This window comes from Melozone crissalis, unplaced genomic scaffold, assembly GCF_028551555.1.
Source record: "Melozone crissalis strain CALT ecotype California unplaced genomic scaffold, PUWL_Pcris_2 ptg000004l_1, whole genome shotgun sequence".
Lineage (NCBI taxonomy): Eukaryota > Metazoa > Chordata > Aves > Passeriformes > Passerellidae > Melozone > Melozone crissalis.
In genome coordinates this window covers 21826913-22097068 of record NW_026535782.1, presented here as the reverse complement: position 1 = coordinate 22097068, position 270156 = coordinate 21826913, and the positions used below count along the sequence as shown (strand labels likewise).

Genomic DNA, 270156 nt, shown 5'->3' with positions numbered 1-270156 from the left:
AAAGACTCACAGAACTGAACCAGAGAAGGGGGGCAATATGATGGGGGGATAATGGTGCGCAGCAAGATTTGTTCTTTTGTGTCCTAAGTTAGAAACATAGTGTGCTGCCCTGGGACACATCCAATCTGCCTCTGACCTTCTAAGAACATGTCTCACTCACTGCTGTGACTGCTTGTCAGGTTTCACACTCTGTGAGTTTATGAGGAGGGAGTGAGTTACATCGCTCCCAGCCAGGAGTGTTCACTCCAAGATGATTCATTTGCAGACACATCATGGTTTTGATGTGCCTGGCACACAGCTGCAGTAACATCTTTACATACCTGCATTGTGTAACATTCAGCTGCCCCCTTTTCTTGCAGGTCCTCCCCAAAATGTGGTCCTGGCTGGTGAGATCTTGTTTCACAAATGATGGGAAGAGGGCAGGTTACAGTCAGGTACAGCTTGGTTTAGGATGGTGACGTGAGATTTGTGCACTTGGATACTCTCCAGGGACATCATTGTTACCTTGGTTACATACTTCCCATTTTCACATTTAATGAATGAAAATATAATCCAATAATAGCAAAGTTAAAAAAAGAAAGAGCACTTCAAAACCAGGCTTTAACAAAATGTGGGGTTTTTTAACTTGATCCTACTAAAAATACAGGTAGAGGATCTACCTCCTGCTCCCAGCATAAAGATTTCTCCCAGTATTTTACAATATAGATTGTAATAATACAAATAAAGATTTTGTAGGCTTCATTCAGCCTTCAACACCTGAATGTTCAATTTCACAGATTACAGAGCTGAGTTTTGCAGTTATCTTAAAAAACAAGGGGAATATTGTGTGCAAAATTCACATGAAAAGCATGTATGTTGGGAAATGCATAGCTATTTGTTTTTTGACTTTGTACCAGACAAAAACACTTCTATGTGTAGTTTTGGTAAAACAACAAAGCTTCAGAAGCTCAGTTTTGTTACTCCTGAAAAACAGATTAAAAAAAAAAGTAAATGAAGACAAAAATGCAACAGCACCACCCTGCTGCCATCTCTTTGTCAGATGGATAATAGCAAAAGATCCACTCAAAGAATTGCAGTTGGGTTGACTCTAGCCAAGTTTTTCAAAAGTCATCTGAAATGAAAAAGTTAGGCTAAGTAATCCCCACCCCAGCTCAAGCATGACTGTATTCAATTTTATTGAAGAAATAAAACTTCCTTGTGGTGAGAAACAGAGACAGTTCGTGGAGCCAGTGGAAAAATTGCTTCCATGGGTAAGGGTTTCATAGCAACTGTAACAATATAGGTCAGGAAGAGAGTAAAAGAGATTGTTTAGCCCAGTAGTGACAAAATTCTGGCGCAGGCACCAAGTCTTTAGCTGGCGTGGATCTGGGCTGGCACCAGGAGCTCTGAGTCACAGGGCCTTTGACAAAGGATCTGGCACTGAGCATCTGAAGCTTGCTGTCAGTCACTGCTCTGGTCCAGCCCCCAGCAGAAAGGCAGGTTTGAACATATCCAGACACCGGTGACAAACATTTGCCATCACATTCTCTGGTGGGGAGTCCATGAGGCCCCCAGTTTCACTCCTGTTGGTACACAGCCAAAAGAATTTTGCAGCATTTGAAGTTTTCTTCTTGTCCTTCTCCCAGCATCTGTGAGTGCAGCTGGTTGTTGTTCTCTTGATAATGACATATTACATGTGGAAAACTATCATCTTAATGCCTCTGAACTTTTCTCATCCAGATTACACAAATCCAGGTCTTGCATCCTTCCAGCACAAATCACTGTCTGTGCTTTTTTCTCTGTTGCAAGTTAGTGTAAAAAATGTAGTGTGAGAATCTAGGGTAGGAGAAGGTGATGGTAGGAGAAGGTGATACCATTTTACAAAAGCTTTTAAGTACATTGGCTTTACCCACTCATAGTCCTTTTCTCAGTGATTGCATTCCTCACACTCTCACATCCACACAATTACAAGAACCAAGAAGCAAATGTTCAGGTGGTCTGGGCAGGGTCACTTGTGTACAACACAGAGAACCAGGGGGCCATGGAGCTCCATCCTTGGACATACCCAAAAGTCACCCGGACACAGCACAGGTGGTCTTCCTGTAGCAAGGGGCATGGACAAGATGACCTGCAGAGGTCACTTCCAACCTCAGCCATTCTGTGGTTCCGTGAAGGGATGCCAGGTATCAGGTCCTCATCATCTCCCCTGAGCAATGATAAACTAATTTTTGGACAGATGTTTTGTACCCAAGAACCAAAAATCACTATGACATCATTCTTTTGCATTGTACTTCTGCTTATTTCCACCTCCATAAATTTTAGGCAAGTCTGGCCTGAGTTCCTTAAGGCCAGAGTCTGTGTTATAGATGGGCTAGAAATAAAAGGAATGGTGTATTTGATGTGATGTGATATTACTTTCTTTTGTTAGAGGTAGATTTTTCTGCTGGCAGGCAATCTGTTGTCTCCTTTGACTGGAATGGTAAATGCAGGAAACAGACCCCCTTTCTGTTGGGGACTATGCCTTTCCTTTAATATGAATATAGTTCATTTTTTAATAGAATATAGTTCATTTTTATCATGCTAATGCAGTTATATCCACTTATCCTTCATTTATGCCCTCTTAATATTTCTACTACCTGTCAATACCTCTGTACACTTTGTTTCATTGCCTCACCCTTTATTTTAATGTGCTGTGCTCAACAACAAGTACTGTATTCCAAGTAAGAACTCATCCACAGTGAATACTATTGCTGTGCCATTTTGGACATGAATTTCCTTCTAACATGCCCACAGCAACAATTTTAATTTTTGTCTTTCCACAGTTGTCAACTCATATTTCTATTGCATTGTGCAAAAAGTCTTAGATCAATTTGTCTGGCAGTTTCCCATTTTGTATTTCTGTAGTTTATTTTCTGTTCCTAAGTGGACATTTTTACCCTTGTTTTTATAATATTTCCTCATTTGATCAGTTCTTTCTCATTTTTCAAGATAATTTTGAATATGAGTGTTTTTCTTGGTATCAGCAAACTGCTGGGGGACAAAATTCATATGGCCTAAACCATAAGCCTAACGGAATAAAGTCCATGAGCATATAGAAAGCAAACAGGCAGAAGATTTGGAGCACTGGTAGGTAAGGTGTGCTCCAAAAAAAACCTTGGAGGGAGTTTTGTGGGAAAGCTATCAATTATTGAAAGATATTAGGGCCACACTGGAATATTGTATCAGTGCGCATGAAATTTGGGAAAGACAGCAGGAGACAAGTATCACTGTGTGAGGATTTCTTTAAGGATACAGGAGTTGGAGTGGTTCATCACTGTGGGATTCATTGCAGAGCAGAGAACACAGCTGTCTTTCTACTCTGCATTCTCAGTTGGAATGAAAGAAATAATTATCCTAGGGACCAAACAAAGTCTATTATTTCACATTTCATAAAACATTAGACTTTTTAATAACTGCTGGGATATTGTACCTTTGTGTCTGAAAGCAGGGGTGTCTTTAGCACCATTACTGAAACTCTGAAACTCAGTAAGAGAACAGAGATCATTTGAAATCCAAAGCCCCTGCTATAATGGAAGAACAAATTCAGAGAGAAGATTAAAACTAACTAAAGAAATAATAAATAATACATATATAAATATAATATACACTTAATAAAATGGTATTTCCCCACAAGAAATTCCCTTAAGTGCACCAAATTATTCACAAATTTGCTGCATTAACAGTCAGTAAAAGAAAATGTAGAAGAAACTTCTTCCAGTTCACTGCACCATATATTTTTCCTGTATTGTTAAGCTGGTGCTTGCAATCTGTTCAAGCCTAGAGAGAAATGACTGTGAAGAGTTTTGAGATAATTTTGTTTCATCAAGCTCTTATGTTTATTTCAGTCTGATTCACAGATAGGGAGAGCAGTGAATCATTAAGGGAAATTACCCAATTTCTGTACAGCTTTAGTATTTTTCTTTTACCTCAGTTATGTTTCCAATTGCATGTAATCCTCACAGATTTCTTAATTCTCACTCTTGCATGCAGACTCTAGTCTGAGATGACAACTTCAGTCTCTTTTGCCCTCTATTGAAGTGAATTGGTAATAACAATTACCAAGGAAATATGAGCCACAATGCATAAAAGAGGATATAAATGATGGATCTCAGAGCAGTGGTGTGTGTAATTACTTGATGCAGAAGTCTCGTAAGGGCTGCCAAGTCTTCTGCTGACTGCTACCTGTGAATTCCTTTTGCCTTCTTTCTCTAGCTGTCCTTAGTATGCTAAGTAGATGTGGTAATCATCTGGGAAACCTTTTGTCTGATATTTCTAACCTGTTTAATACCAAGATTTTAATTCTTAGCAAAGGTATGTACATGTCCAATATGTATATTAGAATAATAGGCTAAGAGTTCAAGTACTGTTAATTTTTTAACAAAAATATCTGAAGTCATATAGTTCAAAATATTTAAACTTCAGGGAGATAATGAGGTTATTTCAAGAGGTGAATTATGAACAATAATATTCAGTCATTTTCTTGGCAGTATGCTGTTCTAGTTTTATGATATTTTAATTCTACTTACAAAAAAAAAAAAAAAAAAAAAAAAAAGAAGAAGTCCCAAGTCTGTCTGGATATCTCTAAGTCCCAGGAAACACCCGCCTGTGTTGGTTAGTCCAGGTGAGCTGTGACTAACAAGGCCAGGCCTTTCAAAGCCAGGACTGAGATCTCTGTGCGTTCTGGGAATACCCTGAGCTGCTCTGAACTGGCTCTGGTACCTGGGCATCACATCTGACTGCTGGGGGAGTTATGGCCCACACCTGTAGGGCAGCCAACAGGTTTTGTCTTTGTGCTCTAAAAAAATGCAAAGAGCTGCATGTAGCCCTGACCCAAACCCCACCGAAATGGTTAAAGTAATTTGAATAATGCTGTGCATCTTTACTGTGTCCAAGCGCAGGTACACTTTGGTTGGGAAAGTAAAGGATAAATAATTTGCCACACTTGTTGCTAAGTGTTTTTTACGGTGTCACTTTCTCAGTTACTTGAGAAAAATGTTTGATCTAAGCCAACATAGAAATGACACAACCATAGCTGAATGTTCAGACTACAAAAAATATACAATGAAGTCTTCAACAGTTTTTCTAATTTGAAATAAGAGCTGTATGTCCTGGAAAGATAACATTTGTGAATTTTTGAACATAAGGAGATAAAACTTACTGGAAAATTTGAAGTGACCATAATATTGTGGTAATACTACAGTTTTTTTCTGCGGTTGCCACAAAAACACACATTAAAAAAAGAGAATGTTTCCCAAAATTTGGTAATAGAAGCCATGATATTTTATTTTTAATAAAATACTTTTTTAACCTTTCTATTTCCATGCTGGCTTACTCAGACAATCTTCCCTGAGCAACTGAGAAAGATCCACTCTGTAGAGCCCACTCAGCAATACATGTCACAAACTTGCCATTCCATTATCAGTGGAATAGATATTTTTTCTGGAAAAACCTGAACTTATCTGGTGACAAATATGCATATGGGAGTTTATCAATGATAAGGTCAGAAGGGCTTGTCTTGGCTGTTACTTGTGCAGGTCTCTGCCCTCACTGTCATCATCTCCCCTTACTGTGGTGGCTGATGCCTCCAGCACTTCAGCCAATATTCATCTTAACTGCAATTCCAGTGGGATAAGCAAGTGCTACTTCTGCATGCTTGTAGTAAAGCTCCCTATTTGTGGTAAGCAAAGTGCTTTCAGTGGCTGCTGCTGTACATCTCCCCCACCACCTGCAAGCACAGATTTTCCATTAAAAGTTGAAGAGAGAGCAAGAAAGAGGAATTCTGAAATAAATGCCACTATTAGGTAAGTGACTTAATCTCAAATTTCTTCCCAGCATTTTAAAGATAATTTGGTTCTATCCTGTGGCCATGAAACATTCTTAAAATAACTTGTCAATAACTGTTTCCTGCAGGGATAGAACAGGACTTTCTGACATTAATGAAAACCTGGCAAACAAACTTCATAAGGCTTTACTTATAGCTGAAGAATGAGTATAATTGCACATTTAACACTTAAATGGCTTTCCTTTATTTTCCAATCAGACTTCTTCTATCAGGATGGGTTGCTTTTCTGCTAGGGATGGTTTTATTTTCATCTAATCTTCAGTAACACTGCTGTTTCTGGGTTGTTCCACTGTTAAATGTTATGTCTGTACTGGCTTGTGGTCATGGAAGTGGTATAAATCAGTAGTCTCCACAAGTGATGACGTGAGAGCATTCTGTGGCAGGCTTTAATGCTTGCACAGGACTTGGAGGAGCTCATGTGTCTCCTGTATCAACTCCTCCTCCCCTCTGCTGCAAAAGGAAGTGATCTTGTCACCAGTCCTTCCTCCTCCTCCACTCTGTTATGTCATGTTGCATTTCAAATTTACTCCAAGGAGGAATTACACTGACAGGCAAACAAGGAGAGTTTTGGTCCTCCTGAAGAATGTGAAGAAAGGGTTTTGCTGTATGCTGGTATGGAACCCCAGGAGGATTACCCACATGCTCTGCAAAGTATCTTTATTGCACTTTAAAGAGAAATGGATATATCTCTATTCTTCACGTCTTCCATGTCTTGCAAATGAAAGAAAGAAAACCACTGTTATTTACTATGAAACATTAAATATGTATCTGTATATACATATACACACACATATATACATAGATATAGATATAGATATAGATATAGATATAGATATAGATATACACAGAGTGTGAGAATTTCCTTACCTCAAGGTATGAGTCAGTTTTAAGCAGCTTCTTTTTTCTCTCCTTGGGTTATTTTGCTTTTCTTGTTTTCTATTGAAAGAGAGATTATATGAGCCTTAAGGTGTTAGTTGGGTAAGACTGATCTCATTCCCCAGGTAGAAGCAGAAAAGGAAACAGATAGATATGTGATGAAGCTGGGACCACAGACCAAGTTACCCCTGCTTTGCCAGGTGTTTGATACCTTTGGTGACTTTAAAATGAGGAGTTTTCTGTTTGTCTCTGTGGCTTTGTCCTCCTCAGTGCAGGCTGCTGCATCGCCAGGAATGTGGATGCTTTCTGCTGCCCAGGATCCTGTTTTGTTAACGCTTCCTCCTTCGGCCACTTGCCAGAAAATCACCTTGGAAACCAAGGCACCAGTTTCCATGGTCACTTAAAGGAGCATATGTTTCCTTCCATTGCATGGAGTATTAGGAGGAGGAAGCCCACAAGCTTTTTTTGCAGGAACAAATTCTGCAGGATTGGGCTCAAAGTGCTGCATCCCGACCTTATTTCCTCCATCAAAACCCCAGTGAAACCACCAGAACTGCAGAGGATAAACAAGTGCAAAATGTGGCTTTACATTAATGTCCTCACAACTGAGATGTGAAATGACATCTTACAAACAACTTGCTTCTGACTTATTACTCAGAGAAACTCAAGAGTGAGATAAACAGGAATAAAACAGAACCTTGCTCTCCTCCAAATGCCAGCACATAAAATTACATGAACAAGAAAAAAATGTCTTTAAAAACACTCACCTTATGGTTGAGGTGAAAATTTGCAGTAGCTGGCCAATCTAAAGGTGTGACTCTGCCACTACCCCACACTCAGAAAGGGCCCATGGCTGGCTGTGGAAAAAAATACAAGAAATAGCATGAGGATCTTTCCTGACACCCATGCTAGTTGGATTCAAGCACTGTAGGGTCAAAGGCTAAAAATGTCGATGTGGAACTTGTTGACTTCCTCTAAAGAAAAGCAGAAATGTTCCTCAGGCTGCTGTGTTAAGGCTTCTCTCTGTTTTGACCACCATTGGTTGCAGCAGAAGCATCTTCACATCAGGCATTGATTCAGGTCAGAGAAAACACAGCAAATTTTAATGCTCATCTGTGGCTTGAACTTTTCCAGGTAAAGGTTGTCACAATTCCCCTTCCATCTAAAAGTTAATTTTCTTCTGAAAGGTGCTATACTCATCAAGTTCCTTAGAGAAACAACATGCCTAACCACAGGATCCAGAATGATGGTTATCATGAAGTAACCAAATCCATACTGCAATCCTGCAAAGAACCAGAAATCTATTTAACATTTTGAAACAGTTTTCCAGATCTGCAGTTTGAAGCCATGGTGATTGCTTTGTGAACAGCAACTCTGCTTGTTGCTTATGGAAATTAAAGTTTCAAAGCAAGAAATCTTCCCATTTACAGATGTGACCATTCTCAAACTTGTGTCTGAGACGCCAAGTCTAACAGCTCCTGTTTCTTGATTCTTACTTTTTCCAACCTTCCATTCTGAAGGAAAATTATTAGATAAACAGGAAATTCGGAGAATCCAAAGTCAAATACCATATGAACATTTTCTGTTATATCTGATGTTTCAGTATGGGGATGTGACAGATCACTGCCAATGCAAAGAAGGGTGTGAACAGCTTTGATCTTATTTTGCTGAAGATATGAGCTGACTAAATGCCAACCAGCCAGTCCAGGAACTACACAAAATGGTAGCATTCCTGATTAGTTGTTCTCTCTGTAAGCTAACACACCCTTGCAACCCAAAATGGCCCTGTATATTATTTTCCACATGATACTGAACTATGCAGAAACTAAATTATATGACTGCTGTGACCCTTTCAAAATGAATTTAAAGTTAATAAGTTCAGTAAATTCAGGCTGTTTGGGGACACACTGGCTAACCTGGCTAACCCCTTCAAACACATTAACTCGCAGAAATACATTTGTGGGAGCTCCTGTTCAATGATGAGTTGGTTCCTGCTACATGATATCCCCGCAGAACACCCAGGATGCTTTTACTGTGTTTGTATTGCCATCAGCAACTTTGATTCCCCTGAAAGCAGCTGATGGTTTGCAGTAACCATAGCTCGAGTGAAGAGTTCACCTCTCACAAATTGATCAATTTTGTGAGTGCCCTGCAGAGCCATGGATAGAGTTATAGCCTTTAACTGCTAACAGGTGAGAAGAAAATCAACTCTGCTTAAATTAACTTGAAAGTTCACTTCAGAAACATGTATCTGCACCTTCAATACCTATTTATTTGCAATTTCACCACCATGTTTTTGTATTCCACCAGTTATGATCAGTTTCTAAATAGATCCTGTAAATACTGCAGCACAGATTTCATCTCTTTATGGACAGGGTGCAATGTGAATTGGAGCCTTCACTGCACCTCAGGACCCCTGAGAGGCTGTGTTCTCTTAAGTGTTTTCAATTGTTGATTATATACTCCAATTGCCCTGTACATGAACTATTTAAGCAAAGTCTAATATTAGGCCTGGCTCACTAACCTTTATTTACTTTTTGCTAGGAGATTGCTTTCCTTCTAAATTATGCATGCCTAAACTGCAAACATCAGTTTCTCCTTAACTCCCTCCCTTAGCTGGATATGACAAAATTAATTATGCTAGTTCTGTTAAAACTGTTTTCAATAATCCATTATTTTCTGCTGCAGCTATTTAAGCAGAAGCAACTTGGCTTGGCCATAGGAATGTGGCATGTCAAACGACTCTATTTGTCACCCTTTCTAAAATGACATTGAAATAATTAAACAACATGAAATGGCTGTGATTTTAATTGTGAAAAATTTAGGAAATTCCAAATGTTGGCTGTCTGCACTTTCTTAATGGGTTTACACAGTGTATGTACTTTAGTTTACACTCCATAAAACAGCATCATGTTCATTTTTTCCCACCAGTCTTATGGAAGAATAACAACAACAGCAGCAACAACAGTAACATAATCACACATAATTATTATGTGGACAAAAAGGTCTACATAATACTTACTATTCTCAGGAATGGAGCCTTAGGTAGCTAAAAATTAAATAATATTGGAGCCCTGCCTCGGGAAGCCTTAAGAATGCATGTTTGTGACAGATTCACACCAGAGGAGAAGTGTCAGAGCAGAGCCCCAGGAAGGCAAGTTGAACACAGCCCTGCACATGGACAGTCGTTATCCTTCCCAGTAGATGCAGGATAGTGTGGCTAAAGCAAAATACAGAGTAGGTGCTTCTCTGACAAGGTTCCAAGCAAGGGTCCTATGGTGAAAATAGCACTTTTTAATGCAGCAGTTAGGGTCAAAATGTAGAAGTTTTTTCAATAGCAGCCTTTGTGCATGTACACATGCAAACAAATCTAAACTATTTTGCAGTATTTACATTATTTACAATAGAGAATGAAACTTCTATAAAATAATTTCTCAGATAATTTCTGTCAGTGATGCATCTCTGCCACTGAATATATTGTATATGGTTTTACTCTCGGACTCTGAATATAAATGTCTTGCTCCATGCTGGTTTTTGTTGCCTCTGCAGAGTGATTTTTCTCCTTCCAAATGTGACTGGCAGCTCTTAAGAGCAGCACACATGTGCTGCAGCTACCTGGGGACAGAACACTATTAACTTCTCTCAGGTTTCCCAATGGATGTTTATGTTTTGATTGTTGGGAAGACCTTTGTAAGACAAGATCATATATGAGAGAAGGAGGACAAGGAGAACATGGCATTTTAGCTCAGCACATGGACCAGCATTTTGCTGCCTTGGCAGTGACCTACCCTTTGCATTTGCAGCAAGGAACTCCTGCTGACATCACCACTCACCCCTGCCCTCCAATCTCCAGTCCATCTCACTTTTTGGGCTTGGTTTATGAAATATGAGGTTGTACAAGTCATAAAGAAAAGACCCTACTCTAGTCTGGAGAGCTGTGAAGAGAGCTCCAATATTTCAGGATGGAGACGGGAATTTTAAACCTTCCCATTCCATTTCTCAGGACTGCATAAATCCAGCCATCTGTCTGTTAGCAGGGACAAAGGAGGGGGATAGTCCTTGATGGAGCTCACCTCTATGTTGTTGGGAGGGAAATCTGGTCCCTTTTCATCCTTTCCATGCATGAATCTTTATGTTGGACTTGAGAATTCGTCTCACATGTTCCCGATGTTTCTGGCCTTAGAGACACAGCTCTCCTGGTCCCACAGACAGTCCTAAACACACTCTTCCCCAGATATTTCTGGGGATATTCCTTCTGGTGTAGCCTTCCAGGGCCAAGGTGCAGTGATGCTCTGTGATGTCCAAGACACATCCAAGCAGGCAGATGAGATGCAAAGGACATCAGAGATCACTGCTGTTTGAAATTACAGCCAGGCACACCTGGCTGTAGGCTGAGACTGATGTGCTGAAGGGTTGGTTCATGGAGAAAGAAGCCCAGTTTAAGACAAGAATCTCTGTGGCCAAGAGGGGAGCAAACCGAGGTGCTGAACCCAGCTCTGTGTCAGCAATTCAGAGACCAGCTGCAATGCCTGCCTTGCCCATGATACAGTGTTTTGACCTGGTTTTTGTAGAAGAACAACATTTCTGACTCCACAGTCTGATCTTTCACCTTTGATATACCTAAATAATGCAAAAATATTTTTTCTGAGCTCCTCAAACCCTTGTAAACATCAAATCTCAAAGTCAGAATTAAATTCTGAATGATGGTTTCAGTGAGGGTGAGGGTGCATTATACCAACACTTGGACAAAATCTCCTTGAAGGAGTTTTTTGTAACAGCTGCATTTAACTCATAATAAAATATAGGAAACAGTAAAGCTCCTTCATGGAATTAGCTGGGAAAAAGAGCCATTGCCAAGATCATAGCAATATACACTATTGTAAAGGTCCCAGATAAAAAATGGAGTTTTTGGGCTTCATAATATTGCAGAGGTGAGGACACCATGTGATGGAGGTTAATGTGAAAAGAAACTGCACAACCATCACAGGCTGACACAAAAACATCAGAAAAGCAAGCAAAATAGCCACAGCAAATATTAGAAATGTAGCCTCAAAAAAAGTCAATAGTCAGAGACATCTTTCCATGACAATTCCACTGCAAGGATTTAAAAATTGAGAATAAGATTGCTTTTTGATAACTTTGGTTTTAGTCTTTGTACATTAAAGGAACAAAAGTCAGACAAGTATCTAACTTTAACATTGTTTTTTCTTTCTGAAGGAAACTTCCATTAAGTCTCTGAACACTGAATAGCAGTTCACATTCAAAAAGAAAAGCATTTGTCCCCAGAATCTTGTCATAGTTTCCTGTGAAATTCAATGTATTATGCCAGGAATAACAGTAATGAGCACAACAGAAAAATATCATTCTGGTCTGTGCTTGTTTCATACCTCAACTAAGACACCTCTCCTTCCTGCTTTCACGTGGAGGTAGGAGAGACTAAGTGAGCAGTGGTAGCACTTCTCCATGGGCATGGGCTTTGCCCAGCCAGTAGGAGCAGGGTATCTTGCCCAGGAGCTCCTACCTCTGTCAGCCTGGAGGAACCTCCATCTGATCCTTATTGGGAAGATTAGGGCTGTTTCCAGGCTTGAAGTAGCACTTGAAGCTTTGAACACCAGGAATACTCTCTGGTGCTATAAGGGACCTTCCATGAACCTGTAAGGGGTTCATGCAAGTACCATGGAAGGCCAGCCACTAGCTCTGGCTTTGAGCTAATAGATTCTCCTTCTTTGGTGGGTTTCTTGCCTGAACGGTAGCTTGGGCTTTCTTGAGGAACATATCTTCTTTCATAATCTGCAAAGCTTCCTCACAGCATTGTCAGAAGAGAAAAATGTTGATTTCCTGTGAGATCCAAGGGCCAAAACCCACGGAACATCCCTTTGACTAAAATGGTCTAAGTTTAAAGTGACTCCTTACCCCACAATGTGTAAGAAAGGAAAGGGTAGTTGTAGCAGAAAGCCTTTGGAGGTTTGTGCAGACAAAATGAGTCACCAAGAGAAACTGTGTACTGAAAGCCTGGAAGCTCAAGCCTGGAAGCACAGACTAGCAGCTCCTGTGAAGTTTGTGCATTTGTCAGCCTGAGCCTTATGGGACTAGTTAGTTCTTCATTATAGTTCCATCTCCTAGAGCTCTTTGAAACTTTCTGTAGTTGCACACAGCCCTGAAAATCCAAGCTAGGCTTAGTAGTTTTGTGTCCATAGTATTTTTGCTTAGTATTAATGTGTTCATCATTCCTGAAGTGCAGAGCATGGGAAGAGGCTGCTGACATCTATAGGGTATAGACCTAAAATAAAGCAAAATGATAATTTTCAAGCATAAGAGTTTATTAAGAATGATGGTTCGGGCTCCTTTAGTTATGACGAGTGGTACAATAATCTCACAAATTCAAAAGAGAGATGCTACCTCTTGTGAATAGAACAGCTCAGTAAAGAAAATAGTCTCAGAATACATACCAGCAGTACAAAAGAAAAAAAGACTGCCTATTAGGAGCTAACAAAACTTGGAAATTGTTTTAAAGAAAATAGAGTGTTCTTTGAAATCGTCCTATTTACATTTTGATGTAGGTATGGCCATACAAATGCTATGGGCTTTGAATATCTGAATGTCAAGGAGTTGCCTCTTCCTCATCCAGGAAAGGTGCCTGTCAAGTAAGCCCAACTGCTGGGATCTGTCCAGCTTTTGGGAAGGATGCAGGAAGGCAGGGCTATGGGCAGAGGCAAATCTTGTGTTCTGGCTTCCCTCGGGTGCTTGGGACCCTTCAGCAGTGCCTGCCAGCACACAGGAATTTTATGCAGTTTTCCCCATTTTCCACTGCCACAATGGCCACCATCAGATGGTCTCAACATGCAGTGAAGGAGCCAAGTGTCTGCATGTGTGTTTTAGGATGAAACATACTGCTAATCAGAACTAAAGATAAGCTCTTTCCCCAGCCATATCTGGGCTGGCTTTTCATGGAAACTGGTAATCTATCACTAGTGTTCATCAGGAGCTATAAAATGGTGTGTGTTGTGGGGGTACTGAGAAGGTTGGTGTGAAGGTGGCATTTGTGATCTGCTTCATCCTGTAATGTCACTCAGCACTGTCACAAGGAAGCTGTCACTAGAAAGCCTCGGCAGATGTTACTGCATTATCCAGCAGAAGAGATGCCATTAGGAATTCTGGCTGGAGGGAAAGGCCACTATGCTTCAGAACTCCTTTCCAGTCCCACATAGGTTAATAATTAATGACAATTATTTAGTTGATCTTGATCTAAGGATCACAAGGCACAGCTAGGCTAAGAAATTCTCAAGGCCACAGGACAAGTTATTGATAGACCAAGGAAATGTAATGGAAAGAATCCAGGCTCACAGTCTGGCAAAGTGAGTATGTTTAATTTACAGACTGCTTGTCATAATTGCTTGTGTCTGCCTATAGAAGTGGATCTTTATGGAAAAGGTTACCTGAATAGGCTAGGACTGGGTAGTTTTTCTAGGGAATAAAACCCCAAAGAAGACCCCCAAAACCAACCAAACAAACAAACCTCCTCCCTGCCTTCTAATTAGTTTTAGATAAAATATTTTCTTTATATGTAAATTTTCCCACAAATAACATCAAATAAATTATCAGACTCTGCAAGGGCAACTGTAGTACCAGCATTTTCTACAGAGGTATTCTCACAGAATTCTTAGAGAAAGCTGTTCAAATCATTCATACTGAGGTAGCTCCAATGACTCCAATTGCAGTAGATGACTTACCCAATCCATATGTGTGTGTCTGTAATCTAGAAATATACTTAAACTGCTATTGAAAGTGAATGAAAAAAAATTCCTAAACCTAATACACTGTTTTGGTGGTAAGATAACTGATATCAAATTGTTATGGTCTTATATGAAAGAGTACAAAGTGATTTCACCCAGGCACTTAGTTTCCTGATGGTTTTGAAAGAGTCACCACTGGCATGGAGTGATTTCCAGTGCTGTATTTCTCAGCGTGCGGCAGTCATGGCAGTGCAATTAAACACACATTGACTGATGCATGCCCAGCGCCGGCACCAACAGCCACTTCACTGCAGTCACTTTTAGCCACGCTTTATATGCAGCCCTGGGGCAGCTCAGTAGTTCTCTGTCACTGCTGTCTATATACCAACGAGCTTTGTCAAGGAGTGTTTCCCGGTGCCTTTGGAGCGGAAGGCTGGAAGCGCTGGAAGGAGCCCGGAGGAGCCCAGGCAGCCTCCTGGTGGCAGCACGGTCCCACGGACCGAGCACACCCACCCGGCTGCGACCCGCCAGGAAGGGCACAGTCATCCAGAGGGGGATAGAAAGGAAAAGAGAAAGGAAAAAAAAAACCCCAAACCCACCCCGAAACAAAAAACAATGACAACAACAAAAAAGAAGCCACAAACCAAAACAAAAAAACCAACCAAACACCCCCCTCAAAAAAAAAAAATAGCGGGAAGGGAAGGGAAGGGAAGGGAAGGGAAGGGAAGGGAAGGGAAGGGAAGGGAAGGGAAGGGAAGGAGTTCAGGTGGAAAGGGACCTGGGGGTGCTGGTTGACAGTCGGCTGACCATGAGCCAGCAGTGTGCCCAGGTGGCCAAGAAGGCCAGTGGCATCCTGGCCAGTATCAGGAATGGTGTGGCCAGCAGGAGCAGAGAAGTCATTCTTCCCCTGTACTCAGCACTGGTGAGGCCTCACCTGGAGTATTGCGTCCAGTTCTGGGCCCCTCACTTTAGGAGGGACGTTGAGATGCTTGAACATGTCCAAAGGAGAGCAACGAGGCTGGTGGGGGGCTTGGAACACAAGCCATATGAAGAACCACTGAGGGAGCTGGGGTTGTTCAGCCTGGAGAAAAGGAGACTCAGGGGTGACCTTATCACTCTCTTCAACTTCCTGAAGGGTGGCTGTGGTGAGCTGGGGGTCAGTCTCTTTCTCCGGGCAACAACAGACAGAACAAGAGGACACAGTCTCAAGCTGTGCCAAGGGAGATACAGGCTAGAATTAAGGAGGAAGTATTTCACAGAAAGAGTGGTCAAATACTGGAATCATCTGCCCAGGGAGGTGGTAGAGTCACCATCCCTCAAAGAGTTTAAAAAAAGACTGGATGTGGCACTCTGTGTCATGATCTAGTTGAGGTGTTAGAACATCGGTTGGACTCGATGATCTTAAAGGTCTCTTCCAACCTAGAATTTCTGTGATTCTGTGAAAGGGAAGGGAAGGGAAGGGAAGGGAAGGGAAGGGAAGGGAAGGGAAGGGAAGGGAAGGGAAGGGAAGGGAAGGGAAGGGAAGGGAAGGGAAGGGAAGGGAAGGGAAGGGAAGGGAAGGGAGGAAAGAGGGGGGAAATGAAAAACGAAAAAGACAAAAGAAAAATAAGAATGAAAAATAGCATAAAGAAAGAAAAAAGAAAAAGGGAAATTAGAGAAAATAGGGGAAAAGGTGAGAAAAGAAGGGAAAAGAAAAGAGAAATGAGAAAACAAAGCAAAGAGAAAAAGGGGAAAAGAAAGAAAAGGAAATTAAAAGCAAATAAAATTTTTAAAAAGAAACGAAAAATTAGAAGACGAAAAGATATAAACATTTATATATAGGCTTGTTAGTATGACAGGTTGGGATATGGAAAGGTACTTAACTAGAGAATATTAGGTGACATGTCTCTAGGAAAGTAAAAATGAACTTAATCATTCCTTTAAACCTCTGGAGACCTTTAAACAATTCAAAAGTATTAGACATTTGTTGACATTTTGATGTAAATTTTACCACACACTATGTAAAGATGAAAGTATTTTGTATGGTTTATGTACTCTGTATTTGAATATACTATTTCCCCTGTACATAAATTCCTTTAGTAAATAGGATTTTACTCATAAGTTACACAGAATAAGAATGATTTTGTATTTTTAACCACACAAAGGATTAATACACAAGAAAATACACAAGTTTTGCTCAGATTTTTACCTCCCAGTTACTTGCTTTAGTCCCTAGAAGATGATTTATCAAAAGAAATAAAAGCCTTCACTTGCAGAAATCACCTTGTAGCACTAAAAATTTAGGTTTGCCAACCCAGTACAGGGAGTGCAACACAGAATAGCAGTTCTCTGCACCAGACAAGAATCTGAGAAACAAACTTGCGGAAAACTGATCCCCAAAATAGATGGTGTTGGTCCCTCCTTGACTTCTGCATACTGGAAAGAAAATTGCAACAAGGAGTGTACCACTGCACTAATGGAGCTTTCATCCTTTTCTCCTGCAAATCCTCATACCAAGAATTAAAAAAGAGGCTGAATTCAACTAAGAGAAAATAAAAAGTGAAATCCTGAACATTTCAGTCACTTGCAATGATTGATTATCTTAGATTTACCTTCTTCCCTTTCCAAGCCTTACCCACTGAATCCACCCCATCAAAGAGGAATGTCCCATACTGTCTGTCTGGAGCTCTCACAGGCAGAACCCCAGAGCTGTGAAGTTCCAGTTGCTCTCAGTGCCTGGAAAGCTCCTTCCTTGACCCCATCTCCTGTTGCTCACCAAGGAAACCCAGGCACAGACACACAAGAAGTTGGATCTCAATGCAGGTTGATTTTACAGAGAAGGAAGAACCTCTAGCAAATTAAAGTAATGGCAGAGGAACTCCTGCAGAACTTTCCTTTAGACACACATAAGGAAGCAGGACTACACAATAACTTCCAAGGGCCCTGCTGTTTTGTCTTCAAATGCAAAACCTGGTTCTGACCATAGGTTCTGTGGGCTGGATAAAAACATACTTTTGTGTTGACTGGCACTTAGAGGTTGTGTGTTCACAACATTTTCAGTTGAACATATCTTCCTCTGTCTCTGTCTGCAAGGGGCACTATTTTCCCCCCAGAAAATAACAATCCAAACGCAGCCAAACACTTGAGTAGAAGCAGCTCCTTCAATTAACAGAAGAATGGTCCTGTAGGTCTCTATAGGATCCCCTTTGGCTGTGGAAATAATCTCCTCATGTTCAGTGTGCTGAAATAAAGGAACTTTATTTAGAGTGTGTGTATTTTACAGCTTTTTTCTTTACTCTCAGGCACTCAAAATGTGTTATCTCTGTTTTCAGTGTGACAGACTGGTACTTAATCTTACCTCACAAGACTGAAAATCCCTTTGTAAATGAAATGAATTCAGACTGGATGCAACCATTGTGCAGGAATGATTCAGATATTTGATTTTGCCTACAAGGGAATGATGGAGACATCATGGGCTATAAAAAATAGAGGAAAGTTAGTGGTGCTCTCTCTCAGATTCCTGGCAAGACTTTCCTCTAACACAACACAATCCAGGGAAGATACTGAAGTGATTCTGATTCAAGTGGAAAAGTAAGAGACATTTTTGTAATTTAAGTAAGAGACCGTTCTGTAATTTACTGAATGGGAGAATATTTACTGTTTCACATTTTGCACCTTCATGCTAGGAAGAGAAGTTCCATTATTTTGATCATTTCAGTGTAAAGTTTTGAGGATATGATTAGGTTTGAAATTGAAGTATTTATTTTTAATTTTGTAATTACTTTTTATTCTGTCTAAGAAAATAATTGTCAGTTTAAAAATATTGAATAGACAATCTAAGCCCAGGACACTGACTATTGAAGAGGCAGGCTTTCCTTATAGGTTGCCCACAGTCTTGGAAACCTTTTGTGGGCAGAGCTCTTGCTACCATTGATACACAGAAAAATGGTGTGGCTTTTTTCATGATGAAAAAACAGACTCTGGATTGTCAGGAAAGAAATGGTACTGCTGCTTTCAGTTTTACTATAACTTTCAGTAGATGCAAGCCTTTTAGTTCGGGGTCACACCTCCTTGGCTATTATGAGTTGAGTTCAAAGTAAGTGGAGTTGGCCTTACCATACACATTCTTCTCCACATGGAAGTTGCAGTCCAGGATTTTGGTGGCAGATTTTGGTGTGAGAAACCTGCCCACAGCCCTGAATGATTGTTTGCCAATTGTCTTGTCTGCTGGCATTGGTGTGCAGCCTTGTGCAAAAGCTGCTTCTGGAAAGGCATTTACTGAGTTCCGTTGCTGCAAAGAAATGTAAAAGGATAACAGGTTATACCTGTATTTTCCTCCAGTCATCCTGGTCAGGCAGAAGATTGGACTCTGTTTGCTGTCAAAATATTGACTACAAACTGGTATATGTTACTAATCTAAGTGTGTTGATATGAGAACACATATTAGACACTACATCATGTCAAAGGAAAGCTTCCTATGATGCTAGAATTCTGTGTGCTTTTGGCTTTTGCATCCTGTTTCTGCTCTTTCAATCACCAGAAGTGAGATACATCACCCCTGATAAAGCTTGTTCTGGGCTCTGTGAGCAGTTATCATGCTTCCTTGGCTGCCGACAGTGAGAAATACTTCAGCTAAAATTTGAGTACATTATTGGAATTAAAATTTACAATGTAAGTAAAAGAGACTTTGAGATCCAAGATATGCAGCAAGGCTTAACTTGGAGAGTTTGCAGAGTTTAATGCTGGAGAGTTGTTGAGTCTTTAAGCTCTCTCTTATTTATTTGTAACAGTGTAAACTGAGGAAAACAATAGGTTGAGTTTTTTAACAATTTATTTACAGGAAAGCAAAGCAGAGCAGCAACTGTCTAAGTGACTATTTTATTAATAACAGTAGTTATATAAATATTATAATATAACTCAGAAGTTACACATTCCTTGTTTACAAATGTAATGTTCTTCTTCCTTTCTGTAAGAAACTCTGTGTGTGCTTACACTCCTGCTCTCCAGACCTCTGCATTATATAGAAGATTTTCAAAACAACTAGTTCCTTTTCAAAACTTGCATAGTCCCATAGGTCAAGCCCTCATGTGTAGCTGGAGAGAAATACATTGGAATAAAACTTACATGTATAAACTTCCAATTCCTGTATTTTTCAAGGTTTATTACTTTTTCTAAATATGTTGTATAATTTTATATATATATATATATATATATATATATATATATAATATATACATGTGCAGATTGCTCATTCCTTAGAAGATATTTTTACTGCACACAGAAAAGCTGAGAGACAAACAAACAAAAAAAAAATCTGCAGTAACTTATTCTGGAATGGATTTTTATATTCTGAATGTCAGTCTGCTGCATGCTAGACTGAGGTCCAGTCCAGTATGTGCCACTGAGTATGGACTGTTCTTTCTCATTGAGGTAGGAAACTTGGCACATATGGTTTTCTCTAGAAAACACCAGTGTCTTCAGGCCAAATGAGAACAAGAAGTCACATAACGTGCTACCCTGCGGAGCCTTGTGATTAAAGTAACTTGCATGGTATGAATTAGCAAAGAGGAATGAAACTGGCTGATTACAGCTCTAACCCTCATGCTCCAAAGACCATGCCATCTGAAGATGTTATCTTTCCCCTTAACTACTGAATCATTTACATCAGACTTCATGAGACAGCTGGTCTGAGCCATACCATAAAAAATAAGAAAAGCACCACATCTCAAATCCTAGCTGAAACTGCCCCTGAAATGGGATCTAGAAGACTTAAATGATGAGCAGGAAGCTATCTAAGGGTAACCAGTGGAAAACACAAGACAAAAAAGTCTAAACCCACTAGTTTTTTCTTTTGTTACATATTCCATATATTTGTATATACTCATATTTTAGTACTTCATATACCACTTGTTCAAGAACTGAGAGCATACTTCAAGCCCTCTGAGTGTGTTACATACATTCATTATGTAAAGCATACAGTGTTTCCTTGATGATTTCACCCACTACTCAAAATAATTTGTGACTTCATAACATTTTATTTATACAACAATTACTTTGATTCTCATTGTTTGAATCTTAACTGTTTTGTTTCACTGTAGTTAATTTTCCTACACTTGGAATAGTTAGGTTCAGATTTTAACTGACTTTGAATTGCTAGCTTCATAAATTTTCTATAAAAGCCTAAAATCCTGCAGTTATTGTTTTTTTTTCAAGGCTGCAACATATGTTCACCAATCATGGATAGTATGAAGTAACCTTAGATGATGAAGTCTCTTTGTTCTCCTTATGATAGTCTCTGGTCACTTTGCTCACATTGAAGTGGGGAAAAAGACTACTACAATCCTGGGTATTTGAATCTGTCCTCAATGACAGACAGGGAAAGCTATTTTTTTAAATGCCCTAGTCAAATTCAAAATGGAGCAGAATTCTATGTCAGGAAAGAGGTTATTTTTATTTCACTCAGTACAGATAAAATTGAAGCCTCAAAATTAATGCAGACATGCATATTCCTGCACTAGAGCTGCATTGTCATTAAGAATCCTTGACTATAATTTTCGTGTCTTTGGTCTTAAGGTAAGTTGCTATTGGTGCTGCTACTCTAAAGTGCCAGGATCAACCTTAATTGGCTTTTCCACACAAAGCTTTGAGCTATACCAAAGTTTGGGAAATTATATTGGAATGGAATACATAAGGAGTTCAACATGCTTTCCTTCCCTACTTATGAAAATTGAGTCAAAAATTTAAAAACACTGAGAACCATATTTCTCAAAATAACTTGACAAAAATAAATTTAAAGTACTATTGTGTTTTATTATGTTCTAATGATTAAATGACATGTTGAACCACTAACTTTCAAAAATGGAGGATGAACACCTAATATTTCTGTGAGAGGCAGCAAATGGTAATATCATAATAACCTTGGCAAATGCCTTGGTTTCCCATCTTTCTTTAACAGTCACAACAGATACATCAGTGGAGCAATTTGTTTCTCTGCTTTTCATGGCCACCTCCTCCATTGTACAGCCTGGCTTGCTGTCCAGGCCTGAGTGGTCTGGAAGCATGGATGAGATCATCAGCTGGCGTTAGCAGCACCACTGCTATGGGCTCAGTTTTCACTCTGGGCAGGGAGGCCTCCACCTGAGTCCTGCAGTGAGACAGGCACAGTTTAGTGCAGCTTCTGCTGCCAGCTGTGGATGTTGGACCAAGCCAGACCAGTTCCAATCTCCTACCATCTCCCTGGCCAATGCAGGGAAGGCTCAGCTGCATTCCAGTTTCACACAGTCTCTGTGGGAAGAAAGGCACCCTGGGAAGAGGACCTGTTCTCCTACTACCAATCAATCTTTAATTAACCTCAGGAGGAAGAAAATTGTAATTTAGGTAACCTGTTTGCAACTGTCCTAAGGGAGAAAAGCAGGCAATGCTGCTCCATTGCTTTTGTTTGCTCACCAAGAGCAGAGACCACCCCTTCTGTCCCTCTGGAGTCCCCAGGCAGGTCAGGGCCATTCTTTGTTCCCATCACCTGAAGGACATACTGGTAAATACCAGGTCTGAATGATGTCACACATCACATGCGGGAATTTTTACTTTTTTTCCAAAATAAAAAGATTTTTTTATTTCTGCAAAATGAAATAGAATTACTAACTTTACCAATATTTTTTTTGCCTAATTTTTCTGTTTCCCATTTCAAGCACCTGTGTGAAGCTGTATTTCAAAGGGACAACACACACTTCTTGCAGACTAGCTTCTCTTTGAATTATTTTATTGGAAAGAATGTTGCCTAGTCATTAAAAGAGAAGTAAATTCTGCCCATTGCAAAGAAGGGGGTTCTTTTTGGAAACGTGTTTTTGCCACTTTCAGAAAGCTTACCAAATCACTATTTATATCTACATTTTATTCTTCTAACAATACAAAATAGAGACAATAATAAAAGCTCCTTACCTACAAATAAAGTTTAATATAGAGATATTTCAAATGCAGTGTTCTGAGCTTACAACTGCGAGTCTATGAAAAGAAGTTAAACAATTATTAAAAAAGGCTGTTGAGCTGCTGATACCTGACCCCATTGGTTCATAAATTATCTTGAATTAGGAATTAACTTCATTAGTCAGATGAAATATTAATTACAGAAATAAATACTTCAGGGCTAAACTAAAAGTGAGAAATCTCATTCACTTTGTGATAAAATTGTTGATCTGTCAGTACTGGAATCTCAGCCACTGAATGAATAAACTCTTTGGTTCTCATATGCAAATATTCTCTAACTGTGATCTAATAGATTACAGAGGTTTTCTTGCACATAGGTTTTTCAAGGTCAAAGATTAATGAGAAGGTATGATAAATATTATTTGCTAGATATGACATTTAACACACATTAATGTAATTAATCTCTTAGGACATGTAAGTAAATTGTGGTGTTTATTATACAAGGATGCATTGCAAAGTTATTTCATACATGGGGGATTTTCAAAGTCCCGCATGATGACATTGATGTAGTGCTACTACTCTGTTATAATCTTTGTATATTATTTAAGTGTAACAAATACTTCATTCACTGCCTGCCCTAAACTTTGCATTTGATGACATTCTTGCTGCTGTGTTAATATCAGGTCTATTAAGCTGGACCTCATGGTCCATTACCCTTTCTTTAGGCCTGACCCCATGAAGTTTAAGGGTCTTGAGCACAGTGTGAAAAAGCAAAGGGTTTCACTCTCACCCAAGGAGCTCATTAGGACTTTATAGAAACACAAGAAATACTCACACAGTACCAACATTTGCACAGAGGGATACTCACCAGACAAACAGCCTGGTGTCAGGAGGTGTTCATTGTTCCCTTTTTCCAGGCCTGCACACCAATTTAGCAGGCTAACTAAAGGGATCACTCATTTGTAATCCCCCATTTCAGCCTTTGTAGTGCAGATTCATTTGCCAGCATCTTTTAACTCTGCTTCCTTGAAATTCCCATTTCACTTAGGACAGTGTATTTGAAATCAACTGGCTACTTGAAATACACTGGCCAGGATTACACTTGCCAAACGCTACAGCGGGATTTGGAGGTTGTCTTTGTTTGCTGCCTCAAGGCAAGCAAACTGTCATTCACAGCACATCTTTAAAAGATCTTTTCACAAATCATTTACTGACAGAGGGCCAGGTTCTGCTCTGTTTACCTGCCTTGAATAATGCTCCTTTTCTCCTAGATTTTAGCTGATTTACTGAAGGGGTAAGGAGCTATAAAAGCTGCAGAATGCTGTCAGAGTCCCACTCTAACTAAGATAAGAATAAGGAACTGCTCTCTCTTCTTCCACTAATGAAACAACTTTGCCCTTCTTGGGCTGGAGTCCATCTGTGCACCTGTCTCCACAAAGTGTCGGCATATTTAGCAAATATGCTGTGTTCTGCTAGCAGCTGGTAGGACAGTTCCCTATGGCTTTGGGTGCAGTATAAACATCTCCCTGTATCAACAGATCATTAAGGCTTTTGCAGTATTCAGTCACTGAGCACAACGACATAGGTTGTGTCTCAACCATATTATAATTGAGTCTTCTTTTGTATTTAAGACTTGGATATGAAACTCCAAAGTACTGATTTTTAATTCATTCTCATTTTTTGAAAATTGATGCTCATTGTCTTGGGTAGCAGCAGCCAGCTGTCTGGGTGGCAACCTTTGGAATACTTTTCAGCATTTCCACACTTCCCATAAACACAGGAACGACAGATTTGCAGACCAAAGGGACTCACTTTACACCAAATCCAAAGGGTTTTATGTTTTCAGGCAAACAGGAAAAATTGTGTAGATAATTTTTTCTGGCAAAGATTCCTTTTAATATTTCACAATAAGGTATCTTTACATCAAGGCATGCTATTTAGCATCCTAGCCACTTCTCACATTCTCTGTGAGATGTTTTGCTCTAAGAAAGAGCAACTGACATTAAAATAGCTACAGCTTTGGGTTTTGCCATGTGTGAAATCTGAAGTAGGGAAATTGTTGTTCACACATAAATGGCATTTAGGTGGGTATTCCTACTATTCCCTTATGTTGATATACATTTCACTATGAAATCAGTGGAGAAACATACAGCAAGAATTTGTTAATTAGTTTTAATATAACTGCAACAGAAAAGTAGTACTGCATGACATCTGTTTATTTTGGTTATGAGCAAAACTAGTTTTATTAGTCCCTGTTTAATTTTTCTACTTCAGAAAGAGCCACCATGTAAGTCAATGTGGTGCCATCAGTGGATATGATGTAAAATACATACAAACAAAACAGTCTGTTAAGGAAATACCATATCCCTTCAGAATCACCAGAATGGATTTGGGTCACTGTTATAGTTCAGGAATGCTGTAAATTTGCTGACAAATACGTTCACAGTTAGTTCTTGGTCAATGAGCCCTGACGGGAGTATTAGGTGGGATTTATTCACTAGTACAGCCTAGCATAGTAAAGCTTGTGTCCTGCTTGTTTCTCAGCCATTACAAAGCTAAGTCCTCAAATCTCCATGGTCACAGTTTGGTTACTTTTTAGTTGCTATGCCATCTCTATGTCATTTTCTTGACCCATAAATTTACATCTTTGGGAGTTTCCTAGCCCCAGCCTATGAATGTTTCATCTGTTTACTCTTAAGTAAAACAGTGAATATAATTTTGAAAGGGATTACAGGAGGAGATGAAAAGGTCAATGAAAAATTCCACACCTCATTTGAAGGCAACCCAAAAGCTTCATGGAAATGTTGAAAAAGATGCAATCAGAGGAGTAGAAAAAGGGAAGGAATCTCTGGTCATCTGAAATGACCAGTGAACATGTAGTGAAAATAATGATTTTTTGAAGATAGCAGCCACCCACACCATTTCAGTATCTTCAAGAAGTGTCAGGGCCAAAGGACAAAACATGAAACCAGTTAACAGCAATTCCAGCATAGCCCCTAACAACAGTGTTAAAAATTACTCATGTGAAGACTTATACTGTCTTCATTGTGAAGTCACTGAGTTTATCTTAACAGCTTTTCAGAGATAATGAAACTGATCTGATATGCTGATATTTGGATTCAGGAAGTTGCAGAGCCAGTTGCACAATCGATTTTGGCATCTCTGCTTTGGGGATGCAGAGATAGGGGACTTGAAGGGGCAGAGGCATTTAAACAAACAGCGTCATTTCTGCAGTGAATGTCTGATTGCAGCCTAGGACTTTGGCCTTTGGCCTCCAAATTTATTTCATCTGAGACATGGTCAAGACACTGCAAACAGGAAGGCTCCTGAAGCTATCACATCAATAATATGTAAATTTCACTTTGTTCTCTCACAAGCAAAACAAACAAACAAATGGAGAAGCCATTCTTCCAGCTGCTGTTGTTCTTAATTACAATGCAGAGGAAGAGTTAAGTCAGCAGTTACTTGAATGGAGTCCAGTAAAAAGCCATTCTTTTTAATAGCAAATGTATACTGCTTGAAAGTTTGTTTGATAAAGTGTAGCATAAAAATCAACTATAGGTCATCGACAATTTTAATATTTCCTGTATGGATTTGTTTGCATTCTTAAATAGGCAGAGGCTAGGTGTAACATTATCTTTTAACATTTTTCAGAGTAGTATTTGTATCTTAGCTGAAATAATTTCTTGAAATAGGTGACATCTTTACTTTGGGTTCTGTTGTGTTTGAGAACTTCATGCCTAGGTGATGGGGCCAAGTCCTTGGTGAAGTGGGAAAAGCTAAAAAAATAGCTCTATCTGATAGAACTGCTCAACTTGAAAAGTTTTCTTCAGACTTACTTGAAAGGAAGTAGAAATAAGATGAGTAAGGCCAAGGCCCACCAAGAATTAAATCTGGCCAAAGATGTCAAGGACAACCAGGAGAGCTTCTTCAAATGCACCAATAACAAAAGGAAAACAAAGCATAATGAGGGCTATTAGTAAGTGGAGAGGAAGACCTGCTAACAGAGGACACAGAGAAGGCCAATGGAATCCTGGGCTGCCTTAGGAAGAGCGCTGCCAGCAGGTCCAGGGAGGTGATCCTGCCCCTCCACTCAGCCCTGCTGAGGCACATCTGGAGTGCTGTGCCCAGTTCTGGGCTCCTCAGGGCAAGAGAGACATGGAGCTCCTGGAGTGGGTCCCACAGAGGGTGACAAAGATGATCAGGGGAATGGAGCATCTCTCTTATGAGGAAAGGCTGAGGGAGCTGTGCCTGTTCAGCCTCAAGAAGAAATGACTGAGAGGGAACTTTGTCAATGTCCATCAGGGAGGGTGTCCAGAGGGTGTTTCCAGGCTCTTCTTGGTGGTACCAAGCAATAGGACAAGAGACAACATGAGGTAGAACTTCTTTACTATTCAGGTAGCTGAGCACTAGGACAGGTTATCCAGAGAGGTTGTGGAGTCTCTCTGCAGATATTCAAGATACTTCCTGGATGCCATTCTGTGCAATGTGTTCTAGGATGACCCTGCTTGAGCAAGGAGGTTGGATTAATGACACACTGTGGTCCCTTCCAATTTTATGCATTCTGTGATTCTGTGAAATTGAGGATTCTAAGCATTCTCACTGAATAGTTATAATGTACCTATGGCTAAATATAGCTCATACTGACCTTTATGTATGCATGTTCAGCTCTTTGTACTGCCAATCTCTAGACCTTTCAATTATAGTAACACCAAAAATGTAAAAGTAATACAGTACAGTAAGAATAATGTAACAACAGTACTTAGGATAACTAATAGGACAACCAGAATAGGTGTAAAATAAATTGATGCTTTCCAGGGTTAATTTTGCAAAAAATAAACGAGATGTGTAGTACCTATAAAGGATCATACATGAAATTCAACAGAACCTCAAAAAATTGTATGATCTCATTCAATTATATTAGAGTCGTGGATATTCTAGCATGGTATCAAATGGCAAAAAAATCATGAAGGCAGGTTTAGATGGGGACAAAGAAAAGGATGATTACATGAGATTTGAAGTGAAATTAGTGCATGAGGTGCAAAGAGTGGACTAAAGTCTAATAAGGGCAAATGATGCTGGGATATTACAAATGCGTCTTCAAGATGAGTTACTATATTAAAACACAGCTATGGGTTTGATATCTAGGGGAAAATCAGAGAGGTAACTGGACTTTGAATCAAAACAGCATAGTATCTTTTAAGTTGGATAAAATAATAAAAACCTCCCTATTGTCAGCAGCTGGTAAGTGTCAAAGAAAAGCCTGTGCATGACAAAGAGAAGATCCTACAGCAGTGACTGGCAATAATATATTTCAAGTAGCTTGAGAATAAAAATGGCCCCCCATTAAACATGGCATGAGGACAATCAGAAAACCACGAGTCATAAATCCTGAAAGTGACCTATTTCATGATCACTTCTGACCTTCAGAAATTGCATTCCCAACCTGGGACATTATCAGTTCCTACACAAGGAAATTTCAGGCAAGTGTTGCCTCTGGAATGTGTAGGTGATTTTACTGTTTCACACCGATTAGTATGTAACTTGGTATTTTAGCATCAAATCAAGTGATGATAGTGACATAATACAAGTTTTCAGGTTTTTTAAAGAACTTTTAGGCAAAAATGATCAAGAAAGTATTTTCCAACTAAAACCATTTTGTCAGTGTTTGTCTAGCTGCAATGACTCTTACATGGTACCATTAAGATGTTATTTTCTTCTTCAGAGTATAAAGTTAGACATTTTAGTGACATGAGTGTGTGGTGAGGAAAGAAGTAATTGTATACAAAGGAGTAGGCACTATGCAAATACCTGGCTAGATTACGATCTAACTTAACTGAGTAATTGATCACATCCTTTTGACTTCTATTTCAATGAGTTGAGAAGAGGGTTTAAATAGAGGTTACTCGGTGCAGTAATGTTCTTGTAGGTGGTTAATGCAGAATCAAAGTTTATGTACATAGGACTGACAGAATGATCAACAGTGATAGGTAAAATAACACATGGCAAAAATGCCAGAGTGCCTTTCCCTAGAAACTACATTTCTTTGTAACATTTGTCTATCTCCTAAACAATTCCTTCCTGTTCCAGTTAATTGATCTCTCAAATACGTGCTACCTAGGTATAATTTGTTTTACTTAAAAAAATCCAACAAACCACAAAAATTGTTTCAGTAATTATTTGGGAAGATAACTGGCAAACACATGAACAGATACACACTAATCAGCATGGATATAAAGGAAATTGTGTTTAACTAACACAATTAACTTCTTCATGGGAAAACAATGAAAACTGACAGGTGTGAAGTAGGAGACATCCTGAGTTGACTATGAAGAGGCTTTTTAATTTAGCATCACATAAAAGATTGATATGTACCATCATTAAATGTGGTATGGATGGTGGCATCTTACACTGGGGAAAAATGGTTCCCTAAATGAGATAAGAGAACTGTATTAAATGGATATAAATTTAGGGATGTCATAAGAATTTTAATGAGAATTAGGTTTAGAATTTCCTCCAGTATGCACACTCATGCAAAGGAGAAAAAAATCATAAGCTTGAATTCTTGTGAGAAAAAGAATGTTTGAAATGTAGATATTTTACAGTAATGAATCTTAGACCATATTTATTGTCAACATTTATTGTTGCATTTTTGAAAAATAATTAAAGATTTTTAGAATAATAACAGAAACTCAAATACTATACTTGATACCTGTAAAAAATTGGGAAAGGAAATATCTTCTTTGCTATTTGTTTACTTGGAGACCAAAATGTAAATTAACAACTATGGTTTGATATGTTAATTTAGCCTTACTTCAAAAGCAGACAAGCAGAGAATGCAAAAGACACAGAGCACAGGTAGTAACACAGTGTATCTCCTATATGAAGAGCTTCTAATCTACAGAAAAGGCAATTCTTTCCATGGCAGCCTGCGAGGAATAAAAAAAAGAAAAAAAGGATTTCTTATGCACAGTTCTGTATTTTCACCATAGCATTGTTTATGCTTACAGCTTGCACCTCATGATACTCCGAATCTCATCACTCCCAAAATATTTAAGGTATAATCTGAATCTTCAGTGAAATTTTTCCAGTATTAACACATGCCTAAAATAAATTTCCATGTCAGGAAAAAGAATCAGTACACCAAGAAAATGAAACAGTATTCTTATTTGCAAAGTATTCCTAAAATAGATGATCTTCTTTTCACTAGCTTTGACTTAGGAAGTTTCTAAGTGAAATTCCAAAATTGGGCAAGACCCATAACAGAGGTTAGACAGAGCTTTCATTTTTATATTTGTCTTCATAAAGCCTGTATAACTCTATGGTTAGGACAGAAAATAGCAATGCTGGTCCACACGGCTAATAAAATAGTTAATTTCCAAAGATATAAGTACCCACCTACTGACTATATTAGTTTTTGCCATTATTAGCTCAAGCAGAAACCCTTGGAAGTTTTAATCATGCAGTTTCAGCTAGATCCTTACCAGATATAACCTTTGAAGCATGATTATACACTCCTGTGTTTATGGCACTGCCCCAAACAAATTTCTCACCAGCTTCTGGGCAACTACAAAATGTAGTATTGTAGTTTCATGAGTTAAACACCTCATGGGCTCTGAGTTCTCCTAGACTATGGGAGTCTGTCACCCCAAGGGCGAGGTCAGCACCCCAATGGCTGTCACAAGCCTTAGCCTTCAATGGAGCACACATTTTCCACCAAAATTTCTGTAAGTGTCCTTTTTGTTCAACAGAATCCAGGTGTGTACAACGGATGGAAAACACGATTTAAGATAGTAGTTAGGGCCTCCTTTAGCCAAAAGACATTCAGCTACAAGATGATACCCATTTTTATGCTTTAGCCAGGTGTACAGCTTGTCAGGACAGCTAATGCCAAGCCTAGAGCAATCCCTCAGCAGGATGTGAGGAGTCTTTCCCAGGTCACAGAGTGGAGCTTTTCTTAATGCCTTCTCTCCTGCCCCACAGACCTCCTAGTCCTCACTGTGCTCATCTAAAGTGACATGGCATGTAATAACCAAAATTAAAAAAAAACCCAAAACAAAACAGTATTTTGGTTTAAAAAGGGCTATCTGCAAAAATGAGAATTCAAATTTTTTACCTAGAGGATGCCCAATACGAGAACTTGAGGTTTTGTGAATTCTTGCCCTAATCACAGTACAAGGACTCATAAATAAAGGTTGTACAGAAAGATCTAGAAATATAGTTTCTTCATCACCTTTTCTTAGCTCAGGGAGCTTTCTGTTGAGAAAAGAGAAATACTGTAAGACCTATTCCTTATATGGAATACTCACAATTATGACATGATTAAAAATTGGTTTGATGTTGCAGCACTGTTTACACAGACCTGTAATCAGGAACATTGTTCCTGAATACTAGAATAAATTAATTGGATAATTCAGGTTGAAAAGACATCAGGATAGTCGAATGGTCAATAGTCCAACCTCCTGTTTATAGCAGGGTCACTTCTGAGTTCAGAGCAGATTACTGGTTTTATCCAGTTAGGCCTTAAAAATCTCTGGGAATGGAGACTGCACAGCCTCTCTAGGAATTTTCTACCACTGCTCGATTGCCCTCATGGGAATTTTTTTCTTTCTATCCAGTCTGAATTCCTTGCTTCAATATATGCCTGTTGCCTCCTGTTCTCTCTCCATGCTCTGCTGTGAAGAGCCTGACTCTATCTTCCTGCTAACCTCCCCAGAGGCACCGGGGGGCTGTTGGGTGTCCCCGAGGCCATGTCTCTTTCAAGGTGAACAAGCCCAGTCCCCTCAGTTTCTGCTCTCTGGGCAAATGCTTCAGACCCCAATCAGCTCTGGGACAATGCTGAACTCACTCCAGTTTATGAATCTCTTTCTTGCATTGGTGTGCTCAAAACTGAACACAGCACCCAGATGCAGACTAACAGGCATGGAGGAACAGGGAACAAATCCCTTCCCACAGCCCAAGGCTGCATCCCTGTTCACACCTGAAGCAACCTTGCTGTCAGGGCACATGGCGGCCTACTGGGCCCCCAGGGTGGGCCATTCCTGCAGAGCTGTTCCCCAGCCTGGGCTGCTGCAGGGCTGCTTCACTCTTGGGGACAGCACTTCAGTTTTTCCCTTGCTGAATCTCACAAGGGAGATTCTCCCATTAGCTCTTGTAGATTCCCAGACTGTCCTTTTGGAGGATGGTTGCAACATTTGCCTTTCTTGACCTTCTCCAGTTGTTAGGGGCCTTTAAGTCTCTAGGACCTTCCAAGGACAACAGGTAATAGAGAATCATGTTTAAACATGAGGACATAGTTAAATGTAATTTGTTCCTATTTTTCCAGAAGGAAAAAAAAAAAGGTTTAACAATGTTAGGAAGACACCATTTGGTTCAAAGACCTCAAATGCAATGGGTGAAATCTAGGCTCTCTGGAAGCCTCTGACAAAGATCTCGTTGCCTCCAGAGGGAAATGTAATGGCATTTACAGTTCAGCTAGGGCTTGGGTTTCCTTGCTCTGAAGCTGTATTTGTCAAAGAAATTGAAAGCAAATTTTATTTTTTAAAAGGTACCTCTGTTTGCTCCAGGCATAATTCAAAGTCTCCAACAATGGAAAGACTACTTTATTTAGGTTAGATTAGATCAGATATTAAATATGAAAATTTCTGTAATTAATTAACTGTGTTAATCAAGGGAAAAATTAAAAAATCTGCACAGTGCTTCTCACTGCTGTACAAAGTTAGGAGGGTTTGCACTGTGTACTGTGTCTACCCTATTAGGTATTATTTTAATGGCAAGAACACAGGAAATTTTCAGGAGAGATTAAATTATGCAATGAGTCCTTTCTTTCTAATTAATCTCAGAAAACTGTGCAGATTTTAGTGCTGCAGGAATGCTCAGCCAAAGCATATTTATTTTACTTAGTCTAAATCTAAAAGTTACTTTATCTAAAATTGTCTTTCCACCTGACAATCAAAGAATTTGTGTGTTCCTGTAGGGATTAAGTCAGGAAGCAGTTTTCAACAACAACAAATTGAAACGTTTACACAAGGAAGTGTTGCTTTTATAAGTGATGGGAAACTTCAAATTTGATTACAAGCAACCTTTGGCTTCCTATCTGTTCAACAATAGGCCATGTTGTTAAGGGCAATTTCCATGCACAGCATGTGGGTCCCATTTTTTCATCCTTAGACATGGTTGTTTACTGTTCAGAACTGTTTATGCATTTTAATCAGGCTTATTCAGCAGCCCTTAATAAATCACCACTAAGTGAATGTACCAAAACAAGAACTATTATACAGGATTTGTTCCCCTTATGCAGTATTTGCTGCCCTCAGGTTCCACTGGATATAAAAATAAAGAGTAAATGGGTAATTGAGTCAAAAGAATAATTATGAGACATATGATTTTAATGCCTTTTGCTGAGGAGTTGCCTCCAGCAACTTCCGTTAGCTACAGGAGCTTGCCTTTAAATTCAGCTCGGGTCAGAATGACTTAACAATTGGAACCTGCCTTCAGCTCATGGCACTGGAAGGCTTTTTGAGGGGATGAAGCTGACAGCCCAGTTCCTTCCTGGCAGACGTTTACGTGAGACAAGGCAAAAGTCACAGAGATAAGTGCTTAAACATTCAGGTACCTTGGGGTCTGCCAACAACAGAGGAAAGCACTGCTAGTAAGAAACTGCTATGAAGAAGTAAATAGATCATTTTACTTACTAATATAAGAAACACACAGAGAAGAATTCTTTTTGCATAGTCTGGTGAACAAAAACTTTCCAAAAGGGTTTCAATAAATAGTAATGGTTCCATTAATAAATGTTTTCTGTGACAGCTCTACTGCATAAATAGAAGAAAATCCAGAAATGAAGAAGTATTTAATCTTGAAAGATTTTTCCAATCTGGCTTTAACTGGATTTCACTGGATTACTATCCCTTCCTGTGAAAAACAGGGGAATTTTATAGACATATAGATCATGTGCAGGAAAGATGTGACACACATGGCATGGTGCCCTACATATGTCAAAGAGTAATGTCTGAGAAAAACAAAGGAAAATACTTCAGTATTTGTAACTGAATACAAAAAAGGCTTGTTCTATGTAGGGCAGAGCTTCCCAGAAACTACTGTTGAAATGTAAAATATAATTTTGGAGATTATTTTGCATGTTCTTTGCCTTGATCTTTGCCCTACTGAGGCCACTAGGAGAAATGAGGCTGGGTAAATTAGGGCTCTGTTTCTCTTGCAGAAATCCTACTTCCTTTTGGGTCACAGTTCTTGGTTAGGCTACCTAGCCCTGATGCTGCCTGTAGCCATAAAAGCTTTGTCCAGCAGTTAGCAGCCACGCAAGACTCCCCACCTACTCTCCTGCTGGATCATAACCCCTTACTGCAGCGTTGCAGACCTTTTCTCCTCTCCCCCAGCATACCAATTTGTTTGGGTAGCACTTAGGCCGGTTTTCTAAAAAGCAGGACATTTGGGGCTTTTGCTTCAATCGATTACTGTTACCATGATAATAAACATTTGTGAGCAGAGAAATTGCCACAACATAACAAAACTCTGTTAGCTAAATAGTAAGATTTTCTTTGGGAAATTATACGGCTCAATGTTTCATAAGCCAAACTAACATAAATGATCATCTTGACTTTAGTGGTGCTCAGTTATCATGATCAGCATGGAATCTAATCTTTCAGCTAGCTGCATCAAGAAGGCTCAAACCTTTCAAGAACACCACACTGAAATACCGTTTTCTTCAGTAACACTTTGGCTAGACCTACACAAAAGATGGACCCTGAATTGTGCAGGCAGACTGCTCAATTACTAATATCAAAGTGGCAATTGTGCCATTCTCCCTTTGAAAACAGGTCACAGTCATTTCACATGCAGAAAGAGAAAAGATGTCTTCCTTTGATAAATGAATAACTACTCAACAATAATGCTGTTTTACTAAATTGTTTGTTCTTGGGCAAAATGTGGCCAAACCTGTTTCTTGTGCATCACTTGCAAACAATGCCCAGCTCGGACCATGTTAGTCTCCTCACCCTGAATTTAGGATTTTTTTTGTTTTTTTTGTTATTCTATTAACAGCTTTGCTTCCCTTAGTGAAATAAACACAATCTCCATGACTCTGTGCTGGTGTGCAGTAAAGAGAAACTGTCAGAGGAAACCAGTCCACTAGGTTTCATGCAGTATTACCTGAGCAGGACTTTTACTTGACTAATGGACCTTGTAATTGTATTGTAATTGTTAGTTTAAGAGCTAGCTGTCAAAATTTTACTTATTTCACAACTGCACAAGGTATATGTATTTTTATTTGCCTTGAAATTTCATTATATTACCTAACACTTCAGTTAGGATGTGCCAGAGTCATTCAAGTCAGCCATTTGGGACGTAACCAAATTGTGAATCTTCACCTCAGTAAAATACGTTTGAATGCAGTAACTCACCTCAGATGCTCCCCTACGTTATCTTACAAAGTGTAAAAGAATTTAATTATGTCAATAAGTGGGCAAATATTCTTTTTTTTCATACACAGAACTGCACTTGAAACTCTGCTATTTTTTTGGAAACAATTATTTCTAATGTTTAAAGACAATGTTTAAAAAATCAGTGAAATTTCTCTTTTCAAAGGGAGCATGAAGAGAGTATGCACCCTCTGATAATATAATGGTGACTGATTTGTCTCTTAACAGCTTTATCTGTATATATCTTATTGGAGGGCCCTTCTAGGAACAGTAAAGAAATTAGTACAGTAATTGAAACATATATAGGGAATAAAAAAAGACTGTCCATCTGTGTTACTTTGAGACAGACTCACCTGTGCTGGACCAGTGCAGCACCATGCTGTGCCCTTGGACCTGAAGATGTTAAAGCTTTGGAAACTGTTCAGCAGCTATAAAATAGGAAATATGGGTTAAGTAGTCCACATGAGAGAATGGAGAGAGGAAGTCAATGGGAAAGGGAGGAGAAATAGAGAAAACTCTTACCCTCTCACCTTCTTTACACTACTAAAATATACAAATTGTTAGAAGAACATTTAATAATTAAGTCTTTTGGAAAATGTAGCTTGAAACTATGATATGCAAGAGGACCACAGTGCTCTGCTCGCAGAAGTAGGTGCTACTTTTGACCACTACAGCTAATCCAAAACTGAAAAACTTTCCCTGAAACAATTACACGAGTTTCTAGCACCATCGCTTTCCCCAGAGGACAAAGATACACAATAAAAGTTGTGTGAAATACCCAAGACACTCAGAAAACACCTTGCTCTGATTTTTATATCACCAGATGCCTGAAGTATCAACACTGCTGTAAATCATGCCAGAGTATATGAAACAGTACTGGACAGACTATTGGATAAGCTCTGCATTTCATATCAGCAGAGTTGCATATATGACTTATTCTTAGGAACAGAAATCATATTCTGAGAAATCATTGTATGTTTTAGATACTTTTTTTATGAATCTTTTGTGGTAGAGTGGGAGCAATAGGTTGTGCTGCTGTCAAACCTAATATGAATTACAAGATCCTTTATATAAGCTCTCTCACCTGCTTTGTACTATTCCTGATATGTCACAAGGGTGAAAAAAAATCCAAACTAGGAAAATGAAATTTCCAAATAAAGTTCTGTATGACTGAAGCATTTCATGTGTGGTTTCTGCAGGAAGAAGCATGGCTAAAAAAGTTTAGTCACATCCATATATCTAGCTTTCAACATGTGTTAAAATCATGCACAAAAGTCAGGGTGCATGCTGCAGTAAGATTTTGTGCACATCTGCAACATAACTTGACCGGGAATCAATTTCTTTTCACACTTCAATATTTCACTTCTGTGTATTTTTTTGCAACTTGCTGAGCTCTAATGCCAAGCCAGATTTGACAGAAATTACTTCAGTCATTTGAAACTGAGCTGTTGAAGCTTTTTATGGAACTGGATTGAAAGAATGCTAATTCCATCTGTGTTTGCTCAGAATGATGGTGACTCCTAAGCACAGCAGTTTCCTGGTGAATGGTTAAGTTCAGCTGGGAGTGCTGTGAAATTCTTTAGCTAAATCTAGATTTCTCAAAAGCCTGACTAACCTGGCAAAGTTTAAATTGCTTTCAGGATGTCAGGACTGTAAAAAAAGAAACAGCAGGAGGTAGGAAGAGAAGTGTCAAGGCAAACTGCCTCCTCAGAAATTAGAATGGCAACAACAGGGTGCCCCAAATCTTCTAATGTTGTGGGCTAGATGCCAGTTTTGCTCCTTCCTCATAAGGCAGCTGTGGCTTGCAAGGATTGGGAGGCTTGCAAGTGGCTTGTGTGGGCAGCTACAGAGGAAGCTAGTACCCAACACAAGCCCACCCAGGCTCTCCTTGTGGCTGCCCTTTGCTGCTGCATACAGAGCAAGACAGCAGTGCAGTTTCCTACTCTGTTTTCTGAACATGGACAATGTTTTCCCAATGCACAGAAAATATTTACGAGACAAATGGAGAAAATACTGAGCTGTGACAGGACTCAAGCCTGGCCAGAATGCACAAATCTAATTTTCCTCTCCTTTCACATCCCTTCTTTTCCTTGAAGGACAGACCAAAGGTTTCCCCAGGCCACGGGTGGCACACCCAATTTTAATGTGGTGCAGGTAACACTCATATACCAAAAAGTCTGCACAGTGCAAGTAACCACAACATTTTTTGGTGCCAGCTAATGCTTAAGAAGTCAGCTTATAATGGGTTCATGCCCCACATCAGGTGGGTGTCATACCTTTTATTTGAACTGTGTCCTAAGCTTCAAGGTAAACAAAGCAGCAGGTGTAAGCCAGAATACTTTGGGGATGGTACAAGAATGTAGAAATTAAACATGTAGTCAAAACTTAAATGCCTCCTGCACAGCTGGAGTTTTGCTCTCAGTTTGCTGAATGTTATTTCTACCATTGCTGTTCTGAGGTATCTCTGAGTTGGAGATAACCTAAGTGGTTTGCATCCAGGTTAGCATAGCCTGACTGAATTACTTTCTTGGACCAGGACACCCCTGAAATGACCATCACCAAAATGTCAAGGGAGCACTTTTCAATGGGGAAATTTAGAGCAAAATCTGCCTAAAGTCTGCAGCAGCTCTGCAGTGATGACATAACCCGGGCCCAGACTGCCAAGCTTAGTAATACATTGAAGAACATACTTTAAAGACTGCTGCCTAACATGCTCAGGTTAGACAAAACAGTGTGAGACAATTATCTCCAAGAGTGTGGAAAATCCATCTAACTTGGAAAATGGCAGATAGCTATGTTATTACAAATATGTTTCAATGTGTAATTCCAAAGCATTTTTTGCCAGAGAAATTCAGGATCAATCTCAAAAGATGCTTTGACAGGATTAATGTATAATTCCTTTGGCAAGAATATGTCACTCCAAAGCTTACAAGCAGAAACGTAGAGAACATGTATTATTTTTACTGGAAAAGCAAAGTTGGAAATCATTAATGAGTTCAAATAGACATTTCCAAAGTGTCATACACAGAATCCAGTAAAATTATGACTGGCTAGTGCTGCCTTTAGCACATCTAAGCAACGACAGCCTTAGAAAAGACTTGTATTTAATTACCTCATCTCTGTCTCCTGCAAGTGTGCATATGTTTATATATCAAGATCCTTGTTCTTGGCTTTATGGAAGCTGTATGGCTTCCATAACGTTTGAGCATCTCAGGCTGCCATAGAGGAACATTCTGTGGATGCATGGAGGCAGATGGCTCACACCATGTCAAGTCTTCACAACAGAAATGGCAGGTGTGCTGAAGTTTTTGCATATCTGATTTTAATAGAAGGTAAAGGGCATTTAAATTACTAATTTCTCTTCTTAAATTAATTTTATGCATTTTATCCATGCTGATTGGAGGTGCCTTTGGGAAAACTTGTAGTCAGGAAAAGCAGAATGTGAATTTGCCCTGGGCTAGGTAGGATGCTCCCCATATTTACATGCTTCTTTTGAATTACAAAGCTTTCAGCTGCTGCTGTCACAAGGTCCTGGAAAATACATCTTCTCCTGAGATACCTATGCTACCAGTTTCCAACACAGCTTATGCAGCAAAATAAAGGAGCCTCTCCATTATCCTTTTGATATCTTGAAGTTATGTCATTGAATCACAGAATCATTTAGGTTGCAAAAAGAGCTATAAGATCATTGAGTTCAACCATTAACCCAGCACTGACCACTTCACCACCAAACCACACTCCTAAGCACCATATCTGCATGTCTTTTAGATACCTCCAGGGCTGGTTGACTTAACCACTTCCCTAGGCATCCTATTACAATGTTCAACAACCCTTTCACTGAAAAACCTTTTTCTAATATCCAATCTAAACCTCCCCTGGCACAACTTTTTCTTGCCCTGTTGCTTGTTACTTGGAAGAAGAGACTGACCCACACCTTGCTACAGCCTCCTTTCAGGCAGTTGGAGAGAGTGATAAAGTCTCCTCTGAGCCTCCTTCTCTCCTGGGTAAACAACCCCAGCTCTCTCAGCCACTTCTCAGAAGAACTGAGTTTCAGCTTCTTCACCAGCTGTGTTGCCCTTCTCTGGATATGCTCCAGTACCTCAATGTCCTTGTTGTAGTGTGGGGCCCAGAACTGGACACAGCACTCGAGGTGCGGCCTCACCAGTGCCAAGCACAGAGGGACAATCACTGCTCTGGCCCTACTGGTTACACTCTTGCTGATACTGGCCAGGATGCCACTGGCCTTGTTGGCCACCTGGGCACACTGCTGGCTCATGCTTATCAGGATGTCCAACAGCATCCCCAGGTCCTTTTCTGTCAGTCAGCTTCCCAGCTACTCTTCCTCCAAGCGTGTAGTCCTGCATGTGCTAGTTGTGACCCTAAAGCAAGACCCAGCACTTTGTGCCTTGTTCAGCTTCATACAACTTTGGCCCATTCAATGCAACCTATCGGGATCCCTTTGCAGAGCCTTCTCGGCCTCCACCAGACCAACCCTTCCACCCAATTCTGTGGAGGAGCCATCTGGAATATGACTGAGGGTGCACTCAATTTCCTTGTACAGATCATTGATAAAGCCATTAAACAGGCCCCAGTACTGAGCCCTGGACACCCCCCCAGTGACTGGACACCAGTTGGCCTCCATTAAACATCCCTCTCTGGGCCCAGCCATCCAGCCAAGATTTTACCCCACAAACAGTGCACCTGTGCAAGCCACAGGCAGCTCAGCACCTTTGGGTGGATCCCATACTGCCTCAGAGACTTGTGTCTGTCTAAGTGGTGTAGCAGGTCACTGACCACTTCCCCTTGGATCATCTGGGCTTCATTGCTCCTGTCTCCCAGGTCAGGGGGCTGGGCTCTCAGAGAACAACTGGTCTTATTACTAAAGACTGAGGCAAAAAAGGCATTGAGTACCTCAGCCTTTTCCTCATTCTCTGTTCCTATGTTTCCTGTCCCATTCAACGAAGGATGGAGAGCCTCCAGGGCCCTTCCTTCATTTGTCACAAAGGTATTTATTGAAACAGTTTTATTGTCTTTTATGGAGTAGCCAGGTTAAGTTCTAGCTGTGTTTTGGTCCTTCCAATTTCCTCCCTGCAAAAGCTCATGTCCTTGTAGTCCTGCTGAGCTGCCTGGCCATTCTTCCAAAGGTCATCAGCCCCTGTGACCGTGGTCACAAGGGTTTTCAGGATGAAGAGAGAGGCAAGAATGTTGATACATGATCAGAAGGCTTGATTTATTATTTTATGCTATATATTCGACATTATAACTATACTAAAAAAGAAAGAAAAGTTCTCAGAAGGCTAGCTAAGCTAAGAATAGAATAGAATGAATAACAAAGATCTGTGTCCCGGCAGAGAGCGAGAGCAGCTCCGCTGTGAGTGGTCAGTAGATCCAAACATCCACAAGAGACCAATCACGGATCCACCTTGCATTCCACAGCAGCAGATAACCATTGTTTACATTTGTTGCTGAAACTTCTCAGCTTCAGCAGGAAAAAATCCTAAGAAAGGATTTTAATGAAAAGATGTCTGCGACAAGCCCCCTTTGTTTTCCTGAGTTCCAGACAAAGCTCTCCATTCAGCCATCCCAGTCTTTCGGCACATGGGGACCGCCTGCTGCAGTGTCTTTAAAAGTCCCTTCTTGAGGAACATCCAGCTTTCCTGGAATACTTTACCCTTCAGGACTGCCTCCCATGGGACTCTACCAATGAAGCTTCTAAAAAGGACAAAGCCTGCCAAGGCTTTGGGAGTCCAAGATAGCGTTCTGCTGAGTTTTCTCCTTAGTTTTCCAATAATAGAAAACTCTATCATCTAATGGCTGCTGTGCCCAAGACTGCTGCTGACCATAATTACATCACCTACAGTCCTCTGTCCACAAACAGCAGGTCCAGCAGGGCAGCTCCCCAGCTGGCACACTCACCAGCTGTGTGGGGAAGTTACCTTCCACACAGTCCAGGAGGAACCTCCTTGACTGTTTCCTCTAAGCTGTTTTGCATTTCCAGTACACATCTGATAAGCTGAAGTCCACCATGAAGACAAAGGCCAGAAATGGGGATTTACTGGAGTGCAGATCTAAATGTTAGCTGTCCAAATCTTAAAAAAAGAAAAAAAGAGCTTGCAGAAAAATCAGATGCATGTAAATTTGGCAAAAAAAATGTAGATGCTGCTAATATGCAAGCTTGCCATTCAGCATCAGGAAATTTCCATCAAGGATGGAAATGCCATCTGAGAAAGGGCAGAGCTGGTGTAGAAGAAGAATTATTAGGGAGACTTTGATATAGTTGCACACATCTTGTGCTTGATATGTTACATAAATGGTCTGCCCTGTCAGTAAGACTGTCCTCTGAGTAGGGAAGGCTTAACTGATTACTGAGAATTTCATGTACGTTTCATGTACCCCATTTTTTGAGTTTTGCAACCTGAGAAGTGTATCTTCATGTTTTCCTAACACCTGATACAAGCCAAGATAGCCAGTGAAGGCAAACTTTCTTCTCCTTTAGTCTCATTAAGGTAAATTAGTAAATTGACAAAATCCAAATGCAGAGCAAGTACTTTCCAAGTTTGAATAATCAAATGAAAAGAAGTAAGAGCTACTCATCATGTGAATGTCATCTCTACTTTCTGAATGTATCTGGATAATACACAACCAAAAACTTATCACATCCATGGCTAGGGATCCATTTGTCATGCAATTCCAGGCTGCATTCACCAGAAAGTTTCTGGATTTTAGGGATGCCACTTGTTTTACTCTCAAATCATTCCATACTCCAGATCTGAACAAGGAATTTATATTTTCTTGTGCTGTGCTCTTCAGCTTTTGACAAGTAGCAATTCTTGGGCCTGACTATACTCAATTATCACATGCTCAGAGAACAGACAGAATTTGGTAGCTACTGCTCAGCAGAGCTGCAGATGTGTGTCCCAGAGACCAAGTGCTCAGAGGCTGCCCTGCTTTAATGAGCTCATTTTGCTACTCTGCTCTACCACCCTTGCTTAACATCACACAACCAGTTTGAGATCTCCACTGGGAATCTCTTGAAAAATAGTATTTCCTGTCTTATTTAAAACCTGAGTCTTGTGATTTGGTGGGTTTATAGTACAGCCGTGACAGCAGAGTCAGATCATGGGTGAGATGCCACTGACAGATGAAAATCAGAGAGAAGCAAGAGACTGCTTAAACACACATTGCAAGGCATGGGTTAAACCCTGGAACCAGAGATGCAACCTGACATGAATTTTTAACTCATCATGTGGTTGATCACTCTTCCACACAGTCAAATGCTACACATGTTGACGAACCTTTGGGTCTCTTCCAACTCAGAAGTGTGTTATGTTATATTTCTTTGTGTAGTGCTATATTTCTGTGTGTTGTGCTTATATTTCATAGAAACATGAAACTTACTAATCATACTTTACCAAACTACACAGCTGAGATGAACACATTAGTAGCCACTCTGGCATCAAAAGTAGCCTTGGAGGAAACCAAAACTCAAGTCTGTCTTTGAAGGTTACAGTCTCTGACATCCATCATTTCCCTGGTGAATACCTTTTATTCATACAGCACAGCTGGATGGACTAACTGCACATCCCAAGTGTTGAATTATGGTTTTCAGTGTCTCGGGCCCTTGGGAATTCTCAGAGAATTTGATCAGGGAAACTAAAGACAAAATAAATCCTTAAGTGTGAATAAATTTATGAGGGGTAATTGGAAAGGCAGCTACTTGCAATGCTCAGAAGCCAGTGCCCTCCTGACTTGTTTCTTTCCCTTAGAAACATAATTTCTGCACCTTCGACTACAACAATGCTCAGTAGCTTCAGATGTAGCCTGGGATACAACAGCCTGGATTCTGTCCATTCTACAACAAGAAGCAAGAGTCTCAAAATGCCCATGAGTAAAATACTTGCATTAATATATTTTGATGAAGGCCTTCAGATTTGCCAATACAAGCGCTCAAGCTGTGGAAATTGTTTCGGCTGAGAATACTTATGAGAATGTATCAGGGCAAAACTATCAGACTCATCTTGGACTTCTTCCTGCTCACAGCCACTGCTGTAAGACAAAAGGTCAAACTACATGGGTCTCTGGCATGAAGCAGCCTTTTCAAGCCTTAGGCTCTCATTCACCACATCTTAGTACCAACGGAATTAAGTGCCAAAATTCTAGCAGGGCCAACCTACCCTAAGATGCAAAGGAAAGATCCAGACATGTGAGCATCTAATTTATATTCTCCAAGGTATTACTTAGTCCCACAGCAGTTAAGGCATCCTTCCCGTTTCTCAACCAAGGGCACAGATGATTCCACTAGTCCAGCTGGCTTTAGCTTTGAACCACCCTGATGTCCAAGGGTTATGCCTCTGCTGCCATACAAAAATAAGGGATGCACCTCCTCCAAAGGATTTTGTAGGGAATATCTTCAAGATTAGACTGGTGAACAGCTGCTTTGAAATAAAAGGATTTCTCTGCAAAACAGGAAGATGCTTTCAGGACTTTGGAACAGCATTCAATTTTAACTTTCTGCTTGCATGTTTGAACTGCAAAATGAGACATCTTTTCTATATTACGTGATTTGTAAGCAAATAAAGAAGAATGCATGCCAGGAAGTAGAAATGGACTAAGCTATTCCGGACAAAGAATGTTTATGCCCACACAAAGCTTCGTCCAACATCTCGAAAAAAACATGATTAACAGTACTGTGCTGATCTTAATCAGATTTATTAAGACAAATGCTGAAAATCCAGCGTGCATGTTGTGTGCGGGTAACTAAAGGAAAAAAAAAAAGGCCAGATAAAAATGCCCAGAGGGAGTGAGCTAATGACTATCTTCCCATTACCTCATGGGATCATTAGGTCGACATGATCTCTCCGCGGCCAGCACCGGAGCCGCTTCCCCGCCGGGACGGAGGCCAGCGGCCTTTCCCTGCGCCGGCCGTCCCCCCGCACAGGTGCACCCTCAGCGGGAGGCGCGACCCGCCGCCATGTCGGGGCGGGCACGGCGGGACGGCCACCTCGGCTGCCGCCCTGCCCCCTCCCCGGGGGGCTGCTGGGCAAGGCGGCATTGTTGGCCGCGTCCATCACTCCTCGTCCCCGGCTGACATAATGAATGCGCTTGGACACACCTTCCAGCCCGGCGGAGAGGCGCCGCGTCTCCACGGACAGCCTCACCGAGCCCTCCGCTCCGCTCCCCGCAGCTCTCGGGGAGGCGCCCCGCCAGCCCGCCCGGCCCCATAGCCCGGCGCCCCGTCCCAGCCCAGTGAGGGGCCGCGGCGGCCGGGCCGGGCTGGGCAGGGCGAAGAGGGTACGAACTCTCGCTATGCTGCCCAGCGCCTTTTACTGGGACCTGGTGGGCTCCTCGGCTCTCCTCAACCTGCCGGCGGCGCCGGGCTTCGGCAACCTGGGCAAAAGTTTCCTCATCGAGAACTTGCTGCGGGCCGGGGCTCCGAGCCCTGCCCAGCTCCGTCCCCTCCCCGCCAACCCCGTGCCCCTCAAGCTGTGCCCCGCGGCGGAACAAATCAACCCCTCAGGGGGTCCCTTCCCGGCAAGATGGGCTTTCCAAGTGCTTAACCCCTCGGCGGCGGACGGCGGCCGCCCGCCAGCGCGGGCCGCGGCGGCGGAGAGAGGCGGCATCTTCCCGCCGGCAGCCACAGGTGAGCGCCGGCCCCTCCCGCGTCCTGCCGCCGGCACCGAGGGGCTCGCCGAGGGCTCGGCCCCGCGCTCCGCACGGCGGACACGGCGGCCGGAGGGGAGCCCGCAGGCGGCGGCGGGACGCCGAGCCCCGGTGGGGCCGTGCCGCGGGGGCGGCGGGGGCTGCGCCCGGCGCTCCGGCCGAGGGTCTCGCCGTGCCGCTGGCACCGGGACGCCGAGGAGCGGGTGGTGCGAGCGGCCGGCGCACCTGTGGGTGCAGAGAGCGCGGCAGAGCCCCGCGATGGCCGCGTCGGGTGCTGTTAAACGCCCCTAATCGCAGTTCTTTCAGGTCTTGACGTCCCGCGGACTCCAGAGGTGGTAGAAGCTTCGCCGCCAACAGGCGCTCCGGGAAAGTCTGAAATTCCAAGTTTTGGGAGGAAGGAGAGCAGTCCCATCTCCTAAGTAGCGATAGCTCGGGAGGCAGCAGCCCGTTTCTCTACACGCCCTGCTTTGCGGGACAGCAAGGCGTGGAGGACCCGGCTCCTCCTGCCAAAAGGAGGATTAAGCCACGTAGAAAAGGCAATTTTCTGGAAGTTTTGACAAAACCAGGGACGGGGGGAAAATAAAAAAGTTTTAGAGAGGTGTAAAGATGCGTTATCAGCCCGGTGTCACACTGAGAGCCAGCGCCCTGCCGGGCGGTGGGGAGCAGCTCGCGGCCGCCGGGGGCCCGCAGGAATCCGTGCCGTAGGATTGGAAACAAGCAGGTTTCCAAAACCCATTCGGTTTCTTGAATGTGCCGATTTTCGTATAGATACATTTTGTCTGGGCACGAGCAACATACTTTAAGAAATGTGTACTTCTGTTAGTCATGGAACTGATTGTAGTCAATTCATTTAATTTGGTGTTAGACTCGCTATCTATATAGTATTTTGCTTTTCTATTAGAATGCATAAATTATTCCAATATTATGCGGTATTTTAAGAATTTTTATTTATAGTAGTACAGTTTTAAATGCGTTTAAAATGAAAATCAGACAAGCAGAACTGTATTTATTTAAGTCTTTGAGATGTGAAACCAAAAGGCTTGTTTTGAAAACAGAAGTAATTGTTTTCTTTTTAAACATAATTTTATTTCAATTAGATTCTGCAAACTGTTCTTCAAATTCCAAAGTAGTATTTAATCCTTTAGCATTATATACTTTAAAGGCAGGAGAGAGTCAAAGAGTACATTAAGGTTTCTGAATGCTCCTGACCTCTCAGGTAAGTGGCACCTTAAGCATATCAGTTACTTAAACGTGTTTAACTAACTATAGGCTAGGCCAGGGAACAGGACAAGTATCATCTTCCTGCAATTCGATGAATATTATCCCTGCCTGCCCTTTGCCCTTACCCTGATAAAAAGTTCTGGAGAAAATGCTATATTTATTTGTGGAAAGAGAGAAGATAGCAGATGCCCCAGCACTCTTATTTGCTAGAGGTAAAGGTATTTTGTTGGGTTTTATTTGTTGTTTTTGTTAGTTTGTTTGACTGGGTTTTTGTTTGTTTGTTTTAAAAAGCTGTGGGTAAATTGCTGCAGAAGTTCCCGAATGCCAAGTTTTGCAAATGTTTGTTTCCAGGATTATTTCTTCTTTTGATTGACCCATAGCAGTAGTTGTGATTTTATTATGTTAGGTCTGCCTAGCGATTTGGAGTCCAGTCCTATGCTGCTTCTGATTCCACAGCTCCCACAGATTTTGGCAAAAGCACCAGGCTCTTAGATTTGAGCCTGGAGAAATACTGGTGTTTCCTCATTCATCGTGCACCCAGAAGAAAATTTTCCTGTGACTGTACACTTGCAACAGTGACTTTTATATTCTAACAGGGATCTGTTGATTCTGATCTCACTTGTGTGTCTTAAAGTGATGAAGACGCTTAGTTGTCTCAACATTCATAAATTTGAGTTAGATTGGAACTGTCTTGCTGAGCCAGTTTGTGGTTTCTAAGGAGTCTCTTGTCTCTAGTGTAGGCGTGTACTGAGGAAACTGTTCAGACCAGACACTGCATTTGTGAGTAGGGCTGGGGTGGTCAGGCTGTGTGTAATGTTTCTTGTTTATGCAGTGAGAAGGCAAAGGAACATTTTGGCAGAACAAAAATTTTAGCCTTCAGGGACTAATGAAGATATTTTGACTAAGAATTTGTGCTAGGTAGGGCTTTTAATTTACTGGTTTTTTGTTTTTTTTTTTTTTAAAGAATAAGCTCGCATTTGGAACCCCAAAATCACATGGCATTTCAGAAAATCTTTCTTGAAATCTTTCAGAAGATTACTGAAAATGATAATGCAAGATTTTTTTTTAAAAAAATCTTTGTGAACTAACAAGTGCTTTATAGATCATGCAGGGACTAAAAGTTCCCTAATAAACTACCTTCGCATAAGCCAAGTTTTCTTTTATTTTTTAATTAAAAAAAATAAAAGAAATTGAAAAAGTACCAGACTTTTTGGAAACAGTATATTACTCATGTTGTCCCAAATTCTGGTGAGGTCACCAGAAGTTCTCAAAAAGAAGGAAGTATAAAATCACACCAGAGACTTAACTGAATAAGCTGAACCTTTTTATATATATCCACAGTACCTACAAAGGGAAGACTTGAAGAAACCACTCCATTTTAGGGTACCTTTTAACATAAAAGTGCTAACAAATGTAAATCCTATTTTCTTTCTGTAAATTGGAAAACACTTATCCATGGTGGCAAAAGAGACCAGGTTGGCATTCTTGAGCTGGGCTATCTCATCATGGTAATTTCACCTTTTGTAACTCCTCAGCAACTGAGTTGTATCAGCAAGTTTCCTTCCCTTAATTTACAGTATTAGTTGGACTATTTCAAGTGCTCATCTGCATGTGTATTTTACATACATCTCCTACAAAATTATTGTGAATAAAAAAGTGAGCAAGAACTCAGGAAGAGTCACACCCTAAATATTACATCATCTAATGAGCATAGTAGAAATAAATATATTTGCTGTCTGTGAAAGTTTAAATAATCACTTTCCATAACTATATACATTTAAAAAAATTAAATGTAATCATTGTAGGTATTTGAAATTAGTTTGGTTTAATTTAAGAAGAATATGAGCAAAGAGCATGTTACATAAAACTTAGGAAAGAAAAGCAGAAGGAGCATTACTGCTGTATAATAAACTCATGAGCCTTCTGCAGTGGTATACCAATTTATACTGGCTTGGGATTCCCACAGGCTTTCTTGCACTTCTTCTGAAGCCCCTTTGCTCTGTGCTGTCCTCAATTTCCTCTCGCTAATCTGGGTTTTAGTCCCTTGACTCCAAGCCTATTGTTATATTCTGGATAAATTAGAAGACTTGACGGTTTTCTTCAGTGTTTTCTGACACATAAAAATCAGATGTGAGGATGCTGAGATGCTGTGTCTTGTAGCACAGGTGCTGTAAAGAGGTCCACTTCAAATATTTCCTCATGACTTAGTTTCCAGAAATATTGGCTGGCACTAGAGCTGAGTGACCTCCTTGGGAAATGTGAAGTTACTCTGCTACCTGAAATAATTTTTCTAAATATCTCTGCTCTTCTTAAGTCATTTGTCCAGGAGGAGGTTGACAGGAAGTGCTGTACAGTGTGAATATGGTCATGTGGCAAGAATGTGGCTTTCTGCTTTAATTTTGGCATTTTTGTAGATGAACAGAAAAAGGAAATGGAAAACTGCAGCAAAACAAACAGTGAGATAATTCCTTTGTAAAACCTGCTCAGAAATTTATCTTAGGGGATTTTTGCCTAAAGCATCAGAATACAAGAGAGCAGAATGAAGGACAGCAAGCATAACAAAAAAGAAAACAGAAGAACTATATAGTATATATAGTATATATATAAATACAAATTGGACTTAGAGTAAGCATCCGTAGATGTACTTTATACATATCCAGATACATTTGTGCTATCAATGTGTCTTTTCCTTCTGTAACATTTGGGTACTTTGCATTTTGATGCAGTTATCATCACATTGAACCAGTGAGATAGGAGAGATTTCTATTGTGTAGAGGAGAAGCTGGAGCAAAACCAAATGAGGTGATTCACCTGAGATAATACAGATAACTGGTAGCATTGCAAGGAAATTAAACCAAGTCTTCTGCAGGCTAAGTCTCTGGAAAATGATGTCGATTTTTGTCTTCTCAGGTAATACCACCAATTCTATCCTGAATCAAACATATCTTATTTCCCATATTTAATAAAGTGTCTTGTGTTTCTTTATGACAACCAGGAGACAATTAAATTACTGAAATTTCAAGTGATATTTTTTCTTTAATTTTGGACCTCTTTTTAGTGAATTAATGCTTATTAATTATTGATTCCAAGCCAACTGGCAGCCAGGGTGTGTCCTCAAGCGACATGTAACACTAGCTTTCAGTAAAATAAAAGACAGGAAAAAGCCCAATGTTTTGTCTTGACTCATCTAACTCGAGCAACAAGCTGACTGACAAGTCTTAGGATTTTCTTGTTTAGTTGGTGTTTTCTGGAGATAGAAAGCTTTAAGGTGGGGAGATCTATTTGGCATCCTTTTTTATTCCTTGATTGCCAGGAGCACTGAGACACTGTAATTGTTTTGAAAGTTTGTCTTTGGAAGCAAAGAAGTTTTTGTAAGCATTAGAAATCACAGACTAGCACGTTTCCTGTTTCCAGTTAACTTTGTGAGCCATTTAATAGAATTGGTCTGGAACGCCCAGCATATTTTAAGAGTGGCTGCAAAATGGCTTTTAAAGGACAAACTGTTGTCCTCATTGTGAGGTTGCCAGAGCTAGCCTAGTGCCAGCTACTCTGCGACCCAGCCGCTAGTGTGGCAGGCTGTGCTGGGTGAGGAGTACGAGCGTTGGCTGGACACCGCTCCTTCCTTTGGCAGCTCTCGCCGTGCCGGCTCTCAGAAGGAAGAGGATCCCGAATTTGGTCCTTGGCAAGACTTAGATACCACCAGAAGATCTCAGAGCTGCACTAGGAAGACAAGTGGTGGAGTTTGTACAAAAGAAATTGACTGAGTTGAAACCATGGAATCAGTCATGCCTACAGTAACTGAATTAACTTCTGTGAAATGTATTTTGTACACCAGAAAGAGCTGGTCTTCTGAAATCCTGTGGTATATTGCTCATGACTTTTGTAAGGATTAATCTCATCAGGCAAACTTAAGTGCAGATTTCAGGTTTTATTGTACTGTGTCTTTATTATTTTCTTTAAAGAAATCCTCCTAAATTTTGGAAGGCGAGTTCTCTGCTTCCATTGCCCTCTGAAGGTGTTTTGCATTCTTTTATAAAGCAGCTCTGCAAAATAATTGATGTTTTACATGGTAGTTTTGTGGTCAGTCATGACCCCACAGCAGAAAGGGGAGTTTGGGTTTTTTTTCCAATTGAAAACAACTGCAGGTATATAAAGCAGTAAGAGGCTGTTTCAAATGTCTGTTATGTAGACTCTGATATTTATAAAATTATACATCCAAATATTTTCAGTAACCTGGACTGTGTTTCTTTGAGGTGAGTTGTCACTTTGGAGAAGTGGCCTTTGCTTTGTACTGAAAAGCTTACGAAATTTTTTCATGAGAGGGTACTTTTGTCTGCAGTTGTAGCACATAATTCTCTTGAGGTATTCTGAATGTGTGTTGAGAATGTTACCTCCTTGTGACTATGTGAGTATCTCAAGTTTCAACTTGAAAAAGTATTTCCTTGTACAAATGTAAAAATACTAAACCCCTATGTTAAAAAAAAAAAAGAAGAAAGAATTTGCCATGTGTTATTTTTTATTCTAACACTGTTTATATTATCTTGGGACTTTTGTCTCTTTGGAGCTAGCAATACTGCAACAAGTAAAGACTGCTCCAGGTAAAAAAAGTTGGCTAATCAGTGCATACCACAGGAGTAAATGGTGCATTTTGGCCTCTTGTACAATTTTGAATTAGTGCTGCAACAATGAAAAACCAGTGAAATATTGACTTGCAGCAGCTGACCTTAATTTTGCCACGCTTGTTGAGGAAATAATTTCTAAACAAATTGTAGTATGTTGAAAATCAAAGAAAATAACTAATGACTTTCTAGCTGAATTTTTTACATTTTTTAGTCTTTATGGCTGTACAGATGATAGTATTCTTTTGATGTTACCTATGAGGGACAAGAAGAATGTCATGGCAATTCAGCTGTTTAATAAAAAGTAGGTGTCTTGTCTAAGCTGTAGTCAGTAGAGAGAGATGCCTCCAGAGACACCTTCTGTGTCTGTTTTAAGGTGATGAATTGTTATGTAGAGCTACTTCTCTCTTCTCATTGTCTGAACAGGAGGCCCAGACAAGGAACTTGGGCGAGACACTGAACTTTTAGACAGAGAACTGACAGTGATGCCTGTTTTGACAAGAACTGGTAGTCATAAAGTGCTGAGGCACACTAGTACATGGGCATCCTGAGAAAGGACAAAGCCAGAAAAATGTTGTAAATCCACAGGTAGATTCCCATCTTCTCAATAGCAAGGCTGTGTAGGAGGCATGGAGAGGGTAAAAGCCACTTTTACTCCTGACATCAGGGTACCCATGGAGTCTTTGGCAAACATTGTGGAGTTTGGTTGTTGCTTTGGGTTGTACAGGTGAGATCTGACCATGTATTGTCACCAGTCTCAGGCTGGTGTATTTCCTCAGGTGGTGAAAATCATGTACAACAAATTACAACATAATAATTAGGCATGTGAATGATGCTCTGAAAACTGACAGTGATTAGTGTGGTTTCAGATAATCTGCACTGTGATGCTCTTGGCCATTACATTGCTGTAGATGTAAGTGATGATTATGCTGTTAGCACATTTCAAGCCCATTTTGGGGGCTGCTCTGCCAATTTTTGAAAGCCCCACCATGACCCAGCATAAAAATGTAAGCCCACTCCTTGCATCCATGGTTTGTGTAGGAATTAAAAATATATATATTTAGAATTTTAAAACCCTTTCTCTGAATGTTTGGCAGTTTTTAAAAACTGATCTGTGGATGCTACTCTGCTTTACCCATTTGGCTTGACTTCCTTTGAACATTCATGTGGTTGTGTTTTACAGGAATAAATAGGAAGCAAATGGTAACTTTGGGAGTGCAGGAAAGCCAGTTCTGTGTGGTTCTTCACCACAGGCTCTTGCAGGAAGTTTTTCCACTTCCATGTGATGGCAGTTGCTTTTGGGTGGGATATGGCAGTGGCTGCTGCTTTGTTCTTGCAGTTGGATTGAAATGCTTTGGGGGTGCACAACTGCTGCTGGAATGTTGCACTCTAAAGACAGTAACTGCTAGGGAAAGAGCAGTGACTCATCATGAGGTCCAGGGCTTGTGGTTTGGGAGCAGAAATGCAGCTCAGCTGGATCTCTAAGCTGGCAGAGCTACTGCTGGACTGTTTTCAGGGAACTCTTCATGACATGACACTTCCCTGCAGCTTTGCAAAAGCCTGCTTTAAATATTGCCAAGAATGGATGTAAGTAGGAAATTCCAGTTGTGCCCATAACCATCCAAAGTTCTCAGATGATATACAATAGCTTTACTGATAATATATTTAAGTTTCCTGCAAGGGCTGGATCCTAGGCATCATGGTGGAAAGCAGTTCATGTGGACTTAGCGTGTTTGGAGAATTGAAGTGTTCACGCAGCTCGAGATTTCTCTGCTTCTGTTGTTAGGTTTGTTAGCTGGCTCTAGGCAGTTTTCTGAATAATCTTTTTGGAGGTGTTTCAGCTCTCTTCACAGGCTGATACCACATTTTTATCAGTTATCTTTAAAACCCCCCACAGACCAGCAGCATGTGCAGTGAAGGAGCCTGTATGGATAATACCAGAAGTTTACCATCAGTTTCACTGTCCCTTAATAGCCATTTTTCCTTCACCCCTTCCCACTTTCCTGATGGCTGTTAGCCTACACTCTTTGCTGAGTTATTTCACAACAGTAGAATTAGAAAGAGTAAACAGTTTCCTTAATATTAAGCCATTTTCAAAGTTGCATAACTGAGCTGGACTGTATTTAGGAGCCTTACTCTCAAAATGATGGATAGTTGGAAGGAAAACTTCTGATCCCATTGTCAGTATGACTTTTCTAGTGGAAGGGCTTTTGAATTTATAATATTTTCAGACCAGACAGTGTCTTTTAAAATATTAGTATCTGAAATGCTTTCTGAGTTTTAGCACTAGATAAGCTTGAGGTCCATTTACATGTTTAGTATTATTTTATTTTCTGTAAAATGATTTCTGTTCACTGCAATAAATGTAGTGAACACTATTACTAGAATTTGTATACAGCACCAGTGTCAAAAGAATTTGTTTTATGAAAAACCCCCATACCCTAGGTATTTAATACTTTTGTATATATGATCCAATACATTTTCTTTTAAGGCATCTAGTACAGTTTTTGGAGTGCCAAAAGGCACTTACACTTTGATACTTTTCATGCATGTGTGAAGGTAAACCTGTAAAGTGAGTCTTGTGAAAAAATTCCACACAGTCTCGGTTTTATAAAATGAAGATATAAAGCAGAAAAAGGCTTAAGTGTCCTGAATACAAATTATTAGGATTTTGCCCCTGCTTTAAGTTCCTATATATCTCTGGGAGCAACAGCTGCCTTTTGGTTACTGTGTACCTCATTCTGGCCAAAAAATGGCATAATTAATATTCTGACATCTCAGCAATTTTCAGCCTTATGTGAACAACAAAGAGTGTTTGCTTTAGGTCTCTTGATCAACAGATATTGATAGAGTTGCTGTGATGTATGTGAAAAGAAAATAATAGGTAGTGCTTCCTCTTTATTGTTCTCAAAACTGTATTATGCCATTTCTTCAGGTACAATTTCAGCATAATTCTAGGCAATTTTAATTCTGTTAATGGAGTTTCTTACAGGTAGTGGAAGCCATTTAATGTGATTAACTGTGTTGTTTTTATTGAAGATAAAAAATATAAGTGCATATATTTATATATACTTGTATAAAATATAAGGATATGTTGAAGCATTAACATTTTTCTGCATGTAGAACTCCCAAGACAGGGTTGAGTATCCCTGTATTGTGTCACATTGTTTTTACTGATGTAGCTCTGCAGAACTGCTGCACATTGGTTTGAGTGCAACAACTTCAGTAGATGAAGGGGTGTAGTTTCATGTATGTAATGTAGAATTCACCTGTGCATCAGTATAGCTGCAGCACATTAAAAAAGGTTGGACATACATGTTGGCTATAGGCATAGAGAGACATCATGGCATTGTTTTTTACTCAGGATCTAGACTAAATATTGAGAAGTGAGCTCAGGAACCTCTTTGTTCAAAGTAGGATTTGAGGATTTCACCTGCATCTTACTTAAGCAAATATTCTGCTTCATAGAGGTACGTGCCCTGCAGGCAAATAAAGCAGCAGTTGGTTGAAAGAATTAAGTAAAATGCCCAGGTAAGCCAGACTCCTGATTTCCATCAACTTGAGCAGAATTAAGATCAAGATCTCATCTGTTTGCATCATGGTACTGTGCTACTCTATTAAATCCTTGTCAGCAACTTCCATGGAAATATATTGCTTGCTTGGAGTTTGCTTAAGCAAACAATTTACTTAAGTTTTTACTGTGATCCATCTTCAGACCTTTATGCTTGCAGCTTACTTGTTGAGAGATGTAGTGAGTGGAGGAAACTGTCCTTTCCTATTCCTGTCATTACTTGCAGGAACATGCTCTCTATCTGAGTCAGTAGCTTGTTCAATTTTGATTTGTACAGGTGTCGTCTGCTTTTCTCACATGCCATTATGAACCCCACATTATCAAAACAGAGCAAGGAACTGGACAGAGTTAAGAAACTACAAGAGGGAATATCAGGGACAGGATAACATGTCTGACAAAAATTGCATGCCATGAATAAGGTGCTGGAGCAATGATTGGAGGGAATAGGACATTATGGCAGCCAAGGAATATCCAAGGCATTTAAGAAGAAGGCAAAGGAATGGAGTGTGCCATCTTCTGTATTCTAAGTTATGTTTTCAGAGGTGGAGAGTTTCGCTTGACTGTAAGGGAAATGTGATAAAAGCACAAGGAATGAGTCTACCAAGGAAGGGAGGAAAAGCTCCTTCACCTGAGAGTCTGGGCATTTCAGAGGATAAAATATACTGTCAATGATGAGCTGTAATGTCCAGGAGGTTGGCTGATATTTATCTTCTACAGCTCCTGTGCTTTTTGTGTCACTCAGATTCTTTCCAGCTTACACACTTCACCGGTTGCATTGAAACCCTTTGGATACATGGGAGAAGTAGGATTTGGCTGTACGTTCTTGATGATTTTAAGTTTCTAAGGATGTGTTCCACATTTGGTGGTCTTGTGTGGAAAAGAACCTTTAGAATGCTAAGGCCTGGTGTAAATCATTCTTTTTTGTCAATGTTTTGCAAGTATATGCCTCAAAACCAGGCAGTTAATTTGTATTTCATTAGAAACAGCAAAATTTCAATAGAAAGCTGTACCACTAAAATGCTTCTCAGCCAGCAATTGCAAGTTAATACTTTAAAAAATGTTTAGAGTTAGACTTCTATAGCAATAAATTTTTTACTCTGGGATAACCGCAAATTTAAGGGTCAGGAAACTTATTTTGAGGTCCTAATACATACTTGGAAAATTAATTTTGAATTATCTTTATTTTTAATTGCAGTTGAAAAATTTTTAAAAACTAGTAGCATGGCTTAGATACATTTATCTATTTACCTTTCTTTTTGATTGTTGATTTATTTTTTTTTACTCAAGTCTGCAGTTACTTTTTTTTATTTTAATTTTTTTTTTCTGGAGATTTGGACAACTACAGTACGGGCTCTAGAGCCACTTATTTTGTGCCTAAACCAATATGTCACATCTAGTGACATAGATGTTTTGATGCTGATCACATTTTACAAGTGTTCAGTTCTAGCAATGATGTATCTTTTTCAAAACAAAAAAATATCCCAGGTTTCATAGTTGACTAGAACAAGCAGAAATTGATAGGTAATTAAGATTAATGGAAAATCCCATGATCCTTATAGAAAAAAATTAAGGGATAAATAGATAATGAAGACGTTTCTATGATTTGAAAGCTCTTTTTAGATATGAGAGACTGCAATTAAAAAAAATCTGTAAAAATTTACCAAATATTACCTAATACTGTGAGTTGACTTTGCAGATTTTTTTTGTTGTATGAAGCAGAGCCTTCAGCAAGTGGTTTATTTAAATTTAGAGCACTTGCCCAGCAAGACTAAGTTGACAGTCAGAGAAACAGAATCAGGTCCTGTAGTACGTGCCTGTAGAGCTCAGCTGTTTCATCTCATGGCATTTTATAAATTTTATTCCTAAAGGTTTCTTGTTGAGGACATTATTGGTTTGAGTGCTGTTAACAGCATTGGAGTTCCAGCTGATTTTTTTTGTAAGATGACATGCTTGCTAGAGTTATTTTAAATAACTTTCAGATTCATTATACTCATTATTTCAACAACATATTACTGAAACAATATGTTCAATACCAATATTTAGGAAAACTGCCATAATTACAGCAATTACAGAAGGAAATTTCTAGTCTGTAGAGCTTCATTTTTATAAATATAGGGAGAGTTTTGCATATTATAGCTAAGCTACGCATGTAAAATAACCTTGCTAAATTAAAGAGCAATTACTTGGTTTATCATTGTTTGCCTTAAAAATATCACCATGTTGAAAAAAGGAAAAAGAACTTGTGGGGCAGGACTTTACACACTGACTTTTTGGAGGACTGTTGTTATGAATATCACCTAAGCTCAATGGATAATCAATTAGATCTATGCTTTCTTTGCAGCTCTTTCCAAACACTTTTTTCTCCGAGCCCCACCATTCTACTCAGCATGCTGCGGTGGGTCCTGTCAGCACCCTGCATCCCCCACTGCTTTTCCAAGTAAGTTTTTATGCTTCATCAGTAATGCTTGAGTTATTCTGTAAACCAAAGCAGCAGGATTTAATGTGTTCTGGAAAACTAATTGGTGATGCAATGGCAGCAGCTAATTCCTTAGTAAAATCACAGCAATCCTATTCAGAGGGTTTCCAAAGATTTATCAAACTTAAGTACACTGAGCAATTGTGAGAGGTTTCTAATGGTATTGAGACACCCAGACAGGGCTAACCTAGGAAAGTGCCTTGTTTTCAGTGTGCTGGAAACAATTCTTTAAAATCAGTAACTCTTTTAAAAATCAGTGTCAATAAACATTTGCAAATAAGAAAAGAGCTGGAGGATTGTAAAATGTGTGCTGCATTTTAATGTTTGTTAGGGGTGTAGATTATGATTCAGGAAGCTTTAGCATTATTTAAATACAACAATCATTCTTTTTATAGTAGTCAAACGTGTGCACATGTTTAATTTTGTTTCTCTTTCTAATTATAATGTAAAAAATTGAAGAAGTACGTTAAAGAGAATTTTCACAAGTGTTCACTATCCGTTCAGGATTAAGAATCCATTTAATCCAAAACTAAATTTAACCTTGATTGGGAAGATGGCAAGCCAAAGTTGTAAGAATGGACAGTCATGATTTTGTGCTTATGGCTCAGGAATGAAAACAGAAGGGGCATTCCCTCTTTCTTCAAAACAGAAAGAAAAGCACAAATTTCTTGTCAAATCCAAATGAAAAGTAGCACTTATATGTGCTCTGGCATATACTTTTTTATCACAGTTGCGTTCAAACCATTCCTGACTAAAGTGCATGCTTTTTATGAATGTTTCAGAAGGGCAGTTGCTAAGTTGAATGATTCTTGACAAGTGAGGCAGCAAATGCTGGCAGTTTAATGAGCTGCAAGTTTCTGAGCACCTCTTTAGGGGGCTGACACTTTCCCACAGAGCGTTTTACATGGCCTCGGCTCTCCCACAATGGCTGACAGCACCATGACCAATCACCACTTTCACTTTACTCATCCACACGCGACCTCACCACAATTTTTCACTGTGCAGATGAACTTTAGGAACCATTTCACATTGAAAAGGCCTGGGCAAGGGTCAGTTGCCCTTTTGTATGGCCATAAAGCAATACTCTATATGCCAGTCTTTTCTCCTGTCTCACATTCCAAGAGATTTTCTGGACACCATTTAAAGCACTTGACTGAAAAATAAAGCAGTGAATGAAACTGACTTTTATAGACTCATTCTAGCTCATCTTCCCATATAACCCTGTCTACCTGAAAAGGGATTTAGTGGATGAGCTGAGTGTATACAGGGACTTGCTGAATACATAGGCCCATTATCAACTGTGGGGATTGTTTATTAACCAGGACTGATACACTACTATTTTGGAAGTGACCTATTAATTGTCCATTTAACTAGAATGTATTGAATTCTAATGAAAAAATGGAAACCATGACTAAAGCTTTTACTTGCTCCTTCAAGGTGGTCTCTGCCATGAAGGCAAATGAAGATTGTTCCACAGATTAAGGGGACATTTATCACTATATATTAGGATACAAAGGAAAGACTTAACAAAAATCAAATCAGTAACATAGGAAATAGTTGGTCACATTTATGTGAGCAGAACACTGAACCTGCTGCATGTTCAGAGTGATGAGCTGCAAACTGACATATTTAATTTTGCTGGAATTGTTGAAATGTATAAATGACTGCCTATCCTGCTGCACTGAAAAGGTCTATAATCCACAAACTGAAATTCAGTTTTTGTGTAACAGTTGGACTGCATTTTAGAATATGGCTTATTTAAAAAAAAAATTCTCTAGGCTACTCACTTGGTGGTAGGTTTCAGATATTTTGCTCCATAGACTGTTTGTTAATGCTTCTGTTCATTCTGCTCATCATTAAATTTTCTTCAGTTAATCTTTTAAAATCCATCACATATTGTGCCTTAGAATGTAAAGATACCTCACTATTATTCTAATATAGGTGTTAAACTGGACCCTACATACTGCCTGAACTGGAATTAATTGGTGCCTTGAGGCTCCAGCAGGAGGTTGTTTCCTTGCTGATTGACTGTTAACAACCAGCCAGGCAAGACAAATTTTAAGGGGTCACATAATTTGGCGTCCTCTGTCCTTGGCTGACAACTCCATTGTGGAGCGGAGGCCGGGAGGCGAGGACCAGCCCTGTTACGCCTCTTCCCTTGCTGGTGTCTCTCATCCCACCGTGGGGAGGAGAGAAGATACCAGTTCTGCTGCTGGCTCAGACTGTACCTTCCACTAAACCTGAGAATGCTGACAATTCAGCAGAAACTACTCAGAGGTTACCTGGGAAAAGGTACCTAAATTGACAAAGTTTGAGAAGAAAGAGAAAACATGCATGAGGAAGGAAGGCTCCCAGCTTGCTCCCAGTTTTGTAGGTGTGATTGGAGCATGCAGTGGGGGTTATGAACAGGCTCTGAAGTCCCCAGAGAAATATCAGCCTGGCTTGCCCTTCCATTGTGGTATTTTGACTTTTGTTCTGCAGATGGTTTATTGTGATTTGGATAAAGTCTGACTGCATATCACAGTGTAATAAATATCAGGACATTAACCAGTAGGTTATGATTTTTTTATCTGGTCTTAGATATAATTTTGAAAACTGAAGTACATATGTATAAATTAAGGGTTATTTATACTGTAACATTGCAATATTTTTTACTACATGCTGTTATGAGTGCCAAATAAAAATGTCTTGATTTCTTGACGTGAAAAGTTCAAGAAAAGAATTGACAGAATGCAATGGACTCTAAATCAGTAATGTTTCACAGGGGTAGTTTTATTTTAGGGAATCCTAAAATCTGACCCTAATCAATCAGAGTTGGAAGCAGGATGTAGGGGCAGTGTAAGTAATATCAATATCATGTGTTACTAGTCACACATGGCTACAAAAGTATTTAGTCAGCTTTGCAAGACATACAGATATACACTTCAGTTTCTCATCATTATATTACAATACCCTCCATATATGTGTGTTTGTTTTTCTGTGGGTGTATGTATGTATAATACACTGGAGTTGAAATGTGGTGTAGCCCCAAGGACAGTTTGTGGAAGCTGCATCTGGATTTCATTAGTATTTTCAAGAGCACTATATCAATTGAAAAAATGTATGTCATTTCCCTCCCACCCCATTACAGCTGACTAGAATAGATAGACTTCTACACAAAAAAAAAAAGTTTAGTATTTTAGAAAATCTGATTTTCAGGGAGGATTTGCTTTTGGCTTTGATATGAAAATGGTCATATCCTTTGTAGGAATTGAGCAGCAGCACACCTTTGCTGCTGCTGTAACTGTAAGCTGGGAGGGCAGTCTAGGACCCTGGACTTGAGAAGGTGGTGGGCAGCAGGAGGGCAACTTGCATCTGAATTGCCTCTCCTACAGCAAGATTGTAGGTGCCTGTGGCTGTACAGCCATGGCACGGGTTTCTGAGCCAAAGTGCAGCTGTTTTGTGGCCTGTTTGCATCTCCCTAATTATCACATGCCCTGCTTGATGATGGGCCCTATTCAACTGATCCCTTCTCCTGCTTCCTGAGTATTTGAGGAAGCTGGGGTGCACTGGAAGCATATGAAGCCTCACCAAGGACTGCTTCTCATACACCATATCTTTCTAGGGGAGAGGGAGCATGGGAAAGCACTATGGCTTTAGGTTTTATTGGGTGTGAGGAACACGAGAAGTTTATCTTTGGGTTTCTGTGCTCTTTGTGTAAACAGTTCTACTTCTTCACTGCAGCTCTGTCCCCAGCTTTGAGGCTGTTTTCCAGGGTAGGGCTCCCTCTAGGCTTGCATTTAGGGATGTGATTCGATACACTGAAAGCTGCCCTCCCAGGACTTGCTATGAGATGTCAAAGGATTAGAAACCAGGCTGAAAGAAGTAAGTCCAAGTACTCTCCAAATCCTCTAATATAAAAATTGCTGTACTTTCATAATAACTAAGTGAATGACCAGGGATTTTCTGAGAAATAGATCACTCTGAAACTCTTTCATTAGTTAAAAAAACTAGAGGAAAGCCTACTTAGTTTCTTTGAATCACTATTACAGACCACTTTTATCTCATTTTACATTCCACACAAGGAGTAAATAAACTCATAGGAAAACTTGTTGCAGTTTACTCAGTGTTGATGACAGGCAAAGAAAAGTGAAGTTTCCCCCTGACTATATTTGAATTTTGCAGTAGCATGGGCTCTGTCCTAATATTCCTCTATGAACTTATCTGATTTTCTTTGTACCATGTCAGGGGGAGACTCTTGACTACTGACAACACCTCTATATCCAAGTGAGGATTTAATCCTTACTGAACATGACTGAAGCATTGCAACACACTTATAACACCAACAAATCAAAAGTGGGACAAGAGTCTGCAACCATTATAATGAACAGCACTTAATAGTTCTCTGATATATGCTAGATGTTTTGGAAAATTCTCATCTATTTCCAACAGGGGAGGAAGGTGTGCTGCCTCTTCTGACCCAGGAGTCTAACTCCAAATCCCGGAGAGGCATATTAAGAAGAGCTGTCTTTTCTGAAGACCAGAGGAAAGCTTTGGAGAAAATGTTCCAGAAGCAGAAGTATATTAGTAAAACAGACAGGAAGAAACTGGCCCTTAACCTGGGTCTAAAGGAGTCTCAGGTAAGAAATGTACTTTTGGGGAGAAATCTTTAAAATTACTTTGAAGGAGGAAAACTGAACAGTGCAGGGGCAGCCCTGAGCTCTTTTACCTGCAAAGACCTCAGTAAACCAATGACAGTTTAAACTAGGGAATACTTGAACAGTTTCCTGGTTTATTTTCTGTTTGTGTACATTCAAAACTTGATGGCTTCATTTTCACACAAAGAAACATGACCTCTGTGTTTCATTTCCAACTCCCTTTTTTTTGCTGTCTGACAGAGCTCCCTTGGAAGCTTTGGGGTAGGGAACTATGCTCCATCCCTCTGCTCTAAAGGCAAAAACATGAGAGCATAGATCATTCCTTCATTCCACCCTTTGCACTCACAGATGAACAGCTAGGGACAATGCAGTCAACAGCACTTCCTCTGGAACTGTTCTGCAGCAGACAGGCAACCGTCCCTATGGAATGACACTTGACTGCACAAAGAAAGATATTTTTAGAGCTGAGAGATAGCATAAGAAATAAAACTTTGCAGGGTGACCTGCTAAAACACTCCCACTTTACTTGCCAATTCCCATTTCATGGGATTTTTTGCATGAGTCTGAGTTGGTCTGCTGCAGGATTTTAGAGTTTAGCTGAGGGTCTAATGCCTCCAGTTAGGTGTTGTGCCTGAACAGCTACATTAATAGTGGTGCTGAGCAGCAGTGGCACAATCGGGAATCTTTGGGTCCTCGCCTATCTGCAGATAAAAACATAGGAAAAATGCCTGGCTTGAGGAGCACAAAATCTGAAAGAAGCTGGGGGGGAAAAAGTTTGTGAGGGCATGTAACAGCAGAAAATTAACATGGTAGTTGCTGACAGGTAGGATTCTGAAGGTGCTGGAGTAGATGCAGCCCTCAAAATTGCAGCTGATATACTGAGAGGTGACAGTACAATTTTGTTTCTTTGAATGCAGTAAGATTGAAAGTGCTTAAGATACATGTGCAGAAGCTATCTTGGGGACAGAAAAGCCTGAGAGTGGTGATGAGAGCTCTTGTCATCTCTATCTTGGAGATTTTCAGAACTTGAAAAGGCTGTCAACAGTTTGATCTAACTTTGCAGTTGGCTCTAGTTTGCACAGGAGGTTGGATCTGGTGGTCTGTGCTGGTTCCTGCGACCTGGTGACTCTGACACTGTTGCAAGCACTGCAACAATAAACACAAAAGCGGAGTGTTGTGTTTCTCAGTGTGAGGTACAGAACTGTAATCTCTGCAGTAAAACTATTGCAATCGAAATGTGCAATTGTGCTCACCAGTGTGCTGCCTAAAGTATTTCCCAAAATGTAGTCAAATTCCTAATATTACAGTTATTTCCTTGAGATTACTTTCTGTGCTGATGTTATTCAAGAGCTTGGGTGTGTAAAAATAATGTAATGATGCATAGATAACCACTACCACTACAAGAATATAATTTTGTGATAGTGACAGACCAGATGATATTCGTTTCTTTTTTTATACCCCCCATGAAAGGAAGAGAAGTTGCTGTGAAGGGTACTTCTTCAATTTTCTGATCAGTTGTGCTGGAGGAACAGTACATGTCATCTAAGACAATGATTCTCATACCTTTGTCTGCATATCAAGTATCTGAATACTAGACCTAAATGCAAATGTTTAAGGGAAAAGAGAACCTAATCTGAATAATTTGATTGATCACCCTTACCTTTCTTCTCTTCATGTAAAACCAGTTCCTGGTTGTATATTCCCCCAAGCTTTCCCCAGCATTTCATAAATGCCTTTGAATGCTTGTGTTAAGAATTGCAACTCAAAGTTTTTGAAAAGTTGATTTTATCTCAAAATCACATGGGTTCTAGGCAACTCCTGGAAAACTGTAGTCAGGCAGACAAAATGTCTCTAAATCCTCAATCCTGTCTCCTATGTCACAACACACTTTTCTGTATGGCCAAGCTGATTTTAGCTATGTTTGTGAAGGGGACAGTCATGCTTCTTACCGCCTCTGCTTAATAGAGACCTTCACACCACCAGTCATATCACTTAGTTCTTAATGATGATACTAATTTTCTCTGGGAATTCTCTTCTGTCAAGAAGGATGTTGTTTGTAGGAAGCTCTTCTATCCCTAGCTATTGAGCTGTCCATTTTCCTCTCTAAGCTAAGTAATCTGTTGTAGGTGGTGAAAGTCAAGGCGAATATTTGTTCCAGGTGTAGTAAATAGTGATGGGAAAATCTTCAGATAATGTCAGTCAGCTGGCTTCAGTGGTTCTCTACTGTGATAACAAAGAATGAAACTAAGAGGATGGAAAGGAAAAAACCACTTGTTAGGGCAAAGTTGTTTAAAGCAAAGAATAGTAATAAACTCTCGTTAATTTGCAAACAGGTGAAAATCTGGTTTCAGAATCGAAGGATGAAATGGCGAAACTCCAAAGAAAAAGAAGTGCTTTCTAACAGGTGCCTCCAAGAAGAGGGTCTTCAGGAGAACTACCTCTCACGATCCACCATGAATTTTACCTCTCCATGCCCATCTGTGTGGGAAATGTCAGAAGAGCGGGCAAGTCCAAGGTGGAGGGAGAATTCTCCAGGAAATTCTGAAAGACTGACTACTACACAACCACCTCCAAGAGCAAATTCATTGCAGAGCCCACTCTATTTGTATCCTGACCAAGACACTGCAAACAAGGCATCATCAAGTGTAAGAGAGTAGGGGCTGTTTGTAAGTGGAGTGGAAGAGTGCAGGCTTCAAATAAGCAGTCTTTTAAGATTAACAATATTTGAACATTGCAAAGCTAACTAGTTTATGCTTCAAAAATATGCTAAAGTCTAACACCATTAAAATTACAAACAACTAATGACTAAAGAAGTATTCTTCAATACTCAGTTTTTTCTTGTGTCTTTTCCACTCTTATACTGACCTTAAAAGTAAAATAGGGACTGATGGTAAGTAAAATGAAGTGAAGAACATGAATCTGAATTTGTGCTCTGATTTATACATCTGCACTGTATGTGATGCTAGTTAAAAATACACTAATAGAGAATCACTTTTATCTCTCATTGTAGTCAGACCAATTAATTTCTTCTGTGCATGAGATAAAAAGAGCTCTTCTGTCAAGACAGTAAGTGGTTTTGGGTTCTTTTAGAAATTCATGAAATAACACAATAGATTCGTATGGATAAATGCAAGCATTTTGGTGTGTTTTCTCCATCTGTCTTCACCTATGTCAGTATTCGATTAGCTTTAAAGTGTCACAGGTCAACCGATAACCTCGGTAAAGTTATGCAATATTAAAAGGCAACCAACCTAAAATATTCCATGTTTAAGTAACTCTGATGAGTGTGTGTACTGGAAAGTGAAGTTCACTGGCTTCTGTCTTTCTGTCCATGCATGAATCTACTAGCATTCTTAACTTTGAATTGCGGTGTCTTTTTTTTTTTTTGGCTGTTGGTAGAATCTTTTGTATGTCAAAACTGCAATGACAGTGTGTAGAATTGTAGCCAAAAATGCACTAAACAATAGGCCCATAACTGGAAAAATTGCTAATACAGCCTGTTCAGAAAATTACTTATGGAGATGATGTACCAATAGTAGCATTATTCCTGGCTTATTGCTGTTTAAACTGGTGCCAGTAAGGACGCATTAGCATATATCTGTATCAAAGACAGGGCAGTATTCTGTGTAATACAAGTTGCCTTGAATATTATTAAAGCTACTTAAAATTATTTGCTTGCTTAATCCAATTTAAGGAGGTCAGTCTATGAATTTAGGTGTATCTTTCTTTATTTTATTTGCAAATTTTTATAGCTAAAATGGCAGCATAGCATTCATTTTCTTTTTCATACATTTATGGATGCCTTTGTTGAGAAGAGAGACTAAAGATATTTTATGTTACAGGCAAAACCTTATGGAGAACATTATAGGTTTTATAGGGACTGTTTTCTTTCTGTTGATACATTTTTTAGGCAAAAGATTATGATAATCTAGTCTGGCTTTTCTTATCATATATGCCTTGAATGTTTCTGATTATTCTGATTATACTTGCCTTGAGCTTCAGATATTTTGAACTGTATTGTACATCTTCCAACCATGCAATTGTTGTAGAGTAAGTTGTTATTTAATGTTTTACCTTTTGATAGATGATTTACTATTCCCCTTGTTACATTGTATTATCTGGGAGGTGAAGTTTGGATACATCTGCAGATAAAAAACTTGAGATTGCAATGATGATCCTGGTATCATTTATGCATGATAAGGTGAGTTTTGTACCTTGCCTTGTGCATGTCCTGCTGTCTCAGTGGCCAAATATGCAATCCTAGTTTTGCATTATGTGGCATTCCTTGCATGTGATTTCCTCTGCTTGATTTAAAGAAAAAAACAAATTGCAGAAGAATTAAGAAGTTATCTCTTCCTGCATTTACAAATCTTCATTAGTGTAAGCTGCCTCAACACCTACCCTCAGAAAGCCCTTGAACATGTGTTATATATTAGTCAGTAATGAGAGGAGTTTATTCCTCTCTTGCAATTGAAATCCCGAAACCAACTCAGATTGTGCAAGAAGAATTTGGTGGGTAGGAGAACAGACAGATTGTGTACACATGGGGATGAATTTGGTGTTGAAATCCTGCCCTGTTTGACCAGCTCCTGCCTGAAGAACCAGCTAGGGTTAGTAGCCCAGATGGGTGTGAAATTGCATTGCAGTATTTTCAGAGTACCATCTAATGATCAGGTGGTGGTATATGTGTGTGCATCTATTCATCAGTGCTTCCCATTTTGGAGGAAATCTGTATGGTGGGGTGGTGGGGGGTTTTAATCTCCCCTTTAATGGAAAGGGAGCCTTCCCAGCTGCTCATACTATTTTACTGCAAGTCAATGAAGCCTCAGTGCTAGAAGCAACACTTTTGGTAATGGGAGATGTGATTCAGAATGCTCCTTGGGAAATTCTTTCAGTTCACGGCGTTGCAAGCACAAAATATGAACTACTGTCAAAACTGAGCTGATGTGCTGAACAGAATACATCTGAAGGCTGTCTCACTGAGGCAAAGATCAAGCAAGGCTCATGCAGCATTGGTTTCACAATTGGAATATTAAAGGTGTTTTAAATTCAACAAATTCTGGTTTCACTGTAGCCTGTTAAAACTTAAACCATTTCAAGGTTCTCCAAATCTCTTAACACCTCCTATCAGTGTTCTTACTTTACAGCTAGAATGAAGTTTCAGTATGCCAGATAAAAGATTCTTTGTCTGAAAATGCTGACCAAGCTTTTTAAAAAACCCTGAAGTATACATCCAAATCTTGAATTATATCTAAAATAGTCTGATTAAATTATGATTTAGGCCCATGAAACACAAAATTTTTATTCCTCTGATTTTTTGCTAAATAAAGGAGGAGTTTCTCTTCAGTCCATACTGTGAAAACTTGGTAAATGAGAAATAGCACCCTGTACAAATACAAAAATATATTTACAGTGCCAGTCTTTTCTTTGTGAAGGATCAAGTGGTATTTGGTTTCTTCAAATATGGTATGCCTACTAGTTTTAGAAAGAACAAAGCACACGTATGCAAAGTGCCCAGCAGATACTTGAACTGCTTCATAAGATTCACAGTGCAGAGGTGAAAGATGTGGTGCAGCTGGTGTGAGGGAGTGACATGGTAGATACCAGTGACACCTAGGTTAAAACCAGCAATGTGCTACTTGTCTTCACAGATTTGACCTGATGGATGATCTTGCAGCATGGCTGTAGGGTACTTGAGGTATTTCCTGTGTGTGGCATTTTGAGGCTATAGTTACCAGCTGTGGGATATTATGATGGACATTTATTGAGATCTGGGACTGGGGAGAGTTCAGGTACCGCAAATTGCAAACCACAGTTAAATACCTTATCTCTTCAGAGGCTGCAAACAAAGCAGATACTTATACTCACTGGGCACCTCTCTGTTTGTTCTGGCAACTTATCAATGCTAATGTAATACAGAATACAACAAGGACAGAGAGGAAAGGCTGAGACTCAGTACTTGCTTTGTTAACCGAGCTGCGAACTTCCATGCTCTCAGGCTGTGCTGCTGACACAGAGATCTCACTGCCCAGCCCAGCAGCCTCAGGAACAGAAGAGACTTTTCTCATCCCACCTATTGATGGTCATCCATACAGGTCTGAATGTGGATCTTGAAAGTGTGTTCTTAAAGACAGGGAGAGGAGCTTCCCTGATACCTAAGAGGAGGCTGCTGATTTCCTTCAAAGCTCTTGGACTTGTAAAATGTATCACAATGCAGATTTTTGCAGTCTGTATCAGACACAGTCACAGTCATATTTTACTGCATGTGAATAGCTGTGAGCCTGTGAACATGAAAGACCAGCTAGCTCCTCCATGCACCTCATATAACATTGTTAGAAACTGGATTTTTAATAGGTGTGTCAGCACTTAAACTTTAGTTGTATATATTTACAGTGTAAAATGATTTTCTGAAAATTACCTTGTTTTTATTGATCCTTTGCCAAACAGGAATCAAGTATTATGATCTGCTGAGAACAGGGCTGCTTTAAGGCACAAAACTGCATTACTAACTTCAATGTCAGAACAGTAGTACAAAGGTCAAATGTCACTCCTGAGCTGCAGTAATACATCAGATTTGTTTTATCTGCTGTGATTTACTAGTACTGGGTTTTAAATACCAGTTGCCATCACTGTAGCCACACAGCTCCTCTGATGAATGTATGTTCTGCAGTCAAAAGACTGACATAAATTAAGTGCATTCACATGCTTCAGCACCCTCTACCAACTAGACTGTTACTGATTTTCACATACTAGAAGGAAAGACAAACCAATTTCATGATGATAGCTGTAAATCCAGTGCCTTTAGAAAGGAACAGAGAGGAATTAGAGTCCAATTAACTTAAGACTCAGCTTTGAACCACAGGGAGACCTGCAGAAAAAAAAAGCCCCTATAGAGAAAGGTTCGCAGTGGATGAAATGCTTGTGGACTGAGGAAGTCTTAAAGTGAGTGTGCTTCCAAGGTATGTACCTGGTGACTGCTGATCACCTTTACTGTAAGGTAAACTGGGATAGTTAAACCTGGGTCTGAAGTTCCCCCATGCAGACTTGCACCAAAATTCATGGCCGGAGAATGGCAACTCCTTGGTTTTATATTGGTTGTAATTCTGAGTACTGAAGCTGGGCATGGTGGACAGGGATGTCAGAAGATAACATCTCTATAGTGATCTTCCAGTGCTTTCTAAAGCACATAGAAATGCCACTTTTTATAAGCGTTCAACCCTTGAGGAATTCTTCAGTTTTTTCAAGTAATTTTATTTACAGGTCAATATTTGAATGAAGGTAGCTGAACATGCACATGTATTGTGCAAAGAAGACTGTTTCAATTTGTTTCTGTTTTGCAATCATGGGTTTAGATAAGAGCTAAACTATGAGTGACATTAGCCACTTAGTCTACCATGGAAACATCAGCACATACAAGATTCAGTCTAAATTTAAGACACATGATCAGTACCATTTAGTACATTATGAAAGGAACAAAATAAATTTTCAGTCACTGGGAATGTCTCTGTTGTATCTTTCATCGTTCTGAAAAATAGAAACATGATGAGGAAATCACTGATGTGCAAAAGCCAGTTCTAATAATTGAAAAAAAAAAATTGGACTATACAAAATGTCAGTATTCTGGGATTATCCTCCAGTGCTTCATGGAATAAGGTCTGAAGAACAATGGAGATGTTTTAAGTCTTAAATTTATTTGGTTGGCAAGAAAGTTTAATGGAAACAAATTGTTTCACAAATGGAAATGATACCATTACTTACCTATTTTGTTGCACATGATGCCAGTGCTTAACTGGAAGCCAATCCTGATTTTCTGATTCTCCATTAATTTACAGAATTGTTTCTCCTAAATTAATATTTGGATATAAACATGATGGATTCTCAAACTCCAAAGCTTTTGATATAGCACAAGATTTAACACAATCAAAATCTCCTAACCAGTTATGCTGCTGTCTTGGAGGAAATCAGGCAGGAGATGAAGTATTCCCCTGTGGAGAAAGCAACCATCGCTGTATTTCTGCTTTAGGCATCGGTGGCCACAGAGAAAAGGATGCCCTTTTCAGCCCACTGCTCAGTTGTTTCCTCGATCACAAGAGGAAGCAAAGCAATGCCAGCAATATAGGGAGGCTTTTGTTTTACCAACGTGCCTCGCTTCAGCCAAAGGCAAAACTGAAATATAACACTAATGAGGAAGAATGACTGTGGATAACACTTCGGTGCACTGTTCCTCGTGTGCCACCCACTATCTCATTTTCTCTGTTTTCACATTTCTGTACAGTAAAACGTTCCCAGGGTTCAGCACTTCGGCGGAGGTGAGAGATTTTGTATGACCCGCTCCGTTTGCGAGGTTTTCCTCTGACCCTCAGCTGCACCCTTGGGACGTCCTGCCAGCTGCGGGTACGGCTGATGTCTGAGTCACCGTGCAATTCGCTTGCCATTACTTGCACCAAGCAGGACCGGGGGGCACGGCCACCTCCCGCCCTGCCCGCCCCGTGCGCGGTGCCGGGGAGCGGGGCGGGCCGCAGCCGGTCCGGAGGGAGCTCCGTGCCGTCAGCCCCGCCGTGTCTGTGCCCCTCGCCTCCGTGGCAGGGCGGCTGCCGTGTGTGTGCCGGGACCCGGCGGCGCTACCCCGGCACGCCTGTCTCCGCAGGGAGGGCGCGGTGGCCCCGCTGCGGCGTTTGGGAGCCCGCAGTGACCCCTCGCTGGCACGGGAGGCACACACCGCCCGAGGGATGCTGGACCCCGCCACCGAGGCTACACCAGATGGCCGCATGAATGCTGCGGCTATTAATTGCCGCTGCATCTTCTGGGATCACAGCTAGATGCAGGCACTGTGGGCATCCCCCTCTGGTTCTGTCTGTTCGCTCAGAGGAGCCTTCCTTTGCTCTCTTTGGAGCTGCGTTTTGTTTCCAGAATTTCCTCAGAATCTACCCGTGAATGCTGCTATTTCATTTTGTGTTTGTGGTATCTCACTGCATAAGGAACTGCAGCTATAACTTCTTCAGGGCAAGCACAATGTAGCCCATTGCTTGTCTGCTACACCTGGCACAGCAGGGACCAGACATGAATTGTGAACACTCACAAGTACAGCTGCCATCTACCTGACAGGAGATATCTGAGGATATTTGCAGTTATGGGCACGTAACTAAAATGTTGTTTCTTTGGTCTGCATAAATGCTTCTTTGACATCTTTCTCTGCTAGGTTTCTCAAGCCCAAATTTAGTATCATTATTAAATAATCATCAGCATTTTACTCCTTGTTCTTGCTTGCCTGAGCTCTTGCTACTGTCAGCAACCATCAAGATCATGGAAGGCCAGAAAAGAGCATTTAGTGGTAAAAAAGTCAAGAATATTAAAAATAAATCCATGTTGATTATATCTACTTGTTCAACTGTCTCAGGCTCTGAATGCAAAGAAATTTTATTTTATGCACAGCCAGCAGCACCACCCTGCTGCTAGGAAAATGTGATTTCCTTAAAATATCTGAGAGCTTTCATATTTTTATTTGCAATGGAGTTTGTAATCATTACTGTAAAACCCAAGACCTGTGTCAGCATGTGGAATGGGAAAGAGACTTATTGCTACTCTCTGCTCAGCCCTTAGACTGAAATGCTATTTGGAACAGAATTCTGACTTATTTTTCACAAAGTTTTTCTTCAGGAGTTTCTACTGAAATCAGTGAAGCCATTACAGATATAAAAGGGCATTCAAAATGAATAAAAATTCTAGATTTTATGGGACACACATGAAAGCCCTCAGAAATCAGTAAGAAGTATGATGTGAATGTAAAATCTGGCATAGGCCCTGCAGTTAAATGAGCTGATCAACATCAATGCCCCTCTTCAGTGTTAAGCAATATTCTGCAGGTAGGTATGTATGTAGAAATGGGGGAAAACATTTTCTTTAGGGAAAAATATACTTTATTGATAGTACACAGATGTACCACAGTTTAACAGATTGAATCTTATTTTCAACTATGTTGTACCTATGTTTCAGCTTCAGTAAGGCTTTCCACAGGGTCCCACTTGACACCCTTATCTCCAAATTGGAGAGACATGGGTTTGAAGGTTGGACTATTTGGTGGTTAAGAAATTGGCTGGTTGGATGCATCCAGGGCATTGTGAGCAGTGGTTCTTATGTCCAGGGGGAGGCCAGTGACACCTGGTGTCCCTCAAGGTTCTGTCTTGGGACTGGTGCTCTTCAGTATTTTCCTTAAGGACACAGAGGGTGGCATGGAGTGCATCCTCAGCAAGTTTGCAGATACAAAGCTGAGCAATGCAGCTGACACAATAGAAGGAGGGAATGTCATCCAGGGGAACCTGGACAAGCTTAACAAGTGGGCCAACAAGAACCTCATGAAGACAGTCTGAGATTTGGCATTGTTTAGCTTATAGAAGAGAAGGCACCAGGGAAATCTCATTGCAGCCATACATGACTTAAAGATTGCTCATAAAAAAGAGGGAGAGCAACTTTTACATAGGTAAGAGTGATAGGATAAGGGGGAATGGTTTTAAATTAAAATAGGAGAGATTTAGATTAGATGTCAGGAAGAAGTTCTTTATTCAAAGGCATGGTGAGGCACTGGAATACATTGCCCAGAGAAGCTGTGGATGGCTTATATCTGGAAGAGTTCAGGACCAGCTTGAGTGGGGCCCTCACCAACCTGATCTAGTGGATGGCATCCCTGCCAGTGGCAGAGTGGGGGTTGGAACTCGATGATCACGAAGGTCCCTTTCAACTCAAGCCATTCTGTAATTCTATGTATTTATCTAAACTGTGAATCAGCCATAGTATTGTCTGCCACAGTGTAACATGCAAGAATATTTATTTATCTAATGCTAGAACACTCCTTTTTATTGGTGCATTAACTGACATACACACACGAGGCTTTAGTATTTCATCTGCATTGGTCAACTGTGCCAGCTTCCAAAGGATTTTAAAAACACTTTCCTATTAAAATTACTGTTAAAGTGATAATTTAGAAGTTCTATTTTTTTTTAATCTTTATAAGCAACATGCTGAAGACTACTTGTCAAAGGAGTACAATTTAGCAACTATTTTCTGGCATAATCCTACATTTGAGAATTTTTAAGTAGCTTTGTACTTTATTGGAATCTCTCCTAAAACAGTGAATGAAATCAGAGTCACTCATCATGTTTGCTTCATTACTAATTGATAAACCAGTGTCTTCAGATGATGCCATTCCATTTAATGAATTGCTGATGATCCCCATTGACTGCATCTGTATTGAAAACAGGAAAAGAAGTTCAACTTGTAACTACACACAGAACAAATATTGAAAATACTACTGCAGAAGACAACTGAGGTGCCACTCCACTGGGCTCTGCTATTCAGATCTTTCACATACTTACTGAAGATATATGTAAAGATCCTTACATAGAATAACATTGTCTATTTATCCTTATGGTATCTCTGCAACTTTTAAACTAGACTGAAATTTCTTGATACACTAGTAATGAGTACTTCATCTGAGTTTAGGTAGAGGAACCCCTGTTTGGTAGTCATTTCCTCTTGAAGTATTATAGCAAATCAGTCTTGAGATTTTTTAGCTATTTATTTTTATGCTTTTTGTGAAGGGAGGCTCCTAACATGAGCATCCACCAGTGCTGTTCATTTAACCTGGTGAATTCTACAGACTGTGATCACCTCTCTGAGTGGGTGCTTCAGAACAAAAGCAAGTTTAGAATTTTCCTAATTTTAAACAGAAAGACATAGCTGCAAAATATGGAATGCATTAATTTTTGTAATTATATTTCTACCCTACGTATAAATATCCATGGTACAGAGAAATCAATACTGTAGAAATTTCCCTCTTAGTACTGGCTTCAAAGGTGCTTTAGAAAAAATAAAGCATGTAAATACATCAAAAATGTGTAGCTAGTTTAGAGTTTGCTTCAGCTACAGAAAGAAGCAAAGGTCAAGCTTTGAGGTTGAACACTTCTGAACTTTAAGGCTATTTTAGCCCAGAACCATGGCTGCATTTGTAACTCCAAGTCACTCTAACCAGGGCTGCATTTTGTAGTAGGGTACTATTTGGCCTATTCTAGTGATGAGCTGCTTACCCTTTTGAAACTAGTATTCCCCACCTAGAGTTGAAAGGCGATCTACTAGTGTAAGATACTAGTTTATTAATCACTTTTTTTTAGTGAAACACACACTCCAGCAGTGTAGCCATTTTAGAGAATAGGCACACAGATTTCATTTGCCAAAACCAAAGTTAATTTTAGATATAAATGCACAAAAATGCAAAGGTCAGGAGTTTAGCAAGTAATGAGAAGACAGAAATGGAAATAACAAAGAATTTCATCCAATGATTTATGTATAATCTTGCATAATATGAAATGGAGTTTTGAAATTATTTTGTGACTGACATCAGACTCAAGTGATGCCACTGTTGTCTTGAAGAACTTACCCCAGCATAAAATTATTGCCTTAGGAAGGAGCTCTTTGCATCAGACAGCAGTGATACTTGAATTGCTTAGAATTTAAATACAAATAAAACTTAACACAATTATTCAGCATTTGTTATGGTCTACCCACATCTTCTCTTCTGGCCTAGAAAACTCAAGTCCTTACTCATATATGAAGATACAAAAGGCTCTAGCCTTTGTACTTGTGCGTGTTGTTCATACATGTCATATTAATAAAATGTTTCCTCACAGATATGGACTCCTATAATACCATCTTCATATCTGCCAATCTATAGCTTAGCCACATTCTCTGATGGAAAGATACTTTGTTAAAGTATCTTTAACTTTAAAGCATCTTGGTTAAAGTATCTTTAACAAAGTCCTGCATTTTGCTAAGAGCCTCCAAGCCCAAGTAGGAGCAGACATTGCCTCCTCTTCGAAGTCACCCATGCCACATAACCGATGTAAATAAAAGCTACATCGAAAATCTTGCCTTTTCTGTTACTTTCTCGACTCCAGTCTTCAGCTCATGTACCATATTGCTGATTTGCTTAGCTTTGCTAAGGCTGTCATCAGGTAGCTCTTGATGGTGCTCAATATGCTGGTTAAAGTGGGACAGTGGTTCTTTCCAGGCTTGCAAAAGTTTCAGTATCACGTGAGTTAGTTCTTCTCTCTCATAAATTGAAACAGTAGAGAACGTGTCTGTTACTTTGCAGCAGATCATACGAATACTCTTAGTCTCATTATGAAATCTCAGTGGGGTCAAGATTTACATCTGCAATTTACTACTAAAACACCACTCTATCTCTGGTTATTTGTATATATATAAATAATAACACCTAGAAGTTGTATTTGTCATGTTTTCAGCTAACACGAGCAGGGCCTTCTTTGCCCTTCCAGGGGACCTTCTAGAAGGACATCCTGGGGGAAACTCCTCACTCCATCACAACCAAAACCCAAAATGTTAGCATTTGTCTTTGTCTGTCTCCTAGAGGAGACAGACTGGTCTATCCCCAGCATCACAATTTGCTTTTTCTCCATATGAACAAACTCTTCCTACTCTTCTCTAAGCTAATAATGATTTTTTTTCTCTTTGCCATCACAATGTGATGTAAACAAATTTGCTGTTCTTTTCCCCTTACCTAACTACTGATTCAGAGATTACTGTTATTTCCTTCTCCTGATTGCTTTTTGTACTTTGCAGTTATACTGATGAATGTAACTTCTTTGCCACATACACAAGTTTCTAAGTTTCTGTTCCACAGAGTCTGTCTCAAAAAAATTAAAGTTTGTCTGTCAATCATTCTGACAAAGTACTACTGCAATAGTAGGAGATACTAGTTATTATACTAGTTATTATAACTAGTATTTATGATCAAATTTTAGGTATCATATTTACAGATTCAATTTACAGATTTAAAATTCAACTAATTTAAGATTCATATGCAATACCTCTGTGGTGTGCACCTGTTTGGGGTCAAAACTTAGCAGCCTCTTTCATCCAGATTGTTGATGAAGCTGCGGAAGCATAAAAACCTCTCTGCCTATCTCCAGCCCGACTGGAGTGGGGGACCATTACAGCATGATGAACGAGACACTTTGGGGTTCTGACAGGACAGGAGGTGTATTCCCCTTTCTCCAGGGAGGGGAGAAAGTAGGCGGTGTGACCCGCAGGGTCCCCTTCCCGTCCCCATGCCTGGCGGTTCCCCGTTCTGCCCTGTCTCTGTCCGCCGGCGCCGCCGTTCCCTTACCGGGATTTTTTGGGCGTACTCTTTGCCGTTGGGGGTCAGCATCCCCGACGTGTGGCACTTCCGAGCGGGCCTTCCCAGCTCGTTGTCACGGGGAGGGAAGTGTTTTTCCTACGGGGGAAGAACACCTAGACGTGCACCGAGAGGCACCGCCACCCCCCTACATGCCCCCGCCTTTTCCCCTATCCGCTCGCAGGGCGGCGCAAGCCCCGCTCCGCGGCGGGGCCGGCCCGGCACCCACCAGCTCGGCGTAGAGCGCCGTGGAGAGGCTGTGGATCCTGCCCGAGTGCCGGATCACCCGGTCGAAGAGATCGGCCACGGTCAGGGGGTGACAGCCGGCGTCCCCCGGAGCGCAGACCAGCAGCCACAGCAGCGCCAGCGCCGCAGCCGCACCTGCGGAGAGGGCGGCGGCGTCGGGGCGCGGAACGTCGGGGTATGGAATGTCGGGGTGTGGAATGTCGGGATATGGAATGTCAGGGCGCGGAATGGCGGGGTACGGAATGTCGGGGTGTGCCCCCCCTGCCCGCCCGCTCACCTGCTCGCCCCGCCGACCGGGCCAGGGCCATGGCGCTGCGGAGGCCGTGCCCGGCACGGAGCGGCTGCGATCGGCCGGCGGTGCCCCCGCATCCCCTATATATGCCGGGATCGCACGGCCGTGACGGGTGGCTCCCCTGACGCGCGCAGCCCGCGGGCACCGTGAGCCAGCCCGCCCGGAGCGTCCCTTGCACCAGCGGGACCGAGTGCCCTCGGCAACCCAGCGGGGCCGGCAGAAACGGGCCTGGCTCCTGGGCTCGGTGCTGGGGCTGTGCCGACCCCCAGAGCCCGTCCCAGCCCTCTCGTGGGCGCACAGGGGCGGCTCCGGCCCCGCACAACAGTGGCGTGGGCAGGTCCGTCCCAGCGCGTCCGAGGGGGCAAGGGTGGGAGAAAGGAGACTAGGAAAATAAATTGCTTATGTTCGTGGCAATGGGGTTTACAAAAGGGCAGGAATGGGCAAAATGAGGGGTAGGAGAGAAGCCTGGTCTGATGACATTCATCTCTTAGCCATCTTTCCAAATCAAACTGTTATGGATCAGATCGGCTGCTTCTGCTCCATTGCAAGTGGTGAGGGGTAAGACTGCTGAAGATGCAACAGCTGATGACTGCATGTTTGGTGTTGCAAATATACCTCAGGATACCTCATTTATCCTATGAGTCTAAATGCTCAGGGAGTAGCACAGCAAAGGACTTAGATCAGGATCCCTAAAGGGGTGCAAATCCTGTGGACATGGTTGGTGTCCTCTATTTTGGGGCACAAGATCCTGAGCAACCCTGAGGACATTTAAGAAAAGTTGAGATGCTGGTCATGAGGAAAATTAGTTGACTCTGCCCTTCTTACAGGGGTTTTTCACTGCCAAGGGAAAAGTCTACTCAGAAATGAGGATTCATGTGACATGAAATTGCTATCTTTTCTCCCCAGCCATTATGCTGGAGTTACGTATCTGTTTTCTACCCCCGAATCCTGATTTCATTTATGGAAAATGGAAGGAACATACTTCTGCCAGGATGATGATCATCCCTCTCCTCACCTTTTAAGGACAGCTGGGTGACTAGAACTCATTCTGGAGGTAGAGGACATGAGTTTGACTAGTTCTTGGCCAAGGTGAAATGGAACTCTGTCACCTATATTCTGTGTGGGTACTTAAAAAACAGATTGAAAACAAGTAGAGGTATCTACTTCTCTAGCCAGGTCTTAAAAGCAATTGTCTGCCACTGCTTCTGTATAAAGTCAAGAGGCATTTCCAAGGGACTCATGTTTTGAAAGGCTGGTAGCCCAATAGGTCTACAGGATAATTTTAACCCCTCCTTTTTTAGAGCTTCAAAAGTTAATTTTAAAAACAGTTTACTAAGTGTGCCTAACAAATAAAACAACACAGGTGATTTCAGTGTTTAGTGCTGCTGAGCCTGTTCTTTTTGGGAACCCTACCAATATGGCAATAGCTCTGAGCTTTTTGGTAGCTGATAAACTGCTTAATGGCTTGTGGTCCAGGTGAAGGGTTGGAGTATTAATACTAATTAATTCTAATAATTATCATAAAACAAGCAATCATGTGAGGATGCAATATGACAGGATCTGAAAACCATTTGTAGTCTGCATATAGGAAACACATGGATCACTGACTCATTTTTATTGGCCAATAGCCATTTTCTTTTCTTTTTCATGTGTTTTGGAGAAATCCTGATATATGCACATCTTTAAAAGGTTCCTTAAAATATTAAATTTTTAAGATTTGAAGGAACAATGAACTTGAACTCTGGAAAATGTAAATTAATTGAACAGCAACTCTGCCCCTTGCAGCTTGCCAAAGATTTATAGTGCAAGACCAACTGGAGTTCATTATATATTCAAGAATCTCTCCTGAACTTACATCATGAAGGAGTAAAAGCTGGAATGAAAAGCTTTGTTTCAATCAAATACTGTCTACTATTGATTTGAACCTTTTCCTATAACAACAGGCACATTTTACAGCTCAAGAAGGGACATGTCACACACTTCTGCTCTGAAAGTTGGCAATACAAGCTCTTGAATAAAACAAGATGGAAACTATGTAACCTGGACATTGAAAGGGAAATGAAACTACCTGCTTAAAGGAGTAAACCGCTTTCAGAAGGCTGGATCTCAGATCTGTGTTTTTTTCTGACTTCTGTAAATAGAATTGCTTCATGTAGAATTGCTTGACTTTTCTCTTCTTACTTCTCTACTCTTCTCTCTCTTCTCTATGGAAACAGCTGTCCAATTCATGCCTCCCTGCTTTCGTATAGTAATCACCTTGCTGATTTTGTCTTCATCTGTGTTGCTCTTGATTGTTGCAATCTTGAGACTCCAAAGACACAGACAATAAATACAAGGTAAGTAAAAACACATAGTATTTTCCATTCCATCTATTGATATAGCTGGGAAAAAGGAAACAATGTTTTTAGGAAATGCGAGCTTATTCAGACTGAAGCTGAAAACGGTCTGCTTGATCAACTGTCAATTAAAAAAAAAAGAATTGTTGGCAAATCTCATCTTGCCCTGGGTTGTATATTTCTTGCCTTTATATCTTTCTACTTCTCCTTCCTTTCACTCTTCACAGTTCAAACATTTTTTAGTCCTCTTATCTTATAGCAACTGGTTCTTGTCTCCAGTTGTCACTCTGGACAAAATCCTTCCCTATCCTCCATCTCATTAAATAACTCACTGAGAAGTTGCTTCTATGCAGTAATTCACTAATCTCTGGTGGTGCATGGTTTTGCCTGTTGGTTCTCAGTTGAGCTCAGGGTGATGAGTACAGAGTGAGCTAGTGCAGAGAAATCTCATTTTCTGTTTGCAAATGTAGCCCAGGAGCTGAGGGAGCATGTGCTTGATGCATCCAATGGAGCCGGTGCGCTGCTTCTTTTTCTACTCCTCTGCTGGGCAGCCTCGTGCAGACATTGCATTTTGGCCTCCCTTGGGGCTGCAGAGAGGCCTGCTGTTTGTGACTGTGATTGTAGCACACAAGCAGAGAGAAACATGATTTTGAAACATCTGCTCTATTCCAGCCCTCTGGAGGAGATGAATTCCTTAGCTGGTGTGCTGGCTGCTCATGAGAATGAACTTCTGTGCTATTTTAGGCAAGACCTGTATGCACATAAAGATTAAATAAAACTGAATACATAGAACCAGTTACAAATTCAGGTACTTTAAGTTCTGGAACCCTTCATTATTATTATAATGTGTTATTTTACATCCTACTAAAATGGTAGAATCAACTGTGGAGTGCCTAAGCAGAATATTGCCATGCTAAACAGATATTACTGTAAATCAATTATTTTCACCCTACTAAGCATCATGCAAGTCAAGTGGGAAAATCAATGCCTTAATGCTTTAATTATGATTTTTTTAGGATATTGTTTCAATTTATTTTTTAAAGAGGAGAACATTTCTGTTCTCATCCCTGTTGGCTTCAGTGGGCTGAGTTATATGTGTGAATTTAGATCTATCTGATAGAAGATTTCCTTAACATTGATTTGGGAGAACAGATGAAATCACAGGACAAATAGGTGAAAACTTTGATCCTCACTGAAACTTGAAAGGGTAATACACCCTATGAAATCTTAACTTGGAATTTTAGGTCCTTTCCTACACAAATTTTTGTTTGCGAAATTTAATTATTTCAAATTTACATTGTATATTTTATATAAGAATTTTCTATTTCAGTTTTGCAATTGATCTTGAATGTAGCCTGGAGAAACAAACTGGATTTGAGCAGAAAAGGTAGAATCTATAATTAAAATATTTAATACCATTTAGACAATGAAATTTTAGGTGAAAAAGGTTCTGCATTCTGGGATGGTCAATTCCATTGATGAATGCTCTCACTTATAAATGCAAAATATTTCTAAAATATATTAAAAAAATTGAAAAAGAGAAAGACATGGTTGAATCCTACTACTTGAATATTTACAGATGTTCTTACCATGTTAACATAACTGGGAGGGGTGAGGTGTGATATTTTACCAGCTGCAGATCTTGGGAAATCCTGCGACGGAACTTAATTTTCCTCTAAACCACCATAAAGGAAACCAGTCTTCTCAAAAGAAGCTGCACCCTACCTATAAAGGTGCATCATGACATCATGCTTTCTACTTTTTACAGTGTCAATATAGGATATTTTACACTGTGTCTCCGATGTGCTGTAATAATACTGAGTATTTCAAGTATTTCTCCTAATATGAAGTGTATCACTGCTGTGTCAAGAGGATCAGTAGTGACATAATAAAAAGATGTGTTAAACTTTAGAGGAGATGGGTTTGTATTTTAACAATCTTTTTTTTGTAGAGGAAAATAAAATTATGTATTTATTATTTGTAAGTGCATCAAGAAAAATGCATTCTTTAGCTCATAATCTGAAATTGCCTGGAGATAAATTTCAGGTAAATTCATTACCTCTGTTCGGAGAATTTTAAGGAAATACAGATATCTCTGTCACACAACGGTGGCAGTTTGAAGGCCTCTCAAATCTCTAATCAGCTTTGGCTGACTTTCATAAACACTGGGTTAGACCATCATGCTAGTGTAGTTTCACTAACTTTGCTGTATTTACTTTTGGTTCACTGATGTCACAAAGACAAGGTTTGGGTCCTGACTTTATATTATTGATAAGCATTTGCAGTTGAAAATGAACTGCAACCTCCAGGGTTAATTCTGTAATATCCATCTGTAAAGAATGTCCTCTGTTTAGGAAATCAAATTGTTTAGAGCATTTAGTAAAGGGAAGAAGACATTACGACTGTCTACAGATTTGAAGTTATGCTTCATTTAAATTGTAACTTCCTTTCTGCCGCCATTTTGAAGAATAGAATTTTGTCAGAGGTACCAAAGGTCCAGGGTTTTTATCAGTGTAGTATGGACATAACCTAACTGCATTTAATTTAACATCTGTCTAGTGTCAGATGTTGCCAAGATGCACCTCCCCACTGACATAATAATATTTTATAGCATAGAGGAGTTGGCAATATCTCAAACTTTGCTTTGTTCACAGCAGGAATCACAGGAAAAATGACATAAATATATAGATCCTCCATTTTAAAAAATACTTTGTAGTTTCTGCTACATTATTTTCACATTTTCAAATATTATCAAGTCATTTGATTGCTCCTTGCTGAGGCCAGAAATACTAACTATGCTCTGGAATCTTCCTTTGCCTTCTTTGTGCATAAAAGCTAATATGTTTAATGACATACTGAATGGTATTTTTTCTCATGGTTTCTACTTTGGCTTACTCAACTGAATAAGTGGCCATTGAATTTTGGTTGTCTGCTGATGAGCACTGTATACTCTCATGCCTTCTTTACTCCCCACTGTTCCAACCCATTCTGAATACATAATAATTTTCCTTTTGCAATCTCTCTATTGCACTCAAATATGTGTCTGTTCACACACATTAGTTAATTTTTTATCCCAGCATATTCCTGAGGTGGATGGATGCTATCACGCCCATTTTGTAGGTAAGTGAAAAATCACAGTGAAATGACGTATTCATTTGGATAGTCAATTTGCCATTCAAAGGATATGAATAGTACTTGAAGAAAGGCCTCACATCATATATGAAAAGCTTCATATATAAGTAATATCTTTACTGAACTCAGATATAGAAGTCTTTTGTTTAGGTCCCAGCTCTGCTCTTCTGAAGATATTTCCTTCACCACAACCACAGGGAAAAAATAGGTAGTTTCACCCACCTCTGCTTGGAACACTGAGGTATATTTTCATTTTTCTTGTAAGGCAAGAAGTTGATAGCAGTGGTAAGTTATTATTCATCTCTGGGAAAAGGGTATATTTGGGTATATCTGGGAAGATGTTTGCTGACTCTAAGGTTGCACTAAGTGAGACCTGGGAACATTTTGTTCCCTCTCAAGCTGTAAAGGGGCTGTGCTGTAATTAGACAGAACTGTCAGTCTTGTCTCCAGTACGGAGACATTGATACATCGTAGGTATTCCCTTCACCAAATATTCCTACTACATGGATATTTTCTCCAGTTCTCCCCTGCCTTCTTGTTTTGAGATACCTATTCAACCTGTTGCATACTTTTTTCTACATCTTTTACGAGTCTTCTCAGACTGAGCTTCTAGTTATCCTGTTTGCATACTTTAACCCTCATATTTCTTCTCTTCCTTGCACCAGACTTTTTGCACCATTCTATTTGCTTTCTCTAGTCAGGCCTGAAGATTGACAGAATGTACCTGAAGCTTGGAAGGAAAAATTCAGGTCCTGCTCTCCTCTACCTGTGCTTCCCAAACTGCTCTGCATGGGACTGGTACACATCCTCTCTGTGTTTGAATTGGGCATATTCTTCTCTCAGGGTTTCAGAGAGCAGCATGGAAACAGAGGCAATGCAGATGAGATGGTGCAAACTCTGATCATGGCCAAGATCTTTTATCCCCTGGTAGTTTAAAGCTGCATCATCTCTGGCATGAAGGAGGTTGAGTGGAGTGGGAATTGGTTAGAAAGTTTCCAGCTAATACCAAGAAGGTTATATTGCATGTATGCAGAGTGTTTTCCTTTTCCAAAAGGTAACAAATTGACAATAAGAGGGTGAATTTGCACAATAACAGAAAATACCTATCAGAGCTTATATTTTACAGTTGAGTTGTGCATGGCTTTTGTGGAACAAATCCTGATCCCTTAAAGACTTTTCTAGTCCCTGCTCTACCCACCCAGAGTACCCAGGGGTTGGGGCAGGCAGAGAACCAGATGTCATACTCCTGGAAGGTACTAACTGTATGCACTACCCTGCTTAGAGGTTGGATAGTGCATACGTATCTCACCTGTAAGTGGGTTAGTAGATGTGTGTTTCAATTATTAACAGATGGAAGAAGCACTGAGTGGAAAAGTGACTCTTCCAAGATGGTACAAGGAGTCCTCCTGGCTGGGAAAAGCCCCCATGCCTTTCAGTTACAGTGCTCTAACTTCAGGAATCCTCCCCTGGACAGACTAGGTGCTCCATGCTGAGAAAAGACCAGTGCACATGCTTTTGACATTTATGTTACAATAAATATTGTATAAAGTGACAAATTATTCAGAATCAGAAAAGAAAAATTGCTCCTTCGTGTTCTCTAGAGGATTTTTGTGTGTGTGTGTGTCTTTCCAAATCACTGACTTGTACTTCCATTTATATTCACATGTTTATGGACTTTATTCTTGTGTCATCTGACTGCAGCCATGTGACAGCATAGCCATAGCAAGAGACCCTGCAGGTTTTCTTACTAAACTGCTGCAAACCATTTAATAGATTGGAATAAGTGCCTAACCTTCCACTTTCTTATGTAAGATGATGAACATAGATTATTTATAGAGGCTGCTGTCTCTAAATTTGTTTACTGTCACATGGAATGTGTGTCTGTCTTTCACGTGTCTCTGTCAAACTCCTTGGAAAAAATAAACCTGCTACCAAATGTTAAGAACCCACTGGTCCTGTTGTGTGTCAGAGTTGACAAGGATGAAATATGACATACTTAAAATAAAACTAATTGGAATGAGTAATGTGTGTATATATATATAATTATCATGCTCATATGTTGACATCTAACTCTTGCCAAAGGAAATAATTAAATAACAAATTACTGTAATGTAACTTAAGGCTTCATTCCAGCATTTTCCAATAATCCTTATTGTTCCCAGGACAGGAATTATTTAAAATAAGAGTCCAGAATATCCTTTCAAAAGGGAGAAGCAGTCATGCAAATTAAAATTTACTTTCCCCTGTGTATGTGCTCTAAATGACCTTTGTGTGAAAGAAGTGCAGAGAAATAAAAATTCTGAACCAGGCATAACCAGCCAGGAGTACAAGACTCTTCCAGTCAGCTCTCCTCATCTTCTCATCTTTCTGAGAAAAGAAAGACATAAATTCCATACTGGAACCGTAGGACCATGGAACTACAGGGTTTTCCTGGACTTTGCTGCAGGGACTAGTGTGCCCCTTGCCAAGATCTCCACAGCTCTTGGGAGCAGCCCTTCTTGCTCCAGCTGAGTCCAGGAGCAAAGGAAGCTGGAGGCCAAGCACTGCCCTTTCTTGTGCACTGGTCCTCATCTGCTGGTCCTCATGCTCCATGGGTGCTGTGGCTCTGTGCCCATCTGTGTGCCCTGCGCTTATCTGTGTGCTCAGTGCCTGTGTGCCCTGTGCCTATCTGTGTGCCCTGTGCCTATCTGTGTGCTCAGTGCCTGTGTGCCCTATGCCTATCTGTGTGCTCTGTGCCTATCTGTGTGCTCAGTGCCTGTGTGCCCTGTGCCTATCTGTGTGCCCTGTGCCTATCTGTGTGCCCTATGCCTATCTGTGTGCTCTGTGCCTATCTGTGTGCTCAGTGCCTGTGTGCCCTGTGCCTATCTGTGTGCCCTGTGCCTATCTGTGTGCTCTGTGCTTATCTGTGTGCTCTGTGCCTATCTGTGTGCTCTGTGCCTATCTGTGTGCTCTGTGCCTGTGTGCCCTGTGCCTATCTGTGTGCCCTGTGCCTATCTGTGTGCTCTGTGCCTATCTGTGTGCTGTGTGCCCATCTGTGTGCTCTGTGCCTATCTGTGTGCCCTGTGCCTATCTGTGTGCTCTGTGCCTATCTGTGTGCTGTGTGCCCATCTGTGTGCTCTGTGCCTATCTGTGTGCTCTGTGCCTATCTGTGTGCTGTGTGCCTATCTGTGTGCTCTGTGCTTATCTGTGTGCTCTGTGCCTATCTGTGTGCTCTGTGCCTGTGTGCCCTGTGCCTATCTGTGTGCCCTGTGCCTATCTGTGTGCTCTGTGCTTATCTGTGTGCTCTGTGCCTATCTGTGTGCTCTGTGCCTATCTGTGTGCTGTGTGCCCATCTGTGTGCTCTGTGCCTATCTGTGTGCTCTGTGCCTATCTGTGTGCTGTGTGCCTATCTGTGTGCTCTGTGCTTATCTGTGTGCTCTGTGCCTATCTGTGTGCTCTGTGCCTATCTGTGTGCCCTGTGCCTATCTGTGTGCTCTGTGCTTATCTGTGTGCCCTGTGCCTGTGTGCCCTGTGCCTATCTGTGTGCCCTGTGCTTATCTGTGTGCTCTGTGCCTATCTGTGTGCTCAGTGCCTATCTGTGTGCTCAGTGCTGTCAGGAGGCAGTGCTATTTCAATGGCAGAGTCTAAATCACAAGTGATGGGAAGAGTCCTTACCCTGACAGTGTTTCTGAAAATGCCTGATGATGTTCTTGATTTATACACCAGACACCCTACCACCTCTTAGTGCATATCTACTGCAGGGATGGGTAGTTGCAGCTGCAAGTAGGCAGGGTAGAGCTGTTAGCGTTCAAAAACACATAATCACGGAGCGATTATATGCGGTGCTTTTAATTAAGAGCTCTGGGAATCGGGGTATATTCAACTCAAATCTGACTCCGACCATACATCCGAAATGATCATGTTTTATACTCTATTGTTACATAACTTTCATGTTAATTATTAAACTTATATTGTTCTATTGTATACATAAATTTAGCCCCTCTCTGAATTTCCAACATAGTTTCTCACTATTCTTCTTATGGTTATATAATAATTACATTTAATTACTAAACAATCATCACATCTAACAATTATATAATTTATCATACTGCTTACGCAGGTGCAGTTGATCTGGGAAAGCACAAAGTCTAACATTTTAGATTCTATCTTTAACTTTTTCCAGGGTTCCACTATCAGAGCTTGTCAGAAGAGTGGGAAATTGAAATTTTAAGCACACCAAAGCCAAGATAAATCTGTCACAGAGACTTCTGCTCCCCCTGACTTCTCTCTGATCACCCTGACCACAAGATGGAATAGAAGAAAAAACATGAGTCGAGAAAAAAGGACCATGGAAAGGCCTGCTATGGAGCAAAAAGGTTTGTGTTCCTGATTAAATCCATGATGATTTAAGACTCCAAGCCTAACTAGTCTTGTGGTGTGGCATGAGGTTGAATTGCCCCATTCAATTTTATCCCTTTCCCAGGGATTTATAAATCTGTCTAAGGTGTAGGTCACTGGCTGTTTACTAGCACTAAGACATATCCTAGTCATATTCAGCTTGTTGGTAAATCCAACAAGGTAAAGTCTATGGTATTGAAAAAGGGAAAAAAGTAGAAGAAAATTTCTGGAAAAACTTGGCTTGTGCTAAGAGAAAATCTTAAGGAAAAAGGAAACGTGAGAAGGAAAAAGTAAACAGTGCTAACAAAAAACATAAGGCCAACCAGAAGGAACTAACATCTGTTCCTGCAAAAAATATATCTAATTGCCTTTCCTTGCAATGACCAACTCAGACGTGAAGCTTGGAAAGAATGGGAGAATAGGAAGGGAAGTCAGTTTGAGGCTAGAAAACCTGGCAAAAGGAGGAAGATCCCAGGTGGCCAAAAATGTTCAGCATTTCAAGCTCACTGCCCAGACTGCTCTGTCACTCAGCAAATGAGAAGAATGAGTAAACTTTTCTTCACCTCTGACACAGGCTGGAGAAACCTTTGTGTTCCCATCCCTTCTGATTTAAGTTTCCCATCTACTTGACAAGATACTGTTAATAGTGTTGGGGATTTTTTTGAAATGTCAGTTGAAAAAATCGGTAGGAGATAAAATTATATGATAAATAAATGCAGAAAATGTAACACTGTACTTTTCTCAGTGTTATCTTATGGATGTGTTATTGGCAGCTGTTCTTAGGTATGCAGGTGTTTTAGTTCATGTTTGTACAAAAATGAATGAACCATCACATGGTCAAATGGAAACCTGTAGCTGGCATTAAGAAATAAACTATAAATGTGCATCACCAGCTATCAGTGATCTTTAGGAAATGACAATTTCTATCAGTGAAAACTTGTCCTAGACTTTGTAGGGGAAAATGTGACACCTGAAGGAACCATCACAGGTAGACTCATTAGCAAATGCTCCTTTCTTTAAACTACAGACAGAATATGGTGACAGTGAAACTTAATAGCCAAGAATATATTTGATTTAGAATTACTGAACCAAAGGCTGTGAGATTTTTATAGGGAAGTACGTTGTCACACCATCTTTCTTATTTATTTGGGGCCATTAATCATCATGCTACAAAACCCAAGGCTTAGCAAGAACAGTTCTGGTGGGTTTTTTAATGTATTTAGATTTTGAACTATAGGTGTTTCCTCATTCTTAACTCCTGACATGACAGAAATATTTTCCTCTCTTCTCCCACTGTCGAGTCTGTCATGTAAATGCATGTAAATATACAAGTCACTAAGTATGACATTAAATAGCCATACTAAGTTACAGTAACAATTTGCTTGAATAGCAACTATTTGCTATTTAATTAAAATGGCATGGTTGTCTCTTTCTTTGTCAGTGCAGAGTATGTCTTTAGAAGGGAAAACCTGTCAAAGCAAATGAGTATAAAGACATCAGCTCTGCAGAGTATGAGAATATGTGTATGGCTATGAATGTCTGCTAGCTGAACTGATCAGTCTGACAGCTGCAGGATTACTTAAAGCTACTCCTGAAGACCTCTTGGAGTTCAAGCCTGAAGTCTTAAGAGCTACATCCAGGTAAGACCTCCTGCATTTGTGGAGAATCCAGGCCCAACAGGATGGTCTGAGGAACAGACAGCAGCAAGGAAGTCCTGCAGAACCACCTCTGATATTTTAGAAGATGGAAGCTGAAATTTAATATCTCAGTTGACATTTGCCATTTTACCTGGGATTCTCATTCACATTCAGTGCTAATGCAAAACTAACTCCAGGCAAGATTTTAAACAAATTCTTCATTTGAAATAAAAACATTAATAATACTAGGGATGTGACAAATGATATAAATTAGAATGAGGTATTTTGAAGTCTGCAGTGATAGTGAATAGGTTGATTTCCAATTTTCTCTGTAATGTGCATTGTATATCATCTAATGGGAGAGAACTGTGATTTGGAGTCACATTGTTATCTAAGTAGCCTGACATTTATCAGGTGATTTTTCAAAGGGACAAAAAAAGAGAACAGAAAAGAGGTGGGAAAGTCAGTGGGAGCTGAAGTCAGGGTCTTTGAAAATGTTATTTTTAATTTAATGTTTTTTAGGTAATGTATAAATATTGTCTGAGAAGCTCTGTCTATTGTTTAACAAGTTAATATTTTGTCTTTGCCCATTAGCAAATATTTGACTCATACAATCCAAATCATTAAAAGTGTGCTTCAAGCATGAGCACGTGTGGAACTAATTTTTGTCTGGTGTCCTTATCATGTGGTACATTTTCAATGATTAGGAGACATTGAATGAGTCACTTCATAATGCAAGGTTAAATGAGGATGATCTTGACCAGAGCTTATACTGTCTTGAAGGGAAGGAGGTCATAGCAAAGGTTTTTCTCCATTATTCTATAAATTTACCTTAATTCTGACCTGTAGAAATAGCCTCTAGTTAGGCAATAGGGAATTTTAGTTTTATACTTGATAATTTTTGGCCATATTTTGTCATTGGATGTTGGCCTTTCTGTGTTTGTTGTAATTTGTGGCATTTGTCAGTTACATGACAAAGTGAAGTTGATATGAACTAAAGGCTACCAAAGGCCACTAAACTCAAGTCAATCATAAGCAATAAATCTAAAGATGGTAGAGCAGTAGTAGTTTATCTTGTAACTAGGTTTTTTTTTCCAACAGCCAACATGTTTCTTATCTGTTGCACATGGTATATGTTGCCTTTACTGTCCAGTTTTTATCACAGTAATTTGACACAGCACCACTGACCTCTATGGGGCTGTGTTTGCTTAATAGCAGTGGATCTTCCAATTCTGGCAGGAAGATTTGATAATTTGCCTTGTGGATTAGGGTTTCTTTTTCTCTCCTACAGATCACTACTCCAAAACACTTCTGAAGAGAGAAAATCCAGGAGACCAGTGAACTGAGAGCTGGGTGTTGGACAGCAGAAGCAGAGCAAGGCTGGATATTAGATAGCACCTAATCTTTAGCTGAGATCGTTTACAGCAGCCTTTACCCACACCCTAGTGAGCCCTTGACTCGGGTCAGGGAGAGATGGCACAGCATTTCACACTCAGTTTGAAGACCCTAAGGAGGATCAATGACCAGGATGTCAAGTCTGGAGGCGATGGCAAAGTGTGTCTGGTGAATCAGGAACTAGTACTGGGTAACATAATGAATACAGTGGCACTGAAGCTGATGAAACACAGCATCAAGAGGAACAAGAACAAAAAGATGAAAAGAACTAGTGTGAATGAGAAGGGGGGATGGTAAAGCTCAACCAGCCCTGAGGAGCACTGTGGCTGTCTGCCCTGTGGCATTGTCATCTATCAGCATACCCTGACACAGGACAGGCATGCAGATATCCTCAGCAGGGTCTCTGGGAAGCAGTTGGAAGTGACACAATGCAATGGAAACACAAAGGGGAAAGATGAGACATTCGATCAATTTATTAGGGTATTTGTTGACCAGGTTGGAGAGAAGAGCATTATTAAATGGAGGAGTGGAGGGTAGTCCCACTTATGAGCAGAGTGGATCCCTGGGGGTGGCAGAATTATGAGAGATGGACAAATAATGTTTATTTTGTCTTGCTGAAGTCAGTAGGCCACCTGCTTTGATAAAAGTTGCATAACATTTTAGCACAAGTGAAAAGGCAACTGAAATTACATGGAATTCAACAGCTGAAAGAAGATTAATATTTCAGTCCTTCTGGAAAGGATAAATCAAACCAAAATAAAAGTTGTAGTTTCCAGGTGCAAAGGAAAGAATCAGTCAGTATGATTTCTACACAACCAAATATCCATCTGGCCAAAGCAAAAAGCCATTCAAACAGTATTTCCTCAATTGAATGCAAACCTGCCAGGGCTCCATGATACTTGGAGATGTTTTGATTTAATGTGTATATATATTCCCTTTTCTTACACAGAAATGTAAAAGGTAAGAAGGGGAAGAATTGCATCTAAACAAACACTTTAATTGTTAGAAGAGTTTAGCATTTATTCAATTATGAAAAATATATAAAATATATAATACCATAAGGGCATAACAGAAGAAGACATTTTGCAGCTTCCTAAAGACTTCACCAAAGTCCACATTTTCTTCCCTTATCAATTACATCATCTGTCATTTACTGGAAAATGTTAGGTTTTGAGGGTAGCTTTTCTACCCTCAAATCTCTATGTTAGGTTTTGAGGGCAGCAGTGTATGTGATACAGAAAATAACAAGAAACACATTAAAGATTTTGCAGACATTGTTATTACAAGCTGTAAATTGTGTGAAATGTTTCTAGAGAAAAAAATTCTCAAACAGTCCAATGGTCTTGTTTTCTTTCAGCCAAATGGCAAAAGAAAGAGCACTTTGATGTCTAACTCTGCATTGAGGTGACAGGCAACACTTGTGTTTGCAATCAAGGAGCTAAATGTCAGCATACTGTTTTTTATTGAGACATGAATTCAGAGGTCCTGGTGAGGGCTCTTTAGAAATTGACCTACATGTCTAGCGTGTTACTGATAATAGATTTTTAAGGACAGAAAGGCAAAGGAGAATTTGAGATTCAGACCTAGCTACAGCAGTTAAAGCAAAATGGTTGATGGGAAAAGGGTCATGACTTCAGGAGTTACTTCCTTGCAGATTTATGCCTCCTGCCTGTAAATACAGATATGTAGTTAACAGAGGATTGGCAAAAGGACAATGTAAATCAGAATAAAGAAAAAAATCGCAGTCTCCCAAACAAGAAAACCCTTTTAGTTTTTAAATGTTGCATCTTTTTTCTTTGCCAAGACTGGTACTGAAGAGTTTGAACTTAATTTCCCTTTTCTCTTCTTCCTCCTTTTAAAAAAAACCAACCAACCAACCAACAAACAAACAAACAAAAAAAAGAAAACAAGGAGAAAGGTTATTTTTTTAATTTGGGAAAAAAACCCTCCAGAAAATTTAGAGCAGAGGGGTTTTTTTCCATCAAAAAAGTTGTATTTACATTACAACATTCAGTTTTATTTACTTTGGTCTGCTAGTTGTCTCCTTGAATCATGCAAAGTATTAGGGATATACATAAGTAATTAAGTGGCTGGAGCTTTACTCAATCTCTTTGATTTCTCTTGGACCCCTGGATATAAAAGCTCAATTCTTAAGACAAGTGTTGGTCATGACAAAATGTACAGTGAAAGAAAACTTCTTGGGAGAACTCTCAACCCTGTTATTAATTTGTTTATACACCTGTTCTTTTCAAAAATTTTGGTTTTACCGTCTTTTTTTTCTTTTTAGAACTGTTTTGTCTCTAATAGGTTTTCTGGATTGCTGATCATTTAATTCTGATGTACTCAAGGCATTCATTAATAACACTGTACTTCTGTTCCATGACCAAATGATATGTCCTACATCTCCCAAGAAAATGGTTATGACTGTTGTAAGGTATGAGAAATTTTATCCTCTCTCCCAGTCCATATTACTCCAGTAACTTTCTAGTTCTGATTCTTTTCTTCTTCCTTTTTTTCCATTTTGTTATCTGGTATCAGAAGGTGGTTGGACACTGGAACAGGTCCCGAGGGAAGTGGTCACAGCACCAAGTCTGACAGTCCACGAATTTGGACATTGCTGTCAGGCACATGGTGTGACTCTTGGGGTGTCCTGTGCAGGAGCAGGAGTGGGACTTGGTGATCCTTTTGGGTCCTTTTCAGCTCAGCTTATTCTGTGAAACCATTGCACGTACCCACATCTGTGTGAGAAAGAAAGATGTGGAAAGGACGGGGTGAAGTTGTGAGGACAAGATGGTGTCGGGATCATCACACAGAAAAGGATGCTGTGGGATTTCTGGGCTGATGGGAAGGAAAGGTATCAAGTGTAGGACATGTACAGCATTGCTTATGGGTCTCTGAAAGTAGCCAGGCAGTGCAGTGTATGCCAACAGCACCCTGAAGATGTGAAGCTGGGACTGCTTGTTTAGAGGATGGTATCTCAAGCTGCCAATATTGTCAAGAATTTTGTGTTTTTCCACTGTTTAAAGTATTGAAGACCCTTTATTGATGGGTTTGATGTCACAACTCAATGGAAGAAACTCTTGCCAAGCAGAGACCACCTCTAACCACTTGGGAAACCCTTGGAGGAAATATGATGAAGAGTAGAGAAATTATTATTTCCTACCTCTTCTTAATAAAACCTCTACCTCAGGATACTTATTCCTTAATTAATTTCTTTTGTTTAATTTTTTAGGCTTTTTGCTTAATTTCCATCTTTGCCAGAATCAGTACCCGTTCTAAATTGCTTTTCTTGCCACAAGATGGCAATGCAATCCTTTAGATAACAACACGGGAGTGCAGCAAACTTCATTTTCTAGAGACAAACTTTCAGAAGAAAACAACACTTTGAAGAGACTTTAGGAGATTTTATATTTTAAGGAAAAAGGGCATGGTAGTTGCTTTAACTGGTGGTATTAATAATTCTGGCCAAAATAATTCACCTGAACATGCACCACTGCTGTTTAACTCTTGGACAAATAAAACTATTTCCATCAGATAGATTTGTACAGCAAAAGGAGGATTTTGTGGTTGTACACTTTATATGCATCCCAGATGGTTGCAATATATGGATGGCTTATTATAGTACATTTTTTTTTGCATGTACCTAAATGCAATCTCCTGCTGCCTGGAAGAAAGTTGGATCTCAGAGTATGCCTAACTGCTTTGTAGAATCAAGATATGAGACCACTTTAAAGCTTGACATCTGGCAGTTCCTTATAGCTTCCCCAGCCTCCCTGCTGCAACTGAAAAATAACTGCAAGAGCATTGTTGGCTTTTAGTTTTTCTTTTGTCAATGACCCAGAAGTTTCCTTCTAGATACCAGCTGGGATCAGCTCTGGGAAAAAAAAAAAAAAAAAAAGAATCACAGCTCAGGAAATTATCCAAAATCAGCAAGGTAACAAAATGAGTCCAGAACCACAGTGCACTCCTTCAATTTCTTCCTTCATAGAGCTGTGGTAAACTGTATAGATTTTAAGTTCCATGAATGAACTTTCCATACTTTTTACAGAGAGCCAAAGGCACAAAAGATAGTTTGAAAGGTGAACTTAAAAACCTGCTTTCTTGCTAAGAATTTAAAACACAATGCCTGTCATCAGCATATAATCAGCATATAATAAAGGCAATTAAGGAGACGCAATTCTATCTAATTAAGTATAATAAGATATGTCAAAATGTCTAATTTTGTTGTTGCATTGATTTGCAAAGTCTTCTTTAGGTAGGGTACGATTGAAGCCTGGGCTTGGCACTCTAAAGCAGCTGAAAGCAATTCTGCTCACTGCCATGATTCCCTGCGACCTTGGTGTCAAGGAGATGAAGAGAAAAACAGGGAGAGTGGTTCTTCTCTCAGTGTGTCAGTCCTCATCTCTGAAAGGAGAATTACAATTCATCCCTTCTTTCTCATCTGGTATCTCACCTATTTTGAACATAAGTGCTTTAAATGCTATTTTTTTCTGTACTTTTGCAAAATTAACTCAGCTAAATTGCATCTTCCAGCAGTATGATGATACTGCTAACATTGTAATTAAATGCACCATCATTGTAAGAATTAAAATTGGATGTGACTTAGCAATCTTGTGTTAGAGAAGACATTTTCTCAAATAAATGGATTTATTATATTAGTTCAGTGTTATACAGTGTCCTTACTTAGGTGCTTGCTGATATGGGAATTTTTTTCCTCTCAGAAGACCTCAGTTCACCATTTTCTTCTAACAACAGCACATTTTTCTGGCAGTATAAAATGTTACAAACAGGCATCTTATTTAGCTGAATTACTATTGACAGTCAGGACAGGTGTAAGTGAGGTTAACAGGAGATACACTGACCTGCACAGAGGATTTTAGTCTACTACTTGCACTAGAATTGATAAAACAGTTCAGCTTTTGGGAATTGCTTTCATAAAGTTTATCCCTGTTCATAAAAACAAGGCACTGTTGATACACGAGAGGCACATTTATCTTCTAGTTTAAACCTTTCCAGGCAAGCAGGCCACAAAGCTTCCTTTAGTGGCTGGTAAGGACGAGGTACCACAGTCCCTGCCCCATGGTCTGCCTCCATCTCCTGGACATACAGAACCATTTAGGTTGGAAAAGGCTCCAGGATCATTGAGTCCAGCCTAGGACTGGTCACTTTGTCATCTAGACCACAGCCCTCAGAGCCACATTCTGCAGGACAATCTACAGCTGTTCTGTGCAGCATTCGCTGCTCCTGCATCCACTGCGTGCGTGTGCAGGTAAACCCCAGCTGCTGCCATGAGGCTGACCCGGGCAAAAGAGGCAGACAGCAGCAGTCCTATTAGTTACAAAATAATCTCAGAATTCCTTCCCCAGTCTGCTGCTTTGGGCAGGTCAGGGCCATGGGATGGTTCAGCTGCACCTTCCTGGGGACCACTCGACACACCAGGAGATAGACAAGGTATGGAGCAGCCAAGCCTCAGGGGAGACAGTGACCCTGTGCCACCTCAGAATGAAGTGTTTACTCAGGGACAGCTGCTGGGGAGCATTCAAGGAGGGTCTGGAAGAAGGAGGGATGTGGGTGCTTGTGAGGGTTTGAAGGTAAACCAGTGGGAGAAAAATTAACCGCACACAAATACTTTGCAAGAGATTTCAAGACTGAAACTACAATTTAATAGAAAGATTACAACAAATGCAACAATACAGAAAAATTGGCTTAAATACACCAAGTCAGACTACAACCTGGCCCCTGTCAGTAGGGGTGGTGGGCATGGGCCAGTTAAGCAGTGGTTGCAGTCCTGCTGAAGTGGTGGCTGCAGTCTTGTCAAAGGCAGTGGTCCTGTGGAAGGTCTGGTCGTTCTCTGGATGTCCAGTGGTGGTAGTGATCCCAGTTCCCAGATTATATATCCTCAAACCCAGGCAGGAATGTTCTATTGTACTTGAATATCTATATTGTATTTGAATATATCTGTTGGTAATAGAAAAAGGGGGAAATGGTGATAGAGTCCCTGTAAGATCTATGTATTGGATAAGTGGGTCCCAGTTACTCCAAACGAGCTACAGCTGCAAAGTCCTTAGTTGGGCAGCAGCTGTGGCTTGTAAAGATAACTGGGATAAAAGGGGTGGGCTGAGAGCCCTGGAGGAGCCCCTGCGAAGCCACGGAGAACTGTGCTGCAGAGAAGAACTGCACGGTAGAAAACCAGCTAGAAGGTAAGTGGGTCCCAGTTACTCCAAATGAGTTACAGCTGTGAAGTCCTTAGTTGGGCAGCAGCTGTGGCTTGTGAAGATAACTGGAATAAAAAGGGGTGGGTGGAGAGCCCAGGAGGAGCCCCTGTGGAAACAATGAGGAACTGTGATGCAGGGAAGAACTGCATGGTAGAAAACCAGCTAGAAGGTATGGCCTTTAAGAGTATAATAGCAACAGTATGGGACTCTAGAGATATGAATGCAAAAAGATAACAGTAACAATGTTCCATACCTCCCCCAGGGCAGGGAGCTTCACAATGGGGATGAGTCATTGGTGTGAAGAAAAAGAAACATTACCCTGCCTGGAAGGGTTGCCTCTTTTTCCTTATCTCACAAAACACCCAGCTGGTAGCCTGAGGGGCTGGTCAGCTGTTGCAAATTACCCACCATGAACAGTTCACCATGAGTAAGGTAGATGGGTGTAGAAGACATGGTTTGGTTACTCCCATAGTGGCACTTTTTCTCCGGTAACCAGGACAGTGCTGGACATGCTGGCTTAGTTGTTTGGTTTGGTTGGTTGGTCGCTGACCACCTTCGTCTTAAGGGAATTGCTAAGCTGGGAATAGTTTGTACATAGAAACTAAAAGTTCTCAGGCGTATGAGTAATAAGTCATCTCCCTTTTTTCTTAACATTACCTTGTCCCCCTTTTTGCACTGTGGGAGGAAGAGCATGAATGCATGAGATCTAATTAGAAAGAGCTGAGTTAGTGTCAAGTACACCTACACTTGTTAATGGAGCATGAAATAAAACCATGTATTGCAGCAAAAGAAAATTAATATTGGCCATGAAACTTTCTGTTTTATAAATTGGAATAAGTGTATCTGGTGCAGTATATCACTTTCAATAGATTACTTTGCTTCAGTAATCTTAGAGAAACAACTCTTCAGTATACCTGGGGCCTGTAGCACAAAACTTATGTGATTGTAAGAGACCATTTTAACCAATTTTTATGACCAAGTTAAAGTCTGTTCTGTTTGAAATTCTCTATCCTGAGATTATAGCCTCTCAGCAGAATTATTTTAAGAGTTTTGGCTAAGCAGCCTGGCCAGTCACTGAGAAAGAGATTGTTTTGCCCACCAATATGGGGAAGGAGAGCAGAGACTAGGGAGTAAGCAAGGACATGATGAAAAGTTTGGATGATTCTAATATGAATACTGAGACTGGGTATTTCTTCACAGGAAGAGACAAACTAGAGAGATATAGTAGGAGTCCTAGTAAAATATATGTATTGTATAAGTGGCCTTGCCCCGATCCTAGTTGTTCTAAATGGGCTGCAGCTGTGATCTCCTTAACTGGGTGGCAGCTGTGGCTAATGAAGATAACTGGGATAAAAGGGCGTGGGTTGGCCAGTCGGGGAGAGCCTTGGAGGAGCTGTGATGAAGAAGCAGGAGCAACACTGCTGTGAAGACCTGCTTGTGAGAAAGCCACCCAGAAGGTATGGACTTCAGAAATATGAAATACAACAGAGAGAGATTGAAGAGAAGAATAAATTCTTCTGTAAGTAAAGCTAGCGCTGAGATAAGAAACCTGAGATGTGGAAATACAGATTTTCTGTGAAAGAAAGCACAATTGTACTGAATGGAGAGGAAAGAGACAGACAAAGTTGAGAGAAAATTAAAGGTACAGAAGTAGCAAAGGCACTTATACTTGTTAGTTAGGAGCTGGAGAAGAAATAGCCTCAGGATAAGGACAGAAATAAGTAAGGAGCAAGTTTGGAGGAAATGGTCAAGGAAGATCACATAGCCCTCTGTACTAGAAAAAGCATCTTAAGACTGACAGCAAAGATCTTTTGCATGTCACCCAAAGCTTGTTACCAGTTTTATAATGTACAAAACTTCATTGCACAAGGTTTATTTCCCTCTTGTATTTTTCTTAAAACAAGAACATATATACCAGACTCCAAAGGAAAGGGGTTTTTTTAGATTATGGAAAGAATTATTAATCAGGGAGAGAGAAGTACATACATGTAGATGAGGTCTACTTTCCTACACACTCTGAACCCTCTCAGACAATAAATTTTCATTTCCATCTTGATTTTTATTATCCCATTAAAACATCCCATATATGCAAAGCAATCTTCACAAAAGTCCTATGAGATGGGACATGTGGTAATCAGGATACTATTCTTCAGATGAAGACTATAAGCCTGAAACCGTAAAGAAAATGTACCCACTGGTTCTGAAAAGTTTAAAGCAAAAGCTCTTTGCTTTAGCTTTTGCTTAGCACTCTGACCGGCAGCTTCCACTCCAGAATCTGCCTTATTTTTTGGCTAGGGCATAAAGAAGTCCTCCAATAACCTTAATTTTTATCTAGCTTACTTCATGAAACACATCCTGGCCCTATTGGAACTAGAAACTTTGTTCTCTAGTGACCCCAATCATCATCATACCCAACAGAAGAGGAAAATATTGCACCCCAGTTCCAAGAGTCCAGCCTAAAGGCATGAAGTTCATGTGCTTTCCCGCCTCATATTTGTAATGCTCTCCATGTTTCCTCACTCTCTGCAGGTACTTTGATTTTTCTGCTCCTGAAGTATTAGTTGATACAAATCGCTGCAAGATGGTGGTTCCTATGTTCTCTCAGGGCAGTGCAGGATGCATATGAACTGCCCATGGAAGTTTGGCTGGACCTCTCACCCCCTCAACTAACCCAAAGTTCCTTGTCAGGCACTTGAATAAACATCCAAGCATTCCAAATATAGCTCTCCTCAGATTGCACTGATTTTTCTTGAAACCCCCCTGTGTGCAGAGGATCAAGTCTAAGTAGGTGTGAAGACCTACCCCCATGCACCTGCTGTGGTGATTTTTATTCTTGCCTGGGCTTTTGTCTCTCCTTCACTGGCCAGCCCAGTCTGATGCCACCTGTCAAACAACATCCTCCTTGAACAAGGCTCTGTGCCAGGCAAGCCACGCAGGTTAAGAGACCTCTGCAAAGCTCTCACTCTGTTTTGGTTTTTTGGTCAAAATCTACTTAAAAAAACCCAATGCATAGTTTCTAAACCCTAAGTCTATGTTAGACCAAGTTAGGATGTCTAGCAGTTAAAACTTCACATTTAGTGATTTAGGTGTAACCTGTTTCTCTCACCTGTGAGCATGTTCCACACTAGCTGATAAACTTCGTTGCAGGAACTTCTGGTGCTATTATACAAACATGCAGAGAGTTAGTAAAGGTTTCTAAAATTGCTAGATTGATTTATTGTGCACCCAGTCATAAAATGGGTTCAGCAATTAATGGCTGCATTGACATAATTTGGAGAGATTTTGCAGGAAATGGATAATTCTTGGTTTAATTTTTCCTCGTATTGTTTCTGATTAGGACCAGGAAGGTCATTAATTCAGTGTAGCCAATTAAATTCTGAGGAATTGCATTTTTCCTTTCTGAACAAGAGTAATTATGCTACTGCTGCACTGGCTGCAGTCTCTCATGGTAATAAAAGCCTGGAAAACAAAGCCACAAAATCCCTGTTGATGATACAATATTTTTTTTAATAGCAGGGAATTGTAAAGAAGGTGTATTGAAGATATTCACCAGCATAATGAAGAAACACACATCAACTTCTGCTTTGTTTTGCTGAAGATGGTTGAAAAAAACCCAACCCCCAAACCTATGAGCGCTCCCCTTACATCAGGGCAGCAGAACAAAACCAGGTTCATGGTTAACCATTGGAATGATTTGAGCCAAAGGCTGATCACTTTTCTTTTTCTGTACCACTTCACTTTCTTTTCTTCAACCACTCTTCCTTCATCTCCATTTGCAATATATTGGGAAAGACACAAAAACCCTATAAAACACAAAATGACTGAAATGAGCACAAATATAGAAACAAAATGCAGCTGCAAGAGGACAAAACAGTCAAAGTAAATACACTATAAAGAAAAAATTCAAAAAGCATATTAGAAATAATGACATGAATTCAGCTGACATGTGATTTGTCATTTGGGGCATTTCACCATTGCAGCTGAAAGCCCTTCATAGAATGAAGTGTAAGTGTTTGGGTACAGTATTTGTTACCATTTCTAAGGGAAAGGAGGTCTGAAAATAAGTTTAGTTAGTGCACAGCTGATATTTTCACTAGAATAAAAATAGCTGGTGTGGGGGAAGGGATCATGGAGAGTGGCAAAAAGCAGGGGCTAGTGGGTGTAAGCCTGAAGGACTGTTGGAGAAGTTGCTCTCTCTGCTGCAGCAACCTCCTTCCAAGGTGAACATATGCTGTGCAGCCTCCAAAAACGCAAACAGTTTGTGGGAGGTTGTTTATAAATCACATTAAAAGAAGGTTTAGCAAACCCTATCCCTATCAGCAGCAGAGTGCACAACCTCCCTGTGGGTCTGTGGCCCAAAAGGCTCATCAGTGAATCACTACACGGGAGTGAAAGAAGCTGCAGGCTCTGGCGGAGACTTCAGCAGGCTGGGTTGGAAGAAAGTGAGGTGTTCAAATAACCTTTCTTAAAAATGTGGTGTGAATCTTGAGTGTACTCAACATTCAATTTTCTCACCTCCTCTGCTGTCATTTCATCTCTGACATGCCCTTTGCCAGATATGATTTCTTATTTTTTTCCTTGGAGGACTTTGGAAATGTTGAGCTTTTGGAGATTCATCAGTGTCTAGTAAGAGAAAACTGGATTTGCTTTATCTTCTCTAGAGATTTAGGGATTTTAATAATTTAGTTTGTCTGGAAATTATTTGCCTTGGGAAATTTTATTGTAAGAAAGACAAAAAAATTTGTTTCACTAAGGTAACTTCTGGGCTGCAGCAGTTGACTATCCAGATCATGGGCAAAACTGAACAGAGTAAGTTCTCCTACAGTATCTTTTTGAATTATCACTTTTTAGTTGAACTCTAGAGAGAGCCAAAGTTGATACTTGGAAACTGGAGTTAGTAGTATATACTTCTTGATCACCTCAGTTTAAGGAAACACTATTTCTTAATATAATGTAGTGTGGTTGATAAAAGCTCCAGTTAAGACCTTTAAAATGACTCAGTCTTTCAGAAGAGACCCATACATCTCTGGCAAGTACAAATGTCTCACTGCATAAAACAAAGGTGGTGGCAGAACTTGGATCCATTTTTTAACTTGCTTTATGCTGTAAAAACTTGCTCTGCCTGATGTTGGATTGGTACACATCTAGGTCTGAGCTGGTGTCATGGTTCAACCCCAGCCATCAGCCAAGCCCCACACAGCTGCTTGCTCACTTCCCCACCAGCAGACTGGGGAGAGAAATGGAAGGGTATAAGCTAGAAACTTGTGGGTTGGGATAAAGAACAGGAAAAGCAAAAGCTGCACATAAACAAAAGAAAACTACTTCCCATGGGCAGTCAGAGGTTCAGCCATGTCCAGGAGAGCAGGGCACCATCACATGTAATGGTTACTGGGGAAGACAAACTCCATCAGTCCAAATGTCCCCCCTTCCTCCTCCTTTCCCCCAATGCATACACTGAGCACGATGGCACATGGTCTGGCATATCCCTGTGGCCAGTTTGGGTCACCTGTCCTGGCTGTGTCTCCTGCCAGCCCCCCAGGCACCCCCAGTCTCCTTCCCAGTGTCGCAGTAAGAAAAGCAGGAAAGGCCTTGGCTCTGTGTAAGCTCTGCTCAGCAATAACAAAAACATCTCTGTATTATCAACCCTGTGGTCAGCACAAATCCAAAATACAGCCAAATACCAGCCACTGTGAAGACAATTCATTCTACCCCAGCCAAACCCAGCACCGCTGGTCATCTAGACTTCCTTTATAAAGAGAAATTGGGTCTCCTGTGCTATTATCATCTCACACTGAAGCCAACATCTAAAGTGGGTCAGATGACTCAAGACCTAGAAGTGCCTCCTCCAGATGAAGGGTATTTAGTGTTATAAGCTCAGATGGAAGAACTTGTATTGCAAATGTCTCAGGTTAGGTGAAATGAATATACCTATCTACCTTTTTTCCTGGGTTGTCCTGTAGAAGGCTGAGAAGTTTTCTCTACAATTCAACCTTTAATTTCTTTCTAATTTCTTTCTATTGGGTCATGTTTCTTAGACTGTCTGTTTGAGATTGATGGTCATGGATAAGATCTTAATTCCCTAGAGTGCTCAAATTGCAGTTATATCAAATCATTTTCTGCAATGACCATGATACAGTTTATCTTGAACAATGTTTTGTTGCATTCTTAATGATGATCCACATTAACAAAAAAATTATTCTATTTATCAGCTCTTCTGTCACAAGATAAATATTGAAAAAATAATTTAATGTTTTCCTCCACAGAAAGCTAAAGCTGCAACCCAATCAAATGCAAACAGGAAGGCTATGTTATACCACAAGGCCTTGTGCCCTGGGAGGAGAGATGTACGTGCAGTAGCAGGTTGTGCTGATGGTGGAGAAGGGTGGTTACAGCCCCTCTGAACTCTTCCTTCTTTCCATCTAATAAATCCATACCTGCTTTACGCTCATCAATGGAAAGTCAATGCAAATGAGAGCTGGTATAAAAACACAGGGTGCTGTTTATCAGTTGCAGGGGAGGAAATACTCCTTCTTTTGAGGAAGGCACAATGTCCGTCATCTCACTTGCCTTTATACGTAACCTATTCACCCCAAACTCATACAAATGAAATGTGAATCTACCTGGCTCATATTCCAAAGTGTCCCACTGTGGCACTCTGCTACCTGACACCCCAATGCATGCAATGATTATAATCTGATATGTAGTATTATAATCTTCCCCAAAATACTAACTCTCCCCCACAGGTTTTTAATCAGTTCTGTGTCATGTTCCAAGGCACGCACTTATTCTCTTTTCTCACAAGCAGCATTTGTATGACACAGAAGTCTAAGCAGGTAGAGAGCTAGCACAAACAATGGATAATTGCAGAGACACTTAGCTGTCAGACAGGAGATCTAAAATGCAAAACTCTGGACAATCAGTTGATACTGTGATGTGGTTTTTGTAATATTTTTAGACACAAGTGTGCAGCATGTAGAGTATATGCTAGAAGATGAAATACACCTCCGTCTTCCTGAAGAAAATAGAAGTAATGTGGAAAGTTAACTAAATTATTTTTCTTCCTTTTTTTTTCCTCATCTGCAAAGGAAAACAGACCTTTTATTCCTGCTCTCCTAAAAGATTGATGAAAACGATGCATGACATGCACATCAGGAAAATGCATCCTGACATTTTTGCACAGAATATGCATTGCACATTGAGAGATTTTTGCTATAAAACTGACAGTTTTGGTGCAAGCTGTTCCTGCCATAACTACAGGGGATGGAGTGCAAAAGGGAAAAGTATGATTTACACTATACACATTTGAAATGAACCTGACAGGCGACAAGGTGGCTCATGTAAAGGTACCAGAAGGTATCTAAAACTAGTTCCCATACCTTTTATAGAACAGCATCCCTAAATATTGTACTTGCAATGTAGTGAACTGATTACAGGAAAATCACATGCTGCTTTACAGATTTTTCACATGTATTATAAAAGTACTGGTGTGGACCAGTGAATTTAAAGCTTTTCAAGATTCCGTTTCTTCCCTCAAATACTCATAGCACAAAAGCGAATTTCCTTTAACACATTAACATGAAAGAAAACTGCCTGTTTATGAAAATATTAACAAAAGTGGCCATGCTGTTTCTGCATAGTTCTGAAGACCTTTAACAAGAAATAAAAATGGTGGCAGTACTCATAGCAAATTAAACATTTGGCTGCACAGAATGTATATCTATCAATTTTAAATGAGACTGCTTAAAAATATTTCTTGTTGTATAAAGGTTATCATCTAAGCTATAATATATTCAATTTCAATACAAAATGTCATTTTACTAATAAATTCCTTATGCTTTGAAATTTCAAAGAAGTGAAAAGATCTTTAAAAGCAATGATTAAATATGCAAATATAACCCTTGCAGCCTTTTTTTTTAGACAGATGTACCTTTTAGAAAACTATCTATCTGCAGAGAAATCTTATTTTTTTTTCTCATTTTTCTTCTCCGCCTCTTCCTTTTTTAATGATGGATTGTACAGTAGGCTGAACACCACACAGCTTCAGTCTTCCCTATTAAATTAATCTAGGGAGAGCATTAGATTTCTAATCTTGGACAGTCTCACTTCCATTCCCTCATTGCTTGAGGGCTCACCTGCTGTCACCTCAAGCTAAATCCTTCTCATGTATTTACATGAACCACCAACTTTCATGAGACTGCCAAAATAAATAAGAGCAGCAGGATATGGCCCCATCTTTATTTCATTAACAGATTTCTTCAGTGTAACTGCTACACTGAATGAAGTAGGGCTCTGCTCCTCCCACCCACTGGTTTCTGGGAGAACAACTTGATTTTTGTTTTCTTACAGCATGAACTATTTAGTAAAGTTGCAAGAAATGTGTAAGTTAGGCATGCCTTCCAAACCCAACTCAATATTTGTTTTCCTTGGTAAAGCGATCCACTGCTATTCTGCTCAGTACCTCCTGGGGCTCTCTTTTTTCTTTTTGATTTTTACTTGCCTGTTCTAGTTTGACTCCTTCTTTCTAGAGGTCTTGCAGTACCCCATGTTTAGAAAGACACATGATTGACAGAGCTACTCTGATAAAGTACTGGCAAACCAAGACTGAATTTTAAAGCCCACTCAGAAGGTGAGAGAATATGACCAATAAGAAGTAAAATAAGAATAATAAGAAGAAAGACAAAGAAGAAAAGGAAGAAGAACCCTTCACATTCAGAGAAGCTGCTGCACATTAGTTGGAGTTGAAGATCCACAAAAAAGCTGGAGCTCAGTTGCATCCTTTGGCACTCATCCCACCAGACTGCAGGAAGCGAGTCCTTGATTACACAGAAGAAAGCTGAGACTAGAACCATAAAGTGATTTAAATGCCCCTGTAGCAGCTTGGGATCCTCAAGACCTCACCTCTTGCAGTCTTCGTTGGACTCCAAACTCTATGTCTACTTTACTAATCTAGAGGTTCTTCTGCACCTTGGCGGCTCAGCAGGCCATTACAGTCATGACATGATTATGACCAGCAGCACTGGAAGTAGTGACGTGCTTGACATGGAACCTGGCCACTTTTCCCTTCAAAACCCTGTCTGAAGAGTAAAGGCACTGCCCAGGGCATGAGAGAAGGCTGGAACTGGGCAGAGAAGTACTCAGGATCAAGCAACAGCAGAGTCTTGGCAACCCATCTGGCTGCTTTGCTTAACCACAGAGGAGTGGTTCTCTGATTTACTTAAGGAGGCCATAAGGTTCTGTCTTCTCCTTGCTGGAGACACAGGGTACAGTCTCTCCCTCCCTTCCTTTGCATTCCACTGGAGCTGCTGTGCTAAATGTCCCAGTACTGATGCTGCCTCCCTGTATCCCCAGCACAATCAACAGCAACTGGATGAGCTGAGAGGCAGCGACACTGCAGGGGAGGGAGGAGAGAGGGATTCAGCACTGCTGGTCCAGAGCATGTGGGGAGAGACACTGAGCCAAATGCATCTCTGACCTTTACCTTTTCCTAATGTATCTGGTCAACACACAGTGTGGCATCTTGTTAAAAGGCAGAAATAGGGCCAGAAAAGCTGCTGTTGCTGCCCATCTCCATTTCTACATTTGGTGTTGGGTTCTCTCACTGAAATCCTCTACTAAGGAACTGCTAGCTTTGTAAAACCAACAGTAGTGGGAATGCAAATTCTGTCCCAGTCTATACATCTCCCACAGGAAGTGATACTATTTGAGGGCAGCTAAAACTTTATATTTGCCATCTGCTTCTGCAGAGCTCTAAGAAATTGACTACTGCAGGTCAAACCCAGAGGAGACTGACCAGTACAAGATAGAAACAGCTAAGCAATACAAAAGAAGACAAATTTCCTTCCTAAAACAAGATTGCAATAATGATTCTGAAGAAATCAAGACTGTGTAGTAAGCTGTGCAAAAATTATATTTTGAATGATATTGAAGTATGGGGTAATTATGAACTGGAGAGCTAGAAGTTCATTCCTCACTTTTCTGAGCTCAGTCACTACAGTAGCTTCATCTTGGCTACCTGCTCCAACAGGACTAGAGATTCTCCGTGTCGCCTACCTCCCCCACAGCATGCCACCCAGAGAGCAGAGCCACCATTTCTCACGGGCTGGGGTCCAAAATCATCTTCAGCAAGCCACTGTGGAGCAATTATGAATGCAAGTCAGGAGGAGGAAGGAAGAAGGAGGAGGGGAGGGGAGAGAAAGAAGTAGTACTCATTGTCATGGAAACATTTCTCCACTGTATTGTTGCCCAGCACTGACAGATGTGGCTTACCAAATAGTGTCAGAACCCATCAGCACTGGCACATGTGACCCAGTGTCATGCTTTAATCCCAGACAGCAACTAGGTACCATGCAGCTGCTCCCCAACTGCCCACCTCGGTGCAATGGGGAGGAGAACTGGAAAAAGTTAAAATTTGTGTGTTGAAATAAAAACAGTTTTACAACTAAAATAAAGTAAAATAATATAATAAATCCTATAATACTATCAGTAATGAAAAGGGACAGGGGTGAAAGAGAAAGAGAGGAGGGAATAAAACCCAAGAAAAACAAGTGATGTGCAATATAAATGCTCACCACTCAGTGACCAGTGCTCAGCCCATCCCAAGTAGTGATTGGCAGGTACTAGCCAACTCCTCCTGAGTTTATAGACTTGGTATGGAATATCCCTTTGGCTGGTTTAGGTCCTGGCCATGCTCCCTCATAGCTTCTTGTGCAGGTCCTCACTGGCAGAGCATGGAAAACAGCAAAGTTTTTGACTTAGGCTAAATACTATTTAGGAAAAGTTAAAACATCAATGTGTTATCAACATTATTTTCATACTAAATCCAAAACACAGCATTGTAGCAGCTACTTGGGAGAAAATTAACTAACTCTATCCCAGCCAAACTAGAATAGCAACCAGGTGTTATTCCATAATATTTTTGTCATGCCAGGTTCCAAGCTTTCCAAAACATGGGAGCTAACCATCATCACACTTCCAGTCCTCTGAGATTAAATATATAGATAAATACATAGATACATATGTACACACACATACACACATACACACATATACATACATACATATATATATATATTTACATACAGACAATATTCCCTTAGGAGCAGATCATCCCTATTAGAGTTTGTTGAGTTCATTTAGTCTGTGACTTTGGGCTCTGGCTGGGTATCTGCAGTTTTGCTACTATTGCACAGCTTGTATATTGCAATCAATAAACTACTTGATCCCAGTATTCCAAGACACTTGCAGTAACTTGGATACTTCACTGCTGATGAAGACAAATGTAGGATATCTGCAGGCACCAAAATCTGCTGTGGGGCTGTTCCACATTCTAATGGTTGATTCTAAGTAATGTATTTTCTGACCTTGAGCTCTGCATTTATTTTTGAAGACGCTTGAGAATCAGTTTCAAATTATTGGAGGCATAGTTGTAATCTCCATTTTCTTCTGAGCGCATTGCTTTCAATTCCCATCTGTCCTTTCAGACACTTCCTCTATTAAATGGTCACAGAAGATGAATAACAGTAGTGAGAATTCTTCAAAATGGCATTACATGTTATTCTGCTACTTATTAATGTTCTGTGTTCTTTTATTTACGATAACCTTGTAAACATTAAGGTAAGATGGCATCCACATGGTCTTTACATCCAGCTGAAAAATGACACAAGTGTATTGTTAACATCCAAGGAAGGAAAAGACAATAAAAAGTAGGAGAAAAGAAGAGAAAGCATGTTTTAGGTGAGAAATTAAAGGAAGACTCTTGCTACTGTGTTTTTGGATGAGCTCTTTCTTAGTTGTCCTGGTCTAAAATGTAGTTGTGTAATTCATGTAATTGTCAGAAGTTTATGCACTTCACTTGTAACACCTATCGTATGCTAATGTGTCTTTTCCAATTGATTTTATTCAGTCACTTAATACACACAAAAATGAACAATTTGTATTGTCTTTACTGGCTCCAAGCACAGTGTACCACAGAGAGCTTTGAGATCAAGGGACAAAAGGTTTTGGTTCTATGTATTTTCTTCATATACTGGAGTGCTCCATGATCTATGTTCTTATTTGAAGTATCTTAACAGTATGGTAAACTTACCCTAGGAAAGGAGCACACAGTAGTTGATTAAACCATTTTCAACATCACTGCATCCGTAATAAAATATTTCAAAGTCTATTACATGTGAAACTATGTTCTATACCACTTTCCTGGCTTCTTTAAAAGACTTTAAGGTCATGAAATCTGCTTCACCTCATGATTCCTGGTGCCAATGATAGAAGATAATTTGTAATTTTAATACAAGGATTGTGATCCTTCAGGTCACTCCTGTGCACAGGTTCACCTCTCCTTTTCTGCAGTGCATGCAAGCATTGAGCTGCCTTCAGTTGTCTGTCCCTCCATTTATCACGGTATTGCCCTCAGGTTCAATTCTCTAAAACCGCAGGTCAGACTCCAAATCTTTTGACATTTCTTATGCTGGCCTTCAAGAAAAAATAATTTCAGGGGTCTCCTCATTTCATTTCTTGCTTCAGAGTTTTCAGCTGCATATTAGTAATATTTTCAAGCTTTTATCTACAAATATAAGTGAAAACCACTTTTTTTTTTAATTTTAAAATTTTTTTCTTTAATGAAAGTTAGGAGTCTCCTGCAATTGCTTGCTGTTAGCTCTGGCCTGCAGAAAAACAGCAAACATCCCAAGAGTCGAAGTAAAATATGAGCGCTACTGAGATAGCCATCAAAACTTCCCTGCTTTTTAAGTGGCTTTTTTTTTTTTTTTCAATGGGGAAACTGTATAATTATGAAGGGCAAGAAAAGGTACTGCTAAGTTATTCAGGGCTTGATGGTCGGAATAAGGTACAGGAACAGAAGCTTTGTGATGAACAGAAGGCACAGAGAAGAAAATATGTTTCTGTCAGAGCCATCTGTTGTGGATCTCCTCAGGCTCAGCTGTGGATATGGGTGGAGATCTCTGTAAGATGATGGAAGAATTATCTGTTGGTAGGAATTTTTAACTTGTACATATAGTCTGGGAAGTTATGCTACCAGAAATTGTGAAGTCCTGGTATTTTTGGATGAGAAGGTCTGGGTGTTCTGCTATAAGGTCACTATATCTACCAGAGGTGATCCTGCTTTAAACTCAGAATCTTACACATTTACAAAGGAACTGGCTGTCAAAAAATCATCTTTGATCAGTGATTGCAAATCAGTTGAAACAGGTCAACAAGTAAGATTCAGAATGACAATTTTTGTGTGTGTGAAATAAGGCTCGGTGGACTTAAGAGCTCAAAAATTTTAATGTGAAGGCTTGGAGTTAATTTAAGCCAGTGTATTATTTAAGAGTTTTCTTGCATATTGCAGGCACAAGGGGAAAATGGTAGGAAAGGAAAGTTGACCCACCGGGCAAAAATAAGCACTGGTCCAAAGCGTTTCAGGGAAAAAACCTGCCTCTAATGGAAAAGGAACTGAAAGCTGGGATTGCTGGGTCTCAAAGGGCAGAAAATGCAGAGCTAAACCAAAAACATTCAAAAGCCTTGCTGAACTGTAGCTCGTGAAAAATAACAAAGAAAAAAATAGCAGGAGATGCTGTATTTTGTTAAACAAAAAGAGAACAAGAAGAGCTGCTGACTGACAGATAGAAACGAAAGATTAATCCCAGGAATGGCCAAACAGTAAATGAATCCCATTCCCAGGATCTGGGCTAGAGATAGCACTGGGATGTGAATGAGGATGGCAGGGTGGTGGAAGTCACCCCTTCCTGAGGCAAAGCAAACAGATGCACATTCACACAATATGCTGCCATCGGGTGAGAAGCAGCTCTGCTGCTGCTGTGGCTTGGCCAGGTGGAAGGCACCTGTGAAGTGGGCTCTGCTGGGCTGCACCAGTGTGGCTGCAGAAAAGTGAACCTGCTCTCATGCAGCCCCTCCACCCAGCACTCACTGCCTGGCAACTTGAGAGGCTCCATCCCATTTTGAGCCATCCTTAGTGAAAACCTGAAGTAAAGCTGGCTTCAGCACCCACTTGGAAATGTGGGAAACTTAGTTCCAGCCCAGGCAAGCAGCAAGTGACACTTCCCCACCCCCAGACTCTAAGTTAGGCAGATGGCCTTGAGCAAACAGAAATTTTATTGTAGGGTTTGAACATATTGAAAGGGGAAACCTCAGCAATCTGCCACGGGCAGGGCAAACATTTAAAATAATTTGCTGGTGCTAATCCTGACTACATCTTCTCCACTGCTGTGCTGGGTGAGGTGAGAAGGGTTTGCTGGCTGCCAGGTTGATAATGATATTGGGGCAGTTAGAGGCTTGAAGAGTTGATGCTCCCCTAATCTATACAAATTAAGGCAGCTGCATATATATTAAAAAAAACTGAACATGTCCTGAGCTGTCAGAGCCCTGCACATGTATCTGAAGGGCAACCCAACTGACTCCCACATCTAGCTGAGGAGCTGGTGGATGTGGGAGATGATCCCTTTGAGCTCCTCCTGCTCATTTTTTGGTGGGTGAGCATATCTGTTGTCATTGCTTAGCAGTCCTGTCCTCTCTTCCCTCTCTGTTCTCTAAGTCCTCAGGCTGCAGTTTCATCCTGTTTTCAGCATGGCCTGGCCTTCAGCCTCGCCTTTCCCAAGCATCTTCCCCTCTATGCCCCAGCATCCTTTCATTTTGGAAAAGATGCAAGGATCTATACAGAATCCTTGCCAGCACAGGGAGCTTTTCCTGAGTGCTCTTTTCCTTCAGTAAGAGTCTGTCAGGTTCCCTGAAAGAAATGCCCCCAATAATATTGAACCTGCATGTTTGTTAAACCTATTAAAGATTTAGTGAAAAAGAAAAAAAAAAATAAAGCAAAACAAACTCACAAAAGTAGGACTGGGTGATGGCTCAAATGTTAGTTCTATCTGTCCTGACGCTTCACCTGATCAGTAGATTCTTTTCTCCCCAGGAGATGGTGGCAGAGTTCTTGTCCTCTGCTGGTGCCATCCCTAGAGAGAAACATGCTGCTTCGTGACAAGAGTAAAAGAAAAAAGGAAGGAGTGTTTGAGGGAGATAATCACAAATCCTATTTGAACACCAGAGAAGATCTTAGGGAAGAAATATGGAAGATAAAAGCAAATAAAAAGTGGAGTGAATCTCTCTAGCCTTAAGAAAAACATTGAGACTGGGTGCACTTCACAGGAACTAATATTTGAGTAAGAAATGACAGGAGATTAATTCTGACCTTGTAGAACTGAGGAGGCTGCTGGACAACAGGATTGCAGAGCAAAAGTGATGTTGCATGTGAGGGCAGCCTTTGGGCCAGCCTGGCTCATTGTTTTCCTTCGTGACCTTGGTGTAGGAACTAGACACGTGCTTACAAAATCTGCCGATGACACAAAGCTGGTATGTACAGCTCATACAGTCCAGAGAAAGACTTGATTATTATGCAGGAAAAATTAGATGACCTTGTGGAACAGCAGAACAGAAACAGCATGAAATTTAATAATCCAAAGTGCAAAATCATGCCCTTGAAGACTAATCACCAGAACTTTTCCTGTAGGAAAGAGATTCCTGAACTGGAGGAAGGAGAGCTGAACAAGTTGATTGACCATAGGATGCCCATAAGCTCCCCCATGCTATATGGCTATGAGAACAGCTAAAGATGATGCTCCAACATGTACCTGGTGAGAATATGCAGCAGAGTTGTGAAGGAATTAGTGTCATGGTAAAAGGTATTAAGTTCAGATCATATGCATTTCTGCTCATCTGTGTTGCAAAGATACTTTAAACTGTAATAAATGCAGGGAAATGCAGGTATTTACAAGCAGGAAAGGTCAGAAGGGGTAGCAGTGATTATCATTTCTGAGTTGTGTGCCCTTTATTCTCCTCCCTCCCCACAAGCTTTCATAAAAGGTTTGCTGCTCTGGGTTAATGTTTTCTCTACTGAGTTATTCCCATCCCCTAAGGAATATTTCAGTCAACAGGCAAGAAAGTGAATAATTCTCCTTTCCACTGCTGTATAACTTCATGACGGGGTGAGGAAATGCTTACCTTTATTTAATTCATTAAAGCATGGTGACAGTAGGACATTAGGCAGGACCTTCTTACAGTTATTTAGACCTTATTAGGCAGAGTCTTCTTATAGTCCTGGGAAATCAGTCCATCCCTGTCAGCTGTATTGTCTTTCTGCTCAGGATTGAACAAGTTTGAGCAGGACAGATGGACATGCCAGCAGCATCCATCCATGTTGTGGGGCTGGGTGCCGGCAATGACAGCTCAGGACCGAGTGTTGGTCCTTCCACATGCTGCTCTCTCTCCCAGCCCTATTGCTGGACTTTGTGGTGTGACTCCATATTTACATTAGTGCAAGGAAAAGAGGCTTAAACCCAGCAAAAGGTTTTCAGTGCAGGTGCACCTCTGGAATTTTCCTCCCCTTCCCCCTTTCATATATTCTGGAGTCACTTGGGGTCAGAAAAAGGGAAGCAAATTCTTCCATGGATTGGCCAAGAGGAGCTTCCAGCAAAGCCCCTTCCAACAGCACCGTAATGTGTGAAAAATATCTTGCCATATGGAAAGGCTGTTCATTTTTTTCCCTCTGTGCAGTTTGGCTTGCCCCACGTTAGCAGAGGCTATCTTTAGCATGTCGTCGGTGTTTTTTATGAAGAGATATAAAAACTCCCACAGCAGGAGTCCTCTGGCTCTGAGACTGGGTGATGGAAGGAGGCTATGACAGACTGCTTAGCTGGCCCCACTGCTCACAACCATCTGCTTGCCAAGGTTTCTCAACTATGAAGAGAGAGGCAGACATTGCCCTTCTCAGCAGTGGTATGTCACTGTGAGTATGGACTACCACTCAGAGGGTAGGAAAGGTTCAGAAAAAATGAAATCCAAACTATTTAAATAGACAAGCAGGAGATTTTTTGTATTATTTTCTACTGTAAAATAGTCCCTGTAAAATAGTTTCTTATTTAGTTGTAAATAAGAAAGAAAATATAGTAGTTCTCTCTTACATGCAATTCAGCAAGGCTCTCCCATAATTCGTTCAGACCCTATTAATGAGTATAAGCAGTTTAAGCAGTTTGTTTAATGGCCATATCTCTGCAGTTGCTTATGCTGAACATAATTTCCTTTCCTGTTGCTAGCTTTGCAACAAGTCACAAGAGTTATTTACAGACACCTTAGTTTTATCTAATTTAACAGCTTTGTGTTGTCAGCAGTTTTGCCATCTCATTGTATTCTGTCTCTTCCTGGTCATTAATAAAGATGGGGCTGGAGAAAGAGTGGAATTAATCCCAGCAGTGATCCTCTGGCACAGTTCCTGCGGCACCACACTCTTACCACCTTTTCATCCCAGTTATCTGCCATTTATCCCCATCTTTTTCTCTTTCTTTTAACCCATAAAAACCCTTATCTCTTACCCCAAAGCTACTGAGTTTCCTTAAAAGCCTTGTGGTGAATGATACTATCAAATGTCTCTGTAAATGCATATCTTGTGATTCTCTTTTAGTCAATATTTTGCCACCACTTTGTAACATTTGAACAGGTTAGAAAAGCACAGTTTATCCTCACTGATAAGTATATCAATTTATCTCTGCTAAGCAGTGCTGACTTGCAATTTATTCATCCTGATTTTTTCCCTCTCTCCTGCATACCACCTGTAGGTGTTTTATAAGTATTTTTAATGATTTTCTCAGCTATTTTGTCCATTAACGAATTAAGGTTTTTTAGATTTCTGTTTAGAGGGTCATTCTTTAGAGCTATTTTAAAGATTGCTACAGTGTTGGCCATTTTCCAGTTACCCAGAAGAGTGGCTGTTTTAATGATGAATTACATATCTTTAATGATAAATTATGGTAGGCTGAAATTGTGCTCCATTCTTTGGATTTCCTCAGTCTCCGATAAATTCCATTTGGTTCTATGAGTTATCGGAACATATATTTTTGAAGTTATTACACCACTGATAATTTTTATATCTTTTACCCAATAGGGCTTTCACATCATTGCCTGTAACTTCAGAGTAAATATTCACTCTCAAGCCCTTCTTTTCTGACTCCCAAATGAATAATTTACCTTCACTGCAATCTTTCCTCACCCTGTGATTTAATTCTTTACACTTAGCAGTCCAGTAAATCTACGCAGCTTTCCATATCTGGTTTACTTGCATTGCTTCTTTGTCATCATGCCTTTGACTGGTTTTGCATATTTTCTGAGGTTCAACTTGATGTATGAGTTGTACTTTGCCTGTCAAATCTTCCATTTTATTTGCTATGCTTTGAGTATCCTTTCCTGAAAGATGCTTTGGGGATAAAAATTGTTCCTGGAATTTTACCATTTAATTATCCTATGCCTTCCCTTGTTTCTTTGTTCTGAACTGTGGAGATCTGTTAAAGCACAGGTTATAAATAGCTTCCACTCTAAAGTTATTCATAACATTTAAAAAAATAATTATTTCTCTGGGAGAAAAGGACCTGGTTTAAATGCTGATATTTTATCTTAAAATGCTGATATTTTGCTCAAGTTATTGATCTTGAATATGAGTTCATTCACCCAGGCTGCTAATTCTATCAGCTTCAAGGTAAATATTAATGTAAATAAATCATAATTATTTTCATAGTAATTATTGTACTTGGGACCATACTCTCTGAAACAAATCCAGTAGTTAATGAACTCCATTACATGTAGTATTTCTTCATGCTTAATCATTTTGATTCATGGCATGTGCTGTGTTTACAGCACTGGATTTGTTTTTTTCTGATCTAGAATTTGTGTGCTCAGAGTCAGTTTCTCCTACACACGTTGAATTCTGTTCAGTGGTTTAGGTAGCACATTTTAATTCTTGCCTTTATCTTCCTCGAAACAAACTAATCATTGAACATCTTTTGATATTCCCTTATAATAAGAGTTCCTTACTCACAGTTGCTTCATTTCTTCCCAACTTAGTACTGGTTTCTCAATAATCCGTGACCCTTCCCTTTTGTATCTCCATAACATTTGTTATTTGCACACCTGTGATGAATCCTCCTCCCCTCATTCAAGATGTTATTTTACATGTCTAATTTATTTCTTAAGATGACACTGTTATTAGAACACAGACACAAGAAGGCAAGGAATTTCCATCATCTGAAGTTGTTTTTCCATCAGTGGTTATGTACCAAAGACATTGACCACCATCTGTCCTGATTAACAGTCTGTCTCCCATACCCAAGCCCGTTAAAACACACAACCTCAAAGTTACATGTGCTTGAATAAGTACTGACTAAAACTACAGGTTATGCTCATGAGAAATGCCTAGTGCTCAGACTTTTGGAAAACAGACCACTTAGATTAGGACTAATCAAGTGTTTTATGATGAAATAATTTTCTCCTAGAAATAACTCAAGAGTTAGGCTCTCACTAGCAGTCGAGACAAAGCAGGATGAAGAATAAGTTGTAATCAGATGAAGCAGGTACTTGAACGTGGTCATCCTAGCCCTACAAGCATTTTTGCTATCCAGGGCACAAGGAATGGGATCTAAAATATGTGTCTATGAATGATAATTTTTAAAAACAAACAGGTAGAAATCTTTCTTTTCCTCTTGTTTGTTGAAAAATTTAAACAATGGAATTTGCTTAGTATCATATTCAGTAATGATTTTACTACCTGAATTAAGAATTTAAATTTTGTGGCTTAAAAAGCAATGCCAAAATTATGTAACACTTACATTCTAGAATTTTGTATCAAATTCATTACCAGACTGTTCTGGCTCTTTGGAATTGGAGCTTCTTTTATCCCTGTAGGACTAACCCAGGAAGTGTGGCCTGAGGTACAGCATGTGTTTCCTCTTCCTAGCAATGCAAGTCAGGGTTCCCTCAGGCTGCAGGGAGATTTGGTGAGACTGGGACTGCGCATGTTTAGTCTCTGCAGTGACACAGGGATCAGAAATCTCCAGTCCAGGCACTGCCAGAGTGCTCTTCTGAAGCACCTCTGGGTGTCTGGCAGCCACCCTGCATGTCCCAGCACTGCAGGGCCCGAGCTGACATGGCTGCAAGGCTCTCCTAGCTGGACAGCCACACAGGGCTCCGGTGTCTGCACCAGTGCGTAAACACCTCCTCCCCTACCCAGGCTGCTCCTTCTCTTCTACATTTTTCTCTTTAGGCAGGAGAAATCCAAAGTCCTTTAAGAATTGGAGTTTGATACTGTTACTGCTAATACACAATACTACACCAGGCCCTCTTAATTATTTGAAGGCCTTCTTAATTATTTGAAGGCCTTCTTAATTATTTGATAGACTGGTAGAATCACTGAAACTATTTCCATTTGCCTACTATATATAACTTCGGGTGTGAAAACTGTACAGATCAAGTTTGAAAAGCCTATTATTTGTCAGGCTGTTTAAGAGATCCTGTGCTACTTTCTCTCCCAATACTGCAGAAGCAATTAGACCATACTAGGAGATGTAAAATTTGTACCTTTGAGGTCACAACCATGTTTTAAACAATTTTTTTCCTCTCTCTACATGCTAGAGCCAAAATCTAGCTTAGCTCAACTGAAAAGGAAATGGATCATGACTGTTCCACAGTAGTACCACCCAGGCAGACTGGATGTTTTTAAGCTATCAGTGTTAGCTTTGGCAAATTTGTAGATATGGCAGCTTGAGCACATGGAAAGGAAAGGAGAGCCCAGCATCACAAGTGTCTCTTGTTCTTTCTGAGTGAGTGGGGTCTGGGGATGGGGTTGAGGTCTTGGGACAGGGTCTGGATTTGGCCCCTGATCCAAAGCTGTCTGAAATCTCTCCGCTGACTCTGACCATGACTTAAAGCTGCAAAAAATTTCTCCAGTGTGTATATGTCGAACACAAACCTGTGTTCTCTAAAATGGCATCTTCTTTTAATGGCAATAAAAGAGAGAATGCCTTGAGGATTCCTTGAGCCTCTTGCTGGTCATTAAAAATTCTGCTGTCAAATATGAATTTGTTCTAATTTGATTCTCAGATACTAGATGGTGTTTTCCCTTTGCTTTCTACAGAAAGTCTGCTATTACCAGGAATTGTCTCCCAGTTTTCGTACCTCTAGATAGAATTATCTTATTATATTAGGCGGTGGAATGAAATTACACCCACCTTCTTCTAGGGACTCGTACTCCAACCTGTGTCTGGCTATAGTGAGGACTGCATAGATATTTTTCTCTATTACAAAAATAAAACATACAATATTAAAGTCTTTTCACGCCACCTTTGTTATCATAAATATCCCTGATGGATATGCTGATTCATTTTTTAATAGGGGATAATTCTTCAGATGAGAAAATAATCAAAGCACGGAGCACAGTTAGGTCAAGGTAATTTAACTCTAATCTTGCCTAGTTGTTATTGTGATCTGGACAGACAGAACTGAGATAATTAAATCTTGATCATGAACTATCCTCTTCTCTTTCATATGGTTCCACGTGCCAAATACAATGCCAGCAATCTTAGCTGACATTTTCAATGAAAAGACATTTTTAGGCATCATAATGTGCGAAGGCTGCCAGCAGGGCAGTCTATCACTTCTACCTTACATGAAAGGGATGTGCACTCTCTTGGAGGAAGAAAATAAAGCTGGTATAAAAAACAAGACTTTAGCAAGGAAGGTTAATGTGGGGACCTTGCAACTCGGAAGTGTCTAAGTTCAAATTTAGGAAAAAGACAGCACAACCAACACTTGCAGACTTTCTTCCTTTCCCTTGAATCAAACAAGAATCTTTGGGAAAACTCTGAAAAATACCTTTATGTCTACCTCTCATTAATGTAATTGCCTCCATTTCTCTTTCTGCACTCAGAAGAATGCGGCTGTAAAACAACCATGTCATTTCCACCTTGCTTAGTGCTGCTTCTCCACTGCTGACTGCACCAGTCCACTCACCAAAGCTGCAACCCTAGGCTCAGGGTGTGAAGCATAATCAAGTGAAGATGGTATAAAACCCCAGGAAGGCATGAAGCATTCTGAGACTTAAGGTGTGTTCCTCAAATAGCTATAGTCTTTGTTTCACAGCTCTATTTTTGATAGCAAGTAAATTTTGCAATTACAAGTGGGGCGATATCAAATCAGTATGAAACATTCATAACTGTAGCTAAAATTGGGTGATGCCTCCTCAGCTGATGCATGCTTGAGAGGGATGCCTTTGATGCCAAAGCTTTTTAGCAGGGCTGATGCTGTCATCGTTGGGTGTGTGGCTTACTCAGGTTGTCAGTCTCTGCTGGGGCTTTGCCAAGTGCTGGATTTAAATCCGAAGTTCTCCTGGTCAGAAAGGCAGAGTGTAGCCTGCAGTGTGCAGGATGCTAATACTGGTACTATCTCTCACCTCAGGGGGGCTGCAAGACTAAAAAATTGCAAGGAGAAGATGAGCAAAACAGTTGCTGTGCACGCAAGTTTGTGTGTGAGAAGGAGGGAAAGAGAGAGCACCTGTGCGAGAGGACTTTGCTAAAGGGCAGAAAGCACCTGGGGAATTGGGAAAAGAAGACTGTGCACAGTCTTCTGTGCTTTACAGAAACAAATATAAGGGGATGTGTGCGGAAGGGAGAGAGTACCACAAAAGAAATTCACAGATCTGGTCAGGAAGATGGCAAGAAAAAACTGTCTGATGAACAACTGGAGTTTCTTCAAAAACAGCATCTGAGTTTTTTCTTCACTGTTGAAGCCATCATTTAGGAAACAAGTGAAAATGGGTATGGTGGTCTCACTGAAGTCCTTCATGGCATTTTAACACCCAAGAACTGTACCATTTTTATATATGACTGTTTTCATAGACAGAAAACGAGGATCATAATGATATAACGAAGACAGAAGTCCACATTGAAGGGTATTAACAGAAAGTGCTGCAACATAATTTGCCTCTTGCATTTTCCCTGACTGTAACTAATAAAAAGTCCTCAAGCCCAGCAGTATCGAATTTACTCAATTAAAAAGCTGCTTCTCTGTGACAACAGACTATTCTTCTTGTTCCACTTCAAAAAGTATTAATTATGGAACATCATGTTTTACAAATATTTTTTTGTATAAATGCTGCATTAATAGTATTGAGTAAACAACTCTGTTTTGCAATATACTCTCAGAAAAAAGTTGCATCAGTGTTTTATAAGTAGGTCACTGACAATTCCTTATGTATTTCTTAAATTCACATGGACTATTCCAATTTCAGCATAGAAATACATGGATAAAACTACTGCAAATTAAATATTCATGTTTTTCTTTAAAAATAAATAGACCCACATAAGCTGCAGTAAGAGAGGTAATGCTTTTCTGGTGTAGGATTGGCTTTTGCATGCTTTAAGAGCTCTACTTCGTTCAGTTTATTACCTATAATTAATATGAGTCTAATTAATATGAGTCTAATTAATATGATTGCAATTAATATGTGCATAATAAATATGAAATTCCCTTTTACAATGAAACCATTCATGAATTTGAGGATTGCAACACATGCCTTATTTCTTCATTTAATATGAAAATTGCTGTAAATATAAGATTATGGTGACTGATTCCAGGGTTGTCTCCTCAAGAAGCCTTTTTGCTTGCATTTGGAAAAAATGTGTTTGTGTTATTGTTGACATGTCCATTGCTATGGGATTACAGGATGCCATTTCATCCAAGAGGTTTTGTAAAGAGAAGGTTAAGAGAAAGTGTTTTAATGTACATGTAGTAATACCTGTTACCAGGTGGTATTTCAAAGAAAGCCCCAGGACAAGAATAAAAAGTGCAAAAGATTACTCTTGTCTTCTACAGATGTTTCCTCGAGTAATTTCACCTTGAGCATGGGTAAAAACCATCTTAGTTCATCAAAAACCAAACCAACCAGACCAACAAAAAATCCCAAACCAACTCAAAAAAAGCCTTATCAATCAACCAAAAATCTCCCAAAACCAAAAAAACCCCAAGCTACCTGTAAGACATCTAGCCTTTGGAGAGCCTTGGAAATTGCTGAGACATGTAAAGGTTAGGATCTGAAATGGCCTTCTTTAGACAGAAACTTTGCTTAACATAGAAAACACTTTCTGTGATGCATGGTTATTAGAGACATATGCTGCACCATTTTCTCAGGTTTGTCCACCTTTCCATGTGTGGACTAGATTCTGGTGAGCCTCAGTATGAAGTATTTGTAGTTCTCTTGGCTAAACACATAGTTTCCATCAAAAGGAACAGCATTCCAGCCATCTGAAAGTATAAAACCCATTTTCTTTCAGGTATTTCTATACTATTCAAATTTAAGAAGGGACATGCCCTCCAAAAACTGTGAAACTGTGGTTTTAGAGTGATCAGAAAGTGATTCCATGGCTAGGCAAGCATTTGAAACATTTAATCATCAATAATTCCTTGTGTTAGTAGAAATCTATTTCTGCTCACTTCTTGGTTAGCTGAATATTGACATTTAACATAGCAGAAACACGGCTCCATGTAATGTGTATAATGTCTGCACTAGGCTCCACACAGATCTGGGGGAATAGGTAAAGCAGCTTGGATGGTGTTTCGAGTGATTTTTCGGATATGTGAATATGAGTGGCCACTCCTTGGAGATCTTTTGAGAAAGAAGTAGATTATTAAAGGGATGGGTTTCCCCTGATTTACATGGTTCTGTTGCTTTGGCAGCCTCAGCAAATGGAGAATGCCACTGTCTGGTGGCAGCTGCAAAGGACTTTGGGCAGATGTTTGCCTCTTTTGCTTTGTTCACTTGTATGCCTGATCCAACTGGCAGCGGGGCTCATTATGCACCATTATTGTTCTAGACATTGAACCCATTTCTTCACAAATTAATTGCTTCTGGCTGACTTATCTGTAACCAATGTGATTGAAATAGCATGAAAACAATCAGTGATATGTGGCTGCGGCCTGTTAACTCTCCCAAGGAAACCTTTGTTAAGACTGCCTTGGCAGCCAGTGGACTTCATGAGTTTGGAAGCACAATTCCATGTTGGCAACAGGCTGGAGACAGAGCTTTGTTGCAGAAGGGATGCTAGGCTGATTGGCATGGGGTGGGATGTCACTGATGACTATGCAAGATACAACATCAGGGATGCTGTGTGACCAGTTACACGGGTGGTACCAACAGCAGGGTTCCTTTATTTTTTTTGTTTGTTTTCAGACCAGTTGCAATGTGAAGTAGCTGGAGATGAAGCCTGTAGCTCTTCTGAGGGTGACATGCATGTTAGGCACACTGGAACAGAACTCTAATGCCTATGCTCTGGATTTAGGTTGAGGGACGGATTGCATTTCCAGCTTTCATGTGTAAACAGTCCTCTCTCTCTTTTTTTCCCCCCCTTTCTTATAAGAAAGAAGGTGTTTGCTTAGTATGGTGGTTAGTATCTCAGTTGGTTAATTTAGTCCACAAAGGAGTGGTCTCCCATGGTTGTCTTGGGGGAGAGAAAAAAAAATGAGGGAAAGAACTGCTTTCTCTTTCAGCCTTCATAGTTATTGTTGAGAAAGATGTGAAAGGTTACTTGTAAAGATTTTATAATTTGCAAAGACTATAGAGGATGAACTTGGGGGAGGTCAATATACAACACTGGAATCACCAGGTGACGTCAGGGTCTTACTGACATGCTTATGAAATGAGGGAGAAAAAAAAACCAAAACCAAAACCAAAACCCCAGTCCTTCATCCTGCAGAATTTGACAAACTGGCAACAAGAGATTTCTGCCCTGCACATTGGGAGTCTGTGAAAGGGAAGGGAAGAATAAGGCTATTCTTAGCCCCCTTTATAAGCACACAAAGTACGGCACAGAAATGTCACTTGCTGGGGCGGGAGGAGGGTTTGTTAAAGAGGACAAGACCGCTGTGTAGAATCGTCCTTTACGACAGGGCAAACGAACCTGCCGCTGTCAGCCCGGCGCCAGCTCTGCACATTCCCCTCTCAGTCAGCTACTGCAAACGTCCTGATTTCTTCCCTTCCCCCCCACCTTCCCCAAATTATTTTTATTCGTGCTCAAAGACCGGAGGCTTCGCCAGACTCTGGACGGCACCACCTCAGCACGGGAACCAAGCGGTGCCTTCAGCACAGGCGGCCGAGAGCTGCCGACAGGCAGGGGAGCGCCCCGAGGGTCACGGCCAGCGCCGACCGGGCGCTGCCAGCCGCGGCCTCGGGGGCACCCGGGCCGTCCTCGCCGCTCCCCTCAAAGTTCCCGGCGGAGCCCCCCACAGCGGCTCCCGCTCCCCCGGCGGACGGGGCGGCGCGGCGGCGCCTCCCCCGGCCCTGCCCAGCCCTGCCCGGCCCGGCGGAGGCGGTGGGCGGCTCCTGTGGCCGTGGCATAAACCGGCGGCCCCTCCCGCCGCCGCCGCTGTCCCCGCTGGACGGCGGGGAGGAGAGCGGCGCTGCCCTGGGAACCGGGCGGAGGCTGCGGCTGTTCTCCAGCGGAGGGGCTCGCCTGGCGGCGGCGGGCCGGGAGCTGCGGGGCACGGGCGCGCCGCCTGCGGCGGCCGCGGCCTCGCTCGCACGGCGGCGGCGGCGGGAGGCTCCGCCGGGCTCCCCCATTGTCTGCCCGCGGGCGGAGGGCTGCGCTGCCCGCTCGTCTCCCACCCTCCCTCGCCTTTGTGTGCTCCGGCCGGCGCGGGGCGGTGCGGCGCCCGCCGTGATGCGCGCTGCGGGGCGGCGCGGGGTCCGCGCCGCTCGGTGAGGCGGGGAGGGACCCAGCCCGTGCCCCGGAGGCTTTTCGCTCGCAGCAGCCGGAGCGGGGGACTATGGACTGAGCGCATCGCTGTACCATGGAGTCGGGCATCCGCTTGAGCACGCTCTGCTTTCTCCTCTGCCTGGGGCCAGGTAGGCGGATGCTGGACCCGCCGGGAGAGCGCCCGGGAGCGGGGCCGGCGGAGCTTCGCAGCGGCGATGCTCTGGCCCCTGGGCAGCCGCAGGTGCGGACAGCGGCGGAGGGGCTGGGGGGGTGCTCGGGAAGTTGCGGTGCCGGCGGGTGGGTGACGGCACTTTCTGGTCAGTTTCAGGCTTTGGCGTGGACCCCTCGCTGCGGATCGACGTGCTGTCCGAGCTACAGCTGGGAGGCTCCACGGAGGGCGTGCGCCAGGTGCCGGGGCTGCACAACGGGAGCAAAGCCTTCCTCTTCACAGGTACGGCCGCCCCGGCCCCGCAGCCCCGGCCGTCGGGGCCCGGCGCCGCGCACGGGGCGCGTCCCCCCGGGTCCCCCCACCGCCAGAGGCTTGCTTGCTTTGAGACCTCGGGATTCCGTACCTTCCCCTCCTGCTCGCTTTTCTTCCACTCTTCTTTACCGCTCCCCTCTCATTATTTCATAAAATTTTTTCCTGTCACCCCATTTTTTTTTCTTTGACTGGTAGACGCTTAATTAAAGTACAGCAGGAACGGGGATGGCAGATGGCATGTTTGTGAGTCGTGGGGTGCGGTGATGAATAATAGCACCACCCACTCTACCGCTTTACTTGGGAAACGCTAAACATATCCCAGCTCCAGCTAAGGAAAACCTCACTGAAAGTTTTATGTGAGTCGAGCAAAATGTTGAAATGAAGTGCCCCGGAGGAGGGAGGCAGATGGCTTGAAATAAGAACAACCTTTTTTTTGCCAAAGGAAAGTGGCCCTTTGGCGTTTCTGTGACATACCCCTCCTGAGAAACAATGAATGAGTTGTGGTCTCTTTTAGTGCTTGTGATTGTTTCTTTGTTAATAGTGGGAATAGACATAAAATAGTAGTCTTCTCTCTTCCAAAAGTACATTTAGGAGTTTTATCAGAGATTATTAAACATTATTAAGCTTTCTTATATTGTAATTTATAAAAGACTGTGAAATACCTCTCAATATCTTGTTGAATGTATTGGCATTGGTTACTTTCCATACACTTGCTCATTGTCAGTGTGTTTTTGAATTACACTTTAATAACATACTGATACATTAAATGAAGCTGGAATCAACAATATTTTTAGGAAAAAAAAAACCAAGTCTATCTTATTTAAACAAAAAGGAAGCCTAAAACTGGCCTTTAGAAGCAAGTCTCTCCTCTGAAAGATTATTAAATGCTCCTTATAATCTATGACTAAGCAAGAAGAAGGAGTGTGGCTCAACATCTGATGAAAAATAAGCACACCTCCTCCTCAGCTTGCACTTTCAAGAGAGGGGAACTTCATTGTTGGTGTCTTGTGTCATGCCAGGAGTTTAGCTTGGATCTGAAGAAATTTCTAGTGCAACAGGCAAGAGGCTGTGTTTCACATACAGGAGAGTTATGTTCTAAGGGAGATAAAATCTAGAAAGGGAATTTCTTTTTCATGTTTGCATTAATGAGATAATTTATCAGGAAGCTAATAGTTGCCAAAGGCTTTTTTTTTTTTTTTTCTTTTTTTTTAAGGTGACCTCTCTAGTGGTGTTCTTCCCTGGAGCTGCCAGCATGTGTCACTGTGGACACGAATGTGGAGACACATGGGCATATGCCTTGAGAAGCACTGGCACATGCTGGCTTTAAACATCTGTGATGAGCTTGTGGCTGCACAGCAGAGACCTGTTGTGAAGGGGTCTGCTGCTCAGCATGGAGATGCATTTGTGTGCCAGTGGGATTGGTGGCGTGTCCTAAAATAGGTGTAATTTTTAAGGCATCGTTCTGAGTTGAAGCCCTGTTGTGCTACAGTGGATTGGGGTGAAGGAGTGGGGGGAAGTTAAAACTCACTTTGTCTTCAGTGGTTGCAGGATTTGAGGTTTGGAAGAATAAGACCTGCTGGTATATTCTCCCAGTGTCAGGACAAAAAATTACTGGGTTACTAAAGAATTACTTTTTTTCCAGTTTTTCCCTCGTTCTTTGCAATTACAAATGTACATAGTTCCCAAGTGGGTTAGCAGTTTATTTGTAACAAAAGAAGACAGGAATTTTAAATTTTCCCAGCAGCCTTTTTATTTTGTTGAGAACAATTGGAGAAATAACAAGGATGAAAACACTTGTGGCTAAATGGTGGTTGAAGTCACTCAGTGTCCCTTAGGAAGTCTTCAATGCCCTGCAGGACTGGAGATAATTTCCCCTGCTACTGCATAAGATGACTACTGATTTTCTTATAGTAAATTGGGTCCTTACTGAGCAGAGAGATTTTCATTTTTGAACTTGCATTTAGAAATAGAGAACTTTCCTTCCTTGATCAGACCACTGGGTCCACTTAGTCATTTTTGTTCTGCTCTTAGAACTGACACTTTAGGAACATTGCTGCAATGTGTGCCTCTTAATGTATGTATTTGCAGTGTGTGAATTTCAAATATGTGTGTGTGTTGCCTTGAAGTTTGGTTTCTCTGTGTGGGTTTTTCCTTATTCCAGCTGAAGCCTTAGTCCAAGACAGAAAAGATTTTGTGGGAATGATGCAAATTGCTTTAAATGATCTGTGAACTTACTCTGGAAGCTCCAACTTGTGATCCATCCTTTCTTTTCCTCTTGGTTTCTTCAGATAGTGAATCTTTTCTCGTATCATATACGTATTTACAACACTTTAGTATGCTGCCTTTTTGATAGACCACATTCTCTAAAGCCTTACTTTACATAAGCTTTACATTCAGAAGTCCTAAATGCTGTTCTCTATTTTAGAAGGAAATTATGAATGTGGCATGTTGAACTGCCAACAGGTAAATTAAAGATGTATGATGGGAAAATTATATATATAGTTAAAGCAGAATAGTCTCTTTAGTTTCTAGGCAAAAAGTCAGTTTTGACTGCTTAATTAGAGGTAGCATCAATTTTTCAATATAGAGGTTTAGCATCTGATTGGCTGTTCTGGCAAATTCTCCCTTGTGTAAGTGACTTTTCAAAGGTACTTGTATTTATAGGTCATATGAGACAGTAAGCAGTTACTCTTTAAACGTAATTTTAGTCTGGCACTGTCCAGTGAGATAATTTAGATTATACTCATACAGTCTTGTGTCACGCCGTGACTTAGAAATAATGTTAGCCATTTGAAATCTGCTGTTACTTGGACTTTTTTTGTGTTTGTGTGTGTACTTGACTTCAGCAGCTTTAGTTGCTGAATTCTGAAGCTTTTTAGGTGCCTGGTGCTCCTTGGTTGTCATGAATGGTAGCAACAGAATGCCACTGTAATCTATGTCTAGTTAGCTGCAGGGACTTCTTTTTCTGGAAATTTGATTTGCAAAGTAATTGTAAAATGTTCCAGTGTAGCTTGTGGGAAGATACAATTATGAATAGAAAACAGGAGGAAGTCTTGAAAAATGTTAGTGTTGCTGTATGTGAACATCTGCCAGCACTTTCTAGCCAACAGCAGATATTATTGTGTCAAAATATGTTGAGAGGAAAATTATTCCTCTGCTGGTCAGAGCAGTAGAAGTCAGAATATCTGTGTCACTAATGTCTCTCTGTTGGCAACTGTTTATGTAAGTCAGTGAAATTTTCAACACCTTTGTTCCTCCCTTTGCAAAACTGGGATGACACTTGGGTAAAGCCCAAACCAGATAGGTGGACTGAAGTGTAATTAATGCTGTTAAAAAGGCTTTTTGAGAAATACACGTTGTCATTCTTATAGTTCTTTTTTGTAAGGATATCGCATTAATGGGATTTGAGGAGATAGGTGAAGATGAAAGTCCAATGTAGCTACTTTCCTATGTAAATATGGAAATGATATTGCTTCAAGAGGACTTGTTGCATATGTAACTGCAGGGGAGTTTGAAGAAGCAGACAGAACCACAACAACAGAGGCTGAAGGATGAGGAAGGTTTTGCATGACTGACTCACGTCTGTGCTAGGAGATACAACATGAAGCTCATGCAAGGTCCCAGTAAAGCCAGATATTTCAACTGGCAGTAGGAAATGGTGTTCTGAGACGTGACATTCTAAAGAGGGGCTGCAAGAGTAACTTGGTCTCTGACATTTCACTAGGCAATTACATTGTGTCACACTCCCTTTAAATTCTGTATTATATGTATTTTACAGATAGAGTATTTCAGTAGTCATTCTGGGTCTCTTGTTGAGAGCAGATACTGTTCATCAGGCTGTCTTTGTCCAAAGAGAGTGTGTGTGTGTGTGTATGTGTAGTAATGGAGACCCTTCCAACTGCCTCCAGCACCAGTGGAGAGGGGTGGAAGGTACACTGTAAATCAAGGGATGAGAGGCAACACAAATGAAAGCCAGGTGATGTGTAAGGACAGTATATGCCCATCAAAGGGTGTATATTCTCTTCAAAGGGAAGGCTAAAAGGTGGACAGAAGAGTGTAGTCAGATGGTTACAAACACAGAGACATGCATTTAAGGAAAAGTTAAAAAGGACATGTCAGTCATGAAAATGTGAGAGATTATGTATCTGAATACAGAATTTGGAATTTATTCAGAGGAGGGGCAATTTTAGAGGCAAAATATGCTATATTCTGATGGAGATCAAGATGTGTTATGAAACACCAGACAATAATTTAATCTGTCAGTGGGATGAATGAAAGGACTCGACAATACTGTTGTTTGAATTGGTGCTGGCTGGCACAAAATGCTGGCAGAAAAGAAAAGCACCCCTAAACCAGGCTTCTTGGTATAAGTGATGTGTTATCTGTTGTTGTATGAGTGGATCATTAGTGTGTTATTTTAAAATACTAGCAAGAAAATATTACTCTATCTTATATCCCTTTGGAAAGTTCACTCTGTTTTGTCTCATGATGTCATCTCTGGGCACTTACTAAATAAGGAAGCTAAAAAAAGCCTTAAAAGCAGAGATGAGTAAACTTTGTCACAGAAATAGGATTTACGTTGCCTGTGCACTTTACAACACACATTGCTTTTTCCTTGCCACCTGTCATTGAAACTGTGGGCAGATGCTTTCTCCAGTTCCAGCTGAGCCTGCTGAAAATATTACTGTTCCCAGCTGCTCATCACTGCCCAGAAGCTAGAGGTTACTGTCCCCACAACTCCTCCAAAGCAAGATATTATCCGAGTGTTCCCATGCCTGCTGATGGCAAAATCAGCCAGCTTCAGGAGCAAACCTGGCTGACTGCAGTGACATGGATTACAGTGCTGTAAAATCCCCTTTCTCCAGCTGTATCCATCTCCCAGAGGAGTGGTAACAGACAGCTGGGAATGAGGATGTTAGTGTTGCCAACTGTCTTAGCTGACTGCAGAGTGAGTACCTACTGCAGCTTTTTTTGTCTTGCATGCAAACTGTTTTCACTCAGAAGCACTGAATCCTCAAAATGTGGGACCTTCATCACAGAGATCATCTGTAGATAACAGAAATTTTAATCAAAGTTTAATTTCATGTTTTTTGATGTTAGAAATGCCTCATGTAAGCAATTGCTCTATGACAATGTGGTAGCCAGAAAGGTTTTGGTGTATCTGGAATAACAGCATAAGCTTTCCCTTCGCTGCCCTTCACTTCTGGAACTTTCTAAAGTCACCTCTGCACCTGTGCAAACAGTAACCATTGTGGTATTGTGGTAGGGCACTGCCAGGACTGTGATTAATGCTGCTGGGGAGTCAGGCTGGGTGCTGGGGGAGAGCAGGAGAGCCCTGAAAAGCTGGGCTGCCTGTGCTGGTTTGGCTGCTCCTCTGAGACATACCCTTGCTCCAGAAGAACTCAACCACTTCTGGGCAGGAGGAGCAGTTGTAGCAAGAGGAGGTGTTTGGGAACTGTCTGCTGCTTGAAGACCCTGCCCAAAAAAGGAGATAGCATGTGAGGGTCCTGCATCAATTTTCCATCCTAAACCATGAATTTTAATGCTTGGAGAACTATGATGCACTACCCTTACTGAATATTCATCAATATGCCCAGAACTGGAGACTGTGTTGTTTGCTAACTGGTTGTGCTGGTTTATCTGTAAAATAAAGAGGAAAAAGTTATGGAAGAAAAACTTTAATATCTTGAGCTTCTGATTGATGTTTGTAATGGTACAGTAGAGGGTAGGGCTGAGAAATGGAAAGTGAACAGGAACCTGAAGTATTGCAGATACAGAAACTGAGAGAAGAAAAGCTTGCAATCTCTGAATGTAGTCATTAGTGCAGAATTGACACAAATAATGTCAAGGAATGGCATAAAACTTGGCCTGTGACATTTGGGGATTGCATCTGTTTTATGCTGAAAGTTTCTAATAAATATTGTTGTTGAGAGTGTGTATTTGGCATTACTATCACAGAAGTATAAGTGTTAAGCAACAAAGTTGTTTTATGTTCAGCTCTAAAAATTGTCATTATTCATCCCAAGGAAAGGTATTTTACACAAAGTGTTACTTTGTTGTCCTTTTTTTTTTGTTTAGTTTTCTTTTGGTTTTCTGCAGTGGGCTTTTTCTGGTGAGGGAAAGGTAATAATCTCAGAGATTAAATATTCCATTTAAATCCTTTGGGGTTGGTTTTTTGTTGTTTGTTGCTTGTGGGCTTTTTTGTTATTGTTTTGTTGGGGTTTTGTTTGATTGTTTTTGGGTTTTTTCCCTGTTTTTTTTCCTACTCTCACCTCTTTCCATGTGTCTTGATATGGGCTCTTGTCACCTTTCAGTTTGTTAAGTTCCAGCATGACTTTGGTGGCTTTGCCTGGGCTTGGTATGACAGCTAACATCTTCAGTCTCTGATACTTGAGCCTTTGGAGTGAATTAATACCTGCATTTATTTATCAGCAGGGTGTGACTCAATTTAAAGCAATGTTGTGTTTTACTGTGTTCTTGTGGACTTGAGCCTGTGCTTTTCACAGCAAAGTTGTATCTGATACCTGCAATAAATTGAAGTCCCTGGGGGTCTGTTTTCTACTGGGATGATGATGAATCTCTAAAATTTTTTTAATGAGTGTCTGGTTGTTCAGGTTAATGCAAATAACCATGTATTGTTTATATATTCAGTATTGCCCCAAACGATTCATACTAACTAAGGACAGACAGAATTGCATTTGCTTCTTTGTGCCTTTACAATGAGGCCTCTTCTAGAATATTGCAAGTACAAAATCCTTGTTGGGGCTTGTATTATCTCAGCGCTGCAGCTGGCATTTTGTTGGAAAGCTGAAGATGAGTATGATGTACAGCTCTAAGGCACGTTTGGAAGGGGAATACATTACAGTGGTGTCTGTGTGGGGATGTGGGGCAGAGTCCTGGTTGGTGCTGTGAGAAGGGACCTGATGTTTGGAGGAGTGGGGCCAAAGAGCCTCTCTCCATGTTGATATCCCTGTGAAGGGCAGGCAGGTGCAGATGGCTGCTCACCTGGCAGCCTCTCTGGGCAGTGGTGTTTGCTGAAGTTAAAAGATGTGATGTTGACAGCAGGACAGCTTCTGTCCCGTGTGCCACAGAGAACGCAGCCCTTGTGCACTCGGAGAGAGGACAGTGACCCTTCTAGGTAGCTGTCAAGTGCATCTTTCCATATTGCTGGGGGAGGAATGCATTAGCAAGAGGAAGTGATGGGGGAAAATGAGGTCTTGCTACCCTTATATAATTACTTTTTCTGTGGCATAGTTCTGTAGTCACAAAGTGTGCCTGAGACTTGCAAGGTTAATTTTTTTTTTCTGGTTTCTTCCTCCACTGCAGCATGGCTCATTCTCCAGTGAGATGCCACAAAGGACAGCAGCATTTCCTACACGTCCTCCCTTTTAGATCAATCACAATGTGTGTTTTCCCTCTACTTTTTGCTTATAAGATGTGGGAAATAGGTTTTCTACTCTCCCCTCCTCCCCAGCTTATGTTCTTCTAGTCTGTATCCTCCAGGGTATACAGGTGCTACCTTGGAAAAATAGCTCCAGGTACGGTTAACTTCACTGCTTCCACTGAGTCTTAAGGGATGTGCAGCACTGAGTTCATAAGTTATTTAAAACCATTGGTAAGGGCTGGAAATTTTATATAGCTGTCACGGAAAACTGTAATTCTTTGTAGTGACTCTTCCCTATATTTTGTCCCATTTGGTTTTGTGCCGAGGTGCAGATCCACTGAGCAGCTGTGTTCTCCTACCTGTGCTACTAAGGCACAGCTGAATAAGGGGTGAAAAAGAATTTTTCACTGTTGGATTCTTTCTTAGTGTCCATCTGTTTTTGCCTAAACTCCTCTATATTTTGTCTCAATGTTTAAGACATGCTATATTTTTCCATCTTGGCATTGTCCAAATCGTTTCCTCTCAGGATAATCTGAGGAGAAATATAAGAAAGGATACTTTGGTTTTAAATTTTTTTTGCCTGGACATTTTTTCCACGATAAACACCTACTAGGAATGCTCACTTAGATATTTCAGATTGAAAAAAAATTCTGTAGCCATTTTCAACATGGAAGAATTCCACAGCAAAAAATTCTTATTTGTTAACGTTTTATTTGCTTTTGGTTTTTTGGTGCATGCTTTGATTTTGGGGTGTGTGTGATGCTGATGACTTCAGAGAGACACACAAACTTAGAACTAACTGACTTTTAGCTTGAGTCATCTCATGAGTAGCTGCTCGCAGTTCTGGCCTCTTGCAAGGTGCTAAAGCAATGGGCACGGTTTAAAAGAACCAGCAGACTGTGAGAGACTTCCAAAGACACAATGTTCAGGAGGCTTTTAGCAGATTAACATATTTGCTGCAGCACCAAAATTGCTATGATAGACTGTAATGTTTCCAAGGGAGCCATTACAATCAATATTGCTAGCGATCCATAACTGAGAACTCTTTTAGTGGAATTTGAGTGGCTATTTCCTTCTCTGAAAACATGGAGTATAATAACAAAAAGACCTCCAATTGTAGAGTTAGAGCAATGTTTATACTCTGTTAGAGCAATGTTTATACAATTTCCCCGGCACGAATGCTTATTTAAGTATAATTAGATGGTGGTTACATCCACAGTGTTTATCCTAAAAGCGAAGATGACATGCACCAGCCTTGACTATGTCTGGATATCCATCAGTCTCTAGATACAGCTGTGAAATGATCCAGAAGGGTTCCAAACGATATTTTCTAGTTTTGAGGTCGATAATCTGTGTTTTAATAGCTCCCCAAGCATGCATTTGCATATTGTGCCCCAGCTGTTCCAAAGGCAGTCTTAAGATTTTCTGTAACATTGATATGCCTTGAACTTGAAATAGTCCCTAGATTTGCTCAGCTCTCATTGAAGGAAGAGGGTTGACTTGAGGAAAACCTTGCGTACCCTGTTCAGTGTTGCTCTTATTAAGAATCCTTGCACACACCATTAGCATAAGGAAAGCATATGGGAGTAAGAGATCTGGGAGGTTGAATTTTTTAAAAAAATTGCGTCTGGGTTATTGCATTCACTCTGGGTTTCTGCATTTCAGAAAAATATCAATGAATTGCAGGGACTGAAGAGAAAAACGGCAAACCTGATTATACAGTAACAAAAGGTCTGGCTTAGTAAGAAAGCTTTTGAAGAACTTGAGCATGTACAGCTTGTCCGAGAAATGACAAAAGTATTGTATGATAAGTGTCTAGTATTAGAAGATTCTTAGTGGTTTAAAATGAAGGAATTATTTAGTATTCAAAGAGCTAGAGGTAAGAGTAATGTAATGATACTACAGATGGAGAGGATTTAAGATAAAAGAAGACTTTCACAGTGAACTAGTTTAGATTGTGGAATAGCTGCTGAAAAGAAGTGGTGGAAATCTCCATACTTTTGATTTTTTAAGAAGATAGCCTGAAATATAATATCTAGGAAACAGTAGCTATGCTGTAGTTATTGTATATAGTTGTCAGGTAATAGGCTAAGAAATGAGTGGATGACCCTTCAAGTCTTTCTGTACTCTGGAGAGTGGGAGTGTTGGTGAAATTGATCAGGATAGGGAGAGTTTTTCAAAGACACAAAGTAGCATCAAACACTTAGTACACAATTATCAAACCAGCGCCTTTGTATTCTCCCGAAACTTGTTCTGTGGTGCACTTACATATATTTTGATGATGCTGGGCTAAAGTAAGCCTACAATAGCAAATTAGAGCCTGGAAGCATTTTGTAATTTTAACTCATCCAAGTTTATACACTGAGCATGAGTTTAAGCCTGTAGCTGATTCAGGGCTAGTGAGCACATTCACAGAAGCATGGACTCTGTTAATACCTGGTTTAAGTAAGAACTTCTGAAAAACCTGAACTCTGGTCTTCCCCAGCTTTCTTGAAATGTCTGGTAAAGGTTGGCTCGAGCCTTCCATGTGTTTTATACCTGTCTGCCCTGCTTACATCTGAGTGGTGTGTATGGTATTCCTTGGTATCTCTCCTCTTTGATGTTCTCAATTCAAAATATTTTTCTTTCCTTTTTCTGGCATCAAGATAGATATCCTGTGAGTAGAGATTTTTCCAAGCATGCCAGTATGGTTGGTGGCATTGGTGTCCTACCTCTACCCTCAGGTGTGGTCTCTCTGCCTCTTCCTGTTTCTGCCACTTCCTAATTCTGCTTGAATTCTGTTTTCAGTTCAGTGCAGTTCAGCCTTCTCCCCCCATCTGCTGCTGTTTGCTCAGTCTGCTGCTGGGCACCTGTGGCTAACAACAGAGGTGTTGGATGTGTTCAGATAAAATTTTTTCCACTGGTGGCCTCCCTCCCCCTGCCCTGCTTGCTCTATTTTTGCTGTTAGGATACAGGTTTAAGTTTTCTGGTGCTTTTTATCTGTGTCAGTGGCTGTTGGCCATTCTCTTGTGTCAGAAGATAAACTTTCATGCAGACTGCATGGTTGTGGTGGTCATCTACAAAATGATCTCATATTAATGCTTTCTTAAGCTCACCATTGTGTTGTGTGGAAAGAAATCAGAACTTAAATTCTTAAAAGATTTTTTAAATTCTTAAAAGAGTTTTTGTTGGCTGAAGGCAGTTAACTGGTTTTTGCCCACATTAGGGTTATACCCTAGAAAACCAGGGATGAAGGGAAATTAGGATGAGAGATCCAAATCACTACCAAGATGGAGAAACAGGTTCTTCATGAAGAAAAAAGGTAAACCTTCTAGGTCATCCACAAATGATTACAGTTGGGCTAGGTGATCTCAAGAGGTCCTTTCCAGCCTAAATGAATCTATGAAACACAGGCATGAGGAGTTAGGTCCTCAGGAACAGCATATTTGTCACAACAAAAGGAGGTTTTGAGAGAACATGACTGAGCAGAGAGCATGAGTAAGTCTTACTGACGCTTGCACAGTGAGAACCAAGTGAGGGGGAGACATGGTGTGTTGCTGAGAGGGGATTGGATTGCCTACACCAAGCATGATCCTAATTCAGAGGTGCCATGGTGGGTGCTGATCTCACACAGTCTGTCATTGTATGATAGTTCACCACTGGAATAGGATATATTTGAGAATTTGAGCTGCATCATAGCTTCAGAGAGAAGGGTAGGGCGTGTGATGCAGCTTGATCTACAACTAGCATAATCTGCTTGCGTGATTTATTACTGCCATTAAATTTGTACTTTATTGTTGTTAATTGATTGGGCTTTGTTTACCTTTGGTAGCCTGCCTTTCATTTGAAAAAGGCTGGCAACACTCTCTCCTTCTCCTCCTCCTGTCCTCCCCTTTTGCTGTGAATTGAATAGCTGTTAAAATCCTGGCCATGCTATACAATGAAAATAAAATTAGTCTTTTAGCAGTTCTCATGTGTGTCATGCCCTTATTACAGTACTAGTAGTGCTGGAAGATGATGCATTGTTTTTCTTCTGCTCTTCAACGTCCCAGTGTTAACAGCATTTCTTGGTGTGATCCTTTTGTTTGTTGTTAGGTCACTTTGACACAAAGTGCTCATGTGACAGTATGCAACCAAGCATAACTAGGTGCATATGCCACAGATGGCAGCTCCAAGGAAAATAAGGCAAGCCTGATTTTCTCCACAGGTTTCAAGGTGTTCTCGAAGCAGCTTCTAGAAAGCTGTTTTGTGCCTAAAGGGAGTTCATGTTTATATACACATATATATTTATAAAGGCTATAGTAGCTGTAACCTTTTAAATATAGCTGGAATCTCCATCAAAATGAAGAAACAAAAGAAATCCCACTCTGTGCTACATCGGTGTCCTTGTTCAAACATAGTAGATTTTATAGTGGTATTGGCTGTGCAAAATCTAAACAGCATAATTCTAAGTAGCAGTATGTGATTCTGCTTATGAGGGAGCACGTACAAAACATCTTCAAAACTTAAAAAGGGTTTAAGAATAGTGTTGAAGTATAGGCTAGGAAAAACTGGTAATCAAAAAAGCTATTGCAACTTAAAATTGATAACCTGTAACCTATAAATCACCAGAAAGCATTACAATGATAAATAGATGGTGCAGAGCATTTTGTGCAGCACACATTTTAATTTCCTAGGAGTGGAATTTCTGTAACAAGAACAGAAGTCTTTTATCTTCATTGTTTTGCTGACTTGTCATAGGTCCCCACTGAGTAGCACCTTCTCTTCTGGTGATAGTGTCTTCATGATGACAGTTGCTGGGAAGGAGATAGTATTTCTGGTGTACAAGGAACAGAAGTTTTCTGTATCATGTATGCCTTTAAAGATTCCTGATAGTATTTTTCTATGTGTGCTGCTTCCCTCTGTGTTGAGCTATACATGTCTAAAATTCCTTTCAGAAGTGTTCAGGAGAGAACATTCTCATTTTCTGTGGCAGTTTGATAGGAGTTGTTTATTAACAATCCAGTGTGGCAGGATCTCTATTGCTTGTTAGCAAATCAGCTGTTTCAGCCTCCTGTGCTGAGAATACAGACTTCTAATCTGGAGTTCTGTTTGTTCAAAGTTCTGGTTTGCCTGCAATTAGATTTTTTTATCCTGTCATTTGCAAAAGGTTTGAAAAACTGGCAGAAATATGGTATTGCAGATACAGTCACTAGAACCTGTTCTATAACTATTTATCCTTTATTTACTTTTTGCCTGCTGAGTCCAAAAGTCATGAAATCCTTGTTCATGGACGTGACATTTTTGGAAGAGCATGCCTGACTTTTTGTGGTACAGCTGGGCTGTTTTACATTACAGGAAATTATTCCCACTTGTAATCCTGGTGCAAATTCCCTCTTTGCTGAAGGGACAACAGCCCAAGGAAAGATGAAAGATGTCTAAGTGTCTTAGCACTGTGCAGGTAGAGACTAAGATAGAGAGCCATGGTACTGAATCCATCGCAGAATGATTCGGTCCCATCTGACTTGCCTTGCTTTCTAGAAGCAGCTGGTTGGTATATAAGCTCAGAGGCTTAACCCAGCCACTAGTATAATCACCCCCAAACTTGTTTTGTATCATCTCTTGCAGAATGCTTCTAGGCAGATTTCAGTGGTAATATTGTCAGTTCACAGGGAATATGTATTATATTATGGCTGTTGTTCTCCACAGGCAGTAATGGATTTGCAAAGTCTGTCCTAGTTGTCCTGATTCAAGCCCAGTTGTCCAGGCTCTCAGTACCTTTCCCTCCTCTTGTCCCACAGTGGGTTTGTTCTCAGCTGTGCCAAAATGACTTTAAACATCAAAGTATGTAGCATATAGGTGAGCCAGAGTTTTGTCCAGGTGTGACATGATTACTGTTTTTGAAGGACATAAGTATGAACAGCCAATGTAATTGGGGGAAAATTGTGTTCAGAAACAGGTCTTCTGGTCTTTAGTGTCAGCCCATTGTGACCTGTGGGACTTTGCATATGGTTTGAGCTGGAGGAAAGCCCTTGCTGGATGACACACCAAAGCTGTAGCTGACATTCAGAACAGAGGAAGCTACAAAGCAAAGGCAGTTGGAACATCCCCAAATGCTGAAAGAACAAACTGTGACATTTCCCCCCTTGTTTTTATTTGATTTAATGATTTGGCTTCAAGTCAGTTTTTGTTTCGATTGTTTTGTTTCAGCTGAAGAGCATTTTGCCCTCTTCCTTTTCTCCTTCTCACCTACTGCATTTCTATCTGCATGCATCCTAGTGAAGCATTTCTTTAGTGGAAATAAGAAGGCAGAAATGCCACACCATGGGGGTGTCAAAACTACAAGGGCAGTTTGTGGGCTATATCCCTAAACAGTCTGTGGGGTATCCCAAGGTCCTGATCATGCCACTTGGGAAAGTAATTACTAGAGTCCTTGTTCCTGGCATTTGTGAGTGTTTGTTCTGGGGAGACCAGGTTGGATTGAGTTTATGGGGGGCACTTGGGTGCACAGAGGTCTGGATGTACCTGGCTGTATCCTGACGTACGTTTCGATTGTAGTCCTAGAGTTCCCCCAGGTTTGGGAGCTGGGCAGTGCTCCTGGCCCTGCAGTGTAGGCACACCCTTTGGGAATGGCCCCAGTGGGAGTCTTACAGGGTTGGTGTTTACCCTGTACCTTGTAGTCTTTCAAACTTCAGCTGAAACTGCAACACCTTCCCCCAGACTCTTGCAGCGCTCTTTGCTGCAGCCTTGGAGAATCCAACTCTGGTTCATGTAGGTTTGGAAAACTACAGCTGCTTTTTTTGCTGTTTTCTCTAAAACAACTGGGAATCTTTGAGAAGGGAATAGAAAAATTTACAGCTAAAGTAGTTCAAAATGTTTTATGAGCTGATCTTATATATCAGTTTAAATAGCAAAACAACCAGCCTTTCTACTGAAGAATTTAATGCATATCACATCTAGCAAGGCTTTGGTCTAATAAAGGTTGTTCACTTCTTTATATCTTCATTTTTCATTAGAGGAATGCAACTCCTGAATTTGAATGCACTGTGCTCCCCTTAAAATCCTGCTGTTCTGTCAGCCTTGTGAAGATTTTGCTGTTGGATTGGCTTTGAATGCTGCCTGGTTGGCTGGGTGCAGCCTAGTTTATATTTGTTATCTAAATAAAAGAACCAAATAAAGTAAACAGTTGCCCTTTGAAGGCTGTGTGAAATCCCTAGTTACAAAAATATTATCAAAAATTTGAATATGGGAATGTGACAGGATGTGAATATATGCTTGTGACACTCATCCCTCCCAGTGTAGGAAATTGAAACAAAATTGAGCCAATTATATTTTTAGCCTCATTTTAGCCTTCAGCCCTCCTTCTTCTTACAAGCCACTAGAATTTAATTTGGATAGTTCAGCAGAGCTAGAGTCAGATGCAGAATTGATTTATAGATGCTGCTATTAGAAGCTGATTATGTGCACATGAAGCAAACTGTGGAGCTCAATTAGTTCGAATGCCTCCTTCAAAGACTATTCTGCAGGAATTTATGTTATAATTCAGTTCATACTGTATGTGTACTTTCAGATGCTCCTCAAAAATTTGAGAGCACACCCTTTACTAGGAAAAGTTACTCATTCCATTTAATAACTGTTTTCTTTTATTGTGGTCTGGAAATGAATGGTAGTCAATGGCTAGTGGTTTAGTATGATTTAGTATGTTGCTGGTGCTGTGTATGGAAATTTTCATGCTTACTGCTTATAACTTGTTGGTGGTGAATTCCAGCACCTTTTTTTTTTTGTTTTGTTTTGGTTTGGGTTTTTTGTGTTGTGTTTTTTTTGTTTTGTTTTTGTTTTGTTTTGTTTGTTTGGGGTTTTTTTTGTGAGGAGGGATGGCTGGATCAGTTAAGACTGGATCAGTTGCCTGTAATAGTTCCTCATAAGTTTTTATGAATGCAGTTGGCACCACAGGGAAGATGAGAGCATGACTGCAGAGGGTAAAACTGCTTCTTTCTCCACTACCTGTTTGGACTGGTGGAAGTCCTTTGGACTTGTGGAGCAAGTCCTGGTGAAAGTTACTTGCTGTCTTTGGTAGAGTGCAGTAATTATTGTCTCATGAGCATGACTGAAATAACACTGTCTGCTCTTGACACCTCCAGGAGATGCTGGTGTGATGTTGGTGTTTGCTGCAGAGCTCTGATTGCAGATTTCTCTGAGGGGGGAAATGCATCCTAATAGTGGGGGCTTCAGGGAGCACAGGCAGCTGCTGAGCTTGTCTTCTGAAGGGCTGAGTTCCTGCAGGTCTTGTGGTCAGTGGTTCTCCTCACTGGGCTTTCAGGCTGCTTTGCAACGCTAACTGTTAAAGGATCTAGCCTGAACAAGGAGTGAGACATGCTTTGAGTTTGGATTTTTTGTTTCTTTAATTGTCACTTTCATGTTTCTGTAAGTTAATGATGGAGTGATGACACTAGTGATTTGTGAATTGTTGTGACTAAACCAAACACACGCAATATTCTAGGAAAATAAACCCAAAATATACGTATTGTGGTTAGTGACAAATTTCTCATTCAAACTAATAATTCTCTCCTTATTTTTGCACTCCTAAGTTGAAAAAAATATGCCACTGGTTTTATGTACTAGAAATGTTTGCAGTATGAGGTTTTTAGGTAACTATTGAAAAACTGGAAATTATTGACTAAGATATAGCAGTTTGATTTTTCCAAGCTATTATGGAAGAAGCCCAGTTCCAGTGAAGTATTTTTGTTGGGTCTTAAACTGATTACTAGGAGACAGATATCAAGAAGTAGCCTGAAGCAATATTTATTGAGCACAGCTGGTGATCTATCAAGCCCCTACTGCTAGTGTTCAAAGGCAATTGGAAGGAGGGATTTGCACTCTTGTGTTAGTGTGAAAAGAATGGATCTGACAGATCAAGGACCTTTCAGTCATCTTGCTTTTAAGAAATCCACCTGGTGCCTGCCCTGAGCAAAGAATGTTGTGCTTCATAAGTGTAGTAATAATTCAAAAGGCTGTGTAGCTTTTTTGAGCAGCACGTATAATCTGACCTATTTGCAATACCAAAACTGAATGGCCGTGTGTTTTGGCAGTGTGACACTCCAGCAGTTGGCGTGATGTTAACCTTCGTGTTTAGGCTGCCAGCATGATGCAATCAGGTCTTGCTGCTTTTGTCTGTATGCAAGAAGGTTATCTGAGGTCACAATGGATGATTATAGGGTACCCAGATAAGGTTTCATACAATAAAAGGATGGAAAATTCTCATCCACCGTAGTGATCAGGTAATGATTCAGGGTGACATGAAGATACCTCATAAATTATTGCTGTCTTGTGGGTGTTGTGGCAGCTCGGTTTCCCCTGCCTCTCTCACAGCAATGAGGACTGGGGTGGTTCTGGAGAGATCCATGTGATGGTGAAGGTTTGTTTCCTTGCTAGAACACAGGCCAGCTGTAGTGCAGTGTTTGCATCCCAATAGCTCCAGTTAGAATAAAAGGGCCTGAGGGAGGGGGAATAGTTATAAATCTATGGACTGGCCTTCTTTAAGGGTAAGGGTGTTAAGCATATACTTTTTCATCAGTTGCTTATGAGAATATCATAGGAATTTGGTAGAAATTAACTTCTTCCCTTTTTTTTCTTTCTTTTGGGCTCCCCTTTGTGTAAAACAAATGAAATTCAGCTGGGTGTGACACTGTTCAGGAGCTTGGTTAGGACTTCACAGTTGCACAGGTTGTTGCGTTTCCTGAACAGATATTTAAATATTCCTGATCCATAAGCCACAATGAACTGTTTCTGTTAATGGAGACCAGCATCTTCATGGGTCCAGCTTAAAGAGTAAAGCTGTTTTTCGAATGGTGTAAACTGAAAGTGGTGTACTTTAGAGCTGAGCTCCAGTGCTGCCGAAGAAAATCACCAGTTCTGTCCAAATTGCTGTCCACTCTTGACAGCTATTCCTGAGTTAGTGTCCCAAGTAGACCAGAATGGTCAAATTGCTGTGACAAGAAGCTTGTGGACTGATTTAGTTCTTACACAGTTGATTACACATGCTAATGAATTGATTTTGTGCATTAAAAATGTTTTTTTTTTTTTTTTCTGGTATAATGTATTCTGGAGATTGGGAATTATTTTTCTAGCATTTGACATCTTATTTGTAAATTATCTCTCTAGAGGTTTTAAGCTTGGGCCTTTTTTATTTTCTATGCATGTTATGTGCAAATTCAGCAGAAATATTGCCTCTGTCTAGGCTTTGTGTGGGTTTTTAAAAGTCTTTGTTAGAGTAGTGGCACATGTATACAATAAATGTTCATGACATCCTGTGCAAGAAGCAGCAGGAAAATGCCACCCAAATGGAGCAAATAATTAGTGATAAAATATTTTGAAATTTGGTGAATTTTTAAACTATTACTTAAAGCTGAGTAAATTGTTTGTTGTTTTTTAAAATTAGTTTATTTATTTATGTATTTATGCCATTAGGCATAACATCTTTTAGAAGTCATTAAAAAGTTGCTCAGGTCACATGTCAGGGTTAGGCTCATGTCTGGTGTTGTCACTGTGCTTCACTGCTAGTGAGCTCAAACTTTGGATGGGATATTAAAGGTACCCTCTGGCCACCCCTGGAGAAAGTAAGGGTTATAACCCTGGATCAGAACAAAACACCACCCCTCCCCAGAACAGAACAGGTGTCCTAGAAAATGTGTTCTCTTTCATTTAAATGGCTTCCACTGTATGCAAAACTAATGTTTTAAGTACTTTGATCCCTGCTTTTGCCTGTTCAATTGTGCTTCTCAGAAATAGCCTGTTATTTTGTAAGCTATTTGAATGAGAATGTAAAGTAAAGTAAGATTTTATACTGTGTGTTTTTTCCTCTCCTGTTTATTTTAGATACTTCAAGAAATGTGAAGGCATCTCCAGAAACAGCTGAAATCTTCTTTCAGAAGTTAAGAAATAAATGTGAATTCACAATTTTGGTGACCTTAAAACAAGCCCATTTGAATTCAGGGGTTATTCTCTCCATTCACCATTTAGATCACAGGTAAGTACTGATACCTGTCTGCTGGCTGACAGTAATGCAAGTATATGAATTCATGCATAAAAAATTGACCATAAATTAGAACAAAATTTTTGTGTAGCAGATAACTTGTAACTATTTATAGTGCTTGGATAGGTACATTGTGCAGATTTGTCAAAAGTCACAGGGGAAGGTCAAGAGGGGTTTTTCTTTACATGTCTCTTACCACCAAGGGCATGGAAAGCTAGTTCTGCATTGTTGTTTGTAACCACAAAGAGCAGATCCTCAGCTGGTGTAAAACTGTCCCTGTGTATGTCACTATACCTATGCTGACTGACAAAGCCTGGCCCTGTAGTCCCCCTCTTCATTGTTTTTGACAATGCAAGCAGTCTTAAAAAAGAAAAAAATATCCTCCAGTTAAGGGTTTACATCTTCCCATGAATGGCAAAGCACTTTACTCAAAATGTTGTCAACCTTAAAAAACTAAAATGAATGGCACATAGGATTTAAGGATTATCCTTTCAATAGAATCAAGACTGCTAGAGAAATAAGATACTTTTTATATATATACTTGAGTAATAGCTATTAAAGATAACTGCCCTATCATTCTCTGACAGAATAAAAAGGAGTTTTCAAATGTGCACTTTCTAAACAGTCATTAGCGCAAGAAACAGGTGAGCTCTGCTTTAGGTTCCTAGTTGTTTTTATTTTCTTGTGTACCATCCCATAATTCTTTCTTGACAGTGTCACTACAAAATAACAACAACAACAACAAAAAAGACATGTTCAAGCACAGCAAAATGTCTGTTTCTTTTACGTAAGTGTACAAGTTTGCATTAGGAAGCATGGTAACAATTATTTTGTGCTGGAAGATGCTCCAGTCAATTTCTGCAGAAGAGGCCTCATCTTCTGCAATTTAGCTGTTTGTAAAAAAACAAACAAAAAGACCAACCAAAACACAAACCACAAAACAAACAAGAAGAAGGACAACACTCCGAAGGATCATTATGCCAAATTTATAAAAGGATTTTCATACTTGTAAAGGAGTAGTTAAATGTCTCATGGATGGCATTAGATGTGCCCTTAGGCTTTTAATAAACACATTCAGGTCTCTTCTGTGCTAGGCTTGTATGGAGAGATGTCTGTGTGCCAGAGCAGTGTTTGTTCAGCTGAACTGTGCTGAAATGAGGGCTGACCTAGTTGTGGGTAATACTGCAACCAGACAAGCACCTTGTGTAGTTTCTTTTATGGTTTTAATGTTCTTTTATGATGAATGACAGTAAAGACAAGAGAAAGTAGATGTTAAAAGAAAACATTTGGATGGCTTATATTCAATAGCTGCTTCTTCAGTGCTGGATCTCCACCTCTGACCTTGCCCACCTCTGACCAGGGACTTGGCTATAGCAGTTCTTTTAGTTCTTAACTTTCTGTGAAGTCTCTGTCACAGCACTCATTGTAGTTAGTGGGAAAAGTAGCAATGCCAGACCTTACTGGCACTAGCTTTGCACTAGCTTCAGCCTTTTATCACACTGATGTCAAAAAAAGTTGCACTAGCATTGAGCTGCTGCCTTGCAGTTCGGTTTACAGAGGTCAGTACTAGCTCTGACATTTCTGCAGTGAGGAGCTGAATGAGGGTGAGGAAGGCTGAAGGTGGCAGTAACTGAATGATGTAATTAGTTATCACACAAGTACCTTTTCATGTGCTTTATTTTACAGAGCTTTCATGGCAACTATTGGTTCTAGGGTAAAACCATTTCTATGGTACAAGAAAATAAAAATGTTTAAGAAGTGGGAAAAGGTGCATTTATTAATACTTGGTGTTTTTGAAAATAAGTCAGAGTAAAAACTCATCCTCTCTTTGCATGGATCTAGGGATGTTGGTGCAATTATGTGAATTTACATTAAGGGCATTTCCTAAATTGTAGGGTTTTTTTAAATGTATAATTTTGTTTATAAACTTAAAATCGTTTATGTGATTCAGAGTTGACTGAGTTGACTGATTCAGTCTGTGTTGTCTAGTTTTATGAAGTTGTTATTTTTGTCCCTTTTTGCTGGCTCCCTTTTGAGAATCATCAAAAATGAATACTTCCACTGAGACGTGGTCATGCAGCTATTTAAGGCTTTGTGTCTTAAGAAGTTAACAGGGCTGGTCTCACAAAGCTTCCCTTCTAATGTCATGTGTTGAATGCTGTCCTTGGGCTATCAGAGAGATACAGAAGTTCTCCATGTAAGTCTCAGCCTTGGGCATTTGCTGAGGCTGGGCTGTTTTTGTCATCACAAGAAGATGCTCCTGCAATGATCTACTGAAAGTATAGTAATCTTTTCATACTCACTTAAGTGCTTTGTTCTTTTCCTAATTGAGTATCAAAGCTGACTTCCCCTCTTACAATGATGATGCATTTCTGTAGTATTTCATGTATTAAAATATTTTAAAATTAGTCTTAAAGTGAAAGAATCTGAAACAATACCTGTATCTGTCCTTTCCTAACTTGCCCATACATTTCCACAGACATTGCTTTTCCCCCACTGATTAGAGCAGCCAAGGAGTTCAGGCAGTGGTAGTTTTGGGCACAGTGTGGAGGTGATAATTTCAGACGAAATTCTTGTGGTGTCAGGGAATTCAAATTACACATCAGTAATTGTTCAGATGAATTTCAAGCAGCTGAATGCATCTTTTATATATGGCAGATTTATATGGCATATGCCTGAAAGATAGAAGTTATAAATGTCTTCTTGGCTTCAGGGCTTTACCTTGACTGCAGACAGTGCCCTGCCTAAAATGTGTTGTACTTCATGGTAGCAAGGTAAATATTTTTAATTGTGTTAATGAAGGGATAGCTAAAATTGAGTAGAATCACTGTTAAACACTGATTGCTCTGTGTTTCATCTTTCAGTTTAATCTGTATTATCCTCTACGCTTCTGAATTTGTCTCACCACCTTCTTGATGGAAGAGTCAGCAGAGAGCTGATTTTGCTCTGTGATGGGGTTGTAATATATGTTTAGTCTTGCTGTTCCATCATATATTTTCATTTAATCACCAACAGTAGAGGTGGTGATAGTAAAGCTTTTTCCTCCTTTTGTGGTTAGATGGCTTTATGTAACTAATCTTACATTCATATCTCTTGAGATACTGCATATTAAGCCCTTAAAGGATGGAGCTGCTGGGTTGTAGTTTAATGATTCTTTCCTTTGGTTAGTGCTTTTTATATCCTGCAACAGAGAACTGAAATCAATAGTATGTTATGGACAGGCATTTCCTACACTTAATTTGTATCTCTACTAATTTGTTCAATTTCTGCCTTCCTTAGCATTTGTTTTCACAGCAGTTGGTGTCTTGTGATTATCTGCTGTCAAATGGGCTGTACTGTACAACAGTTTCAAACCTCTTTCAGTATGTAGGAGGAACTTATCTGTGACATTTCTCTCGTACTGATTTATTCTACAAGGAGATAAGTTGCCAGAGGTGAATTCCCGATGCATGAATTTTGTTCTCTTATTTGACCATTGTGTTAAAATAGAGGTGGAACTGTACGTTCCCTGCTTTTGATGTATGAGTGTCAGTATTTCTGGACTGCAGTGTGAAGTGTCCTCTCTGACACCACAAAATCTGCTGCAAAACTCTTGCACTGAGAAGAGCTTTCAGTATTTACCACTTAAGCCAATATTTACTACTTAAGCCAATAATTGCAGAGCAGATGTTAGGTAATACGGGATTAATTTTCAAACATTTAAGCCGTATATGGCTGTTCCCTGTGCCAAAAGAGGCAGTAGCTTATTTCTGCTTTTTAGAAATAAGCTGGTTCACTTCTGCTGCATGGTGTTCTTTGTTGGAAGAGAGAAGGTAGGGTTCCGTATTTTTTTTTTTTTTGTATTAAATCTTAGTTTTTAGTTTTTACTGGTCTGATAGTAATTATGAATGCACTGGAATTTATTTGTAACAGCTTTTGAATTCCTGTAGTGATTTTAAACTTCTCTGGTGTCAGTCTTCTATTCTTTTGATGTAGTTTGCATGTTTCATCAAAGGTGTCAAAAAAAGGTATATTCATTCATTCATTCATTCACTGCTTTTCCAGTGCGTGAGAAGATTCTGTGGGACAAAGAATTCTCTCTGTAGACACTGACAGCTTGACCAGGCTCTTTGTCCCAAAAGAAAAAAGTTCCTTGTTTGTGTTGGTTTGGGAGATTTAACTTCTATCCCTGAGCATGGTGTTAGATGGAAATATTTGTAAAGCAGCTATTTTGTGTTACACTCTGTTTAATGCCTTCGTGGTGTTAGGAATGACCCGTTTCTTTGAGTGTTGGCTACAAAGATTATCATAAAATTGATTGATGGCATGTCACTCTTGCTTGGATTTGGGGTTTTTTGTTTCAGTTTAGTTTATACTCTGACCAAAGAAAAAGAATAGTAATTGGCAGAAGGATGTAAGTTTCTGAAGTTCAAGCACCTAACTGTTCCATAACTTCTTGTTAAATCAAGTGAGGCCAGCCTGTCCAGTGTAAATCATTGCAGTGCCAGCTAATCCAGGGTGAATAGTCTGAGAACATCTTACAGAATGCTTATATGCATGTGGAACCTATTGAATTGAGATTAGTGACAGGCCTTCTTGAATAAGAGACAGAAGATTTGTTTCTTCCTGTGATGTTGAAAATTGGCACTGAAATAGCTGAAATGTGAGTTTTGACAGATTTTGTTTTTCTTCCTATGTTGTGTATAAGGCTTTCTATGAGCAAACAAATAACGGAGAAAGGAGAAATCTGTATTCTTTTGGGGTAGGAAATGGAAACAGTTATGTTGAAACTGCCTTTTTCTTTTACTAATACATCTACTAGAAAGTTCTTTATTGTATTTACAGTCCTCTTGCTCTCCTTGGAGAAAATTTGTCAAGAAAAGGGAATGAGAGGCATGGTTTATGCCGTTTGTTTTTACAGTGATTGAGTTGAGGAAGTTCTTCCCTTGTTGATTTTTAGTAGAAGAGGAAGCTTCAGGCAGGCAAGATTCATATTCCTGGCAATGTGAATATATATTAGTGAGAATAAAATGGAATATATATTATATATTGATAAATGAAGCTAGTGGGAGAGATGAGAGGAATGAGAGCAATTGCTCAAAGACATGAATTAGTGTTTCAGAATTATTTCTTAAATTTGGAAATTTGATTTCATATCCATGGCCCAAATAGGAACAGCATGGGCAATGTGCTGTAATATTGGGGTTGGATTTTTCCAAGACCAAGCCAACACCTTTTGCAAGAACAGCTTTCCTTGGAGTGCTTTGAAGAGCTTGGTGAGACCTCAGTTCCTGCTTCTGGCTCCTTCTAAGCTCCCATAAGGGTTGTGGAAAGGCCAGCTGGGAGCCTTGCCTTGTCATCAGCAGTAGCATTGGATGGGCTGGAGGATCTTGCTCTTGTGATGACCATGGGCTCTTGGATCATAGCACTAAACCCAGCAGAAGCTATGAACACTGCTGTGGGGGTAAGGCAAGATTTTGCCTCCCTGATTTGGTGGACTTCAGAATTTGCGAGGTAAGCAAAGACGTCTCTCAGGTGAGAGGCAGGGTCTTGACTTCAAAGGCTTCCAGACCACAGCAGTCCCACTGAAATCAGATGAGGGGCTGCAAGGAGTTGATAAGAGCAATATCTTACTGACATACATTTTTTTCCCTGCCTGCTTTATTAGTTTGAATCAGGCACAGACACTGAGTGGCACAGTGTTGGAAAGGATTTGAACAGCCTCAGATGTTTGTTTCCTAACTTCCAGTTCCACATCAGGGTACTGAATCTCACTTCCCTAGCTGCTGCCTTGTGCTTCTTTCTGTGTGGAGAGAAGCTGTGCAGCAGTAATTTGTGCAGGTGCATGTGTGTGGATGATGCCTCTCTGCCCTGCTGTTATCTCTTGCCTGGCTGTTCCCTCCCATGAGCATCCCAGCAAGGAGGGTGTTCCTCCATGTATGTCCCAGTGCTGGCTCCATCACCTGAGCGCATCATGAATGCACCTTTCTCCTCCACAGCTGTTCTCCAGATCTGTCCAGTGCAGGGAGCAGTGCTGTGATGAAGCAAAGCTGAAGTGCATGACTGTTTTTGTGGTGGAAGAAAATAAACAAGAGAGATCTAAATGCCAGAATGATCTGTTGGTGTCTGACTGGGGTGCTTCAAAGGCATTTTCTTCACAAGGTTAACTTCTGCTCTGCCTGATTTGGAGCAGGAAGTTGAACTTTTTTTTTTTTTTCCACCTTAGACAAGTGCCCTGAGACATGCCATTCTCCTTTTTTTTCTCTTCACTTGATGCAGTGCTGATGCAGATTTGTTGGCAGTGTCTGTCAAGGGCTTGCTAGTAAACCAAACAGTGCCCAGGCTGGAGCACTGGCTTGCTGCTGTCCATTTTGCATAATTGTTAGCATCTTCCTTGGCATGCTTTTGTCTCCTGCAGTTAGTACCCATGCAGATGATGTCAGGGCAGTCTGTGAAGCAGCATTGGCCCAGGCCTGTTCCCACCAGTCAGTGTGGAAAAGCCCACCAGTTTCAGGGAAAAAGTGTGAGAGATCATCAAGATGGATATGAGTTGAAGTGGAGCACCAGTTTTATAATAGAAATTTGAGAGAATGGTTTTGCTTCCTGCTGTTTATATGATCTGTGTCGATATGGATCTAATTTTTGAGCTTTCTTCACTTGGGATTTCTGCTTTCATATAGGTAATAATCATGGCATTAAAGATATTTGAGAAACTCTTCCAGAGAATCTTATATTTGCTCTCTCTCTCTCTCATTCTCCCATTTTAGCAAGGATGACATCCTAGACCCCACAAGCTTTGCTGAGAGAATGTTTGTGTCTGTCAAAAGATTTGGTTTTAATGAATGGATCAATGTTTTTGAACAAAAATGCCTAAATCAGAAAAGGACAGTCTGGCTTTAAAACTACATTTAGCAAAGGAAGGGTCAGAAATGGAGTTGACGGCATTCCTGCCCATTGTGCGCTGGCATTAAGGGCTAAAATTTATCCAGAAAAGCAAAGAAAATTTTTAAACTAATAATTCCCTGATAAAAGTGCTAGTCTTCTCTTGTCTAGGTAGAGCTCTAGATGGAAAAGGATAAAAACAGTAAGATCAAGCAGTAGTGTGAGTGAGAGGTGGGAACTAGATTCTTACAGGTAAAATGAAGCCACCAATTGACTTTTCATATAAACATAGAATCATTTTGGTTGAAAAAATTATAATCTGTCTGGGGATATTTTGGTGCCATGTTGTTCTAGGGGATGCACTAAGCAATAAAAACTCATAGTCAGTGTTTCATAACACTTAGTGTTACTTCCAGATTAAGTGTTCTGAAACATAGAAGAATAAAACTCGCGCTCCTGACCACCCAGTCATGATACCACAGAAAATAGCAAATAATGCATTGCTGAATGTGGTAGTGCTGCATGAGTTGCTTTTATATCTTCATAATCTACTCCTAGCAGAATTGCTTGCTGCTATTGTGCAATGAGGTCTACTTTGTAGGATCTCCTTTTTCTTTTTTAATGTTTTTTATGTTAATAAACTTAACAAAAAAGGCACAACTTTGATAGCAAAAATCTTCAGATAAAAGATTTTTTTTATAAGTAATGGGGATAAGGATTTTAAATTTTTTTCGTAAGTACATATTGCTCTTTTATTTTATTTATTTGCCTTTTTTTCAGTATGGACCAAAGAGCCACGAAGAAATATTTTAGCATTATACCTAATGTAGGAAAAAGGAGTAGGAAAAGTTAAAAAACCCCACCTCCCTGTTATAAATTCATAAGCAGCAGACATGATATTTTGCCTTCAGCTTCTGAAGTATTTGTCTACATGGTGTAAATGCAAGTTGAAATTATTAGTTGTGTGGAGTAAGTGTGTGCATTTGTTGTGTGAGAAAGGATGCCACATGAATAAGTGAGCCATCAAAGACCTGGCATTGCCAACACTGCCTGTTAGCTGGAATGGCCATACCTCCCTCTTCTCAAAGACATCTACTGTGTGCACTGAGACCAGCTGGTGTTTCACCCCCTTAATCTCTAACTTTTTGCTGTCCATCCTGACTTTTACTTCCAGTCTCCCTTGTGCTCCTCTGTCACCTCCCAAAGAGCAGGTTGTGCTCAGGCTGGTGTGACCACATGCCCTGTGGATGGTCATTAGAGCTCCACAGTGCGCCGATCTGCTGAGTACCAGCTCTTACCTAGAAGTTACAATAGATCAGTGCTGAGCAGCAGAGCAAACATCACTGTTTTCTGTCTCAGATTCCTCCAGGGCATTCAAAACAAATTTCTTCCTCTTACCAAGACAGGCTCCTCCCTAGTCAGTACCTTAGGGATCACTGGCTGGCTGGTTTCCAGGCAGAGCAGCTGATCTGATGCTGTGGCCTTGGCTGTTGCCTTTGCAGTGATTGTGCACACACAGAGTGATCTACAGAGATGTAGCGACCTTTTTTTCCAGGTTGGCATTTTCTTCTCTGCATGTTGAACATAGCAAAACATAAGCACATATCATCTCCCTGTGAAGTTAAATCCAAGTTTACCCCAAGGTGGGTGTGGTTGTTTGGGGGGACTTAAAATCAGGTAGGCTGGTATTGATTAACAACCACAGAGATTACAGATTTTAGAAAGAGAGGTGCAGGTTCTGCTGTTGTGTTGGGTTTCTCATTGTGATTTATTTTTCACTCCAATAGTCATTTGCCTTCTGCAGCATAGAAGACCTTGGAGCTGTTGGGAGAAGCATCAGTGATGTTTAAAATGGGATATCTTTGGCTGCTGCTCTCACTGCAATGACTGGGCTGGGCTAGGCTGATGTGGACAAGAAACTGGTGATTCAGCTGATGAAGTTCCCCTGAAGCTTTTCAGTAATGAGATTCTTGGCTAGGAGAAGACTGCAGTACAATGCAGTTAGTCTTTCTTTTGGGAGCAAGTCCTTCAGGAGTTGAGAGCACTCTCCTTTTTCTCTCAAATGATTAGTAATCTGGACTGTACCGAGAAGTATAGAGTGGTTTTGTCACCACACATGAATTTCTAAGATCCAGGTCTGTTTGTTAATGCTTAGCGTATTTTCTGAAAGATTCTTCCAAACCTTTGGAAGCCATGCACCCAAGTGTTACAGCCTCATGGATGGAACAAGAAGCCTCACTGTGGGCAGACTTTACATTTTCACTCATATATGTTTGTCACTGCTGAGTCTTGTCCTATCTCCTATCTCATGAGGCTGAGACAGAGCTGTGTGAGTCCAGGCAGTTAAACAAATGTAGAAAAGAGGAATAGCAAGCACAGCATTTTGTAAAAAAATTGAGTAGAAATGATTCACTTTCACGTCTGTATTTCAGCATCATGGCATTTGTTCAAGCTGAAAGCAGTATTGCTTTGGCTGTCATTTCACTTGCTTTTCTAATTGTGTTTTGCTGCTGCCTCTACAGATTATTAATAAACCATAAAAGATTCTCCTAATAATTCTCCTAATGGCTGTTATTTTCTTTTTCATTTTGATGCATGTTTTCTCATTTCAAAGGTAGTTATATTTGTTAGTTTACCAAATGGGAGAACAAAAGATATTGTCTGTGAATATCAAAACAGTGTGTTAATCATCATTAAAACAAAACCACAAGTGTCCACAGTTTCTGTGCAGTTTTGTGTAGGAAAATTTCCTTGCTTATTACAGCATCATCGATTGTCAGCATCCTCTCTCAGCAGTTCTTAATTCATGAAATTTATACAGCAATGTCTTCTTTTTATTGGAAAATCCATGGTTCACCTGCAGAGGTTTCATTATCTTACATGCATAAGGGCAACACAAGTGTTTGTTTTATACCTTCTCTGGTGATTGTATGTCTAGTAGTGTAGTTTCTTCCCTGCCTGCGTCTTTGTGTGCTGCCGTCAGTTCTGCTATTGACTTGGAATGAAGGAGAGCTCTTAGTTCTACCAGCAGGTAGAACATATCCATGCCTTTTGTTTTACATTTATTTTTGGCAACTGGGTGGAGACACTTAAAAGTTGCTGGAGGAGTCAAGTTCTCTAATGTTCTCCTCTCTTTCGGGTTGAGAGTAACCTTATTTTTATCCTTGACGCTTGAGTTATGAAGGAGGTGATTAAGTTGACTGATGTCCTGCCACTGTTGTGCAATTTTTCCAGTCAGGCCTTCAATTAGTTTCCACTTCTTGCCAATGCAAAAATTGTTTTTGGGCGATGAGGAGGTAAATTGATTATAAAATTTATGTCTGACTCTAGTTAACTGCTTTCTTAATACTGGGGAGAAAGAAGAAATTGTCCTTTGCTGGTTCTGCAAAAAAACTTGTTGGTTTTGTGCTGTTGGTAGGTATGTTCCACTGTGGAACAGCCTGAAGGAAGCAAGGATGTGCATCCCAGCCTTCTCCTAGGGATGTTGATTGTACAGGATAGTTTTGATTTGGTCTCAGTTTTTAGTTTTGATTTGGTCTCATTTTTACTCTTCAAAACGACAATCATTGTCTTTCCTATTCTTTAATATAGATAGTCTGTTAAAATAAATGCCATCACCCATGACATGTGCACTCATCTTACAAGCCACTGCCATGGCTGCTGACTGCAGATGTAGCCACAAAAATAGACAAAAATGAATTGTCCATTCTCCCAGTTGTTGTGTATCTTACCCCATATGTTATTCTCCTTGCTCTTTAACTTTAAGTTGCAAATGATTGTTAGAGAATCTCTATTTCTGTTTCTCTTTCCTGTGTAAAAATAATTTTCTTGGGGAATTTTAAAATGAGAAACTTAGTACTTTAAAAAGACAAACGGTTAGTCAGGCTTTTTCCCAGAAGATGTCTGACATGTGAGACAGCCTGTCTAAGAACTGAGTTTGGTTGTGGAGTGCTTTTTAAATTGAACAGCTGGAATTTCACCATCAAAGCTTGTATTTGCAATCTGCCAGATGCACTTAGCACAGCTGCACTGTTGGCTTTTTGCTAAACATATATCCATATTTGCATATATATGTGTATACATATATAGATGTGTATATATGTGTGTGTACACCCACCCTGCAAATACACGTACTAATTTAACAAAGCAAATAAATACACATATATAATTTTTTCTGAGGAGTTAGCATTTCTTGATTTTATATATATTTGGAGAAATTTTATTACAGAAAACGAAAGAAGATGTAACAGTTCATATAAAAGCCAACAAAGCAGTGTTCAGTCTCAGTCTTTACTTCCCTTGATAATTACTAATGATGTGGCTACTGCAGAACTTGGAGTTGTCTTTTGTGCATTCAGATCTTCAGAGTATTGCTATTGTGCTTTCATTGTATAAGGCAATTATTTATAATAGTGTAATTCACATCATGTTATGGAGAATTGTTTTGTTGGAGGAAAACATATTTGGCTTGGAATCTTGTGTAGTTACATGAAAGTTTGAACCTGCTATTATTTGTCACTGAGAAGTGAGATGCAGTGGAAATCTGAAAAGGGTCTACTTTTTTGCCTTTGTATCTGCATGTTTTTCTTCCTTTTTTTAAATAGTTCTTGCATGATGATGATGAGATGTCTTATGTAAAATGTTGCTGTGCTGAAAAGAATGGTTCGTGACATGATGATGCATTTGTGGTACAGGTACCTGGAGCTGGAAAGCAGCGGTCATCGAAATGAAATCAGGTTGCATTATCGTTCAGGCAGTCATCGCTCCCACACAGAAGTGTTCCCATACATTTTGGCAGATGATAAATGGCACAGACTTTCCTTAGCAATCAGTGCCTCTCACTTGATATTACATGTGGACTGCAATAAGTAAGTAACGAGTGCTGTTTTATAAGAAGTTGTCACATTTGGAATATTTGAGCTCTGAGTAAATTAAATGATAACAACCTGGGATTGTATTTTCCTGTTCCTTTTCAGAATTTATGAAAGAGTTGTGGAGAAGCCTTTCATGGACTTACCTTTGGGTACAACCTTTTGGCTGGGACAGAGGAATACTGCACATGGTTATTTTAAGGTATGCACTCCCTGATAGATAGAGTGAAATAAATTATTAAAGGAATTGAATCATCTTTCATATGATGAGAGGCTGAGAGGTTTGGAATTGTTCAGCCTGGAGAAGAGAAGGCTCAGGAGGATCTCATCAGTGTGGATAAATGTGAGGGAAATGAAGATAAGGAATCCAGACTTATCTCACTAGGACCCATTGACAGGCCAAGAAGCAATGGGAAAAACCTGAAACACCTGAAATTCTCCACATCAGAAAACAGTTCTACTGTGAGGCTTGCCAAAGAAAGACGACTATGGAGATAGTCAGAACTGTTTAGACACAGTCCTAGGCAATCTGCTGTAGCTGGTCCTGCTTGAGCAGGGAAGCTGGAGCAGATGACCTCAGGAGGTCATCGGTTTGTGCTCAATCAGTTTGTGCTTCTGTAATCATAACACAGCTCTTGGATTGCTTTGAAATTGCTCTTTGGCCTTTGCTATTGGAGGGCAGCATACTGGCTACTAATTATATCTTAACTAAGCATGTAAAATCTGCCAGCAAGCATGGGATCTATTCTTCTGGGTGAAATCATCCCTTTCCAGACATCATAGTTGAATTTCATGCTGAAATCTCCCTGAGTTCTTAGCAACATGCAGCTCTGCAGCTGTGTAACAGACATGTAGTTTCTCAGCATTTTGCAAGCTTTGTGGAAGGATCCCCATCAGAATTTGTTGTGGTCTAACCCCAGCTGGCACCACCTAGCCCCTTGCTCACTTCCCTCCCTGGTGGGATGGGGAAGGGAATTGGAAGGGTAAAAGCTAAAATATTCATGGTTTGAGACAGAGTTTAATAGGTAAAGCAAAGCAAAACAAGGAATTCATTCACCACTTTCCATGGGCAAGCAAGTGTTCAGCCATCCCCAGGAAAGCAGGGCTCTGTAATGGTTACTTGGGAAGGCAAATGCCACCACTCCAAACGTTCCCTGCTTCCTTCTTGCCCCAGCTCTGAATGCTGTGCCTGATGCCCTGTGGTCTCAGATATGACCCCTTCTTTGGTCAGCTGGGGCAGCTGTCCTGGCTTTGTCTCTCCCAGCTCCTTGTGCATCCCCAGCCTCCTCACTGGTGGGGTGGTAGGAGAAACAGAAAAGGCCTTGCTGTTGTGTAATTTCTGTAACATCCCAGTGTTATCAGCAATGTGTCCAGCACAAATCCAAAACACAACTTCATGCCAGCTACTTTTCTGTGAAGAAAATTAACTCTACTCCAGCCAAAACCAGCACATACTCATTAAGGGTTTGCATTAATATATTTTTCTTGACTCTAGTTTCTTTAGTCTTCAAATCTATTGAAGAGTTATAGCTTGTAAAAAATTTGCATTTTATTTAAAAGAGTATTTCTAAGTAACTGAAACTGCAGCTGTTTTCAAATTACTTTTTAAAGGTCATTTGCAAGCTTTTCTGCAGTGACTAACTAAAAATAACAATGAATTCAAACCCACCAAACTCTTGCCACATAATTATATCTTGACATTTAATCTTATGTCTCTAAAAATTATTCAGTATGCTTGTACATCTATCTATTTTTATTTCTACTTATTCTTCTAACACTGAATTGGGTCCAGACATGAAGCTATTTATTCATAAGTATTTTTTTTTAAATCAGGTAGTTTTTCTTTGTGGGCTTTAATGTTTTACATGATGAATGAAAAAACATAATTTTGACAGGTAAAAAGAATGTATCCTTTTGTTTTCTCTCCACTAACACATAGGGCATAATGCAAGATGTGCAATTACTTGTCATGCCTCAAGGATTTATTTCTCAGTGCCCAGATCTTAATCGCAGTAAGTCTATTAATTCTTATATCATAAAATGAAAGGTGTGCTTTTTACCTTCTTTCTGTCCTACAAGCTTTCTTAAAACCTTGGATTTAATTGTGTTGTTTGTCAACTTTGGCATGATTGATCCTATTGTGAATTAATTTATTAACATGTATTGTATTATTCCAGCATGCCCAACTTGTAATGACTTCCATGGACTTGTGCAGAAAATTATGGAACTGCAAGACATTTTAGCAAAAACATCAGCTAAGGTAATGTTTACTAGGACTCTATTCATAGAAGAAATTGGGATTGCCAGTCTTTATTTGCTGTATTTTTAGATTATTCATGCTTGTATGGCTGTGTGCAGAACATCCCTGCATGGTATGTTTGCATCTTTATATATCTCTGCCTAATTTATACATACAGATTCTCAGTTCAGAGAGTTTTCTTGTGTTTTAATATTTTTATAGAATCATGAATTTTAATAGTAAAGAGCATCCAAATCCCTGAGCAAGGAAAGGGCTCACAGATATCCAAACTCTACCTATAAGGCTAATAAATCAATAAACCTAGAACGAAATAGGTAACTGTGTTTATTACAGCAAGACTTACCAAAGTAAGCTGAGCTGCCAAAGGCGCGTTCAGACAAAATATATGCAAGACAAGGAACTAAGAATCAGGAACCAAACCAGGACTTTCTTCTTTCTTTCCTGTAGAATATTACACCAAAAACATTCATGTGTTCAGGTGAAAATAGACTGCTGTGATTTTAAATGTCAGTTCTTTAGATATCTGCTGGAATGCTGTTACCTAGCTGCTTTGATACACTAATGTTAGAAATGCCTTGGCTGAAGAGCAGAAAAAATTGTTAATGTGGGTTCTGAGCTTATTTGGCCCCTCTGTCTGCGAGTACTTTATGTGGAGCAAGATTCTTGATCAGTGTGCCCATACAAAGATGAGAAAAAAGATAAGAAATGAGGAGCTGTACCCATCTTGACCTGCTCATTTGGTTTTATGATGTCCCTGATGTCAGGGTGATAAGAAAGATGAAATGCACTGTGTCTCACGTCTCAATTTCTGTCTCTGAATGGCTGCGGTTTAATCATGTTTTATTTAACAATACAACATGATTAAATTGTTTTATTGTCTCTGATTGTGTTTTCCTAAATGTATTCTCTCATCTGGGTACTGGGGACAGTTTGAATTGTGTTTTTACTAATGTGGAGGCCACTTAAAAATTCAAAAACATTTTTGTGAACTGTAAATACAGTTGTCTCAAGCTGAGCAGAGGATGAACAAGTTGGATCAGTGCTACTGTGAGAGAACCTGCACAATGAAAGGCACAACCTACAGAGAGTTTGAATCCTGGACGGATGGCTGTAAGAACTGCACTTGCATGGTATGGCTATGGTTTGAGTGGTGAGTCAGGAACTCCAGTGTTTCCTCTGATGAGGTTTATTGAGAACTTCCAGATGTATGCTAGGTACTAACAACAAAGAAGTAAAATCTGTTCCAAATCTAAGGAATAGTGTTAATAAATATGTTTTCCTATATTTTCTGCACTACTAGCATGTGTAGCTCCTCTATTTCATGTCACCAAATGCAGGTGCTAGGGAATATACTTAGATTTCATGTTATTCCATTGCACTGAGTTACAAACAGTTTCTCTGGAATGTTAATTCCTTGTTTTTGTCTCTAAAAACACAGCCTTTTTCCTAGCAAATGATTTAATAGATCCCTTGTGCCCGATTTCCTTTGGTCGCCTTTGATTACATCTCAATAAGTAATAAAAAGTAAAATGTCAGGGTCATATGCAAGCTTTGTTATATTACCAATGAAAAAGATTTGGTGGATGGAAGATTCTCAAAGGTATCACAACTCCATATGTGATTGCAAGTATCCTTCCAGGTACTAAGCTAGGGTGTCTGTATTGCTGTCCATTCATATAAAACTCTTTCATTCCATTTGAACTCATTAAATCCTTAATCCAAAGGCCATTAGAAGCCAGTGAAAAGGTTGTTGTTGTCTGTACTGCACCTTAGATTGATTTACTGGTATCTATAATTGGCTAAATGGGTCTCCTTAAGCTTAATATTTTTTTTTTTACCTTTATATTTCTGGATGGGTTTTCGTTTTGCTTTTAGTATTTTATAGCATCAAATCTGGCTGCTAAATGTTTAAAATTCTTTGAATTTAGAGTTAAATTCATTGCATATTTTTGTCTTGAATTTATCTCACAGCTATAATATTGCTACCTTTTAGACATATATTCTCTCTAACAAAAAATCAGAAGGCAGAGTATTATTCTGTGCAGTTGTCATTTCACAGTAATCTGTCAGGTTTTTTCCTGATTGGCAGAATGTTTTGCCTCCAAATAGGTTTGCTTCTAAAAAAAAAAATTGATCATTATCATCTCAAAGAGCACATCATTCATGTTAAAAGATTGTATGTGTGACATTCTGAAGGTATGGTTTCTGTTCTTGCAGTTATTAAAAGACCCATGTTAAACTATCTTTTTTTGGACATTGTTAGAAAGTTCATTGTATTTAAAAATAGATTTTCCAGTTCCTGTGTTTGAGAACATCTCTAAATAAACCCCAGTTAAGCACCTTTTGTTCTCCTAGAACGGCACAGTGCAGTGCGAGGCTCTGGTTTGCCCCCTCGCTGACTGTCCTCTCAACTCTGCCCTGGCCTACGTGGATGGCAAGTGCTGCAAGGAATGTCAGTGTAAGTTTCACTCTTGTGCCTCTTGCTAATGAATGCTTTGAAATCTTAAATAATATGAGCCTTTCTGTAAGTATGTCAGTGAAAGAACTGGTCATTAAATAGTTGGGTTGAGGAGTCAGGGAACTTAGATTTCTCTGAAGTGTTCTGGTGAACTGATAACCAGAAGGTCTCAATATTTCATGTGGGATATTTTGTTTCAGTTTAGTTGTGTTGTTTTTATTTAGCACACATATTCATTTTCAAAATTTAAAAATAAGAAAAAATTTGCTTACAAAGCTTTCTGTGGACTTCCATTATCTATGTTTTAGACCAAACTGCTAGAAATTCAAGAGCAATTGCCTGATGTTTGACCAGGGTCTCCAACACCTTTATCACATGAAGAGTGTACTACCAACCTTATGTTATCAAGCTTAGAAATGGAGGTTCAGATTTATGATTCTTCCTTAGTTAAGAGAAAAGAACAAAACAACAAAACCCAGACACCTAGAAGTGTTATTTCACAAAAGGTCATAAAATAATTAAAGGAAAAATGGAAAAAGGTGATTTATTTTTTCTTTTAGGATTGGATAGATTATTAACTTTAGGTTTTATGGGTATTCTGGTTTTGTTGCAAGTAGGGTCAGAGAAGGGGAATTTCAGGTTAATCTCTATCTAGATGGACTATAAATAGTATTTCAGATTGATTATGTATGTGTATTCCATATATGATGGCTAGTTATTTCAGACTGGTGGAATATATTAAAATTGAGCGTGAGATGCACGCACTTCTTTATTCTGTAAATGTTGAGATTTTTCTGTGTTGTTTCATCACTGTTCTACTGCTGTATAAAACTTCTTACAGAGTGTAGAGAAATACATAACTGGTTAAAATGACATGTTTTAAGATAAAACTCAGGAAGACGTTTTGTACTCCATTGATCTAGCTCCCACAGGAGTTTATTAATATTTAATTGTGTTAGAAGTTACACAAACCATCCCTTTTTATGAAACCTTATTAACTTACTCAAGTAGATTAATTCTAATTAAGAGGAAATAAGAATTCAGATACTTTTTTTAACCAGCTACACACAATTTCCATGCATATTAGATAACTCAGGGTAATCGGTAATTCAGGAATGTGATATGTGTGGCATTCAAGCCTCTTGTTGAGGCTATCTGAATCTCTGACCGTGTTGGCAGAATTTGAAAACCTGATCCTCTGAAGTATGTTTTTGTAATGTAATGCCTGTAAATTGAGTTGGGAATTCTCTGTCCAGGTGTTAGTGGGGAAGCACTCACATCATATGACTTCTTCCAAAGTTGTTTTTATTGGGAGTCTTGACAAAAGTCAAGAAATGTGAATGAGCATATGGACACTGACCTTGTCAGAGAGCATTGGTACTTCTTTGAATTAAGATGCAGTTCTGGTACAGCGCACTGATGTTTACTCTGAAATTTCCTGTTTGATATTCTTAATATTATCAAAGTGTCTTAGCTTTGAGTGTTGCTAATTTGATGCCAGTAAATAATTCAGTTTATAGCTATCATGAAAACATACCACTTTCTTGACAAACTACCAGAAAAATAATTAGATCAGAAGACATAAATAAAAATTGCTTTTGAAATTTTTTTCCTAATTTCATCTAGATTATTTAAAGTGACTTTTGAAAAAAAAAGAAAAATCACACAATTTTTACAGTGGCTGGATTCCTGGAACCAAAGGACAGAGAATGTAAATTGGAGACTCATTGACAGGGTAGTTAAATTCCAGTGAAAGAGTGGAAGTTAGAGGCGATGGAGGCTGCATGACCCTCACTTATTCTCCAGGCCAGTTTGGTGGAAATGCTAAGTTGTCTCTGGGCTCATACACATATGCCAGCTGTATTCTGTCTTGGTGTCTTTGGGTCAGGGTCTGGGCTGATCGAGGTCAGTGTGCTTGTTGAACTTGGTTCTTGCTGGTGGGGTTCAAAGCTGAGTGGCTCCATTTGGACAGGTTCTGAGAATAACTTAATTGTTTGCAGAGCTCGGAGCAACAGGAAGAGATGTAGCTTCTGAGTGGATAATATAGAGTGAACACAAATGGCTTATAATTGGGAAAACAGCTTAGGGGGTTACCCCCAGTTAGGGAGTGTTGCTCATGGAGCCACATCCTTGGTTTTAGACAAGCAATCATAAGTGCTGAGAAAAAATGATGCTTGATAGACAGTTCTTTAGCTGGATTTAGTATTTGTTTCAAGACAGAACATGAAATATTGATGCTTCCTTCCTGGTATTTGTTATCTCATACCAGATGATGGGTTGTTTCTGCCAGGCTGTTGTTTGAGTTGAAGTGCCCAGGCAGTGACAGCTGCTGGAACCATTGGCTGTGTCTCACTCCCCCAAGGCTGAGTGCTTCCCTCCACACCTCTTCTTTTCTTCTGCTGGTGTTAAAACAAAGCCACAAAAATCAAAAGAGTGATGTTGGATTTAATGACAGCTGGAAGAGAAGAGTTAAGAGTACAGCACTTCTGGGTCTTTCAGTGACCAGCAAGCAGGCTTTCTGGGATTTTTTTTTTTTTTTTTTTTTTTTTTTTTGTTGGTCCCCCCCTCCCAGTGATGGAGGATGGAGTCATTCTGCATGGCTTTAGGCATATAGAATTTGGGAATACAATCTGAAGTGGCTTCACTTACACTAGTAAATGAAATAGGGCAGGCACAGTCCTGTGGCACTTGTGGCTCACATGGCTGAAGCCTCTTCCCCTTTCCCACCCCCAGCAGGTTATCTGCTTCCAGATGGTTGGCTGGGAATGGACTCTGATCAGGGCTGTGCCCCCAGCTTGTGCCTGGCACTGCTTCAGAGCATCTTGGCTGGCACAGGGTGACATGATGCCATGATGTGTGCTAACACTCAGACTGCAGGGAGAGTTACACGCCGTAACCAAATGTTTTCAAGCCTGCTGTCATTTGCTGTTTCATTTACCTGATGTATTTCACTTACTAGTTGTGGACATCACCAGTTTGGCTCTGTTGATAATGAGCTGCAGGGACTGGCACCTCCAGAATGCACTTGGTGCTGGGAGGGGCTGGAAGGGATGGGATTTGTTGCCTTCTGGAAGTGGACAGCTCCTTCCATGGCTTTGTATACAGAGCCCAGGTAATTAGATCAGATACTGCACTTTTAGACAGCTGAAGTTGTGAGACTAATCTTACGCCAGTTACTGTGATGCATATCAGGTGTCTAGGATAGGAATGGAAAGTGCTGGATTTTTAAGCTTGATTCTGGCATTAAACTGTTATGCTAAGAGACTTTCCCCTGCTGCCAAATCCTAGGAACTACATTTCAGCCCAGTCCAGCATTTACATTTTGGACAGCGAAGCTTTGTTTTGTCTTGTTCAATGACATTTTCAATGCTTTGGAAATTTCAGCACAATTGTCTGTTCATGTTTTTCTTAAATATTGAGTTCAGGGAAGAACACTTAGTAAGGAATGGTTTAGATATTTTTTTAAAAAACAATATTACTTTGACTTTAGTCCTTTTTGTAAGCCAAAGGAAAAAAGCCACAAAGCAAACAAAAAACCAAACCCTGACCTTCTCTCTTAACTCCATACCTTTGTTTCAGGCCATTCAGACAACTTGTACTGTTTTGTCTTGTGTGAAGGTCGATGCTGGTAGCATGGGGAATGGCAATGAATGCAAATTATCACTGTATTTTCTATTAGCTGTAATGGGCTCGAAGAAGCAGCAATCTTCCAGGGCAGATGAATGGGCCAGTGTGTTGGATGTATGTTTCAGCTGTAGACAATGTAAAACTCAGTCCAGCTGCCATAGCATACATCTTAGTTGAATGGGAGCTTCCTGTGGAGAATTGTTTGGAGCTGGAAGGAAGAGACTACTTTTTCTATGCTCAATGCAATTTTAAAGGATTCTGAGAAGGTGTGTGCAAAAGATCATTAATTTTTTTGGTCCTCTGTGGAGACAAATGCTTTGTGTGGTGATGGGCACCAGTACAAATTGAGGAGAGATTAAGCTTCCCTACTGAACCTATAAATATTGCTTTAGACCACAGGCTTGGCTTAAGAGGTACAAGGACAAGTTCATTTGTTTTAAGTGAATTGTGGAAGGACTGCCAATGTCTTAGCAGCTGAGAGAATTGGTGCTTGGTCAGCAGATCCTATTATGGTAATGTTTTCATTAGTCAGTGTATTAACACCAAGGCATCACCTCCAAAAGCTATATGCATTCTTTTTAAAATGGAACTAGTGTATTTTAAACAAACTAGGTGATTTTTGTTATTATAAGACCAGAAGTGATATTTGTGCCAGTATCTGGTGCAGTAATAATTCCCATCACCAAAGACTGATTTACAGGAAGCAATTGCTCGCTTCTCATCACTCTCTTCCTCCCAGTGACACTGCAGATACTTATTGACCTAACAGCAATAGGACCCAATAGACTTCAGTAGAGGTTAAAATCTGAGCCATTATGCTCAAATCTGCAGGTTGTGATTTTTTTCCTTATACCTGGTTTGTTTTTTTTTTTTCTGAGACAGGATACTTCATGGGTTTCTGGTGCATTGTAGCCATGTTCTCAGTCTAACACAAGTATTTTAAGCAACTTTGAGAAACATTAGGGTTGTATTGGATCAGGTCACAGTTCTAGTGCTAGCAGGTGTGGAGAGAGAGTGTGTAAAGGGATTCTATAACTTGGATTTTTAACAATATAATTAAAACAAATATTGACATTGTAGCTCTTAATAACATGCATGGGTTTCTGATGCAGTGATCTGTCTTGCTGTTTTGCAGAAACTTTTAATTTTATTATTAAAATTAAAGGGATTTCTCCTCTTGCTCTTCATAATTTACCCATTTTTCCCCCCAAACTCTTCTGCAAACTCCAGCACTTGTAGCCTACTGACACACAGAGAAGGAGCTGTGAAAGCCCATCTGCTTCTTCCTTGCAGCAGCAATTGAGCATCAGCAAGAGTGCAAAATTTTTATCTAGAAACTTAAGGAAAATGGGTTAAACTTACTCTGAAGTGTATAATTAATCCAGGTAGTTTGAGGCATTGTGGACTTAAGTCTGTGCTGTTTACCAAGTTCCATATTTTTACAAAATCGTCACTTTCCCCCCTGGGCTTTCATCCTCTAGCCTTAGGTGACTTCCATCAGTAGCCAAGTGGGGTGCCAGCCCTGCCTCGTTCAGCCAAGTGCTGGAGAGGTTTCTGCATTCAGTGTGGCACAGAGAAGAGGCTGCAGCTTGGAGAAATGATTAGTCACTCACTGAACAGGTCATCTTATCCTTGAAGTAAATCAGAAGAAGGGAGATGGAAGAGCATCTCCAGCAGGCTGACTGGAACATGGCGTGAGTCTGAGGGCTGTGGGCAGCCAAAGGCTCGGGGTGGCAGAGCAGGCATCAGTACTGCAGGAAGAAAAGGCAGTTTTTAGCAGTAAAACAATGATTTCTCATTTATCATAGTTCTTTAAAAATGCACGCTTTAGAATATAAAGGAGAAGCAACATTCTGGTTAATAAAAACAAATAGTTGCTTTTTATTTTAAATACTTATGTGTGGCTTTTTAAAGAACATAAGTGCATACAGAGCATAAATTCTGTTCTTCTGAGGTTTCTTTTTAATATGAAAATTCAGATAAATTAGCCTACTTCAAAATAGTTTTAAAAGATATCTTGACTATTGCCAGCACAGGATTGTTTTGTAGAGCTGTGATATTTACTATAACCTCCCATAGTCAGCATGCAGAACTTCTGAATCTTATTTAGCAGAATAGTGTCCATTCAGCCTGTACTTTCTGGGTTTTCTGTGCTGAAATAATTCACATCAACCTTATTTTTCAGTCTTTTGAGTTACATATAATGATAGTACCACACTGAAATGACAAATAAAAAGCATTTTTATTGTACTTGTACTGTATTGTACCACTTGTACTACTGAGATGAATTATACTGTACTTTACCAACTGTTTAAACCATTTTATTACTTCTTGTGACTGCAAAAGAAAGTCAGTATCCATATTCATTTAGCAATAGGACAAAAATATTTTTTCTAATTAAATACTTTTGCAAGAGTCAAAAACATGTCCTTGAACTCAGGTAGGTCAATAAGATTGTGGAGCTGTTTTAGATTTACAGAGCTGTAATAGAAAAGCACACTAGCTGCCCCTGTCATGTGTGAATCCAGCCTAGCTCCTGCAGTGTCAGTCTCAGTAGAGGGCTGAGGATGGAAGGGAGCTCTCCTGGAGCCTCCTGGTGCCACCCTCCTGCTCCAGGCTGCCCAGGGCTGTGGCCACACAGCTTTTGAATATCTGCACAGATGGAGACCCCACATCCTCCTGGGCAACCTGTGCCAGTGCTTAGTCACCCTCACAGTGACAGTGTTTTCTTCAGTCCAAATGGATTTTGTGTTCTGTGCCCATTGCCTCCTGTCCTGTAACTGGGCACCACTGAGAGCAGCCTGTCTTTCTCTTCTTCAGTCCTTTCCAGGAGGAGTTTATACACTTTGGGAGGATCTCCTCAGAGAATTCACTTCTCTAGGATGTGTAACATCTCAGGAAGTTGAGACGCTCTAAGAATGTCTTGGGGCCTTCCCTGTGCTGAGCTAAAAGCCAGCTGAACACAGTGGAAGGAATCCCCTTGGCTTTGGTGGGCAGGGCCAGTCTAACCCATGACCCAAGGTGCTCAGTCTCTGCTGTATTTTCTGTTGTAAAGCTATAGAAATTTTCCAACTACTCTTACATCCCAGCAGTATTTGGTTTATCTCTGTTAAATAGCCGATGACAGAATTGTTAGGGGATTTTTGCTCCTGAGCATGTAGTCTCAGGTGACCTTTGTTCATTGTAAGCTGGGCAGTGTTCCTCATCAGAAGGAAAACAGGGAGTATTTTGACTTGAGCAGGAAACCCATTCCTTGTATATCTTTGTTCTCTATAAATTAAAATATAACTTACAGTATATCAAAATTTTGGACTTCTCAAAATGTTTTGATCCTATTGTTTCCTTTCCTACTTCCCCATGTCCTTTGAATTTTGTTTCTCCTTGTTGGCAAAGGAGGACTGGGGGAAGTCAGTGCCTGTGCCTGTCTTAGACTTTTCATGCCTTGAAGTGTGCCTTTTAGCTATTCTGGACCCCATGCATTATGGAGCTCCACCAGAAGACTCTAGATCTGGAGGCAGTGTGTCAGTATATGAGTGTATACTCATATACTGGTATTTTACCAGTTAATGGTCAAATCTTCTAGTTTTAGTCTTACTGTGTGCCTGAGGAGTGAATACTAAAATAAAGTATGCTTAAGAAAATCCTAATTCATTAAAATACATTACACTGGATATGTAGCAATCTGCACTAAAGAAGAAATTGGAAACATAATATTGGTAACTTTATTGGTAGAGAATTAAAAATATTTTTTTCTACATGGAGAATTTTGCTGTAGGCCATGCTATGCTTTCCTTATAACCTATTTTGTTGAGGTTGTGTGGGAAAAGAGCAAATATTTTCCATTCCTCTTTCATTATATTCTTACCAGGGAGTTCATAAAATATAAAATACCTGCAGCGTATTATTATTTTAGTTTATTTCCAGTGCAAATAAAACATTAACATATGCTAGATATGAATATATTTGCTTTCAGACAGCTGGGAGTGGACAGATTGGCAGTGTTCCAGCTTCTAATAAGTTGGTACTCTAACTTTAGTAATGCTGATTTCACAAGAATTTTCTTAGGTAGCAATGAAATAATAATTTAAAAAACCCTGTTCTATTTATAATTACAGAAATAATCTCAGATATGTAGGCATTCACATGCCTGTGTGTTGATTTCAATATGTTTGTTCTCAGCAGTAATGTGCTTATGTCACTATATGTGCATCATTGATCTATGAGGTTCGTTTTGTTTGATTTGTGTTTTGGGTTTTTTTTTTTTTTTTGTTTTGTTTTGCTTTATTTCAGGGTTTTTGTGTGGGGTGTTGTTGGATTTTTGGTTTTTTTTTTGGTCCCATAACCAGAAGCACATTGCCAAATCAGCTGCTTGTAGCTCATGTTCTGGTTTTTGCCTGGATCTTTCACCCTGTAGATCTTGGAAATACCTACAGTATCAGTAGCAAACATCTTCAATGGGTATGTGCTGTGGAAAAAAAAGAGAAAAGCCTTAGCTGAAAACTCCAGAACTAAAGGTTTTGGACAAGGTCACAGAAGTGTGAGAAGTTGAAGACAGAGTACTGATGGAGTAAAGGCTTTATAAAACCCATCCAACCAACCAAATGGGATTCTTGGCTTGCACAATTTTGCAAAGACCAGTCTGCACTTGACATACTCTTGTTCAGAACAGGATTGCCACATTGACAAGGATTGTTTGGATGGAAAGCTGGCCTAGGGGAGACACTGGTAGGAGATATGGGAGTGTACAAGAAGGCATACATACAATTTTTTGATAGTGCCTATGTCTGTGAAATGAAAAAATGGAAGGTTGTCAAGGCTGAAACTCAATAAATAAATTATTGGAAGAAAACTCACCACAAAACTGTCAATAATGTGTTCTTATTTTCTGTGGAAGGGATGGTAAAATATAAATGAAGTTGATTCAGTGAGATTAATATAAAATGATGTACACTGTTACCCTTTATTTGTCTTTTTGTGAAGATAATGATTTAAACCTATGGCTTTCAGTCTTTTGGACTGCAGAAGTTTGACATTTTTTCAGTGGAAGCATGTACTGAATTAAACCATCTACTGCTTGGTATACTTCTCTTAACTACTGCTTGCAGATATCTGCAGTGTGATGTATAGACCTCCAGGCTGTTATTGATCACTGTTTCTACATCTGTCAGCTCATAAAATATATTCAGCTTCAAATAATGGTCACTTAGTCCCATGGGAGGCACAACTTTAAAATGAAAATCTTGTCTGATATGATGTAGCAGACCTTTATCCTGCTTTCCTCATCCGTTGCCTTCAAAAAGGTCATTGCAATCCTCTTTATTTGAAGAGTTACTGCAGTTTGCTTTTGTCACTGTACCAGTCACAGGACTCTGTGCTGTTTCTGTAACTCTGTTCTGCCAATATAGAGAATTTTTACTAAGTTTTGCCTTTTTGGGGCTTTTGATTTGTTACCAGTTTCTATTAAGAAGAAAGCCCTCTTCATTTGTTTTGGAGGATGGCTGATCATCCTCAGCCTTTCTCTACAGGGTTGCTGACTACTTTATTTTCACCTTCTACTTGTTGAAATTATTTGTGTAAGATTCTGATTGTAAGTGAAAATTCTGGTATTCCCCTTCTTGCTTTAAATTATTTTCAAGTATAATTTTGACTGTTTTCCCAATGTCATTTTGATTTGTGGCATTTTGTCAAAATCCCTTTAACATTATTCTACATATTCTACATTATTCTACAATTTTTTCTTTTCCTAACAGATGAAGAAATTTGATGATATTTTAGATTTCCTTTTTTTTTTTCTGTTGTCCAAAAGATTTTCCTTTTGTTTCTGATGTCTGTGTATGTACTACATACATAGTAGTATTAGAATTACAGTGGCATTATTGTTTGTTGTAATGAATTGGTTCAGAAAACACCTGGTTTCAGTTGTAAGATTTCCCCCCCCCCCCCCCCCCCCCCATCCTGAAATCAAAGCAAGTAAATATGCTTGACTCATCTGGAAATTAGGCACATAACCTGTTTTGTCTACTAAGCAAGCACGTCAGGTACTTCGAAGATAGGGAAGATGAACAGGCATGCTTGTCTCTATGTAGTTGTTATTTTGACAATGACATGTAAATTCAGGTATTATTTCCTTAAGATATCTCACGAAGTTATATTCATATTGACTGAAGTGCAGTATTTCTCTCTAGGCTAATTTTACAGGCTTGTAAAGGGGAAGTTAGTTTTTTAGATGTTTTCATCATGCTTTATCTAGAAACCTTGTAGATCCTCAAAAAGGAGGAGGAGAGAGAGGAGAAATCAAATCTGAGTATAGCACAGAAGAGATAGCAATCTTGGGTATGGTTGTTGTGAATTTCTTAATAGTAGTATTATATGACTTTGGGATGCTTTAGTCTTGTCCATTGTCTTCTGTGACTCTTAATGATCAGAGTTGATAGTACAATGTGAGCCCCTAACCACACGTTTTTCATTTTATTAACTTTGCAGTATTCTGTTGGTGAGTTGCTTTGAAAAAACATGGGAATAAATGAATATATTTTCAAAGTAGAAAGTTAAAATAGGCACATGAATTAATAAATCGCATCCTTGGGGAATCACTGGTTCTGTCTGTGCTGGTCACTTCTTAAACACCCTCTTTTAAGAGCACGGGAGCAGGCAATTCCAAAATGCTGGAAGTCAAGCAGATAAGACAGAAGGTTGGCTTGACTGAAAAGGGACCTTTTGGATGGAGCTAAGGCAAAAAAGGAAGGTATGTGCCCAGTGGAAGCAAGGTCAGGGGACACAGGAGGAATACAGAGATGCTGCTTGCCACTGTAGGGAGAAAAGTGCTGCAGCCAAAGCTCAGTTGGAGTTGAATCCAGCTCCATATATATAAACAGACTTAACTGCACAGTGTGTGAATTCTGCCTGATATTTAGAAAGGTCCTCCTAAGGACAATAGGAGTATTTACAGATATAATTTTTTAAAAATTATTAGCGACTATAAAGCTTTCTTTCACTAATGTTCCCACCGAAAAAAAGGAGTAGTTACACTTACAGCTTCTGTGAACTCCAGCTTACTGTTTTTCCGTGATGAATCGGAGTATCGACAGATACATTTGGGAGAAATTGGCTGTGACATGGCAGAATCTGTGAACATCTGCTCCAGCTACTTTTAAATTTTTAATTATTTCAAATCCTGAACTGACTTTAGACATGAAGTATTATATTGTTTGGGAATGCACAATGGATAATAGTCACTTCTAGGAGCCTTGGGATACAGCATGTTAGATGTACATAGGTTTCTTTTAAAACTGTCTTTTGAAAATTTCTAAAACTATTGTTAATACCTGATTTTTAATGTTGGATTTTGCTTAAATATTATTAGATAATGAAGGTTGGGATTGAGTATATAAAAAATTGAGAAAGCCAGTTTGGTAACCAATTTTAATCAAGATTTCCAGAAATGCCTTTACGCTGCTGTCTGTGTTAAAAACCTTTTGGTGACCTAATGCTAAGGATTTAGCTTAAGAATGTTAAATGCAGTTATCTGGAGTGTTTGTGATTATGCCAGCTAATCCTGTCATTCTGGCTGAAGGGAGGGATGGAAGGATTGGCAGATTGCTTATGTGGGAACAGAAGTGGATGGAAGAAGAGTTGGGAGCATGAAACCCTGTCAGTTGCTGTACAGAGCTAGATGCAGGTGCTTTGGAAGAAGTGAGATCTAACAGCAGCAGTGGATGTGGTGCTCGACTCCTGGGAATGTCTGAGCACATTAGACTGACCTGCGCCAAGAAGGCAAACGTGAGTATTGCTGTAACAGCCAACTTAACCGTGGGCTGCTGTTCCTAGGAGAAGTGAAAGAACTTGGATCTGAGAGGAAAATAAATACAGTGAGATGGATGCCAGGTCACAGGATGCTGTGCCTTCACTAGGGAGGTGTGTGCAGCAAAGTGATAGTGCAGAATTTCTAGCTAAAACATCTGTGGAAATTGTTCTGGACCAAGGATATTCTGATTGAGAATAAAAGCATCTGTAGGGTCCCTGATAGTTGCTTAAATATGAGTGTAGTCTGTAAATACTTAAATAATATGGCAAGCTGTTGGTCGAAATCCTCCATGACTGTTGAAGGTTGCTGTAAATTTTTGGAGCAGAAGCTGTGTGGAACCTTTGACTTGGGAGCATGGAAACATCACCTCCAAGTTTTCTTCACCTTAATAAATGCCAGTTTTACTATATGGTGGTGGAGCTTGCAGTTTTGTAGCTTGCATAGGATCTTTTTAGTGCTGTCAAATGAAACTGTCAGAATCTGGGGAAATGGTGCTGCTCAGGGAGGCACTTGCCTTTTACTGAACATGTTCATGTGATTTGTGTCCACAAAGCTGCAGAAAGCCACCATCTCAGTTGTCATGTGCAAAAGTATATATTTTAAAATTGTGCATAATTGCACAATTTTTTTTCTTTTTCTTAGTGGCAAATCTGGGCAAAATATCCTAATGAATGAAATACATTATTTTATTTCCCCTCTGCCACCTGTTGGAAGTATCTGGGGAGCAGCGTTAAATCTTGTAAGCACAGCTGCAGGAGTAGGTGCATGTCTTCTCACCCATGTCATGTCCATGGATGGTTTTAACTTACAATGGAGAGCACAAGCCTCTTTTTATGTGATAAATTGATGCTGATTGGTGATATCTGTTTAGCTCTCATAGATTTCAAAATACTGACTCAAAAGTGTGCAAGTCTTTAGCCGTTTTTCATTCGTTTCATAAATTCTCAATACTCAATCTGAATCAGTTAATTCAGTTTCAACTTGCATGTGAATACCTGTGACTTGAGGCATTTCTGATGGGCGTATGGGTGAATTTAAGCATGTCTTGCAGCATAAGGTGCTCTAGGGAGGTGTCTAGTTTTCTGAACTCTGCTATTTTTCTCTTAACAAAGTTTTCAGAAAAGTATCTTTTGCAACTAGCCCAGCAGTCCAGCTGAGAAAAGATGGAACAAAGTACAAATTTCCCTGTCAGCATTTGATAAAATATCTATTAGCACCTTCACTAAATATAGTTATGTCACTGGTGTTGTGGATAGCTGACATAAGGAATTGATCAGATAATGTCAAATCCCATCTTTGTGGGGATTAAGCAGGCCTGTAATATTTGTCATGGAGATCCTTTGGTCTGTCAGATTGTTGTGCTATTTATAAATCTTTAAGATAATTGTAATACAGTTGTCTTTTAATTAACCTCATTTGCTTTTCCTCTCTTGACGCCTCTAAGGTTTTTGTCTAAGGTGTTTGATTTCACATTTTGCTGTGAAAGTTGTTTGGGTATTGGATTGCCAGCAATAGTGAATTTGTCATAAAATGGGTGGGCATTTTGTTCACATTAGGCATGCCCAAGTTTAAATACTATGTATATAGTCCAAAATACTCCAGTTCTCTTTAACAAGCAGAAAGAATATGCTCCGTTGCACTAAAGCCAAAGTTTTGTATGTCATTCAGTAGAACTGTTTTAGCCGCTCTGTTTAACCAAGCTAAAGTTGCAGTGTGAATAGCAGTAATGCCCTTTTTAACGGAAGCTGGCATCAAACACATTGTCCAGATTGGATCTTTGCTTACCAAGATACGCCTCCATTTGTGCAATTTGTGTCCATTGGCTTTGATTGGCTGCAGCCTCTTTCCCAGACTCCCCTGTCTGGCAGCCTACTTTGAAAGTTTTACTCAGATGTTAGGTCTATTTACCTCAGCTGAACTGCTGCCAATAGAGTTTTTAGTCATGTTTTCATTGCTTTTTCAGAGCTCAGATTACCTGTTTAGTCTTTAAGGATGACTCAGGGAGCCTGTATTCCAGGATTGGAATGATTTCTATAGAAGGCTTCTCAACAACGCCACATAGGATAGATGAACTATGTAATTTCCTAGTAGCAGTTGATGGAAATATGAGAGGTAGTGGAAGGAATTCAGGATTTCAGGTTGACTCCTTGCCACTGTGACTAAACAGCCTGTTAGTGTTGTTGGAGGTGTCTCACACTGTAGATACTCTTGAGTGATTCTAAGACTGATATAGAACAGTAACTTTGTGTTTTAAATGTAATAGAAACTTTTAGCTTTTTTAGCTAATAAGACGTAAGACAGAAATAGTAATTGGTTCCTTGTCATGATAAAATTTCAAATACTGTTTTTTCAGCTGAGGAAGCAGAAGCAGATATATGCAGCTTTTCAGCAGTGATTGACTGGAAAAATTTGCAATATATTTTTCAGCTTGAAATTTGGAATAATTTTGAATTGTTGAGAGAGATGGCATGAAATGAAGTAAGTCTGCAGCCTCACTGACTGCAGCAACAGAGGAGTTTGTGCTTTCCAGAAAATGAGCAAAGAAGAAATAATGCCCAAATCCCAAAGATAAATGAGAAAGGGGTGAGAGCCATGCCTAGTAATGATCTGGCTGTCAAGAGAAAGAAATTCAGGAAGGTGGTGATTATCTCTGTACTTCTAAGGATAGAGCCACACTGTGGTTTTGCTCTATGTAAGCTTGCAAAGTAGGATTAATGGAACTTACACAATGCCTAGGCCTTCATCTCTGAACAGTAGAAAATGTAATCAAAGAGATTCCAAGGAAGAGGTAGAAAAACCAAGTGAATGAGACAGGTTTGGGTTTTTCTGTGTGAGATAATTTTGGATGTGTTTCCTCCCTGCCAAGCAACCAACTATAAGTGAACAAAGAATGAAGAAACATAGACTTAATTACTGGTTTTTAGGTTGTCCATTCATAATTACTGACAAATTTCACAAAGCTGCAAGTCCTATCTGCCACTCATTGCGCAGTTGTGAATACAAGAAATTAAAGTGGTTTGAGGAGTTGACCTACGTGCTGAACTTCCTGCTTTCCCTTGGTGATAAGTCTGAATCCCAAATTAGCTGAGATACCACAGGGAAGTGTATGTGCATTCCTCAGGGGATGGCATGCACAATGTAGACGGTGAAGGTAAAAAATGCAAAAATGAGAAAATGTTCTACTGGACATTATGAGAACTCAGTGAACAGGTGGCAGGAGTTTGCTGGGTCATGGATCTTGCATGGACATTTAAAATAATTCAAAAGGAAAGTGTCATTTGGAGGCCAGTGGGAAGAAGGATTGTGGAAGAGAAGGGATGATTTAACAAACTATTGATAATTAATTGAACAGACACAACAGCAACAGGGCTCCTGAAAGATTCTTTTTGCTGGAAGAACATGGAGAAGATTCCATGTCATCACAATGTGTTAGATAATACTAAAGGATAGTTGCATTATTAATACAGGTGTGTAAATATAAGCAGACCTTGCTAATAATTTTTAGACCCTGTACGCAGATGCTTACCAGTGTAGTATTTGATCACTGTTTGCATACAAATAGATAAAGAGTAGTCAGACTTCTAAGCAGGTTTTGTCAGCTTCCTGTTTCATCTTTTAGAAACCTCTGCTTTGAGCAATGTATATTATTTTTAGGTACTGGGGAAATGTGGAAATTTGATGGCAAGAGAAATGGTTGATGTGTTTCAGCTGTAGATGAAATCCTACATAGGCAATAACTACCAAGATCTGGAACAGCTAGTCATCAGGTAATGTCTTGACTGTGACTCAGTCTATTGAATGAAAGGACTTAGGAAGATGAAGGATGATTTGCTTCCCCAGAGAGGTACCAATCACAAACTAATCAGAGTATCCTGGAAATCTAACCAAGCAGAAATTAAATCTTCACTGGACTTTTCCATTTACATAGTACTAGTCCAGATGTTCATGTTGCTGAAACGTCTTTGTTTCTGAAGGAAAATAAAGACAGGAGTCACCAGCATCATGGGATATTTACTGATTGTGACAGTTGCTGTCAGGAGGCAGGAGGAACATTCTGTCCACGCTACCTGGGCTGTGTGTGCCAATGTCTTAGGATGAAAGGGGTGCAGAAAAATGTTAGTAGATTTGCCTTTCTAGAAATCTTTCTATATATACTTAATACTCACCTAACCAGATTATCTTAAAGTTTTTAGAAGCCTCGAGGTAGCCTGATGTAAACCTGCCCTTTACTGTTTGTCAGGATGCCTTTCAGTGGGCAGTGGAAGAGGAGTGGACTGGCAAGAGACGGGGAAAAGGCATTTGCGGCAGCATTGGGAGAGGAATGGACAGTGTGCACTGGCAAGCTTACGCCATCACTAAACCCACCGGTGTCTGTCATGATAACTAAACATGGAGCCATGGTTTTAAGAAGAAATACCCCTTTTGAATGTTGTCAGTGAGAGCAGCAGTCCATAAGAAGACATGCTTAAGCTTGTGCTTAGATTATTCAGTTTAACAAGTTTTCAATTCAGTTGCAATTAATTTTTTTTAAATGGGGCATTTATTGTTTGTTGGTTTTCTCTCTTTTATCAGACATAGTTTGGTCATTCTATATAGACAGGTCCCTGTTACCTGGAGACATTATAATGTTGCTGGCAAAACTGCAACAAAATGCTTGGATTGTTTATTTAGGGGAGCTCAATGGATGAGATAGTTTTCTTAGCTGCATGGTGGCCAAGAGTTGTGATGGTGGAGGTGGGCATGTGAGCTCTGCTTGAAATTTCTGGCAACCCCACAGGCTTGAATCATGCACTCTGCTGCCCTGTTCTAACCTTTGAGAAATAATCCTTGGGTGCATAAAGATACATGGGAAAGAGTCAAGGACCATCTGGGCAGAGCCATCTCTCATGGACTCGGAATTTCTAAGTTTTTCTTGTTTCCAAGACTTTATGGAGAAGAACTGATTTTCTTGTTGAAAGCAAGTGTTTGATACTGTCTCACTGCATTAGAATGGCTTCATATGCAAAGACTTCCAAAGCCTGTTGGTGAAATAAAAAATTGCTTTATGATTTCACACAAGGCTGGATGTGTTCTTTTGATGGTTCTTCTGTATATGTTATTTTCTATGTTTCTTTGAAGAATCAAGTTTGTTGCCATTAATAAGGAGACTGAATTCAGTGGACTATGTTTTGAGGTGGTTTGTTGTTTTACTTTCTTTTTTTTTTTGAACTTTGTTTGACTTTTTTTAAGAGGCCTGGGTAGTCTCACTCATATATACAGAGTATTTTGGCTTCAGGAGCATATTTTCTTCTAAGATAGAATGACAGTGATTTTGATGTCTTCTGCCTTTTCTGTGAACAGTCGTAGTCTTCTGTTGGGAACATGAGGATGTGTTAAATTAACAGTTCACTGCCATTGTGTGATCCTCAGGCAATGCTGCACTGTATTTTTTCCTGTCACATTTAGTTGTTCTTAGAAACTGAAATGTATGGGACAAGGGAAAGAGCTTAATATTTTGAATATTTCAGTTTAGTGTCATGGCATGTAATGCATAGGAGGTGATGTGTATGACTGGGTGATTGTCTTGTCTAGCCTAGATTCAAGATCTGCTAGTTTGTGGTAAAGATTTATATAGAATTATTTAATATACTTCCTTCTAGGAGAAGCAAGTTTGGGGAGAAGGGGAGAGGAAGCAGACACAGTATTGAGCTTTTACAACTCTCTGTGAGTCACACACTCTGCCTGTAGTTGGTTGACCCTGGCTGGACTCCAGGCACCTCCCAAAGCTGCTCTCCCACTCCCCTCCATAGGTGTATAGGAAAGAGAAAGTGTAACAAAAGGTTAGTGAGTTGAGATAAGGACTGGGAAAGCACTTTGGAAGCTCATATCACACAGGATAATATATATTTTATAATGTAATTATAACCAATATTTTTGAATTTCGAAAACCCCATTTTTGTTGCTATACCAAATCACTTATTTTTCATCATCAGTTCTAAAACTTTAATTTTTTCATGCTGATGAAGTACTAAGAAAGAGCTGCAAGTTGAAAAACAAAAGTAAAGTAGAAATGAAAATAAAAGAAATAATGCTAATTAATATAGGCAATTCAAAGTAAAAGATGAATAAAACAAAAAGTCTTGTACTTTTAGATATTTTAAAATTGTCTAAAAAATTCATCTATTTAAATATAATAGAGAAATCTTTCTGTGAAAGTATAATTGATTTGCATCTTCAAATCAATGGTTAGCAAATTAGAGCTCTAACTATGTAATCTGGAACTTGAAAGTTGTAACCTACTCCTGTTATTTCATGATTATGCTAACTTGATGAGCCTTGACTGTGTCCTAAGCAACAGAGACAGACATCTGATTTTCTGTACCTAGCAGTTATGTTACTCAGCCTTTATACTTTGCATAATGTAATTGCAGTAATGGACCCATTAAAAAAATAAAAAGGGCAAGACAGTTTGCTGTGAAGATGTTTTATGTAAGTCTTAAATACTGAATAGGAGTTTTAGTGAGCAATCCAGTACGAGCTGTGTCAGCATGCTGCTGTAAAACCTGGTGCTGCTGGGGTGCAGGAATGGCACCAAGGCCATGGTGTGACAAACACCAATCCTGGTGGCATCCGTCTGTCATTTGATCATTGGAGACTTAATCCTGTTTTTGTTGGGGAATAAACAGACAGTCACAAAAATAGTTACTGTACAAGAAAATTCATATACTTTATCATTACTGCTAAGGCATATTAAAGAATGGGGATATTCAAGATACAAATCCATAATGTTTAAATGACATAATGTGTGGGGGTGAGGAAACATCAAAGGACTGTGATAACAAATAAACATATGGCTTTAGTGATCACCCTTCATCATGCAACATTCCTCTCAAGAAACTAATTATATATTAATGCCACTGGCTCTGCTCTCACACTCCATTTTCCTGTGCAGCCGTGAGCTATGTTGCAGGCAGTCACCTTTCTTGGTGTCACCTGAGACATGTCTCTTCTGCCATCTCAGTAGCTATCTGTACTCCATATTGCTTCAACATCCTTCACTTTCTACTTACATGTGCCTTTTTGGGGACTTTTTGGGGACTTTTTCTCCTCTACATTTTTTTCTTATGATATCCTAGAGTCCTATAGATGGGTTTAGAATATTCTTGCAGCTGAATCAGTCTTTTTATTCTGAAATGCAGTCCTCTTTAAGAAAATGTATCAATTCTATAAGCAGCGTGCCAACATGTTTATACTAAAATCATTGTGTTGTGTTGTTTTGTTTTGTTTTTTCTCTCTGAAGCGGTGTGTGTATTTGAAGGCAGAACCTACTTTGAAGGACAAAGAGAAACTGTGTATTCAGGCTCAGGGGACTGTGTTCTTTTTGAATGCAAGGTAAGAATACTCTTGATGGAATAAAGATTCTTGCATGTTAGAAATATCAAAGTCACGCTTTTGAAATATAGATAGGTGTACCTTAGGAAGTGACAGAAAAGGCATTCAATAGGTCCTGTGTTTATGTTGTCTGAGTTCCACATCAAATTTTTGCAAATAAATTTACTTTGCATAGCTGCAAGCTTTGATGATACAGCTTGGCAATCAGGCAGCATTCTTTCTTCCCTAGGTATCGTCCCCACCGTCAGTAATGAAACATCAACAGATTACCTTATGTTTCCATCTGCAGTGTTATTGTTCAAAATTATGTGCTCAGGGGTAAGAGATACAGATGTAATGGGGGCATAGTTTGGAATTCAGGATCATTCTTCAGAGGAAAAGCTAGGGGGAAAAGAAGAAAAAGAGCTGGTACACCAGGTATCTGGTATTTCTAGTGGTGGAAATGGGGTAGGCTTGGGGTTTTTATTTGTAAACAGAATATATCTGATGCTGAGTCAGTCTTGCCCTGCTGCATGAATACAGCTGCCCTTCAGGGCAAAAATATACTTTAAGGGTAAAATATACCTCAGGGACAGCTGTGGGTTAAGAATTACACAAACTGCTGCAGTGAGTTGTGTGTTGTCTCTCTAGGGGAGGGATGGGGAAAAATCCTGTCTGCTTAGAGAGCTGCAGGCTGTGGGCTGGAGTTGAAAACCTGAACACACATTTCTCAGCAGAGAAAGAGAGGCGAGCAATTCCTCTCCCTTCTCATCATGGAGCAGTCTATCAGATCAGTTTCTGGAAATCTCAAACATTTTCATACAGTTGTTAAAAAGTGTATCTTACAAAGAGGAACTGGGAATTCTTCTCTAACTGCTGTTGATTTTAATCCTTATGAGCTTGATTGCTGCAGTAGGGCCTTTGACACCCTTTTGAGAATGGCATGAAGAAGCTGACCAGAAATAATTTTGGATTCAGCTGTAGGCTTTTTGGGGCTATGAGCTTGTATTTTCAACATGGCACCCAAGACATGAATTCTATGATTAGTCAATGGATATAATTAACAATGATCAAAAGTTACATGACATTGCCTGTGTTCCTTGCAGCTGGCAGTTGTGATACTGTATTAAAAAAAATGCCTCTGTTGGCTGGGCTAGTCTGTGTTTTGTTGATTAGACTTGTTTTCTGGTAGGCTGCCTCACTGTCTTGGTAGAAATAGTAAGCAGCAACTTTGGCTGATTGAAATGCTGCTTTTTCAAGGATTGAAGTATGCACAGTTTCTGCTGAACACCCTCGTGAATGATAATTCAGAGCATAAAATCTGTAAGCTTTGTTGGTCAGTTAGGAATTCATAGATGGGAATTATTTTATTACTACCAGAGTTCTCATAAAAGGATATAATTAATGACTTCAAGTCAAGAGGTATTAATAGGAATGGCGTAGGTACTGGTTTCATGCTTGGAAGATTATAATGATGTTATCAAGGCAATGTATGGAAATTTTTCATTTTGTCTGGATGTAATTAAAAGCCTCATATTTTGTTTTGATTGGCTGCTGCAGTTTTGTATGCTATAGGCATGCACTTCTCTGTTTGAATATTATAAATAAGTGAATGAAAGATTATCTTCCAAATTAGACTTTATAAAAGATTAAAATAAAATCCAGACTATCTTAATTGATGTTATTTCTATCAAAGGTTAATTTAGCTTATGGGATTGCTGGGTTTTGTTTGTTCTGGTGTACAGCACATCTGTCTGATTTGCTTTATTGTATTATAAGATTAGGGCTGGTATCTCTGTCAAGATTGTTTAAGGTAAAGTTTGAGCAGTCATTTTGATGTTGGCCATTGTGTACATTTTCATCTTTATATTTCATGCTTAAAGAGGATTTAAAATTAAATGCTAGACTAATAATAATACTACACACACATGCAATAGCAGATGCATTATTTTAGATGTTTTTCTTGCATGCAGAAATGCATAGTGCTGAGTTCATTGAAGTGTTATTTTAACCACATCACTTATTTTATGGCAGATGCCTCTGAGGAACATGCTGTATTTCGCCTTATTTTCTTTCTTTGCCCTATCATGACTAGAGTACAGCAAGACACATTATTTATGGCCTGAGGGAGCCTAAGGGAGGTACACCCATGGTAGGCAGGTTGCTAAGGCAAGCATTTTGTGTGGCCATACTGCAGCAATTTCAGGTGACCTGCGCTGAGTGCCTGAACATACTTGTGCACCTTCTTGTGGTGTTGTACACTTCCAGACGCCTAATAAAAACCTCTTTCCTAATAGGGACTCAGTGCCAGTTTCTTTCAGTGTTACTGCCACTGAAAGCAGTGAGATCAGAGATGCTCAAGATTGATTTTACTTGCTGTGTATATAACAAGCTTCTTTAGAGTATTCATTATGGGGACCCTTGACTCTGGAATCTGCTGCCTCAGTTTTTGAGAAATAGTTGTAACTCTTACAGGCATAATGCTAAGAGAAACTTCTGAGACAAGTTACTTGACAGCTAGGATAAGAGAAGAATGAGAGTTGTTGCCACGCTTCTGCTTGCTTGAAAAGGTTTGAGTATAGGACAGTTCCTGATGGTTTTATTTATATTTATATATTTATATAAAGAAATATAAATAAATATTAATATATTTATTTATATTTATTCCTATCTCACAGTATTAATCAATTACCTCAATTTAACAGGACCACAAAATGCAGCGAATTCCAAAAGGCATCTGTCCAGCTTTGAGCTGCCCAGAATCTCAACAGATCCCCTTATCCCACAGTTGCTGCAAAGTCTGTAAAGGTAAGGTAGTAGCAGGATATATATATAAGCTCAGTGTAATTTTTCATTCTTATAGATTGTAAATGGATTTTTTTTTCTGATAATTTTGAATAAGACACTCCTGTGCATGATGATCACTGTAGATCTTGGGAAGCTGAATAGGTGACAACTGCACTGTGATGTCTGAAAGTGGTTTGTAAAATGTTTTGTAATGTAAATTCTGTGAAACAAGTTTTTGTGTTTTATTCCAGCCAAAAATGGGTGGAGAGTCTAAGAAATCATGTATATAATTACTGATTTCTCTTCCCTTCACCCACTCCAGTGTCCCAATGAAATAGACTGGAGAAATATTCATGTTTCCGAGCATTCTTTCTGGGGTGCTTTGAGATATCTCTTTCAGAGGACCATTTGTGCTAAGCAGATGTTCAAGTACTTGGGTAACTTGTTCACCTCTCTGGGCTTGCAGTCTACATCTATAAGCAGAAACTTTGGGAAATATTTTTGTATGCTGTGCAGCTTTGCGTGCTACACCCGGTCTGATCCTTACCAAAGGAGCGCAATGTAGGAAGTGCTCCGAGTCCTTGGCCCACCCTTTTGATCTGGACTAACCCTGGTATCTTCAAAGCTATTAGCATTTGCATCTTCAAGCTGCATCTGTTTTTTATATGACTAAATAAGATAAATTGAAACCTGGCATGAAGGAATGTGTTAGGCTCTTGGCCTGATTTTAGGTATACATCAGCGAAGATTGCAGCTATGGCTATTTCTGCGCTACTCAGCACAAACATGAAGAATATGATTAATGACATCAAGCAGAGGGATAAGAAAGTAGAAGAAAAGTTAAGAGAAGACAGGTCTTCAAGTCTGTCACAGTCCAAAAGGATTTTTTAATGATAATTTTCTATAAAATCTTCAGTAGCTTAGAGAAAAGGAGGCTATGTTTCTTGTGGCTGGTATTTCAGCTAGAAAATTTTAATATATGTTGGTTGAGTGCTTTCTGAATATTTTCAATCCTCCCTGAGCTATGCTAGCTTGGCTTCTCATGAGGCAAGGAGCTTATTCTTTAAATGAGAAGCTGCTGTAGGCTGTTATTCAGTAGCATGCATTTTGTTTATTAATTCAGCTGCTATATGAATGTTGAGAATCTTAATAATAATCAATATGAAAGCCCTCATACTTTCTGGATGACATGTATCTTCATAGTTAATGTCAAAATCTGATGCAATCCAGTAGAATCCAGAAATAAGCCTCTTGCTTTTCCATGAACTCAGGATTCAGTGAGGAGGGCAGCAAAAAGGCAAAAAGGAGATATTGCCATGGCCAGAGGTTGCTCCTGATGCACACGCTGCTGCTGTCATGAAGGAGTATTGGAGACCCTTTGGCACAATTAAACTGTGGAATGTTTTGCTCCATAATATTCTGTTAGATGCCATCACTGTGGTAGCTGTGGTGGATGATGATGTCTGGGTAACATTACCTAAGCATGCCTTTAGAGAAACAACCCACAGCAGGAGGAAGAAAAGCATTAGCCTGTCATATCACAGTAGGTCTGTGATGTTTCTGTCATAACCATGTCACTGGGCCTCAGTACTAAAACATTTTGTCTTTATGGGATCTTCTGCTTCCTTTTCTTCTTTGGCTTCATTCCTATTGTTTTACACTGTTCCTGAGCTGCTCAAGTGCAAAAGACTTCTTTGACCTGACCTCCAAGCATCCCTGCTGCCGCTGTCCTGCTTGGGGTTCTTGTTTAACTAAGCTTCTGTGAGGTTAGGGTTAGAAGCTCTTTCACAGCAAAATATGAAGCAGAAACCAGGTGGAATGATAACACTAATAATCTTTATTGCTGAAAAATACTTTTTTGCTATTTTGCAAGAGGCTTGTGTTGCAGCCTGATGCCAGCTTGCATTCTGGAGCTGTTGCTCTTACACCAGTCCTTGTCCCCTGAGCTTAGCCTACACTCCCAAGGTCTCCTGTGGCTTTCAGAGAAGAAAGTAATTATTGGAAAACACTGCTGCTGCTTGATCAATTAATGCTTCAGTGAAAGAAGGAAACTTGAAACAAATAAAATTAATGAGAGAACAGGGAAGGAGACAAGCTCTGCACCTTTATCTACAGATCTGGAAACTGTGAAAGCTTCAAGTCAGTTTCTAGAACCAGTTAATGTTGTTCAACAACGTTAAATCATTAGATTTCATGAGAGCAAACAGAAGAAATTTAAAAAGAAACCTACTGAGTTGAAAGGTTCAATCTAAATTTCCCTGCCTGGAAAAGAACTTCATAGTCTTAAAAATTTATAATTAAGGTACAATGTAAAATGGCCACACTCAGGAAAAATAGAAAAGAAAAAATTAAGAAAATAGGAAACAGGGATGGCTAAGAGGTGAGATTTAAAAATAAAATTCTCTGTAATGGAAAGAATGATGTAATAAGGAAAGAGTATTCAGTTAGTGGAGGAAGGGAAGAGATAAGAGGAGAGTAAAGCAAAACAAGTCAATGTTAATCAAAGACTTTTGGTTAAATATAGAAGGATTTTACAAATACACCTGGGAACTAAAAGTTCTAAAAGTATTATCACTAATAAATGAGATGCTGAGTGTCTAAGCTGTTAAGGTCTTTTATAAATGTGCAAACAAACAAACACACAAAAAAAGAAAATTACAAGAACTATATAATTAAGACATGTCCTGTGAAAGTAATTAACAATGACAAGGAGACAGTAAGGGGATTTGAGCAAGGCTCCTATCCAGCTGCTTCAGATCAGTGCTATAACCTGAAATTGAATTGAAGACCTAGAGACAGTCTGTTCTGGTGGCCTTTAGTACTGCTCTCATCCATTTCATGCTTGGTACAATTTATTTTTCTGTACCTCACAGACAATAGAAAGGTATTCTTTGACCTAACTGAGAAAAAGAACCGAGAAAAAGATAGCGCTGTCTTCGACAGGTGTGTTTTGTAATCCCTGGATTCTTTTTAACCCTCAATCATGCTTGTTTCTGTGCAGGCCATGACTTTTGCACTGACGGCCATAACTGCATGGAGCATTCTGTGTGCCGGAACCTGGAGGACAGAGCTGTCTGTAGCTGCCGGGACGGCTTCCGAGCCCTTCGAGAGGACAATGCCTACTGTGAAGGTGATGCCCTGTGCACAGCCTCAGCACTTCTCTATAAATTACTGTGGGATGACTCCATACATTCGTAAGCTGTCAAAGGGATTGACATATTCAATGCAGTGAGTTAGATGTTGATCAACTAAAATAATCTCTTCAAATAAGTTCATTAAAAGAAAACGAAAAAATCTGCTCAGCATGGAGGTAAACAGTTAATATGGATGAGATCTTGAATTAGAAATGTGCTTCCATAGGAGAGTTTTCCTTTGTTTTCCAAGGTATTCAGATACTTAGGCAATCTAAATTCAAGCATTTGAAAAACTTATTAGTGTAACATTTTGTTTCTGTTTTCAGTGCTGCATGTTCCTATTTTCTCTCCTCAGGAAGCAAGAAATGCTATAGGTTAGATTCTAGTATTGTTAATCACATTGTTAATCTTTACTGAGTAAAGATTCATTTTTTTGAGTTGCTGTTTTGTTATCAGGAACCAACAAGCTACTTAATCAGAAGAGAATAATCTGTACAATCTAGCATCATCAGATGAAAGGAACTCATCCCCACTGCAGCAGTGAAAGCCAAAGTCCTCTGCAGAGTCTCCCAGTGTTGGTGCTAACTGTTGCTCTGCCTCATGAAACCCCTGATTCTGTAAACATAATGCCAGTGTGCTGTCAGGCCCTTCTCACAATAAAGCTCAAGTGTTGGCAGCAGAATGGACTTTGACTAGTAAGCAGTTCTGTTCAGATTAAATTGAAAGTCAAGCATTTATGAGGAGATGTAGTTTAGGGTACTCTGCAGTCCCACCTAATACCTGCATTATTCTCTGGTGTTGCACAATAAATGGGATAAATTGAGTCCTTTTAAGATTGTTCCTTTGGCTGAACTTTGCTGAAGTTAATGCCCAGAGCTTGCTTGAGTTAGTAGCTGCATTAATGTCAGTGGGAATGCTCATTTGTGGACTTACATTTGAGAATTTGTGGCTGTTTTTGGGAAAGAAGCATATAAGTAATTCAGCTTTATATACGCCTCTACTTATTTTTTATGGTAAGCCTTCTGATGTAAGCTGATTTTGAGAAGCAGAACTGAAAATCTTCCAGAACCAAATCCCTTGGCCCCCATCATGTTCCAGGAGGTATCTGACACCAGGACCTGCTGTGTAACTTGTAGCATCAATTGCATTTTGTACCAGAGTCCCTGGAGACTGCTGTGGCCTAGGTTGTGGATCTGTGTTCCTGGGAACTCATCAGCCATTCCCTATTTTAGGGAGTCACTGCAGCAATGGAGTTTTGGTGAATTTAGGGGCTTTAAGAGGTTTTTTTACCTGCAGCTCCATTGTTACTCTGCTCAATGAAAGCAAAAAACCAAATTGCATATTCTTGGTGATTTCCATGTCTCTCACATTAGAGTCTGTTGCTTTGTGTGTAACTTGCCAGGCATGCCATAAGCAAAGAAAGAGAAGAAACTTTTTAATCAGCAATGAGGGTGAAATGTTTGATGAGGACACAGTAGATTATCATATGTGAGGCTGATGCATTCTCATTATAAGAGGATTTACCAGTTTGTGCAGCACCTGATTTCAATATGATGAGCTTTTGAGAAGATTTCTTGGCCCAATTGTTTCTGTATGGGAAAATGACATTGGTTCTGGGTGGTAATTATGAATCTGCTTAACTTCTTTCAGAAAACATGCATAAGTGAATAAAAGATTGGGACATGTTATTTACATAAAAATAATAATTTTGCTTATTACATGTATAGGCATTTAATTGTAACCTAAAAATGTTCCTGATCCAGGCGCGCTTGCCCATGTTGAAGGTGATGGGAGTAAGTTACACTAGGAAGATGTGCCCACATGAGCAAAGCTCAGGAGTGGGTCACTTCCCAAGAGGTTCTCCCTGCCAGATGTGAAGCTGCCTCAAGAGGCAAACCATGCTGGCTTTGCTTCTGGTTCTGTGCTGTAGCTGTGGTGTTGGCACCACACTTGAGCCACGCACAGTTGGTACAGGGGTCCAGACCTGCCTTGGCTGCCCATCCCTGATTGACTGTGGGGTTGTGTGTTGGAAGGATGGGAGATAAGGCTAAAAATCAAAACTTCAGGATTTTTTTTTGTGGATGGGGCAGGGGACTGAAATAGCCATGTTTCTTCAGAGTTGTGCTTTTATTATTGTATCCCTTTTTCGGTTCAAATGTCTCTTTGAGCAGGGGATTTTATTTCTGGAGAGAGACTCTTACTTGATATACTAAACTAACAAACAGCAAAAGGCACAATGGCAGTAGTGTAACACCAAATCTTTTCAGAGTCCTGGGCCTCATCTTGAAAAGCAGAAATGGTCCCAACCTCCCTTTCTCTGTGGATACCCTTTCTTCACTCTGCTATTATTCGGTCTTTAATTGCAAGCAGTGCCAGGTGTAGAACTGTAGAGTTAACACAAAGCCTTTCAGAGAAGGCTTTTTGTAAGGCCTAGAGCCCATAGATATGAGAGCTGTTTCTGTGTTTGCACTGCACAAACTTCAGATATACTGCACAATTGGATGTCATTGGTTCTATGTTAGAGCCAAGTTTCACCAAATACCATCCTGATTTGTGCTCTAGCACGATCAAAATGGAAAGAATAAACAGAAGTAATGATGCTCCCATTTGCAGAACTATTCCTTAAGGAGAAAAACAAAAATACAAACCTCAAAGCTGGTTTCATTGTGGGTCTGAAAAAGCTGCATAAATTTCACCTAAATGATGGAAGAGTTTGGCTTCTGTCCTAGAATGAACCAGTGCTTTTCCAAAGCTGTGGGATGTCTCTAGATACTTTTATGGTGCTGCTATATTATAATAATATTTGTTAATATTTACATCACATTTAGCTTTCTTTCACAGTGCTGCATAAAGCAGTACTTAAAGAATTGGTATTTCTTAATTTACATGCTGGAAGCCTTATTCCAAATACTTTTAAATCTATTTTCTGCCTCAGGCTATTATGCAGTTTGAGATACTTTGTGAGCAGGTTGTGTATGGATTATGCTCTGCTGCCCAGGTGTAGGTGCTTTTAATGCAGCATCCTACCTAACAATAACAGCTTACTAAAACAGGTGTTCTGGTAAAGTGTAATTAGTTTTTCCTGAAGCTGTGTGTGCAGTACTCTCAAATTGAAGATTACCCTGTGGAATATATTTCAAAGAGTGTTCGATACCCACTGCTTTTATGATGGTGGAGTTATGCTGAAGAGGCTTTTCAGGATAAAGGTTGTGACTCTTGGCTGCCAAGGTAATCTGATGCATCTAGAGGAGCATATTTCAGCTATCTCTCTGCAAAATATGATTTCAGTTCAGAAGTACTGCCAAGGATTGCTGATTAAATAGAGAGCAGAGGAAGCTCGAGAAAAAAGACCTGAAAATACAATAATTTTTGTGAAGACCAAGACAGAACATGACCTGAGAAAACTGCATTATTCTTTATCAAGAGGATTTTGCCTGATGCAGAGGCTATTTTACATCACATATCTGTCTTGGCTGTGATAGAGTTAAATTTCCTTGTAGCAGCCTGTGTGGTGCTGTGGTTTAGGTTTGTGATGCCATCCTCAGTAGTGAAAATAGGAGTACAGTGTGGTTGTTTCTCAGAGATTGGTCGAGCATCAGTCTGCTGCTGGTAGCTGGAGAGTGGTTACCTTTGAGCCCTTTTTTTTTCCTATCCCCTTTCACTTATTTTATGATATCAAAAATGTTTTATTTATATCAAATGATGCGTTTTTTCTCACTTTCATTCTTTTTCCTAATCCCTCCATCCGACTGTGGGGTTGAGCAAGAAAAGAGCTGCTGGGTGCCAAATTGCTGACCAGGGTCAGCCCTCTACATGTGACAAATTCGTTATGGGTGTGTGGACATGATGTTTATTTTTTGATATTTAGAAATTTAGTTGTACTATTTACACAGTATACAACATAGTTAACTTAGAACAATTTTGTGTGAAACAATTTTCAATTTATATTCTAATTTATTCTCTCTCCTCACTAACTCTTCTAGTTTCTCTGCTGTTGTCATGTTTGTCCCAGTTTCAAGTGTAGCAGATGAAATTAGACCAAAGACTGAATGACTTTGTCTGGATTTGAGAATTACATCAGCTTCGCTGATGATTGTCCCTTGAGGGGAGATGGTTTTCAGTTGAGAAATATGCTTTTGAATAAGCTGGCTTGATTTGAATCATTGCCAGTGGAGGGAAGTAAGCAGTCTTAGAGGAGAAATTGCCTCTTTCCAGAGATTTCTGGAGCATGTCAGAAATGACACCTGGTTACACCTTATCAGGTGTCCCTTAGCTCACAGTTGTATATTACTATTCTGTTTGGAAAGATTTACTAATTTATCCCTTTTTATGCTTAAAAATACTATTAACCCTCTTCCCCAACAATATGAATATTGCACTTATTCACTTACCTAATTAGTACAATCTGTTGTTAATCTTCTTGTTAATCTTGTTGGTTTTAACTACTGGATTACAAAAATAAAGCATATTTGCAAGATTAATTTGACTTCCATGGATTGTAGTGAAGAGAAGAAATCTTATAAAGGATAAATAGTTACAATCAAATTACAGTGTTGCATCATATTGGCCAAGTAGAGTTATAAAGAACATACTTTTTGTTAAATTAAGTGTAATATTGGGAGAGTGTAAGCAAGAGACTTCCATAACGGAGATAACCCTCAAAGTATTACAATATATTCTATTAAGTCTTCGGGGTCTTTAATAGACAGTACTGAGCTATTTGCTAGCTTTGCTGTCTTCATGGTATGCACCATTTTTTTTTTTGAGTAAGAGTCCTACTTAAAAAGCTCTACAGTACTCTCAGCTTTGTGAACCTGGGAAGGCTACTCACATTCCCTCTTCTAAGAAAAAGTATTTTTTGGAAGTGAAAACTGTCAATAGCATCACATATAGATAAGAAATAAAGATTTCCATCTCCATCAGCTGGCAGTTCGTTTGACTCACTCCCTAGTCATTTTGAGTTGGATTGGGAAACCAATCAAGCAGAAAGAAAAACTTGCACTCTCGGAGGGAGGAATTTTATTTCCAAATTTCTATAAAAACTAATTAAATTGTATTAATATTAAAATGAAATATTAATATTAAATAGTATTAATGTATTATCAATTATTAATGTTTTTTTCTCATCAAAAGCACTGTCATCTTATTTCCATCATTATGTTAGTGAGAAATCTTAATATGTGGAATTAGAAAAGCAGTTTTAATGTGTCAGTGTAGTGGAGCAGGACCAATCCTTCTTGTCTGCTATGGCTTTAATTAAGGAAAATAATAAAGTTTATTCCTAACTTAAAGTGCAGAAGCAGTATCCCTGACATCAGTTCATAGATTGTGGTTCCCACTGAGGTACAGATTGTGTCATCACTAGTAGCAGTGAGATAGTTTGTATGTGTAGAAATTTTAGGATGTATTCTGTGTTACTTGATTTTGTTTACTTCTGCATTAATTATGTTTGGAATGATTCTATCATCCAGCCATAGCCAGGATTGAGAATGATGTTACTACAATTAAGAAAAAACCAAACAGCTGAAATTAATCATATGAAGGGAGCTTCTTGAAAACCCTTAAACTCTGCTCTTACTATCTGGTAAGGAGAGGTTTTATTGCACTGAGAGCAACCCTTTTCCACTTGCAATATAAACATATGATGTAATTTGTCTTCAGATGAGAAGTTAAGGTGAAAGCTTCCATACAAATTAAGCAGACCTGCAACCAAAAGAGAAAAGAAAATAAAGCTTTAATTTTGTTCTTATTTTACTTTCGGTTCAGTTTTCACTGTTAGCTGGGAGGTGACTACTGAAAAAATCAGGTGCTTTGACTGTGTGAAAAGTACCCACAGCCAAGTGGTTGGGTTTCTTTTGTAACTTTGAAAACCTCAGTCTAAAAGTGCAACATTTCTTAACAATACATAAAGGCTGGATTCCCAAGAGTTGTAAAAAAGACACAGAAATGCCTTGTGTTAGGGCAAACTGAATTTAAAACAAATATTCTTTCATGAAGAGTGCAGAGCAATAGCAGCCACAGTGTTTGTATCTGTTCTGGTACCTGTAACTAGTTTGGCACAGTTTGAGGGACAGCTGAGTTGTGGTATCAGCACTTTTCTGTAAAAGAGGCAGTAATATACCAGGTGGCTCACAAGAATATGCTGCATAGTTTAGACCCAAAGACAGTTTAACCCACACATGGGGGCCTTACCACTGCTCACAGGTGCTGTCTTTGCTGTCTTCCAATAGGGAGTTTAAAATACATTGGTTCAGTACAATCTGTGCCTTGTCTTCCTGAGAAGAACCCAATAGATATTTGTAGTCTCTGTATAAAAATATTAATGCTCTTCATTACCCTTTTAAAATAGGGAAAAACAAAAACACGATGAGTGGCAAGTATTTGAAATTCTTAACATTCACAGTTCAAAATGATAAGTTGTCATACTTAACTAGGAAAAGAAAAATATTATTTTGAAATTCCGATTTAAAGATGTAATCCTAACTCAGTGCAGTGCTGAAGGGGGTTGGATCATGAGCTGGAGTGCCAGTAAGCTGTTCCGATTTTCAGAATTGACTAATTAGTCATATACAACATCCTTTTTGTTCTCAGTATGCGACTGTATCAGACTAGTTATTTGGAGCCTAACGAAAGGCCCCCTGGTATGCTTTCATATCTGACAAATAACTATATATAGGTACTTGTTTCATCACATATACACTACTATATGAATTAATTATAAGGTATTAAATTGTAAGAAGATGCAGTTTGACAAGTAAAATATTCCATGATGACAGATAGTATTTGTTTTCAAAATTTTCATGTGATATATATTTTTAAAACTACATGTGTGTGGAGTCCAGTGATGCTTTCACAAGACTGAGATCAAGACTTCCATTTCTTCCAAGATTCTCACATTCACAAGTAGCTGCTGAGCAATATCTCCTACTGCATGTCTTAACAAGGACAGTTTTATCTCTACAGTCTGTCTTCCTTTCCAAAAACTGGGGCAAGTTGAAATAAAAACAACTCTTTGTACTGTTAAAAATGATATTTCTGAAATGCTGTATTGTTGCATTATGTCCTTGCAAAGCTGAGTAGAACTTTAGTCAAGAAACATAGACCTTGATGACTTTGCTTTTATTTCAAGTATTTTTTTGTCCTGATGGCCTCTTCAGAGGCTGCAGGATGGACAGAGAAATCATGAACTTAAGCCAAGATCAGAGATTTAAAAGAGCGTGAAGGGAAAAGAACCAGGATGTGTACAATATGTATGTGTTAACTGTGCAGTTTAGTTAGGGGCTAGGAAATAATATGCCCTATGTGAAGAAGCAGCAGTTAGAAGTTATTTTTAGTCTAATTAATGCTTTATCAATTTAGTCAAGGTACAATAACATCTTCTTCGGTTACTTACAAGAGTGCTAACACTTAGAATCCACCTCACCCAGTTCCTCTACAGATCTGTTAATAATTCAATAAAATCAATATACACTAGTAACTGCCCAATTCTTCTTACCCACTGCTGCATGAATTGTTAGCAGCCAAGTTCTTTTTTGGGACCAGCATGGTGAGAATAATGGAAGGTTATTTTACCCTTTTGTTCTTGATCTTTATGTATGCTTGAGGTAATTTTTGTATGCATTAACTCAGCATGAGGGATATGTTCTTATAGTTGATTCACAGGGCTGGATTAATTGTGATTCTTTAGGTTGTAGTGCTTTTCTCTTTGGTAGAGGAGAGACACACAGGTCTAGAAAGGTAGACAAAAATAAAAGTAAAAAAACTCCCCAAGAGCAAAAAACAATTTTGAATTTAGATTGTATCCTTGTTACCTCTTGAAAATTTTGCTGTAGGGGCCAGGCTTTTCACTGGCTGTTGGTAGTAGCAAAAGCACAGGGTTTAAAGAGAAAAAAAAGTTGAAAATTATCTAAAGAGGGTAGCAGTGATAACAACTATGGTGGTGCTGTCAGCTGGAATAAATAATGTGAAAAAATACACAATTTTGATTGAAGTTGATGGTTACATCCTTTGTGGGATATGTCAGTTGTAAAAACTGCTACAGTGGATTTGATGGAGCAAAGCAAAACAAAAGTGCAGTGATTGTTTTGTAACTGACTGGAGGCAACAGCAGCAGTTAAACCATAGGCTTGACAGGTGATGGAGAGTCTAGAAATAGTGGTGGGAGGAGGAGGAGGAGGAGCAAGGGCTGTGCCAGAGCCCCAAGATATTTTTTCATCTTAGATGGCAAGTGAGAAAGGGTTTATACAAAAAGAGACACATAGAAGACAGTGTTATGGAAACCAAAAGACACGAGATATTGAAAACAGGCAGTAGGTGAAAATGAAGGGAAGCTGAAGAGAGTAGGAGCTTGGAAATATGATCAAGGGAATGTGAGACCCTACTGGGAATATTTTTATTAGAGCAATGAGGAAGTTTTAGCATGCTAAACATTTGAGCAGTTGGGAACGTAGTGTGTTTGGTGGTGGAAATACAAAAGTCCAATACTTTCACAGATGGGTAAGCTGGTGGGATCGTACTTCAAAGTTATGCTCTGCTCTTTTTCTTTTAAGGAATAAGAGCTGATGGGTTGAGTACAGGAGGAGAGACAAAGGGAGAAAAATCTGAAGACGGGACTAAATGTAGGTAGAAAGTGGTTGCAGGAGGAAAACAGCAGAGAAGCTTGATGTCAGAGGTAGAAAGTGAGAAAAGTAGGACTTGTTGGTGGAGGGATGACAAAGAGAAAGTAAATGGGCAGAACTTCTTTTCGTCTGTGATCCTGTTCCAGGTGCAGAACAGGTTATGTTTGCTGTAAAGGTTTTAAATCCTCATTTACCTTTTCAATGGTATTGATTGCTGTGAATGGTCACTGTTCATTTTCATAGTCCCTTAATTGTTGAGTAGCACCTGCTGATTTTGTGATGCCCTTTTTCTAGGTTAGGGCCAAGAGAAGAGTCTCAATCTTTCCCTGCTTGTCTCTCTGTATGAGTCAGGGTGGTAGTGATAAAGCTAAGGGCCTGAAAGGCCTTTGTTGGGATCATAGTTACTGGTGTCCATCCTTGGGGTTCTCAGCAGGGAGGCCCAGGATTCACAGGAGTAGAGAGTGGTGATGCCCTTGCTCTTACCAGCAGAGCCCTCAGATCAGGATGGAGTTGTGCTGATGAAGTTGTGTGCGTGGTGAAAAAACATTAACTTCTTGAGCAGGTAAAGGTGGTGCTAGATATTTATAGGCTGTGAAAACATATTGTTTTATTAACATAAAACCCGTAGGGGTTTTATTTGTTTTATTTTAAATTGTAGGTCTAATCTACTCTGCTCTTGTGTTCAGGGTAATTTTTAATGTGTATATTAAATTTTTTTTTTTTTATAAATAAGTCTTTTCATGTTCCTGTTCCCTTTCTTCCTGGGTAGTTAATGTTATTTGTTGCAAAAAATCCTGCAAGAGTTTTAGCCCTTCCATTAAAACTGGATACTGTCTAACAACAGTGATGTCCCTGGCTGCCATATACCTCTTTAAGGGTGACCAGGGAGATCACTGGTGTTAGACACCATTGAGTTTTAAGGGAAATAGCTGGAGGCAGGACACTATCCATAAAGGATCCTCAGTTCTGGCAGTAGCCTCTTCTCATAACAACTGATAATTACTGATTTAGTGATAATGACCAGACTCATTTGTTCTGGAAGGCTTTTGTGCTAGATAAAGGCAGTGGTGTATATAGGGAGGCCTAAGGAGAGGCTTTGTTAGTGTGAGGCTTTAGTCAACAATGATTTATGGATTGCAGGTCAAGTTCTGTTCTTATTAATGGGATTGTAAAATATAACTGGGAATTTTACTCTGGGGAAGCAAACTCATTAGGGTGCAGGAGAAAGGGATACAGGGAAACTTTTCTTCAGTTATATATTTTGCATAAATTTTGTTTGAGTGCTTGGGGGAATAAAGAAAGGCAGGTTTTTCAGGGGTTTTTTTCTATTTTTGATGTTTTTGCAAGCATAAATAAATCATTGAAGTGCAGATTCCAAACACTTTTGCACTAACCAGTTTTCCCAGAGGTGCCCCTTTTATCTGTTCCACTGGGAACAGAGAAGGTTGATGATCTCCATGACTACACTGTTGTCAGTACATCACAGCTGGTGGCTCAGTAGCACATCACAGACTTCAAGCACACAAGTCTTTATTGTTGAATGTGTAGAGCCATTGGAGTGGTGCATTCATCCTATTGAACTGACTTCAGTATCTTACTGGCTGAGCAGTAAAACCTGAATATGCATTAATATGCTAACTAGGCTTTTTGGCAAAAGGAAATTAAGATAGATGTTGTAGGATTTCTTAGATATGGAAATGCATAAGATTTTCTGTTGTGCATATCTGTCTAAAGGTGGCATGCTTGTTTTGGCCTAGGTAGGGTTTATTTTCTTCCCAGCGGCTGGTATGGGGCTGTATTTTGGAATTTTGCTGAACACAGTGATAATAGAGATGCTTTTGTTGAGCAGAGCTTACACAGAGCCAAGACCTTTCCTGCTTTTCTTACTGCCACACTGGGAAGGAGACTGGGGGTGCCTGGGGGGCTGGCAGGAGACACAGCCAGGACAGGTGACCCAAACTGGCCACAGGGATATGCCAGACCATGTGCCATCGTGCTCAGTGTATGCAATGGGGGAAAGGAGGAGGAAGGGGGGACATTTGGAGTGATGGAGTTTGTCTTCCCCAGTAACCATTACATGTGATGGGGCCCTGCTCTCCTGGACATGGCTGAGCAGCTGCCTGCCATTGCAAAGCAGGGAATTAACCCCTGGTTTTGCTTTGCTTTCCCTATTAAGCTGTCTATATTTCAATCTACAAGTTTTCTATCTTTTATCCTTCTGATTCTCTCCTTGATCCCACTTTTTGGAGAGTGAGCAAGTGGCTGCCTGGGGCTTGGCTGCTGACTGGGCTCACACCATGGCTGGCTACACCGGTGTTTTCAACCAGTGACCAGGATGGAGAGGCTTTTATTTTGGTAGCTTTGAAAGACAACAGATGTTTGGCTCATTCCCTGCCCTAGTTCAGTACTCCTTGATCTGTAATACCTTAACCTAAGCTCCCATGTGGAGTGCCAAAGGGGGAATGGAATTGCAGGCTTTTAGTATGGTCAATCTCTGTGTGACTAGTTGTCATTTGACTGTTATTTTACCCTTTTTTGTATTAATTGTCTTTATCTAGTATTAAAGTTGTAAATTGTTTGTAAAAGTATCTTCTTACCTGCTGTGTGTCCATAGCATAGAGGGTTTTCAGGTGCCAATGTAAAATAAACTTGTGATAGTAACAGTAACAGAGGGTTAGGTGGGAGTTCTGAGTTCTAGTAAACATTTTAAAAATATGAGCAATTTCTTTGCAAATCAGTTTGAAAAAAACAGTACATCAGATTTGTCCAAATGAACACTTCAGAGTTAACCTGAACAGATGTGTGTTGAGTTTTCTTCCTTTTTTTAAAAATCAGTTGAATAAGCAAGGTTTGTGAAAAAAAGATGATTATAAATAAAACAATTTTTAAAATCTTAATATGTGGTATGTTGGCAAAGTGAAAGCTTTTATTTCGAGCACTTCTGAATTAGGAGGTTTGAATCAAAGGAGTGACTTAAAGTTTTTCCCTGCAAAATAAAAACTGTTGGCATTTTGGATCTCCTGTGGCTATTTACCTTCCAAAGTAATCATTGTTTTAGTTTTCAGAAAGTTCTATTTAATGGTTCTGAGGCTTTGGATTTTTAAGTAGAATTTTCTGAGAGTGCCGGAGCTGGCTTCTAGGCAGTCTGTTGATGCTGAGAACATAAGACCTCTAATTACTCGAAGACTGATGTTGTTACTTAAATATAAATCAACACAATTAATTTAATATGGAGTTTTTAGCTGGAATTATGAAAGACACAAGTTGCATCATTTGTTGTAGAGGCTGAGTCATATGTTGTAACTGTTGGCTGCTTTTGTGAACAGCACACTTGTGTTTCTGTAGAACATCTGTAAGCTGGGAGACCTGTGCCCCATTCCACTCTCTGTGCTAAACCAGCTGTGGTGGTCTTATGACAGCTTCACTTTTTAGTGGTGTTCTTAGATGAAGTTCACAGAATGTGTTTCAGCCTTTTTGTGCTCACTGTGTTCACTGTAAATGCACGCTCATTTGTGCAAGTACACATGTACATAAAAATTGTGGGGTTAGCTTTTCCAAACTAGCACCTTAATACACCGATGAGTCTCTCATGCCTGCAGAATTTACAAGGTAAAGGGAAGGAAACCAGCCAAAGTACATCAGCCATGAAATTCTTTTGCAGTGGACACCTTCATGTTTGCTAGCAAACTGCCCCCAGCTTCTCCAGCAGGATCTCGTGGGCAGAGGACCTGTGGAAAATTCTTTTTCCAAAACTGAACGAGATTAGGAACTTACTACAGAATCAGTAATATTCAGTGAGTCACACTGTTTTGTACAGGAAGGCAGATTATCTTCTAAGAATGCAAAGAGGGGAAGAAAAGAGCAGTTAATGAGTGCAGTTGGTAAATTCCTCTTGATTTAAAGGTACAGGGAAGATAGAAATGTGGAATAAGCACACAACCTAAGCAGGAACAAAGTGCAGGAGTTAATAATGTTGACATTTAGCATCACAGCATTAAGAAATCCACCCTGATTTGAGTTTATATATACAGTCTTTTATCTTGAGTTATCATTAGACTCTGCAACACGATGCTTTTCCGTACAGAGATTTTATTTTCAACACAAAAGCTATAAACATAATTGAAAACAAGAAGGAACTCAAAACTGATGAGCAGGAAAGAAACCAAGCGAACAATCCACCCATCTGATTTTTAGCATACTTTGGTAGTAAGGTTCAGTGACACATTGCATGGCAATAGAAATAGCTGTATTGAGCATCTCACTAATGATGTCTTTATCATTACTGTTACAGGAACAGCATGCTACTGACCACTTCCAAATTAATATAGCTTTTCTTTTTTACAGTATAATAATACTATGCAGAAGGTTTTCTGTTATTTGTAGTGCTTTTTCTGTCTTACCATTGAATTGTAACCTGATACAAGAAATATGTCTAATTTTGAAACCCAAGAGAGTACCAAAGCAAATTATGTTTTGAATTCCATGACTACAGTCATTTATGTTGGGAATTTTCTCTAGGACCTTTTACTGCAGCAAGTGTTCTGCCCCAACAAGTATTTTATCAAGTTGCATTTTGTTCTGTCAGAGCAGATCTTTTATATGAGTGAGATTCTCACAGGTTCCTTTTAGGTACAGTGTGTATATGTATCTATATACATATGGATGTAGATATTTGCAGGTACAGGTGTATGTGTTTAAATATATTAAAAATTTGACTATTGATTATATTAAAAATTGACTATTTTATTGTTTTAAGAGAAATTTATACTAAGTTTCTGGGTCTTTTCAGATGTTACCCTATTCCTTACAGTTTCTTCCTAAATAATATGTTCCTGTTAGATCAAAAGCATGTAGTGTGCATATAGCTGTGTGTTTTGTGTGCTGGTGACTGAGGTGACTGCCCAGAATGCAGTGATGGATGCCATTGCAGTGCTGAGGTCATTGCTCAGTTGTTGGGGACTATGGGGTTTTTTTCCCTGTTCTGTTTAAATCATAGGAATAACATCAGAGGTACTTCAAAAGGAAAGATGTAAGCCAGTATAATCTTCTTTGTAACTCCACTAACAGCTGTTCACAGAAACTCATGGTGCTTCCCTTGTTTGAATATTTCAAGCAGGTTTGTAAAAGGAGAAAGCCAAAAAGCTTCCAAAATGCACTGGTATTTAAGTAACTCTTTAGTCTAGCCCACTACTGATGGAAGTGAACAGCAGCGTATTGAGAGATTGCCAAGAATAACTGCTGAATTGACTTGTGTTCCTCTTTGCCTTGTTGGCAGATATTGATGAGTGTGCTGAAGGACGGCACTACTGTCGTGAGAACACCATGTGTGTGAATACCCCAGGATCCTTCATGTGTGTCTGCAAAACCGGCTACATCCGCATTGATGATTACTCATGTACAGGTAAGGGCTGTGTGTTTCTGCAAGGAAATAGCAGGATGGTGGTATTTAGGAGTACTGTTATGATTCTTCTAAAGTTAATCTTTGTTGGAGTCACAGAACATCTAAGTGACATGTTAAAGAGAATAAACACCATAATGTGGTACAGAAATCTAATGAATTTTACAGATTATGTGTAGGTCATATTGTTTTCTTTCCTGAAATTGTAAAGTAGGCTGGATTGTCTTATGGGTCTGCACTGTTTTGGGTGCTGATTAAAAAGGTGAAGGGAGGAGACTGAAGAGGAAAATAAGTGAGCAAAAATAGTGCTGTTTTACTTGGTTTTCATGTTCCACACCAGTACAGCTTCTCTTGGATTATAGCAGCTCTTCTGCAAACTTTGGATGGAGTTACATTTGACACATATTAAGAGTGGTTGTGTCCTCATTCTGGACTCTCCAGGCTCAGTTCTCCCAAGTTCAGAGGGCAGGAGTTCTGCTTGCCTTGAGCCACTGGACAACATGGTCAGTCTTACCTCTGTATCTTCCCTTTTTGCTCTACTGCCAGGGGATGCATTTGGTTCATAGTGACTTTCTGTCTTCTACTCTTCTTTCATTGCATGGTAATTTAGGGTTATGGAATGAACATGGGACGTCTGAAACAACCTTCTGTATCAGACCCACTCTGAGTTCATGTATTTTTTCCCACAACATAGATAAAGAAAATATGAGTTGATGATATGACATGTTTACTCAGTGAAAGAAATAGAATCCCTATTTTGTGTGCACAGGGTAACAAATTAGCTTTTTCTATAAAAGGCTTCATTTTTCAGTAAAGCATTCTTGAAGTTTGTATTATCTAACAGAAATTGGCTATAAATGTATGAGAGTATTTGGAGTGTGAAGGCAGCACTGTGAAATTAATTTCTGATTTTTTTCTGTCCATTGTGTCTTGGATTTTTAGCATTGATGATATGTCTTGGTACAGAAACAGCTTCTTATGATCTGGCATGATTTCCTTGCCCAAACATGCACAACACTCAGGGACATGGATTTCAAATCACATCCATGTGGTTTTTGTGAATGCTGCCTTACCTATACTTGTCATTCCTCTCATACATTGGCAAGCACTGTTTTACTGCAGTAAACCCACTTCTTGAAGGCCCAAGTTATAAAGCTTGCCCACAGGAGGTCCTTCCTGAAGCAGCCAGTATATTTCTGATCATTCTCTTACATTTTCCACACTCTCCACTGAGTAAAGAAATTGTTTCACTATCTCCTGAGTGTGAATATTGGGATTATTTTAGGACCAACTGTATCTAAATCTGTGGGATGCTTTTTCTGCTTGGCTTCCCTTAACTTGCTGTTTTGATTGAACTTTGCAGACAGTAAAGCATCACCAGCTTTGCAGGGGCATTGGGTGCCTATAAGTATAATAAAGGTAGTTCTTGAGGGTCCCTCACATTGCATTCCTCATACTTACTGAAACATACTGTTATGAAATACAGAGTAGTTAAAGCTCTAGACAGTCAAACTTCTGTAAAAGGTGTTAGAAATCCATTTTAGATCCAACACCCCAAACTGAATGTAGTTCCACATTTGTAAATCATAGTTTCCTGTGAAATCAGCCTGATGGGTGACAAAATGAATTATTTATTTTCCACCTTTGTCGATCAAGCTGGGAAAAGTCAATGCTAAAAAAGGAATTAGATGAAAAAGTTTTGTAAGATTTCAAATCATAAGACCTGCTAGGCCATCTGAGCTGTAAGTCATGCTGTGTATGCACGTCAAAGGCTCTATATGTATGAGCAATGCCACTTACTATTATTTGGGACCTGGAGTTTTTCTGAAGTTAAATTTTACATATTGAGTTTTGGGTACAGGCAAAAATGAAGATATAGTCCCTGCTGGATGATAGAATTTCAATGAATGGCAACCTAACATCATAAAGTGTATATGTCACAAAATAACTGCATTATTTTTTCTGGTTCCACAACTATTGTGTGAGCACCTCCACTGTGGAGGCACTGGTTCATTAATTAAGTTAATATGTATTCAGAACTATGTTGGTGGGGTTGTATAGTATGCACTTCTGTCCAAATCTCTCAGTACTCATGTACAAGGTCCAGTGCACTTTGAATTTTGTCAATGTCTGCGATATTAGTTATTCAACCTGTTTTTCCCTCTGCAGAGTTTAAAGTTCTTAGAAAGTCTCTATTTGCCTTATTGGCAATTCTAGGTTTAACTTTCCAACTGAAATATCAAAGAAACTGAGGAGGAGGCTGTTTTATAATTCAGTTCAGGAATAACAAGAATAGGGCAAACAAGCAACAATTTACTCTTTGTGTTACTAAGTGTTAAAATTTTTAAACTATATTTCAGGTCACAATTTCTTGTAATGCTGTGTAATTTAATTCAGTTATGGAATTGTGGTTGTGCGTAAAATAGCTGCCACTATAAACTGGAGAGGAAGCTCTGGTAACAAATCCTTTGGAATATTACTGAGCAGGAAAAAAAATGTTCTGTAACTCGGCATTAATATGTCATTGTTTGCACAGGATAGCTGAATCCCTGAAAAAGATGTTGAAAAATTATGTGTGGACCTTGATTAGGCAGGTTATGATGTAACTGATGTCCACAACTTGCTGGCAGACTAACATACCTTATTGTTCCATCCTCTGAACGTACATATAATTTAGCAGTCATTGATCAAAAGAGAAAAGAGCCATAAAATCAATGACATTGAAGAGTTTTTCTCCTGTATGAGACATTTGAAAAGAAATCTGTGCTATCTATCTCTGTCAGAGTCGTGCACAAAAAAGACTGATTTAGACAACCCATAGCTGCTTCCAAAACAGCTCCAGTTTCTTTTGTTTATTGCAAGTTTTACAATAGATCTGAATTACATTTTTATTTTCACAACAAAAGATGTAATGAAGACATCAATTTCAGGTATTGTTATTTGTATTCATAGCAGAACTAAGATTCTCAGGGTTAGATTGAGTTAGTCACAACCGTGTTTACACAGAAATCTGTTGTTCATGACTGATTTTTATGTTCAGAAATCAATCATAGCTATGAGAAGGACAGACGACTTCTGAGTTGCACCCATATGCCAAATGGGTGCACAAACTGCAAATTAAAGTCATAAAACTATGCCCTGGGCTACCATGCTTTGGTATCCTACAATGATATCGTCTCATTCCCCTTCCACTTTGCTTTCCAGAAGCTGGGATGTAATGATGTTGTGCCAGGGGAAGGAAGGTAGATAATGGCATGAGTCTCTGCTGGGGTAGTTTTATATGCGCCCTGGTGTGCTGCTGAACTGTCACTGTTAGCTGGGATCAGATCAGGATGCTTTAATCATTTTCTGAAATAATAATATTCACATCTTTACTTTGCATGGGATTACAGAAATGCATGTACTGTTTTCTTGGCTTTAAAAAAGAAAGTTTTACTTCTGGAAACAAGGAAGAACACAGTGTCACCTCTAGTCTTTCAGGGTGCTTTGTAATTTGCAGCTGGTAGCATTGCTCTGAGCAGTGTAGAGGCTAGGAAATGAGAAATGAGAGCTCTCTTTTTCTCACTGTGGCTCATACCTCAGTGAATGGTCAATCATGTTTAGTCTCAACAACTGTCTTTAGTTGTCTCCTTTGGGACCACTCACCTAACTGAGTAATACAACAAAAATTGAAGAGAAGATGCAAGACCCTGTGAGACTTAGTGCCTCCGCTGGAGACTGTATTGAGGCAGAGGAAGGTACATTCCCTGATCTGGAGAAGCCATGGATATTCTGAGCCTCAGATGGCTTTTAAGGCTCTGTTTATGTCCAAAATCATGGGCCACCTTTTATTTCTTTTTTTGCTTTCCATTTGGGATAAAAGGGGGAAGTTGCTCTGATGGGAGTGCTGGCAGTGTGCTCTGCCTCTCCTGGGGTTTGGAGTCACTGAGATGATGTGGCTGAGGTAATGCAGCTAATGTTGCCCTCTCGGAGACCTCCTGAGGTCTCATGCTTCACATTTGGTAGCACTGGAGGGGCAAGTGTGGGTGCTCTCCAGGACAGTATATTCAGTTCTCCTTGTGCCTGAGGTCTGGGCAAGATAATATATGCCCTTCTTCCAGTCAGTTGTTTGAAGTGTTAGTATAGGAGCCAGAATCTCTGAATTAATGTTTGCACATGCTGTTTTATGGAGTTTATGAAATTATGTATTACATATTTCTAGTAGGGGTTTTTTTCTGTTTGTGTTTTGTGGTTTGTTAGGGTTTGGTTTTGGGGTTTTTTTTGAGAGAAGTGAGTAATCTACAACTTTGTACCCAGACATCGTTAGTGAGACTTTGCAATTGTGCTGTACTTTAGCAGAAAATACATGTGAATTCTTAACTGATTAATTATTAAAAGCACACCAGGCATGTTGCAAGTTGTGGGCTACTTCTTCCAAGCATGCTCTAGCCAAATTAGCAATGATGTCCATTTGAGCTGTGTGGGACCACTGCCACATGTGGAGCTGAATGCTCACATATGTGTTTTAAGTGTCTGCAGACCATATAATGTTTTTTCATGACCACTTTTGTCAATCCATTTCAGATTATTTTGTCTTTCCTTTTCATTTTAACTTTAGCCAAGTCATGCTGATTTTTTGCCAGAAAATTTGGCAAGCCAAGTGGAGATTTTAAGTCTGTGAGACCATTATTGTACTATTGTACAATAGTATTATATATTGTATTATATATTGTATTATAGCCTGGTACTGTCACATTTGTGCTCCTGAGTTTGTTTTCTGACTTCTAAAGAAAATGGTGAAGGATTTTTATATAACATCTCATCACTATGTTGGGTACATTTGGGGTTGTTTTTCTTCAGAGTGAAAATAGAAGAGATTAGGCAGTTCTTTAGAATCATAGAATGGTTTATGTTGGAAATGACTTGGAAGACCATTTAGTTCCACACTTCTGCCATGGGAAGGGACAGTTTCCACTAGATTGGGTTGCTCAAAGCCCACAGCTTTGGTCTTTGGCCTTTTTGACTTGGTCATATGGCAAAAAAAAACTACTCAAAGCAATGAGGAGTATGTTGAATTCACCAGGCAATAGCTAAGTGTATCCAGCTGGACCTCCCTCCTCCTCTGCCCCATCCTATGTGTATTTCTGAGTCTCAGAGATTTTCCTAACAACATTTTTCTGAAAATGGTGTCAATGCATTCAGCAGCATTTATTTTCTGCGATAGCCTCTCACAATAAACTGAAGTCTAATAATAGTTTTCACATAAATTACCAAGAAACATGGTTGTAGTAAGTTGAGTGACACCTGAAATGTTAATTCTTGGGCATAATGGCAGCTCTGCATATTTTGCAAATCAAATTAAATCACAAATCTGTTGCAAATTGGAAGGAATTCCAAGATCAACGTTAAAATAATTAAGAGTCTGGGGAGATTGATTTGACATATGGAAAAGATTTAAGGAGAAAACTACACATTTAGCTGCATAACTATGATGAATGTGCATAAAGTAGGGATTATGATAACATTAATACTAATTAATAGTTACTTGGGAGGTTTCAATAGTAAGAGGAAAATGTAGGGGAAAGTACTGGCCTGCAGATATGTGGCCAGTACCTTTTGACATTAGTTTTTCAAGTCTGACCCATGGTCTTTCTCTAGTGATGCTGTGGGATGACTGGAAAAATTCCCCTTGACATAATGCATAGAGAACTGATTGCCATGCTTAGCTCATTCAGCTCTCACATATCTGATACTCTTTTTTCCACCTTTCTGCCATTTTTCCCATGCAGTCATTAATGTTTTCCAGCTGACTACATCAGTGGGATTCATTTTACATTTGCTTTGCCCATAGCAATCAAAACTGTGTCTTTCCTAAGCTCTCCTGTTTGCTCTATTCTCCTGGCTATCTGTGACTTATAAACAACTTAGACATCTTCTTGGAGTTCAGCTAATGTCAGTAGTGATGTCCATGCTTAAGAATAATACCTTTTGGTTTGGTATTTTGCTCCTTTTTTTCATATAGTGTGTAGCCAAAGTTTGGGTCTTGCCTCCTTTTCATTCATTAATGCTTTGTTCACAATATAACTCTTTTTTGGGTGCTTATGAGAAAACAGAGGTGCTATCTTTGCAGTGCAAATGCATTCCATCCTTATCCTCTAAGAGCAGATTCCTCCACTTTGGGAATCAGCAGTCTGATATCTGGAAGGACTTTAAAATTCCAGTTATAAGGACATGCAACTTCATTGGAATTACAGCTCATACCATTTGTAATTCAGATGCCCAGGTTATCAGGACTTCAGCTTTTAGCCCAGTTGTTATCCTCTGTTTCTTGCAAGCTACTTTTATTTTTGAGGGGAAATACAGTCCCTGTCGCATGGGGTTTTTTATTAACATAGTACTCTGACACACTTTGGAAAAATGATTCCTCTTGGCATCTAGAAACTCAAGTTCGTAAAAGTGCATCTGCCTCTGGGCTTCTGTTCAGATTTCATTGGTTTATTCTTGACTTATAAATCCATCAATTGTTTGGGACATAAACAGTCTGAGAAATCTCGTACTTTTTTCTATACTGTGCAGTAGAAGTGAAGGTTAATGACAGGGAGATTTGAGAAAAAGTTTTGTTGAATTTCTTGTGAGAATGCTGAAGGTAAAATCCATCTTTATTCCCTAGAGCACATACCAATTCACATATTCAGGAAAAGTTCATTTCTGGGTTCTGATGTGAGGTGGAAAATGATTTTGTACCAATTGGTACATAATGGTCCTACCCATTGGTAGGATTTCAGCTACTTGTGAAGTGTGGGTATTTTCCAATATCATGTATTGCTAGCTTTTTTTTTCCAACTCAACATTTCAGATCCCAAAAATGAGTTTTGAAAACTGAAAAGGAATACCTTTATGTATTTAAAGTGATAAATCTAGCTTATATGTGAGGCATGTGTGCTGTGTTTTAGCACCAACACTAATCTCTTCTAAGAGTAATGTAGTTGTCTGAGTTTCCATGGACAAAAGCTAGGGTAAGACTGAAGTAATCCAGAGTTGAATGAAGTCATCCATCTTCTGTTTAAAGCTGCATACTTGTCCTAAGTTAAAGTATAAAATTTGCCTGCTTTTTCAGACACACAAGTGTATCCACAAGTCGTCCTGAAGGTAATAAGAACTCATAGTCCTTAGTACTTTGATAAATGAGACCACATTTTTATAAGTGACTAAATATGGCCTCAACGTCACTCAGCACTGATGTATGCCCTTTACCCTTCACTGCTGCAAAGAAGTTAAAAAAATAGAATGTTACCTCGGAGGAGTCATAGGCTTATAGTGTCCCAGCTTGGGTACATGAAAATGCTGTAATGTGAGAAATAACAATAAAAAAGCTAATTTCTTCCTGTTTATTTCCCTTGACATATTTTTGATGAATTCAGCAACATTCAAGTTTTTCTCAAGTTCTGCAGCTTATGGAGAAGCTGAGTTCATTGGCAGTGCTTAAATAAAAGCAGAATAATTGCTCAGTATGGTGCAAGGGACAGAGCAATAAACAAGCATACTGACAGAGGCTGGTTGTAACATCACTGTAGTGACATACCACAGCTTGACTAAGGAAGTGTTTTAGTCAGCAAACCACTGGAGAATGTATGATGTGGGCAAATGAGCCATCTGTCTCCCCATCTCCAGTTTTGGTTACACCCCCACCCCAGTTATGTTAGAAGTAATGTGTACGTGCATTATCACACAGGGCAATGCCAACTCCTCGGAGGCGATGGTGTCCAGCTATACTGCCAGGGTTGCTATTAGTAATAAGCACTGTAGAAGTCAGCTTGTGTCCATGGAGCCTTTTTAACTCAAAGCCTATTTGATTCTGGTTTCTATTACTTGGCCCAGTTTCCATTCTGCTTTATAGTATGTCAGCCTACACAAAGCTCTCAATCTTCTTTGAGGATAAATTCTCTCCAATATCCACTTCCTAGCAGTACGATAATTCACAAAGCTAATAAAGGAATGATCACTCAGACTGAGCTTGTTGCTATGCAACCACATTACTAAGATAACAACACAAGTAATTTTTATATATCTACTGTATCTTATACAAGTGAACTCAATTATGCTTTATTTGGATTGAATCAGGTTATCCTTGGCAACTTAGTTTGGAGTCTGTTTCAACTTGGAATGAGAACTTTTTTTTCCTAGAGGATAATTTTTAGGTCCCATCTTCTCCTTGGTTACTGACCCAGTTCATGACAACTGTTCATCTGGCTATGCAATTATAGCAGGATGGATTCCTCAGCTGATCAAAATCCAACGCATTTTTAAAGGGTCCTTGGTAGAACATGATTTGAGTTGTTAAACGGAAAATGTATTCCCTTGACAAAGATGTGGATGCATGATTTTCAGTACTAAATACTTAATTCTTTTACATAAATATTTTTTACTAAATATTTATTTATATTTATTATTTACATATTTATTTGATATATGTGTGTGTGCGTGTATGTGCTTATCTATGTATCTATCAATGCACTATATAGCATGGATTCCCTATTGGCCTTGGGAGCAAAGGTTGGTAAATGGTATTATATCAAAAGCAGTCTCAATTTTGCATTTCTACAATTTCTGTGTTCGGTTTAAAATTTATCTTTCTGCAGAAGCATACATCAGAATTGATTATTCTGTTCTACAAGGAATAATTTATTTTGCATTCTTCGTGCAGTGAGGAATTTTTCAATATATTAAAGGAGTTCTAGAATAGAACTGAGAATATACTCAGCTTACAACTAACTCAGAAAAAAGCAAAACCTTTTCTTTTAAATGTAAAAAATTGAAATTACTGTATTTCCAAGCATTGATGTTGCTTAATATTTATATCACAGCATTAGGACAGACATCTAGTGTACCTCATTTTTCTCGGTGTTCTGAAGCACTCTACAGGTTTTCAATCACTCAGCATCCCTTGTCAGCTTCTACAGTGCAGTTATGTGCTGTGTCAGTACAATATGATTGGAAAGTAGAAGTGTAGGAGTATAGCAAAATTAACACAGTATATTGTAAAAAATAGAAAATCTGACAAATCATGCAGCACTAAATGAATTATTAATTCCTGAGGTAATTACATTGACCCTTTAGGTTAGAATTTTGCTGACGTTGACGCAGGAGGTGGCATTTAGTTTGCAATTAAGACACTCTTTTGTCTAAACTCACATTCTAATCAACAGAGGCCAAGAATTCAGCTGGACCCAACACAGTTATCTATGTACAGGTTTGAGGCAATCACCGTGATAGGATTAGCAGATCCAACCCAAGACCTTGATTCATTGCAGCATGACATCTCTTCACAGCTGGACCTCCCCTGGCCTGTCCTCCTGTGGATGATCACAGCCTGTGACAGATAGACTGTACAGATCAGGAAACACAGTAGGCAAGCCTTGAGGACAGTTTGTTTGAAGTCATAAGGATCTTTCTGGCTCAGGAGATGGGAATCTGCTGCTGTCTCACTGAGCAAGCCAGAAGTGAGGGAAGTTGGATGGCTCACATCTATCATGTCTGAGCCAGCTGGTGATTGTCTCATGCTGGGAGAGTATTGGCTGCTCTCAGAGGGACTCCAGCCAAGGTCAGTGAGAGATTGGAGCCACTGCATGAAGCAAGTTCCTTTAAAAAAGGAACAGTGGGGTTATTTAAGGTTATGTGATCATGCTGTATTGAAGTCAGTGGTTTTCTACACATTCACAGTAAGTTGTCTATAGCCATGATACCATTTAGCTGGGGTTTCAGGGTAGTGGATACTGCTGGCAGTATATGGGTATCATGTCTGTCTTTTGGCATTCTACTGTCAAAAAAACATTTATAATCTAAGACAACACAGTTTTTAAAAAAGACAGAGGGTAAGAAAGCTAACTTCCAACACTGTTAAGGGGAGACATAATATTTTTTAATATTGTCCAGGGCTTCAGAAGCCTTTTCTTTTAATATTATAGTTGCAAGTTTTTTCTTTGAATGAATATGGAAGATTCCTGTTTTGATAGATAGGAATTTCTGAATTATTTCAGTTCAGAAAATCTATGAGCATGGAAACCTTTAATTCCTTACAGCTTGATTCCTACTGTATGCCACATGGTGCATTTTCTAATCACTGACTCCTGAAATAACTTAGAAGTGTCCTTTGTTTTTCATGAAATGTTTATGAGAGATTAATCTGGTTTATGATAATGGAAGACTATTTCCTTAACTCCTGTTTTATACTGTCAATATACAGTCACTGCAATTTAGTATGTCATCTTCTGTGACAGTTTGTCTTTGCAGTAGTTCTCTATCAATATTGCTACCTTTTGTCAGTCTTTTGGACTGATGATTATTGACCTACAAAACCTTGTACTTCACCACACCAAACTGCTCTCTTGTATAGAGGTCCCTTGACCACAGCAGGAGTTGCATCCTTCCTAGTCCTTCTTTGCACCCAGAATTATACTGCAGTCTACCTTGAAATGCACAAAGTAAACATACTGGATTTATCCACTTCACTGACTCATCCAGTGTCTGTGTTCCTATGTGTAGTCCCAAAGAATGTTTTATGTTTCTGATTTTGCATCTAACTTCTGGTTCACACTGAAATGTGCTGATGATTCTGCAGCTGGGCTGTGGTTGGTCATGCACGAATGCATAGTGTGCAGGTTAAATTCTCACTTCCTCCGCCCTTCTGATTTTGTCTAAAACTACTTTCAGTTCCTGTATTTGCTTTATCAGTGTTTGCCAGCTTGTGTAAATGGATAAAGGCAACAGAGTCTTTGGCAAGACCTCTCCACAGCACTCAAAAAGAGTGGCTCAACAAGAGGGAACAAATACTACCTACTGAGACAATATATTGGCCATCCTTAGGGTTGTGATCTGCTAATGCCTCAAGGAAGACCAGTGAAATCATCATCAGTAACTTGAAAAAATCACATTTATACCAAGGGGACTATTGCTGTCTGTGTTGTGCTGCTGTACAGTATAATCCTAAAGGGTTTGGGTGAAATCTCACTTTTGTTAGTGAATCTGCATTTTGTGAGGTAATGTTTCTGAAAGTACTGTGTCTATCAAAGATACTTCATATTTTTCCTGAGGACATTATTAATACACAAAATTCACAGAACTGTTCTGTTTTGGTTTTTTTTAAGAAAATGCTAGTGGGTTTGTTGCAGTATCTTCAAGACTGAACTAGAAAACTGAAAATCAAAATTCTTTCTGGAACAGTAATCAATTTACCGTTTTAAAACCATGCCCTTTACTGTTCATGTAGTCAGCTGTGCAAAAGTTAACACACCCCCACCTCATCAAATAACAAAAAAACCTTTGAATATATCAATGTTTGTATCAAGGACCAAGAGTTCTCTCAACAAGCTTAGCAATAAAATAGGAAGCTGCTCCAACTAAATGGTTCGCAGGAGTTTTTGTGGGAATATTTTTTCATTCTGGCAAGCTTCCAAATAATCTCAAAAAGACAGTATCTGCTTATTTCTGTTGTTATATGCTGCAGTGTTTTCACATCCTCCAAAATATTTTATTTGGGGAAATGGTGCAAGGAATTGTATCTATTCCATCTTTTTAAAGTAAAAGTTATTCCAGAGAAAACACATGCAATAAGCTAGCTTGATTAGCCTGTAACTCACACTGCTCAAAATAAAAAGTCACTGTTGTTTTCTGTAGCTGTTCTTTAAAATTGTCACAAGAAAGCATTTAGAATTAAGTATCTAAATGTTTTATATTTTTGTTTTTTCAATTCATGTTTGCTTTAGGAATGAGCATTTTTAAAAAATATCAATGTCCTTATTTATTTAGATTTTATTCCTTCATTATATTTACCTGTTTGAGTGTGTCTCCCTTCCAATTTACTTTCAATGAGGCACAGAATATAATCATGCGTAGTTATTTTCTAACGCAAAATAATATTAGAGTGGTAGACTGCTTAATCATGCAATAAAAGATGAATTTATAGTATCCCAAATATCTGTCTTGGCAGATATTTGAACTAATTTGTAAATACTTTGTAAGTTAATGTCCAAGTCACATGGAAATGGAGATTTGGACTGGACTGACAAAGATAAGTAGCTCTGAGTCACACAGACCAATCACCAGGAAAAATATATTGTCAGCAAGAGTAATTACAGCAGGTAATTGTGTCATTTACCCTGTTACAGATGAGTAAATGTGATGAGTTTGGAGCACACCAGCTGTTAACTTTGATGTTTAGGATTTGGAAACCTGTAGTAGAGTCTTTTAATGACAGTGCATTTAAAGAAACAAAACTAAAGGTTTTGCACTGCTCAAAGTGGGGATAAATGACAGTGTTACTCAAGGTAAGATTGAATTCTAGAAAGGTGAGCACTCATCAACAGTATCTGCTCTAATTTGTTCAAGTAGTTTTAAAATTTTGGAGTGTGCAAATATTTGGAAAGAAAAGTTTGTTACCTTGTTCTTAACTCTTCAGAAGGTAAAGTGGGTGAACTTGAATTCTGTCTGCATCATTTTAATGCTTGAGAAGTGAATAAAGTTGTCATTGGTGGTAGTCTGAACAGATATTACAGTCTGCTTTAAATATCCTTAATACACCTTCCATAGGATGAGCTTCATCTTAGATTTCAGTACTCCAGAGCTGTTCACAGCATCTCTGCTTAAATCATAACTTTTCCAAAGAGCAGATTTGTGAAGGAAGTAGGGTTACAGAGGTGAAGCCATTCTGGGATGATAGTAATAGTATCAAAATGAAATGTCTGGTCAAAGTTTACTTTCTTCTTAACTTCATTGATTCTAAATATGTATTTTGACTTTTTTAGACCCAAACAACACTGTAGACTTCATATCTGTGGTTTTGCTTGTTAGAATAATTCATAGTGTCCTTAAACAAGACAGCAAATTTGATAGCAGAATTTTTCAGATATGTGTGATTTTCTAAGATGTGCTTATGCAAATATTTATTTATCAATACAAAATAAATAAGTATCTTATAGGTACACATAAGTATCTTATAGGTATTCCAACTTTAATGATTTTATGATGTGTGTAAGTACAGAAGTAATTATTTGTAAGCTTGATAGACACTAGCAATTGAACTCCGGCAATAAAAACATGATGTAATCTGGAAAATTTCCCCATGAACAGGCTAGCCAGTGCCAGGTTTCATACCATTACAGCAGTGGGGGAAGGAAGGTGAGAGCACATTTCATTGCATCTCCTTTACTGTGCCGTGCAGCTTTTTGTGAGAATCAGTTCAGCCAGCTCTGCAGGTTATCTTCTGGCATCAAGGGCTCTATCTGAACTGCAGAGGCAGGAGTCCTTCATGGCTCTCAAGGCTGGCTGGGTGGGTTAGCTCCTCCCTGATCCTGCACAGCGCTGGGCACGGGCTGTGCCGTTCTCCCCAGGTGCTTTTGTGGCCAGGGGAGGCAGCTGGCATGCGCTGTTCATGAAGGATAGATCTGCTGTGCTGTTTTGGTGTGCCTCTGTAAACCACCAGGGAGGATGAGTGCTAGGGAAAATTGGCTGTATCACTGGAGATGGCATCAAGGTTCACCAAAGGAAAAAGCAGCAACATTGCCTTACCTTACCATCACTGAAGTATAATTTTGTCCCTGTTTTTGAGTAGAGAACTCTCTTCAAAATCAGGTAAACAATGCTTGAAGAAGGCCTCCTCTCCCTAGAGAGCTCAAGCATCTTGTCTTATCAAAAATAGTGCTGTCCTATAGACAGTGAGTGATCTGAGAGCCTGAGTCACAGCACTGCCAGGGAAATGAGAGGAATTGCTTAATGGATTAAGAATTCTCTGTTGCATGAGAAGAAAGAAAAAAAAGCCCATTTTTTTCCCAACATTTATGGTTAGGTAAGTTGCTCCAGGTTCCTGCAGACAAGAACAGGATCAAAGCAGCAGCAGCATTTCATCCACCACTGTGGTGCCCTGCCTGGCAAGTGCTGACTTAGGTAATGGTGCTGTGATAACTGATTTTCCAGGAGCCCCTGAAATGTGTTGACAAACCCTGGCCACAATGCTATTCCAAAAAGAATAGAAGCAGCACCAGCTGTTTATAGAGAGTTTTGAGAACATTACCGTTCTCTGGCAGTTTTGATTGCTGGGACATCTTTCTTCTATCACTTTGTGCATATCCACCTTCTGTTAACTTTGTGCTGAGAAAGTGTTCAGAGGTGTTTTTATTGAGCTTTCTGGTCATGTGAGCAATCTCAAAGTTGTTGTTAATGAAATAGGAGAACAGGCAGCAAGTTGCCAGCCTCAACAGCAGTCAGGTTACTTTAAAGCTTTTATTTCTGTAGCAGAAATATGTGTGGGAGGGAGGCCAAATATCCAGCGGGTATCTATTGCTAGTGGCAGACTTGTAATAACATGGAGCCTTTTAGTAAGGAAGCTGTAAATAAAAGGGTTGGAATTAGAAGAATTAAAATATACATTTTTCAGTTGGCTGAGGAAATTGTACTTGCAGCTCTAGTCTGGCTGTTCTACTAGCAATAAAGTAGGGAGCACCACTGGAGATGCAGAATTTACTATCACCACTTTTGACCACATAATAGAAGATATTGAAAGCATCAGTTTATCATAAGTGTCTGGGAGTTATTGTATGCAAAGAAATTGGAATTAAGTAAGATTTACCTGGGAATAAATAGTGCATCTGGCTAGATTAAAAAATAAAAAAAGAAAAAAAAAATTAATCTGTGAAGAAAGTCTGGAAAGTGTACTCAATGGAAATACCTTTTAAAAGCTGAAAACCTCATTTTAAAATGTCACTGGTGAAAGATACTAAGAGATCAGTTTGAATTAAGGCAAAAAGAAGTGGGTGACAAGGTCCATGTCAAGGTCTAGACTGAAATCTCCTAAGGTGGGATTTCAGAATAATTTTGCATTTATGCTACAATCCTGCCATTGTAATCAGTAGGAATTACAGACATTCCTTTAGGGGAAACAGTTGGGTCTCTGCTAAATGCTTTAGAAAATCCTTCTCTTAAACTTTTCTGTTGAAGAGGGAATATACAAAATGGCAGACTTGAAAGAAAGTGGAGATTAATTAAGCTTTTTTAAACTTCAGCTGTGAGGCAAAATATTCTTTAATATATTTACTCTGCCTAACTGGTTGAAAAGTATAAAAATTACAGGATGTTCCATGGAGTAACACTGATTAATATTGCAATAGAAACTTCCATGAGCGGAGTGTATTTTGTAAAAATATGTATTATTCCATGAAATTGGAAATTACAAAACACATTTTGAAGATGAATCTTAGGTGTGTTTAACAAAGTCGAAGGGATTTAATGAAGAGCTGTAGAGGAAGATGGAGGGAATAAGGGTAGGCCTGCCACAAAACATGTATTTTATCCATCAGCTTGTCTTTTTTGTCTCAAACCATGAGTTTTATGGCTTTTGCCCTTCTGATTCTCTCCCTGATCCTGCTGGGGGTGGGAGCAAGAGACTGCTCTACATAAATTGTCATTTATGACTGCACTGAAAAAAGAATTAGAAAATGAGGACCAAGAATAGCATGGATATATGGGGAATATGTGAACACAAAAATATATATGGGGATATATGAAGACAAAAATCAGTCAAGCAATGGGCTTAGCAGGGAACAAACTCTTGTAGGCCTGGCTTTTGGTGTCCCAAGCTTTGAACTGAAGCTGCTGGTGGTCATTAATGACTCCAGCATTAACTAGGGATAAACTGTGTGATGAAAACTCTCTATGAGTAATTAAAACACAGGTTTTATTTTGCATTTAAATTAAGAAATATCTACAGAAAAAAATTAATTGGGGAATATGAATCAAAATTTTTAACATAAGTATAGGGAAAAGAATCTGGAAAATATAAAATCATAGACTCTTTTAGGTTGGAAAAGTCCTTTAAGATCATGAAGTCCAACCCAGCACTGCCAAGTTCACCACTGAACTATGACCCAAAGTGTCACATACACATGTCATTAAAATGCCTCCAGGGATGGCTACTCAAACCCTTCATTGGGCAGCCAGTTCGAGTGCTTGACAACCCTTACAATGAAGAATGCTTTTCTGGTATCCAATCTAAACCTCCAAGCACAACTTGAGGCCAGTTTCTCTTGTCCTGTTGCCTGCTGCTTCGGAGATGAGACTGAGCCCTCACCTGTATACTGCCTCCTGTCAGGTGGTTGTGGAGAAGGTCCTCCTTGGCCTCCCTTTTTTCAGGCTAAACAATCCCAGTTCCCTGAGACACTCCTCATAAGACTTGTTCTCTGGTCCCCTTTACCAGTTTCAGTGCCCTTCTTTGGACACTTTCCAGCAAATAGTTCAATAAATTTACAGCATTTGCTCTTTAAAATAGCGTGCATTTATTGCGATTTAAATGAACTCTGCCAATTAGAGTTTAAATGAGTTAATATGAAGTCTTAAAGGGATTAACCATCTGTCATTTCTCAAATGATCTTAATGGAATAAGTCTTCCATATTACATATAAAATTGCTACTAATTTTTGTCTTGTACATGAACTATAGGTGGAGGAAAAAAACCTTGTAATTAAGATAAACTGTAAGTGGGCATTTAAGTGTGTTGGCTATTGATAATTCAAGTAAATCTTGTCTCTTGTCACTGCCACATCAGATAGCCAGCTGGTCACCATGGTTCTGCAGTCCTATACCAAATCAATGCAAAGGAGATGGAAGGCCAAAGTAATTTCAATTTTTGAATGCAGAGAGATCAAAAGGGAAAAATACCTAATATATTCTCTTTATTTAAATTATTTTAATTTAATCTGGGTTCACAAGTTCTTTGCAGAGCAGTGAATATCTGTTGCAACATGTTACAAGATTACAATTGCAGGTATGTATTCTATTTAAATTTTTGGGAACTTTTATGCATTTCTGCACCTTAAAGATGATCCCAGCCCTTATTTTCCAATGTTGTTAATGGATGGTTGAGGAAAACTGCCAGCATATTTTCCATCCCTAAGTAAGGGATGCAATTCAGTTGTCATTTCTATTTGCTATTGGATTGGATTATAATAATTTTTTTTTCTTAGACCTTTTCAGAATCTGGATACACAAGGCAAATATTGGGAAGGCACACAGTGTGCATGTAGGAAATTTTATACAGACATTTGTTTTTAATCATAAAATACGCAGTAGGAAGGATAGGGGCTGATGTTGCATAGTGCAAATGAGGAGGCAGGTGCCACACCTTGTGGACAACATATTAAATTTTACTAAGTTCAGCAAGAATCTCTGTACAGATAACAAATTTGGAAAGACAGGTCCCCAGCTGTCACTGCATTGAGATGCATCACAGCATCTAGTAGGTCTGGATCAGTTTGCTCCACCAGTCTCACTCTATAGGGTGCAATACTTCACCCTAGATACCCTTCTGAAGTAAAGTTTTTCTCAAGCAAACAATATGGAATATTCTGAAATAATATTTCACAATAAATCCAAATGAAATAAATTTTTCCACCTTTCCTATATTCTTCACATACACTGTATATGTGTGGATATATATACATACATGTGTATAGGCATACACATATGTATACCTTTATATATGTACGTATGTGTATATATATTTTTGTGTATATATATGTATTTGCACACACAAATATGCAAAAGTAAATCAATTGCATTATTATATAATTTTTGCCTTGTTGTCTGCATCCTAAGAACTACTTAATGAGACATACGTAAGCACTTACTTTTAATGTTGTTCTTACCATGAGGCAATAGCAAATTTTGGAGTTAAAATTTTTTTCTCTGTCTAGAAAAATCTCATTCCGGAGGTAGTTTAGTCAATATAAATAGAATATTTAAAACTTCATTTGATTCGCAGAACAGAGCTGTTAGGAATTTCAACACTTTTGAGCATAAGTCCTGGACAGTGCAAAATGGATTTCAGATATATTAAATAATAAAGCTTTAGAATTCATTGAAACCAGTGCATTTGGTCTTTTTACATGATGTTTATGCAAGTTCAGGTTGGGAAATCATTAAAATTTCATTAAAACTTCATTAAAATTTCTCTGCAAAAATAATTTTCATTTCTTTGCCTCTGTAATACTATTGTCTCCAGCCTGTCCCTATCTTCATTATAGTGTGCAGTGAAATAAGTATGGAACATTCATTTAATGTGACATGATTTCTAAAGATTTTTGAAATAAATGGCCTTGAGTAGTAAAATTTTAGCATTTCTAAATTAGGCAAATAATGTTTCAAGACTGGTTTTTGAACTTAAAAAACATATTGCAGCTTCTTTTTTAATGATTCTTTTATAAATTGCTTTTTTTGCTTCTTTATAATGCATGGTCCTATCTGCTTCTGCAGTTGCTGATTTGGTATTTAGGTTTGCACAACTCAGGAGCTGCCATTTTCTCCTTTTTATTTTCAGATGACTTTCCAAGTGTTTGATTAAAAAAAGAAACCAAAGTGATAAGCATGAATTAAGGAAGAATTTTGAACAGAGCACCACTCTTTTTATTAGGAATAAGTATTTCTGTTTTAATAAAGCTGAACAATCTGTCTTGTTATCACTAGTGATAAACCTGTTTCTGGTGCTCTCTAAATTGGTGTGGATAGTGTGCCAAGAGTAGAAAGAGAGTGTGCTGAAACAGTAGATGCAGTGACATGGTTTCTGTACAGGATTTTTTCAGATGTAGTTTAGCCATGTAAGCAGTCCGTAAAAGAGCCACTCCTGAAGTGTAAGCTGTTTGCTCTGTTAGGTGTCACTGTGGAAAGCAATATGAAGAAACAGTGTCTTTAAATGGTTTTAATTTGTTATGTAAGCTAAGTTCAGATGATACAGAGAATCAAATTTAGATGGATTATAAAACCTACTGATCCATTTTTTCTGATTTTTTTTGTATTCCAATCATATAAAAATCTCCTTTAATTGGATCACAGATTTTCTCCTAACTCTGAAACATTTTCCACCTAAAAATTACATGTAAACTTCAATCCAGGAGTCATTTATCAAACCATGAATTTTTCATGAGTCAGTAATATGTGATTTCAATAAAAATAGACCTAAAGTTTGAGCAGATAACCACAGAAGAAGTGATGGCTGTTTCAATACAGTTTGTGCAGAAGCATACTCCATGAACTTTCTTGCATGAGGATAAGAAGCGCCAATGCTTACATAGAGTAGGATATTAGGCTTATTACCTTTGTATCCAAGTCCTGCTATTTAGCGTATGGAAAGCTAATTTTATTGATCTTGTATGCTTTAAGAAAAAAAAAAGAAATCCATCTTCAAAGACTCAATAGTTTTTCTTATCCCCCAAAAAGCAAGTGTTAGGAAGGCGCACTCAAATGTGCAGTCATCTCTTTATATGAAGGACACTCATCTGTGCAAATGATCTTCAAGGCTCTGCTCTTGTAAACCTTGGTGGGCTTTCAGAGCAGCTCCAGCCACACACATAGAGCCTTTCCTCCTGCTGTGCCAGTCTGCAATCACCTGCTGCTCTCTAATACACTCTTTTCCCTCATTAAGAGCTGCTGTACATGCCAGGGGTGCTTCTGCATTTCTAAGACTTAAGATGGATGGCTATGCTTCCTCTTTGAGCATGATACTTAATTTGTCAAATGTAGTTATTTAAGCTGAGTTTACCAGTGTGATGTATTCCTTCTCCTGAGATACCAAAATAATGTCTTTGCAGGGTATTTTGGCCTGCTGAATAAGTTTCATGTATTCCCGTAATAATTTTCTTCTTGTGTGTTATTTAAAAATTACAACATTATTAATAATGAATATTTAAATAAAACCATATTTAAATAATTTAATGATATTAACATAAAATAAGAAAGCCAGGATACTGTTACAATATAGATTATACTTTTAAACCAAATTTACATGACCATTACTTTATTTTTCTGTTATGGAGTGGTTTCACATAAATTCTGTTTCAGCCAGCATAAGAGATTTTACTATGTTTGCAGGTCAGAGTCAAATATTGTTAAGTGGATTTTAGAGGGGCTGGATCGTTTGGTGAACAATAACAATTTTGGTTATTCATGCTGAGAGCAAAGTAATTAAATCTCATGCTGGAGGGCAGAGGCCTGCAGCCTGTGCTCTGCTGCACCCAGTGAGGGTTGAAGAGAGCATGACTGGTGATACAAGAGACACAACTCCTTGTTTAAAAGAGGGATATTAGGTTAATGTTATTAAAAACCAAACAAATAAACACTCAACAACAGCAAACCCACAAAAATAAAACTAAACTTGTGTAGCATTTAAAATTTATTAGTTATATTAAGGTGAATGTTTCCTCCTTTTAAATAACAGGTCCTAGCCATTACTAGAGGAAAATTTGCCTCTACTGATGGATTGGATATGTGTCATTCTGCCAGTTTTATACTCCTACAGTTTATGGCCACTATTGAAATAGCACGTTGAAAATTTCCATAGTGATTTGCAAATGTTAAGAAATTAATTTTCTTGACAACTCAGTGGGATATGTGCAGTCATTATTTATAAAATGGAGGAAGATTCAGAGCAGTCTTCCCCCTCAAAATGGGGGAAGAAAGAGCATCTGATTCCAGATTTAAGACTTAGGCTAAATAGCCAGAACTGGTCTAAACTGCACTAATAAAATTCACTAAAACCTGGGCAGAATGATAGCTATGAAAACTTCACGTGCAGGTTAGCCCATGTGTGCTGATTAAAATTAGATGTCTTTATGTTCCCCAAACAGCTGGTTTTCCTGAAATTTAAATTTCAGGACTCTGAAATTATATGTGGATAGATGAATACTGTTGATCTAACAAAAAATGCAAGGAGTATTTCCAGAAGATGGAAGCATTTTATTTTGACGCCTACAGACTAAGATACTGCATTTTGAAAATAATAGAGCTTTTCACGTATCATTTTGAAATGACACTTTAGGGCATCTGATTTTAAGATTCCATTTACCATTTCTTAAAAATCACAAACTAAAACATGAAAAATTTCTGTAACCTAAATACTTAAGCAATGCTCTTTTTTTTTTTCAGATTAAGTAGTGCACTGCAAGCCAACACAAAATCACGTTCTCTAGACTGTTAATTTATTCCCAAAAGGGATATTTCCTAGTATGTCCTAGTCACCAGACTGAGGAGTCTCATCCATCACACTCCGGTGCTAGGGCATGCCGTGCTAGAAGCCCCTTGAAAAGCAGGCAGACCTCTGTTTCCAGGTTATTTATTTCATCTAAACAAAGTGCTTTGTATGGGCTAAGGGGAGGGAAAACACGGGCTGCACTTTGCAGACCTGCCTTCTGCTAACCACGCCGTTTGCAGTTGGAGTGTGCGTCTCACACCGTTAGTCAGCTTTCTGAAGGAAACCCAAAGAATCCCACATAAGATCAACCTGCATGAATAAATTACACAGTAGAAGTAGCATATGGTTTTTCAGTATGCTAGCCAGCTCTTCGGCAAATGTTTGAGAGAATACTGTAGCCCACATAGAAAGTGTAATGATGGTGGCTCCCTGTTAATGAAGGTGGAATTATGCTGCAGTGCAGTTACCACGTACTAGTACGGGATAAAAATAGATACCCTGCCTATCCCATGGTTACATGTTCACATAGGTTACATTGCCAGTAAATACTACTGTGTTTCTCTTTTTTTAAATCTGGAAACCTATACAAATCTCCTGTTTTGTTGTGGTTTTTAAAAATTCAGGACCATTCTTGCTTCCCTTTTCAGAGCATGACGAATGTGTAACCAACCAGCACAACTGTGATGAGAATGCACTCTGCTTCAACACCGTGGGCGGGCACAACTGCGTCTGCAAGCCGGGGTACACGGGGAATGGCACCATCTGCAAAGGTAAGCTGCTGGAAACCTGCATGAGATACTCTGTCATTGTTGATGCAGTTCTGGTCATTTGCCTTGAGCAAGACAGACAAAATGCCAAGCTAGGCACTTGGGTCCTTCACCTATATGATCTTCACAGGCATATATACACTGACTTTGCATTGGCAGTCTGCAGTAATTTGAAGATGATGCATACAGAGATAGGAGGCTCTAAAATTTGAAGTAGTTATGTTTCATTTTTTTGTGTCAGCAGTTTCTATATGTGGTACAGCATTCAAGGGAGCCTGCAGTTACCAAGAAACTTCGTCTGTGAAAACATTGTCAGATTTACATTGTCCGTGGTCAGCGACTTGCTGTTTTACTTGGATGAACTAAAAATTGTTTGGTATGTCTTGTTGTCCTAAGTGAGAAGAGCACTAGACATGGGCATACAAAACTTCCACTACAAGTGAGGCAGTGTTTTCTAACATGTTTTCTGACATTCTGATTCACTGCTAAATATTAGAACTTAAATTTCTAGTCTTAAAAAGATGCTTTCACAGAGGTACAAGACTCCTTTTATTCCTGTTGCATTTCACATCAGAAGAAATTATACTTGGTAGCTGGGCCCAAATCCTTGGAATTTCTCAAGCTCTGACCACAGGATATAGAGAGTGCTTGAAAATAAAAGTATTGTAGCTGTAGGGGAATGAGCTCAGATGTGAGAAGTGGGACAGATGCAGCAATATCACAGCCAGTGTTCCTTGAGGTTGAGCCTTGGTGCTCTTGATCTCTTAGAATCTAAAGGTCCAGAGCTAACATTGGTAGTGTCACATAGATGCCCTCTGCTGTAGCACTGTGTTCAGCTCTTCTGAGTAAGGGCTCTGATTGCAGATCTGACAATTCAGAGGGCACCTGGCCTCACTGTGAAAGAAAAGCATACCCCTGCCCTCCCTCCTCAATGCTGAGAAGACAGTATGCAGGAGAAGGCTCTAAGACTGTGTATTGAAATCTGAGACATGCACTTCTCTGCAGTCCTGGCTTGGATGCCAGTGTCCTTCAAAGAGACCTGGATATGCCTCTTGCCCCCATGCCTTTGGCAGCTTTCCATGCACTGTGCTGCCAGCTGCAGTCCTGTGCACCATGCACCCCTGGACTGGGAGGCTTACATGTCTCAGTGACAATGCTCCCTCACCACAGGGCTGGTGTCTCAAAACTGAGAGCTGGATAGCTCAAATCCGTAACAGCATTCTCTGAGCCATGAGAGCTCATCAGTGCTGCTGTTACACAGAGCAGCTGCAAACCAGAGCCTGGCACCTCTGGCAGGTTACCTCTGGCAGGGCTAGACCAGTGCCCCGAAGCAGCTCTTTGTGTTGGCTATAACTTGCAGATGCCTAGTTTCACCTACAGTTTCTTCTGGCCAGAGCATTTCCAATTCCATATTGCAGATGCTATCAGAACAACTAACAGCTGCTATGTTTTCAAGCAGAGCTGGTTGCATTTCTGGGTCCACAGAAGTGGCTCTTGAAAGCATACACTCCTGGAGAATGCTACACCAAAAATATGTAAGCGCAGCATGCCAAAGAATAAACCCAAGGATTGACTTTAAGCTGTAACTGCTAAAAGTTTCAAAGTTCTTCAGAATCCCTTGAGACAAAATTAGTATTTTTATTGTTTCTATTAAATTACTTAATAAAGGACTGAGGTAGCCAGAGAGTTTAATATTCAGTTGTGCCTGTTATGTTCAGGCCTTTATTTGGGCAGCAGAACAGACCAGCACTGCCCTGGGAAGAGTCTGTTCCAAGGGAAGATGTTGTCTTTCACTGCTTCCCAGTGCATGCGAAGGAGCACATATGGGAGCTGTTGTCTTCAGATGATTTACTCTAATCTCCTTCTGTAGCTTGTCAGCCCATCTGGCCAGTGAGGCAGGGGGGCCCTAAACCATCTCTTTGTGACCTCTGTCCTTGGGAGAAGGCAGTGTCTGCGCTCTGTGCCGCACGGGCGGCGTTCTGTGCCAGCCTGCTGGCAGACTGTGCCCACCTGCAGGGCTGCTGAGTGGGGTTCTCTCACCCTTACACTGTGCTTTTGCATCTTGCAGCATTTTGCAAAGACGGGTGCAGGAATGGAGGAGCCTGTATTGCTTCCAATGTGTGTGCCTGCCCACAAGGCTTCACTGGGCCCAGCTGTGAAACTGGTAAGATTATAACTTAATTTACAATGAAGATAATCCAAGGAGGATGTTTGAAGTAATCCAAGAATAAAGGAGAATTTAAGGTTATGCCCTAAAAGAGGAAGCTGCCACTAAAACGTTACTCACTTTTCTTATATGCTTCCCAAGAGAATATATTACAGCAATTCTAATTAGAAGCACATGGACTGCAAAAATTAGAACATGAATTAAGACATCTTGGGTTTTGATGTTTCATAATTAATAAGATTATTATGGACTTGCTTTTCACCTCAAATGGCCTTTGGTGTCTCGTATAAATAACAGATAATCTGACATCTGGAAATAAATTGAAGTAAATGATTACTTTTGTGCTGTATATGTGTTCCCAGTTCAGTAACCCACCTTCATTTGCAACCTTATTTGAAGACTTGTGATTTACCCAGCTTATTTTACTCAATGTTAAGGCAGGTTTCAGTGTTCCTGCTGCTTTTACCTCCTTTCACAAGCATTCCTTTATCTTCCCCTGCTACCCCTGAGGATAGCAGGCTTTGTTCTAGAACTTTATTTTTTAAGTCTTAGATCTAATCAAATTATATTGCCCAGCAGAGTATGGAGAATGTTAATTCTTAGCATCTCAAGTGCCTGTAAATAATTTTTCAAAGTTCAAATTAATAGCTTCAGCACCTTTATTGCTGCAGAATTTTTAAATGCATTCTAAGCATACTTGCCTCCAGGAGGTAAAGGGAGAAAGCTTTCTTAGATTAATTGGCTTCAGTATGCCTAATAAAAGGGCAGTCTGCCACCTATGATTGACTATTGTTGCTGTTCTATATTGCCTTCAATAAATCTTCCAAACAGTAGAAAGGAGGTCATTTGAGCAAGTATTGCTTTCATTTGACTTGTAAACATATCTTGTTTAATGAAAAACACAGACCAGTCTGAATTCTGTATTATCTGATATATTTGAGAGAGGAGAAATGTGGTTGTTTCCATTCTTCCGGATTTGATCAGATATTCCCACAGAACACACAAGGGCTGCTGTGTGAAAAGCAGCATCCTAATTGCTCATGTATTTCTAAAACAATGTTAAAAGAACAAGTTTTCAAGTATTGCTTACTATTTCACAGACTGTACATACCATAGTACAGGGTACCAAGGTCTCTCCATTGTAACACTGCTTGGAATTTGTATGCTAAGATATTGCTCAAGTATTAAAGCAGTTAATTTGTTTTAGTGATAGCTGTCTTATATGCTCCTTGAACTGCTTTCCTGTTCTCAACTAAATATAACATGTATAGTTTCAAAGTGCATAATCATCTTCTGCAGCTTTGTACTCCTATCTGAAGTGTGTAGACTAGAAGCATATTCTCCTTAGTTTCCTTCTATAGTCAATATTAATAGTCACTATCAAAGAGAGATCTTACTGGCCTTTTAGAATTGACCCTGGAAGTCCTGCCTGTACTCCCTTCTTTATAGGACAAACCAGAGACACTCAGTCCCCAGTCCAGTAAATTCAAGTACCTTAAGCCGACTTAAGTTGGATTAACTGCATTCAGCCCCAAATGTCTTTCAAAAGAATCTGAACTGCTGGCCTAACTTCCATCCTCCCTGCCCTTCAGGAAACATATAGGGAGGCAGGCAGAGGCTTGGAGCCTTTCTGAATACGTGATCTCAATGTTTAATATCAAGTAAGTATGGTGGTGACCTGGTATCACATAGCTAGTGATAATGTTGCTATGATGTGGAGCCGCCCCAAACCAATTTCATAGCTTAGTTTTCTGAGGAGAAGACCCTCTGGCCTGTTTAATTTCTGTTGAACATGGTATTTTTTACCTGCTGTAGAAATAAATAATGGTAGAGGTCAGCAACAGGAGCACAGGTTTGGTCACCTCATGTGGAGACTAATGTGCAGAGTAGGATTGTCATCTACTTGTGCATGATTTTGAAACATGCAGTCTGAAATATAGTCAGAGTGGCGAATGGAAGAAGTATCTGGTGGGTAAAGAGTAAAAGCTGATTTTTTTTTGAGACTGCGCTGTAAGAAAGAGGGTGCTGTTCATAGCCTTAAAAGAAAACTGGAGCTTCAAACAGTACACATTCACTCATAGTGAATGTAGCTGAGTTTGCTGAAGGTACTTCTCGTTAGGCTTGAAATGTTTCAAGCTTACTACAAATAATTTATGCTGGAAGCTTCCCTTTGAACAGTCTCTGTGTCTGCAAAGGTGATGCAATCTTCTCTAGGCAGATGTCTTCCATAGCTATCGCATACAGAGAAGGGGGAGGATTCATGTAAAGATGCCAAATCTGTTTTAAAATTGCACATCACTTATTTCTGTTTATGCTACACATATTTTAAAACTGCTTATTGAAGAATCCTGGGATTTTAAACTTAAAATATTCAGTTAGGTAGATGTTGTCAGCAGCTGCTGAACCTATGAATTAATTATCAGGAGATTGAATCCACGCCCCAAAAATAATCTAGAAAATGCAATCATCAGTTCTTACTGTTTCCTTCTGTAAAAGGTGGTTTAAGAGTTCTGTTTAAATAATTTCTCAGAATCATAGAAAAGAAATGGTGAAGTTGGAAAGGACTTCTGGAGATCATCTTGTCTCACCCCCCTGCTCAGAGCACGGTCAAATATAACTGGCTTCTACAGCTGGCATACAGGACTGTGCCCTGTTGGATTTGGAGTGTTTTTAGGGTTGGAGACTCCACAAATTCTCTGGGCAACGAATTCCAGTGTTCAGTCACCCTCAGAGTACAAAAAAAGTATTTTCATTATGTTCAGATAAAATTTGCCACGTCCCTAGTCCCTTTTCTGGACATGACTGAGAGTTTCTAGCTTCTTGCAGCACTGTTAGGTATTTTTACATGGTTATAAGTTTCCCTTCAGCCTTTTTATTTCCACGCTGAACATCTCAGCTCTATTAGCCTCTCCTGGTATGACAGATGCTCTAATCCATAAATCATCTTCACTGCACCGCACTGGATTTGCTCCATGTCTCTCCTGTACTAGGGAAAACAGTGCAAGATCCAGCAGTCCAGAGAGAACCTAGCAGCATGAAATAGGGGCGCACAATCTTGTCCCGTGACCTGCTGGCAGTACTCTTCCTAATGCAGCTCTGGAGGCTGTTGGCCACCTTTGCTACAAGTGCACAATGCTGCCTCATGCTCAGCTCATGTGCACCAGCACCTCCAGGCTGCTTTCTATCAAGTAGCTTTTCCACTGCCCTTCTGGTCCCTGAGGTTGTTTCTTAATTGTTGTAGGACTTTGCATTTCCCTCTGAACTTGAAGAAATTCCCAGTGGCCAGTTTCTCCAGAGTGTTGAGGTCCCTCTGAATGTCACTAAAACTATCTGGTGTAGCAACTTCTCCTCCAAATTTCCTATAATCTGAAAAAGTGCTGAGGGCGTTCTCTGCCTTATTGTGCAGATGTTAAGCCAAGCACCTGATGTTTACTTGGTTGTATGTTGATAAGTGACTTGTCTCCAAATGGATGTTGTACAGGTGATCAGAGCTCTCTGACACTGGGCACTCTGCAGGTTTTCTGTCTATCTCACTCTCCATTTGTTTTGCCTGCACTTTTTAGCTTGTCTCAAGATGTTATGTATCAAAAATTTTGCTAAGGTAACCAACATGTACTGCTCTTCTCCCTTTCACTAAACCTAGTCATCTTACTTTAGAAGGCTATCAGGTTGGTCAGGCATGATTTCCTCTTCATAAATCAGTGCTGACTGTTCCAAATTACTTTCTTGTCCTTAATCTGTTTAGAGGATACCATAATCTTCCCGGGGGTGGAGGTAAGGCTGACTAATCTATAGTTCCCTGGATCTTGCCTTTTTCAAAGATTGGAAGGGCATTTGCTTTCTTCCATTTCTGAGAAGCTTCTTTCAGTCACTCTAACTTTTCAAAGACAATTCAGGTTGGCCTCAAGTGTGACATGATCCAGCTTCCTCAGCACTCCTGGGTGCATCCAGTCAGGTTTGATTGACCTGTGTTTTTTTCCAGTTTATTTAGATATTGATCCTTCTCCACCATGGGTAGATATTTCTTGCTTCAGACAGAATTTTCCACTGGTGTCGGTCACTTGGGACACCTGAAGGCAAATCTTACCTAAAAAGACCAAAGTAAAGAAGACGTTGAACATCTCACTGTTTAGAATTTCCTTTCCAAAACCCATCTTTGCATACTCAATCAGTATCTATATTTCTCCCAAAGCCTGAGAGGGATGATGCTGTCCATGCTTAGGTCCTGCCTCTGCAGCATAAACTCTGCAGGTTTTGGAAAGAGAAGTGAAGTTCTGTCTAAGTAAGAATGATTTCGTAAAATTTTTTGTTTCCAAAAGTGGTGCTTCTTGGGCATCAGTAGGAGTCTCATTTCTGTTGGAAAAGTAAGAAGGAGAATCAGCTGTTACCGCTGGCTGGCTATTTCAGTGTGCTGCATTCACTGTGGACTGTCTTGCAGTTAACAGAGCACAGAGCTGTTACAACACCTTTGAATGATCTGTTGGGAGCCTTTTAGATTAATCATGACCTGTGTTATGTGGAAATGGACCAGTGGGATGAGGCAGCAGATGGAAGAATCATATGCAGATATATCAGCCTATACCACCTTTTTAAAAAATTGGTATTAAGCCATAAAAACTAGGCTAAAAGTCATCAAGTCACAAAAATGAGTGAGAGAATTTCTGTGTCCCCCCCCAGAGGATACAGATTGAGACATTATTAATGTTGGGGATACTTTCATTGGCTTAGAGAAGTGGGGTTTATGTATTAAAAAAATGTGAAGTTTTATAAGGCACACCGGCAGTTTATCAAATAGAGCAGCTTTCTGCAGTGTAGAGATGAGACTACCAAGTAAATCCAAATATATTTGTGCCTGGTGAACTTTTTCAAAATATCTCATTTAATACTGTCTTCTTTGATTGCAAAATTTTGAATTCTTCAATTGGCATTTTTAAACTCTGTCTTAAATAGTATTTGAAGTGTGTTAGATTTAGAACTCAGAACAGGATTACTTTGTTATATTTGCTTGATGTTACTGCAACTCTCTAATCTGGTGACAGAGCTTTAAGAGTGGACCTCTTCTACTATATGTGCTTATCTGCTAGTGTATGCATACAAGATTACTGCATTTTTGCTGCTTGTCAGCTTCTTTTTTTGAGTTTCCACACTTGTTTTGTGCTTTGAGTCTTCCTATGGACAGCTTTTAATTATGCATGAGATAAAAAAGCAGAGGGTGCTACTAGTAGTGTTTTGATGTAGTTTTTGTTAACAGGTGGCTGCAAGTTTTTGGATGATTTTCTGCTATTTGAATTTCCTGTTAATGAATTTTCCTTGGTTATTGCAGGAATCATGTCCACCTGTTACTAAACAATCCACATTCAAGCTGCTGAAAATAAACTGGTAGACAGAGCTGTTACCTTTGAAAGCAACAATTGAGAAAAATTTTAGCTTAGAGATTCTACATTAATTCAGTCATACATTATTACTAACATTTGGCTTAATTAAAGGTGTAACTGAATTTATAGAAAAAAGTGGTGAGTGTGAGATGAGGATGACATGACTCTCTCTCACCTGAGCTCTTATCAGAATAGCCAACAACAAGGAAAAGATATTATTTGGATCTCTGCATTTTTTTTCCTTTTTCTTTTCCATGTATGGAAAACTTCCCCCTTAAGGGATGTTGCTAAAACAAATTCTTGCAACATTTGTGGTTCAGCATGCTGAAATATGACCCAGACAAGTGGTTTTGATAAATAATTGTTGTAGATGAGACCTTGTCAGTTTTGTGCTACTTTCTATATAAGCTAAATAATCTATATAAGCTAAATAATCTATATAAGCTAAATAATTAATCTGCGTAACTATTACTCTTCTCAGCAAATCCAGATTAGTTTTTTCATGTGCACTGACCCTAATAATAACAGACCTCAGGTTATTAAAGGCTGGTTTTACTTCTGTTTCAAAGAAGGCTTGTGAAAATCTTCTAATTATGATTTCCCGGTTATTAGGAAAAATATTTTATTTGTATTGGAAAAGAAGACTCTGTCACGGTAACCAGAGAGCTTGTTAATTTGGCTGAGTTTGCAAAAATGAAGTGTTTTAGTACTTTTAGCATGACAAGAGAACGGCTTCCATTTAAGCTCTTGATCCCTTGTGTTCAGTTCAAAGAACCACCATCATCTTCTGGCCAGTAGGCTCTGAAGGTAAAGCTGTGACACAAATGGTATTTGAAGCCTATAGAGTTTGAACCAAGTCTTTAAGAACCAAAATTAGTTTTGGCAGAATTCTTAAAATTCTTGGCTGCGCTATCTGTAAGCTGTGAGAGTATCACAGTCAAAACTTTCTGAGCAGCTCAGGAATCTGCCATTTGCTCAGTTTTAAGTTACTAATAGCAAATTGGGATTTATAACAATAATACCAAGAGGCTGAAATTTGTGGTATAAGTGCGCAAGGTCCTGCACAAGGCTGGAGTAAGATGTGTGCCCTTCACAGTCTAGCAGGGGAAGCCAGTTGTGTCCTGGGGTAGATGAGTATAACAACAAGCTCTTTGAGCAGAAAGCACATTAGGGTTAATATTTTCATTCTCTGAAATCCTTAAGGGATTGCTGGGGGCTTTAGTGAAGGAACAAACAAAAGAAGGGAGCAAGAGAAGTGGAATAAACATCAAGGGAACACAGGCATGGACTGTCCAAAGCAAGAGTTATAGGAAGAAGGGACACCTCCCCTATTTCATTTGTTTTCACATTCCACTGGACTTGTTTGGAATTTGGTGTCGTGATTATTCAGGTTCCTGGTTTTGGGCTCCTAAGTTTGAAACTTTGAAGTTAGAGGATACTCTAGTCAGGGAATATTTTATTTGCATTAAGATCCGACTTGAATTCATGGAACTAAGAGGAAGCTGAGCTACTCTATAGAGTCTGGAAAAAACCTCTGCAAAAAAATAGTTCTTAAGCATGATTTGCGGCATAAAACATTTTAATAGATGCCAGTGTGCCATAGGAATTCATTAGGTTCTGAAAGTCGGGCCTTTGGAGCCGCTGAAATTCTTGCATTTCAATGACAGTAATTTGCAAAGTTTGTGAGCTATTATAAGCTTTTCCTTTGGTGCATAAAAAAAAGGCAAAAAAAACCAAACCCAAAAATCGCCCTGGACAGAGCCCAAAGAATCTCAATTGTGCCTTGCAAGTAGTTGAGATCCAGTTTACTACATGTCCAGCTCATTGCTGGACTTTGTTGCCATAGCCTTGGAATCACTGCCATTTTTCTTCTTTGAGTTCTTCCAAGTGCTCTCCATTTCCTTGGCAAGTCTCATAGCTTCCTGCCCTGTTGAAATTTGGATATGTGGCATGTTGGGTTCAGAGGTTTCAGCTTTCCAGCCGTAGCTTGAATGTAGATGAAAACACAGAGATCTCAATGTCCTGTTTAAATAGGCTTAACTTAAACTTTAACAGTAAATATCTAAATGTGCTTTTTATCCTTGGGAGCTGAATCTCTGAAATGGAAACACTTCTGAATTACGCTTCATTTAATAATATCTTCTGTGGTTTCCATTTCAGCAGAAAGAGACAGGGCCTAGCTGCTAAAAATAGCTGAGGATGTTGAAACATGCTTTATAAATTGCATCTCTGCTACATAAAGTCACTCCTCAGCTTGTACAGGCTGACTAATGAGTAGTCTGCGTTACAGTCTTGCCCTTCTCAAAGATGGCTATGTTGCATGTCAGCTACTAATTTCAGAAGCTAGAACAGTGTTTGAGCTAACCTTGGTTTATTGGGGCAATGCACATAACTAGTGTGTTTAGTGTTGCCCATAGGAAAAGCAGATAGTACAATCAGGAGCAAACTTATGGGAAGAATCCTATAACACCAGCTCCTGTGTCTTTAAGCATAGTGGCTAGTTCTAACTTACACTAATATGTCACTATGATAAATTTCCAGGAACCTTAATAATGAATTTTGAATGTATAATTTGTGTTCTGCAGTCGTATCACTGAACTACAGTTATGCAATTTGAAATAAGCATCCTCAGGTAGAATTTTTTGGGTGACTTGTGGAGATGTTAGCAGGATATGGCTGTATGAGGTATTTCCTTACAAAGCCATATAGATGTACCAGTCATCTGAGGGATAACGTTGCTGTTTTCCTTGTGGCTGTAAAAATTTTTAATGCTTTCAAAATATAAGGTGACTTTTGAAATGTAAACAAGAACTTGTAAGGAGTAGGCTAAAATCAACACCGTAATTTGCACAGTCACTTTACTATACTTTTTGAGTTGCCCAGGGTGAAAACTATTAAATTTTACCTTCTGAGCCACTGTATGTAGTAGCTACTTAGTCACTGTATGTGCATAAGAGCAATGACTAAATTACTGAACTGGGCTCCCATGAACTATGAAATCCAATATCTTGGTGGTGTCACAAATCCTTTCAGAACTTTGTGACCGTGGTCACAGGGGTTTTCAGGTGAAGGGAGAGACTAGAATGTTGACTGCATGTTCAGAAGGCTTGATTTATTATTTTATTATACATATATATTACATTATAACTATACTAAAAAACAAATAGAAAGAAAAGGTTTCCTCAGAAGGCTAGCTAAGCTAAGAATCGAAAAGAATGATAACAAAGATCTGTGTCTCGGCAGAGAGCAAGAGAAGCTCTGCCATGAGTGGTCACTAAATCAAAACATCCACACGAGGAGACCAATCACGGACCCACCCATTGCATTCCACAGCACCAGATAACCATTGCTTACCTTTTGTCTCTGAGGCCTCTTAGCTTCTCAGAAGGAAAAATCCTAAAGAAAAGGATGTTTCATAAAAGATGTCTGCGACAGAACTTGGAAATTAATTTTTTTTACTTGCCTCAGTTTCAGAGAAATAGTTTCTCAGAACAGTAATTCTAGGAATTTGGACTTCTGCACTGCTTACATGCTTCTGTTTAATGTAGTTTCCTGATGTACTGCATAGAGCACAATATCTGTATCTGCTCCTGACTGGAGATAAATAAGGAGAAATAACCTCACTCACAGAGCGTGACTGTTCCAGGCAGACAGGCCTAATTTGTACTGTCAAATCTGATATTCCTAGAATGTTTCTGAAAAATCTCATTTGGCTGCTCTGGAGCAGAGAGTGCTTTTGGTTCCTGTATTTTTGTTCCTGTAGTCCTCTTGATGAGCCTTACATAAATCATGAGGTTAGGAACCATCATCTTTCCAGCTTCTGTTCTGTTGATAAACTCTACAGTAGCAAACTGTGTTGTACCTTTTTCTCCTTCTTAAATACACTATCCCAGCTTGGCTTGGCCGGTGGCAGGTCCATCTTGGAGGGGGCTGGCGTTGGCTCTATTGGACATGGGGAAAGCTTCAGACAACTTCTCACAGCAGCCACTGCTGTAGCCCCTCTGCCTTAGAAAACGTGACCATGCAAACTCAACTTAGCATCTGTGTTCCCTTTGTCTTGTCTGAAGATTCTCCATTCATTTGTGTGAAGGGCGTAAAGTGGTTAAAGTTTATTCTCCAGCTCAAAATAAGTTGGAAGATCATTTACAGAGAGTACCAGAAACTATAGCACAGAGTTTCTGCTGAAACTCTTCTCCATAAGATTTTTTTCCTCATGGAAACCTGAGTCTGTGATATTTACAGTTCAAGTTTAGATTCAGAAAGGACTGTTGCTCAAAAGAGAATACTGTATATTCCTCAATACTGATAAGAATCTAGCAAATAATAAACTATTGTAATTTCAATTGTTATTATAATTAACAATTTCAGCAAACTTCAGCTAACTATGCTCCCATAAAAGCCAAGTCTTTGTATTTACTATTAAGAGGAAGTTTAAAACAGAAAAAGAAAACATGATTGGCAATCTCAGAAACTGTGTTCAGCTAACCCCCACCCCTAGAGAATGTGCCTTTCCTGCAAGGAATGCTCTATGTTAACAATGTCCCAAGTGTTTATTAAGGCTACAGAAAGATAGACATGTGCAGCCAATGGATGGGTTGCAAACTTGTCATAAATGGTGTAGATAAGCTGTTTGTGAGATTCTGAAACTCGTGTTTGTATACAAAACAACTTCCTGCTCTTCCCTTTTTCCAAATATTTTCCTTGAGAGTGTATAACAATATCAAGTTAATGACTGGGTGCTGGTGCTATATCAGACTAGTATTTCAAGTATCTGTAAAAATCAAACATCCTTAGAGAGCAGCAGAACTGTATAGGGGCTATTAAACTTCTACAAAAACACTTGTGGTCTACATTGTGAGATCTGTCTGAAACAAATAATGCAAGACTTCAATCATAGTATCTCAAAAACATAGAATGGTTGAGATTAGAAAGGACCTTTAAGAGCATCTAGTTCCAGCCCCTCTGCCGTTGGCAGGGACACTTTTCCCTGTACCAGCTCAGAGCTCTGTCCAGCCTGGTCTTGAACACCTTCAGGAATGGGCATCCACAGCTTCTCTGGGCAGCCTCGTCCAGCTGCACCACCCTCATAGTAAATAACTTCTTCCTAACATCTGATTTAAACCTACCCTCAGTTTTCAAGCCATTCCCCTTTGTTCTGTCACTACATGCTCTTAGTAAATAGTCTCATCCAATCTTTCCTTAAGTTCCCTTCAGGTACTGGAAGGCCACAATTAGGTTACCCTGAACTCTTCACTTTTCCTGGTTGAACAATTCAAATTCTCTCAGCCTTTCCTTGTAGGAGAAGTGCTTCGTCCCTCTAATGATTTTGTTGGATCTCCTCTGGACTCACCCCAGCAGGTCCATGTCCTCCCTGTGGTGGGTGCCCCATAGCTGGCTGCAGCACTGTGGGTGAGGTCTCTCCAGAGTGGAGTAGAGGGGCAGAGGAGGGGCAGAATCACCTCCCTTGACTGTCTATCATGTCTGTTTTGATGCAGCCAGGATGTGTTTAGCTTTCTGGGTCATGCCCAGCTTTGGCTCTCTGGATCACGTCCAGCCTCTCCTCCCCCAGCCCCCCGAGCCCCTCTCAGCAGGGCTGCTCTCCATCTGTCCATCCCCAGCCTGTGCTCGTACCAGGGTTTGCCCCAACCCAGGTGCAGCACCTGCCCTTGGCCTTGTCAAACCCCATGGGATTCCCATGGCCCCACTGCTCAGGCCTGTCCAGGTCCCTCTGGATGGCATCCTGTGCTCCAGGTGTGTCAACTGCACCGCTCAGCTCCGTGTCACCTGCAAACGTGCTGAGGGTGCACTCGATCCCTGCATCCATGGCATTAATGAAGGCATTAAATAACATCAGCCCCAATTACTATCAGTGAGTGTCCTTGTGACTTCTGTGCTCTATCTGTACTACCAAATAAAGCAGTGGGAGAGAAAGGGCAAGGGGAAGATGGTACCCCACTTTCTCCTCATTTTACAGATTTGGGATGAAGCCACACAAGGAAAATTGAATAGGTGACAAAGTTTCCATAAGAAGACAGTAGCAGGTAATCTCATTTCTTCTCCCCTTGCCCCTCTGTTAAATATGTCAATAACTGAGAGAAAACATGGTGGGGTTTATAGCATATTGTTTGTCAGTGGGAAGTACAGTGAATTTGTAAAACCTAAAAAAACCCCTTTGACCTTCACGGAGGGCATATTAAAAAATTACTATCTCATTATATGGAAAAAAAAGGTTTAAAACTTGTCTTTGAGAGTAAACAAATGAGATCTGCAGCAAGCAAAGAGGTAAGCCAGGGTTCTGCAGATCAGATACTTTTGCCTGCCTGCAGTGTTTGAAAGAAAGGTCAGTCTCTCTGTTCTCGCCTAAATTTTTTTCAGATAGGAAAACAAGCTCAAAAATGGCAGTGAGACTGCTTCAGAAGCTTGGAATGTTTACTTGCTTTACTTTGCTTTACATTTTTATTTATAGCTATTCACAAAGAAAATCTTTGAAAGAGTTTAATCAAAAAATGCCTATATTGAATTTAATGTGCATTCTAGATTTAGGCATGAACCCTGCTTACCTCATCCTTTCAGTTTTATAACTGAAGGTGCCTTACTGCTTCATCCTTCTATGTCTTTTTCTCCATATTCCTTGCCTGACACAGTTTCTTGGGTGCATATAATTTCTTTCCTTCCTCAGTGTCAACAGTTTTAAATCACAAAAGATTTTTTTCTTTGCTGAAGGGTCACATACTGATACTTACCTTTTTCTCTTTATATCTTTCTTTAGCTTGTTGCAAAACTCCAATCATATATGTAGCAGCTTAAGAAAAAAAAATGGGGAGAAAGAAACCAGGGAAAAGAGAATACTACAAAAGAGCTCTAAGGAGACAGGATTTTCTTGTTATTTCTAAAAAAATCTAAATGCATCCACTACTTAGCTATTATTTGCTATGGGGAAAAAAGTCCTTTATTAAACATGAAAACTAAAGTTTCAACTACATTCTTAAAATACAGTGGGCTATAAATAGAATGTGAATACTTCAGCTGGGCAGCATTATAATAGAATTTTCTTCTGTTATATAAGGGAGATGGGGATGACCTTCATCACTCACTGTAAGCTCTCTCATGAATTATGAGTCATTCAACTATTAGTGGAATTAAAATCTATAACACTGCCAGTCATTGTCCTGTATCCCTATGGAGCTCTTCCTTTTGCTGTCAGCATGAGGATGTCTGCAGTCTCTGTACATATCATGCCAATGATATGTTTATAGCCCTAGCAAAAGAATAGTGGTTTAATTTTAAGGTGTTTCTACAGCTTTTTCATATTTATATTGAGAATATGTATTGTTTTCTTGATGAGTTGTTGTCAGCTATAGCATGAAGAATGATGTATGTGTTTTTTTTCCTTTTTTTGTGCTTCAGCAATTTTATACAATCTCTACATGATTGGGCAGTTCAGGAGTAGCAATGCAAATTAGTTGTCTATGGACTAAGAGTCCTGGTAAGAAACCACTGGTAAGAACATTATGTAAGAGTTTCTTAAACTTTAGCACACATATACTATGTGCAATAACCTGACCAAAGAGTAGAGGACTGTGGCAGGAGACCAAGCTCAAATCAGGGTGTCAAAAACAATTCCTAGTTCCCCAAGCTGTGTTTGAGTTGCTTTGAGGGCTCTTTTGTTTGTTTTCCATAATTTACCTCTGAACTAAGTGCTTGGGAATTTACTGCAATTCTTAACAGAGCTGATCTGAAACAACCTTTTACAAGGCTGAGAATATGCTGGTTGCATCGGTCTTTCATGTGTAGACATCCTAACTCATGGTTATGACTGGCTTGACTCCTCACTTGAGGAAACCCAAGACCTGTACACTATGCAAGTGAAGGCTTCCTTCACACCCACTGGAAAAGAGGTAACATTTGGCAAAACTAGTTCTTCTCTATTCAAATTAGTTCCCTTTTGCTTAGAACTCAGCAACCTTTCCCCATCTTTAGCAGCTGGCCACTAGTGTGTTTGTTAGTCCTGTTTCTCATGTGCAGATGGAGTGATTTGACTTTCAGATGCTAGTTGGTGTCTGAAACAGGTGTGTCAAGGTGTAAAAGTGATTTTGCTATCTTGGAGAAAAGAAGTACTTTTCTTTTTCAAGATAGGGCTAATGAGCAAACAGAAGCATGTTACGGTTGACATGAGATGCTGTACTGAGAATGACGAACTCAGTGAAAGCAAAACCACCTATTTGACAACAACTACAAATGGAGACCCAATTCCTCTTTATTAGTCTTTCTAATGACGATTGGCATAATCAGTGTCACACAGTAGAGCTGAAAAATAAATTATTTTTATTTTACAGTATCCAAGAATGCGCCTAGTTCATGGCCAATTAGGTGTTCTGAATTCCAATTTGTATTTGCTACAAATACACTTCCTTTGATGACACTGGGTGTGCAATGGGAGGCATAGTTTCAATTATTGGTGTGATCTGTGATTGATCAATTTTTCACAACAAAGAATTGTTAGCAGGGCCACATGGTGAAGCAGTCAGTGGAAAATTCCTTTTGATAACATTTCTATCCAATTTTGGAGCACTGCCACTGCCACACATGAAATACCAACACGATTGAATTTCTTTTTTCCTGGCATTTAGCAGGACCTATGGGGGTGTGCAAAAATCAATGGGGGATCAGGAGTCTGGAAAATTGCATACTTGAAGAATTAATGAACTATAATTCTGTATTACATTCTCAATCACATTTTGCTTCCTTTTCATTAATGTAACTAAATTAGTTTTCCATGGACAGGGTACTTTATAAACTGCAATCATGGTCTTGCTGGGATTAAAATGAAAAAAAAAGACCTGCTATAATAGTAGCTATTTTTTCATGCAACATGACAGTTGGAAATTTTTGGTGAAGAACATATCATCGCAGCACTGGCTCCACCTGTCAAAGCAATTTTAAGATGACTTAACCAGAAGTTCTGCTAGATCTGGGAGGTGTTGAGATGGAAACAGCAACTCCAAAGACATTCCAAATATTTTTTTTTTCCCCCAAGGTGGGCCTTTTTCATTATCGAGGGGAGCAGGGAGAGGAAGTGCCACAGTCTTTACTTTTCTCTGAAGGCTGTATCTGAGATAACTGGTGTTTCTAGTGCTGTGTAGAGAAAGTTCTGCTCATGGAGCTGTGTTATGGTAGGGTAGAATTGTGGGTGACTCCTCTCCCTGCTGTGTCCCACGGGCCATCCGTAATCTTGCCCTTTATGATTTAAACTTGTAACTGAATAAAATGTTGGGATGAAATTGTAATTAAAATCAAGAATATTCTATGGTTTAATGACAACTTTGATGTGAGAACCCATACAGTGAAAAGAATGTCCTAGTACTCGAGATGTGATATCATATCTTTAAAGAGTTCCTCAAACGTGACAAATCAGAGTGAGACTGTAAACAAAAATCAGGCTCTAGGGCTGTGATTGACAGAGGGAGAAAGTTATTTTTGAAGTCAGTGTTACAAAAAAAAAAAAGAGTTGCTCAAACTTCACAAAATAGATTTAAAAGTAATTCCAAACAACTCAAGTTTTCTGGTATAACTGATATCTTCCTGGATTATGTCAGCATTCTTAGCCACTGTATTCTTGGGGGGTTTATTCCTCTTTATGATATTTATATGCATATGGTATATGAGAATGTAGTGGAATAGAAATCCCAAAATCCTTACTGTTTTGTTTTAGCAGTAAGATAGCTCCAGTATATTGAGCTACTCTAGTATACTACTCCAGTATATTGAACTAATCTGTTGTCACATGAAAACCAAAACAAACACTTTTTGGTTCTTAGATGCAAGAGATGGGACTTCAGAATTTGCACCAGAGATGAACCCTTTTCAAGGCTAGTCCAGAAAATTGAGTCCTTGATAGCAGATACTTCATGTAGTACAGTGAACTTATATTTAGTCCTATTGAATAAGGCCTTTTCCTCCTTTCATATGTATTTACTAAAATTAGATAACCCAGACATCATCTTAATACTGCTGTATATTCTCTTATCTGAGCATAAATCTGAATAGTTGAAACATGACCTTTTTACATACAAGCCAGACATAATATCCTTGAAATTATATTGACATATGCAAAGGCATATTGGAGTCTGACTGTTCCAAATGTACCCTTGAAAAAAACCCAAATATTGAAGATTTATCTGTTTAAGCAGGTTCCAAGTCTGCTAAAGCACTTATTCAGTGATCTGTGGCTGAAATGATTTTTTCTTTCAGTTGTTTGTTTGCACTTTATTTATACTGTATATGGGGCTGGGATGTGGATGGCTCAGGAGGTTAGCATTAGGCTGGAAAGGCTGTTGCCATTGAAATGGGATCTCAAATTTAGGCTGAGTCAGGAGTGACTGAACATTTTGGGAGATGTTGGCTGCTCATTAATCTCTGTAGCCATACCCAGTGACAAAACCCAGTTAGCACTGGGACAGATTATTGCAATTGGGAATCTCTATTAATTGGCAATCTTAGCTAGGTGCCAGATATTATTCTGTCCCAGAAAACCTTCCAGTGTGGAGACAGCTAAGTTCTAAATATACACAGCTTCCAATCTGTGGTGTTGACTTTTTGACGAGCAAGGACTTTGGTTTGTATTGACTTGGATAAAGCAGTTTATGATAGAACATATTTATGGAGTGCGTTTTGCTCTGTGTCTAAGTTTGTGAATGCAGGCTTTTCTAAAAGGAGGATTTTATGGTTAACATTTAAGTCTTGAAGTGAGTAATATACAATGGTAGCAACACCCCTCCCCCACACCATGGCTCTTTGTTGAGTGCAGCTTGACTACATTAGAGCTTGGTCCCGTTGCTGGTTGAAAGAGAACTGCTATCTTTCTAATTGGCAATTTTATACCACTTTCAGTCTTCAAAAAGTCCTATTATACAGAAATTCTCTAATAATATGAATCAGACAGTTAGTTCTCCTTTTCTTCTTTTTGTACCAGTGGATAATTTGCTAATGATCTTACTTTACTCTTCAGGGAGCAGAGTTTTCTCAGTGTTCCCAAGAGAAAAGGGTACAATAGCTGAAACTGTTGGCACAGTTAAGGAAATGAGTGATCCCGAGGTACAAGGAAGGTATTTGGGAGAGCAAATGTCATGTCAAGGGGAGCTAGGCATATACGGCTCTTACTTTCAAAATGCCTCTGATTTTGTGTCTACTTTATTAGAATGAGGCCTCAGCAACAAAAGTTTAAAATTTTGAGTTGAAAAATGGGTAACAAAATATGGAAATAAGAAGGCTGACTGGCATAAGTGAAAATATAAAGCCTTTTGCTAACTTTCTTTTATAGGGTAATATTTCATTTTCCATACTTTTCTAGTACAGCATCAAACAGGACTTCATTATCACTGTTAATATTCCATATGGCCCACTGATAGACCATAGCCACTGGCCAAGCAAAACTTCAATCAGTTTTTCTTCTCTTGTCAGCTTACACCTCTGACTGAGCAGCTGCAAGATGACTCATCCAAGAAGGTTTCACCATAGGACAAGGGGAAATTATTTCTGTCTGCTTTTCCCATACTAATAAGATAATTTCAGTTGTAGATACTTTTGCAGCACTTCCTGAGCCATGCTATGACTATTGGAAAACAGAAATCTTTTTATCCAAATGTCAAGAAATTTTTCCATTAAATCAGTGCTTTTGCTTTGTGAGACATTTCTGCTGCGGTTTCCTGTTTAACAGGGTTGCAACAGTCACATTTTGTCCCATTACAGAGCAGGTTTCTATGTGAATTAATAATCAGCATTAGCTGTGAGAATTAAAACAAAGTTCTGTGCATAAAAAACATCTATATTCTGAAACCGACTGGCACGTGCTTAAGATGTCATTTGCCTAAAAATTAGTGGTGAGAAGTGTTTTGTATTTCCTTTCTTTGCTGCAAAATCCTGAAAGGAGTAATGGCTTATTCAGCATGGATGCAACAATGGTTCAAATGCATGCAGTCTCTGAGGAGTAAGACATTCTTCAAGACCTGCAGCGTGCTTCCATACATGCTTATGATGAGGCTTTCTTATGTAACCCCACTCCAATTTTGCATGCAGTCACAACAAAACCAGAAGAATGTATTTCTTTGTTTGTTGCCATCAGATAAAGCCTTTCATCCCAAGTAACACTTCTTGTGTTATGGATTCATCAGCTAGTTTGCAAATAAATACAGAGAAGCTGATTTTGTTGTCATTTTACCAATATTGATGTGACGTTCATGGCTTGTTTTTCCTGAATAATCAAGGAGTTCATCTGAATGCATTCCACTTGTGAATGTGGTATTGCTCTTACACTTGTGAGGCTTACAGATTCAAAAATAATTTTTTCTGAAAAGAGGAGCACAGGCTCCTCTTTCTTTAATTCATATCTGTTGCTTTGACCTAAATAACACTTGTTTCTCCAGCTCGTCACTGATAAATACATTCCGCTTTCCCAAAGAAGTATATGCCATCCAGTGTCTTAACGCAACATTATTAAGTAGTATGAAGATTAACATCAAATCTTGACAGCAGCTCTTCTCCTTCAGCCTCTGAGTGGGCATGCACTATTGGTTCTCTGGAGTTTGCAGCTTTAGCCAAGCACAGGTTATGTTGTACTGGCCTGGTGATCCCCAGTGTTCAGCAGGGTCACTTCTCTTCTGCCTGGCCAGCTGGCAGCCAGGCAGCACATTCCCCAGTGGTAAGGGAACTTCCAGGCTGCAGTCCTTTCTTCTTTTCTTTTCCTTTTTCTTGAGTTATCTGTGGCTTTCTGAGCGAGTAGCAGTAGATAAGACACAGACTGCAAGCCAACCTTTTCTCAGTACTGTAACATAATTTTCATTGATCTTCCTCTGATCTCTCAAACACCTCTGAGGTCCCACTGGCTCCTGGCTGCTCACAAGAAAAAGGCCAGAGTTTATACTGATTTAGAAAGAAACACACTGAGCACAGGAAGATTGTAAAGGTTTGGCATTTCTCAGTCCTGCGGTACAACTACTCAGATTATTATCTTGGAATTCATAGTGGAGTTGAATTTTTTTTTTAAACCAGTAGAGACTTACGGCTTGATTTGTGGTGCACAAAGCAGCAAAATATACGCTTGCTGCAATATTGCAGCAGGAGTATTGGTTGTTTTTATCATCATAAATACTGATAACGTACATCAGGGATGCCTATTTAGAGATACTGTTGATAGAAAATCAGATTGATTCATCATAGCAAAAATTTCTAATGAGATATTGTCAAGGACCTGTAAAGCTTTTAAAAACCAGTGCGCTCATTATACAATTGTACAGCTATTCCAAAGAAATTTTTAAAACAATTATTTAGCGTGTAAATAAAATACCCAGAGTGCATCCCACATACCCCAGTCATGTATAAGAAAAACACAACTCAAACCCAAATGTGGGTGACTGTGCTTTACCTTGTAGTTTATGCAGGTGTTTCCCACACGCTAATATTTTTATCACCTTGAAATGTGGAACAAAGTGGTCTCAATGGATGAGGAAGTTTCAGGGTTTTAATAAGTTTGTCTTTGAATAGGTTTCACAAAATACTTGGTAAGAGTATGTCTGTCTAGCCATACATTATTATTCTCAGAAAAGAGATTCCTTACTGTATTGTAGCTCACACTTTATTTTCTTAGCCAGTTTACACTTCTTCCTATGAAAATAGCAAATGACATAAAAATGGGAGGTAACAGGGACTGTGGGCAGAATTTTGACATATTTCACATGTATCTCAGTGGTCACATCACACCTCTCCTTCGTATCTGCGTCCTAGAGGATGCTAGGTCAACTGCTGGTGTACTTCAAGAGTTTGAGTCTTAATTTGTTACTTTAGCTCTTCAGTTTTAAAGACTCAGCCTTTGAAGAAAGATGGAATCCTTGCTGTGGCTGGAGTGGCCAGTACACTGAGAGTTTATTCATTGTTCAAACTCATGGTGGAGAGTGATTAGAGCTTTTTGTTTCTGAAGGCAGTTTGCTGGTGTTGTGCCTCCCTTTGTGTTGGTTCTGTAGGCACGTCTCAGTCAGCCTGATGCTCAGATAGGTATGCTACTTCTGGTCTAAAACACAGTGATAAGGCAGTGATCTGATGGGGGAACAGCTCAGTTTTACTCCTGTTTGACTCCATACTCCAGTATTCCCTAACCATTAATAGCACTCACACTCTGACACCTATTCTTTAGTACAGCTTACTGTGTACCTGAAGGCATTGGAAGTGAACATGTCACAAAGTTCTCTGCATCTCTGCTAAGTCTGTGAGTACAGGTCTCTAGAATATGCTTTGGTGGATTTTGGGTCTAGTGAGTGCATTAAAAAAAAATCCATTCTATGATAAATTGTTATTTTAAAGTTTAGTCAGTGGAAGTTGTTGGTTTAAAAGACACCCTTCCCAAAGCAATTTCCAGGAGAAGGAGAATGTGTTGTGTTTCACCCTCATGATTTAAGCATTTGTTTGGAAACCCAGTTGTTTTCCTTGATGATTAGAGAGGAGCCTGCAGTCGGTTATGTAGAGATTCAGAGGTGCTGGTATAAATCAACGGGAACTCCACTGGATAGGGAAGCCCTTCTAACCTATAATTGGTGTCACCAAAACCATAAGCAAGGACTGGAGTAAATATTTAATGTTTTTATATACCCCTGGAAAAAAAAAATCTGTTTTATCAGGCAGCCTGCACTACTCAAAGGTTTAATATCTTATTATATGAACTGGGACCTAATTATTTTCTTCATATTAGGGGCAGTTTAAACAGATGTCAGATTACCTGTCATGTTTTGTGACAAAATGGGTTGCTACTATGTAGGCAGTAAATTGGGATAAGCAGTACCTCTGCTGCTGTTAGGCCCAAAATCATTAGCCAAGTATTTTTATGGAAACAATTCAAAACTTCATTGCCATTAATTCTGCAAATTCAAGTGTCAGTAATGAAGATAATTCTGTGAAACCTAGAAACACCAGGGATATCATTCTTTCCTTGAATGAATACAGCAATTTTCTCTGTGTGAATTTTGCTCTGTTTTGTTGTTGTTAATAAACAGACATTGATGAGTGCTCGGATGGCTTTGTTCAGTGCGACAGCCGTGCTAACTGCATTAACCTGCCCGGCTGGTACCACTGCGAGTGCAGAGATGGCTACCATGACAATGGGATGTTTTCACCAAGTGGAGAATCCTGTGAAGGTCAGTGTCTAAAAAAGGTGGGGTACTCTTATGGTTCACATGAATATGTACAGAAAATGTCTAGTGTTTCAGATTGTACTGGTCAAGCATTGTCTTGAAAATGGCAGTGAAATTTAAACCTTGACCCAAAAGAATTACAATCTAAATAAGCATCATCATCAAAGGCAAAAGAATAAAAGTATGAATATTCCTAGAATGTGGAGCAATAGTGGAGCATTTCTGTGTTTTACTAACATAATATGTAAAGTCAGGCATGGTGATTGAAATGCAATTTCTCTGGCCCTACATCTGCTTCTGTGCTTGTCCCTTGCATAAGTGATTTCCCATGGGCTGGTAGCATGCACTGTAATCCGTCACTCCACAGTAATCTGTTTGTATGTCAGATTCTTTGTGCATAGGAAATGGGCCTCAATCCAGACCTCATTTCTTCCACTTTGTTTTCCTCGTACACTGAAATAGTTCTTGATAAAAATATTTCCCACTGCAGAAAATGATTATGTGTCCCTGAGACCCTTACCTACACGTTGGACATACTGTGGTGTTTCTCCTGTGTGATGGCTAACTGCTTCTAGAAGGCAGCAATTTGCAGACCTGCTTTACAGACTAGGGAGCTCAGTGGGCATAGGGCTGGCACAAGGTGTAGGGGACAAGAGAGTGACAAGAGGAGCAAGGAGATGGAAAGGTTTTCTGTGTTCATGAATGACGTTACAGAAACCAGCAGATTAATAAGAACAGAATTACTTTCAGATGCAGATCTGTTAGTATGAATGTTATTCATTAAGATATCTTAATCTTAATAACATCTTATAATGTTATTCATTAAGACATCTTAAGATATTTCATGCTGCTGCTCTTAAATAACAGAGCAAGCCAGTCTTTTTGCCATGCACTTCTCAGGGCAAAATTATCACCCTTACTCCCTTCTTTCTCTGAGTGCTGAAATATTCAGTGCTCACAGTGTAAGCTTTCTTATTGCTGTTTAAACACACATTGGTGGGCTACATTGGTCCCAAAGGGAAGCAATTGAATTAATTTCTCTAACGCAGACACACAGACAGTTCTCCAGGAGTGAGAATGACCTTTCTGGTATACCCATCATCAATACTTTATTTCAACACATTTTCATCACAGCTGAAAGCCTGTATTCCCAGGAGGAATCAGCAATTTAAGGCAACCACTGCTTTCATAAGTTGAGCTTTCTTTGTCAAGAACTAACTAAATGTCAGTGTTAGCTGGCCAGGAGTTAGGACAGGAAGGTGCAAAGAATAAGTTGTGATCCCTCTGATTATAACATTGCACTTCTGTCACTCGTGGCACAGGAAAGAAATAGTCCAGCCAGGCATTTATGGAAATATTCTCAATATCCCAAGTTTTATCTTCAGTGTCAGTATAACACTTACCAGGTGGGTTGAAGATAGCGGTTTGGCACATGCTATCTCAAGAGAGATCCACGATACAAAGTGGCTGTGTTACAATGTGTTCAAACAAGTATCAATTAAGCAGCAAATTCTAAACAAATGAAAAGCCGAGGGAGAAGATATGTGGGGATTGCTACATGTGTACAGAAGCTGCAATTATTAGTCTGTTTTGACCTTTTCTACAAAGAGCCAGCAGCTCTTTATTAAACGTACACAAAGGATAACAAGTAATTAGAATTAAATCACAGATGCCAGAAAACTATCTTCATTGCTGACAACCCTAGTGACTAACAGTGGAACACTTTCAGTTTGATTGATTGCAGCTCCAAACATTTGGGATCCTTAGCTACTTGAGGTCACAGAATTATAGAACGTCTTGGATTGGAAGGTACCTTAAAGATCTCCCCCCGGGCAGGGACACATCTCCCTAGACCAGGTTGCTCCAGCCTGACTTTAATGGGAAGCAAGGTTAGATATTTGATTAGTTTTGTTTTACCACATCATTTTTTTATTGATTGGAGCTTGTGACATGTTGTCTCAGATAAAAATAAAACCAGAAGGGGCATGAAGAGACAACCTAAAATCCATTGCAGTGTGGGAAGTTGAACTTGCAGTAGCACAACACCGTAGTGCAGAAGCAATTGTCTTCTCTGCTGTCAGATCTTTCCCCTGTAAGAGATTTCCCTACTGGGTTTATAGACAAAAGAAAATGGATTGCTTTTGATAGTTCTTCAGTAACCCCTAGTTAGATGTGATTAGATTGAGCTGTTGGTGGATGGTCTTTTAGACAGTCACTTGAATGGGGCAGCAGCTTCCAGGCTATACTAATCTCTAATTTCAAATCACAGTTCTCCAATTCTCACCTTCAACTCTATTCAGCATCCGCTGAAACTTTCTATCTTGTGCAAGTGCTTCAGCTTGCAGAGCTGTAGAAGGAACAGTGCAAACTACTGCAAAGTAGTGTTTTAGATAGAGTGCATAATAGGCTTGACTTGATTCATCTTTTGTAAGTTTTAGAGTTGCCTTGAAGTAAGTTCCTTCTTCTAGAGGAAAAAACCTTTAAAAGCCAAGGAAGATTTTCTTTCTTGTTTGTTCTACATCATCTTCCTCGAAGCTGGGTCTCTTTGTGTCCCCTGCACATGTGCTGATAATAGTGCACAAAGCATTTCAGTGATCAGTGTAATCAGTTCTTTGTTTCCTTCAGCAAGGACTCCAATTTTAAAAATCCATGTGGAAGCACCTCTGTTAAAATCACAGATGCACAGGAGCATTTCCTTAAAAGCCTTATTTTAATAGAATTCCAATGCTGCACCTATCCCTTTTAGGACATCATACTAAATATTCCTACCTAGAGCTGGGCTCCTTGGTAGCACTAGACTTTGTCCATGCTTGATAATAAAATAATAGTTACTGAATTGCCTATTTTACACATCTATTGACCTTGGCTACTGCTGCTTCTTTGGCACACTGAGAATATTGAATATTTTGACTAATGTACTTGAATGCAAAAATTCATGATCCCATTTTATTGTACCTACAGGCAATGGAAGACCTAGAGATCTCTTTGCTAATAGTTTTGATTCACATTATACCCCCAGGTAAACGCATGGTGTCTATAAAAATTAGTGAGAGAAATTATGGGAAATGCAGCTGTAAGGCTTCAACCTCTTAGCAGCACTTGCTGTTTTCCCCTTGGAAATAATATTATGTTATGCTTTGTTATATTTCCAGAAAAGTGAGTATCAGCCATGTAGTTGTTGAGATTGTATGGCTTTGCGAAGTCTTAAATTTTATATATGTAAATATAGCACTCAGTATGGTATATTAACTTGTATCTTCCTCTTTGCCCCTGACAGCTTTTCTCTGTAGTTTCTTTAAACAGTCTTACTGCTACTGAAGGTTGTCTCTTATGTACCCTTTCATAAAGAAAGCTGGGCTAAGGGAGTAGATATTGCATCCTCAGGCTTCATTGCAGTAAAAAAACTAGAACAACTGAGGGCAAAATCCTAAAATAAGAAAGTTCAGGCTCCATTAATGTTTGCCCTGCAGTTCTATGTAACATCCTTATTCCTTTGAATTTGTCCTTTGCAATGTCTAAAAGCTTCCATAATCAGTTGAAGAGGGAGGCTATATTGGTTTGTACCAGAATAGTGCAGGTTATGCCTCAGCAGTTGTTGGACGTTTGGCACACATCCACATCCAAAGAAAGCTCACCTAATTAAGGCAGCCCCTTAGGACTTACCAAGAGTATCTGTCAGGTACCAGCTGTTGTTAGTATAGAATGTGAGATCAATGTACCTTCACTCTCAGCAGGTACTACATTCTTTAAATGAGACAGATGCAAATGAAAGGTTTGGATAGATCAATCCAGAATGTCCAATTCATAAAAGAATCTTTTTTGGTTGTATGGGTTTATCCATATGTGAACTCACATTTGGGTTTTCTGTTCTGAAGTATCTTATGGGTTTTTTCTGCCATCCTGTTCCAGAATTAGAATCACTTACTTCTCTGTGTGACAGAGCAGCCAGCCTGACAGCACAGAGGCTGAGGCTCCACTTGAAGTCTGTTTTCTACAATCCAGGATAATGAGGGATGGAGGCATATTACAAGCCTCAGTATGCTCCCCAGCCTTACTGACTGAGCAAAGTCCAAAATGGGACCTCTAGCATCTATGTCTCTGGATCTGGAAGGCAGAGGAATTGCTGGCTGTTGGGATGTCTCAATTTATCTCACACCGCATCCGGTATTTTAACTAGTACATGAGATTTCTTGAAGTTAAAACCACTGTCAGTTTGGAGTCCTACACTTGCGTTTATCAGAAGCTTTGTTTTTGACAGCAATTAAGTGAAACAGGAAATAAAAAATCATTACTCTTCAGCAGGAAACCTTACTAGCACTCACAAAGCTCCCTCAAAATCCTTTTGCTTTTATTCATGATCGTTAAAGGTCAGCAAATAAAGTGACTTCTTTCTTTTTTCCATTTATCCCAAATAGAGCTATAGGCATTAAGGCTTCAGTATTAAATTTGTGAACCCAACTTAAGCAGCACCAAACAGAAGGTAGATATGGAGACACATTAGTATTTCAATATTCTGGAGTGTGGGAAGAAAACAAAATTTCCAGATTTTCTTGTCTTTTGTAAAAGGACTGATAGAACAGAAACTTGACCGCTGTATTTTATAAGACAGCAATTTGAACACATTTACTGTAGAAGGAAATGACATTTCTGTCAAGCTGATGTTACCAACATCTGAAGTCTCAGCTCTTCATCTTCCACATCTGGTATGCACTCTCACAGGTGGCTTATATGAACTCAGAAATAAATTATTCACAATTCACTTGCTCTTTGAAGAATGAATACACCAGTCAATGGCTCTACTCAGGACAGAAAAGAACAGAAATAGAGCTTTCTGCTCAGACGAGCTTGGGTTCCCTACCAAATGCACTCCTTCCTTTTTTGCCTTAAGCAAAAGGTACTCAGGTATCCTGGTACTTTCACCTTGCTGAGCTAATGCTATTCCTCAGAGCAAGGGTAACTGAGAAACTTCAGTGGCTTCAGAGCAAAGGAGCTGTCCACCCTCCCGAGTCATCTCTTCCAATATTTCTCAGTGATACAAATGTTCCCCTTTTCTTTAAAAAGTGAGTCTAACCAATAACAGAACGATGAGACATTCTGAATCAGAGGCTGCTTGCTGCTCAGGGCCAAATGAAATGGTGCTTTGTTCCTCTGTGTTTCTTTGACTACCTCTTCCAAGAAACAGTCAGGGAATCTCTTAAATACAACCTTGGGTCACAACCAGGAGCAATTGAAAAAAACTCCCCATTTTTATGGAGTTTTCTATGTCTGCAGTCTCACAAACACTGCAGAAGGAGTTTAGTCATTCTAACTGCTGTCACCATATTGTATGGCTTTAGTCCGATATTTCTCCTGTGTAGGCAGTAAATTATTTGTAATAGAATTAACTCCTGGTTTTCTGTAACATGTATCACTACTTCTTCTCCCATGATATGCCTTTGTTATTGCAACATTAGGTTGTAAGAGATGATGTAAGAAAAGGAAAATCCTTAAAAATGAGACAGATGAAAGCTGCTGTGTTTTTTCATGTAGATTTGATAAATAAGAACTGATTCTCAGTTTAGCACCAGATAGCTAGTTACATTTCATTTCTGTCAGGTTTTTTTATTGAGGCAAACCTCCAAGTCTTTTGAGACATAATGTTCTAATGTCCTAACATTCAAGCTGCTTGGTTCTTAAGCAGTGTGTTGTAAATAGCCTGAAGTGAACTATTTGTTCTTGAGTGTTTGTGGGGGACTCTTTTGGGGATTTTTTGTTTTAGTTTCTTTTGGGAAGGGGCTGGAGGTTGTTTGATTGTGTGTTTTGTTAACAGCATGGAATAAGTCATAAAATGGCTTTGTGGCTGGATAGAGTGGAATATGCAATCTGTAATCTTACCATCTCCCCTTTTCAAACACAAAAGATGCAGCACCCAGTGTCCCTTGTCCATAGCTGGTTATGGCTGTAAGCCCAATTTCAGTAACATGATTCACCATCTATGAAAAGTCTAAAATAAAAAAACTGAACAAAGTTTTGCTTGGTATGGATAATTTGTGTGCAAGTTCTTTGCTGATAATGCCTGAAGTTTGATGTGGATGAATAATGCAGATGAGAGTTTCATGCATGAAAAGTTGGTGTTTCTCCTGCTGCATCATAAACACACTGCTGTTTCTGATTAGGTTAGAATCAAAATGTAAATAGCTCCTGCTGTGACTAGGGATATTTAAATTGTCCTATCCAGAACATTTATTTTCATAAATCAAACAACTGAAAAAACCAAAATTGGGAATTTTCAGAAGTTCTCAATGCCAGATAAGCTCGGCTCAATACCAGAGTCGATGAAACTTCCATTATTTTCACTTGCTGTGACTGTGTTGAAAAATAAATCTCAGAAGCCTTTTTCTCATGGGAAAATTGTGAAATAGACTTGTGTATGAGTGCCGAAAGCAGAGTCAGTGTTTATAGGATTACCATTTGTTGTTTATAGGAAAGCTTTCTTGTTTACATGACAGCTGAACTTTGTCCAGTTACCTCATTAAGTATGTCTGCCTTCTGTTAAGTAGATAGATTGCTGAGAAATGACATTATTAATTTATGACAGCTCTGTGAAAATTATGTACAAAAGACTGTCCTAAACAAATGAATACAAGTTTTGGAAAGTAATTTATCAAAAATTACTTTGATAATAAAGATAATCTTGCTGTTAATCCGAATCATTACATTTAAATGAATTTGTGTCTGTTGTTGTTTTTGCATGACTTAAGAACAGCTATACCTTAATTTTAAATTGCCAGGTTATATTACTTCTGGCTGGATTTAAGAGAAAATATAGGAAGGAAAGAGTAGCTCTTCCATCCCTGCTCTGCCCAAACTGGCATCACTCAAACCATTCCTGTTCGCTACTTTTCTAAAAACCTTCAAGCTGAGAGTCTGGACAGCCTCTGCAGGGCCACTGTTCCACTGGTTATCTATCCTGACTGTTGGGGTGGGTTTGCTGTCTGATGTGCCAGTCAGACACACTGACTTAGGTTCATGGTCCCAGTTATCTCCTGCCCTGTTACAGCAGTGACTGCCTCCAGATGCCTCAGAAGGCAGGGAGGTAGAAGATGGAGAGATCTGAGATGATTTGCCTGTTCTGGATTATCTGTTACATAAATAAGTGTACCATGGGCCCTAGCGCATGGAATGTATCCAAAAATCACAATCTCTCCACAAATCTGTTAGCACTGAAAATTGAATATTCTGGCTGGCTTTATACACTTTTGCCTATGCAATTGTTTTTTGCCTTCTAGGATTCTGTAGCAGTGAGTGTCAGAGTTTGTTTAAGCATTGTATGAAAAGTTACTTGCTTTTATCAGGCATAAATTTGTTGTCTTTCACTTTCATTCACTGTCCCTTATCTAGTATGTTAGCCAGTATGGAGAGAAAAGCTCTCAACATGTCTTCTTCTTTGACTTCTTTGAAGTATTCTTTTTTTTTTTTTTTTTTTTTTTTTTTTTTTTTTTTATGTCTGTTCTTGCTCGTGTTCTTTTAGAGATGAGCAATCCATGTCTTTTTATTTTTTCTCAAATGATATTTCCCCCAATCTTCCCATATGCCCTAGTAATTTTGCAATTCTTTTTAAGATTATGCCACTGTTACTGCACAAAGTATTTGAAGGAAACCTACTATGCTGCTGATTTGTACAATGGAGTTCTAATAATTTCCCTGCTGTTTTTCATCCCAATTCATATTCGTGTTAGCAACTTGTTAATTTTTTTGGTTTTTTGACCATAGCCACGCCTAGAATTAAAATGGTAATTGAATTATTTTGCTTTAAACTGAGTGTGCTTGAGGTGGATTGGAGATTTCATTTCCATTGTTGAGCCCAAAGCTGAGTGTTTTATTTTTTAGGGTTTTATGCTGGTGGTGAAAGATACATGCATGACCATATTGCTTATTTTATCTCACTCCTCTGGTGGACGTTTAATTATAACATCACTAATTTTAATGAACTTTAATCAAGAACTTGGACTACACTGCTGAGAAATTGTGTTTAGAGTTGAACTCAATATCTCAATATTTACAATCACTGTAGTTCTAGTCTTTACTCTGTTTTCCACTTTTTATTGCATATATCCATTTACTTCATGCCCCTTTGAAGCTTCTTTCTACAATCATTTTTCTCCATTTAAACAGCTGTAAAAGCTAAATAAAGAATATTTGAGTAGAAGGCAGTGTATGCTGCTAGCTTGCCTTTGCAAAATAGTTGTGTGTACCTTGATGAAGTAACCCTTTAAAGTACTTTTTAATTCTTTGAGAAATATTTGTTTTGAGGTAATTTATTTTTATTCACTGGAAACATGATTTTTTTTCTTTATTTTCTGTTCTAGACAGAAGGGCTGTAGCTGTCACTGCAACTTGAATATTTAAAATATTCTAGTTTTTACATTCTAATCAATGATGAAATTTAAAGCATGGTGTGCTTACTTAAATGAGCTTGCAGGTCAGACATCACCTTTCAAATTAAATTCTCATCAAGTGAACTCCAATGTTCTAGACGGAGCCAGCAAAAGACTTTAAGAACACGATTCTGAAGCTGTTCTTGTTTCAGATAACACATCTCATGTATGGTTGCCACAAACTAAGGCTTTTTAGGGAGCTAAGAATTATTATTTCTCTCATGTTTCTTGTGGTTTCTTCATTCTATCTACTGTACTCAATAGCATTGACTTAGAAATATGTATAGCAAAACTCAAAATATCAGGTTAAAACATGATCCAGAAGAGCTGATGCGACTCGTAAAAAATTTTTGTTAGTTTTTAAGTTCTCCCCATTCTGGTGAACTACAAATTAATTTTCAGGTGAAGCTCTTAATGGCTAAGAATCGTTTGTATTGACTGCCACAAGAAAGCTTTTGTTAGTTGGATGTGGTCTGAGAGCATTGCATGGCGTGTTTTTGCAGACATCGATGAGTGTGGGACCGGAAGGCACAGCTGTGCCAATGACACTGTGTGCTTTAACTTGGACGGCGGCTATGACTGTCGCTGTCCCCATGGCAAGAACTGCACAGGAGACTGTATCCATGAAGGCAAAATCAAGCACAATGGCCAGATTTGGGTGCTGGAGAATGACAGATGCTCTGTCTGCTCGTGCCAGGTCAGTACAAATGCAAGTAGCTGCTTCTGCACGGTGCTGGTAGGGATGAAGGGCAGAGCACCTGGATACAAGTGAAATTCCTGTTTCAGCTGCCTTCTCAGGTGCATGTGTGGAGCTACAGAAATGAAATCATGTATTACACAGGGTTTTGGAGATAGTTTCTCTCTCCAACCTGCACGAGCAAAACATTCATTGGAAGTTTATTATGTGGTACTGGGAGAAGGATGACAGTGCTGTGTTGTTAGCAGAGATGCCACCTGTGTTCTCTGGGTGGGAGTAGCAGCATTTTCATGCAAATAAACTGTCTAGACACCTATTGGGGCTGGAGTCTGATGCCAGTATCTCAAGCAGATGACTATAAATAGAAGTAGGTTCTGTGTCTGCAGGATAATTCAGCTAACTTCCTCAAATGTTTGCTGTGGGAAGTTTGGTCCCAAGCTAAGTGCTGATGGAGAATAAAGGGCCAAAACACTGCTGACAGTATCCTGAGCATTTCAGCAGCTCAACTTTAGCATACATGGTCTCGTTTCCAATCACCTATCATCTTCCTATGTGAATGATTACGGAGCAGAGGGGTTGATCTTCCTTGACATCCTCCAATCTGGTATTCTATGAAACCGTGATATTCTAAGAAGTTTAAAGCAAGATTCATCAAGCATCTACATGAGAATTACAAACTTAGTGTAATCTAAGAATTACAAAACTAGTGCAATCCATTAAAGTCTAACCCTTGGGGAAGATGTCCTTGGGTTTCACCACCTCAGGGGAGCACTGCCTGGAGATTGGTTGAATGAAGGATGTGTGTAAGACAACAGGGGAATTTTACGGTTGTTAGTGAGCATGTATGGGGATTTCTGGCTCGGTTTGAATTGTATTTTGGCAAAGATACTGTGTAGTGGAAAACTTGTGAGCTGTTAATGGCTTAGAATCATGATAAAATACAAAAGTTTGGCTGGAGTTTGGCTAGTTGTGCAAATTTCTGCCATCACTGTGTATGTCTCTTCTAAAACCAGAATGGATACGTGATGTGCCGGCGAATGGTCTGTGACTGCCAAAATCCCACCGTTGACCTCTTCTGCTGTCCTGAGTGTGACCCAAGGCTCAGCAGTCAATGTTTACATCAGAGTGGGGAGTTTTCCTATAACAGTGGTGATTCCTGGATACAGAACTGTCAGCAGTGCCGCTGCCTGGTAAGGTCCCTGGTTACAGCTGCACAGACAGGAGGGAAAATGATATGAGATATTCTGATCTGTGAATAGTTTCATTTTCATGCATTAACATCCACTTAATTTTCCCTGAAGTGCATGTATAATTAAAATCTGCTATTCCTGGATTTTTGTCAGTATTTTCTGGTTTTGTCAAAAATGTGCTTTGACACAATAGACAAAATATAAATTACTTAATCATGAAGGTGCTTTCAGCATAGTGGAGGTCATTTGGATATGGCACCTACACAGCAACACTCACACTCCTTATTCAGAGACTGATGAAGCTCTATAAGGAAATTCTAAATATGCATTTATTATCACAGCTGATATTTTTAAGGATGCTGGTAAACTTAAACTTATTTATTCATTCAGACTTCATTTATTCATTCATTTCAAGTAACAGAAAAATAATAAGACTTCTTGCATTTTTCAAAAGAGTGAAATGAAGTTTGAAAAAATCTGTTTAAGCTTGTCACCTTTTTCCTAGGCATGTTATTTTGGACTCTAAGCAAAAGGTATTCTGCATAATGATGCTCATGAAGTTTCTGTGACAGAGAAAATCCCAAGATAAAAACAACTAGCTTTTATCATAAGTTATCTCCAAGTGTAAAGGCTGGTCCATGTAGCAGCTTTGGCTTGTCAGGGTATCATGAAGAACAGCCAGAAGCACATTTCTGTAGACTGTGCTTACAGTGCTACCACTGCCAAAATGCAATTAAATAGGTAACCATGTGCTTCATTAAATGTCTTAAAAATGAAAAAATAACCAACCTACAATTTAGGATCTCAATAGATGTTTCTTTTGTTTTCAAGATGCTACTTCTGTAGCAAAATCTGCTTTCTTTCAGTGACCATGGATTTTTTGGGGTGACAAAGTCTTGTCTACTCCCTGTACTGTCCATCACTGCAAAAAATAGATTGAAGTGTCAAGATCACTGACTGGATTAAAAGATTCCTTTCAGTCTTACCATCACACAATTCAAAAGAAGAAGATTGTCCCAGATGAGATTTTTTTAAAAGACTAACTTCGCAATACTTTCTGCAACAAGTGGAGGAAATCTGGGGCTATTACAAGTGTCTGTGATTTTTTTTCAGCTTCTGCTTTGGAGATAGCAAACTCCTCATTCTCAAAGAATTAAATACATATTTTGTGAATAAACTGATTTTCTAGGGCTAAATGCTGTTATTTTTGCCCCTCTTAAGTCCAGACTATTAAATCTGTGCTCAAATGAGCTGAATAAATTGGAAGTCACAGATCTGCTTAAGAAAAAAAAAAATATATGTTATTGACTATTGTGAAGTCTTTTCTTTGACCAATAGATCTGCAACTTTGGCCTTTGTCCAGAGTGAAGGGAAGCTGATTCCAGCTTCTAGTAACTGATATGATTTATTAAACATCTTTAGATTTGTGTTCAGACATAGAGTTCCCATAAGGATATGCTGGCCCAACACAAGTCTCTGCCCAGGCCTTTTCTTACCTTGACTGTACTAAATCCACCATGCAGAAGGTGTGATAAGTTTGGAACTTCAGGTATTCTGCTCATAATATCCTAAGTGGATGGAGGGTGGAGTGGGTGGAGGTCCTCTCATTGAAAATGTGGTGGTGTTCCCTATTACATTGGGGGGAAAAAACAAGAACACTGAAAAATTAAAAAAAAGCCCTAAAATTTTTGGCATACTTTTGCAGTTGCAGTCAAGTTACTACTTCTGTCCCTTGCAGAAGTAGGGCCACAATCCTGTATTGCATAATTTTGTGGCGAATTTTCACCTGCAGCTTGATGGAGAGTCTACTGAACCAAGTTAAATCTCATCTACTGTCTGAATGGCATGCAGAGAAAAGCACCTGATCTGCTGTGTGTCCCACAGTCAATGAATATCAATGTTTTCTGTGCTGAATTCTGAACAGCACCAGATGGGGAATAATAGCCAGCTAGGAGACATAATGCTGATTCAGAGGAATGGATGAGGAACAGAATAAGAGCTAATAATAATAATAATAATAATAATAATAATATCATGTTGTTTCTGCAAACAGCAAGGAGAGGTTGACTGCTGGCCCTTGCCCTGCCCAGAGGTGGACTGTGAGTTCAGTGTGCTCCCCGAGAACGAGTGCTGCCCCCGCTGCGTCACCGACCCCTGCCAGGCCGACACCATCCGCAACGACATCACCAAGACGTGTCTGGATGAAACCAACGTCGTTCGCTTCACTGGGTCCTCCTGGATAAAGCATGGCACAGAGTGCACCCTCTGCCAGTGCAAGGTAATCAAGGTTGTAAAGATGGGGCTGAGATGCTTCTTCCCAGCTTGTTCTGTGGCACATAAATATTAATGTGGCACTGAGTCTGGTCAGGGAACAGTTGGTGTCTACACTTGTTTTAAAGCAGCAGAGGTGACAGTAAAAGTGTTCAGCTTAGTTAACTGTACTCTTGCAAGTGCTAGAAGCACAGTTTGACATGCCGGCAGATCAGAAGCAGGACAACCCATGCTGCAGAGTGCTGTGGACAAGGTACTGGGCTTCACTTTTCCACTGAGATAGCTCAATTCGAATCTAAACATGGAGCTCCAAGCTCCATGCTGTCTTGGAAACGTGCAAGTATGGCTCTGGGAGCCTAGACTTTGCACAAGAAATTTGTTCAGTGTGATATTATAGTGTTACTGGAACTGATTGAATTGCTTTTTGAGAATAGTAATTGTTTTCTGAATAAAAGGACTAGTTATATGGTTACATAGCTTTTGTACTTTAAAATTAATCAATGTGTTTAGAACATTTACTGTTTTTGTACTCAAAGAAATGGATTGAGGAGAAAAATTAATGGCTACAGGCATAGGTGAATTCAGGCATTTCTTTTTGCAGATGAAAAAGAAAAAGGGCTTAACAAAAGTGTTTTTATTCAAAATAAGATCATAAAGTTAATTGTGGTTTTTGCCACTCGATACTGAATAGTCACAATATGTATTTCCAGCAGCCAAGGAGAGAGAGCAAGATTCATACACAGTTCCTTAATTACTACTGAAATTCACAGTTGATTTTATGCTTTATTCTGTAGTCTTCCCAAGCAAGGTGCTTCCCAAACTCCAATACATGGTACAATTAACTACTTGAAAAGGTGTTCATAAAGAAAAAATCTATCATCAATTTTGGAGATGAAGGGGAGACAACCATCCTTTAATGCATCGAACTCCCACTTTATTGATCAATCAATCACCTTAAATAACAGTACTAACGAACTTCATGAATATTCTGTAATCCAATGTCATGATAGGCTAACAAAGAAATTTCTAACCACTCCTCTTGTTTTAGAATACCTACAATTGTTTATTAAAAACAGAACCAGTGTTCCCAAAACTTCTTCATCAGTTCTCAGGGTGCCAGCTTTTCCCAGAGACGGTGTTCTTCTTGTTATGGGAAGACAGCCTGAGAACTTCTTTGTTTATAAGAAGAGTCTAATTGTTTATAGAAATCAGAAGGCTAAGAACTGCTTTACTTTTCCCTTATACTTTTCTCTCAATTGTATGTCTCATGGCCTTTTTCTTCAAGCCATTCTTGAAAAACTCTCCAACACTTCAACACCTCCTTCTGTGAGAATTCTGTGTGATCAGGCAGCAGAAGCTGTCAAGCATCACTTCCTTCCTCTGCTTTTTCTGATGCAATACTGTGTGCAATTGGTGTTGCTGTCGAGGCATAGTCCTGTTCCAAGGGCAGTGGTATGCACCAAGGAAGTGTCAGCATTTGTCCTGATGGCAGAATGGGTCAGTGGTTAGAAGAAAATGCTGTGATCTGACAGGCTGGCTAATGGTTAGAAAGCCAGCTGTTGCCCAGAGGATGTTAAAAACATGTACTTTTGGGGTCCATAAGCTGGTGCTTTACACCAGCTTCAATGCCAGAAGTTACTTTCTGCTCAGGCAAGTTGCTAAGGTTCTTATGCATCTGGTTCCCCATCTGTAAAAGAAATTATTGTATGTAGTTCTTCCCTGAAGCACTTTTGAGACTCGGTGCTGGGAAATGTGCTCTTGTTGTGCTGCTCATCAGTGGCAATGCAGAAGGCATGTATCAGCTCTGACATGGCCACCCAAGCGCTGCTCCCATCTGGCATTTTGTGTTAAGCAAAGACTGAACCTTAAGCACTGACTAATTGGTATTCAGTAAAACACATACACAAACTTATCAAATCCTCTGCTGCTGTGTGGACATAGCGAGGATTAAAACAGGTACTGTGCCAAACTCCGTAATTTTAATGACTCAGGTGTGACTGCCCAACAAAGAAGAGCTACCACTTAGTCCCTAAAGAAGCCCAAATCTTATTCAATTCTCCTTACAGAGCAGCATTGATTTTGAAATACATTATCTGCTCATGTTGCCAGCATTTTAATATTGCAGTTCTGCAGGCAAGCAGCCCACTCCCTCCAGATCAGGGTATGGTGTGCCCAGTTTGTACAGTGTTCCTTCTCAATCATCCTGTGTCACCCCACTCTTCTTTTGTAAAGCATCTCATGGAAGGTCAAAGCTCCAGTCTAAGCCTCTCTAAACAAGCTATAGCAAAATAGGTTTACACAAATCCTTTAAGAATTTAGAAACCTGGGCATCAGCTAATGCAGACTTAGCCACAAAAACAATTCTAATCACAAGTAAAGAATGGGGAGAGTAGGATTATAACTTCCTGTAACAGAAAGAATGAAAGAAAATGCTTGAATTATTCAGACCTTGGTTTTAATAAGTCCTATCGGTTTAGTCAATTGAATGTATTTGGACTAATTTATAAATAATACGCATTTTTTATTTGCATTTTAAGAATCAGACTTAAGAAACAGTAGAGATGCAGAAATTATTTCTCCAGTATTTAATGATGTCCATAGGCAATCTGTTCCCTTAATTGCCCTTAGTATTCTCATAAGAATATCTGGATTATTTGGAAAAAGTTTGTGGATTAATGTTTGCTGGTGTTACAGCCAGGATTCATGAAGTTGAAGCATTCAGGGCTAAATAAAACCCAGAATCCCTTCTGCCTGATATGAATAAAACTCCCAAGTGCCTTGTCTTGTTCAACAGCTTTAGGTATTTGAGCAGATGCCTGATACCTTTATGTGGGGAGCATTCCATCCACTGATCCCAGCTTCTTTCAGTTTGAGTGTTGTAGCTCTGGGACACAGACCACAACAAGCCAAGCAATTAGAGGAATCATAATAGCCTGTTCCCTCGGGCAGCATAAGGACATGAGGACAATGTCATGAATCTGATCCAAGTCTGTACATCTTTTCTATTTTACAAGTCTGTATCTTCAAATCTGATGGGTATCTGCAAGCAGCTGAGCTTGTTAAATTTACTTGTTTTGTACAAAATGCAAATTGTTTCAATTCTTCTTTCTGTTTTTCCATCCTTTAGAATGGCCATGTCTGTTGCTCAGTGGATCCACAGTGCCTTCAGGAACTGTGACACCAACAACTATCTCTCACAAGCAGTTTCTGGATAAAGAATTTTCCTTCACAGAAATAGACCTTTAGACCAAAAATTGTTCAAAATTAAAACTAAAATTAGGTTGGTTGTCTATCTGAAGTGCAGATATGTGATGAACTCAGTTACCTGAATCAGAGTGAAATTTATGGGACTCAAGACAAGCTCAGATGTGTAAACCTTTGTATGAGGTTAAGCCCAAATCTTCTGGCTATTTGTCTGTCTGGCATCCTTGTGCAGAATGTTTAGGTTAGTGTAAAGTGACACATTGTAATGCTGTACATAATGATGTCAAGATCTAAAATCAACTAGGGGCTCTTACAGGGTCTTCTGAAGCTTTGAGAGTCCAACGCTTGACCAGATGCAGCAGATTTACCTAATCATATTTGGAACTGCACAAATGTGTTCGATTGCTTACTGCAGAACTTAGCAGATGTTTGAGTAAAAGGATGAAGCCTTCAGGAATAATGAACCTAGCAGCTAAGATGTGATATGTACAGTATGTGCGCTGAAAAAAAAAAAGATAGAAGTTATTGTAAAAAATAAAAACAAAACAAGAAAAAATCCAAAAAAAATAAAGAAAACCCGTGATGCACAGGCATGGCTTCTTAATGTTTTCTGATGGGAAAAGTCATCAATATTTCCTTGTTTTACTGCACTTACTATTATTTCTTGATTGACTTTGTTCAGTATAAGCTCGTTATTGTGCAAATTTAAATAAATATTTCTCTTACCTTAAATTTCTGTTTGTGCCATCTTTCCTTTTCGAGGACTTAATTTCCATGTATGCTGCTACTTCTTTGCCAGTATTCCTGGGAATCTGGACAATACAGGTGAAGTGTTGCCTGTGTAGCTCCTCTGAGTGTGGGAGCTTATGCCCAGAACCACCTTATGCCTATCATGTCTTATCTTTGTTAAGGTACACATAAGTAATTTGTCATTACAGTGGATTAAATAGCAAATTCACATTCCTAAAGATCCTCTATGTGCCAGTGGGGTGTTGGCAGAGTCAGTAGAGACCATTTGTGTGTGACTTGGATCTGTTCAGATTTGCAGGGGATCTTCTCCAAATTCCTCCTCTCTCCAGCTGCCAAGGGTCGGTTTGTCTTCCATAAGCTCTGCAGCTGTTTTTGTTGTTTGTGTGAAGGATCTTAATGCGTGAGCATTACTGCAAAATGCAAACCCTTTTGTCATTACTGCTCTGTTGGGATAGTAAATAAAGGAGGCTATGTGACCAAACCTGTGTTATTCTCAAAGAGAAATAAAGAATAAAGCAATGCTTACAAATTTCAGACTGAAAAGGCTGAATTTTTAAAGAATGCATCACAAACAGTGGAGACAAAAGAGGAGAGGAGGAAGATGCCCAAGATGACAGCATTCTTTAAATGCTGCTTTAGTACTCACATTCTTTTCAAAGTGCCTTGCTGCTCTTCACCATCTCTCTTACAAGTTCAGTAGATGGTCATGAAACCTGGACAGGCAAAACTTCCAATAATATTGCTCCTGTGTGATATGAAGTTTAAGGGAGGTCCATGTATGTGGTTTTAAAAAACAGAATTATTTCCTGCAAACAAATATTACTTCAGTTTCACGTACTCCAGGAGATCAAAGGAAACTCATGCAACCACATGTATCCAGTAGGTATTCCCTAGAACCTGGATGATTTTGGATTAGGGGATACAAGACATGCTAGGCCACAAAATGCTAATAGTCTAAACTCCAAGAAACTAAAAATTGGGGGGGAAAATACCCAAATGGACATTTTACATTGAAAAAATAAAGTTATAAAGATGTCCAGGCCAAATAAAACCTTTTCCTCACCTAGTCCACAAATAACAGGTATTCACAGGTTTTTTTTGTTTCTGTTTTGTCCTATTCCTGGCAATCTGCAGTCACTATTTTTAAAGAAGAGAGTTAGCTCCCTCCCAAAAAGGATGCTTTCTCTGCAACGTTTTCTTGCCTGCTAGTAATTGTCAGGAGGTCAGGTTTTTGCCTCAGACTCTGAGGCACATCTCCAGTGGATTTCATGAGCTGTTGCTTGCCTGTTTCTGAGAGAAGGTTTAGCAGAAGTTGTATACCCTCTGAGAACTGCACTTCAATTTAATTCAAGAATAGGTACAAGATAGACATAGAAAATGCATGAAGACCAGAGTTTGTTTTTTTGAAGAATGAACATTTTTCAAGGACAGAATCTTTGAGCTCTGTGAGTGGCTGAACAAAGCTCTGAAGAGAACCACTGGAGCTGGTAGAGCAGATACCCACAGAACATTGTAAGTAACATTGTAAGCATCCCTGTTTTGGCAATGAATAGAAAAGTTGCAGGTGAGGCAGGTGTCTGTCCTTAATCTGGTTCTGTGCATCTTCTGATTTTGGTTTCAGTGCTATGACAAATATGAGAACTCTAAGGAAAATTTTCTCCAAAATATTCCCTCAATCCTTTTTCTAATAAATACTGGTGTTTAGTACCAGCTTTTAATCAAAACTGAAATGGTGTATAGATGACAAAACACCATCCATTTTCTTTGTTGCTTACCATGACCTGAGTGTTGGAGGATCTTTCTACTATTGTGGGTTGTACACTAATAGGCCAAAAATCCAAAAATTGAGACATAAGGTAGTAGCTAAAACTTGAATCTGATCCTTGGAGAGACACTGGGTGTTGCATGTATGTAAAGAGCAGAAGTCATACTACTGAACAAAGCTGGAAGTCTCTACTAAATAAAAAATGAGAATAGGCTCAGTGAATATTGTCTAATTTATCAATGCTTAAGGTTACTAATCAGTTGGGAGTTCTTCTAAAGGTCAGCAAACTCCAAGAAGGCATATTGGTGACTCTCATTTTCATTCCTTTTCACCCCCTCTATCCCCCCCCCATCTCCCTCCTGTTCAGCCCAGCCAGTAATTAGTACCTTGTGCTTTCAATTTTCCTTGAAAAGTAAATTTAAATATGATGAAAAACTGGTGTCTAATTTCTAAGCCTAAATTATCTGTTAGACAATATAATCAATAAAAAAAAACCCAAAACAATTCTGCATGATGCAGGTACATTGTGCTGTCTTACTGGCCTTTTGTTATTGATGCACTGTTTGCAGTACCAAAATTCAATAACTTCCATAAAGGAATTGTCACCTCTCTGCAGAGTAATTGCCCTAAGTTAATAGACTTACAGATACAATGGCAGAGATATCTTCAGTTCCAATGCTGAATTCAGTGCTATGGTGAAACAAGTTGACAAAATTCAGCAGCATTGTAAAACTGTTGAAAAGGGATCTGTGAATTTCTGGTACAGACAAATTTACTGGGGTAACACTAGCCATTGCATTTTTATAGGATGCCTAAAAGTGGGTGTTTGTGCAGGGAGGGCTGTAAAAGTGCCCTCCTTCATTTCCAGCATAGGATCTCACCATCAGCTCCACTGGCCTAGAGCAGGTTCATCCTGGGTCACCTCAATCTCATGAGCCACATTGAGCTGGCTTCAGATGCAGGATGTGCCTGCAGTAGGATCTCCCCCTGCTCAGATTCTCCAAAGTGCAGCAAATGGCAGTGCTGAGCTCACATGCCCTCTCAACAGGAGGGAACTCCCTTGGTTTCACAGATAAAAATAGCAGCAGCTTTAAAGTAGGGCTCTGCTAGTTATTTTTTAATAGTGTAACTTACTCACAGGCAAATGCAGTTTAGCTTGTCCCCAAAGCAGTTAATAATTTAAGCTAAAAATTGCTAGCTAGCTTTTGCCAGCTCTAAAAAGAAAATGTTTCAGAGTAGTACAAGGAAGAAGGCTAGAGCAGCTCTGGCAACTCCTGAGTGGGTGGCCTGTGTCTCTCCTTCAGTGCACCAGTGAAAAGCCACTGCAGTTGTGTCTTCTACCCAAGCCACAGTCATATTCACTAAGTCACAGTGCTGGCTATGTCTCCTGTTGCTATTTTAATTTCCAATTAAAAATTAATAGCTTCTTGTTGGTTTAGCATAGTGGCCAAACCTCTGTCCTGGGAGAAAAGACAAAGTGTACTACTGCAGTTTTGAGTAAGGAGAAGCATTTTAGAGACGGCTTGAAAAGAAAAAGGTGGTGTTGAAATCTGTTCTTCATCTCTTTGTGGCTGTTTATCAGCCTTGTGAATGGCCACTAGCGTGTCAGTGTATTTCACTTTTTTTTTCTTTTTGACAGTAAGGTGCTAATGCAGAATGATAAAAATAAAAAAAAATCAGCTATTGAAATCACTTACTCATCAAGGTCTGCACTAATCAGTATTTTCTTATTGTCAGAAATTATATAGTCTCTAAAATACCAAACAGGCATTGTTTACTATAGCGGGAGATCTACATCCCTATATCCTACTAATCTCCTAATAGATTATTTCTATTACTTCCAACTTTAACTACTGCAAATAATAAAAATCTACTGATTGCATAGTTTTGGTCCATAGGATAGCAAAACTCAAAATTTGAGATGAAGCATAGTTATTGTTTTCACAGTAATCTCATGTTACCATTCAAATATAACTCTCAGTATGTCATATGTGTATCAGCAGTATTGCTTGGAATTATAAAATAAAATCATTTAAGGGCTTATTTTAGGACTGAGTCATAAATGAAAACCAGAATAACTAGAATTGCATCACTACATGTAGAGAGCTTCCATTTAAATAGAACAACAAAGTAGACTCCACTGCAATTTCATGGTGGGGAAAGAAATTTCATGGAGAGGAAGAGGGAACAAAACAAAAAAAACCAACCCCACTGGTGTCAACTTGGTCCTGTCCTCTTTTAATGACTGCTGCTCTGAACAAGAAGCGGGATGCAGCCTTGTGCATGGTAACCTTAGTTTTCACAAGAAGCTCCTTAGCTGATGCCGCTTTTGAATATTTCATCTGACTGACTGAACTACAGCATTTTCCCATTTATTTTCTTAGTGCCTTTGTTAAAAATGTAAAAAATGCCCCAAAAGACCAGTACAGGATGGGTGTGGCCCCCTTTGTAGCAGGCACTGTATCACAGCTGGAGCATCCTGCCCAAGACAGTTGTAGGCACCAGCCAGCCAGGGTGGGGGGAGCACCACCCTACCCAAAGGTGTAATCCTGCTGGTTTTATCAGCTATAGGTAGTTGGGTGCTCCATGAGCAGTGACCAGAATGACCCAGCTCATACTGATTCCTCTTGCACCCTTGCAAGCAAAGCAAAGCCTCCCCTTTTGGCTGCTGTATGTGGATTTTGCAAGTCCCATGGTTTGTCAGTGCAAAGAGATGCAGGAGTGGGATTGGTGCTGTCCCAAGAGCTCCCATATCACCCCAACATGTGCAACCCACAGCCCAGACGGGTCATTCTGGTGACAAATGGATATCTGGTATTGTGAGGTCCCCAGGATGAGGTGAGAGATGAGAATTTGACTCCATGTTCTCAGAAGGCTGATTTATTGTTTCATGATATTATATGATGTTATGTTATGTTATATTATATTACGTTATGTTATATGATGTTATGTTACATGATGTTATGTTATATGATATTATGTTATATCATATCATATCCTAAAAATATACTAAAGAAAAAGGATTCATCAGCAGGCTTGAAAAGAATGATAATGAAAGCTCGTGACTGACTCCTCAGAGTCCAACACAGCTGATGGTGATTGGTCATTAATTAAAAGCAATTCACATGGAAGCAATCAAAGATGCACCTGTTGGTAAACGATCTCCAGACCACATTCCCAAGCAATCAGATAATTATTGTTTTCATTCTTTTCTGAGGCCTCTCAGCTTCCCAGGAGAAGAAATCCTGGCGAAGGGATTTTTCAGGAAATATCGTGGTGACAGATGTCAAAGTCAGTTAATGAAGAAGGTGTTAAAATTTGGCCTTGCAGACAGTGCTGGTGACAAGCTGAGGGGATAACACTGATATTACTTTAATGATCTTTTTAAAATCAGTCTCTTTTTTAATTTTAAATTTCCATTGGGTAATTATTACATTTGATGGGCCCTGATGCTCCTTTGAAGAACACAGCAGGTGAGGAAGAAATTATTCTTTCCTCTCTTGGTAAGCTTGAGAGGCTGTTTGGCTGCTGTTGCGTTCAAAGGAAGGAGAAGTGCAGCTCACGGAGCCTGTGACCCCCCAGCACTGAGCAGAAACCCACCCTGAGCTCTGTGAGTGACACTCTGCCTGCTCTGGGCAGCCCCCAGCCTCAGCAGCAGCAGCACTCTATTTTAGCATCCCTGTCACAATAATGGGAATTATCTGGTGCTGTTCCCACGCCCATCTCCTCTGTGGCCTCCAGTGTCAGTACCTGCCAGATCACTTCAGTGTTGGCCTCTCTCTGCATGGCTTCCATAACAGGTGGTTTTATTCTCCCACCTTTTCAAACATTCTTACATGGAATTTGTCACTCCTTGGGCTCGAGATCACTCATGTTGGTTTAGAGGTTTTAGGCAGTGTTAACCATCCCTTTAGAAAAACTCAAATATATGGATTCCCACTGTGCATATGTTCCTAATATTCTGTACAATTAAGGCCAATTAATTTGGATAAATATTGGAGTCAAGTTCTTACCTTAGTCCCAGTTTTCATATTTCAGGTTCATCTGTGTTTTCTATTGCTCTGGAAATTGAACCAAACTGAGTAAGTGGTTGTGAAATTCTAATTAACTTTGTTTTCTTTTTGAATGAATAAAGCAAACCAAGAATCCACTTCTGTGTTTTTTTAACAAAAGTAGTTTCCAAAATCTGCAGCTCAGAAGGCCAGTTTGCACCCTCACAATCACAGGTCTAATTTCTTAATCCCCTTATACCGAAATTTAAAATGCTTCATCAATTTCCAGAAAAGCTATAGATATTCAGACATTATATGGCCCATTTAAATGATCTTTTTGTTTCTTATGTACCAAGATTTTGTCATTTGTGTATCTTTCAAGGGATTTTTGCATGCTTCATGTATTTGAATTGCTTGTTGTGGGTAATATCCTTTTGCACATAAAGCTTCTCGGCTGTTGAATTTGAATTTTTTTAGCTATTAGAATTTAAGGTTCATATATGAAATATATTCCTGAAATATATGAACCTGGTCAGCAAAAGAAAATATTACAGAGAGATGAATTTTGCCCAATACACATAATAATGAAGGCAAAACTGTGTTTGATCTAGTATTTGAAATAGTTTCTGTGTTTTATTGTGTTCTTCAGCTGTGTTCCGGCAGGTTTGCATTAATCTACTTTATAAGTGTAAACCTAGATTCTGAACAATCAATCACTACAAGGTCAACTGCAGCCATTGCCTGCCTGGTGTGAATCAAAACTTAAGACACATGGACATTTATGAGAAAATAGAGAAGCAGAGAGTTCACTGTCACCAAAATGCTTTTCGTGTTCAAAAATAAATATATGGAATGGTTTCAAGTGAATTAGATAATAAATTTTTTTCCAGATTTTGAGAGTAAGATCAGGGAAAAACCTGGAGGTGAAGTTATAGTGTATTTGCTGAGTACTGTACTGGTCTACACCAGAAAATCCTGAGATGGCACTGACTGAATAGTGCAGATATTGGTCAGTGGTTAAAAAACTTCCTCAGGATAAAAAAGTGTCTTTGACTGAAAAACTCCTGTTGCTGAGCTTTAGACATGTTGTAGAAGTGATTAAAGGCAGCTGAACACGGCCAGGGGATGGTGGAGGAGAGTTTAGGGATGCTGCTGTCCCTGCTTTGCTCAGGCCCAGCTGACTCCTCTGCAGATCTCCTCACAGTGGGGCTGGGGCGAGCACATGGCAGCTGCACTGCTGTGGCTCAGGGGCCTCAGGAGGTGGGCACTGCTTCTGGCTGTGTGGCCACATCCTGTGTGCTGGTTTGGGCCAAAAGCACCTGGTTCTGACAGGAGCCTCTGCCACGGAGAGCTGGCAGCAGGAAAGCTGCCACAGGTGCTGGCAACTGGTGGCTTGCTGTCTGGAGAATCAGTGACCTCTGCCAAGGAGACACCAACAGACTTCAGGGAGTTGATCCGAGACCCAGAGAAGTCTGTGGAGATTTTCCCTCATATAAGGACCTGTGTTAAAATCTGATTATTTTGTTTATTGGAGAAATACCTCTCTAATAAGAGAGGAAGGATCTCCCAGCAATGTGCCCCCTGAATTAAGGTGCAAACTGACCATATGCTGAAGTCTATAACAAGGGCTTTATTTAATAATAAATGTGAGGCAGAGATAGAAAGAAATAGGAAAAAAAGCAGAGGGTGAAGAGAAAGAGAGTGACAGAGAAACAGATTAAGTAGAAAGGTATCACGACCGGTGGATCCAGAAGGTGTCCTGTTGGTTTTCTCTGGTCTTCTTGGTCGTGGGGGTGCCATGAAACATGGGGTTCAACGGGTTAATGTATGTTCAGGTGTATGTGGGAGCATCCAGGTACCTCCCCCAGAGTGGGTTAGATTTACACTGTCTGTTGAAAGGCTGGGGATCATGTGCAGTCCTCTGGTGAAAGACGTTCAGTCTCTCACAGAGCCAGGCCCTGAAATATTTATTCACATGCTAAATGAAAGAGTGCTACCAGCCCATTGTTTTTAGTATGGTTGGAGCACTTACATATCATATCTGGCACAGTGCAGATGTTCTCTTCCATCACTTTCTCCACCGGGATGAAGTTCAAAGAAGCTATAAATATATATAAACATGAAAATTATGACAATGAGAAATAAATTTGACCTATTTTGTTTGACTGAGGCAAAAAGAAAATGAGTCAAATGTATCTTTAATGTATTCTGGTTTCCAAGAGGAAACTTGGGTGGCAATGTCAGGAAGGCCCTGTCTGTGTCTCTTGAAGTGTGCTAAAGAAAAGGATCCATTTGATATGGGGCAGCTTTCCAAAGAGTGCACAATTAGGGGCAGCGATGCAAAAAATCACAGACACAATGAACAAGAAAGACTTGCAGACGTGACTGAAACACCATGGCTGGGAAAAGCATGGGTCCACACCAAGTTGTGTGCCTTGGTGTCCCTAATTACAGATGCAACCTGTTGGTTTATCTTCAATGGCTTAGCAAGATTACTTTCACAGTGGTTGCCTGATAAATGTCTGCTTGCTCATTAACATAGCTGACATTTCCTAGCTCTGCTTAGTTATGCAGCCTCAGTTAATTCACATCCTTTTTAGTTGTTGGGCCAAAGTTCAAATGGAACAAATTTTTGATCTTATTTGTATGGCTGTGTATACTTTCCCTCCTGTATGGTCAGAATAAGAACTTCAAACCCAGAAAGAAACCCCAAACCCTGAAACAGCAGAAAGCTCATTTGCATTTATTCTGGGGCAAAACTTCTTTTGAACTCTGAATATAATTTTTTCTTCTTAATCACGTGTACCTTTATCTCTACAGTACAGTAGTAGTTCCTCAAATCTATATTGCTTTCCTACAAGTCCTATGCTGTAATTATACATATATACCCCATTAAAGCAGCAAACGTTTTTTCAATGTATTTAAAGAAAATAGATATATAAGCTCACTGGATAATGTGTGTTGTTAGAACTGGCAATGTTATTGATATGGGACAATGGCATCATTTGTCAAACCAAAGCCTGTCTTTAAAGAACTCTATTTATCACGACCTGAATTTGTAAGGTATATATCAGAAAATTTTTAGCCTGAAGAAATGAATAGAAATAGAGAATTTTTTTTCTGAAATGTTTGCTTCAGCCCCTAAATTTTCAGAGAGCAGTCTCTGAAATGGCAGTACTGAATCAGGTGAATGTTTGATTTCAAGGACCCCTTGGGAAGATCTAGAATTACTCACCTAAAAAGAAGCTGTATGCAGCTGAACTGTGTGGTCTCAGTGCTCTTTTGGGATGGAGCAGACTGGAGTGCAAGACCCTTCTCTGCTTTCTTCTTCACTCGCCCAGGAAGTAAGTACCCACCCATAACCTCCTGCACATTTCTGGTCCCATTCCCACCTTTTCCTTTTCCCTATGCTTCTTTTTAGTCTGATTTTTTAAAAAAAATCCATCTCTCCTCCCAGCTAAGTGCCATAGCCTAGAACTGAGCTCAGTCTCCTTTTTGCCCAAAACACTTGCATTCCTGGATGTCCAGTTGCTGCAAGGCATGTGGTGGATGAGAGGACCTTCCATCAGTGCGCCCCCCCAAGCCCTGCACCATCACTTTCAGATGCCCTTTAGTGAATGCCTCTGAGGAGACAGCAAGCTGAATTCCACAGACCAAGGGCCCAATGTCAAGAGTTTTTCAGCACTGTCAATGCACACAGATTTAGAGCAAATCAAATAGCAGAATGGCAGCTGATCATGCACTTGCCATTTTCATTCATGGACTGCTAAATTTTATTAAAAATACTGTCTTACAGTCACAGTCTCTTAGTATGTAATTTTTAATTTAAAAATATATACATGGGATATAATCTTAGTGTCATTTATAACTTACTGAGTAGCTTTCATTCACTGGACTGCACAGTCTTTTATTAACATCCATGAAACTTCAAAAATGCCATATTAGTCACTGGAGAGCTTTCAGTTTACTCCCAACCTACATTAGAGACAAATGCAGAATTACAGGAAAAGCATTAATAAAAAATTGACACAGAGACTACAAGGACTGTTGCAAAGTGCATTTCCTAGTATGCATCAAGAGCTAACAATATAAAAAATTCTATAAAATTCATGCTTAATATAGTATGGTTTGTTTTTTTCCAGAGGAACAATGTATTTTACACTAGGCCTAAAATTGTCTCCATAAATAATAAACCATTTGAAAGCACTAGGTCATTGCAGATGAGCAGAATCAATGGCATCATGGTGTTTTTTTCCTAAAGTCCCTCCCATGTTTAGGTGGCAACAGGTAGGTGAGGAAACTGGTCCTCTCTTTGTGATCACAAGTTATTTACATTGACATGAAAGATTTAAAGCCAGTGAATGAACTGCAGAGGACATGAGCTCACAGGCAGTTCAAGTGACCTATAAGGGAGCCAATTCTGGTTCATAATTAAAAACCAAAGGAAGTCATTCCCTTCACTTCTATGTGAAGGACTTCTCACCTTTCTTTGAGGACCATTAGTGGGACAGAAAAAAACCACAATAATTAATCTGGGACATTTTTCCTCCTCCTTTTCCTTTCTCTGCTCTTGTTTTTCCATATTCCTGAGGTTTATCTCCTGAGGTTCCTGGCACTGTGTGCACAATGTTTTCACTCATTTGTCTTGCATTGCTTTCAGGTTCTCTGACCACTAAAACCAAGCCATACCTAGCCAAACAAGCCACTGAGGAGTATCTGGAAAAATCAACTGAGCTGTTAAAAGAGACTGTGCATTGCATAAATGAGAAGCCATTTAGAAGAACAATGTCTTATCTTCATAAGCAAAAGTGGCTCATTTTCCATGTATTGGCATGCTTTTGAGCTTCCCTCTTGCCTTCCAATTATATGCTTGTCAAAGATAGAGCCAGAAGGTCACAACCACTTTACTCTCCCCACTGTACAAATCAGCCAATGAAAACTTCCACTTCTTAGTGTATTTCAATTATTTATGATAACCACTTTGAACAAATATACTTCTAGGCTTGAATCTGGAAGCTAAAAGGGGAAAAAAAGGCATAGCAACTCATTCAAAATGGACAATACCGGACTGGAAAATAGAGAGAAGTTCTCCTAGGATGCCTTTGCTGGACAGCAAGTCATGGGAAACATAAAGTATCTGGCTTTCTTTACACTGTTTGAAATGATCACTTGAAACTATACCATCCTTATACACTTCTTAATATTCTATTTGGAAGTACAGCTGAGACACATGCAAACACCTGCATTCTCCCAAGCAAATAGGGTGGGTTTAACTTGTCAGACTAGATGTGCTAGACTGCTGAGCATCTAGCTCCTTCTGAAGCCTTGATGGGAGCTAAAACAAGCATCTTGTCAGTTATGTCTGACCTGATGTATATACCCACGAGACGCCTGTGGGAATTTCTCAAAAGCAAGGGTTGGAGTAAACCACTCCTGTTAGAGAGCGCTGAGTCTGGCAGGATGGGGAACCTGCCATGGCTCCCTGCCTTCAGACCATGAATTCATCATATGCCCCACTCCCAGAGCCATTCCCTTGGCCCCCAGGCCAGGCGCCTCCATTAACAGCTGCTCCATCTTGGTGCTGGTCAGGGTCAAGCAGTGGCAGCACGCCCTCACTGTGCCCGTGCTGGCTCACCCCTGGCGCTCAGCCATTGTGCTCTTGGGCCTGCAGGTGTGAGCCCTGCATGGGCCTGTGATACCAGGATGAGCTGGCCAGGGAGGTACTGGTGTTTCCCAAGCTGTGGTACTCTTTGGGAGTGTGTGTGCAGCTGTTGTCATGTAACCCCACACTCCCTATCCTCCCCTAGCCAAGAGACCACCAGACTGTTGGCTCAGAGGGACTTACAGTTGGATCTTATATGGCTATATGGGATTCTGGACAAAATTCTCTCATCAGAAGCGAGTTGTAATAAACTAGGTAATGCCAAAGGATGCCACTGAAAATGAACCAGAGAAGAAATTCTTATGAACCTCTCATAGATACAATGAATTTTTAAAGAAGAATGAACATGTTTCCATAGAAGGAAGCAAGTGTCAGGTCCTGTGAAGCTCTCCAGGACAGAACAGGTTGTAGCTAAACAGCTCCTCTCTCCTGAACAGCAAAACAGAGTAGAAGGGCTATTCATCAAAGTAGGGACACAGTGTTTTGGACACAGTATTCCAGATAAAAAATGCAGCAGATGTGTTCTGTTCCTGGGAAAGCCCTCAGTCCTCGTTGGCTTTGGAAGAATCCATTTACAAAATAAAAAAACCCAAGTGTACAGTCCAGCTAAGAAGAACCTCCTCCCTAGCGCCTGTCTGCAAACCACTGATGAGTTGAGTAGATATTCCCAGGGTGACATGGGCACAGGAAGTTCCCACATGCCTTCATGGGGCTCAGTCCCAATTTGAACCTGCAGGAGACCTGCATGGGAATGGTTTGAAGGGATGGTGGAATTTTTGGCCTTGTTACAGGGGATGTGCATGCTGTGCCCAGGGGGTACCCACAGCCCCTGGCTAGCTAGCATATGCCCCAGGGTAGGGTACAGAACCCTGAACATAAATAAAGGGCACAAAGAAGGGAGTTTCACCCATTCCATGTTCTCAGCTTAGTGCTAGTCAAGGCTGGACTCCATGTCTCACATGTTTTCTTCACATTAGATACATGTACAGATGATGAGGCTTGTCTCATTGTGAGGGTTGTTTATGCAAATTGCTGGACTTGTTTTTTTCATGTTTTATCTCCTCCCGTATGATTACATGGTCAGGATCACTCTGCATTTACAGTTGGGGTTTTTTTGGGAAATATTGAGGAATATTCAACTCCTCCTTTTGAACTGGCTTGCTCCAAAACAATTCCCAGAAAAATTCTTGTCAGGAGGAGCATGGTGTTCTCTAGGGTGCTCTGAGCAGAGCAGCTCCCTGCCTGCCTGCCTGCCTGCCAGCCTGCCCGTGGGGATCTGTGCCTTTCACAGGGGCCATCCTGCTGGGCCTTTGTCCTTCCCACTGGCAACACTCTGGGAAACTGAAAAAGGCCTGTTTATCCATCCCCTTGCTCATTTAAATGCAGACAGGCTGATGCCATGGCTATTTGAAGTAAGGGCAGTCAGCAGAGCAGATGCTTAGAACGTGAGTGCTGGACTATCATTAAAAGATATGGTCTATGATTAAAATATGTTTTTCCTATGGGAAACTGCAGCCCTCTGGGACTTTTTGGCTTATTAAGAAAGTTTTGAGCCACCATGTCTCTCAAGCAGAGATAAAATAATGCAAACTTGCTACTGATGCCAGGAGCACGTTGATCTCATTCCCGCTGTTGTTTCTGGATCTTTAAACTCTTCTGTTTCGATTCTTGTAACTAATTGACTTTGAGTAGAGAGAATGAAGTAGCTTATGTTCTTGTATATTGAGATCTTAATTTCTTGTAAGTACCTACAGGTACTCTTGACTTTATCCTGTGATTTCATAATATAATATAATATAATATAATTTCAAAATATAATATAATTTCAAAATATAATATAATTTCATAATATAATATAATATAAATCCTATCTTCCACTTTGATTTCCTCTTGATCACTATTTTCTAGATAAGAGATCATTCTGGGTGCTTAGATTGATAGTTTCACAGATGCAGAATGGGTTTGGCTGCACACATTTCCTAGAAATGAGCAGCAACTGTGTTTCTAATCTAATGGAGTGATTCTGAAACATTTCATACTTACATCTTATTTTTAACAAAGGAATTATTTCCTTTCAGGAACAAATCCTCTGTAGCATGGGAAGCTGCAGCAAGCCAGTTCCTAACTATATCAATTCTCACCAGAAGCAAATCTAGAGGTATGTGTTCTGCATTTCTTTGGTTAATAATGTGAATCAAGTTTTATTTAGTAAATAAAAAGATACGTGTTGCAAAAGTTTTCCAGCATCTCATTGAGAGTGTAATAAACTGTGTGTTGTTTGCTAGCCTTGTGGCTCCTCTTAGTTTCTGATTGTATGGTATCAGAAAAATC

The 270156-nt window shown here is 39.7% G+C and overlaps 3 protein-coding genes across 3 annotated transcripts; 2 read left to right on the top strand and 1 right to left on the bottom strand.

The window, feature by feature from the left end:
• The first annotated feature begins 43968 nt into the window (after window positions 1-43968).
• DBX2 (developing brain homeobox 2) lies at window positions 43969-64680 on the top strand. Its single transcript, XM_054277057.1, has 4 exons — window positions 43969-44448; window positions 56221-56316; window positions 60787-60974; window positions 63326-64680. The coding sequence occupies exons 1-4, from the start codon at window positions 44115-44117 to the stop codon at window positions 63647-63649; spliced, it is 942 nt and encodes a 313-aa protein (XP_054133032.1). The 5' UTR covers window positions 43969-44114; the 3' UTR covers window positions 63650-64680.
• Window positions 64681-70897: 6217 nt separating this feature from the next.
• On the bottom strand, window positions 70898-76834 carry LOC128935387 (prolactin-like). The gene is made up of 5 exons (XM_054273734.1): window positions 75704-76834; window positions 75410-75561; window positions 75172-75279; window positions 73914-74093; window positions 70898-72231 (listed from the first exon to the last, which is right to left on the bottom strand). The coding sequence occupies exons 1-5, from the start codon at window positions 75732-75734 to the stop codon at window positions 72037-72039; spliced, it is 666 nt and encodes a 221-aa protein (XP_054129709.1). The 5' UTR covers window positions 75735-76834; the 3' UTR covers window positions 70898-72036.
• A 44520-nt stretch (window positions 76835-121354) lies between these two features.
• NELL2 (neural EGFL like 2) lies at window positions 121355-256388 on the top strand. The gene is made up of 20 exons (XM_054271306.1): window positions 121355-121532; window positions 121706-121834; window positions 140082-140232; window positions 151794-151967; window positions 152076-152172; window positions 153910-153982; window positions 154148-154230; window positions 155232-155360; window positions 156586-156688; window positions 175399-175490; window positions 178175-178277; window positions 181258-181386; window positions 195284-195409; window positions 217040-217162; window positions 219228-219323; window positions 239740-239880; window positions 248798-248991; window positions 250005-250181; window positions 252235-252459; window positions 255580-256388. The coding sequence occupies exons 1-20, from the start codon at window positions 121478-121480 to the stop codon at window positions 255628-255630; spliced, it is 2451 nt and encodes an 816-aa protein (XP_054127281.1). The 5' UTR covers window positions 121355-121477; the 3' UTR covers window positions 255631-256388.
• The last annotated feature ends 13768 nt before the right edge of the window (window positions 256389-270156 follow it).

Coding starts and splice junctions, on each gene's coding strand:
- DBX2 (XM_054277057.1), top strand. CDS start 44,115: ATGCTGCCCAGCGCCTTTTACTGGGACCTGGTGGGCTCCTCGGCTCTC. Junction 44,449..56,220: donor CTTCCCGCCGGCAGCCACAG/GTGAGCGCCGGC, acceptor CTTTCTTTGCAG/CTCTTTCCAAACACTTTTTT. Junction 60,975..63,325: donor TGGGTCTAAAGGAGTCTCAG/GTAAGAAATGTA, acceptor ATTTGCAAACAG/GTGAAAATCTGGTTTCAGAA.
- LOC128935387 (XM_054273734.1), bottom strand. CDS start 75,734: ATGGCCCTGGCCCGGTCGGCGGGGCGAGCAG. Junction 75,280..75,409: donor CGGCGCTCTACGCCGAGCTG/GTGGGTGCCGGG, acceptor CTTCCCCCGTAG/GAAAAACACTTCCCTCCCCG. Junction 72,232..73,913: donor TCGAGAAAGTAACAGAAAAG/GCAAGATTTTCG, acceptor TTTTCAATACAG/ATGCAGTCAATGGGGATCAT.
- NELL2 (XM_054271306.1), top strand. CDS start 121,478: ATGGAGTCGGGCATCCGCTTGAGCACGCTCTGCTTTCTCCTCTGCCTG. Junction 151,968..152,075: donor TTACATGTGGACTGCAATAA/GTAAGTAACGAG, acceptor GTTCCTTTTCAG/AATTTATGAAAGAGTTGTGG. Junction 248,992..250,004: donor GCTCTGTCTGCTCGTGCCAG/GTCAGTACAAAT, acceptor TTCTAAAACCAG/AATGGATACGTGATGTGCCG.